Raw genomic sequence first — 288,358 nt, forward strand, 5'->3', positions numbered from 1 at the left:
TGGAAAAGAATCTTGGTGCTGGACCAAGATCTAAGTTCTAGAGAGGAGGCTTGTCATTGCCATCTCTAGACTTGTGAAGAGGAGGGGAGGGGGAGGGCTAAGTCACTTACCCAAATGAGGCTGGAGTGAGGTTGAAGAAGAACACTAGGTGAATGGAAGAATGTATGTGGTAATTGTCCTGGGCCCTCAAGCCAGGATCCCAATGCAGCTCTAATCCCAAGAGGGGAGAGCAAAGCAGATGGGAGAATGTGCTGGAGTCACTGGCTTCAATGAAAGAAAAGTGGCGCAGGACTAATCACACACACCCTGAGGTAAGAAGTGGGTTTATTGTCAGGAGCCTGACAAGGCTGCTCTGCAAAAAGAGAGGGACAGCAGCAGCAAGGAGGGAGAGCAGGGATTGTGATTGGACCAGAATATGGAGGGGATTTTTGAGATGGATGTGAATGGGCTTGTGGCGTGAAGTAATAGAAGGACTTGAAACATCCCATACAGTAGGGTCCACCTCAGAAGGGAGTAATGGGAAGGCACTGGTAGTTAAAATAGGGGATGGTCCTAAGGTAAGGGTGAGGACCAGGGGAGCGGCAGGCAAGACTGGATGGAAGCATATATGAGGAGAAAAGGAAACTGTAGCCCCCAACTTTGTAAGGATGTCCTTTCCCATAAGGGGAACAGGGCACTATGGAATGACCAAAAAGTAGTGGGTAAAAATTAGAGAGCCAAAAGCGCAAACAAGGCTAGGTGTCTGTAAGGGTTGGTAGTAGGCCCCCAGAACTCCTTGAGGACTGAATATGTAGCCCTGGTGTCTAGAAAGGAGACAGGTCTACCTGAAATATGCCGAGTTACCCTGGGTTCCCGTGGAAAGAAGGTAGTGGTCAGGTGATGGGAACCTGGGCTGCATCAGTCCTCTACAGCCAGTCCTAAGAGTTGGAAAGGGGGACCAGAAGGGCTGGATGGCTGGAGGCAATATGGGATCAGGGACAGTCAACAGTCCAGTGTCCCTCCTGATGGCATTTAGGACAAGGGCCGGGAGGCTTGAGAAGCTTGGGACATGACCCAATGACCCATCTGACTACATTTAAAACAGGGTTCGGGCAGTCCCAGTGGAACCAGGGACAGATGCTGAGTCCAACAGATGGCTTGAGTGAGCATTTGATATTTCTGCTCTGGGCCTTCTCGTCTCTTTATTATAAACCTTAAAGGCCACTCTCAGAACCTCAGCTTGGGGAGTTAGGGGCTCCCTTTTGAGGCACCTTAGTTTGGCCTTAATATTGGAGAAACTCTATGAGAAAAAGTAGGTCATTAGTAGTTGTCTCCCATATAGAGTCTCAGAGTCCAGATTAGTATATTGTAATAAAGCCTTGGTCAGGTGATCTAAAAATGATGAAGCGTTTTTGTTTTTATCTCGGATGACTTCCTGGGGCTTTTCATAGTTGATAGCCTTATGGGCTGCCTTTCTAAGTCCTGCCATGAGGCAAGTAATGAATTGGTTTCTACTAGTTACTCTTCTAGGTGAATTATAATCCCAGTTGGAGTTTTGATCAGGAACTGCTTCAGTGCCAATCGAATGGGCAGGGGAGGTCTGATGTACCTCATCAGCATAATTTCTAGCTTGCTCCCAAACTCTCCTGTGCTCCTTGTGCAGGAGGGTGTTATACAAGATCATATGGACATTGTGGAAAGTCAGATCATATGATTGAGTCAGATATTGAAACTCTTTGACATATGTGGTAGGGCTTGAAGTATAAAACCCAAGCTGCTTTTCTATCTGTGAAAGATCTGAAAAAGAGAAAAGTCACATGAACCCAGATTACACCATTTACCCTAGCCATCTCACTTAGAGGATACAGACATGCAGGTTGGGCAGCGGCAGCCCGTGAGTGTGTGGCAGGAGGAGAGAAGGGTGGAGGGGCCGAGGGGACAGTTGCTGTGGTGGCTTCAACAGAAAGAGAATTGTGGCATGGCGGGAGCTCATCTGCTGGGTTGAAGGAGGAGGAGTCCTGGGTAGTATTTTCTGACCCTTTGGAAGCAGGTGTAGGGGAGATGAGAGCTAAGAGGACTTGTGCAGTAGAGCAAGAGTTGCAGAGAGAGGGCTGAAAACGTAGAGAGAAGAAAGCCTGAACATATGATATCTCTTTCCATTTTCCTGAGTGCTCACAATAGTTGAAAAGATCCCTGATAATATTGGGATCTAGAGTGCCGTTAAGTGGCCATTTAGAGTCCAAAGGATATTGAGGCCAGATCTGATTGCACAAATGGATAAGTTTTGGGGGTTTAGGTCCTGGGTAAGAGAGACTCTAGGTTAGCCAGGAGGCAGCCTAGAGGACTATGGGAGGGAATGGATAAGGAGCCACCTATGATGAGATTTAGGAGGTGAGTTTAGAGGTGGGGCATCCCCTAGTCTCTAGAATTACCCAGTTGAGAGGATGGTTACATTCAGGGGGTCATCACCACCACTTCGTAAGCGTAGGGGGGTAGGGCCCTTAGAGGCACTTAGGCATCCAGATGGGACTATATAGGGGTAGAAGCCATAGAGATTAACCCAAGGCCGAGAGGTAGTCTCACCAGGAACAACTCCCAATCACCCTCGGTGGTTTTTCTCAAAATCCAGGACCCCCCCCCCCCGAAAAAAAATCACTTAAAGATTTGGTTGGCAGTAGAGATCAGCTGTAGCTGTGAAAGCTATGGCTGGGGGTGCTCTTGACCACACAGTAACCCTGGGAGTGCAGGACAATCAACAGTCACTTCCTGGGACCCATAGGTCTTTTAGGTTGACTGGAGACAGGGGTCTTACCTGAAATGTCTGGTGGTAGGTGAAGAGAGGGAGTTTGGCAGAATGGAGGCCTGGTCCCACAATGGATTTTGATTGTGGCCCAAGGATGCTCAGTGACCCTCGAAGAGGGGAGCAGGCATACCGGGGAACCCAAATCTGGGTTTCAGCGCCAATGAAAGGAAAGTGAGGAACAGAGAGATGGGTGAGTGAGAAATGAAAGATCCAGACCAGGCAGAAATACACACAATAAAAAGGCCATCTCTCCATAGATGGAGAGAGGCAAAACAGGCTTGGGGTTTGGAACTTTTATGGGGTAGGCTCAGGGATTAGAGCTGGGCAAGTCCTAATATGGTAGGTTAATGGTGGGGTTGGTATGAGGGAGTGGTGAGCCTTTCTCAGAAATGCCCTTGGGCAGGAAAGCAAAATTTTTCTTAAAATGGTGGCCATCATTTAAGATGGCCATCCAGATGCTAAGCAAGGACCTTACACTTAGTTTGGTAAATTTATTTATTTATTTATTTTATATCTTTATTTTGTTTCTATGTGGTGCTGAGAATCGAACCCAGTGCCTCATTCATGCTAAGTGAGCATGCTACCACTTGAGCCACATCCCCAGCCCCAGTAAATTTATTTTTATTTTTAAAGGAACCTCTATACTCTTTTCCATAGCTACTGTACCATTTTACATTCCCATCAACAGTGCACAAAGATTTCAAAATTTCCATATCCTTTCCATCTTTGTTTTGTTAAAATTTCTGTTCTCTTTTTTTAATAAATGTTTCAATTGTAGGTGGACACAATACCTTTATTTTTTGTTGTTGTTTTTATGTGATGTTGAGGATGGATCTCAGTGCCTCACACATGCTAGACAAGCACTCTACCACTGAGCTACAACGCCAGCCCATTACTTTGTTTTTTTAAAATAGCATTTTATTTTATTATTGAGACAGGGTCTTGCTAAGTGGTTGAGACTGGCCTTAAGTTTACAATCCTCCTGCCTTAGCCTCCTCAGTTGCTGGGATTACAGGCACGTGTGACACTATGCCTGGTTTGTTTTTCTGATAGTAACTACCTTAAAAAGTGAGATGGTATCTCAGGATTTTTATTTTATTTTTTTTAAAGAGAGAGTGAGAGAGGGAGAGAGAGAGAATTTTTTTAATATTTATTTTTTAGTTCTCCGCGGACACAACATCTTTGTTTGTAATGTGGTGCTGAGGATTGAACCCGGGCCGCACGCATGCCAGGCAAGCGCGCTGCCGCTTGAGCCACATCCCCAGCCCCCAGGATTTTGATTTGTTTTGTTTTTATGGTGCTGGGGGTTGAACCCAGGGCCTTATGCATGCAAGGCAAGCACTCTACCAAATTAGCTATATCCCAGCCCTTAGGGTTTTGATTTGTATTTCCCTTATGGTTAGTGATGGGCACTCATTTATTTATCGCCCCCCCCCCCCGCCTTTTTTTTTTTTTTTTTGGTACTAGTGATTGAGCTCAGATGTACTTAACCACTGAGCTACACCCCCAGCCCTTTTTATTTATTTTATGTAATTTAAATATTTATTTTGGTACTGAGGGGTGCTACCACTAAAATACATCCTCAGCCCTTTTTATTTTGAGACAGGGTCTCACTAAGTTGCTGAGGGCCTTGCTAAATTGTTGAACTTTGCCTTGAACTTTTGAGATACTCCTATTTCAGCCTTCCATGTTGCTGGGCTTACAGGGGTGTGTCATGGCGCCGACCCCAGTCCTTCCTTTTTTTTTTTTTTTAAATTTTGAGACAGGGTCTCGCTAAGTTGCTGAGCCTCAAACTTGCTGTCCTCCTGCTTCAGTCTCCTGAAACACTGGGTTTATAAGCATGCGCCACCATACCAGGCTAGCCTTTCTATTTTTTGTGTGTGGGGAGGTTACTGAGAATCAAACCCAGAAGTGCTTTACCATTGAGCTAAATCCCTAGTCCTTTTTAATTTTGAGGCAAGTTCTTGCTAAATTGCTGAGGCTGGCCTTGAATTTGTGACCCTCCTGCCTCAGCCTACCTAGTCACCGGGATGACAGCAGTGTGCCATTATACCTTTTGTATTCTTTTTTGGGGTACTGGGGATTGAACTCAGGGGCCCTCCACCACTGAGCCACATCCCAAACCCTATTTTGTATTTTGTCAGAGACAGGGTCTCACTGAGTTGCTTAGTGCCTTGCTAAATTGCTGAGGCTGGCTTTGAACTCTGGATCCTCCTTCCTCTGCCTCCCAAGCCACTGGGATTAGAGATGTGCACCACTGCACCTGGCCTGGCATTCATATTTTTAATTCTCTAATTATATGCAGGAATATTTGAGAACATTGACTTTAAGGGATGTACAAACACGAAATTCTGAAGAGTAATCTGAAGGCCATATTTTTGGCTGGGGATACTGGGGATTGAGCCCAGAAGTGCTTTACCACTAAGCCACATCCCCAGCCCTTTTAATTTTTTTTTTTTTAAATTTTGAGACAGGGTCTCACTAAATTGCTTAGGACCTTGCTAAATTGCTGCTGCTGGTCTTGGAAATTCTACCTCAGCCTCTGGAGTCCCTGGGATTACAGGAACCTGCCTCCACGCCCTATTGTTCTTGACTCTTTCAGAAATGCCTGGCTCTCTAGGGAAATGTCCCTCTCTTTTTTTTTGTAGTACTGGGGATAAAACCCAGGAGTGCTCCACCACTGAGCTACAACTTCAGTCCCTTTTAATTTATTTGAGACAGGGTCAAATTGTTGAGGCTAGTCTTGAACTTGTGATTTTCCTACTTCAGCCTCCAGAGTCCCTGGGATCACAGGCCTGTGCCACTTTGCACAGTGATGGTATCCCCAGCCATTTTTTTTTAATGTGCTGGGGAGAAAACCTCATGCACTCTACCACTGAGTGACATATTCAACCATTTTTGTTTTTTTATTTTGACACAGGATCTCCCTAAAATTGCCCAGGATGACCTCAAATTTGAGATCCTCCCTCAGGTGTGGCGGAGCATGCCTGTAATTCCAGTAGATTGGGAGGCTGAGGCTGGAGGATCATGAGTTCAAAGCTAGCCTCAGCAATTTAGGAAGACTGTTTCAAAATAAAAAAGGGCTGGAGATGTTGCTTAGTGGTAACATCTTAGTGGAAGCATCCCAGGGTTCAATCTATGGTACCAAAAAAACCCAAATTGAGATCCTCCTGTCTCAGCCTCCAGAGTTTCTGGGAGGAATTACAGGCTTCTGTTGCCACACCCAGCTTGCATCTTACATTATGACTCTTCTTCAGGCAATCTAGATGTCAGGAAGCAATCAAAGTGGACTAAGGTTTTCAAACTTCCAGGGAATAATCTGCACTTGAAGTGAAATGCAAACTATAGGGAATTTATAGCAAAATAGGAAACCTTTAGTCATTTCCTTTAAATAACCCTTAGTAAGATTCTTTTTCTAAAGCAAGTTTTCTTCAGCAGTGAAAATAAAGGGACTGGGCCGGAGCAGTAGCTCAGTGGCAGAGCACTTGCTTTGCGTGTGGGAGGCACTGGGTTCAATCCTTAGCACCACATAAAAATGAAACAAAATATTCTGTCCATCTAACTAAAACAAATGAAAACTGGGCAAAACCCATTTAAACCAAGACCTAATATTAAATATATTGATTCTAAGTGTATTCTTTTCTTTTTTTTTTTTGATACTGAGGATTGAACCCAGGGGTGCTCAACTACTGAGCCACATTCCCAGCCCTTTTTTATATTTTATTTAGAGACAGGGTCTCACTGAGTTGCTAAGTGTGTCATTAAATTGCTGAGGCTGGCTTTGAACTCGCAATCCTCCTGCCTCAGCCTCTGGAGCCGGTGGGATTAAAGCATGTGCTGGGATTAAAGCATGTGTCACAGCGCCTGGCCAAAGTGTATTCTTAAAAGAAAATTTCAATGCATATTTTTAACTGATTTGTAGTTATAATGATCTCCATTAGCATTTCACAGCTTTTTCAGAAATCTCACTACAGAGCATCCTATATTCCAACTGATTTAATTCAACACCAAATTGGGTATCACATTGTATCTTTCAAATTTAAACACATTTTTAAATAGTTTACAAAATAGAACAATAGAGCAGGAAAGTACACAGAAATGATTTATTCCAACACATTTCTTAGGATAAAGAAATACATCCAGAGAAGTTCAAGTGACTTGCCTATGGTCATAGAACTAGACAGAGATAGAACAAAGACTAAAAGTCAGATCTGTTTATTTCTTTTGGTGTTTCTACTCCACATTTACAAATATATTCTTGTCCAGTCTCATATAACTTGATAATCTGCAAGGGAAACACTTTCAAATCTATTTTTTTGCTATCAAAAGAGAATTATCTAGTCAAGGAGTGGTGTTCATGGACAGGGACAAAAAGTAAATCATGTATTGAAAACAACCATTTGTCTACTCATCTTAGATGTTTTATTAATCTAATGGGTCACATTATAAAGGCCCATGTATGCATTCCTAGAATGTATCTCAGTTGAGAAATATTTAAGGAAATTGTGCTATCAAATGCACTATCACTAAGGAGAATAAAATTTTAAGTTAATTGTAATTTCAAAATGGAATATTCTAATTTTACAATTATTCTTTAGAGTTTTAGTTTATTTGGGGACAGATGATTGAACCCTAGGACATTCTACCATTGAACTATATTCCCAGTCCTGTTTTATCTTTTTGAGACAGGGTCTCATTAAATTGCTGAGGCTGGCCTCCAACTTGCAATCTTCTTGCCTCAGCCCCAGGGTCAGTTTGTGCCACCATGACTGGCTTCCTTTAGTGTTTAAATTGATCCCTCTTTAGCCAGTAATCAAAAACTCAAAATTTAGATTGTAAGAGTTTATTGATATGGTAAAAAAGTAAACAGCCAGACATTTGGTTACTTTTGCCACTATAATGTGTCATTTTAATTTTTTTATGAGTAAAGTAACAGAATTTATCTTTGAAACACACAGAATGGAGCTCCTACAAGGGAGGGGTCCCAAGAGGGTTGCCCATGTGTCATTTTAATACTATCTTTAAAATGAATAACAAATTATATTTAAACCATTACTAGAAAAATTAAGAGTCTACTTAAGGCACTTCAGATGAAAGCTAATTTCAAAATTTCCACAAAAGGAACACTACTTTAAGTGTAGCAAATCTGCTTTCCACATTTTTTAGACAGAATGCTTTCTCCTTAGAGGAGAATGTGCTCTTAAAGGGAGACAAAAGAAATACAAAAAACTGTCATTATTTCAATGACCATGGCAAATTATCTGGAGCAATACAGATTATATGGCAGTAGTATTCCCCTGGTCAATCTGAAAATTAGGGCAACTTCATACAAGTCTCATAAGAATCACAGCATAAATTTATTTGGCCTGAGACAAGTACAAGAATAGCAGATAAGGAATCCAGAACCACCAATTTACAGGGGAGTAATTAACTAAAAAGTGGTTCCATTAAAGAGTATGATGGGGGGGAACATCAGTATCCTCCCGCACCCATCAAATCTACTAACAAAATAAAAACAAAAACTCACACAAAACCTTTCTTCAGAGGCAATTATAGCCATCTCCTTTCATAAGACTCTAAGTCTTTGTGTGTGTGGCGAGAGGTGGGTGGGGGTAACAGGGATTGAACCCAGGGGTGCTTTACCACTGAGCTACATCCGCAGCCCCCCCCTTTTTTTTTGAGATAGGGTCTCACTAGGTTGTCCAGGCTAGCTTCAAACTTGCAAACATCCTGTATCAGCTTCTCCAGATGCTGAGACTAGAGGCATGAGTCACTGTGCTCAGCCTGTTATATAAGACTTTTAGACCATGTTAGAGAGTAAATAGCAGGAGGCAACCACTCTATCTTCTTCTTCTTCTTCTTTTTTTTTAAATTAGGGATTGAACTCAGGGGCACTCAACCACCAAGCCACATCCCCAACCCTATTTTGTATTTTATTTAGAGACAGGGTCTCACTGAGTTGCTTAGCGCCTCAATATTGCTGAGGCTGGCTTTGAACTTGGCAATACTCCTGTCTCAGCCTCCTGAGCTGCTGGGATTACAGGCGTGTGCCACCGTTCCTGGCTCACAGTATCTTCTTAATGTAATACTGCCACGATTTCGTTAAAATTACAATTCTCAAACTTTCATAATAGTGGCATTTTAGGTTATTCTTCATAAGTATGGGGAGTTATAGTTAGATATATAATGATAGTTACAAAAACATAACTTACAGAAATTTGGTTAGCACATATGATTATTTCTACTGTAGAAAAAAAAAAGACAAAATTCAAACAAAACCCTTCAAACTAGGAAGCTGTACTCTGTTGTTGTTGTTTTACATTTCTTTTGAGATGGGGACTCACTATCTTGTCCAGGCTGACCTTGAATGTTTGGACTCAAATAATCTTCCCACCTCAGCCTCAGACTGGGACAGGCACATGCTACCATGCTAGCTTTGTTTGTTTACTTAAAGGAGAAGAATAAAGGCTAAAATAATAACAAAAACAGAACAGCTCTCACAAAACAATTTCTACATACAGGCAATAATTCAATATTTCATAATTTTCTTTTCCCATTCTAAGGGAGCCCTTTCTCTAAATACAACTGAGCCTATTTTTCTATTAGGTAAAAATGAAAAAAATGGACAATTTCTAACCTACAAAAACATTTTAGACCATGTTATAAATTACACAGATTTTTATCACTAAACTATATTGTTATTAGAGATGGACCAGCTTACATAAAACTAAGGAGATAAAATGAATCTTAAATCCTTCCAAATACAAGGTAGTCAACACCATACTCATATAGAAATCACAATCCTGTATTTAGAGATACTTTTTAATGTCTACAGCTGTCAAGAAGCATAGATAGCATTGTATTTCAGTAGGAAAGATGCAAGGAAGACTGGTCTTTCTAAAAGCTAGACCTGTATGCTGAAGAATCGTGTTGCATTTTCACTACACCATGTAGCACATATAATTTCTTTTATATATATACACATTTTTTTTCAGTTGTCAATGGACCTTCATTTTATTTACTTATATGCAGTGCTGAGAATTGAACCCAGTGCCTCACACATGCCAGGTAAGCACTCTACCACTGACCCACCATCCCAGCCCCATACACACGATTTCTTGACCCAGAAATAAGTGTTTGTAAAATATACACATCCATGCAAATATGGAAAAGCTAAGAATGGCTTCCTGATGCAGATTATCTTTAACAGGCCTCTGTGGGAATACCTGGTCCCAACTTTCATTCCCCATCTTTGAATAAGAGAATATAAAACCAGATGACCAAAAGTAACCAAAAGCAACTAAAGTAGTTTTGAGCTTTCTTCTAATTAAATGAAGTAGTAGTTTTAAAATTTTATAATGTAATTAATTCTACAAAATTAAAAATTCCACAAAATTCACTTGGAAGAAAAGGTTAAGAGGAGAATAATTTCCAAATACTTCATGATTTTGACAAGAAATTGATTGTTAAGGCACTACACATCTTCTTTGGTTAAATGATTAACTATTTAAATCACTTGAAAACAAGAGGTAATACAGAATACACAAGTTGCATTCTTCTTTTCAAACACACACACATTTCTTATTTTTCAATTTCCATTACTGCAGTGTTTACATATCTCTGGAATCCTTCTCAACTCATCAGAAAGCTGAAACAAAAACATATACCACTCCATTAGTCTCTGAAAGAAAAAAAAAACTTTACTTCTAACAAATATACAATATGTTGATTTTAGCAGATCAAAGAACATTTTGGGAATTGTATCTGAGTACCAATTACAAAAAGTGAGAAAAAATGAGAGATCAGGTAGTCTTATGACAAAAGAAAATAGACATAACCTCAACTTCTTCTATTCAGAAGATCCTCAAAAGAAACAATAATTAATAGTTGAAGTAACCCCAGTAATCAAATACTTGCCAATTGTTAGAAGTCTCAGCAAAATCACCCTTGCATCTGAATTAGTTTTCTCCAAAGGAGAAGTCATTTAAACACACACACACACACACACACACACACACACGAATAAGCATAAATTTAGAAGATTATAAGAATTGAGGTTTTAGGAGTTTTCTGGTTTAAAAATTAAATAAGTTCACAAAAAAGCTGTGCACAAAGGTACATGCCTGTAAATTCAGTTACTTGGAAGGTTGACGCAGGAGACTGCAAGTTTGGGGCCAACCTGAGCAAATCAGTGAGACATCGTCTCAAAATGAAAAAGAAAAAAATAAAGAGCTGAAGATATAGCTCAGTGGTAGAGAACCCCTGGGCTCAATCCCCAGTAGTGTAAAAGAAAAAAAAAATCGCACAAAAAAGAAAAATACAAGATTAATTGATATTGTACAATGATCAAAAGCTAATAATGCTACAATATAAGTCAACTAGGATTTTTTCAAAATTAGGTTTAAAATTTGGAGTTTAAAAAAACAAATATATATGAAGAGTAGATGGCGGTATAGCTCAGTCCATAGAGCGCTTGCCTAGCATGTATGAAGCTATGATTTGATCCCCAACACCACCGCAGCCCACACAGAGGAGCAAATTTGCATCTCGAAGGATGAATTTATATACTTTTAGTGTTCATAATCTTTCATAAAATAGATATTAGATTTTAAGAAATATAAATTACATTAACTGACACTCTGATTATAAAAATAACTCACAGCATGCCCCATTATGTAGGTAATATTTCTCTTGCCTATTAATGTAGTAAAATCAAGAACATGCAACCAGAACAATTTTCTCCCTGAGTCTTAGGGATCTCTAGCAACATCTCAAACTGATTAGGACTTTTTTTTAATTTTTATAGAGAAAGTGTCTTGCTATGTTGCCCAGGTTGGCCCCAAATTCTGGGGCTCAAGTGATTATCCTGCCTTAACCCCCAAAGTAGCTTGGTCTACAGGCTTGAGCAACTGGGTCCAGCTTGAACAGACCTTCCTAAACACTCTTATACTCTCAACAAACAAACTTCTTTTTTTTTTTTTTTTTTGGCACCAGGGATTAAACTCAGGGGCAATTGACCACTGAGCCACATCCCCAGCCCCATTTTGTATATTTAGAGACGGGGTCTCACTGAGCTGCTTAGTACCTCGAATTTGCTGAGGTTGGCTTTGAACTCATGATCCTCCTGCCTCAGCTTCCCAAGCCACTGGGATTACAGGTGTGTGCCACCACACCTGGCTCAACAGACTAGCTTCTAATCAATAACCATTTGAATTAGCCTTGAAAAGAAGTGAGGAGCAGTTTTTAAAATCATTAAAAGAATTTCTTTCTGAAAAAGAAACAAAACAAACACAATATGCAGACAAAGAACTATATAAATACATATTGTCTAAAAGGTTTAATTATTTCATGTTATATAGATTTTTTTAGATTAAATTAGATGATGTCAGAGTAATCTTAAAAAGTGTTCCTGAAAAATCACATACTGCTGGGCGCGGTGGCACAGCCTGTAATCCTGCAGCTGGGGAGGCTGAGACAGGAGGATTTCAAGTACAAAGCCAGGTTCAGCAACTGTGAGGCACTAAGCAACTCAGTGAAACCCTGTCTCTAAATAAAACACAAAATAGGTCTAAGGATGTGGCTCAGTGATCCAGTGCCCCTGAGGTACAAAAAACAAAACAAAAACAAAAAACAAAAACAAAACCACATACTAATATTGTCCATTATACCATAATTATTTAAAATTAACTTTTTTGGTAGTTGTAGATGGACAGAATGCCTTTATTTTATTTGTTTATTTTTATGTGTCTCACACATGATAGGCAAGTGCTCTACCACTGAGCTACAGCTCCAGCCCTTAAAATTAACCTTTATATGAACATATCTAAATTAGAACTATCTTTCCTTTAGAAGCCATGTATTTTCAACACCCACACATGGGCGGGCGTGCGTGCGTGCGTGCGCGCGCACACACACACACACACAAATAAAATAAAGCAACATCAACTCTAGTTATTGTTAAATATAGGTAATTACTATGTAAATCCAGATAAGAATCATACCTGTATGGATATCCATGATATTTAGATCTGAAAATAGACAACATCCAACTGAAGAATAACACAACAAGTCCAATACCAGCCATACACATTACTACAAAAAAATAAGAGTAAAATGGTCAGGATAAACATCATAAATAACCAGGTCATAAATCTTAGCCACACTTCCAAAGTAAAATGGGCTATAATTTACTAAGAACTTTCTAAGTTTTCATGCCCATTTTTTTGTATTGGGGACTGGTCCCAGGGCACTCTACCACTGAACTACATCCCCAGACATTTTAGTTTTTTTTTTTTTTTTTAACAGGGTATTGCCAGGATTGTGAGGCTGGCCTGGAATGTGTAATCCTTCTGCCTTAGCCTCTCAAGTAGCTTGGACTACAGGCATGCACCACCATGCCTGGTGACAATTAACTTTTAAAATTTTCTTTAGGGGCTGGGGATATGGCTCAAGCAGTAACGCGCTCGCCTGGCGTGCGTGCGGCCTGGGTTCGATCCTTAGCACCACATACAAACAAAGATGTTGTGTCTGCCGAAAACTAAAAAATAAATATTAAAAAAAAATTCAAAAAAAAATTTCTTTAGCTTTTTTTTTTTTTTTTTTGGTACTGGGGAGTGAACTCAGGGGCACTCAATCACTGAGCCACATCCCCAGCCCTATTTTGTAATTTCTTTAGAGACAGGGTCTCACTGAATTGCTCAGTGCCTCGCCATTGCTGAGGCTGGCTTTGAACTCCTGATCCTCCTGCCTCAGCCTCCTGAGTCACTGGTATTACAGACAATTAACTTTTTAATCATAAAAGAAAACTGCTGGGCTGGGCAAGTGGCTCATTTGAAGAATGCTTGCCTAGCATGCATGAGAACCTGGGTTCAATCACTGGTACTACAAAAAAAAAGATGTATATGTGTATTTCATTATAAATTACACTGTTAGCAACTTTCTGCAAGAAATGACCATGTGTGAATATTCGAATGCATAAAAAGTCCACACAAACCAGCCAGGTATAGTGGTACACACATATAATCCCAGTGACTTGGGAGGCTGACAAGTGGCAAAGGACAAAAAGATAATTTACAAAAGGGAAAACACAAATGAATAAATATTTAAGAAAATATTCAACTTCATAATAATCTAAGTACAAAACAACATTTCCTCCTTATCTGATTAGCAAGTGTGTGTATATATGTGTGTGTATTTTAATGAGATAAACTAATGCTGATAAGATTGCAGTGAAACTTTATTTACTTTGGTACTGGGAATACAGGTGTGCACCACCATGCCTGGCCCCTGCCGTGAAATATTCTTAAATGCCATTAGTAAGAATGTAAATTATTACTCCAGTATGGTGGCTCTTGTGCTTGTAATCCCAGTGACTCAGGAGGCTGAGGCAGGAGGATCGCAAATTCAAAGTCAGCCTCAGCAACTTGGCTAGGCCCAAAGCAATTTTGTGAGACCTTGCTTGAAATAAAAATTCAAAAGTTCTGGGGGAGCTGGGGTTGTGGCTCAAATGGTAGAGTGCTTGCCCAGCACATGTGAGGCACTGGGTTTGATCCTAAGCACCACATAAAAATAAAATAAAGATACTGTATCCACCTAAAACTAAAAAATAAATATAGAAAAGTTCTGGGGATATGGCTCAGTAGTTAAGTACCTCTGAGTTCAACTCCTGGTACCAAAATAAATAAATAGTATGAAATGAAGATTAAACATGTACCATGATCATTACTTTTATTACAATAAAAGAAAAAAAATCTTAAACATTTCATAAAATCAGAATAGTTAGGTTATAATATAGAGTACAAATTGAAGATAATTTATAGGAAAATATTTATTAATGGTTTAATTCCAGTTTAAAAAGTATTGTGTCCAACTATAGTTAAATATTTTTTAAAAAGTGGGTACAAGATTCAAAATTTAACACATAGTCATTGTCAGTCATAGTTGAGCTTTTCTTTTTTAAATTTTGTTTTTGGTACTGGGGATTAAACCCAAGGGTGCTTTACCACTGAGCTGCATTCCCAGTCCTAAATTGCTGAGCCTGGATTTGAACTTGTGATTATGGGTATGTGCCACCATGCCCTGCACTTAAGTTTATTTTTAAGTTTAATGCTTGCCCAATAAATATTTGAACAGATATTCTTTTTTTTTTTTTAGTACCAGGGATTAATTCAAGGGCACTTAACCACTGAGCCACATCCCCAGCCCTCTTTTGTATTTAATTTAGAGACAGGGTGTCACTGAGTTGCTTAGTGCCTTTGCTAAATTGCAGAGGCTGGTTTTGAACTTGAGATCCTCCTGCCTCAGTCTCACAAGTGGCTGGGATTATAGGTGTGTGCCATTGCACCTGGCCAGATACTCTTTTAATTAAACAAGATGATTCAAAAGTTCATATGGAAAAAGAAATAAGCAAGAATATTCAGGACAAAGCAAAGAGGAGGTTAGTTGATCCAGATCATTCTATATGTCACAGTACCTACTTTTCCATGCTACAACTTTCAGAGAATTATTTGTAAAAAAGTAAGCTTTTACCTCATTTTTTTTTTTTTTTGAGGGGGGTACCAGGGATTGAACTCAGTGGCGCCACATCCCCAGCCCTATTTTGTATTTTATTTAGAGACAGAGTCTCACTGAGTTGCTTAGTGCCTTGCTTTTGCTGAGGCTGGCTTTGAACTCGTGATCCTCCTGTCTCAGCCTCTGGAACTGTTGGAATTATAAGCATGCGCCACCGTGCCCAGCATAATTTGTTTGTAATTTATGTTCCTTCCACATTGAGATAAAACAATCAGATCTAACCAGATAAAATATTAATAGCAATGAATTTTAAATAGTATAGTGAAATTCTAAAACAAAATTATCTATTACCAAGGTGTTTTATTGGGAACTGGGGCCCTTGATGCCACATAGCTCAATCTGGTCCATATTTTTTTTCAAATTTTGCATGTAAAACATATAACTTGGGGGCTGGAGATGTAGCTCTGTGGTATAGCACCTGCCCAGCATGTGTGAGTTCTATCATAGCATAGTCTATGTATATTACACACACACACACACAGAGTTTTAAAAATAGTTTTATAAGTCAAAGGAAATATATTACAATATTAGTATAAGGTTTTTTTTAGTGGTGAATAATGGGTAAAATTTCCCCAGGTGTTTCATAATGTTTTTTCCACATAGACTTTACTGAGCATACGTTATTTTTATAACAGTAAAGGACTAAGGGGACAAGTGATTAATTGATACTTCTTTTTTGTATTAAATGCAGAAGTGTTACATTGTGACATATGATGACTTACTCTTTCGCTTTCCAATATCCATGTCAGAGGTAGCAGCTTCACATAAAAGCACCATCCCTAAAGTAACCCCACCATCTTAAAAAAAACTGTTAAAGGAAAAATTCATAGGTACAAAGAAATACCACGTTACTATTCTAAGTTTCTCATGAAGAAAATAAAAATAAACAAATATAAAAGCTTCAACTCTTAATTATAATCAAATAAGTAAATTTGTGTACAGTGTGACACACAAAATGAAAATATAATACAAAATTAAAATTGGAAGATTAATACATTTGTGGAAAAGAAAATTGATATTTTAAAACAAACATCCTGTCTACAACATATGAAATATGAGTTTTTCTGAAATTATACTTTGAAATAATGTGCCTGGACATTCGGCTATTGCCCCAAATCCATATACATTTTTTTGGTAGTAGGAATTGAACCCAGGTGTGCTTTGTCACTGAGCTTCATCCACAGCCCTTGCATGCACCACTGTACTTGGTATCCATATACATTTTAAAATACTAGTCATTTTCAATATTTACACCTCCCAAAAAAGAACAAATGTGAAATATGCACAATTCAGAGAGAATACTAACACATTTTTATTTAGAAAATAATTTCTCCTAAATTTCAACAATTAACTTTTAAAGTACAAATTATTACTAAGATACCCAATTTAGTCCTAATAAAAAATGAAAATCCCACATGTGACATGACCTTATTTTTATTCAGCTTAATAATAGAAGCAACATAAATATAAAATGGAACCACCCTTGCAATAGGTAACACATTCCATGACTATTTTTTAAAATATTTTTTAGTTGTCAATGGACCTTTGTTTTATTTATTTGTATGTGGTGCTGAGAATTGAGCCCAGTACCTCATGCATGCTAGGCAAGTGTGCTACCACTGAGCCACCACTCCAGCCCACATCCCATGACTAGTAGAAAAGAGAAATTCACCTTGTGGTTTAATGAATATCAATAGCAGTAAAGAAAATCCCCAAATTAATTATGCATACACTCATGCACATTGCATGCTACTGCATGTGAGTATAATTAAGCTGAAAGGAAAAAAAATAAATGTTCAGATGAGGCTTTGAATTTATAATTGGCTCTATAATCTGATTATTCATCTCTTCATTACCATCTTGCACTCTCTCTTCAACAGCCTCAATAGTCTCTTGCTAGGGAATAATGCCTATTCGTCATGTTTTAGTTGCTCAGCCAAGTGTCTTCTCCAGCATTTTATTTTTTCTTACTGAGGTTCTTTATATGCAGGTTGAAACAATGACTGATTATCTCTATAGGCTTTAGTTACCAGGCACTCTCTGATTAATGGCTAAGACTTTTGGTTTTGGAAACTTGGAAGTGTTTGTCTTTGTATCCTAGCCTGATTTTTTTTTTTTTTTTCAGTACTGGGGATTGAACCCAGTCAGGGTCTTGCTCATTCTAGGCAAGTGCTTTACCACTGAGCATCCCTAGCCCAAATATATGCTGTTGCTGTGAATCAGCTTTTCATTTTTGGTGTGTACTCCCGAAGTCTGTGTGTGCTATTCTCAGCAGTAAAGAGTTGTTATGCACGTCCATATTCACTGTTTAGTTTCATTTATTTATTCTTTTTTAACATTTATTTTTTAGTTATAGGTGGACACAATATCTTTATTTTATTTTTTATTTGGTGCTGAGAATCAAACCCAGTGCCTTACGCATGGTAGGCGAATGCTCTACCTCTGAGCCACAACCCCAGCCCCATCATAATATTTATTCTTTCAATTTTTACTAACACTGCCTACTATATGGCAGGCATTATTAATTGCTATCATTACAAAGTTGAACAAAATGTAGACCCTCACATCTGTTTTTAGATGTCAGAAAGTGAATATTAGTGTGGATTCAAAAAATAAAAAGTCTGCTCTGCCATTCAAGAGGATAGAAGAACCCACACGTAAAGCAGCTGCAAAGTTCACGGGGAATATTTCTCCCTCGGATGTGGTGCAGTTGAAAACTGTCAAAACTGTCAAAATACCCCAGTCTTTGATTAACCACTGCTTTCTTACTAGAGAATACTGTTCTGTAAAATCATAAACTGTTTGAAGCTGGGGTTGTGGCTCAGTGTTAGAGCGCTCGCTTAGCATGCACGAAGCACTGGGTTCGATCCTCAGCACCACATAAATGTAAAATAAAGATATTGTGTCCACCTAAAACTAAAAAAAAAATATTAAAAAAAGGATAAACTGTTTGAAATTATATAAGTATGAAACATTCCATACTTGCTGGAGGACCTGATTCACTCAAGTTTACAAGCACAATTTCTAAGTAGCCACAATTTAGAAACAGAGGTATAGAGCTTCAAACAAGATTTTTTTTTTTTTTTTTGGTGGTAGTGCAGACTGAACTCAGGGCTTCATGCATGCTAGCCAATTACTCTACCATTGAGCTTCATCCCCAGCCCCAAACAAGCAGTTAAGATGAAAACCACACATTTATCTTAATTTTGCAGTTTCCTGGGAAACAGAACCATGGGCCTACTTAAAAGTTCAGAAGTGATATTGATCCCTTTATTCTCAAGCTTGTTGTCCCTGCCTTTTTTTTTTTTTTTTTTTTTTTTGGTACCAGGGATTGCACTCAGGGGCACTTGACCAACTGAGCCACATTCCCAGCCCCATTTTGTATTTTATTTAGAGATAGGGTCTCGCTGAGTTGCTTAGCACCTCACTTTTTGCTGAAGCTGGCTTTGAACTCATGATTCTCCTGTTTCAGCCTCCTGAGCTGCTGGGATTACAGGTGTGAGACACCATGCCCGGATTTTTCCCTTTTTTTATTTGAGTGCTAGGGATTGAACTCAAGGTCTTGTTCATGCTAGGCAAGTGCTCTACCACTGAGTTACATTCTCCAGCCCCTTATTTTGATTTTAGCCTAACAAAACAATGCTTCATTTAAATTTCACATAAATCCTTCCCTTCTTTCAAATCCGTATAACTCTTTGGTAAGAAGACATCTTTTGCTTCCTCGGCTCTGCAGTCTTCCTTGTTATTAATAAGCCAATAAATCTGGCTTTACCAGACAAGAGATTTGTCACAGGTGGGCTTTAGCTAACTGGGATAATTAAGATGGATGACACAAATAATATGGTTTCCAAAGGATATTATGACCTGCATTAGGAAAGCAGCCCCAAACAAAGAGAAAACTAGATTATGAGAAAATAGGCAAATCATAATACAACAACAAAGACTTATTGTAAAAAGGATACTGAACAGAAGAACGATGTGTGTTTCAGCTACAAACTGGGCTTGGCTGCTTCCATGAATGTAATTCTGGTTCAAGGAGAAAAAATGGAATCTTTAAATATACATTAAATTCTAGCATCCTAACCTTAAATGGGCTATTTAAAATCCTATGAAATTATTAATTTCACTTGATGTATATAATATATTTCGAGTCTATGACATTCATCAGTAAATAAATGATTTCTATAAAAGCCATTCTGTATTATTATCTATTTTTACATGTACCCATGGTATTGAGGATCAAACTTGATTTTCAGACAGGGTCTCACTAAGTTGTGGAGGCTGGCCTTGAACTTTTGATATTTTTGCCTCACCCTCCTAAATTGCTAGGATTACAAATGTGTGCCATGATCCCTGGCCTATTTGCCTTTTGATTGTACATGTGTTTGCAATAAAAAAATACATGAAAAAACTAGTATTCAAGTGTTCATAATGTAGACTTCATAAAGACATGTACCATGCTATTCTTGGTTATCAATATATCTGATATTTCTGAGCATATTGATTACAAACAGTAGATGCTCAAGTGCTTGATTAATTATTCTATTTAGCTTAAGACTTGATTTTCATTAGTAGACAACTTAGTCAAAAGGGCTCACCAGGTAGGATATGGAACTTCCCACTTTTAAGAGCATTGCATCATCTTATCAGTGACTGAAGCTTGTTAATCCAGAGAGATTGAAAAGTAAAGAAATCTGAGACTTCCCTTACCACATGTCCTGTGTGTGGATTCTTATGAGCATATGGTGGTCCTCTAATATGGTTCCACATTTGACCAGATGTCATAGCAAGCACAAAACACTAGGAGACAACAACAACAACAACAACAACAAAAAACAATGAAATATTCATGGTCAAGGGGGTCCCACCTTGATTAGACTACTAGGTATAATAAAAAGTACATCTGTTCAAATAATACATGAAATAATTTTCAGATAAATAAAGGTTCATCAATGTCTAAAAAATTGTTTTTAAAAGTTATAACCAAGCTGACAAATTTCAAAATTGAATATTGAAAAGACTTTTTAGAAGAATATTTTTAAAAGAGCTGCAAATTTTCAGAGATGACATTCTCATGTTTAGGTTGAATAAAAAGCAGATACATTCCACTCTTTGAAGGTAGGGCCATCCTAATGAGATAATGGAGGAAATACTCTGATCATAAGGCAGAAAATAAAAATATATAAAATCATTTCCCTCAGGTAAGAAGTAAATGAAATGCTTCTTATATAAATGAATGCTAACCTAAAAATACATCACTAGGAGTTTTATCAAAATTATTTTTTCTTCTAAAATTCACTCACCAAAGCTGCAAAAGCCCATCCAGTTTTATTAAAGAGAAATTCCATATTGCTTCTTCGAAGATACACAAGTCCACCAATAACAGCCAAGAGCAATCCCAACATAAGGGGACCAGCATAATTTGGGGGTCTAATTACTCTAATCTAATGGAAAGGAGATAAAAACATTTTAAAGTATAAAATTTATTTACTAATTAAATAATAATGAAAAGAAAGTTAATGTAGTTATTTTCAGAAAAATATATTTTTCCTTTATCCCAATCAAAACAGTCTATACAGTATCTTAAAATGGGATGGAAGAAGTATAGTATTTTGTTTAGTCACAATATAACATCTAATTAAGAAGGATCAGACAAGTTCTGCTAGATAGCTCATAGACTTATGAAGCCCAAGAGAGTGGTTTCTATGTTGAATTCAATAGGGTAACAGAGCATGTTCTGTAATTTCAGGATGATTCTGTTAAATGCTACTCATGAAAGAAATCCCACACCACTTCAGTAATATGCAAACAAGACCAATTACAGCCCCCCAGTAATAATAAAAGGGGACAATGGCAAAGTAACTGTCTTTTTTATTGGTTCTTTTTAGTTATACACGACAGTAGAATCCATTTTGATATAATTATATAAGCATGGAATATATTATATTCTAATAAGGGCCCCATTCTTGTGGATAGCACAATGGTAAGATTCACTGTGGTGGGCAAAGTAACTGTCTCCAAGTTAGGGAAACTTACATTGACATCAGTTCTGTCTGCAATCCACCGGGCAATCTGTTCAGCCGAAAAGCCCCTCACCTGTAACTCATATGTATCACCCCGTTTGGGTTTCCCTTTTGCAGGAAAGTTGATGAAAGTTGGAGCTGAATTCATGTTTAGCTGAATAAAGAGTAGTTCATGGAAATATTAGTTACCAAACAAATAATCTTAATAGAACTAATGTTTAAAAAAATAGGTATTTTAGGTTTAGACAGGTTAAGTGATTTAACTAAGGAAAAGGGTAGATGAGGATTCAAACACAGGCTGTGTGTGACCTTAACTATTATACTTTATTAATAAAATTTGAACTTCTAGTTAAAAAATGTACATTTTACTCCATTACATTGGGAAACTTCAAATACAGAGATATTTTAATCTGTTCAGAGAGAATATGCAAAAATACATTCATGACCACTGAAATGGTCATATGTAGCTGAAGAAAGCTCCAAATAAAATACTTTCTCAATTTGAAGAAAATGAGATCAGGATAATGCTCAAAAATTGTAGTGAAACCAATACAAAATGGTAGCCATATGCTGAAATAGTCAATTCTAAGGAAGTTTCATAAATGTTTCCTGATGAGCATCACATTTCACTACTCTCATCACAAGACCATATGCTTGAAAAGACAACACTGGAATTTCTAAGGGAAAAAAGAAACAACCCATTATATCTTTCCTAACTTGATCACTATACTTGTGGGAAAGAGAAAGTCTGACTAAGCCCTGGGGACATATCCTGACTAACAGATGCAAGCCTTCAGATCCCCTCAATGGAGACTAATCCTAAAATAGAGACTGTTGTAAAAAACAATGATAGCTGGTCATGTTGGCACATGCTAATAATCCCAGTGACTCACAAGGTTGAGACAGGAGGATCACAAATTTGAGCCCAGCCTGGGCAATTTAGTAAGAACTTATTCAAAATAAAGAACAAAAATGACAAGAAAAAAATGGCAAGGAGTGGGCTGGGGATATAGCTCAGTTGGTAGAGTGCTTGCCTCACATGTACAAGGCCCTGGGTTCAACCCCCAGCACCACCAAAAAAAAAAAAAAAAGGCAAGGAGTGTAGCTCAGTGGCAAAGTGCCCCTGGGTGGTTCAATCCCCAGTACCACACACACAAGAAAACCCCCACAATTATAGCTTTTAAATATCAGTCAATAAGATAATAAAACTCATTTGCTTTGGCTCTGTACTAACCCTTTACGTAATAACCCTCCCTCAATGGTTTTCTTTTTTGGTACCTGGGATTGAACCTAAGGGTGGTTAACCACTGAGCCACATCCCCAACCCTTTTCATTTTTTTATTTCAAGACAGGGTCTCACTGAGTTGCTTAGTGCCTCACTGAGTTGCTGAGGATGGCTCTGAACTTGTGATACTCCTGCCTCAGCCTCCTGAACTGCTGAGAATACATGCTTGCACCACCATGCCCCACTTCTTTTTTTTTTTTGCAATACTGGGGAGAAAACCCAGGGACTCCCATATGCTAGGCAATTCTTTTGTTGTTGTTTGGTACTGGAGATTGAACCCAGGGGCTCTCTAACACTGAGTGGTATTGCCAGCCCCTTTTATTTCTTATTTTGAAACACTCTTGAGGCTGGCCTCAAACTTCTGATCCTCCTGCATCAGCCTCCTGAGTCACTGGTTTTACAGACATGCACTAGCATGCCTGGCCCCTTCTTGGTTTTTGAAAATTTTAATATGAGGCAGGACTTTGGTAAATTGACCAAGATGGTCTTAAACGTGCAATCCTCTTGCCTCAGTCTCCTGAGCAGCTGGGATAACATATGGGCACCACCACACTAGATTATAACAATAACCTTTTAAAATATTTTTTGTAGCTGTACACAATAACTTTTATTTATTTTTATATGGTGCTGAGGATCAAACCCAGGACCTTGCACATGCGAGGCGAGCGCTCTACTGCTGAGCCATAACCCCAGCCCCAACAATAACCTTTTAACCGTACATTTCTAGGTTTTCCCCATAAGGCAAGAGGGTATACTGACTAGTGGATATGATTGTTTTGGTCTCTTTGACTGCATAATATGGTGAATTAATAGATTAGCCCTTTTGTTTCCAATGTCCATGTATTTTTATGATGTGGCAAAGTGCACAATATCTCCAGAAGTAGATGAGATCTGGCAACACTGGTAAAATTAAATTTTTGTGCCTGAAAAGCTAAGTATCAGATCTTGCAAAGTGTTCACTCTAACAAATACTGTCCAAATTTTTTTTTTTAAAGAGAGTGAGAGAAGGAGAGAGAGAGAATTTTTAGTATTTTATTTTTTATTTATCGGCGGACACAACATCTTTTTTTGTATGTGGTGCTGAGGATCGAACCCGGGCCGCACGCATGCCAGGCGAGCACGCTACCGCTTGAGCCACATCCCCGCCAATACTGTCCAAATTTTAAGCCAAACTCTTCAACTCTTTGTTTACTTAGACCACCTTTCGAGTTTTGAAAATGTGTGTATAAAAAGCTAAATAATTCCACAAATGTATATGCTACCATTCTTAAACCTCTAAAATGGGGGGCTGGGGTTGTGGCTCAGTGGTAGAGTGCTCGCCTAGCATGCACAAGGCACTGGGTTTGATCCTCAGCACCACATATGTAAAATAAAGATATTGTGTCCACCTAAAACTTAAGATGCTAGGCGCCATGGAATACGCCTATAATCCCAGGAACTCAGGAGGATGAGGCAGGAGAATACCAAGTTTGATGCCAGCCTCAAACTTAGTGAGGCCCTCAGTAACTTAGTAAGACCCTGTCTCAAAATAAAAAATAAAAGGGGCTGGGGGTTGGGGATGTAGCTCAGTGGTAAAGCACCCCTGGGCTAAATTCTTAGTAAATACAAAAAAAAAAAAAACTATTCAAGGTAGAAGAAATTTGGTTTTGTATTTTTACAAATCATTAACAGAAGCTATGTGTCTCTTAGGGGGCTAGGGATATAGCTCAGTTAATAGTGCTTGCCTCACATGCACGAGGTCCTGGATTCAATCCCCAGCACCACAAAAAAAAAGAAGTTATGTATATCTTGTTAAAATAGTTAAAAATTTTAATTTCTAAAACAATCCCATCTTGAACAGTAGAGAATAAGAAAATTATTTCTTTCTCTCATTCTATTTCCTTCCTTCCTCCCTCCCTCCCTTCCTTTTCTCTGTGCTGGGGGATTGAACCCAGTGCTTTGTATTAATTAAGTATGAGCATGTGTTCTATAGCTAAAGTATAAGTCCAGCCCTGAGAAGGTAATTTGTTCCTTTTTTTTTTTACTGGGGATTTAACCCAGGGGCAACTTACCACTGAGCTACATTCCCAGCCCTTTATAAAAAATTAAAAAAAAATTTTTCTTGTCGTTGTAGATGGACATAATACCCTTACTTTATTTATTTATTTAAAAATTTTTTTTAGTTGTTTATAGATCTTTTTTATTTATATGTGGTGTTAAGAATCGAACCCAGTGCCTCACACATGCCAGGCAAGTGAGCTACTGCTGAGCCATAGCCCCAGCCCCTGTTTATTTATTTTTATGTGGTGCTGAGGATCGAACCTAGTGCCTCCCACATGCAAGGCAAGTACTCTACCACTGAGCTATAACTCCAGCTCCCTCTTTTTAAAAAAGTTTTGAGACAGGGTCTCACTAAGTTGCTTAGGGCCTCACTAAATTGCTGAGGCTGGACTTGAACTTGCAATCCTCCAGCCTCAGACTCCAAAGTCTCTGGGATTACAGACATGAACCACCATGCCCAGCCATAGAAGGCAATTTCTTAAACTCTAGAAATTGTTTCCTTTGGTCTAACAAAACCTAAACATACTAACCTTTTATAAATATGCTGATTTTGATTTATGGAGATGGCTGTTTGAGAATATAATATAAATTGCACAATATTTTATTATAAAATAGGCACATTAAGCCATTTTTTTTCAACATTTATATGTGCTTAGCAGTAATAGGTACTAGATTTCTTTCTTTCTTTCTGTGGTACAGAAGATTGAAACCAGGGGTGTTTAACTACTGAGCCACATTTCCAGCCCTTTTTGTAAATATTTCTTTTTAGTTATAGATGGACACAGTACCTTTATTTATTATTTATTTTTATGTAGTGCTGAGGATCAAACCCAGTACCTCACATGTGCTAGGCAAGTGCTCTTATAACCCTAAGCCCTCAGCCCTTTTTTATATTTTATTTAGAGACAGGATCTCACTGAGTTGCTTAGGACCTCACAAAGTTCCTGAGACTGGCCTTGAACTCATGATCCTCCTGCCTCAGCCTCCTGAGCCACAGGGATTAAAGGTGTGAGCCACTGTGTCTGGCTAGGTACTGGATATTGATTGCCATTAAGTAAGTTACTGTATTCTGAAAAAGACTGTCAAAACAAATATAGTTCTATTTCTATAAGTTAACGTATGTAAGTGTATAACAGAAATAAAAGTAGTGTGAAAATACAAAAGAAGGTGACTCACTTTTCATCTGGAGGATTTGAAAAGGTCTAAAGGAAATATCTGAAATCAAGCTTAAAATGTAAGGAGAATTTTGAGAGAGGAAAGGGCAAAGGAAAGAAAGGATATCTCATATTGTTAGAAACTAACAATCAACGGTGCTGATATAAGATAGTGTGTGAGTTGGATGTGGTGGCGCACATCTGTAATCCCAGCAGCTTAGGAGGCTGAGGCAGGAGGATCCTGAGTTCAAAACCAGCCTCAGCAAATGCTGAAGCACTAAGCAACTCAGTGAGACCCTGTTTCTAAATAAAATACGAAATAGGGCTGGGGATGTGGCTCAGTAGTTGAGTATCCTTGAGTTCAATCCCCAGGACTCATCCCTCAAGAAAAACAGTGTGTTATACAATGATTATGCCTCATGATTTAGTGAGGCCCTAAGCAAGACCTAGCAAGACCCTGTCTCAAAATAAAAAATTTTAAAAAAAGGTAGGGGATGTGGCTCAGTGGTTGAGCATCCCTGGGTTCATTCCCTGGTATAAAATAAAATGAAGGAAAAGAAAGAAAGATAAGGAATTCTGACCTTTGTCTATACATCTTTTCTTGTGCTGGGAACTGAGCCCAGGGCATTACACATGCAAAGCACCACACTCAGGGTGTATAGCTCAGTAGTTGAACACTTGCCTACCACAAATGAGGCGTGAGGAACCCAATCCTAAGTTGTATTCCCTACAAAACTCAGAAAAAATTAAATTACATGGAATCTAGCCAAAATGCTTCATTAAGTAAATAATTTGGGAAATTCTATGTATTAGAGCCCCTTGTTGGAAAGGAAAATATAACACATATAGCATGTTAAAGTCTCAGAATTTCTGTGTTGGTAGACAATTATCCATGAGTTTCCTCCAGTTTTTGCATATTTTTTTGGGCAAAGTCATTGATTGCCTTTTTGTTCTGGACAATCTTTTCAAGGACATTTGCATAACCTTGGAAGAGAGAGATGGAGCCCCCCTTCGAAGCAAAGGGTAGGTATGTTTAATATCCTTAGAAACATTTGGGTTCCCAGGGATTGGTGGGCCTCTTCCATAATGCATCTCATCGGCCCTCTCTGCATATGCCATGTGGGAACCTGTACAATAAATGTGCTGATTTTCTGAATACTTGCTGTTGTTATGAGTATTAAAGTCCTTTATCTCTGACCCAGGAGTATTATATCTTTTGCCAGCATCCATGAAACTGTGGCAGGTTAACTTGTTAGCTTGAAAGTAGGGTAAAACCTCAGACCCCTCACAGTTCTTGAATCCTGAAGTAAAAAAAAAATAGTTTAATGTTTAAACTTGTGTTTTCTAAATTTAAAGATTTCCCTAAGAATTCTATTAATACCTTGTAGAAAAGATTCCAGTATTTTCTAGCAGGAAATATAGAGAGAGTGCTTCATGGAAGGTTAAGAGGACTGGTTAAAAGGCAACTGCAGGGCTGGGGTTGTGGCTCAGGCCCTGGGTTAGATCCTCAGCACCACATAAAAATAAATAAATAAAATAAAATAAAGGTATTGTGTCCAACTACAACTAAAATATAAATATTTTTTTAAAAAGGCAACTTGGGCTGGGGTTGTGGCTCAGAGGTAGAGTGCTTGCCTAGCATGTGTGAGGCACTGGGTTCGATCCTTAGCACCACATAAAAAAAAAAAAAAAGTAAAATAAAGGTGTCCACCTACAACTAAAAAATAAATGTTCAAAAAAAAAAAAAAGGCAACTGCATTAGCTGGGTACAATGGTGCATGCCTGTAATCCCAGCTGCTTGGGAGGATAAGGCGGGAGGATCACAAGTTCAAAGCCAGCCTCAGCAATTTAGCAAGGCCCTAGGCAATTTAATAAGAACCTGTCTCAAACAAAACAAAACAAAAAAACTGGGGATGTGGCTCAGTGGTTAACTGCCTCTGGGTTCAATTCCTGGTACCAACCCCACCCCAAAACAAAAAAGCAACTGCATTAATTCAAACAAGAGATGATGAGGGCATTGGAATATAAAGGGGTGATATCTATGACAGATGCTGTACAAGAAAATGAAGAAGACAAAAGTGTTTCTAATGATGTGGAACACAGGGAGACTGGAGTTAGGTAGAAGTGGGAGAGATGGGAATTTAATTTGGTACAAAATGAAGTTTTGGATTCAGCAGACATTCATGTGAAGATGTATATAGCAAGGAGTTACATGCAGATTTTTAAAAATTCAATTATACTGAGTAGAACATGTTCAACTATGAGTTAGACAAACTTATAAAACAAAGACAAAATTGAATCTATGTCCCTGAGTGTTTATACGTAAAAGGAAAGAACTAATAGAGGCTGAAGTTGAGGATACAGATGTGAAACCTCATGACTGTCCCTGAGTGTTTATATATAAAAGGAAAGAATATAGAGGCTGAAGTTGAGGATACAGATGTGAAACCTCATGACTGCAAAGCAGAAGGGTATGGTATCCAGTCCACAGGAAAAAGGTTCATCTTTGAATAACAGGAAGGATCTTTTCCACTAACACAAGAGGCAAGAGGATAAAGGCAGGTTGAACTAAGGACTTCAGTAGTATATAATGGTGACATAATGGTAGCATTCATGTTTTCATTTAAAAATTACTTTATAAATTATTCACTTGAAATGGTTAAAAATTTTTTAAATGTATAAGTTAAATATATGTATATTACTTGATTACTACCCAATTTCTACATTCTAACAGATTAGCACTAATTATTACCTTTTATGCTTAGCTCAAGTTTAGCTTTTAGTTCACCAACTATTCTAAATCTTAACCTAAGAGCAGTCCTATTTAAGTTCTTATAGTCAAGTGATAATGCATTCTACTTTTTTCATATTTTAATTATTCCTATAAGAGAATAAAGATCTTACCATCTGAAATACATCAGAGCCTTCATCAAAATCCACCATGGCAAAAAATATTCTGTTGGTAAATGCACTGGAATATCGCCAAGAGTTTGCTAGGATCTGGAATTCTTCATCAGCTTGCCTGGATGCAATCAGATTTGTGAAGACAACATTTAAAACAATTTCCAAAATCAATCTAGTTCATCAGCAGTAAAAAAGCACAGTTCAATTAAGCATTTTTTCTCTTTTTTTCAACTAAGCATTTTTTCAATGGGAGAAATATTAAAAATCATTGACTTACATCAGGCTCTGCTGACAAAGTTAGGATAAACCTTGTTTGGCCTAAGAGAAGCCTTATCCCAAGTGTTGGAGATTTCCCAGAAATGAGTAATTACCACACTACATTTCATACTTTGAACCTGTTTTTTATTCTAATGCTCTTTCAGTAATCACTGGAAAAATCTAGGTATTTGTCTCTACACCAATTTTGAGATGGGGTCTTGCTATATTGTCCATCCCAGCCTCAAACTCCTGGGCTCCAGCTATCCTCCTGCCTCAGTATCCCCAGTGTTGGGATTTCAGGCTTATACTGCTATACCCAGTTTCTATACTTTTCTGTTGGTAGTGCTGGGGATCCAACCCAGTGCCCAAGTGCTCAATCACCAAGCTACATCCCCAGCCCTATCAATAATTTTTAATACCCTAAGTTATTTCTAAGAATTCAAAGATAAGGTAAAAGTATTTTCCCCAGAGAATGAGGAAATACAGTACTAATCCACTTAAAAAATATAAAGATGCTACTTGATAAAAAATACAATCAGATGAATTATTAGGACGAAAGATAAGCCTACAGAATTAAGATTAATTAAAACCTTAAGTCATCTTTGACTTTTCCCGTATCTCCCATACACTTTCAGTTTGTAAGATCTGTCAATTATTTATTTGTGATTAACTTTCCTATTTGTTTCTTTTAGTGCTGGTGAACCCAGGGCCTTGTGCTTGCTAACCACAAATTCTACCGCTGAATTACAAACATCCCCAGCTACTCGTGTTTATTGCTATCATCTAGGGTCAGAACCTTAATATCTAATAGGATATTAAAATACTAACTCTACTTTCTCTTGCTGTAATCATTCTTACACTGTAATATACAGTGTTCTTCTTAAATTACTAATATCCTGAAACTCTTCCTCTTCTCAGAAACCATTATTACTGCTATATTACCTTTCAAATAGTCTCCAAGCTCTTTCTATTTAAGGTTATCACCTAACTCTGAATAGTGCATCTAGCTTTTATTTGGTCATATTACTAACCAATATCAAACAGGATTCCTTGATTCCAGCACCTATCTCTGTATTCGTGAGCACATCAGTGCTTCCAACCATAATATCCTGCCTCTATCTAAATCTGATCTGTTTCTATAATCCTAGAACAAGTCCTATGTCCTCCATTACAACAATCCTAACCTAACCACTCCTGTTATGTGTGTTTCCTGAAATTTTATAGTATTCATGATACATAAGGTTCACCTTGCTAGGTGTGGTGGTGCATGCCTGTAATCCCAGCTACTTGGGAAGCTGAGGCAGGAGTATTATTGCAAGTTTGAGGCTAATCTGGGCAATTTATTGAGACCCTGTCTCAAAAATATAAAAAGGGCTGGAAATATAGCTCAGTGGTAGAACATCCCTGAATTCAATTTCCAGTACTTGAAGAAAGCAAAAATGTTCTTCTGGTACTTAATCATAGATTGTCTTTTAATGCCAGCTAAATTTTCATGTGTGTATCTCAATTCCCTAACCCAATGATAACAGTAAGAAGTCTTTCCTGACAGCATAAAAACTACAGTATTATTCATATTGCAGTTGCTTAATTTTTTTTTTGGACCAGGGATTGAACTGAGGAGCATGCAATCATTGAGCCACATCCCCACTCTATTTTGTATTTTATTTAGAGACAGGGTCTCACTGGGTTGCTTAGGGCCTTGTCATTGCTGAGGCTGGCTGTGAACTCATGATCCTCCTGCCTCAGCCTCCCGAGTTGCTGGGATTACAGGTTTGCCACTGCACGCGGCCTTAATTTTTATTTGTTGAATGAGTTTAAGAAATTGTGAGTTAATTTTATTAATTAAGTAATTTCCAGGGGTTGAACCCAGGGGCACTTTACCACTGAGCTATATCCCTAGTTCTTTTTATTTTTTTTGAGACAGGGTCTTGCTAATTTACTAAGAGTCTCGCTAAGTTGCTAAGGGTAGCCTCAAATTTGCGATCTCCCTGCATCATCCTCCTTAGTGGCTGGAATTATAAGCGTATACCACTGCATCTGGCAAATATGAGTTAATTTTAAATTTGATCTTATAGAAAGATACCAGTAAAACAGTGGTTAGTAAGGATTCCATTAATTTGCATTTAATATGGAATGATGAAAGAGTTTGTATTTATACTCTGATATTTTTGTATACTCCTGATTGCTACTAAGTAAACTGAATTAGAAGTATTTCTTTTTTTAAAATATTTTTTTAGTTGTAGTTGGACACAATACCTTTATTTTATTTATTTTTATGTGGTGCTGAGGATCGAACCCAGTGCCTCGCATGTGCTAGGCAAGTGCTCTACTGCTGAGCCACAACCCCAGTCTCCCTATTTCTTTTCTTTTTAATATTTTTGATGTTGATGAACCTTTACTTGATTCATTTATTTGTACGCAGTGCTGAGAATCAAACCTAGTGCTCCACACATGCTAGGCAAGTGCTCAATTAGCTTAATTAGCCCAATTAGAAGTATTTCTAAAGTTTATTCAGAGTTAATACCTACTCCTTTTTCCTTCTTCTATTTACTTTTAATTTATATCCAGCATTCATCCCCCAAAATAAGCACTATGGAGCCAAATACCTTGAATAGCCCCTATCTCCAGTGAGAAAATGCTTTCAGTTAGCCAGGTATACAGGCTGCCAGTACTTGGAAAGACTTCAAGTTTTTACTGAACTAGTTTTACATAGAAGAGCTTTGCCATTTTATTTAAAGTAAATTCCCAGGTTAGATATACTGATCTAAAAATATGAGTAGGGCTGGGGATGCGGCTCAAGCGGTAGCGCGCTCTCCTGGCATCCGTGAGGCCCGGGTTGGATCCTCAGCATCACATACAAACAAAGATGTTGTGTCCACCGAAAACTAAAAAATAAATATTAAAAAAATTCTCTCTCTCTCTCTCTAAAAAAAAATTAAAAATAATAAAATAAAAATATGAGTACACACTGGGTGACATATGCCTATAGTCCCAGTTACTCAAGAAGCTGATTGAGCCCAGGAGTTCAAGGACAGCCTGGGCATCACAGTCCCTTAAAATAATGAGAAAATATGCCAGGTGCAGTGGCACACCTGTAATCCCAGCAGCAGTGGAGGCTGAGGCAGGAGGATTGCCAGTTCAAAGCCAGCTTCAGCAAAAGAAAGGCACTAAGCAACTCAGTGAGACCCTGTCTCTAAATAAAGTACAAAATAGGGCTGGAGATGTGGCTCAGTGGTTGAGTGCCCCTGAGTTCAATCCCAAGAGAGAGAAAATATGCATCTATATGTAAAAAAGACACTAAAAAATTAAAAGCTAATTTATTTTACAGTATCTATCATTTTTAATTGTCAATGGTGTTTTTTTAAGAGACTAGCAATCTTTTATCCCTAAGATCATTCATAAACAGTACAATAAAATCAGTAAACCATTATTTGATAAAAATTTAAGTGAGATTAGTTTCCATCACCAAGGTTGATAATCACCACAAAATAGCAGAGAACAAAGAAACATCCCTAAATCATATATCTTTGGCTTTTAAAATTATTTTAATTGGGTTGGGGTTGTAGCTCAGTGGTAGAGCACTTGTATAGCACATGTGAGGCACTGGGTTTGATCCTCAGCACCACATAATAAATAAATAAATAAATAAATAAAATTAAGTTATAAAAAATTATTTTAATTGACAAAAAATAACTACATATTTATGTATAGTGTGACATTTTGATATACATATACATTGTGAAATTATTAAATCAAGCTAATGCATCACCTCACCTTCTTATTCTTTTGTAATGAGAACAATTAAAATATATGTTTAGTAATTTCAAAATATACAATGCATTATTATTAATTGTGGTCACCATGCTATAACTATAAATCACTAAAACTAATTTGTCCTATCTAAATGAAACTAAAGATCCTTTGATCAACATCTCCCCCTTCCCCATCTCACCTGCATTCCTTTGATAACCATCACTCTAGTTTTGCTTCTCTAAGGTGGACTGCTTTTTTTTTTTGGGGGGGGGGTAGCAGAAATTGAACCCAGGTAGTGCTTTTTTTAATTTTCAAGACAGGGTTTCAGCCTCACTGAGTTGCTGATGTTGGCCTCAAATTTGCAATCCTCCTGCCTCAGCCTCCTGAATCACTGGGACATGCACTACTACACCCAGCTGTTAGACTTTTTAGGCTCTACATGTGAGACCACAGAAATCTTTGTTTCATAAAAAGTCCCCCATTTATTCATATTCCAAATTGGTATGAAGCTATCATTATTGCAATAATAAATATCTCAAATTCGGGGTAGACCACTTAAAATTTGGGGTGCTAGTGTCTTCCAAAAATGGAAGAATATTTGCTTTACCTACTTTTGGGGATTATTATACTAAAACAAGAGTATGAAGTTAAAAGTATATATAAATAATAAAATACTACATTGATGCTACTGGCACATAGTAATACATATGATGGCTACAACACTTTATTCTTACTCCCCCACCAATACATACAACCAAAAATTGATACAAAAGAGCAGTAGTATTATATGTTACTACAGATATCCTAATAAGGCATGTTGTTTATACTAATTTGGTTCTTCTGGGATTGAGAAATGGTTAAAATCTTATGATTTATTTAGTTTAATGTATAGTTGAAAGTTCATACTTGCAAACGACACACTGTCTATGAAGTTGGAGAGCAGTGAACATGACAATAACGGAGTAATTTCTTGGTGGGGCTTTAACAAGGCGACGGAACTTGTCTCCATTCATTCTTATTACAGGTCTTTTATTGGTCCACTCCATCAGCTGACTAACCTTTTCAGATAACACCATCTAAAAAAAAAGTGAGCATACTGTTAATATTCTCAACTTAGCATTTAAAGTTCGAAATGGTGGCACATGCCTGAAGTCTCAGCTATTTAGGAGACTGAAATGAGAGGGTCAATTGAGCACAGGAGTTTGAGACCAGCCTGAGCAACACAATGAGTCCCCATCTCAAAACAAAACAAAACAAAAAGTTACTTTAGCTAGGCAACTTATTTAAAACCAAGACTATCTATCAAGCAGAAGTACACAGAAAATGTGAGAGAACTAAAAACAAAATTGGGTAGTTGAGTCTAACGATAATTATTTTAAAATTTAGAATTTCATAAGACTTAATCAGATATTATAATTTTAATGAGTTACTTATTACTTACCAACAAGAGAAATACTACAAAACCATAAAGCCTTTCATTTGCCAAAGATTGCAAAGAATGTTGAATTAAACTAACTGGCAAATTTCATATAAAATTTTATTTATTTTGGAAAAAACTACGAAGAATACAAACTTGAAAATGAAGAATAAAGTGAGAGGAATTATTCTACATAATTTATTTTTACTATAAAGCTACAATAATGAAGACAATATGGCACTGTTGAAGGTATAAACACAAAGGTTAATAAAACAGAATAAAGAACCCCAGAAGTCTGGTGTGGTGGCTCATGCCTGTAATCCCAGGAACTTGGGAATCTGAGGTAGGAGGATCCTGTTTGAGGCTAGCCACCAGCTGGGGCAACCTGTCTCAAAATAAAATAATAAAGGTTAGGGACTTAGCTCAGCAGCAGATCATTTGCATAGCATGAACAAGGCCCCAATGTTTGATCCCCAGCCCTGCAAAACAAACAAATAAACAATAAAAACAAAAACAAAACCCAGAAATGACCTACACAAATACACCCAACTGATTTCTGATTTGTACAGAGGTGCAAAAGCAACTTAGTATAAGAAGATCCTGTACAATAAGTCATGCAGGAGCAAATGAAAATCCATAGACAAAGATATGAAATTCTAATGAATATAAAATCACATATGCCTTGTATAAAACCTAAAATGGATAATATACTTAATTTTATATAAGGTATATATGAAGACATACTTAAATGTTGTATGGACAACATACTTAAGTGTAAATTTTAAAACAAGACCACCTACAGAGCAGGAGAAAATATTTTCAGAACATATCTGACAAAGGATTAGTAGCTAGAATATGTGTTTGTGTATTTTTTAAAATAATACTGGGGATTGAACTTGGGACTTGGGCATTCTACCACTGAGCGACATTCCCAGTCCTTTTTATTTTGAAACAGGTTCTAAGTTACCAAGGCTTGTCTTGAACTAGCAATGCTGCCTTAAATCTTGAGTCACTGGAATTACAGGTGTGTGATGCAGCTCCTGGCTATATTTTAAAAAACCTATAAAACTCAACAGTAGCCAGGTATGGTAGCACGTGCCTATAATCCCAGCTACTCAGGAGGCTGAGGAAGGAGGATTCCCAATTCAAGGTCAGCTTCAGCAACTTAGTGAGACCCTGCCTCAAAATGAAATTAAAGGGCTGGGGATGTAGCCCAGCATGTCTTGGTTCAATACCCAGGGTGCAAAAACAAAAAGAAAACCCCCCAAAACTCAAACATAAAAAACGAATAATTCAATTAGAAAATGGGCAAAATACATAAGGTATTTAATTGAGGAGGAACTACAGATGGCAAATAAACATGTGAAAAGATACACAATGAGAGGCCTTGGTTTCAAAATCTAACACTGGGGAAAAAAATAACAGTTCAACATCATCAGCATTACATAAATGCAAATTAAGAACTTAAAGAGACACCACTATATAAATGTTACTAAATAATATATAATGACAAATACCAAACACTGGAGAAACTGAATCTCATACATTGCTGGTGGGGAATGTACTATGGTACAGCCACTCTGCAAAACAATTTGGCTGTTTCTTAAAAAAAAAAAAAAAAAAAAAATCAAGCAACTAAAGATACTCTTCCCATACAAACCTAGCAATTGCATTCCTGGGAAACTGATCCCAGAGAAATGAAAATTTATGCCTACACACAAATGGAGCTACATTTTGTTTCTTCCTTTTTAATAGTCAGTCATCATGAGGCAGTGGAAAAGTGGCACATTTAGACAAGGGAAATTTCAGTTCGAGATTAAACACCAACATATTTATTTATCCTTTTTTTCATCTCCACTCTTGATGTTCAAGAATATAGAAGCCAGGTGCATGTCTGTAATCCCAGCAACTCCAGAGGCTGAGGCAGGAGAATTTCAAGTTCAAGGCCAGTCTCGGCAACCTAGCAAGACTGTCTCAAAAATAAAAAAGGAAAAGGGCAGTTAATGTAACTCAGTGGTAAAGTGCCCCTAGGGTTCAATCTCCACTACCAAAAAAAAAAAAAAAAAAGGTAAGGAAAGGATAACAAAGGATGGAAGGCAAGAATATTGAATCTCAAATGTAGATTAATGCTAAGTTATGATTTTGCTCTTCTTTACAGGGGAATGTCTATAAAGGTCTGGGAAATCACGGAGTGGCTTGTCATTCAAAGCATTTGACCAGTTACATTTTCCGTTATCTAAGTCTACTGCTTTACATTGTAAGATACTTTGACATCTGATTCCTTCTTCTAGTCTCCTAGCTATTAGACAATAGAAACACACAGTATCTTACCACATAGCCATCATTAAGTTAAATATGTACTGAATTTCTATTTAATGGAACACAGCTGGGAATGGACTTACTTGCATACGTTAACATAAAAGGAAGAAAAATGATTGTACATATAAATACCTACATGGATCAGAAGGTTTTTTTTTTTTAGGAAGAGAGTGGTAAAATAGATTCTCATAATAACATGATTTGCCTTTAAAGCATGTCTGAATCCAACTAATTCTGAAACTAATTTTATTTCCTTAGTACAACTCTATGAATGATGTGAAAAACTGCATAAAATTAGTTTTAGCCAGGTGTGGTGGTGTACATCTATAGACCCAGATACTAAGGAGGGTAGGGTGGGAGGAACACTTGAGCACAGGAGTTCAAGACCAGCCTGGGCAATACAGTGAGACCCCCATCTCAAAAAACAAACAAATAATTTTGAAGCATATACAAAATAATTTCTAGTAAAAGTCACAAAATCAATATTCCACATATGGAAAACCAAATAGACTATAAACTTATAGAGACATATAGATTCTAAACCCAAAGATAAAAATAGATATACACTGGAAAGACTGGTACAACAAATAATTAAAACTTGTGGAACAATGAAACAAGTAGCTGGTAAAGGCTATGGGAAAGAGTAAACCAGGAGGTAGAGAGGCTAAGGGGAACAAGTGGTGATCAAGATAACTTCAAGAATCTGCTAGTTCTTCCCAGCTCAGACAGTATAGTTAACATTTTAAAATATGCATTCTATATTTTAAAGCCATCATTATTTTTGCTGTATTTTCAAATTAAATTTGACAGTTGCTAGAAAATTCAAACAATTTGGCTATTTTACTCACTGAAATGAGAGATCCTATTTGGGCCTATTTGAGAAAAAAAATGTGTAAAGCTTTAACAAGTATTTTCTACAGATTTGTATATTCTATCTATATATAACCACACAAATATATGATCATACTAATAAAACAAATGTGCTTTGAATAAGTTATAAATACATACAGTTTTCTTTCCTTTCCTTTCTTTCTTCTTCTTCTTTTTGGTTCCAGGTATTGAACCAGAGGCACTTAACCACTGAGCCACATTCCCAGACCTTTTTATATTTAGGATTACAGGTATGTGCTACTGCACTATGTAGAGTTTTCATACACAAAAATTCTTAAGACTTTTTTTTTAATCCAGGAAAATATAAAAATCTATAGTATTCCTCATCTTATGTATTAATAAAGTAGAAAGATAATATTTCTGGCTATTCAATTCCCAAATGACTTATCAAGTAGAAGATTTGATAATTAATTCAAACGAATTACATATTCTTTCGAAAGTTGATAAAGAGGGATAATCTTCAAAAGGCTGCTTACAGCAGTGACCACTAGGTAAATTTTTGAAAACCAACTGAAAGCAGATCACAACAAAGGACTAATTTTCAACTTTTACAATAAAAATTACATGAACAGGGCTGGGGATGTGGCTCAAGCAGTAACGTGCTCGCCTGGCATACGCGGGGCACTGGGTTCGATTCTTAGCACCACATACAAATAAAATAAAGATGTTGTGTCCACCAAAAACTAAAAAATAAATATTAAAAAAAATTCTCTCTCTCTTCTTTCTCTCTCTTAAAAAATTACATGAACAAAATCTAGAACATGGTAATTATAAGAGCTGATGTGGTGGCACATAAGTTTATAATCCAAGCTACTTGGGAGGCTGAGACAGGACAGTTGCTTGAGTTTAGGAGCTTGAGGCCAACCTTGACAAACATAGCAGGAACCTCTCAAAAAAGAAAAGTTGTGGGCTGCAGCTGTGGCTCAGTGGTAGCGCACTTGCCTGGCATGTGTGAGGCCCTGAGTTCAATTCTCAGCACCACATATAAATAAATAAAATAAAGGTCCATCAACAAAAAAAAAAAAAAGAAAGAAAAGTTGTATTTCTTTTCTTTCTTTCTTTTTTTTTTTTTTTTTGTACCAGGGATTGGACTCAGGGGCACCTAACCACTGAGCAGCCACATCCCCAGCCCTATTTTGTATTTTATTTAGAGACAAGGTCTCATTGAGCTGCTTAGGCCTTCACAGTGGCTGAGGCTGGCTTTGAACTCAAGATACTCCTGCCTCAGCCTCCTGAACTGCTGGGATTACAGGTGTGCACCAACATGCCTAGTGAAAAGTTGTATTTCTTATTCACAAAAATCTAATTTTTTTCTTGAAGTACTCTGGAATGAACCCAGGGACACTTTACCACTGAGCTACATCCCCAGTCCTTTCTATTTTTGAGATTTGGTCTTGCTAAGTTGCTGAGGGTCTTGTTAAATTGCTGAGGCTAGCTTGGACCTTGTGATCCACCTGCATCAGCCTCCTAAGTCACTGGAGTTACAGAAGTGTGTCACCAGGTCAGGCTTACTCCAAAGTTTTAAATTTGCCAGGTGTGGTGATGTATGCCTGTAATCTCAGCGACTCAGCAAGCTGAGGCAGAAGGATTGCAAATTCGAGCCCAGTCTCAGCAATTTAGACAGTCTCCAAACAAAAAGTACAAAAAGCTGGGGATATATTTAAGTGGCAGAGCTTTCCTGGGTCCCTCAATTAATAGATACATATACAAATAAACAAAATAAATATACAAGGGCCAGAGATGTAGCTCAGTGTTTGCCAAGCATGTGAAGGTTATTAATTCAATCCTCCTCACCACAAAAAATAGAGTAAAGGAATATATTATCATTTAAAGCTAAAACTGATTGTCATTCACATTCCTTTTGAATTTCAGAAGTAATAAAGCTAAGCACTGGGCTGGAGATATAGCTTAGTTGGTAGAGTGCTTGCCTCATATGCATAAGGCCCACAGAAAAAAATAAATAAAAATAAAGCTAAGCACCACCAACCTGAATTGTTCTAAAATGTACCTCCCTTCCCTCCAAAACTTCTTTGATTGTATCTTTATTCTAAGGTTTATGCACAAAAATTCATATTTTTAGCTTCCTTAATCATCTACCAGTCTTCACATGTTAGAAAATAATATTCCTGGCTAAACAATATATTTCCAACTCCATCCTTAAATTAAGGGTGAGACAGAACAGATCTAGAAACATAATTGGCAGATAATTACTGAAGGAGACAGTGAGCAAAGAGAGCATTTTTAATCTTTAGATGCCATCTGTTCCATTCTCAGTTCACCTACTTCTCAGATTCAGCTAAAATATATCACTGTCTCCTTTCCTAGATTTTTTCCTAGAGGGTGTCTCAACTTGTTTGTTTTGTAACTGCTATGGAGTCTAGTTCTCTATAATAATATATCTTCTAAAGACTGCAGGGTTTTGCACCTGTGATACTTTCATGTGTCAATTAAAGCAACTGCTGGAGAATGTAGTTTTTCTAATGACAGCCTATCTTCTTAAAAGATGAAGGTGATTTTATTTTCTGTATACTCCTCCTAAAAATATCACAAAAGAGCAATTGAAAAATATTTAACTGCTGGGTGTGGCAGTACATGCCTGTAATCCCAGGTGACTTGGGAGGCTGAGGCAGGATGATTGCAAGTTTCAGGCCTGCCTCAGCAATTTAGTGAGGCTATAAGCAACATAATGAGACCTTGTCACATAATAAAAAATAAACCAAAGGGCTGGGGCTGTGACTCAGTGGTAAAGTGAACACCCTGGGGTTTAATCCCCAGTATCAAAAAAAAAAAAAAAAAAAAGAAAAAGAAAAAAGAAAAAACGTTTTACTACCTAGAGGAACATGATCTTATTTTCTAATATTCATCCAATCTCTCTTATATGCTAGGAACTGCATCAGAGGCTTTATGAACTGAGCACATCTCATTTAATTTTCACAACAGCTAAAGAAATAGGCACTTTCCCATTCTACTGATGAAAAAAATGAGACTCAATAACTTGCTCAAGCCAGGCACGGTGGTGCAGGCCTGTAATCCCAGTGGCCTGGAAGTCTGAGGCAGGTGGATCACCAGTTCAAAGCCAGCCTTACCCATGGCGAAGCGCTTAGCAACTCAGTGAGACCCTGTCTCTAAATAAATTACAAAATAGGGCTGGGGATGTGGCTCAGTGATCCAGTGCCCCTGAGTTCAATCCTTGGTACCAGAAAAACAAACCAAAAAAAAAAAAAAACTTGCTAAAGATCACTAGGGTTGGATTAAAGTACACTTGCTAAAATTTTACATAATTTTTAAAAAACTGAGAAGGGGGGACACTGCAATCTTAGCATTATTATGACCATTTTTATTATGCTTTGTGCATTCACCCTTTTCTGTGTTTCACATTACTTCATTATTATTATAGGTTCACAAAAGTAGGTAAAGAAATATGAACAATTTTATCAAATACCATGCTTTGCTAGGAACAGTGGTACATGCCTGTAATCTCAGTGGCTCAAGAGGCTGAGGGAGGAGGATCGCTATTTCACAAACAGCCTCAGCAACTTAGAGTGACCCTGTCTCTAAAGAAAATATAAAAAGGGCTGGGGATGTGGCTCTGTGATTAAGTGCCTCAGGGTTCAATCCTCAGTACCAAAAACAAAACATGCTTTTTCATTTGTATCATGCTGCCTCCCTAAGACAACACCAGATTTGAGGACAAACAACTTTCCTTCTACCACTAGGGAAAATAACTCAAAATAAAAATAAAACCAGTTATTGAAAAAGAAAACTTTTATGGCTTAAGAGAGCACAGAGCATTAAAATGCTTTGGAGGCAAAACAAGGACGGAATCCTAATTTAACTTCTGATGGTTGTGCTTCTTCCAGCAAACCCCTAATCTTTCTTGCTTAGTTTAAGTTTCAAAAGAGGATAATATTTTGCAGTACTAATGTGAAGATTATAGAAAATGCATGTAAACCATGGTGCCTATCATGCATATCAAATAAAGAAGTCCATGTTCCAGGGAGAACACTGTTAAAAGTATAATGAGTTACATATGGTAGCATTCCCTTTAATAGATAAGCATGAGGTACCTGAGTGAATTTTTTTCTGTTACTGGGGATTGAACTCAGATATACTTTTTATTTTTTGTTTTGAGGTAGGGTCTAAGTTACCCAGACTGTCTTCAAAATTGCAATCCTCCCGCGTCAGCCTCCTAACTAGGTGGGACAGGCATGTGCAACCAAGCCAAGCAAGATGCTCACTGTTTAGCTTTATAATGTTTTGAACAACCAATAAAAAAAAATTAAAAAAAAAAAAAGTTTGAACTTAGAAAACTGAGACAATGGGAACATTTGCTTCCAGACTGAGAGATTACAAATCACATTAAGAATTCAGTTCATAGTGGGAAAGGGAGCGGAACATGGGAGGAATAGACGAACTGTAGATAGGGCCAAGGGGTTGGAGGGGAAAGGAAGGGGCATGGGGTTATAAATGATGGTGGAATGTGATGGACATTGTTATCCAAAATACAGGTATAAAGACACGAATTGTTGTGAATATACTTTGTATACAAACAGAGATATGAAAAATTGTGCTCTATATGTGTAATAAGAATTGTAATGCATTCTGCTGTCATATATTAAAAAAAAAGAATTCAGTAAAATAAAAAAAAAAAACATTGACAACATGATATGCTGAATTCATGTCAATTAACTTGATGGGAACCAAGAAAAGTATGGCTGAGGAAGAATGTATTTAAGCTAAGCCTTGAAGAGTACAAACCCTCAAGTAAATGGTAGGGGTAAGGTAGGAGACTCCAGCAGAAGACCTGCACATGCAAGGCAGGTAATTCAGTAGGACTAGTCCAGGAAGAAGCAGACCAGAAACAGGCTATAAAGGTCTTTTTAATATCTGCAAAATAGGTTAATGGTTTTCACATTTTTCATCTTACCACCTCTGGCAGCACTGTAAAGAATGGGTTAGAGAGTGGGCAACCAGTTAAGCAGTTACTGCAATATATTTGCAAGAGCACTAAGAGTCTGAATAGTTGGCATAAAGGGAAGGAAGTCAGAATCTGATTCATTTTCTAAAAAAATTATATTGAGGGCTGGGTTTGTGGCTCAGTGATAGAGCACTCGCCTAGCATGTGCAAGGCCCTGGGTTTGATCAACAGCATCACATAAAAATAAATAAATAAATAAAATAAAGGTATTGTGTCCAACTATAAATAAAAAATAAACATCTTAAAAAATTACACTAAGATAAAATTCACATAACATAAAATTCACATTAAAAGCTGGGTGTGGTGGCGCATACCTGTAATCCCAGCAGTTAAGGAAGCTGAGGCAGGAGGATCACCGATCAAAGCTAGCCTCAGCAAAAAATAAGGTGCTAAGCAACTCAGTGAGTCTCTGTCTCTAATAAAATACAAAATAGGGCTGGGGATGTGACTCAATGGTCGAGTGCCCAAGTTCTATCCCTGGTACCCCTCCCCCAAATAAATAAATCACATTAACTATTTAAAAATTTTAAAACTCAATGTTGCTTCCTTTTTAATAATAATTTATTTCCTGCTGGACACTTCTGCTTCTAGTTCAGTGAGACAGTAAATGAATAAACATAATTTCACTGGTAGAAATCCCCACCTTGGGGCTGGAGATGTTGCTCAATTGTAGAGCATTTGCCCAACATGCACTAAGGCCCTGGGTTCAACCCCAGTACTACCAAACAAACAAAGAAAAAAACCCTTCACCTATTTATTTAAAGTGAGTAAAATGGGTGCTGTGGCACATGCCTGTAATCCCAGCAACTTTGGAGGTTGAAGCAGCAGGATATCAGGTTCAAAGAAAGCCTTAGCAACTTAGTGAGGTGCTAAGCATCTTAACAAGACTCTGTCTCTAAATAAAATTTAAAAAATGGGTTGGAGGAGCTGAGATTGTGGCTCAGTGGCAGAGCACTTGCCTCACACATGTGAGGCACTGGGTTGAATACTCAGCACCACATAAAAATGAATAAACAAAATAAAGATATTGTGTCCATGTATAACTAAAAAATATTTTTAAAAATGGGTTGGGGGTGCTGGGGTTGTGGCTCAGCAGTAGAGTGCTTGCCTAGCACGTGTGAGGTGCTGGGTTCGATCCTCAGCACCACATAAAAATAAATAAAAATATGGGCTGGGGTTGTTGCTCAGTGGTAGAGCACTCGCCTAGCATGTGCAGGGCCCTTGGTTCGATCCTCAGCACCACATAAAAATAAATAAATAAAATAAAGGTATTGTGTCCAACTACAACTAAAAAAATATTATAAAAATATATGCTAGGGATGTGGCTTAGTGGTTAAGTGTTCCTGGGTTCAATCCCCAGTAACAACAACAACAAAAAAATAAGAGGCCATTGCAGAAATTTAGACAATTCCAGTATATAAGGTAAATACTGAAATATTTCCCTCATCAACACTAGCAACTGCCCAGAGTTAGGAATGATTGAGTACCATTACAGAGGTCATTCTTACATAGGCATATATACATACTTACATATATTAAAAAAATAAAACAAGGATTCTAGCATATAATATTATGAACTGCTCTCCATCTTGTTTTCCACATAAGAATGGCTAAGAAGCACATCAGTTGGGTGTGGTGACACACACCTGTAAGCCCAGTGACTCGGGAGGATGAGGCAGGAAGATTATAAGTACCAGGGCAGCCTCAGAAAATTAGCCAGCGAGGCCCTTAGCAATTTAGTGAGACCTTGTTTCAAAGTAAAAAATTGCCAGGCACCAGTGGCACACACCTGTAATCCCTGAGGCTTGTGAGTCTGAAGGAGGAGGACCGAGAGTTCCAAGCCAGCCTAGCAATTTAGCCAAACCCTAAGAAACTTAGCCACACTGTGTCTCAAAATAAAACATAAAAAGGGCTGGGGAGGGGCTGAGGTTGTAGCTCAGTGGTAGAGCGCTTGCCTAGCATGTGTGAGGTACTGGGTTCAATCCCAGCACCACATATAAATAAATAAAACAAAGGTACTGTGTCCATCTACATGTAAGAAAAAAAAAATAATATATATATATATATATATATATATGGCTGGGGATGTGTTGCTCAGTGGTTAATCACCCCTGTGTTCGATCTCTGATATGTGTGTGTGTGTGTGTGTGTATGTATATATATATATATATATATATATATATATACACACATACACACACACACACACACACATACACACACGGCTCTACATCACAAATATTTCAAAACATAATGTTAAAATTCATATGTTGCTATTTTTCAATTGTGAGTAAAGTTCTGTATCTTCTCCACTTCCTAAAGCTTTTAAATTCCACAAAGAGGGGTCTTAATTCTGTTCATTTACATATACCACGTGCTTAGAACAGTGCATACATAGTATGCTTATTATTTTTTGCATGACTGAGTATTTGGATAGTGTAATAAACCGAGCCTAATTTCACTCTGGCTAATTTTCACATTCCTGAAATGAAAATGACACAAAAGAATTGTTATACATGTACAAGGGAATTACATTTAGGCTGGCACCCATCTGTAATTCCAGAGACTCGGTAGGCAGAAGTAGGAGGATCACAAGTTTGACGCCATCCTCAGCAACTTAGCGAAACCATGTCTCAAAAGGGTTGGGAATGTAGCTCAGTGGTTAAGCACCTCTGGGTTCAAACCCCGGTACCAAAAAAAAAAAAAAAAAAAGGAAGTTACATTTGCCTACAACGGAAAGACTTATATTCTACCCTCTGGTTCTAAAATCGAACTCCCTAACCCCAACACTCGATAGGGCCCAAACTCAAAAGAAGTGTCTAAAGTTGTAGTTATATACATACATAGGCATAGAGAAGCCAGGTTGTCACCTACTGCATCCCACTGTTAGATTAAACCCCCAGAAAACAAAGCGTTACAGTTTCTGAAAACCGCGGAATTGAAGACACTAAAAGGCACAGAAACTGGCGGGGAAAGAGGGACAGGAAGGAGTGAACAGATCCTTTTATGCCCTACACATTTTTTTTGGGGGGGGGGACCCGATTGCTGGAAGCCGCGTTCTCACCTCCTTCTTTCTTTGAGCAGAGGCCGCGGGAACCTTGTAAATGAGCAGCAGCGCCACAACCACGGTCACAGAGACACACCAAAACCATCTACAGGCTGCCATGTTCGCTTGTCTCCCCACTGTAAGCGAAACTTTCCTCTGGCAGGATCTGAGGGTGGGGCGTGAGAAAAGGCAAGCCGTCCCCTTGCCTTTCCTCATTGGTTTAGCTCAGCCCTGCGGGGCGACCCCTCACATTACGTCACAGTGGGCAGCTGCTAGACGCCCGCTAAAAAACAGTTCGCTTCTAATTGGTCCTCGTTAGCCAATAGAAAAAGGCTCATCTGGAAGCTTTTCATTGGTCGGCTAAAAATGATGGCCTGCCCTTTCATTATGCATGAAGGTGTCGCACTTCCCAGCGCCTAAAGCCTGAAGCACGCTGCACGCTTGCGCAGTTGGGAATCATTGCAGATGAAGAGTCTAAAATGGCATGAAGCAGCTAAACGGATTCTTTATTCTGAAAACTTATTTAGAAGTCCTCGAAATTCACTTCTTTCGTTTAATATTCTAGAAGAACGGGACATGTGAATAATAGGCACTTAGTCCCTTATCCTCCAAATTACTTTAAAGTGAAGAAAATAAGTAAAAGTAGGAAAGCAAAAACAGTAGAGCTGAGTTTTTTTTTTTTTAACTAAAGTAAATGTAAATAGGAGTTTCTTTAACCCAGCAGACGTGACGCGTTGTCGTCCTGGAGCGTTTTCTGCGTGGCAGTGTACGCACGGTTCAGGAGGATTCTAGATTTTCCCTCCTTGAGCTCAGTGCCCAAACTGGCCGCCTCCACACTCAAAACAGGTTTCATAGGTTCGGAGGTGTTTCTGTTTGGGTGGTGGGTAGGTAAAATGCCCAACTCTAAAAATTTTAAAGAAGGGAAGGGATCCTTATTTTAATGTTAAGGTGGTATTCTCAGTCCCAAACCCAGACTGATGTGTGAGGTTTCAGACATAAGGCACACGTCCTTTCTCCTCGCTGCCGCATTTGCTTTACTTCCTTGGTACCTAAGAATTTAAGACTCAAGGGCAGAAAGCAAACGATAGATTATTGAACAATCATGCCCTAGGTTTTATTCCCAATCTTCAAGGTACTGTGTTTAAATTCCCAGTTTAGCTCTGAATTCCCAGAAGCTCTCAACACTCCTAGGGCTAAGAGCTGCTGCCATTGCGACCCTGCTAGGTGTTTCTTCACCATCCCTTGGGATGATAATTCCTCTCGTCCACTGCTGGGTCACGGCGCTCCCCGCCCCGCTCCTCAGTGTCTCACTCTGACATTTACCAAACGTCTGAGCTCCCTCAGGGACTACAAAATTAATTTCAGCAGTTTTGCTGTGAACCAAACAAAAACACAAAGACAAGCCACCCTGTGGTCCAGACTGTAAAATGCGACCCAGAGCATGTTGGCAAGATTGCAGAAGGACCTTCCTCTCTGGGCATGATGTGCGGGTGGATACTGCACCTGGTCCTCTTTCTCTGCTGGGTCATAGGGACCACAGTAATGGTCAGAGGGTGGGAAGGGTCAGGACGTCGAATTGCTGGGTTGTATGACACAAGGAGGGGAATGACGATCTTCAAGTCCAGTCTTCCTCTGTTCTACAAAGTAGAGTGGTGATTTGTGTGCAAAGATTGAAATTTTAAAATGTTAAAAAATTACTAAAATTCAATATTGTTATTAATTTTAATTGAAAAAAAGTTTGAATACCTTTGTGTCCCAGAAACTGCCAGGAACAGTGAAAAAGAATATTAAAAAATTATTTTTTAGGGGCTGGGGTTGTGGCTCAGAGGTAGACCACTGACCTAGCATGCGTGAGGCACTGGGTTCGATCCTCAGCACCACATAAAAATAAAATATATTGTGCACACCTATAACTAAAAAATAAATATTTAAAAATTGTTAAAATTATTTTTAAAAGTTTTTGTGTATTCATTGCTTTTTTTTTCTAGTTGAACTCCTTGATTTACTACTTAAAACAATAACATGGACTTAATAGACAGCAAATGCCTTATTTTTTATTTATTATTTTGTTTGGGAGATGGATGTGAATGTGTTTGCAGATAAACCCTTTCTATTTTTTTTCCTTTGGCCTAAACGCGACAGAAATTTATTTCTTATTCAGCCCCCAAAATACGTAGCTTTCTTCAAAGAGGTTCATGATAAACATTTAAAGAAATGGAAACACTAATCACCCTGATTTGATCCTTACACATTGTATATGTGAATCAAGTTATCACACTGTTTCTCATAAATATGTCAATTTTTAAAATTAAAGAATATTAGAAAAAAAGAAGTTATTCAAATACCTAGGGTCCTGCTGTCTTTTGAAAATTTTGTTCTTTTTAGTTATACATGACAGAAGATTATATTTTGATATATCATACATACATGGAGTATAACTTCCCACTCTGTGGTTGTACATGATGTGGAGTTATACTGGTTGTATATTCATTCATGAACATAGGAAAACTATGTCTGATTCATTCTATTGTCTTTCCCATTCCCATCACCCCTCCTTTCCTCCTATTCCCCTCTGTTCAATCAGGTGAACCTACACACACACACACACACACACACACACACACACTATTGTGAGTCACCATCCACATATCAGACAGAAAGAACATTTGGCCTTTGGTTTGGGGGATTGGTTTATTTCACTTAGCATGATATTCTCCAGTTCTATCCATTTTCCAGCAAATTCCATAATTTCATTCTTCCGTATGGCTGAGTAATATTTCATTGTTTATATGTATCACAATCCTTTTCTTCTTTTTAAATCTTTTGTGGTTATAAATTTCATTAAACAAAGCGGTAACACGCTCGCCTGGCATGCGCGGGGCGCTGGGTTTGATCCTCAGAACCACATAAAATAAAATAAAGATGTTGTGTCCACCAAAAACTGAAAAATAAATATAAAAAAAATAACAGAAATCCTGGGGTTGGAGTTGTGGCGCAGTGGTAGAGCACTTGCCTAGCATGTATGGGGTGCTGGGTTCAATCCTCAGCACCACATAAAAATAAAATGAAGGTATTGTGTGCAACTACAACTAAAACAAAATACTAAAAAAAATTAAAATAATGAAAATCCTACACTACTGAAGAATTTTCCATTTATTTGGTGCAGTTCTGCTTTATTACATTGGTTTGTAAAACTAGGATGATTTCACTAGAGAAGGAAAAACAGTAGCAAAATAATATCAATGTCATTCAGGTTTTTTTTTTCTTTTTGGGGTGTTGGGGATCAAAACTAGGGCGTGTCCAGGCGTGGTGGTGCATGCCTGTAATCCCAGGAGCTGGGGAGGCTGAGTCAGGAGGATTGCGAGTTCAAAGCCAGTCTCAGCAAAAGTGAGGTGCTAAGCAAGTCAGTGAGACCCTGTCTCTAAATAAAAACACAAAACAGGGCTGAGGATGTGGCTCAGTGGTTGTGTGACCCTGAGTTCAATCCCCAGTACCAAAAAAAGAAAAGAAAAAAAAGAAAGAAATAAAAAGAAAAAGAAAGAAAAGAGTAAAATAAAAAAATCAAAATCAGGGCCTGCCTTGTGTGTGCTAAATATATGCTCAGCTATTCAGCTACACCTCCAGTCATGTAAATTTAAAAAATAAAAATTATGGACTGGGGAATAGCTCAGAGATAAAGTAAGTACTTAGCATGTGCAAGTCCAGGGGACCAATTCTCAGTGCTAAAATATAAAATAATAATGAAGAGTAAATTTTTAAAGTTTTAAAGGGTATCCATCTATCATATTGACAATATCCAAAAGTTTGACAATGTGTGCTGTCAGCAAAGCATGGGGATGTGGAAAACATAAACCCTATACATTGCTGGTGGGAATGTAAAGTGGTGCAACATCTATGGAGTATTATTTGACAATGTTGAACAAAACTGCATATGAATTTAACTTTTGATCCAGCAATCCCACTTCTTGGAATCTAGCCTTATTCATTTCAGCATTATTCATAATGGAGATATTCTTTTTTTTTTTAAAGAGGAGAGGGGGGGAGAGAGAGGGGGGATTTTTTTTAATATTTATTTTTCAGTTCTCAGCAGACACAACATCTTTGTTTGTATGTGGTTCTGAGGATCGAACCCGGGCCGCTCGCATGCCAGGCAAGCGCGCTACTGCTTGAGCCACATCCCCAGCCCCTGGGGATATTCTTTTTCAAATATTTATTTACTTATTTTTATGTGGTGCTGAGGATCGAACCCAGTGCCTCACATGTGAGAGGGAGGTGCTCTGTCACTGAGCTCAGTTCTTGAAATATTCTTGAAACAACCTAAATATTCAAACAGTTGGTACAGATTGAATGTACTATAACACATATACACCACAGAGTATTTTACATCTATAAAAAAGGAATAAGTAAGACCCATATAAATTCATAATGGATTTTATGCTTTATTTTTTGTACAAAAAAGGGCGAAAACAAAATACATGTGTATTTGCTCATTTTTGCAAAAGGAAACATAGGAACTAATGAAATTAGTTAATTGCAGGAGATGGAGGAAGTGGAGTGGAACAGTTGGAAAGGGAATGCATTTCTTTAAGTACACCAGTTTGTACAGTTTGACTTTTGAAATAATGTTAATGTTTTAAATTTACAAAACATAGCTTGGTATGGTGGTACATACCTGTAATCCCAGCAGTTTAGGCTGAGGTAGTAGGATCACAAGTTCCAGGACTGTCTCATCAATTTAGGGAGACCATCTAAAAATAAAAAAAAAAAATAAAACTATTTGGAGATGTATCTCAGTAGTAAAGCACCCCTGGGTTCAATTCCCATTACCTCAAAAATAGACAAATAAACAATCCAAATGTAAAATCAGGTTAGTTGTACAAGATGAAAAAAATCCTGTAGATAGATGGGATGATTGTTGAACAACAATAAGAATGTACCTAATGTCATTTAACTGTACACTGAAGGTAAATTTTATGTTATATATATATATATATATATATATATATATATATATATATATATATTTAACCAAAAATTTAAAAAATGGAAAATTAAATTTAAAAATCAGGGCTGGGCCAGGTGCAGTGACACACACCTTAATCCTGGTGAGTCAGGAGGCTGAGACAGAGGGATTCCAAATTCAGTGCCAGCCTCAGCAACTTGGTGAGGCCCTGTGCAATTTAGTGATAACCTGCCTCAAAATAAAAAAAAAGTGAAAAGGACTGAGGATGTTACTCAGTGGTAAAGCACCCCTGGGTTAAACCCCCAGGACAAAAAACAAGGCATTGCCCCCTTCCTAACATTTTATTATGAAAATATCCAAACATGCATAAAAATTGAAAGAATTGCACTGTGAACACTGGCCAATATTCTAAATCAACAGCTTACAAAATTTGTTTTACCAAATATTTATCCATACAGTACACAAATGCTTTCATTTTGTTTGATACTGGGGCTAAAATCCAAGGCCTCACATATGCTAAGCATATGCTCTTCCACTGATCTATACTGCCACCACCAAGAATGTGTTTTTTTTTTTTTTTTGCAACTTTTCTGTATATTTGGAGTTATTTCAAAATTAAAATTTAATCAGTTAATATGTAGAATTGTGAGAACCAAAGTGAAAGAAAGCAAGCAAACAAGCTAGTCTTTATTTTTGTACTGGGGTTTAACGCAAGGGTGCTTTACCACTGCTGAACTATCTCCGCATCCACCTTCCTTTTTAACTTTTCATTTTTTTTTTCATGCTGGGGATTGAACCCAGGGCTTTGTGCATGCAAGGTAAACACTCTGAGCTATATCCCCAGCCATCCCCCCCTTTTAAAAAATCTAATTTTTAAGATATGGTTTTACTAAGTTACTTAGGGCTTCGTTAAATTACTGAGGTTGTATTTGAACGTGATCTTCCTGCCTCCGCCTCCCAAGCAGGTGGGATTACAGGCGTGCACCCCTTCCCCGCACAAGTTAGCTTTGGAGGAAAAGAAAGAGGAACAAAGTCGTGTGGAGCGAGATACCAAACCCAAGCTTCTGGAATATTAATACCGTCTTGAAGCTGGTGCCTTAGGTGACTCAGCTTAAAATCTGTGCCTAGGCTTTCCATTATAGAGTTCTAAATCTAGCTTCAAGATGTTCTCTCATTTTTTTAAGTTAAATATCATCATGTGTCACTTATAAAGCTTCGCACTACATTTCCCAAAAGGCTTTTATCTTTCCTCGCGGTAATAAGGATTACAATTTCTATAGGTCCTTACAAATCTCGCGAGACTTTACCAAATCTCATTAAGGATTCCTTCCCAAAGCCATTTTGTTTTTCAGGGCTCTCTGCAAGGGTACCTGGATCGAATTTACATCAAAGCAGCAGCTGCAGTTGCGGTAGATCCCTCTGCACTTCCACCATGTTTCCTTTGGCCAAAAATGCTCTGAGTCGTCTCCAAGGTGAGCAAAATCGTGAGCAAGCCATTTACAACAGCCTTATATCCGTGTGTCCTCGTGGTCTTTTCGTTTTTCTTGCTCCAACATCCTGGCCCTCTAATTCTACATGCTGTCTCTTACTTCGTCCAAAGTCATTGGGGAGATATCCGTAGCATTGGCTTTATCGTCCGGTGTTTTTGTTTCATTTCCTGGCTCTGTCTCTGCTATTGGAGTCATATCCTCGTTTTTATCATTTTTAGCCTTGTAACCTATCTACTCTTTGATTATCTCTCGCTTTTAAAGTGATGTCCTACATTTTAGCTTTGGATCCACATTTATTTCTAACCACACATAGAAGAACCTTCTCTCCCGTCCCTACAGCTTTAACTGTAGGAAACTGTAAACCCATCTCTTCACCTGTTTTCATGGCCGGGAGACTACCTAAATGGTAGCCTTGTAGACTTAAAAAGTTACTTGCGGGTTGTTAACTGAATATTAGTTGCCGTGAGAGCAATCGTCGTTATCTTTTTATCTAGAAGTTAGGCAAATACAGGGAAATCTGAGATCAGCATCATGAACTGAGAATGCACTAGATTGGAGAGAAAAAATTTATTTCCATATTTGATTTGCACTGAAGGTGACCTTGAGTAATGTGAGTGAAGGTGACCTTATACAATCATCATTTACTAATGTAGCCATACTAATTTTAACTTTACATTAGGAGCATTACTTGACTGTGTTCTAAACACTCAAGCAGTTTTTAAAATAAATGAAAAAATAGTAGCCCTACTAGGTTTCATATGCCAAAAGCCGTATTCATTATTTCTTTAACTTGGGGTAAATTATTTAATCTCTGAACCTGTTTTCTGCTTTATAAAAGATTAGTAGATAAAACTTGCCTCATAGGATTGTTGACGATTATACGAAATTACCAATGTATGTTAACTAAATCATATATTTTTTTAAAGAGAGAGAGAGAAAGAAATTTTTTAGTGTTTATTTTTTAGTTTTCATCGGACACAACATCTTTCTTTGTATGTTGTTCTGAGGATGGAACCCGGGCTGCACGCATGCCAGGCGAGCGCGCTACCGCTTGAGCCACATCCCCAGCCCCTAAATCATATTTTGTCGCAGAGGACAGGTCTAAAGAAATCCACTTGGGTAATCTGTTTAAGTCAGAATTTTTGGTAATCATAATTTCTTTGCCCTTTAAGCAAGTGGGGAAATCTTGTACCTTAGGAATGCTTTTCTGTTTCTTTCAGTGTAGAATTCACACACGCATTTTTTTTTAACTGTTCTGGAATAGAATACATTGTGAAATGTTTGTAAATTTGCACATCCTGGATGTGAGTTCTTAAAGATGAAAATGAAAGCTAAGGTAGTTAGAAGAACAAAAAAATAAAGGTTAGATGACTATCATGAAATAACCTGTTGTACCACATAGAAACCACTATATTCTTAAATGTTAGTGAATGTGAAATGTTGCTATTTCTTTAGTATGCAGCATACTTTTTGCGCGCACATATCTTGATGTGTGTATATATACATATACATATACACATTTTGAGGCTTTTTAAAACAATAAGGACTTGCTACTTAACTTGGAGAGGAAGGAAAAAAAAAACTTCCAGAATCTCTTGTTTCTTTCCCAAGTTGTCCTTCTCAGTTCCTCCAGGGACAGTTTGAAAGGTTGTTGTACCCTTTCTACAAGAATATAGTAAAAGCTAAGTTTTAATTTTATCATTCTGCTTAAAAATCTTTACTATCTTCCCCAGCCTAGGAAAAAAATGCACCTTGTCCTTCAACTAAATGTAATTGATTTTCCAGTACAAAGAGCTTTTCTGTCTCTGCCTCTTTCCCACATTAACCACCAAAACCTATCTGCCATTCAAAGTGCTTAGCTAATTCTACTTATATTGTAGTGATCTGTGTCTTCATGTGTAGTATCCTTTTTCAGACTGAAAGTTATCTGGTGACAGATATCTGTTTCTTTCATATTTTTATATATTCTATTACAGTGTGGTGCCCTATTCATTAATAATTTGTTGAGGTGGGGGGGTACTGGAGATTGAACCCAGGTGTACTTTAACACCAAGCTACATCTCCAAACCTTTATTTTTTTTTTTATTTTGAAGTTGATGATGCTGGCCTTGAACTTGTGATCCTTCTGTCTTAGCCTCCCCAGTTGCTGAGATTACAGGAGTGTACCACCGTGCCTTACTGAATATTAATATCTTAAATATCCAGATTACTTTAGTTTTGGAGGGTTTTATTGTTGTAATAATTTAAGGTCACTAACATTTAGTGTGCTATAAATTTCATTTTGAGTTTTTTTGCCCTTGTATGTTTTAAGTTTGTTGAGTGTTGTTAACTTGAGTGAAAATTAAAGTTATACATATTCAAATTAATGAGTAGAAGCCAAGTTCCATCCACTTAGTGATGTTATTAGCATCACTTTTTTTTTAAAGAGAGAATTTTAAAAAAAATATTTATTTTTCAGTTTTCGGTGGAAACAACATCTTTATTTTTTATTTTTTATGTGATACTGAGAATCAAACCCAGCGCCCCGCACATGCCAAATGAGCGCGTTAGCGCTTGAGCCACATCCCCAGCCCTATTGGCATCACTTGTTACTTGCTTTTGCCCCCACGTTTTATTATGAATAGTTTCAAACAGAAAAGATTTGGAAGAATTACATGATGAACATCCACATACTTACCATGTAGAGTCTGTGATTGTTATATTGCTGTATTTGTTTATTCACATATCTGTCCATTTGTCAATTGATCTTATTTTTGATGCATTTCACAGTATACTACTGTGTTTTTAGCTGCAATGTGTTTTTAACATTTTATTGAACTGTGTTATACTATAATTTCCTTGACTTTTTAATTGGCAGTATCAGTTACGTGTTATCTTTCCCTGATAATTGATAGATATACTTATGTAATTTTTTTTTTTTTCTTTCCTGTAAGTTCGAAGCATTCAGCAAACAATGGCAAGGCAGAGTCACCAGAAACGTGTACCTGATTTCCATGACAAATATGGTAATGCCATATTAGCTAGTGGAGCCATTTTCTGTATTTCTGTATGGACATATGTAAGTATTGTTGATTGATATTTTTTTTTTGTGGTTCTGGGGATTGAACACAGGGCCTACCCATGATAGGCAAGCACTTTTCACCGAGCTGTACCCCCAGTTCCAATAATTTTGTTAGATATTTCTTATTCTCATTTGCTCCATGTATTAAAAAATGTTTTAACAAAGTACTACACATATGTAGTTAGGAGGGGCTGGGGATTTGGCTCACTTTGTAGAGTGCTTGCCTTGCATGCACAAGGCCCTGGGTTTGATCCCCAGCACCAAAAAAAAAAAAAAAAAAAAAAAACCACCCCCAAACAAACAAACATATCTAGTTAGGAGGGACTTCAAAGATTATCTGATCTACCCAGTACAAGTATTTCCTCCTTAATATTCAGCATTCACCTATCTTCTGTTCTTAATATTTCCAGTCACAAATTGCTTATTAGATCACAGAGCGGTTTTTTGCAAATTGTGCATCTGTAAAAAGGATCTTATCATTGTGTTAAAATGTTTCCTGCATATCTGTCGTTCATTTGCAATATAGAAATTTTGATCTATCATGTTTCCATATGAGAGACATTAAATATTAGAAAATTGATATCATGAGCTGGAGGTATAGTTCAGTGGTAGAGCACTTGCCTGGCATGTACAAGGCCATAGATTCAATCTCTAGCACAAGAGAAAAAAAAAAAAGAAGAAGATGAGGAAAAGAAAATTTCTATCATGTCTCCTTAATCTTCTCTTTTAAGATTAGACATCTTTAGTTCTGTTGGTCATTTTTCTTGGGCTGGGAATCAAACCCAGGGCCTCTTGCATGCTAGGCAGGCACTCTACCACTATTTAATTGGTTGGGAAGAACTACTTCTCTAGTTCCCCTCATCCATCTATCTATCTATCTATCTATCTATCTATCTATCTATCTATCTATTTTTGATTTTGAGACTGTGCCTTGCTAAATTGCTGGGGCTGGCCATGAACTTGCCATCCTCCTGTCATGGCCTCCGGAGTTGCTGAAAAATAGTCATGTGCTACCATGCCTGACCTGTGGATCATTTTTTTGTTCTATAGTTTCCAGGATTTTCACTAACTTAGGCCACCCCCTAGATAAAACTTAAGTGATCGGATTTCCTTCTAAAATTTTAGAATTTTCTGTAACAATTTTAGAATTTGAGTACAATATTCTTGACAGATAAGATGTAAAGTAACTTTCCATATTTTATATATATTGTTTATAGCTTACTTTTTTTTTTTTTGTACTGAGGATTGAAACCAGGGGCACTTAACCATTGAGCCACATCCCCAGACCTTTTTTTGTATTTTATTTAGAGACAGAATCTTGCTGAGTTGCTTAGGGCCTCACCAAATTGCCGGGCTGGCCTTGACCTCAAGATCCTCTTGCCTCAGCCTCTTAAGCTGCTGGGATTACAGGTGTGCAATACAGCACCTGGCTACAGCTTACAGTTAACAATCTATTTACCAGTCACTATTAATTGATAAAGTAGGAGTCCTGAAATTTTAAATAAATATGTAAGTAGGGTTTAAAAGAAATCAGCTGTTGCCTTGATAAACAAAAGAAGCTGTATTTAGACTTCTTTCTAGTTTTGATTTTTCTGAAATCAGACATAATGTTTGTTTTTTGATTGTTTTTGGTGCTGAGAATTGAATCCGGGATTTGTGCATGCTAAGCACATGCTCTACCACTGATATCTACCCCCAACCCTGAAATAAGATAAAGTATTAAAATCAATGTATACTCAATTATGGTAAACAAATATTTAACAAATGTGTGATTAGAGGAGATTTTGGAAGTTAAATACATCTTTTTTTAAAGTTATACACGGGCACAATGTCTTTATTTTTTATGTGGTGCTGAGAATCGAACCCAGCTCCTCACACGTGTGAGGCCTGCTCTTTACCACAGAGCTACAGCCCCAGCCCGGAATTTAAATATTAGTTATTGATGCACCTTTTATTTGTTTACATGTGGTGTTGATAATCGAACCCAGTTCCTCATACATGGGAGGCAAACGCTCTACCACTGGGCCATAACCCCAGCTAAATACTTCTTAATTACAAAGTGTCTTTGGCAGTTATTTATCAGTTGTGGTTGAGGGAAGCAATATTTTGAGGAGGTACTATGGCACCATGAAGTGTAAATTTAAATTAAGTAAAATTTGAAAATTTGTTTCCTTACTCATACTAGCCATATTTCAAGGCTTAGTAGCCATCTTTGGCTAGTGACTACAATACTGGGTAGTACAGATATAGAACATTTCCTTCATCTTTAGAAGTTCTAATGAACAGCACTGCTCTGGAGAATTAGGACAACAATTAGGTTTGACCTACATGAGGGCACTATATCCCAGGTGAGTTTCTGTATATATTTATAACCTTTAGAGTAAAATATCTTTATCACTTCCAAGATGTAGGCTCCAAGAGAACATGGATTTGGGTTTAAACATGTATAACTGACAGTATTTTAATTCTTACAGACAGCAACACAAATTGGAATAGAATGGAACCTGTCCCCTGTTGGCAGAGTCACCCCAAAGGAGTGGAGAAATCAGTAATCATGCCAGCTGATGTAATACTGAATTTCAAAACCAACTCAAAATTGATGCCAAGTAAAAGCACTGTGTACCTACTAAATATGGCATTTATTGAAGAAATAAAGTATGCTTGAAACAATCATTGTAGATTTTCTTTCCTTTGTAAATGAACTAAGCTGTTCACTTTTCATTTATTTACCCTTTGTGTTCATATTAAAGTCAAAATACTATAACACTTTTTAAAATAACTTCTATGAAGTAGTATGAAAGGGAAATTTAGTTATCTGGAAGTCAACTTTATAATAAACTAGAATTATAGTTAACGAATAACCAATAGCAGAGCTATTTAGATCATCTTTGAGCCAAGTTTGGCCCATGTATTGATTATGTCTACTGCTTTTTAGCTTTCATGTTTATATTTTGATTCAGCATTATTAACTCCTTTTCACTCTTGTTTAGTGAATTTAGGATGTCATCACAGCCAAGGAATAATGGTCCCATAAAATGAACTACTAGGTTGTGTCAAGCATAGCTAGTTATTTGGCTTCTCTGGAATATTCACCTTAATTAGAGGTTTTGAATTTTAGCATATTAGGGATATTTATAATATTATTAAACAAAGGATCTGTCAAATATAGTCTATTTTTAGTTATATAGCTGTAGATATAATTATATTAGAATTATCTAAGTTCAAAGTGATATTTGTTTTTTGTTTATCTTTCTTACATGACAATAGTGGAATGCATTACAATCATAATTATCTATTCACAAAAACATTTTTTGTAACTATATAAGATATGTTCACTTCAAATTATTTTTTTGCATTACAATTTTTTAAAGATAGAATTTTTTAATTATTTTACAGTTTTCTGTGGACACAACATCTTTATTTTTTTATTTTTATGTGGTGCTGAGGATGAACCCAGTGCCCCACTCATGCCAGGCAAGCGCGTTACCGCTTGAGCCACATCCCCAGCCCAGCATTACAATTCTTAATACACCTTTATACCACAGTTTATCATATCTGATTGAATATAAGGTGTGTTGACACCAAATTCACATCTTCATAGATGTGTTTTATATAACGATGAGGGACTCCTTCCACCATCCATGCTATTCCCCTTCTCCCTTTCAAAGTGATATTTGATATCAGTGAGTGACCTCTTGGTTTTCTTTTTTTTTTTTTAAAAGAGAGAGTGAGAGAGGAGAGAGAGAGAGAATTTTAATATTTATTTTTTAGTTATCGGCGGATACAACATCTTTGTTTTGTATGTGGTGCTGAGGATCGAACCCGGGCCGCACACGCATGCCAGGCGAGCGAGCTACCACTTGAGCCACATCCCCAGCCCAACCTCTTGGTTTTCTATAATGGCAGTGTTATAACATTTCAACTTGTGGATTGTCCTGAGTTTAATATGTGACATTGGCCTTGATGTGTAAAATGTTAGGTGAAGAAAAAAAAAAAAGGTGAAGAAATTTACTCATATTTCTTTACTTCCTTGGCTAAGAGCTATAGTCTTCTGTGTTTTTTAAATAGTACTCTAGTAAGCAGAAAATGGAATTTTAATCAAGTAATCTATATTAGGTAAATGTAAACATTTCTTTTTTTGTTGGTACTGGGGATTGAACCTAGGGGTGCTTTGATACTGAGTTCCATTTCCAGTCCTTATTTTTTTTGATACAGTGTCTTGCTAAGTTGCTAAGGCTGTCCTTGAACTTGTACTCCTCTTGCCTCAGTCTCCTGAGTTACATTTACCACCATGCCTTCTAAATGTAAAGATTTCTAAAATCTGCTTACCTGATCTATTAAAGTTGTATGTCGTCTTTAGCAGTCTCCAAGTTTACCTGATGTAGATAATGATTTATACTTAATCAAACATTTGAAAATATTTTACTTATGTGGAACACAAGAAGTATCCTTTCATGGCAGTATGTCCTAGCATCTCAAAAAATGCACCAAAGTCAGTGATTACATGCTTTTATATTACTATTTTGCAGAACTGGGGATTGAATTTAGGGATACTCTACAGCTGAGCTACATCCCCAGGCCTCCCCCAACCTTTTAAAATATTTTTTAGTCGTCAATGGATATTTATTTATATGCAGTTCTGAGGATGGAACCCAGGGCCTCACACATGCCAGGCCACTGCTCTACCACTGAACCACAACCCCAGCCCTTTTTATATTTTATTTTATTTGAGACAAGGTCTTGCTAAGTTCTTGAGGATGGCTTCAAACTTGAGATCCTCTTGCCCCAGCTTCCTGAGTAGCAGGCATTACTGTACGTGTGTGTGTGTGTGTGTGTGTATGTGTATATACTTTTTGTGTTAGTGGAGATTGAACCCAGTGGTATACCACTGAGCTACATTCCCAGCCATTTTTAATTTTATTTTTGAAATGTTTTTGCTAAATTGCTGATGCTGGCCTTGAGCTTGTGATCCTTCTGCCTCAGTCTTCCTGGTAACTGGGATTACAGATGTGCACCACTGTACACAGAAGAAGGGGTCTGTTTGCCCTAAAGCCATCCCATTTTAGGGGAAGACAGGTAACAGGGATTGAATTTAGGGCTGTGCTACATACCCAACTTTTATTTTGAGACAGGGTCTTGCTAAGTTGCTGAGGGTGGCCTCAAACTTGCAATCCTGCCTCAAGTCACTAAGATCACAGACATGCACGCCACCGCCCCCCCCCACCCCCCGCGTACTGTGCCCATCTTTATTGATAAAATTTGAACATGTTATGAAATCTTCTCTGTAGAAATGTTCCATAATAGGACTGACACTTTCAAATGCATACAAATCTGAGTTATGATTAAACAAAATGTCTTGTGGAAGTCTAAACCTTCTATTAGCTTCTATGTCTTCTCATTTAAGAGTTATCACTCATTTCTAATGACTGGAGGTAATTAATGATCAGTATGATTTGTATCGCTTCTGTAAGGTAAGTAGTTGTCAGTGTCTCTGTTTGCTAGCAAAAGTATGTTTATTTGTGTGATGAGACCTGGTGGTGGTAGTCAGCATCTATGAACAAGCTGTGTGTGTGTGTGTGTGTGTGTGTGTGTTGTGTTGTGCTGGGCATTGAAACTCAGGACCTCACATTCCAGAAAGGCACTCTACACCCTTAGCCCTGAACAGGATTCTAAAACTATTTTTTAGCTGGGGATATAGCTCAGTGGTAGAGCACTTGCCTAGCATGTGTGAGGCCCTGCGTTTGATCCCTAGAACTGCAAAGCGAACTTGTAGTTAATCTTGTTCTAATGGGTAATTCTAAGACTAACTTGACCACTGCTAGTAAGGAAACATTAGAGTAAATAAATTTTTGTCCTATCATAATAGTCTGACCTCGCAGCTTTCTTAGTGCACTCAGCCAAAAAAAAGTTCTGTCTTTTCATACAAATGCACTGTTTATCCCATAACATTACTTTCAGAGTTTTAATGCCTAGAGTTGAAAGGTTATCAAATTAGTCTTCCTATCTTCAATTATTTAATATGTCTAAAAATTTGGATAAAGGACTCACATTGAAAGCATTGCCAATTCATTAAACATTTTATTGGAAAGACAAGCATTTTAAAATTGAGATGGGGCTGGGGATGTGGCTCAAGTGGTAGCGTGCTTGCCTGGCATGCCAGGTTCGATCCTCAGCACCACATACAAACAAAGATATTGTGTCCGCCGAAAACTAAAAAAAAAAATAAATAAATATTAAAAAATTCTCTCTCTCTCTAAAAAAATAAATAAATAAATAAAATTGAGGTGAATGTTGTCAATCCAATTTCTTGGATTTGTTTTGTTTGTATTTTTTTTTCTTTGTTTTGTTTGTATTATTGGGGGTTGAATCCAGGGCTGCTTTATCACTGAGTAACATCCCCAGCCCTTTTTGAGACAGGATCTTGCTATATTGCTGAGCCTGGCCTGGAACTTGTAATCATCCTGCCTCCCCATCCTGGGATTATATGTTTGTGCCACTGCACCCAGCATAAATCTCATTCTTAATTTTTACTCCAATACAATTATTTTGCATGTATACTCTAGTACTTTTAATTTTGTTCAATTTATCTAGAATGAGAGATACTGTGGTAGTTGTAGAGGCCCAGATGTTTTTACCTTGGTGATTATTCACTTTATTGGAGAAATTAATACTACCTTGTAAGCATTTTGGGGAACTTGCTATGTATTCAATTCCCAGCAAACCAGAAGACTTACTGAAAGGCATATTCCTCTATTTGAAAGCTCATTCAATATAGTAATTATGAATATGTTAGTATGTTTGTGCACTGATAAGAAGGATTAGGGATGACACATTTAAAGGTAGAAGGTATTTTAGAGTGAGGGAAAGGCTGAGTGAAGTGTGGTTGAGAGAGGATTTTTTTATGGTACTGGGGATTGAACCCACGGCCTCAAGCATGCTAAGTAGGTTCTCTACCACTGAGCCACACCCCCAGCCCTCATCTAGGATCATGCAGCACAGAGTGATAAACTTCAATATTTATATAGATTACAGAGACATTGGATCTGATATTCTGCTTCTAATATAGCTATATTCCTGGCTTTTGCCTTTCAGTGAATTTCAATGAATTTAATATCATAGCTAAAAATCAAGTTGTTAATATTTGGCAACCCACTTAAAAGGTATCTTAATTGTTGTGATATTTTTATGTGATGCTGGGAGTGGAACCCAGGGCCTTGTACATGCTAGGCAAACAACCACTGAGCCACACTCCTAGCCTTCTCATATGATGTAATTTTTAAGATTTTAAATTATGGGGCTGGGGATGTGGCTCAAGCGGTAAGGTGCTCGCCTGGCATGCGTGCGGCCCGGGTTTGATCCTCAGCACCATATACAAACAAAGATGTTGTGTCCACCGAAAACAGAAAAATAAATATTAAAAAATTCTCAAAAAAAGATTTTAAATTATGTGCTGAATTTTTATCAATAAATCTGCACACATTTATTGACATATTTATTGACAACTATAACTTAATACCTGGGAAGATATGGAGTCCTGAGGCAAAGTTTTTATTTATGTGGATAGGTGTAGGGGGAAGAGAATAATTTTGAAATAATTAAATGTAGGCAAAAAATTTAGATCTGTGGATAACTTTAAATAGTTCCTATCAAGGGTTAACAGGAATTTGACAACTGGTAGTATGGAAATTATTTTATTTAACATTTAAATAATATTAACTAATATGCTTAGTTTGTGCCATACACTTTTCTTTTTACATATATTTACAAATATTATTTACTTGAATATTTTTACAAATATTTGCACTTTGTGTACTATTTTGAATTCTGCAGCATTATTAGACTTTTTAATTTTCTGTGGGAACTGTGTTTAAATGGTTCCAATTGAATTACAAATAATCATGTGATTAGTTTCCCCTTAATCTTATGACAGCTATTTCATGAGAGGAATTAGGAAAAAGCTACATCTTGTTTGGAAATAAGTGAAATGGAGACTCTTCCTCTTTTACTGTCCATAATATTAAAAAAATCTTAGAATTTTGGTGCTTTTTAAAATGTCAAATTGGAACCTAAGAACAATATATATTTTTCTCAGAAACTTTCTATACCGTTTATTTTGTTTTTAGATTTTATATAGCTCATTTCCATACAAACTTGCAATGATAGATGCTCTAATATTTTTTTTGCATCCCTGGAATCCTCCAGGAGTTTAAAATGTTGGTTCAATGAACAAATACATGAGGAAATGGTTCAGAGCTTGGAATGGCCATATGTAAGTTACTGTGACATCCTAACACAAAAATTATGAATGTATAAATGGTTGAGGACAAGATTATGGTTCTGGTGTTAACGTCTGCAGTTAGGTTACACAGTAAAAGAAGTTAACAAACTGACAGATCCATGGTAATTTCATGCTGGGCATGAACTACGTAAAAAATGATTTACAAGCATTTCTTTATGGTATATGATGTTTGGAAACAACAAATGACCAAGATATTGTTTTGGTAGATGGTAGATTTCATTTCTCTCTCTCTCTCTCTTCTTTTTCTTTCTTTCTTCTTTTTTTTTTTTTGGCTTAGTTTGATTTGGGGGCTCGGGCGCTGGGGGAAAGAGAACTCTGCAGCGCTGAAACCAAGCCTGGCTTGAGGCTGCGTGTCAGCCTGGGGGCAGCAGGGGGCGGGAGAAGCTTGACTCTAGGCCCCGCGCTCCCTTTCACGTGACGCGTCGCTTTCATTCCCGTGTGGGCCCTGCTTCCGGCCGGGGCATCACCCGGAAGTGGGGGTAATCGAGAGAGGGAGGGGTAAGGACTGCCGGCCGCGGCGGCAGGGGTGGAAAAAGAAGCAGAGGGAGGAGTTGCTGCTGCCACCACAGCCTCCGCCACAGCCGCCGCGGCTACTGTGACTTGCCGGAGCGTGTGAGCGTGGAGGTTGCTTGCGTGGATTTATCGCTGCCTCTGTCCGAGTAGCTCTGGAGGTTTATCCACAGGACAGAAAACAAAACAAAACAAAACCAAAAAAACAGGTAAGTCCTACATCGGCTTCCCGTCATCCCCTTCTACTGGAGGGGGTGTTCTGTGCTGTCAGTCTGTACCACCCAGCGTGGTGAGAAGGTCGTGTTAATCGGGGCAATCTCCAAACTCTCTTACCTTCACAATTCAGATATTTACCACACTTACGTTTTACTTCCCCAAACGGGATAGAGGAGGGATTACATCCTAACCCGTGTCACTTTCTTATACCGTCCAGGGGAAGAGTCTCTTGATCATGCATGGCCTATGTTAATTAATTGAGTGCAGGAGAAGGTCTGTGTGCGGTGTTGGAATTGACATCTCTGTATACTTTGGAAACTAAGGTATTAAGATCACCATTACTGATGAAGTAATTTAAAAATAAATAAGTATTTGGATGCCTATCTTGCTCTGGAAGGGAGCATAAGCTGAATTAAGAGAGCCCTCTTGTTTCCACTACATTTTCTTCATTGTGCCCCTTTTCTAGTAAAGTTACTCTGCATCCTTGCTGTGGCACCTCTATCTCTGTCTCTCTCTAATGTTAGGTATCGAATTCAGGGCTGTGCACAGCGTGTTATTTTTAACACTTTTAGTTTGTAGACGCTGAGGTTATCTTAAGTACTGACAACACTCCTAACGTTTTACAAGGCAATATTTTTCCATAATCTAAACTTTTAATCATAGCCTTTTCATCTCTAGCAATACTGCTTTGTTTTGAAACAATGTGTGCAGAACATTGAATTAAGTGATATTGAGGTGTGGGAGGTGGGGGGTTGCATAAGACTAAGACTTCTTGCCTTCAAAAGAGTCTGCAATCAAGTCAGTCGGCTTCAGCTATGAAGACATTGGGTTCTAGAAGTTCCACTAATTAAATTACTAGGTTTTAAAAATCTCATCCTTTTTTCCCCCTCAGTTCTTGTTTTTTCAATGGATATTTATTTATTTATATGCAGTGCTGAGAATCAAACCTTGTGCTTCACACATGCTAGGCAAGATCTTTACCACTGAGCTATGACACCAGTCCCAAATCTCATCCTTTTTAAAGGTTATTTTGAACTAAAATTTTAGTATTTTTTAAAATTTCAAACTTTTTTGTTTACAGTAATGACATGAAGGTTTTTTAAAAACAGTCTCACAATGTAGTAGGAAAGATAGATACATGATCACTAAGCACAGTAACATTACATATTTGAAACAGGATGTGTTTATGAGAGAGCAGGGAATGGAACATTTGAACTTGGCATTGAATATTGGATAGGATTTAGCTTTGCAGGAATGGAAGGAGGGCAGGACAGTCCAGGTAGAAGAAATTATCTGAGTAATGCTTCGGGGGCTGGAAAGATGAAGGACATTCTATCACTCACTGTCTGTCAGTGTCTCTATTTCTTTATCATGGTACTGGGGACGGATCTCCAGGGTCAGCCTATAACCCCAGCTGCTGGGGAGGCTGAAGCAGGAGGATCACTTGAGCCCAGCTGTTCAAGGAAAACCTGAACAACATAGAGATACCCTGTCTCAGGGAAGAGACTTGCTATCCTTTTATTCTTTGGGATGTGCTGAATCTCACACAATCCACAATTTTTTAAAATTCTGATTGAGTTTTTGCCTTAAGTTTAACTTTATATCATTTTTAAAAATTGCTGGGAATGAATAATGTGTGTGTGTGTTGCTGGGGATCAAACCCAGGACCTCACACATGGCCAGTGTGTGCATGTGTGTGTGTGTGGGGGGGAGGGTGCTGGTGATCAAACCCAAGGCCTTACACTTGCCAGGCAAGTGCTCTGTCACTGAGCTATATCCTCAACCAATGAATACAATGAATACCATTTTTAAAACCAAAAGATGTTCTGTTTTTTTCTTAAGGAAGTCTTTGCTTTTCCTTTTCTCTTTCAAAGTGACTTCTCTCTTAGTCTTCTTAACCTGATAGTAACTATACTTTTCCAATCACAGTTGAGATCTTGATTTGTGGCCTCTAAGTAGGGTTAAATATTAATCCTTCCAAGTGATAGGTTAATATCTCTATTCTTTAATATAGAGGGTTATTTTTCTTGAAACCAAGCATGCAGAAACAGTAAAATTTATTGAGAGAGAGAAATAGAGAGAGGAGGAGGAGGAGGAGGAGGAGGAGGAGGAGGAAGAAAAAAAGAGGAGGCAGCAAAAATAACCCCTGCTGCTGGGAGTGCTGGTACACACCTGTAATCCTGGATACTCAATATTCTGAGGCAGGAGAGTGGCAAGTTCAAGACCAGCCTCAGCAACTTAGTGAGACCCCGTCTCAAAAAAAAAAAAAAAAGGTGAGGGGCTGGGGTTGTGGCTCAGCAATAGAGCACTTGCCTAGCACATGTGAGGCACTGGATTCAATCCTCAGCACCACATAAAAATAAATAAATAATATAGAGTTATCATGTTCATGTATAACTAAAAAATATTTTAAAAAGCTAACTGCAGTTTTTTTAATATTTATTTTTTAGGTGTAGTTAGACACAATGCCTTTATTTTATTTATTTTTATGTGGTGCTGACAATCGAACCCAGGGTCTCACATGTGCTAGGTGAGCATTCTACAGCTGAACCACAGCCCCAGCCAACTAACTGCAGTTGTTTTTTTTAAAAAAGAACTGAGGATATAGCTAAGTGGTAAAGAATCCTGGGTTCAATACCCAGTATATATATATATATATATATATATATATATATATATATATATACCTCCCCAGCTAACATACTGCAACCTTTACTTCTGTGAGAGCTCTAAAGGCAATACCTTTCTTTCTTCCTTCCTTCCTTCCTTCCTTCCTTCCTTCCTTCCTTCCTTCCTTCCTTCCTTTCTTTTTGGTACAGGGGTTGAACCCAGGGCCATATTACCACTGAGCTATATCCCTAGCCCTTTTTATTTATTTATTTTTATTTTGAATCAGGGTCTCACTAAGTTGCCCAGGATGGCCTCCAACTTGCAATCCTCCTGCCTTAGCATGCTGAGTTGCTGGGATTACAAATGTGTACCACTACACCTGGCTCAATACATCCCTTTTTTTCTATATTCCCTGTTAAACTGCCTTAATCTATACACTGCATTTATTTATTCATTTATTGAGGTATCAGAGATTGAACTGAAGGGTGCTTAGCCACTGAGCCATATCTCCAGCCTGTTTTTATATTGCATTTTGAGACAAGGTCTCACTGAGTTGCTTAGGGCCTCACTAAATTGCTGAGGCTGGTCTTGAACTTGTAATCCTTCTGCCTCAGCTTCCCAAGTTGTTGGGATTAGAGATGTGTACCACTGCACTCAGCTTTATACACTGTATTTAAAAGTGCTTGTCAAACTTTATTAATTGAGACTTGACATTCCAATGAGTGAAAATAATCTTCATTTGCTAGTTTGGAAAGAAACTTGTGAGGAAACATTTGAGTTTATAGTCACTGGCAAAGATGAGAATAACATATATGAGAATAACTACTTGTTTTTATTAAAAGGCAGACCACATTTTACAACATCTATGTTTAAACAGTAGTATTTTGTAGAACATACATCAGAATTGGTGGGGGTAGATAGTTGATCAGCAGTGGTCAGTCCAGATATAACCAATATCCCTGTGATTATATTTTTCACTTCTAAGTCTCAGTGTTCAGGTTAATTGAATGTTATATAACTTGCTTACTTAACTTGATGAGATAGTATGGCAGGAAAACTATCAACATTTCTTTATAACATGTTTCTTTAAAGTGAAAAGGCATCTGGGTGCTGCTAGTGTTGCCTGTAATCCCAGCAATTTGGGATTACAGGCTGAGGCAGAAGGATTGCAAGTTCAAGGGCAGCCTCAGCAGTTTAGTGAGGCTCTAAGCAACTCAGTGAGATTCTGTCTCAAAATAAAACAAATAGAAAGGACTGGGGATGTGGCTTAGTGGTAAAGCATCTCTGGGTTCAATTCCCAGACCACAAAAAAAGTGAAAGGGCATAATATTTCTGGTTTCTAAATATATGTTCCTAGGTTGTCCAGCATAGTTAGCAAATTAAAATTCTTTTCTAATTTTGTGTGCTCAGGTTTATGGGATATAAATATAATATCAGCAGTCACAAACCCTTCTTTCTTTAATGGGAATGAGGAAAAAATCCTAATTTTGAGCGAGTTATGTGCGTTTTGTACTATATTTTTTGTCTACATTTAGAATTGTATAGCTATGTCTTGAGGATTTTTATATTGGTGTTAGGGATTGAACCCAGGGGTGTTTTACCACTGCATCACATCTCCAGCCCTTTTTAATGTTTTAAAATATTTTTTAGTTGTAGTTGGACACAATACCTTTATTTTATTTATTTATTTTTATATGGTGCTGAGGATTGAACCCAGGGCCTCACACATGCTAGCTGAGCACTCTACCACTGAGCCACAACTCCAGTCCCCTTTTTAATTTTTTTATTTTGAGACAGAGTGTCACTATGTTGCTGAGGTCCTCACTAAGTTGCTGAGGCTGGCCTTAAACTTGCAATCCTCCTTCCTCAGCCTCCTGAGTCACTGGGATTACAGGCATCCATCTCTGTGGCTGGCTGCTCTTGAGGATTTGAAAAAAAAGTTGTTTTTGCTTATTTTTATCATAAGTCTCTAGAAGTTTGCTTTTTTCAGACCTGTAATCAAAAGTGCATTTTAATGTTATGCTGATTGAAATAAATGTTTTTTTTTCACATGTAAGTTATGTTGGTTTTTTTAATATTTTTTTTTTTTTAGGTATAGATGGACACAACACAATGCCTTTATTTTTATGTGGTGCTGAAGATCGAACCTGGGTCCCGCCCGTGCTAGGCGAGCGCTCTACCACTGAGCCACAATCCCAGCGCCTAGTTATGTTGTTTTAACCTGGCCATTGACATTGTTTCATTTGTTCATTAAAAAGTAATGTATTTTTGTATAGCATGGTGGCATATGCTTGTAAGCCCAGCTACTTGGTAGGCTGATGCAGGAGGATTGCAAATTTAAAGCCAGCCTGGGCAACTTAGTGAGACTCTTTCTCAGAATTAAAAATTAAGGGCTGGTGATGGAGCTCAGCATGCAAGGCCCTGGGTTCAATCTCCAGTACCAGAAAAAACAAAACTAAAGAAAGAGTTCCACGTGTAATTTTATCTGTTGTGGTAAGAATAAAGGAAAGTATCTTTTTTTTGAGAGCAAAGTAACAAGATTTATTAGAGTAATAGAAAGAAGCAGAACTTCCAAGGAGGGAGGGGTCCCAAAAGAGGGATATTCTAACTTTTTTGATGATGATAAAATTATTTGTGCTAAGAATTATTCTTTTTACAATGCTGTTGACCAAAGCCAGGTCATTATCACACATGCTAGGCAAGCATTCTACCATGGAGGAGCTACAAGTCTAATAGAATTATTTTCTTAATAAATAATAAATTAATTACTGCATTAATTATTGTTAATGCAATATTAAACCAATAATACCAAGAATATGGCATTAGTTGTTAATAAATATATTGATTGTATTTTTACCACTAATTTTTTTAAAGTAGTGGGGATTGAACCTGGGGGCATTTTACTACAGAACTACAGCCCTGATCCTTTTGTGTGTGTGTGTGTGTGTGTGTGTGTGTGTATGAGAAAGAGAGAGAGAGAGAGAGAGAGAGAGAGAGAGAGAGAGAGACAGAGACAGGGTCTTGCTAAATTGCTGAGGCTGGCCTCCAATTTGGAATCCTCCTGTCATAGCTTCCTGAGTTGCTGGGATTACAGGTTTGTGCAACTGTGCCTGGCTGATTGTATTATGGAAAAATCATATTGCCATTATTTGCATATAGTGAGTTTCATATTGACCAATAAATTTCTTCTTCTCTTTTACTGTTAGTTCCAAATAGTAATTGTTAGTTCATATTTATAGTTCTACTATCTTGACACTAATTTCTAATTACAGTTATAAGTGCATTTTTGTATATTAGCCATCAAATTGGTGTCCTATCTTCAAATATTATCCATCTAAATCACACCTGTTTCTAGCTGTGTGATAATATTAATTGGGTCATAAAAAACCTTTGTAATGTTCAGATACTTTTAAAGACTTAAATTCATTGAATGATGGTGAGTAAAAAATTTATTTGGTACAGTTTGTTTTTTAACTTTGAGTGCCAGGTATGTGATGAAATAGTTTGTCCATTGTGTTTATTTCAAAAATATCCCACAAATTTCTGTTTCTTAACATTTTAGGGCAAGTGGTAAGTCATAGGATCTTCGTTCTTATACTATTTTTTTTTTTTTTGGTGGCATTGGAGATTGAACCCAGAGGCTTGTGAAATCTAGGCAAGCACTCTACTGAATACATTCCCATTCCTTTTTATTTTAAACTTCTTTTTTCTGGTACCAGTGGTTGAACTCAGGGGCACTCAGCCACTGAGCCACATCCCCAGCCCTATTTTGTATTTTATTTAGAGATAGGGCTTCACTAAGTTCTGGGCCTTGCTAAGTTGCTGAGGCTGGCTTTGAACTTGTGATCCTCCTGACTCAGCTTCCTGAGATGCTGGGATTGTAGATGTAAGGCACTGTACCTGGCATAGTTTTATTTATTTGTTTTTAATTTATTCATTTTAATTAGGCATATATGATAGCAGAATGCATTTGTTTCATTGTACACAATTGCAGTACAAGTTTACATTTCTCTGGTTGTACATGATATAGCATCACACCATATGTGCAATCATACATGTACCTAGGGTAATTATGTCCATCTCATTCCACCATATTTCCTGCCCCTGTGCACCCTCCAGTTTTATTTTTAACTAAGTGTATTATTTAAAGATTTGCTGAAGATGGGTACACTGGCATGTGCCTGTATTCCTCGTGACTCAGGAGGCTTCAGGAGAATGGCAAGTTCAGGGCAGCCTCAGCAACTTAGCCAGACCCTCTCTGAAAATAAAAAATAAAAATTACTGGGGATGTAGCTCAGTGGTAAAGAACCCCTAGGTTTAATCACCAGTATCCCTCTACCAAAAAAAGTGTTGGAGCCTCTGGTACCAAACTGCCTGATTTGGAATCCTAGCTGTTCTCCTTACAACTTGTATGACGTTATGAAGACTTTTCCCCTCCTTTCCTTCCTTTTCTTTCCTTCCTATCTGTCCCCCTCCTTCCCTCTCAAGGTAAGGCAGGTTCTCTTACCGGCTATATCCCAAACCCTCCTTTAATTTTGTAAAATGGAAGCAATAACAATACCTACCTCCTGAGATTTTCAATGAGCTGATACATGTCAAGCTATAAGAAGAGTGCCTGGCAGGTAGTAAAAATACAATAAAGTTAGTTTGTAATATTATTTTTAAATATTTATGATAAAAGTAATTTTAACAACATATATAATAAAATTGTAAATTATAGTTCTGCTATACTATAAATTTACTAGACTATTGGAGCAATATACTAATCAATATCTACAAGCAATATTTAATTTCCAAATTACACCACAGAAAGTGGAAAACTCATATTGGGAGGGCTCAGTATCCTACAATACACTTACAGAATGTTAACATGGCATCTCAAAACTCATGACATTTAGCATATCATGTCACTATGATGTAGTCATTCTACTTCCCCACCAAGAAAACTCATAATAATCTGCTTATGTAATTATTAGCAAGCCAGAAACTCTGAGCCATTGAGATTTTCCAGATTATTTCCCAAAATGTCAGCAAAGGAAAAGGCTTTATACATGTCTATTTTACTCTACCAAATGTCTACCTTCTCTCTCTTTTTTTTTAATATTTATTTTTTAGTTTTCAGCGGACACAACATCTTTGTTTATATGTGGTGCTGAGGATCGAACCCGGGCTGCACACATGCCAGGCGAGTGTGCTACCACTTGAGCCACATCCCCAGCCCATGTCTACCTTCTCACATGGATGTTTTTGGTACCAGGGATTGAACCTAGAGGTATTTAACCACAGAGGCACATTCCCAATTCCTGATATATATATATATATATACACACACACGCACACACACACACACACACACATATATACATACACACATATATATGTTTTTTGAGACAGGGTCTTGCTAAGTTGCCTAAGGACCTTGCTAAGTTGCTGAGGCTGGATTTGAAGTTGGGATCCTCCTGCCTCAGCCTCCTGAGTCACTGGGATTACAGGCGTGCAGCATTGCACCTGGCTATAAATGGAATTTTTATGAAGCACATCAGCACTCTAATTATTGTTTATTGTATGCTTATGTATCCAGTGTTTACTTAGACCCTGTCAGATATGCAGAGAAACATAAGGCATATTCTCCAGTATGTAGCCAGGGAAAGAAATCTAATATCAAACAATTAGAGAGAAATTGGCTACTTAAACCATGATGCTGATTCTAGGGTATTTGGAATTCACAAATAAATTTAACATGTTCTGTCAGTGGGGAGGTGTGACTTTGGTTCATTTACTTACTCAATAATGATTCATTAAGTAGTTACCATGTTCACCGGGGATATGATAGTAAACACAGTGAATGCTTTCCTGCTTTTGTGGATATTATAGACTAGTTAGGTTTTAGGATTTAATTATGTATAAGAGAGCATTCTAGATGAGGGGACCAGTCTAAACAAAGTCTTGGAAAGAAAGGGTAAAGCTGGAGGTGATTGTGCATGCCTGTAATCCCGGTGGCTTGGCGGGGCTAAGGCAGGATTGCAAGTTTGAGGCCAGCCTCAGCAATTTGGCAAGGCTCTAAGCAGCTTAGTGAGACCCCGTCACAAAATTAAAAAAAATAATAATAATAAATAAAGGACTGAGGATGTGGCTCAGTGGTTAAGGACCATTAGGTTCAATTCCTGGTACCCACCCACCCCCCACAAAAAAAGTAAAGGAAAGAAAGTGTAAGAGCATATACTGTATGGCAATCAGTGAAGGGGCTTGCCTGGTTGCCTGATTGTAGTACAAATTTTATGTTGGGGAGGGGTATTGAAGATGATAGATGTGGATCATCTTTTGAATGCTTTGAAGAACTGTCTGTGGTGAAGTCCTTTGGCTATACTGTTTTGGAGAGGGTTAGGAGCATGGGCTTTGGAGTGACAGGTTTGGTTTCCATATCATCTCCATTTTAATTTGTTTCCTGTTTTTACAATTTCATAGTAAGTTTCCTCAGCGAATAGCTCTATAGGCAGTAAAATGATATTTATGCCAAGTGGCTGTGGTCAGTAAGCCTCAGATCACCAAGTGACACTACAGAGGTTAAGGAATGCCAGTGAACAGTATAAGAAGAGGTCAGGAAAAGCAGACAGAGATTAGGCAGGGTAAGAAAGAAACACTTTCTGTGATGCTTGGTATGGTGTCATCAGAAATATCTTCAGGCAAAACAGTTGTCTAGCCTTTCCTTCTTTTTTTATTTTTACTGCCTTTTTTATTGGTGCATTTTAGTTGCACATATTGTTGGGATTTGTTGTTACACATTTGTACAAAATATAATAATATAATTTGGCCAGTATCACTCTCCAGTACTTCCCCCTTCTCTCCCCACCTCTCACTCTTTGGTACCTTTCCTCTAGTGATATTCCTTTGATTTTCATATGATCCACCTCCATCTTTCTTTTCCTTTTTCCTCTCTAGCTTTGTCATATAGAGAAAACTTGTGTCCCTTGACCTTCTGAGGTTGACTTATTTGGCTTAATACTAGTTCCATCCATTTACATGCAGATGACATAATGTCATTCTTCTTTATGGCTGAATATAACCCTATTATGCATATATACCACATTTTCTTTATTCATTCATCTTTTTTGATGGGGGGAGTTCTGGGGATTGAATTCAGGGGCACACAGAGCCACATCCCCAGCCCTATTTTGTATTTTATTTAGAGATAGTGTCTCACTAAGTTGCTTAGGGCCTTAGAACTTCTAGTAGTTGTTTTTTATTGTTTTGTGGTGCTGGAGATGGAGCCCAGGGTCTTACACATGCTAGGAAAGTGCTCTTTCACTGAGCTATATCCCCTAGCCCTCCCTTCAGTGGTGGTTTTAGGTTATATTCTACGTTTGAAGCATCTGGTTACTTTTAGATTATCTTCTATAATTGAAACATCTGACCGGACCAGTTGTTCACAGTTTTGTGTTGCACCTAAACACAGCTCGGTCACAAGCTTATCAATATTATCTGTAACCTCTATTAGTATTCTCTTAACTTGGTCTTAAGGTGTGAGTGGATTGCCAAATGAATTCCTGTTATGACCTACATTTTCTCTCGTTACCTTTGGACTTAATATGAGTATAATCATATTGGAAGAAGGTTTGACAGTACTATCCTGGTACTTATTAGAAATATTTTTCCCACTAAACAGAGATGATCACACAAGACCACCTTTGTCTCCTCCCAATCTTTAGTTATGATGATCTCTCTCTTTTTATAAGCAGGAGATTCTTTTTTATTTTATGCTTTGCTGGAAATTGAACTCCCAGCCTCCTGCACACTAGGCAAGTGCTCTTCAACTGAGCTACACCCCTAGCTTGGGAAGAACGTCTTTTAACTTTACAGTCTTAAGATCAGGACAGATACTGACAATGTAGTCCCTGAGAAATAATTTCTGACTGTGTTCTCCCCTCACACTGAGAATATCAGCAGGAACATGGGGCAGAAAGGGGATGTAGCAGAAAGGAGAAAACATTTTTTGGGAGCCAGTTGAGTGCTCCAGGATGTGAAGTTTCTTGATTTACCAGTAGATCCTGATCTGCAAGTCAAAGACACCTTACTTTATATTATCTAGGGCTGTTGTGTTGCACAAATCCAGGGGACACCAGTCATAGTCTATAAAAATTATGACATGGAGTTGTGAAATATGGCAGCCCTGAAACCTACCCAAACCACTTGTATTTCTACCCTATTTTCTCCCTTCAGTCAAAAACTAAGTAGCAATATGTTTGTAGGTGGACAAAATACCTTTATTTTATTTTTATGTGGTGCTGAGGATCGAACCCAGTGTCTTATACGTTGAGCGCTCTACCACTGAGCCCCAGCTCCAGCCCTTAAGCTCTCCTTTCATCCAACAGATAAAGCTTAGATATTTGAGTATTTCAAAGAGTTGTGTCAATTTCCTTACTCCATTTAAGTGTATACTTGCCAGTAGAATGACAATACTTGCCTTGTCTAACTCACAGGTTGTTGTGAAATTTTGTTGGGGAGTGAAATAATGTATGTGAAAGCACTTTATGAAATAATGTATGTAAAAGTGCTTTGTATATCAGAGTGCTATTCAAACGTGAGACCAGGCTCTTTTTTGGATGAGTTATGTTGTAGTGGAAAGTACTGAATGTCAGTCCATGTTCTGGTGTTTCACTTCCAATTTTGCTATTAATAAACCATGACCTAGGACAAGTTACTTTGTTATTTTTGGACTTTTGTTTCCTTATCTATAATAGAAAACTGATAATGCCATTCCTGTCTATCTGGAAACTGAAGTTTTTTTTTTTCCTCACCCCACCACATTCAGTCAATCACCCAGTCTGTTGTCTATTAATATTTCCCAGATTTGCTTTCTCCTCTTTTTTTTTTTTACTTTTCTCTTTTTTGGTACTGGAGATTGAACCCAAGGGCTCTTTTACACCGAGCTCCATCCCTGGCCCTTTTTATTTTTTTTTTAATTTTAAGACAGGTTCTTGCTAAGTTGCTGAGGCTGGCCTCAAACTTGCCATCCTTCTGCCTTGGCCTCCTGATTTGCTGGGATTATAGGTGTGCATCACCTGGCCTGGCTTGTTTCTTCCTCCCTATTAATTAAGTCCCTGATCTTTTTTTTTTTCTGGTCATTAGCCTTTTTAAAAATTGTGGTTATATATGTGTGCATTTGTGTGTGTGTATGCACATATATACAAACATACTCATATATACATATATATGTAATATAAAGTTTGCCATCTTAATTGTGTGTGTGTGTGTGTGTGTGTGTGTGTGTGTTTGTTTGTGTATGTTTTTTGGTACCAAGGATTTAACACAGTGGTACTTAACCACTGGGACACATCACAGCCTTCTTTTTATTTTTATTATTTTTTTTTGAGACAGGGTCTTGCTAAGTTGCTTAGGGGCTTGATAAGTTGCCCAGGCTGCTCTTGAACTTGTGCTCTTCCTGCCTCAGCCTCCTGAGTTGTTGGAATTACAGTCATGTGCCACCACAGCTCACCCATTTTAACCATTTTAAGTGACAGTTTTGCAGTGCTGCTGTATTTACAATGTTGTACAAATAGCAGTGCTATCCATTTCCATAACTTTTTTGTTGTTCTGAACTAAAAGTCAGTATCCATCAAACAATAAATTTTCATTTTCTCTTTCCCCACTCCTTGGTTACTTCTACTTTCTATCTCTATGAATCTACCTGTTCTAAGCTTTTTGTATGTGGTGGAGGGAGGGTGCTGGGGATTGAACCCAGGGTCTTACACATGCTAGGTAACACTCTTCCACTGAGCTACATTTCCAGCCATTTTTATTTTATTTTATTTTTAAATTTTTAGGGGTACTGGGGATTGAACTCAGGGACACTCAACCACCCCAGACCTTTTTTGTATTTTATTTAGAGATAGGGTCTCACTGAGTTGCTTAGAGCCTCACTGTTGCTGAGGCTGGCTTTGAACTCGTGATTCTCCTATCTCAGCCTCCCAAGCTGCTGGGATTACAGGTGTGTGCTATGGGGCCTAGCCATTTTTATCTTTTATTTTAATACAGTGTCTCACTGAGTTCTGATCTTGAACTTGTGCTCTTCCTGCCTCTCTTGCCTCAACCTCCCGAGCAGCTGGGATTATAGGTGTGCATTACCATACCTGACTATTCTAGGCCTTTTTATTGATATGTAATAAGTGCACATGTTTATGAGGTAGGCACTATTTGTAAATACTGTTTACAATATTTACCTTTTTGTATCTGGTTTATTTTGTTTAACTTAATGTCTTAACTTTCATCCACATGTCAGTATGTGTTTGAGTTTCATTCCTTTTTATGACTGAATATTCCATTGTCAGGCCTTTTACTGACTCCTGACTTGTACCTTTCAAATTTATCCTTCATGATCTGACTTTACTTACCTTTCCAACCTCTTTTCCCACTCATACCATATGCTCTGGCCATATCAGCCATATCATCAAGTGTGCCACAATGTTTGACAACTTTGTAACTTTGTTCATAGCCCTTTTGTTTGGAATTTCTTTTCATTTGCTCGTACATTGTTAAGAGATAAGATATCTCTATGTTGCCCAGGATGGCTCTGAGCTCCTGGGTTCAAGCAATCCTCCTTCATCCACCCTAGTAGCTAGGATTAAAAGTATATACAACCTGCTCAATCTTTAAAACTCACATCACCTAACAATAATTGATTGACTTAATTATGGTACATTTATATAATGGGCTTGTAGCCATCCTTTTAAAATTAAGGCATGTAGGGCTGGAGGCAAAGCTCAATGATAGAGCATTTGTCTAGCATGTGCAAGGCCCTCCATTCGAAGAATTTGGGTTATGGAGATGTAGCTCAGTTGATAGAGTCCTTGTCTAGCATGTGTAGGGCTCTGGCTGGGTTCAGTCACCAGAAACAGAAAGACAACAACAACAACAAAAACCCCCCACAGATCTGGATCAGCCTGACAGGATTCAAATTTCAGTTTTGTCACTTTTTAGCTGTGTGTCATTGGGAAAGATTTTACCCTCTCTGTCTCTCAAAGTTATCATCTATAAAATGGGGATAATAATAGGACTTCTCTGATCAAGTTGTTATGAAGATTCAATTAGGTAAAAGTATTAACTATTGTTATATATTAAAAGTCACTGTGTGTGAAGCCCAGGGTTCAATCCCAAGGACCAAAATAGATCAAATAATATTTACTGACAGAAAAATGGTCACTTTATAGCATTGAATGAAAAGAAACATAAAACAGAGTAGTGTTCATATTATTAAAAACGTGTTTAAATACATGTAAAAGTATAATAGCCTCCTAACTTTGTCTCACAACCACATATAAATAAACAAAGAAACAAAATAAAGGTCCATTGGCAACTAAAAAATATTTTAAAAAGAAGTGCTTTGTAATTTATTTCAAAGATCTGATAGAATATACAAAGCCAAAATTTGGAATTTAGTTGTAGCTTAACTCCCTACAGTTTTTCAGAATTAAAAAGGTGAATCTTGGAGTACAGTTCAGTGATAGAACATGTGCTTAGAATGTGTGGGACTCTGAGTTCAATGCCCAGCATACAGACAAAAACAGTGCATCGCTCTTAAAGTCAACTAATTAAAGGTAGGCATCTACTTTATGAATATTGCATGTCTAAAATGGGAGAGAGATCTCTTGTAGGTAAAGTGCATCAACCAGAACTACCTTTCTAAAGATTTCAACCATTATAGTCTTAGTTTGCTACATTAAAAACCAAAACCAAAACCAAAACAAAACTTTCCATTTTTTCAATCCTGGAGATCGAACCCAGGTCTTCTCACATCTAGACAGATAAGTGCTCTAACCACTGAGGTACATTTCTAGCCCTGAATTTACACTTTAAATTCCAAAAAATAGGATTTATTATTATTATTTGTTTTTGGTACTTGGGATTCAACCCTGGGCCACTTAACCACTGAGCTGCATCCCCAGCCCTTTTTATTTTTTATTTCAAGACAGGGTCTTGCTAAATTGATTAAGGCTTAGTGAAATCACTGAGGCTGGCCTTGAACTTGGGATCCTCCTGCTTCAGCCTCCCTAGTCAGTGGGATTATGGGTGCATACTACTGTCCTTGGAAATAGAAAATATTATTTAAATTTTTTTTAGTTGTTGATGGACCTTTATTTTATTCATTTATTCATATGCAGTGCTGAGAATTGAACCCAGTGCCTCACACATGTGAGGCAAGTGCTCTACCATTGAGCTATAATCCAAGCTCCATAAATATTTTTTGATTACTGTTTGTCTTTGTTTCTGTTCAACAAATATGTATTTGAGTCATCACACACTTTGTTTTATTTCCAGAAATACTTTGGATTTGAGAAGGCTATATTTGGGCTTTGTCTTATTTATTAACAAATCACTTTAAATTTGCCAATTGAAAACTCCTTAGAGTTTTCAAGTTGAAATGACATAGGCCTTCTCTGAATTCATTTATATTCATCTGTATAAAAATAACCTGACTAAACATTTGTCCTTGACAATTTTGAATTGTTATTTCCTTCCTTTAAAACTCCTTTCCTGGGCTGGGGATGTGGCTCAAGCGGTATCGCGCGCATGCTCTCTCTCTCTCTCTCTCTCTCTCTCTCTCTCTCTCTCTCTCTCTCTCTCCATCTCTCACTCTTTTTTTTTTAAAGAGAGAGTGATAGAGGGAGAGAGAGAGAGAGTTTTTTAAATATTTATTTTCTTTAGTTTTCGGCGGACACAACATCTTTGTTTGTATGTGGTGCTGAGGATCAAACCCGGGCCGCACGAGCCACATCCCCAGCCCTCTCACTCTCTCTTTAAAAAAAAAAAACAAAAACAAAAACAAAAACAAAACTCCTTTCCTGAAAACTGATCTACACAATTCCAGTACATTCTTGTCTAACTTGACAGTAATTTAACTTTGAATGGGAGAGAAGGAGAGAATGTTACCTTTATTAGCCAAAGTCTATGAAAAGTACAATAAAGGAATTGAAGGGTTGTGTGTGGCTGGGAATATAAATCTGGACTTTATAAAGTGTTTGTTTTTTTGTGGTGAAAATTGTTCTTTGGTATAAAAAAAGAAGATTTATGGGGCTGGGGTTGTGGCTTAGTGGTAGAGCGCTTACCTTACATGTGCAGGGCCCTGGGTTCGATCCTCGGCACCACATAAAAATAAATAAATAAAATAAAGTTAAGAAAATATTTATTAAAAAAGAAGATTTATGAAAAATAAGAATGTTATAAAAAAGTCAAAGTATTCTGAAAAATAGATGTGTACTAAATTATTTTGTAATTGTGCTATGTAAACATTTCAGCTATAAAAATTATGACAAAATAGTGTTTCTTTTTTCTCAGTGGTGTTGAAGATCCAATCGAGGGCCCCATGCATGCCAGGCAAGTGCTCTAACACTGAGCTACAGGTCCAGTCCCCCAAATGGTTTGTCTGCCGAAGGATTGAACCCAGGTATGCTCTACCACTGAGCTACATCCCCAGCTCTTCCTTTTTTAGTTGTTTTATTTTATTTATTTTTAATATATATTTTTAGTTGTTGATGGACTTTTATTCATTTATTGAGAATTGAACTCAGTGCCTCACATGTGAGACAAGTGCTTTACCACTGAGCCACAACCCTAGCTTCCCTATTTGTTTTATTTTGAGACAGGGTCTTGCTAAGGTTGTAGAGACTAGCCTCCAACTTATGATCCTCCTATCTCAGCCTCCCTAGTCACTAGGATTACAGGCATGTGCCACCATGCCTGGCACAGATGGTTTTTCTACCAATATGTTAACTGCTTTTTTTTTTAATACTAGTAAGATTGATTTTATCCGTACAGGAAGGATACCCTTGCATAGTTAGCAAGATGACTGAGTATTATGATTTCTGCCAACATGAGTCAAGTACTGGTATATATGGGATTTGTGGTATAAATCTATATGGTACTTTTTTGGTTTGGCTGATTAAATAGTACTAATGAAGCCAGGATTGTAGACCTCATCGCTGTAGGAGTGACTTGTCCTTTGCAGTCATTAGCTATACCTCTAAGCCTGCAACCATAGTTTTCTTTTTGTTTTTTAAAAATTTTTTATTCTAATTTGTTATATATGATGGCAGAATGCATTACAATTCATATTACACATATAGAGCACAATTTTTCATTATCTCGTTGTATACAAACTATATTCACACTCTTTTAAAAAATTTTTTGGTTCTTTTTGGTTATATATGACAGCAGAATCCATTTTGATATAATTATACAAGCATTGAATATATCTTATTCTAGTTAGGATCCTACTCTTTTTAATTTTTTTAAATATTTATTTTTTAGTTGTACTTGGACACAATACCTTTATTTTATTTATTTATTTTTATGTGGTGCTGAGGATCAAACCCAGGGCCTTATACATGGTAGGCAAGTGCTCTACCGCTGAGCCACAACCCCAGCCTCTAGGATCCCATTCTGTGGATGTTCATGTTGGTGGAATTTACTATGATGTTTTCATATATGTACATAGGGAAATTATGTCAGATTCATTCCACTATCTTTCCTTTTCCTATTACCCCTCCCTTCCCTCCATTCCCATGGTCCAATCTATTGAACTTCTATTTTTCTCCTCATCCCCCTTATTGTGGATTAGTTTCCACATATCAGAGAAAACATTCAACCTTTTGCTTTTTGGGACTGGATTATTTCACTTAGTGTGATAGTTTCCAGATCCATCCATTTGCTGGCAAATGTCATAAAGTCACTCATTATGACTGAGTAATACTCCATTGTGTATATATACCATATTTTATTTATGTACTCATCTGTTGATGAATACATAAATAAATAAATACATAAATAAATAAATACATAAATAAAACCAGGTTGGTTTTATAGTTTAGCTATCGTGGATTGAACTATTATAAATGTTGATGTACAAGTAACAATAACCATTGGTGAGGATGTGGGGAATAAGTTACACTCATACATTGCTGGTGGGACTAAAAATTGGTGCAGCCACTCTGGAAAGCAGTATAGAAATTCATCAGAAAATCATAATTTTCTGAATGCAATGTGTTGATTAAGAGGAGGGCTAGCACAGAGTAAAAATAGCTCAGCAAAAACTGCCCTCAGTATCATGTCCTTGTCCTCTTTTTAAAAGATTTTTAGTTGTAGATGGACATAATATCTTTATTCATTTATTTTTATGTGGTGCTGAGGATCTAACCCAGTACCTCACACTTGCAAGGCAAGTGCTCTGTCACTGAGCTACAGCCTCAGCACATGCCCTTGTCCTCTTGATAGGAGGGTTTTTAATATCTAGGCTTTCAAGCACACATACACAGTTTAATTCTATTACTTATCAATGGAGATTATACTTAGAAATACTTGTTGCCTGCTCATAATGTCTGTGTAGTTTCAATTCTAGGTCCCTTTTTGCCTTCATGTCTTCTTGTTCTGGAACTTTGTGGTCTCAGGGAACTTAGAGAAAAGCTTGGCTCATTGTTCTCATTTGCAGAAAGCAATAATACTTTTTCTTCATTGCCATAAAACAATCTCAACAGTTGTCTCTAGAGTGACAATTCTGCAATTTTGGAACTGAAACAAAACAACTCTTTTGGATTTATTAGGCTCTTCTATATTGACTAGAAACGTTTAAGGTGATACTCTGGGAATCCCATGAAATTGAGCCTCCAGCATGTTTATATAAATCTTTAGTACCTTTTATTGAGTAGCACTAAGAAATGAGGCATTTTGTACAAGTGATTTTTTTCCAAAAAACTAAAATATATAAACTTTAAATTTTAACATTCATAGATCTTGAAGGGGATCTGATGCAGGAGTCCTCCAAAAGTATCCTTGAAATGCATTTACTTTTTCCAAAATAAAAATACTTTTTATTTCTGACTAGAACATTGATAAATTCCTAGTGTAAAAACAAAATCCAGACAGTATATAAATATCTCTCCTTTCTAGGATCTATATGTTTCTTTACAGCATTTGTTACAACTTGACCTTATATATTTCCTTTTCTTCCTTCCTTCCTTTCTTTTCTTTCTTTTTATATGTGTCTTGCTGTGTTGCCTAGGGAAGCCTTGAATTTGTAATCCTTCTGCCTCAGCCTCCCAATAACTGGGATTACAGCCATGTGCCACTGCACCCCACTGTAGGTTTCTTTGCTTATTGTCCGTCTCCCATTCTAAGAATGTAGGCTCCATGGAAGCAGAGACTGTGTCTATCTTCTTCACTGCTGTATCATTAACACCTAGAATGGTACCTTAAACATAGAAAGACGTCAATAAATATTTACTTGCTAAATGAATAAAAAAAGTAAAAACCACCCTCTCTGCTGCCATCTGGGGTTAGCCACTGTTAAAATTCTGGTATAAATTGTAAAAGTATTTTTCTCACATAATATATTCTCATGTGTACATAAATGTATTAGAATTTTTTTTCTGCGGTACTAGGGATTTAACTCAGGGCCTCACATATACTAGACAAGCCATTTACCTCTGAGCTATATCCCCAGCTTGTCATGTATGTAAATATACGGAATATTTTTTAAGATCCTTTTTAGTTGTTTATAGACTTTTATTTATTTCTATATGTGGTGCTGAGAATCGAACCCAGTGCCTCACACATGCTAGATAAGTGCTCTACCACTGAGCCACAACCTCAGCCCTAGAATATTTTTATAAAAATAGGACTGCAGTACATTTTCTTTGTAGCCTGCCCATCCTGCTCTCCTCCTCTCCCCCGCGGCCCTCTCTCCCTCTCTCTTTACCTAACTCATCACAGATATCATCTGGTGTCATTAAGTGTACAACTGTGTATTTTTAATAAAGACTGTACAATTTATTTTTTATGTTTTTTTTAAAGAGAGGAGAGAGAGAGAGTTTTTAATATTTATTTTTCAGTTTTCGGTGAACACAACATCTTTATTTTATTTATATGTGGTGCTGAGGATCGAACCCAGCACCCCACGCATGCCAGGCAAGCGCGTTACTGCTTGAGCCACATCCCCAGCCCCAAGACTGGACAATTTAGATTACTAATTTTATGTCAGTATTTAGTTTAGTTCCAGGTTTTCAATAATATGGACAACATTGTGATAAGCATCCTTAATCACACATCTCAGTATTATTGCAATTTTCCCCTCCTTTTATATATTCTTAGACATGGAAATTTTTGGATACATAGTGTGTGTGTGTGTGTGTAATTTTTAGTTATGCATGAGAGTAGAAAATATTTTGGCAGATTATACATACATAAAATATAACTTATTCTATTAGGTTCCCACTTTTGTAGTCATACATAATATGAAGTTACTCTGGTCATGTATACAAATACAAGGCTATGGAAGTTATGACCAATTAATGCTACTTTCCTTCCTATTCCCCTCCCCTCTTCCCTCCTTCTGTTACCCACTGTTCAGTCCAATCTATTTCTATTATTCCCCTCCCCAACTTCCCCTGTTTGTGGTTAGCATCCACAAATCAGAGAGAACATTCAGCCTTTAGTTCTTTGAGATTGGCTTATTTCACTTAGTATGATATTCTTCAGTTCTATCCATTTACCAGCAAATGCCATAATTTCATTCTCCTTTATGGCTGAGTAATATTCCATTGTATATATAAGTGTGTGTGTGTGTGTGTGTGTGTGTATTTGATACTGAGAATTGAAACCAGGGGTGGTTAACCACTGAACAACATCACCAGCCCTTTTTTATACTTTATTTAGTGACAGGGTCTCGCTGAGTTGCTAAGTGCCTCTCTAAGTTGCTGAGGCTGATGATCCTTATCCTTCTGCCTCAGCCTCTGGAGCTGCTGGGATTACAGGTGTGGCCACCGTGCCCAGCAGTATGTATATTTTAAGGATATAGTAAGCAGCTTTCCATTACTGTGGTGAAATACTTGAAACGGTCAACTTGTAAGATGAAAGGATAGTTTGGCTCACAGTTTTGGAGATTTTGTTTGTTTGGTACTGGGGATTGGACCCAAGGACTCTTTACCACTGAGCTACATCCCAGCCCTTTTTATTTTTTTGGCATTGGGAATTGAAATCAGGGGCACTTGGCCACTGAGCCACATCCCCAGTCCTATTTTGTATTTTATTTAGAGACAGGGTCTCATCGAGTTGCTTAGGGCCTTGCTAAGTTGCTGAGGCTGGCTTTGAACTTGTGATCTTCCTGCCTCGGCCTCCTAAGTCACTGGGATTACAGGTGAGTGCCATAGCACACAGATCCAATCCTTTAAAAATAAGTTTCTTAATTTTTTTTAAGTTGTGGAAGTTTTAGTCCATTACTAAAATTGATTATTCTATAACTTATTCTATTATAAAATTAATTGACCCCCATTGCTTTGGGCCTATATTTGACAGAGGACATGATGATGGTGGGGCAGGTAGCAACGGAAGCCTGTTCACTTCACTTCTGGGTGTGAAAAAGAGGCAGGGTCAGGGCCCCGCTGTTGTCTTCTAGGGCCCACACCAAATGACTTAAGACCTCCTGCTGGTACCACAGATAGAACCAAGGGGTGCTTAACCACTGAGCAATATCTTCAGCCCCTTTTTATTTTTTATTTTGAGACAACGTCTAATTAGGTTGCTTAGGGCCTCACTAAGTTGCTTAGGCTGGCTCTGAACTTGTGATCCTCCTGCCTCATCTTCCCAAGTCACTGGGATTACAGGTGTGTGCCACCACACCCAGCCTGGGCCCTATTTCTTACAGTTTTCACTACCTTCTAGTAGTGCCAAACTGAGGATTAAGCCTTTTAACACATGAGTCTGGGGAAGGGGGCATTTCATCCAAACCATAGCAAAGGGTTTTGATGAATTTGGCCAAATTGTCTTTTGGAAACCTTGTAGTTTTTAGTTTATATTGCCATCAACAGTGTATCAGAGTTCATTCACCCAAAACTATTTTGATATTAATCACTTGTATAAAAGACTTTTAAAATATAGTATTGTTTTTAGTGCTTTAATGCGTTTCTAAGCAGAATCCCAATGGCTGATTTAATTATGACCCTTATATATGAAAGACCTCACATGTATTTACCTTATTGCTACATGTCTTTTGAGTTTAGAGTATACTTATCTCTACCATTGCCTCCATTGGGCAGAGAAGTTTTATCTTTAGCTGGAAATGTCAGCAGGAGATATACGTTTCTTTGCATCTTAGTTTCCTAATTAGAATGTTTATGTATATTCCTATAACAAACATTGTTAGGGTATAATTCATATTTTTTGCAGTAGTGAATATTGAATCCAGGGCCTCATATGTGTTAGGTTAGTGCTCTATCGCTGAACTACATTCCTAGTCCTTTTCAGTTTTATTTGGGATAGGTCTTATTAAATTACTCATGCTGGAGCATGCTACAGGGACACTGCTACATCAATGTTCATAGCAGCATAATTCACAATAGCAAGACTGTGGAACCAACCTAGATGCCCTTCAATAGATGAATGGATAAAAAAAATGTGGCATTTATACACAATGGAGTATTACTCTGCATTAAAAAATGACAAAATCATAGAATTTACAGGGAAATGGATGGCATTAGAGCAGATTATGCTAAGTGAAGCTAGCCAATCCCTAAAAAACAAATGCCAAATGTCTTCTTTGATATAAGGAGAGTAACTAAGAACAGAGTAGGGTCGAAGAGCATGAGAAGAAGATTAACATTAAACAGGGATGAGAGGTGGGAGGGAAAGGGAGAGAGAAGGGAAATTGCATGGAAATGGAAGGAGACCCTCAGAGTTATACAAAAGTACATACAAGAGGAAGTGAGGGGAAAGGGAAAAATAATACAAGGGGGACAAATGAATGTCAGTAGAGGGGGCAGAGAGAGAAGAGGGGAGGTGAGGGGAGGGGAGGGGGGATAGTAGAGGATAGGAAAGGCAGCAGAACACAACAGACACTAGTATGGCAATATGTAAATCAATGGATGTGTAACTGATGTGATTCTGCAATCTGTATATGGGGTAAAAATGGGAGTTCATAACCCACTTGAATCAAAGTGTGAAATACGATATATCAAGAACTATGTAATGTTTTGAACAGCCAACAATAAAAAATTAAAAAATAAATTACTCATGCTGGCCTTAAACTTGTGATCCTCCTGCCTCAGGCTCTCAGGTAGCTGAGATCATAGGCGTGTACCTCCATGCCCATTATTAGAGTACTATTAATATGTAGAACAGCTGCATTATTGTCTAAATAAACTTATGAAGACTGATCTGTTAGCCTAGCCATCATACATAACATTCTTTCTATAATAAAGTATAGCCAGACGTGATGGCGCATACCTGTAATCCCAGCAGCTTGGGAGGCCGAAGCAGGAGGATTGTGTGTTCAAAGCCAGACTCACAACTTAGGAAGACCCTAAGCAATTTAGCAAGACCTGTCTTTAAATAAAATATGAAAAGTAGGCTGGGGATATAGCTCAGTTGGTAGAGTGCTTGCCCCACATGCACAAAGCCCTGGCAACAACAACAACAACAAAAAGTGCTGGAGATGTGGTTTGGTGGTTAAGCTCCCTTGGATTCCATCCATAGTACCAAAAATAATAAATTTTAAAAAGAAAGAAAGTATAGTTTATCATCAAAATTAATTGAGAAAAAACTGTTCAAGGAACCCATTTTAAAATTGAAGATATTCATTCAATAAATATGTATTGAGGACTTATCATGTGTTATGGTTTGGATCCTTTTTTTATAAGGATAAAATTTATTTATTTATTTTTATGTGGTGCTGAGGATCGAACCCAGGACCTTGCATGTGCTAGGTGAGGGCTCTACCGCTAAGCCACAAACCCAGCCCTGATTTGGATTTAAATGTCCCTGCTGATTGTGGTGGTTCACACCTGTAATCTCAGCAGCTGGGGTGGCTGAGGCAGGAGAACTGTGAGTTCAGATCCAGCCTCAGCAATTTAGCAAGATCCAATTTAGCAAGGTCCTAAGAAACTTAGAGAGAACCTATCTCTAAAAAAAAAAAATATGGTAAAAAAGGGCTGGGGATGCGGTTCAGTGGTGAAGTACCCCTGGGTTCCATCCCTGGTACAAAAAACAAACAAACAAAAAGTCCTCCAAAGATCATATGTTGAAGGCTTGGTTTTTAGCTGATGGTGCTATTGAGAGGTAGTAAAATCTTTAGTAGGTGGGGCCTAATTGGAGGAAGTACGTCATTGGGGTCATACTTTGAAGGGTATATTGGGATCCTGGCCCATTTCTCTCTTTGTTTCCCAGCTGCCATAAGGGGAGCAGCCTCCTCCACTACATATTCCCTACCCTGATGCTGCCTGGCCACAGGCCCAAAGGTGACTGGGCCAAGTAACCTTGGACTGAAACCTCTGAATCTGTGAGCTCACAATAAACTTTTCTTCCGTATAGGTTACTAATCTCAGGTATATTGTTACAATGATGGAAAGCTGACAAACACAATGTGTGTGCAGAGAGATGTGCTAGTGATGCAGTATATTTTTTTCGATAATGAAGGGTCAAGATACCCCTAACCTTTACATATTATTTTTGGTCAGGGCAGGACAACCGGTTGCATTTGTAACCCAGGGAGGAAATATTTCTGGAATGTGTTTCTTTATGCTAGGCAAAGAACTGGGGGATTCTATAGAACTTGAGGGGGCAGGATTGAATGACTAGCTGCCCAGAAGTGGTAGAGGATATAAATGTAGAAAATGGTAAGGAAGTGGGAGAGTTGAAAAGTATATGTTTGTTTTAGATTAAGGGGAAAAGAGGATATTGTTTGTCTTCTCAGGATGAGTGAGAATGAATGTGTCTGTCACTACAGTGCCATGTATTGATGTATTAATCTTTGCCTATATCTGTACAAAGCTGACCTTTGAGTGTTCTCTCTATGCTTGAGAACAGTACCATAATGCTGCTGCTATATATCCAGATAATCTCTTGAACCTACCCCCTTCCTAATTCCAGCTCTACCCTCCCCCCTTCCTAATTCCAGGGGAGCTGATCACTACTTGAGTTAAGCATGTCATCTTTTGCCTGAACTGTTCTTTCCAGACAACATCAAAAGTAGGGGAAAGAGCATACCTTTTGGAGTCTCATAGATCTATGTTAAGAGTCAGATTTTACCATTCATTAAATTCTTGACATTAGGCAAAGGAGCCCTCATTACTTCTCTGAACTTGAATTTCAGCTTTTCTAAAAAGGACAGTTTCATGTGATTATTACAATTAAAGTTTTTTTTTTTTTTGAGACAGGGTCTCACAAGATTACCCAGGCTGACCTTGAACTTGTGATCCTCCTGCCTCAGCTTCCACAGTAACTGGGATTATAGGTATGCATCACCATGCCTAGCCAGCATTAAAATGTTTTAAAATGCCTGGTATATGATAGGAACTAAGTATGTCTTAATTCCTTTAATTCTCCTTCCCTTCACCCATATTTTCACTCATAGCCACAGTCATTTTCTGTTTTATTTTTATTGTGGTTCTGAAGATTGAACTCATGGCTTCACCCATCCTAAGCAGAGGCTCTACCATTGAGCTATACCTCCAGCCCTTATCTTCTATTTTTAAAATCTGCGTTTGAAAAAGTAACATTTTTTCTGGTACTAAAGATTTAACCTAAGGGTACTCTATCACTGAGCTATACTCCAATTTAATTTTAATTTTTATTTATTTATTTTAGGTAGATTAGAACATGTCAAATGTATTTATTTACTTCGATATTATAGGTGAAGTTCATGAAATGCTTTGATGAAAGTCACTGAAATCACAAAAATGTCACAAATAACTTTCAGAGTCTGAGAGAACAGCTCACCAACATGTAATATGTCAAAACTATGAGAAATACAACAATCTGGTGTAAGGAAATGCCTGATAATTCTGATAACAGCACAATTATGATACATTGTCAGTTTAATAGACTTCACTATTGCCATGGTCACTAAATTATTCAAATTTAATATATTTCTACACACAGTATTTATTTTTATTTTGAGACAGGGTCTTGCTAAGTTGCATTGCTGAGACTGGCCTCTACCTTGCAATCCTCCTATCTCAGCCTCCCAAGTCACTGGGATTACAGGTGTGCACTACTACCTCTGGCTAAAAAGAAATCTATAAAAGTAGCATATGGGGTTAAACATGGCCACTTGACCACAAATGTTTAACTCTTGTCCTCCTCAAAACTACTGTTATGACAGTAAAGAAGGTTTATTGCTGTTTTGAGATTGCATCTTGCTGTGTTGCCCAGGCTGGCCTTGAACTCCTTGGCTCAAGTGATTCACCCACCACTGCCTCCCAAGTAGCTGGGACTACACACAGGTGCATGCCACCATGAGTGACAGGAATGAAACTATCTTTTTTTTTTTTTTTTTCTAGATGTCTCTTCTTTTTTTTAAATTTTTATTTATTTTTTAGTTTTCGGCGGACACAACATCTTTGTTAGTATGTGGTGCTGAGGATCGAACCCGGGCCGCACGCATGCCAGGCGAGCACGCTACTGCTTGAGCCACATCCCCAACCCGAAACTATCTTTCTTTTCTTTTTTTTTTTTTTTTTTTTTAAATATTTATTTATTTATTTTTAGTTTTTGGCAGGCACAACATCTTTGTTTATATGTGGTGCTGAGGATCGAACCCGGGCCGCACGCATGCCAGGCGAGCGCGCTACCGCTTGAGCCACATCCCCAGCCCTATCTTTCTTTTCTTTTCCTTTTTCTTCCCTTCTTTTCCCTTCTCTTTCTTTCTTTTTCTTTTCTTTTCTTTCTTTCCTGGGGCTTGAACCCAGAGGCACTCTTAACACTGAGTTGTATTTTTTTATTGTTTATTTTGAGACAGAGGCTTGCTAAGATGCTGAGCTGGCCTCAAACTTGTGATCTGCCTGCCTCAGCCTCCAGAGTGGCCGAAATAATAGGTATATGTCAAGATATCCAGTCCAGGTAGTGAAACTCAATTTATTTGGTACTGGGGATTGAATCTAGGGTGCTACACCACAAAGCTAGACTCTTAGCCCTTTTGAAATATTTTTTTTTGTTTTGTTTTGAGATGGGGTCTTGATAAGTTGCTGAGGGTCTCAATAAGTTGCTGAGACTGGCTTGAATTTGTGATCTTCCTATTTTAGTGCCACCATGACTGAAACTTTAGAAGGCTTAATCCTAGCCTGGTGTGATTACAAATGGCTCACATTTGTAATCCCAGCTACTCCTAGGGCTGAAGCAGGAGAGTTGCAAGCTGGAGGCCAGCCTGGGTAATTTAGCAAGACCCTATCTCAAAAAGGATGGTGGGTACTGGGTTTTGAGATCAATGCTAGAATGCTTATCTAAGCACGCTCAAGGCTCTGGTTTTTATCTCCTGTAACTGCCCCCCCCCCACATGCATGTAGACTTAAACTTGCAAGGACAAAGAGAGAACAAGAGAGGAACATCAGATTAGGAATATTTTTTTAATATTTATTTTTTAGTTATAGTTTTATTTAATTAATTAATTTATTTATTTTTAAGTAGTGCTGAGGATCGAACCTAGGGCCTCTCACATGCTAGGTGAGTGCTCTACTGCTGAGCTACAACCCCAGCCCCAGATTAGGAATAATTTTAACACATTACTGGAAGCTGGTAAGAGGGGGAAGCTTTCTGCAGAGGGAGATATCAATAAGTACTGAGTTCTTTAATATCACATCACCCAGGAGAGGCTTGGCACTTGAAGCTAAATGGTTCTTCCTGAAAGGCAAAGAGGAGACCAAAGACTGAAAATAAGGGAAAGGTTTTAAAAACTGAACAAAGGACTTGGACTGCTTAGGTCTCTTCCCATTCCTGCTGTACATCCCCTATCTTGCCCTCCAAGGAAAGAGACCAGAAGTAGTCCCTGGACTAAGTGAATCTGAAAGGCAGGGGGCAAAGTGCAGGGCACTGAAGCAGGGAGATTCAGTGGGAGTTGCATACTGAATAGACAGCCTCTTCCTCTCACCTTGCTCCCAAATATATCAGCAAATATAACTTAGTCCTCAGGTAGGAGGTTAGAGAATATTTCTTTTGAAAACTGAATGATCCCAGAGAAAATAATTCCCCAGAGTAGACATGACAGGGTTCCACAAGAAAAAAGATAGCTAGCTGCCATTTATTCTACTGAAATACATAGTAGTTAAAAGCATGGGTTCTAGAAATAAACATTTTTTTCCCTACACTGGAATTGAACCTGGGGCCTTGCATGGCTTCTTGGGTTTGAGTTTAAACTTAGCAACTTAAAACTATTTGTGCCTCTGTGTTCCCATTTGTTGAGAGGGGGATATTTGTATTGCTTAGCTCAAAGTTGTTGTGAGGGTTAAATCAGTTAGTACCTACAAAGCACTGTTGATAGTAGAAAAGAGATTACCTAGGGATTTTCCTAGCTGCCAAAGGAATTTAGATCATTCCCCAATGGTGACCAGTAACACTTTCCACTTAGGGTGGTAGATTGAATGTGAACTGAGACTTTGATCCCACTGAAAGCACCTTTTCCCAGTCTTTTTCCCAACTCCATCTTTTAAGAACTTTGCTGAACTTTAAGACTGACTGGAACATTACGATCTTACTATTCATTTATCTAATAAATGTTTATTAAGTGCCAGTTTAATCTGCAGGAATGACAGCAGTGAACCAGCTCAATAATAAAAACTAACATTTATTGAGTTTTTTACTAAACACTTGGTTCTTTTCTGAGTACTTTATTTTTTTTCTTTTCTTTTTTTTAAAAGAGAGAGTGAGAGAAGAGAGGGAGAGAGAGAGAGAGGGAGAGAGAATTTTAATATTTATTTATTTATTTTAGTTTTCGGCGGACACAACATCTTGTTTGTATGTGGTGCTGATGATCGAACCCGGGCCGCACGCATGCCAGGCGAGCGTGCTACCGCTTGAGCCACATCCCCAGCCCCCTGAGTACTTTACATATATTGTTTAATTCTCAAAACAACCCTCTGAAACAGATGAAGTTATTATCCCTATTTTACAGATAAGGAAAGTGAGACATAGAGGTTAGGTGAATTTTCCAGTCACACAGCTAATAAACATCAGATAAGAATCAAACCCAGGCTGTCTGACCCCCACCCAGTATTGGCGATGGAACCCAGGGGTACTGTACCACTGAGTTACATTCCCAGTTCTTTTTATTTTGAGAAAGGGCCTTGCTAAGTTGTTGAGGCTGGCCTTGAATTTGTGATCCTCCTGCTTCAGCCTCCAGAGTTGCTGGGATTACAGGAGTGTGTCACTGCACCCAGCTCAGTCTGGCTTCTGAGTCTGTGTTTTTAACCATTATGCTTTTCTACTTTCATGGAGTTTATGTTGTGGAAAGGGGAGACTGACATTAACTAAGCAAAGGAAATAGATATCAAGTAGTGATGGGTGTTGTGATGAAATATAACACAAAATGTTTTAGATGGACATGATGGTGCACACCTCTAATCCCAGCTACTTCAGAAGTTGGGTCAGGAGGATTAAAAGTTCAAGGCCAGTTTGGACAACTAACAAGACCCTGTCTCAGAATAAACTAAAAAGGTCTGAGGGTATAGCTCAGTGGTAGCATGATTGCCTAGTATGCACAAGGCCTGGTTCAATCACTAGTACCAAAAAGGAAAAAAAAAAAAAAAGAGATTGTGATAGGGGGACTGGCAGAAGATAGCTTTAGGTAGGTTGTCCATATTTATGAACATCAAGTGGGATATTTTTAAAGAATTATCATAAAAGAATTGCTTGGTTTTTTTTAATATTTGTTTTTTAGTTGTAGTTGGACACAATACTTTTATTTATTCATTTATTTATTTATTTTTATGTGTTACTGAGGATCAAACCCAGGGCCTCGCATGTGCTAAGTGGCTATCACTGAGCCACAACCCCATCCTGAATTGCTTGTTTTTGCAGACTTGCAAAATATCCTTTCCATGATTTGACTCTTTTTTTCCCCTGCTCAATGCTTTATTCATTCAGATCACTCAATACAATTTCACTCTACAGGTTCTTAATCAAGTAAACGACAACCCTTAATGCTGGGCACTGCAGTCATGATTTGACTCTTAATGCTACCAACACATTGTAATATTTCTAATAAAAAACAGAAAACAGTTCTTATGCATTGATAGTTGACTGTGTTTGAGGAAACTATACTAAGCAATTTGCATAGACTATTTCACTTATAGCAATGCTATACCTATTCTTATTTTTTAGCCAGGGAAAGTTAAAACTTAAAGAGACCAAGTGGCAAAGCCAGGATTGGAACCAATATAGCCTGTTCCAGAGTTCTATCCAAGGGGGAGAAAGAATATGTTAGATAGGTTAGTAGAAATTTTCACATCACCTCTTTTATTTATTTCATTAAATACTTAACCCTTTTGTAGATTAAAGTGGTTTGTTTAAGGGAACTCTTGGTAGCATTTAAAGTGTAATTCAATGGGCTAGGGGTATGGCTCAGTGGCATTGTGCTTGCCTAGCATATGTATATACAGGGCCTTGAGTTTTGATCCCCAACACTTTAAAAAAAGGAAAGTTCGGGCTCCACTCGTCTCACCAGCTGGTGAAGTTTGAGGTTTTAGTCTCAGGGCTACAGTTTTTTTTTCCTCCCAAGCAACAGTGGGAGCAACTTTTTTGAGGGTTTGCTCACCTCCCAATGGACCCATTGCAAAAATTTAACCCAACCTCGACCCAGGAGTCTTTTCTGATGTCTGAAAATGAAGAAAATTCAGTGGACTCTCATCCAGTCAGTTCAGAAATGCTAGTAAAGAAACTTCATGACTTGACTCTGAATCCTTGTGCTAAATGCCCATTCTCTCTGCCAGAAGGTCCACCCCAACCACTGGACAGGAGTGAGAGGGTCTTACGGGAGGTCAGAAAGGGCTTTCCCAACAGGCAGCGAGGAGTCCGGACATTGTTATCTGCACGGAAAGACCGCGTGGAAAGATGGAGATATCTCCTAAGTCTTCACAAACAAGAAAGAGACAACAATCTTAAGGAAGTTCAGAGTGAATCATGAAGTGTACCATTCAAATGTACCTGCAGTTTTTGCGTATATCATGGATGGGATCCTTCTGAGAATGCTAGAATAGGGTATGGTTAGGACACAGAGTCAATATAGGCGTAAATTGTACTTGTTCTCCATGATGGTAATTTTAGGCACACTTTTCTATGCTTAGACTGCATACCAATGATTTTGAATAGCTTATGTATGAGTTCTGCGATGTCTTTATTCTTTTGCATCCTTTTTTTTTTTTTTTTTTTTTGGTGTTAGGGATCCCTTCATGCCTTAATGCCAGTAATTTATAAGGAATCTGAGCAGTTAAAATGTGCATAAATGATTTCAATATACTTTAGTTTTTCTTTTCTGTTTGACTCAAAGAAGTACCAATAGGTCTCAAGTCTTCCCGGAGATTTTAAAAGCCTGAAATCTGAAATAAAACTCAGGAACTGGAAGAGATGTAAAGAGAATATTGGATAGTTTGATTAGAGTGTAATAATTAGAGTAGATAATTAGATTTTCTGGTTTTCAAAAATTTGAGTTGCAATAAAAAGAAATTTTGATGTGCTGTTTTAATTTTCAGTAGCAAATAAATGTGTATATAGAGGAAAAAAAAAGGAAAGTTCAATTAAAGAAACCAAATAGGACTTTGTTAACCATTATGTCATATAGACAGTCATCTAAATGTGTTATTCAGTTTAAAAATGGGGACTCATATATGTGTGTGGTGTATATATACTTACATATTTAACTTCTCATTTCACTGAAATTTGATGAATATACCAGATAAAACTTACTACTGCTTGAACTTTCAGTAGACAATTTATATAAGTTAATGATAAATTTTCTGAGTGTAATACTTACACTCCTTGGACTGTTAATAGGAAAAGATGTATCTTATAGTCTGGGTAGCTCAGGATGGGAGGTAATTGCTTTCCTTTTATAAGTATCCTAAAAATTTAAATGATATAGAGAACAAAATTTTCACATAAATTTTTAAGAAGACTCAGTTTTAGTACCTTTATTTTCCTTAAAAATTTAAATTGCCTTATAAACATTAGGTGTCATATGATCCTTATAAAACAGCCTGCTAGAACTAGGCATGTCCCAGGATTCTTACAGAACTGGATTAACCAACCTGGTATTTGAACTTCTTTGAGGAATATATGTGGATTGTGAGTTTTTATGAGTTGGACACCACATGAGTTATTACCGTCTTAATTTATTTTATTAAACCTGAATACTAACGATGTAGGGGTTCCTTTGTGGATTTTCCAACTAGATCTGAATCAGTTTTTTATCCAAGGGGGAGAAAGAATATGTTAGATAGGTTAGTAGAAATTTTCACATCACCTCTTTTATTTATTTCATTAAGTAATGTACGTTTATTGGAGAAAACAAAATACAGCAAAATATTATAATAGTGCTACTAATATCAATATAACTATTTAGTCTTCCAAACTCTCCTATGCAAATATACATATGCATGTAAGATTATGTGGTGGCACATGCCTGAGGCAGAAGAATTGCAAGTTTAAGGCCAGCCTGTGCAGCTTAGCATGACCTTGTCTCAAAATAGAAAGGGCTGGGGGTGTAGCTTGAGGGTGGGACATTTGCCTAGCATGCATGAAGCTCTGAGTTAAATCCCCGGTACTGCAAAAAAAAAATAATAATAAAAAGAAGACTCATTATTTAATATAATTATTGATAGTCTTTGTATGTCAGGAAATTTAAATTTATTTATTCATATTTTTATTGGTGTATTATAGTGGTACATAATGGTGGAATTTGTTGTTAGATATTTGTATATGCACATATGGCCAATATTATTCCCTAATATTTCCTCTTTCCCTCCCTCCTTCCCTCCCTCTGATTCTTTTTCTCTACTGATCTCCGCCCCCCCCCCGCCCCGCCTTTTTTTGTGGTGCTGGGGATTCAACCCAGGGCCTTGTGCATGCAAGGCAAGCACTCTACCAACTATATCCCCAGCCCTCTCTTTGTTTTTCATGAGATCATCTACCATCTTTCTTCTCCTTTTTCCCCTTTGGCTTCCACATATGAGAGCAAACATATGACCCTTGGCTTTCTGAGTTTGGCTTATTTCACTTAACATACTCAGGTTCCAACCATTTTCCTGTAAATGACATAATTTCCATTCTTCTTTATAGTTGAATTAAAACTCCTTGTGTATATATTCATTTTCTTTATCCATCTATTGACAGATTAGGCTGTTTCCATAGTGTGGCTGTTATGTTTTTTAGTTGTCAATGGATGTTTATTTTATTTATTTATATGTGGTGCTGAGAATCAAACCCAGTGCCTTACATATGCCAGGCAAATGCTCTACCATGGAGCCACTACTCCAGCAGCCCAACTTTAGATTTTTAGGGTAAATACTGAGGAGTGGTGTAGCTAGGTCATAGTATGATCCCATTCCCACTCTTTTGAAGAACACTCATATTGATTTCCATAGTGAATGTACTAATTTACAGTTTACCAAAATTGTTAAAGTGTTCCTTTTTATCTACATCCTCTCCAGCATTTGTTATTTTTTGTGTTCTTTTTTTTATACTGAGGATTGAACCCAGAGATGTTTTACCTGTGAGCCATATCCTCAGCCCTTTGTATTTTTATTTTTCTGAGATAAGGTATCATTAAGTTGCTTAGGTCCTCCATAAGTTGGCCACGAACTGGTGATTCTCCTGCCTCAGCCTCCAAAATTACTGGGATCACAGTTGTGTTTGTATTCTTTTTTAAAAAAAAATATTTTTAGTTGTAGATGGACACAATACATTTATTTATTTATTTATCTATCCACCTACCTACCTACCTTTCTATTTATTTATTTATGTGGTACTCAGGATTGAACCCAGGACCTTATACATGCGAGGCAAGTGCTGTACCACTGAGCTACAACTCCAGTCCCATGTATTTGTATTCTTTTGTTTATTAATTTTTTTCAGTTGTAGTTGGACACAATACCTTTATTTTATTTATTTATTTTTATGTGGTGCTGACAATCGAACCCAGCACCTTGTATGTGCTAGGCGAGCTCTCTACCGTTGAGCCACAATGCCAGCCCAGTGTTTGAATTCTTTTTTTTTTCATTATTTAGAGAATACTTAGTTTCTGTAATCAAACCCACGTAGATAAGACCTTACATATTCAATACAGTGTTACCCCTGTACAAATGGAAAAAAAAATTAAGTTTAACGTTTCTAGACCAATATGGCTGTTAATTTCTGTACAATGCCAACTCAACACGGTAAACTGGGATACTTTTTCCAAAGTTGACAGCACAGCTAAAGTTTCCAAAAATTCAAATTATCTATATGTGTGTGTGTATTTATGTATATATTTATATAAAAAGACCAATAATAGTAGTATGTTCTGCATCAGCAGCAGCAACAGCGTTTCCAGGTTCTTCAGTCATCTCAACAGAATCATAGACACAACCAGCACACTCCATTTAAAAAAGGGGAGAGTGTTTGTATTCTTGATGCTTGTTATTCTAGCTGGAGTGAGATGAAATCTCAGTGTAGTTTTGATTTGTATTTCCCTTATTGCTAACAATGTTGAACTTTTTTTCCATATATTTGTTGGTCATTTATGTATATGTTTTTCTTTTGAGAAATGTCTATTTAGTTCATTTGCCCATTTATTAATTGGGTGTTTTTTTTTTGGTATTAAGTTTTTTGAGTCCTTTAAATATTTTGGATATTAATCCTCTGTCACAAGAGTTGCTAGCAAAGATTTTCTCTTATTCTGTAGGTTCTCTTTTCATATTCTTAATTGTTTCCTTTGCCGTGCAGAAACTTTTAAATTTGATGTCACCAATTTATTAGTTCTTGCCATTATTTCCTGAACTTTAAGGATTCTATTGAGAAAGTCCTTGCCTGCGCCTCTATGTTGGAGTGTTGACCGTACATTTTCTACTAGAAGTTGCATAGTTTCTAGTCTAATTACAAGGTCTTTGATCTATTTTGAGTTGATTTTTTTTATGCAGGGTGAGGGATAAAGATCTAGTCTCATTCTTCTATGTATGGATAACTAGTTTTCCCAGCAACATTTGTTAAAAGGCTGTCTTTTTTCCAATGTGTTTTTGGGACCTTTGTCAAGGATCAGATGTCTGTAGATGCGTAGGTTTGTCTGTCTTCTGTTCTGTGCCAGTGATCTATGTGTCTGTTTTTATGCCAGTATCATGCAGTTTTTGTTACTATAATTCTGTAATATAATTTCAAGTCAGATATGATGTCTCCATCTTTGCTTTTTTGGCTTAAATTTTTTTTTGACTATTCTGGGGCTTTTATCTTTCATATGAATTTTTAGACTGCTGTTTTCTAGTTCTGTGAAGAATGTCATTGGTATTTTGATGATCCTTGGTTAGATTTATTTCTAAATATTTTTAAGGATATTATGAATGGGATTATATTAGGTACAAGTGGTGAGAGTGGACATCATTGTCTTGTTCTAAATTTTAAAGAAAATGCTTTCAGTTTTTCCCCATTCAGTATGATGTTGGCTTTGGGTTTTCATAAACCATTCATTTTTATGATGTCAAAGTAGGTTCCTTCTATCCCTAGTTTCTTCAGTGTTTTTATCATGAATGAGTACTGAATTTTGTCGAAAGCTTCTCTGCATCTATCAAGATGTCTAAGTGATCTTTGTCCTTAATTCTATTTATGTGATGAAATACATTTATTGATTTGCATGTTTAACCATTCTTGCACCCCTGCAATGAAATCAACTTGGTTGTGGTGTACAATCTTCTTAATATGTTGTTGAATGTGATTTGCTAATACTTTATTAAGGATTTTTGTATCTAAATTTATCAGCGCTATTGATCTGTAGTTTTCTTCATGTGTCCTTATCTGGTTTTGGAATGAGTGTGATACTGTCTTCTTTTAATGAATTTGGAGGTGTTCCATCCCTTTCTATTTCATGGAATAATTTGAGAAGCATTCACATCATTTCTTCTTAAAAAGTCTTAAAGAAAGAAAAAGTGATTTTTTGGGGGGGCGGGTACTGAGGATTGAATGAACCCAGGGGCAGTCAACCACTGAGCCACATCCCTAGCACTATTTTGTATTTTATATAGAGACAGGGTTTCACTGAGTTGCTTAGTGCCTCACCATTGCTGAGGATGGCTTTGAACTCTCCATTCTCCTGCCTCAGCCTCCCAAGCCACTGGGATTACAGGCGTGTGCCACTGCGCCCAGCTACTTTTATAAGCTGTTACTAAGAGTATTAATTGATACATTTCTGGAGGGCAATTGGGCACTGTTTATCCAAGTTTAGGGAGTAGCCTGGGGCAGTGGCCCACACCTGTAATCCTAGCAACTCTGGAGGCTGAGGCAGGAGGATCTCAAGTTCAAAGCCAGCCTCAGAAGATTAGTGAGGCACTTAGCAACTCAGCGAGACCCTGTCTCTAAATAAAATATAAAAAAGGACTGGGGATGTGGCGCAGTGGTTAAGCACCCCTGGGTTTGATCCCTGGTACCAAAAAAAAAAAAAAAAAAGTTTAGGTTGTACATTCCATGCCCTTTGATCTAACAATCCCACTTCTAGGAATTTTATGTAAAATATTCATGGAAGCGGTATTTCCAATAGCACAAAACTGAAATCGACTACTCATGAGGCTGAGTTAGGAGGATCACAAGTTCAAGGCCAACCTCAACAATTTAGCAAGACTCTCTCCCAAAATAAAAATAAATAAATAAAAATAGTTGGGGGCATAGCTCAGTGGCTAAGTGCCCCTGAGTACAATCCTCAGTAGAAACCAAATTAATGCAACCTAACTATTAATCCAAAAGGAACTAATGAAATAACATATGGCATGTCCACACAATGGAGAATATCATAATAATTTTATAAAATGGTAGCTCTATATCTTCTCTTGGAATAGATGTTTTGTTTTACAATGCTGGGCATTGAACCCAGGACCTCAGGCATACTAGGCAAATGCGCTAGCACTGAGCTACATTCCCAGCATAGTTTTGTTTTGTTTGGTGGAAGTTTATGTCTTGATACATGATGTATAAGATATGCTAAAAATACATAGAGCAAAATTTTACATGTAATATGGTTCCATCTGTGGAGTATCACAAGTTTGAGGCCAGCCTCAGCAATTTAGCAAGGCCCTAAGCAACTTAGTGAGACCCTGTCTTAAAAAATAAAATGGGTTGTAGCTCAGTGGTAAAGCACCTCTAAGTTCATTCCCCATCATCCTCCCCCAAATGCACTGGAAATAATGAAGTTTTCATTTGTATCTCGTGTGTGTGTGTGTGTGTGTGTGTATGGTGCATGGTATTGAACCCAGGGGTACTCTACAATTGAGCTAAACACCCAGCTTTTTTCTTATTTTGAAATGGGGTCTTACTAAGTTGCTGAGGCTGGCCTCAAAGTTTTGATTCTCCTGCCATAGCATCCTGAGTCGCTGGGATTACAGATGGGACCATCACACCCAACTCATTTGTATCTTTAGAATATAATTTAGAAATGAATTTGTTTCACTTTTTTTCCAGTCACCTTAAAAGCTTTGTTAACTGGCTCTGCGAAATGATGTTACATGCTATATAGTCTAAGTATAAAGTATCTTTGTATTGAATACTTTAAAGGTTATAAGAATTTATGAATAAAATCACTGTATTTCTTTGCTTAAGAATTAAGGATAGGGGCTAGGGATGTGGCTCAAGTGGTAGCGCGCTCGCCTGGCATGCGTGCGGCCCGGGTTCGATCCTCAGCACCACATACAAACAAAGATGTTGTGTCCGCCGAAAAATAAATAAATAAATATTTAAAAAAAAAAAAAAGAATTAAGGATATTGTAGGAACAAAATTTGTTTTCTGGAACTGAGGTTGTAGTTCAGTGGTAGAGTGCTTGCATAGCACATGTGAGGCACTGGGTTCGATCCTCAGCACCACATAAAAATAAATAAATAAAAGTACTGTGTCCATCTACAACTAAAAAAAAAAATTAAAAATTGTTTTCTGGAAACAATGTCATGCCATAGGACTCAGAAGGAAATGACAGAGTGTACGGATCCAGTTATTTTAGTCTTCTTAGTAGAAAAAATGGTCATAAAGGTGATCTGTTTTATCATTTTTAGGCAGGTTGGAATAATCATAATATCTTACTTATCAAGGCAGTATGACCTCTGAAGTTATTTTGCCCAAGAAAGATTTATTCATATTTTTGTTGTTGCTGAATTTGAGTAAAAAAAAAATATTCTCTTATCTCCAGCATATTCTAATGTCAGAATCTTCATTTAACATATAAACCTCAGTAATTACTCATATGCAGGGTTTTAATATAATTTATCTATGTCTTATTCCTACTTTGATAGATTTTATATATTACTAGTTTTAGAGAAGACAACTCAGTTTGGTTATGGAAATATTATAAATTCTTTTGTCTCAAATTCATCCCCAAAATCAGATTAGGATGTGTGTGTGTGTGTGTGTGTGTGTGTGTTTTATCATTCTGAAGATCCTCAACCAGAAAGTTTGAGAACTGGTTTGTTCCTTTTTCTCTGAGATTATTATTTCTAAATCACAGTTGGATTTTCTTAGTTTTCTTTTAAAACTCAGTATAGGTAAGATTTGTTGTTGCTGCTGCTTATTTAAAATTCTCCTGTAATTGAACAAATTTATTTCTCAGTTTTTCCTTCTTCTCTTACAAATTTAAAATGAAATTAGAAACTTACAAATTTAAAGATTAAACAATGACATTTTGTTCATTATTTTAGTGCTGGGTAAAATAATGGTACATTTCTGGTACATTCTCTATTGGTCCTCTCTTATTCTTCTTTTTCTTTACTTCCGTTATTTTCTACAATATCCTCTTTCTTTGTCACTTTTAAACTTTGCTCTTTCCTGGTTCCTGTTTTTTTTTTTTTTTTTTTTTAAATCAGGAACTGTATGTGACCTGTTTACTCTTTCTTGTATTTGGAAAAAAATCTATTGGCAAATGTCTAAAAAAAAAATGCATCCAATTCAAGAAAAGAAAATGGCCAATTTTACCTTTTACTTTATAATTTTTTTCTGAATACTAAAGTAAGACATGCTTACTTTAATGGAACTGTAGCAATAGAGAAGTATATAAAGTAAAAAGAGAAAGTCACTTGTCAGAAGGTAATCACTGTTAATAGTTTTATTCTAGACTCTTTTCTGTTTACACATGTGCTTTCATGTCATGAACAGATTTAGCTCGTTGTCCTTAGCAGCTGTGTAGTATTCTATAGTATGAATGCATCACAATTTATTTCCTTTTTGATAAATATTTAGAGCATCTGCAAGTTTTATCTATTTTAAATATGTATTCACTTATAGACTTATATACATCTATGTAAGTATTTTTTTTTCAGTGATGAGGATTGAACCCAGGAGCATTCTACTACTGAGCTCTACCCACAGCCTTATTTATTTTTTATTTTGAGATAGAGTCATGCTAAGTTGCCAAGGCTAGCCTTGTACTTGTGATCCTCTTGCCTCAGCCTCTTTAGTAACTGGGATTATGGGTGTGTACTGCCACACCCAGCTGATAAATGTTTTTCTATACCTTTGACCATATTAATATAGCTAGACACATCAACCTTTCACATTTTTGCCAACATGATAAGCAAAAAACATGATGTCCTTATTTAGTTTGTATTTTTTTTTATCTCCCTCATTTGTATTTTTAACTGATTTAGTTGAGCATCTTTTCATTTAGGAACTAAATTATGTCAAAAAATGTTTGTAAATTACTGTGTATACTATAAGGTTAAGGCAAGAAAAAATGTACTCATTAGAGCAAGCGTGTAATCATTTATTCCTCTTTTCTTGCATATTCTTGGAATAAACAAACAATGTACAAATTGAAAATATTTTCAGGTTCATTTTCAGTATGTTGAGATGATGGGCCAAGTGGCTATTTCCTAGTATGATCTCTCACTTGTTTTCTAGCTGAACAGGCTTCACCCCAACTTTGCCATTGAGAATGATTTAGCTTTTTGGACAATTATGTCATTCCTGAAAGTAGGCTGTTTTGTTTTTCACTTTATAAGTCTTTTATAACCTGTATTTTAGATAACTGTTTTAGCTCACTTCTATTTAGCATGAATTTGCCATGACAGCTCTTAATTTTGTGTTTATAGGCCATAGTCCCTGTAGGCAAATGTACTAAATTGACCAGAATTACACAATAAAATCACAGAGCTAAATAGTAGCAGAAACGTAATTTGTCAAATTTATCTCAGTAGGTTAACACTGAAATGATAAGTTGTAAGTTACTAGGATGTTATCCTCAATGAAAACTCCAAAAACTGAGCAGATTTTTCTTCCCTTCAGTGGTTTCAGTGCCATACTGCCTTTAAATGAGGGATTTTATTTGGTGACTTACTAATATGTTGAGTTTATATTTTTATATTTATAAGGCTGCAAATTTTACTTTTTTTAAAGTACAAATATAGATTTAATTCTGACTTACTGTCTATCAAAAGGTGTGACTTACGTTGACAGGTATAGTAAAATAGTTATAGTCATTTAGCCTCAAGATATGTAATGGTTAGTTGCAACTCCTGCATTCATTTTATATGTACATTTAAAAAACATTTTTCCATTAGAGTTTTGCATTTCAGGACTGGGGAGGTAACTCAGTGATAAAAGAGTGTTTGTCTGCCATGCACAATCCTGGGTTTAATGGCCAGTGCTGAAAAAAAAAGTATGGGCAGAAAAAGATTGTCAACTTCATTAATAATATAAAAAGCACATGAAGAATTAGATGTTTTTTATTAATCATACTGTTAAAGATTAAAACGTGGGCTAGGGATGTGGCTTAGTCATAGAGTGCAGGCCTAGCATGCACAAGGCCTATGTTCAATCCCACATACTGAAAAAAGAAAAAGAGAGAGAGAGAGAGATATTAAAAAGAATACTTGATACTTGAATATATAAGTGTCTGTTTCATTCCTTGCTTCAATTCTCTTCTTATTATTTTTTGCTTTCAATTCTTTTAGGTATAGTTAGAAGTAGACCAACTGGGTAATACTGTGATTCTGTTTAACATTACCACTAACAGGGCACAAGGATTCCAATCTCTCCGCATACTTGTCAACAAGTATGTTGGTTTATTTTATTGGTTTATTTTTTAATTAATTATAGTCATCCTCATAGGTATGAAGTGATATCTCCTTGGTGTTTTATTGGAGGAGTACTGGGATTGAACTCAGGGGGACTCAACCACTGATCCATAACCCCAGCCTTTTTTTTTTTGTATTTTATTTAGAAACAGGGTTTCACTGAGTTACTTAACACCTCACTGTTGCTGAGGCTGGCTTTGAACTCTTGATCCTCCTGCCTCAGCCTCCCAGGCCACTGGGATTACAGGTGTACACAATTGTGCCTGGCTGTCCTTGGTTTTGATTTTCATTTCCTAATGACTGGTAATCTAGCAACTCTTATAGGTACTTGATAGCTTTTTGTGTATCTTCTTTGGGGAAATACCTACATAAGAATTGGGTTGTATTTTGTTGGGTTGTTTACATATTTCTTTTTTTGCTGGGGCTCAAAGCCAGAGGCACTTTACCACTGAACTGCTTTCCCAGTCCTTTTTTCTTTCTTTTGAGGCAGCATCTCCTTATGTCACTGAGGGTCTTGCTAAGTTGCTGAGGCTGGCTTTGAACTTGAGATCCTCCTGCCTCAGCTTCTGACGTCATGGATGACAGGAGCACACCATCATGCCTGGTTTACATAAGCTTGATATTACTTCATTATCAGATAAATGCTTTGCTAATATTTTCTCCCATTCTGTGGGTTCTCTTCACTCTTTTATGAGTGTCTTTTTTTTTTTTTTTGGAGGTGCTGGGGATTAAACCCAGGAACTGCCATATACTAGGCAAGCATTCTACCACTGAGCTAAGTCCCCAGCCTTTTTTTTTTTTTTTTTTGAGAGAGAGAGAGAGAGAGAGAGAGAGAGAGAGAGAGAGAGAATTTTTTAATATTTATTTTTTAGTTATTGGCAGACACAACATCTTTGTTTGTATGTGGTGCTGAGGATCGAACCTGGGCCACACGCATGCCAGTCGAGCGCGCTACCACTTGAGCCACATCCCCAGCCCCTCCCCAGCCCTTTTTAAAATTTTATTTTGAGACACAGTCTCACTTAGTTGCCCTCAAACTGTGATCCTCCTGCCTCAGAAGCATGGAATAGCTGGGATCACAGGTGTGTGCCATCACACCTGGCTCTTGATAATGTCCTGGGATGCTCAAAATTTTTAATTTTGATATAGTATAGTTCACATATTTTTTCTCTTGTTACATATGCTTTCTTTTCTTTTTAAGAGATAAGTATTTTAACTGACATTTAGTTGTACATATTTATGGGATACACAGTGATAATTTGATACATGTATATAATATATACTGATCAAATCAGGGTAATATTGGCATTTCTCTGTCCTTAAACATTTATCATTTCTTTGTTAGGAACCTTGAAATTCTTCCCTTGTAGTTTCATAAAAATTATAATAGGTTGTTTTTAACTATAGCTACCCTCCTGTGCTATAGAACATTATAATTTATCTCTCTTATCTAACTGTATCTTTGTATCAGTTATTCAATCATCCTGTATTCCCTTTTCTACCTGTCCTTCCTATCCTTTGGTAATCACTGTTTACTCTCTTCTACTTTGAGATCAACTTCTTTAGCTTCCATGTGCGAGAGAGAACATATGGCATTTTGTCTTTCTGTTTGTGGTTTATGTAATTTAACATAATCTCCAGTTTCATACATATTGCCACAGATGTCAGGGTCTCATTCTTTTTTATGACTGAATAATATTCCATTGCATATTTATACCATATTTTCTTTAACCATTTGTCTATTGATGGACATCTTGATTGATTCCATATCTTGGCTGTTGTACCTAGAACTGCAGTTAATGCAGGAGTGTAGGTATCTTTTTCATGAGCTAATTTCATTTTCTTTGGATATATACCCAGTGGATCTTATGGTAGTTCTATTTTTAGGCATCTCCATACTGCTTTTTTTGGGGGGGAGGAGGTTGATATTTTTCCCATTTTTTTTTTTTTTGTACCAAGGATTGAACCCAGGGGTGCTTAACCACTGAGCCATATTCCCAGCACTTTTTATTTTTAATTTTGAGACAGGGTCTTGCTAAGTTGCTTAGAGCCTCACTAAATTGGTGAGGCTGTCTTTGAACTTGGGACCTTCTGCTTTAGTCTCCTATGTTGCTGGGATTACAGGTGTGCGCTACCATGCCCATCCCCACATTTTTTGACTGGTACATTATAGTTGTACATAATGATGGGATATGTTGTTACATACTCATACATGCACACAATGCAACAATATAATTTGGCCAGTATTACTCCTCAGCCCTTCCTCTGTCCCTCTGCACCTCCCAGCCCTCTCCATGCTGTTTCCCTTAAAGACTACTAATTTACATTCCTACCAGCAGTGTATGAATTCCCTTTTCTTCCAATGCTAGCTTATATTTAAATTTTTTTCCTGTTTTGTAATAATCATTCTGTTTGGGATAAGATGCTATCTTATTGTAGTTTTGATGTATTTCCCTGTTGGCTAGTGATGTTTAGCATTTTTTTTCATATAATTGTTGGCCACTTGTATATCTTCTTTTGAGGAATGTCTATTTGGATCATTTGTCATTTGTGTGTGTGTGTGTGTGGGGGGGGTATTGGGGGTTGAACCCAGGGCCTTGTGCATGCAAGAAAAGCACTCTACCAACTGAGCTATATCCCCAGCCCTCATTTGTTAATTTTTAATTGTTTTTTTTGTTGTTGTTGAATTTTTGAGTTCCTAATATAGTCTGGATATTAACTCCTTGTCAGATGAATAGTTTTTATATATTATCTTCTGTAACATAGGTTGCTTCTTCACTCTGTTGATTGTTTTCCTTTGTTGTGCAGAAACTTCTTAGTTTGATATAATCTCATTTGTCTATGTTTTCTTATGCTCTTGGAGTCTTATCCAAAAAATCATTGGCACCGGGCACGATGGCTCTCGCCTATAATCCCAGTGGCTTGGGAGGCTGAGTCAGGAGGATTGTGAGTTCAAAGCCAGCCTCAGCAAAAGTGGGGCTCTAAGCAACTCAGTGAGATCCTGTCTCTAAATAAAATACAAAATAGAACTGGGGATGTGACTCAGTGGTCAAGTGCCCCGAGTTCAATCCCTGGTACCAAAATAAAAACAAAAAACAACAATAACAACAGCAACAACAAAAAAACATTGCCTATACTAATGTCTTGAAGTGTTTCCCTAGTGTTTTCTTCTAATAGTTTCATATCTTAGGTTTAGGTCTTTGATCCATTTTGAATTGATTTTTGCAACTCGTTTCATTCTTCTTCACATAGGCATCCAGTTTTTCCCAACACTGTTTATGGAATAAGCTGTCTTTCCTCAGTGTTTTTGGTGCCTTTGTTGAGATTCGATGGAATTTATTTCCAGGATCTCTATTTGTTCAGTAGTCTATGTGTTGGTTTTTATTCCAGTAACATGCTATTGTGGTTATTATAGCCCTATTTTATATCTTACGATTGGGGTTGGTGATGTTTCTTTTTGATTAAGATTGCTTTGACTAAAGAATATTGTTTTAAAATGTATAACTAGCAAACTCTTACACAGCTAAGACAGGATGAAGAAGGAAATTGATTAGTCCACAAGAAGGCCAAATAGGAGGGGAAAAGTATCAAAGAAAACTTGGAATAAACAGAAAACAGATAGGAAAATGATAGATATATAAATCCAGTTATATCAGTAGTTTCATTAAATGTAAATGGAGCACATACTACAGTTTAGAACAGAACTGTAAGAAAGGTTATTTATTTTGTGGCCCTAAGGATTGAACCTAGTGCTTTACATATGCTAAACACTTACTGTACTACACTCCCCAGCCTCACACCAAAGTTGTAAAGAAATACTAAACAACTCTGTGCTATTCAAAAGAGACACATTTTCAATATAAAGGTTAAAGGTAGGAGGATCAAAAATATATTATGGAAATAATGACTACGTTTTGGAAATATCCAAAATATTTGTGCTCCATTTGTGTACAATGTGTCAAAATGCATTCTACTGTAATGTATAACTAATTAAAACAAATTTAAAAAAGGTAACTAGTATGGCTGTACGATTATCAAGGTAGTCTTTTAATCAAAAAGTATTACTAGAGAGAAGGAGAACTCTTCACAATGAAAGGTTAATTCAATAGATAACAACAACAACAACAAAAAAATGTTCCTAAATGTCTGTGAACCTAATAGCATAGGCTTAAACTATGTGAAACAAAAATGGGCAGAATTGAAAGAGGGAATAGGTCCACATTAATTGGTGGAGATTTTAGTATCATTCTTCCTATAATGGACAGGACAATCTTTCTATAAGGAAACTGAATGCCCTGGCTTTCCTCATGAATTCTTCCATTTACTGAAGAAACAGAAACAATCTAGGGCAAACTTTTCTAGAAACCTGAAAAATAATGAATGCTTCTTTTTTTTTATGAAGTCAGTGTCATGTTAGTACCAAAATTTTGCAAGAAAAATCCATTTCAGTATATAATAATGGTAACATAAGTTCAGTGTCCATATGGGGAAAAAATGAACTTTTACTACTATCTCATACTACACACAGAAAGCATTTCCAGAGGATCATAGACTTAAACCATAAAAGGTAAAATAATAATAATTCTAGAATGGCACTATTCAACAGAATAATGTGAGCCATATATGCAATTTAAAATTTTCTAATAGCCACAATAAAAAGTAAGAAGAAATGTGAAATTAATTTTAATAATGTATTTTATGTAACCCAATATAGAGATGTTATAATTCAATATCTAGTCAATATAAAATTATTATTTTTAAAACATTTTTTAGTTGTAGTTGGACACAATACCTTTATTTTATTTATTTTTATGTGGTGCTGAGGATTGAACCCAGCACCTTGAGCGGTTGGCGAGTGCTCTACCACTGAGTTACAACCCCATCCTCTCAATATAAGATTATTAACAAAATACTTTACATCCTTTTTTCTTCTCTCTTTGAAATCTACTATGTTTGATACCTAAACCAGACAAAGACACTTCAAAGAAAGAAAACTACAGACCAATATCTCTAATGAACCTAGATGCAAAAATCCTCAATAAAATTCTGGCGAATCGGATACAAAAACATATCAAAAAAATTGTACACCATGATCAAGTAGGATTCATCCCTGGGATGCAAGGCTGGTTCAATATACGGAAATCAATAAATGTTATTCACCACATCAATAGACTTAAAAATAAGAACCATATGATCATCTCGATAGATGCGGAAAAAGCATTCGACAAAGTACAGCATCCCTTTATGTTCAAAACTCTAGAAAAACTAGGGATAACAGGAACATACCTCAATATTGTAAAAGCAATCTATGCTAAGCCTCAGGCTAGCATCATTCTGAATGGAGAAAAACTGAAGGCATTCCCTCTAAAATCTGGAACAAGACAGGGATGCCCTCTCTCTCCACTTCTGTTCAACATAGTTCTCGAAACACTGGCCAGAGCAATTAGACGAAAGAAATTAAAGGCATAAAAATAGGAAAAGAAGAACTTAAATTATCACTATTTGCAGATGATATGATTCTATACCTAGCAGACCCAAAAGGGTCTTCAAAGAAACTATTAGAGCTAATAAATGAATTCAGCAAAGTGGCAGGATATAAAATCAACACGCATAAATCAAAGGCATTCCTGTATATCAGCGACAAATCCTCTGAAATGGAAATGAGGACAACCACTCCATTCACAATATCTTCAAAAAAAATAAAATACTTGGGAATCAACCTAACAAAAGAGGTGAAAGACTTATACAATGAAAACTACAGAACCCTAAAGAGAGAAATAGAAGAAGATCTTAGAAGATGGAAAAATATACCCTGTTCATGGATAGGCAGAACTAACATCATCAAAATGGCGATATTACCAAAAGTTCTCTATAGGTTTAATGCAATGCCAATCAAAATCCCAACGGCATTTCTTGTAGAAATAGAGAAAGCAATCATGAAATTCATATGGAAAAATAAACGACCCAGAATAGCAAAAACAATGCTAAGCAGGAAGTGTGAATCAGGCGGTATAGCGATACCAGACTTCAAACTATACTACAGAGCAATAGTAACAAAAACAGCATGGTACTGGTACCAAAACAGGCGGGTGGACCAATGGTACAGAATAGAGGACACAGAAACCAATCCACAAAACTACAACTATCTTATATTTGATAAAGGGGCTAAAAGCATGCAATGGAGGAAGGATAGCATCTTCAACAAATGGTGCTGGGAAAACTGGAAATCCATATGCAACAAAATGAAACTGAATCCCTTTCTCTCGCCATGCACAAAAGTTAATTCAAAATGGATCAAGGAGCTTGATATCAAATCAGAGACACGCCGTCTGATAGAAGAAAAAGTTGGCTACGATCTACATTCGGTGGGGTCGGGCTCCAAATTCCTCAATAGGACACCCATAGCACAAAAGTTAATAACTAGAATCAACAAATGGGACTTACTCAAACTAAAAAGTTTTTTCTCAGCAAAAGAAACAATAAGAGAGGTAAATAGGGAGCCTACACCCTGGGAACAAATCTTTACTCCTCACACTTCAGATAGAGCCCTAATATCCAGAGTATACAAAGAACTCAAAAAATTAGACAATAAGAGAACAAACAACCCAATCAACAAATGGGCCAAGGACCTGAACAGACACTTCTCAGAGGAGGACATACAGTCAATCAACAAGTACATGAAAAAATGCTCAACATCTCTAGCTGTCAGAGAAATGCAAATCAAAACCACCCTAAGATACCATCTCACTCCAGTAAGATTGGCAGCCATTAGGAAGTCAAACAACAACAAGTGCTGGCGAGGATGTGGGGAAAAGGGTACACTTGTACATTGCTGGTGGGACTGTAGATTGGTGCAGCCAATTTGGAAAGCAGTATGGAGATTTCTTGGAAAGCTGGGAATGGAGCCACCATTTGACCCAGCTATTCCCCTTCTTGGTCTATTCCCTAAAGACCTAAAAAGAGCATGCTACAGGGACACTGCTACATCGATGTTCATAGCAGCACAGTTCACAATAGCAAGACTGTGGAACCAACCTAGATGCCCTTCAATAGACGAATGGATAAAAAAAATGTGGCATTTATACACAATGGAGTATTACTCTGCATTAAAAAATGACAAAATCATAGAATTTACAGGGAAATGGATGGCATTAGAGCAGATTATGCTAAGTGAAGCTAGCCAATCCCTAAAAAACAAATGCCAAATGTCTTCTTTGATATAAGGAGAGTAACTAAGAACAGAGTAGGGATGAAGTGCAGGAGAAGAAGATTAACATTTAACAGGGATGAGAGGTGGGAGGGAAAGGGAGAGAGAAGGGAAATTGCATGGTAATGGAAGGAGACCCTCAGGGTTATACAGTGGAGGAGGTAGAGAGAGAGAGGAGGGGAGGGGAGGGGAGAGGTGGGGAGGGGGGAGGGTGGAAAAAAAAAAGAAATCTACTATGTTTCTCACTTCCAGCACATCTCATTTTGAACAAGGCACATTGAATGCTCAGTACCAACACATGGTTAGTGTCTACTGTATTGGACCATATGGAGATAGAGCATTTCCATCTCAGTTTTCTTGCTGCACCTTTGGTTTTTTTTTCTGATTGTTTCCTCATATTCTAACTTTATCCTTTATTTCTTTTCATTTCCTGTGAATTAGAAATTAGTTCTAAAGGTTTAATTAGATTCAGTTTAAATTTTTTGGTGCAAAAACTTCATAGGTGGTACATAGGTGGTACATAATTCCTAGTTGTCTCACAAATGGTGATACTAATATTGATCAGTGAGTTAAGATGGACTTCGCTCCCTTGAGTTTCCATCTTGTTGTCAATGGAAAATTAAATAGTACCTAGCAAATATATCAGATGTTAATGGTTTCTCACCATTTCTAGTCTTCAGACAAAAAATAAATTATTTTCTTCTTTTCAGTTTTCTCATCTCATAGGAGAATTCAGAGGTTGCCTTATTCATCCATTTAATTGACCATCCACCCAACAGAAAAATATTAATTGAACATCTGCTTTGGGTGTTTCTCTCCCTTTCCACCTTCCCTTCTCCCTGTCTTTCCAACCTGATTTACTCCCCTAGTTAAGACTTGGAAGGTTTAGAGTAGATGACTTTCATCTCAGTGAGTAGGTAAAAAGTAGAGGTACATATCTGTGCTGCAGCCTTTCTGGTTCTCTGGCACCAGTTGGGGTTCCTTATTGAGAAGCCAAACTGATTATTTTGGGGTCTGTTTTTGACCAAGTATATGTTGTTTTGGGCTCATGACATTAATTTCTGCATTTTACCAGTTATAGTAATAGTATGTATTGTATATTTATAAGTAACATCTAGCAATAACTAGCACTAGGTGCCGTTTTTATATATTTACTTAGTTAATAATGGGCATAGGATCCTACTTAAGTTTTCCTTTAATTTCATTGGTCTGAAATATATTATCAATTATTTCATTCTTGTGTGGGGAGCATTTATTAAAAATGCTTGAGTGGGTTGAGGGCAAATATTCAGATAAGTAACTATTAGAGTTCAATTCCACTTGTATTATCTTTTAAAAGACCGAAAAACTAGTTGTTCAGGATGATAGAACAATATGTTCATAGATTCTAGATATTGCTCCCATTATCATAACTACTCAGTTTACTTTGCTGTGGTACTTGTGACTAGTATTACTTTATTATTACTTGGCTATGAAATTATAGTACTAAAGCACAATATTGTATTTACCCCTTTAGTATATTCTTATTACTTTTAGGAGAAAATTAGAGAAATATGTTTAAATGTGAGTGCTAGGTTTTTGAAGAACTAGTATACAGGAAATTCACACCATTTCATTTTTTATATCCACTCTAAAAAATAAGCACTCAATGAGTCTAGAACACTCTGTAATGACCAGCTATATCTTCTTATCCTGATCTCTTTGAACTCATTCCAAATTATTGTGCTAACCCTTCATAAGCTTGTCTAAGTTAATCATTCATAAACTAATCATTTGTAAAATAGAATTCAAAATAATATTTCATTTAAAATATATATATATTATACAGGAAAATACTTTATAGCCTAAAAATTATAATACAGTATAACATGACATTGATTTGTGTTTTGTTGTTGCATGAGCAGTAGGTTTTTTAATGACATGTAAATTATACACTAAATATAAAATTTTGATTTCAAAGTAAACTATTACCCTTATTTAAAATATATATACTAGTTTTTGTTAGAAAATCAAAATATGGGAAAGTGCAAGAAAAAATTTAAGAATATTAATATCAATAATAATATTTCAATAATCAATAAAATGAAATAATAAGGGAATAACTGATAATGAAAGGTTGTATCTTTATGCTTATTTTATATTTTAGTTTTGATTTTCCAATTCTTCATTGAAATTTCTAAGATATAGAAAAAAGGATGTTACCACTTCACACCCATTAGGATGACTGCTATTAAATAAACAGAAAATATCAAGAGTTGGCGAAGATATAGAGAAACTGGAACCCTTGTGCATTGCTGGTGAAATGTCCAGTCCTGGTGGAAAATAGTACGGTGGTTCCTAAAAAAATTAAACATAGAATTACTACACAATCCAACAATTCTACTTCTGGGTATATACCCCAGAGAATTTAAAGCAGGCACTTGAACAGGTATTTGTACCCCACATTGTTCACTGCAGTATTATTCACAGTAGCCCAAAGGTGAAAGTAGCCCAAATGTCCATCAACAGATAAATGGATAAAAAAATTTTGGTCTATATATGCAATAGAACATTATTCAGCCTTAAAAAGGAATGGAATTCATGCTGGGGTGTGGCTCAGTAGTAGAGTGCTTGCCTAGCCAGTGTGAGGCATTGGGTTTGATCCTCAGCACCACATAGAAGTAAATAAATAAAATCAAGGTATTGTGTCCATCTACAACTAAAAATATTTTTTTAAGAAAAGGAATGGAGGGGCTGGGGTTGTGGTTTAGCAATAGAGTGCTTGCCTAGCATGTGTGAAGCCCTGGGTTCAATCTTCAGCACCACATAAAAATAAATAAATAAAATAAAGGTATTGTGTCCAACTACAACTAAAAAAATAAATATTTAAAAAAAGGAATGGAATCCTGACACATTACCACATGGACAAACCTTCAAGACCTTAAGTGAAAGAAGCAGCCACAAAAGGACAGATATCATAGGATTCTACTTAATATATAATACCTACAGTAGTTAAAATTGTAGAGATATAAAGTAGAATAGTGTGGTTTACCAGGGTCTAGAGGGAGGAGGAATGGGGATTTACTGTTGTTGTTTTTTTGTTTTCTGTTTTTTTTTGTGCCAGGGATTGAACCCAGTGGTGCTTACCCTAGGTAAACTGAGCCACATTCCCAGCCCTTTTTTAATTTTTGTTTTGAGACAGGATCTCACCAAGTTGCTTAGGGGTTTTTTTTTTTTCAATATTTTTAGTTGTAGTTGGACACAATATCTTTATTTATTTTAATGTGGTGCTGAGGATCAAACCCAGTGCCTCACACATGTGAGGCAGGCACTCTGCCACTGAGCTACAGCCCCAGCCCAAGGGTCTTGCTAAATAACTGAGGCTGGCCTTGAACTTGCAATCCTCCTGCCTTAGCCTCCTGAGTCTCTGTGATTATTGTGGTAAGCCACCCACACCTGGCTACAGAGTAACCTTTATTATTATTATTATTATTAATTAATTTATTTTTCAGTGCTGGGGATTGAACCATGGGCCTAATGCATGCTAGGTAAGCACGCTACCATTGAGCCACATATCCAGCCCTGACTTATTGTTTAATGGGTAAAGAGTTTTAGTTTGGGATGATGAAAAGTTTTGGAGATGGATAGTGCTGATCATTGCACAACAGTGTGAACCTACTTAATGCCGCTGAATTGTATACTTAAAAGGCTTAAAATGAACCAGAAATGGTGGCGCGCATCTGTAATTCCAGCTACTGTGGATGCTGAGGCAGGAAAATCTCAAATTTGAGGGCAGTTTGAGCAATTTAGTAAGATCTTGTCTCAAAATAAAATTTTAAAAAAAAGGGAGTTGGGGGTGTTACATGCTGGTAGAGCACTTACTTAGCATTTGCAAAGCCATTGGTTCAATCCTTAGTACTTCAAGCGGGGGGGCTTTAAAATGGTAAATTTTACATTATCTGTGTTTTATCACAGATAAAATATCCCTCCATATTTTATATTTTTATACTTAAAGTATTTTATATTTTTTAAAAATATTTTTTTAGTTTTGCATGGACACAATATCTTTATTTTGTTTATTTATTTTTATGTGGTGCTAAGGATCGAACCCAGAGTCTCACACATTTGAGTCGAGTGCTCTACCACTGAGCCACAACACCAGCCCTTTTATCACTATTTTTAAAAGTTAAAGAAAGAGTCTGCCTTTCTCAGTAAATTTGTTTCAAAAACGAATATCATATAAAACCATGTGTGAGGAAAATCACTTCTGATTTCTACTGACTTTTATGTATGGTAATAACTTAAAATAGTAGCATAATATATTGGATATATCCATTTATAGTAGACAGTTTCAGTTCATGGTTTTATAGGACAAACATGGGAAATTCAATGGTGTGAAGAACAAAATTGAAGTCAAATATTCCTTCTCCTTTTTTCTTTGATATAGTTCAAAACCTTCCCCTACAGAAGATGGAAACATGGTAAAAGCTCTCTTACCCATTCAGTGGTCAGTTAAAGAAAAAAAAAACATAAAAATTATGAATATATAGCCTAGTCATTTTTAAAAAATCTAAAACATGTTCCTTCATTCTCCAATATTTATATGTAGGGCCAAGGCCATTTCTTTTCATGTGGGTCCTTTAGAATTACTCCGTTTTTTTCTTGTATAAACCATACCCATATTGTTTCAGTCCATATTTTTAGTTTTTGGTTTCCTTTTATTTAAAACAGAGATTTTTTAAATGAGTATCCCCAGTCCCTCTTGGCAGTACTTGGGATTGAACCCTGGGACACATTTCCACAAAGTTACATCCCCAGTACTTTTTATATTTTGTTCTGAAACAGAGTTTGCTAAGTTGCCCAGGCTAACCTTGAACTTGTGATTCTCTTGTGTCGGCCTTCTGAGTAGCTGGGATCACAGGGATGCCTCCACTCTGTCCATTCTAGTGTCTTTAAAGTTGCTTCATGTACAGCTATTTTAGCAGTAATTTTACTACTATTTACCTTTATCAGCCATTTCTAAAGTGTTCACTTTTATTTTCATAGAAAGAGTAGCTCTCTTTTATGTTCTTTTTTTAAAGATTTTTTTTATTTTTTTTTTTTAGAGAGAGAGAGAGAGAGAGAGAGAGAGAGAGAGAGAGAGAGAGAGAGAATTTTTAAATATTTATTTTTCAGTTCTCGGCGGACACAACATCTTTGTTTGTATGTGGTGCTGAGGATCGAACCCAGACCGCACGCATGCCAGGCGAGCATGCTACCGCTTGAGCCACATCCCCAGCCCTCTTTTATGTTCTTATTTAATCAGATTTTATAATATTTAATTAGGTTGCATTATTATGAGAAGTTCAGTGGGCACAAATAGCTTGGGGGCAAACACAATGGAATCTCAGTATGCCAATAATTCTACTAGTGGTAATAAGAGCATGCATTTAAGTATCAGCCACAAGTAGCAAGCATGCTGTGGGAATCTGAATATTTTAGTGATAAAGAGGAGACTATCAGTTAACCCACTTCAGGTTGTTTAAGATAAATATTTGCAGCATAAAATTTGCTTTTTTTCTTACTTATTATATCCTGAACATTTTTCCTGTCTAAAAATGGAGATATACGTCATTGTTTTTAATGGCCACATGGTAATTATTTTACATGTATTAGGTTGGGTTCTTGCTTGCAAACAACATAAAGCAGCTCTGACTCACCTAACCATAAAAGGAATTTATTTGTAGGCTATTAGATTGTTTATAGAGTCAATAGGAAGAATGGTCAGCCAGGCTTGGAAAATGGGTAGGAATCCATTGAAGCTAAATTGGACCAAAGTTATACCCTAGGAACAGTTTAGTAAGGACTTGTTCACTGATATTAGCTTTCTTAGGACTTTGGCTATTGCTGCTGCTGGCATTGTATGCCTGCTGCTGCCTGTGCCATGAATTCTTTTGTTGTTTTTTCTTTTGTGGAACTGGAGATCAAACCAAGTGCTTTGCCACTGAGCTACATCCTAGTCATGAATTCTTATGATATGTCCCTGTGTATTTGGGTCACTTCCTTAGGGTTCAAAATCTTAGGCAGAAGCATCAGATGATTCTAGTATATCATCCCCTAAAGTAAAAGGAGTGCAGTAAGACACCATGTTCCTGAATGCCCCCTTTTTGTTCCCCCAAACTTCTCCAAGTTAAGGGAACAATGAGAACATGTCTGGGCTGGAAAGACATGATACATATTATCTTAAAAGACAATGGCTTTCTCTTAGGCACACTGAGAACTATAGGGCATGTTAATGTTACATTTAGAAAGCTGCTTTCTTGCATGTACACCAGGGCAGTGCTCCTTGGGATGCTGGCCAAACAGAGTTAGTATGCTAATGCTGATGATGTCACAGCTTCTGTAGCCTAACATATAAAACCCCTCTTTGGGGAGAGGAGCAGAACTGAGGGCACTGTGGAAAGGATATGCATCACTTATCTATCCAGCTGCCACAGGACAAAACACTGTGAGGGAGAGAAGGCAATGCTTGACAAAGCATTGTGATGGACAGAGGTGCTATCTATCAGCCTGTCGCCACTGAACTCTTCTTGGAGCAGTCACTGATCTCTTGTAAGCTTTCCCCAATAAACTGCATATCTCCCATGCTATCTCTGGGCACTTTCTTTGGCCTGTCTGCAACATATTCCACTGCCCTGGCACAACTGGGCTATGGGTGAGACAATTGGCAAGTCAGGCAGGTGGCCAAAGAAACCCCCATGAGCAGATTGACTGTGGCAGTTAGAAGGGGAAATATGTTGGGGCGACTCCCAGGAGGAACTTCTACCTCTGTGTAGGGAGGGGTGGCAGATATTATGCCTGAGGGCTACCATGTATGTATGGTGATGCCCCCAAGACATTCTAAGGATTGGGGGAAATGTTTCTCATGGGCAAGCACTAGGGTCTATAGAAAAAGAAAGAGCTATATATGATTGCAGCAGCTGTGGGGTGGCCCCTTCTCCTGGCATTGTACATAGTAAGGGAGGCAGAGTAAGCAGTTGCAGGAGGAGTTAAACCTGGAGCACAAGCACATATAACTCAAGCAGGGACTTCTGAGAAGTTACTTGCTTGTCTGAAGAGTGCTGATAAAAATTTGGAAACTCTAGCCTGCTGCATTGCTAAACTAAAAGGTAAATGTTTACCATAAACTAGAGTAAGGAATGTGGTTATTTAAAAGGACTGGGACCAGCATAAATGGGACCCCTGTAAATCTAACACCTCAGAAGAGGAGGATGAGGGCTGGGTGATCTGTTTGAGGTGCTAGTGCTGGGGCCAGACCAGTCATAACTCAAAAGGTGAAGACGGATCAGCCACAGCCAGTGGGAGTAGGTATTGAGGATCTGCCTCCTCTCACCAGCACATGTGTATCTTCACAAAAGATTATAGTGCTGCTAAATTGGTAAGACTGAGGAATGAGTTTAGACAGATAGAAAAAAAAAATGTATCAGGATGGATGCTGCAGCTTTGGGTTCCTGGTGCTAAAGGCATATTCCTATCAGGAAGTAAGATGCATAAAATTACCTGAGTCACCACACACTGCTGCAAAATTTATATTCAGCAGTTAATGAGAGCCATGCCATCTCTTTATTGTCCTGGTTTATAGCTGCCTATAAAAATGTTTGGCTTAATATGGGGGGTGTTCCTGTGGCACCTCTAAGATGGCAATCCATGAAAGATCTTCAAGACCTCTTAAGGGTTAGGGATGATGCAGGTTGTTTATGTAGCAAACTACACTGGTCCTGATAACAAAACATTCACAGCAACAATGAAGGACCATTCTCGAAATGGCTTTGAGGCAATATTATAAGGCTCTGGTATCAATCCTTAGCCCTGTTTTGGGCCTTCTTGTTTCTCAGGAAGCATAGGCTGTAGCTGATACTTGGGAAACTAAAAAGATTAGAAAGCAAGGGATGTGGAGTATGGATCAAAAGGTGGAAGGAAGAGAGGACAAAGGAAACACAAGGGGCCAATAAAAAAAGCCAGAAGCAATGTGCTTTCTTCTGGAAAGGACAACAATGGACTTTTCATTGTTTTTCCCCAAGGGTATTTACACAGCCCAACCATATGTCATGGGATGGTGGACAAAACCTGATACAGAATTGATGTTTACTTATATTGATGATGTGATGTTAATTTCTGAGTCTTTTTCCCACCTAGAGGAGGCAGTTCAAACAGTGTTGGCACATCTCCAATAGAGAGGATGGGCAGTCAACTCCTCCAAATTGCAAGAACATGGGCTGCCTGCCAAGTACTTGGGGGTTATCTGGTTAGGCACTGCTGTTTTCCCTACTCCCAAAAGGTCACAGAACTTTTGGGAGTGTTGAAATGTAGGCATCCCCTCATTCTGTAAATATCACAAATGTTAAATCCATTGTATGATTTAATAAAAAGAAAGGCCAAATGTGACTTGGAACTGGAACACCTCAAGGCCTTTTTTCAAGCAAAAATTATTTTAGAGTGATTATAAGACTTGAACATTTTAGTCCAAAAAAAGAGCCCCATAAATTGGATGTTTTTAGCTGCCCTGATGGGTTTGAGTGTTTCCTGTGGCAGCAGAAGTACAATAAATGAATTTTCCCTTAGGATTTTGGTCACAGACATGAAAGGATACAAAAAGTGAAAAGCCATTTAAAAACAACTGCCATGTGACTGTGTGTTATATGGCAGCACAGTCATGCTTCTTGGTCATGCATTCAAAAAGCAGACAACCTAAGTGAAGTTAGGTGGTTGGAAGATGTTCCAGCTAAAATGTGTGGTTGTTTGGCTATATAAAAAGACAATTCTGGGCTGCGGTTGTGGCTCAGTGGTGGAGTGTTTGCCTAGTATGTGTGAGGCACTGGGTTCGATCATCAGCACCATATAAAAATAAATAAATAAAGTAAAGGTATTGTGTCCAACTATATCTAAAAAAATTTGAAAAAAAAGGACAGTCCTGCTGGGTGCAGTAGCACACGTGGCTTGGGAAGCTGAGGCAGGAGGATTAGGATCGTAAGTTCAAAGCCAGCCTCAGCAACAGCAGGGCACTAAGCAACTCAGTGAGACTCTGTAGCTAAATAAAATACAAAATAGGGCTGGGGATGTGGCTCAGTGGTCGAGTGCCCCAGAATTGAATCCCTGGTGCCCCACCCTCCACCCCCCAAAAAAGTAGTCCACAAGAGAAAGTCTCTCTGGCCCACAACGAAGAAGTGGAGAGCTCCCACCAAGATACTCAGACATTGTATGTGTATGTTATTTTCTCTACTTGCTCCATGAAGCAGCCATGGCCAGTGCTTCATGTAATGGGATGGATAACTTGAGAAAAGGGAGCCTGTACAACAGTGGCAGGTTGACTTCATCAAACCCTTTCCCTTATCAGAAGGTTACAAGTTTGCCCAATCATGTGCACACAAGTACATTGGACTGCTATAGGTACATGCTTGCAGAAGGCTGAAGGGTAACCATACATGGACTTCAGTTGCCTGGCACCATGTGTGGCTCCCCTGCAGACATAGTAAAAAAGGAACACACCTAACGGCCACAGGGTGCAAAAATGGGCTAAAAATTTGTACATACATTGACATTTCCACTTGCCTTACAATCCAGCTGCAGCAGGGTTACACAAATAAATGTCCCACCTAAACAACAACCAAACATGGAGGTTGGATCCTTGGCAGTGTAGACCAAATGATTATGGATGGCCATCAGGACCTTCAATAATCATGACTAAAATACATGCCCCAACACCTGCCTGATGTTGACAAAAAACCCCGACATTATTTAGATTCAAATGATGATGCTTAAAAAGCACATCTTCACTTCATAAATGGAAACACAGGGATAATTTGCTGTTGCTGCTGCCACAGGACCTGCCACAGGGGATCCATATAGTCTATTGGGTATGGGAATAGCAAATGGTTTTCGATGATGTGGGTTCCTAGGCTCATGGGCAAAAAGACTAAAATAGGACATACATATTAAAAAAAGATTATTAACCCAAGGTTTTTAATCTTTAAGAAAAAAGCATGTCATTTCATTATGATCTGCAAGAACTCTACTGTTGTTACACTTTTCTTTGTCAAAACCTCAGGTACCATTGGGATATAAATTATGGTGTTATAAACCTGAGGATGGGATACTACAGTATTATTCTCATTTTGGGATGATCAGGTTACTTATGTATTGTTAAATAATAGAGATTGGCCTATATTAATACCTGTTACATTTCATCCTTAGAGCTAATCTTTTTACAAAATGGACAAATACCATTATAGAGGTATAAAATAAAATAAAATAAATTACAGCATATACAGTGAACTTCCTCTATCATTCTCCACTGTTCTCCTGGAGCAACTACAGCTAGCCACCTTAGTATAATGAAAGCAAATGTTAAACTGGAGCAAAACTCATAGCTCATAGACAATTGCTCTATGGACTTAAATATAAGTGTATTTGCTTTTAAGGATACCAAGTATTGTGTCTCACATTTGGTGTGAAAGCAATTGACTATGGCTAAGCCTTTGTTAAGGTATATTGTGTTTGATGGCTTGGGGTCGCTCACTGCAATATAGGTAAACCTAAAAAGTTCCCCTTTGTATAAAAAACAAAGGTAGGAACACCTCCCAACCCTCTGTAAGTATAGTTTGGACCCCTGGCAATCAGTGTAATTTAACCACTGTGTGACTGCTTAAAATGACAAAGTCAAACAACATATATAACAATATATCCCTCCCCTTGGAGGCAGTTATAGACATGTGGCACCTTTAGGTGGCTCTACCTTCCTCATAATTGGATTTGCTAATATACTTGAAAATGATTTTATATACCAGATGACATACTTCCCACTTTGTCTACAATCCCTACTAATTGGGACCTTACAAAAGATGGCATAGAGTGACCCATGCTGCCAGGTGGCTTGACACACTTGCTATACTTCTTCCTGAAACAACAAAGTTGACATTGAGTGGCAAGGTAAGATTTTAACTAAGCACACTGCTGCTGCTTTAAATAATATTCATAGAGCCAGAACTTAATTTAAAAAAACTACTCAAATGTAAATGGTAGTACTTCAGAGCAAAATGGTGCTAGATATGCTAACTATAGTACAGGGAGGTACCTATGCCCTTATTAAAGCAAATGTTGTGTATGTATCCCTGATGATCATCTTAATGTGTTTTTGGCTTACTTAAGTTGCAAAACCATATTATAACTATAGGTCAACTTTATATCAAGCCTCTTTCTACTTGATTACAATCTCTTTATGATATCTGGTGATATGTTGTATTATCTACTTGCTCTAATAGCAAGGTTTATTATATTCTTTTCAAAAAATTTATTTATTTATTCTAATGTATTATACATGACAACAGAATGCATTTTGATCCAGAGTATACAGATGGAGCACAATTTTTCATATCTCTGGTTGTACACAAAGTAGAGTCACACCATTCGTGTCTTCATACATGTACCTAGGGTAATAATGTCCATCTCATTCCACCATCTTTCCTACCCTAGTGCCCCCTCCCTTTCCCTCCCTCCCCTTTACCCTATCCAAAGTTCCTCCATTCCTCCCATGCCCTCACCTCCCATTATGGGTCAGCATCCACTTACCAGAGAAAACATTCAACCTTTGGTTTTTGGGGATTGGCTTACTTCAGTTAGCATGATATTCTCCAGCTCCATCCATTTACCTACATATGCCATGATTTTATTATCTTTTAATACTGAGTAACAATCCATTGTGGCAAGGTTTAATATATTCTGCTGCTCTTTGTATTGCTGTTGTGGACAGTGTGAAAGATGGACACAATAAGGTTGTGAGGATATCTAGACACATGGGGATGCAGTATATTATCCTTAAAGTAAAAGGGGATAGCAAGATATCATGTCCCTAAATACCCGCTTTCTGTTCCCATAAACCTCATCAAGTTAAGGGGGTAGTAAGAGCAAGTCTGGGCTGAAAAGTCCAGACACAAATAAATTTTTTTTTATGGTGCTGGGAATTGAACCCAGGGCCTTGTGCATGCAAGACAAACACTCTACCAACTGAGCTATATCCCCAGCCCCAGAAACAAATAATCTTAAAAGCCAACAGCTTTCTCTTTTTCGCACTAAAAACTATAAAAAGTTAGTGTTATGTGTCAAAAGCTACTTTCTTACATGTACACCAGAACAGTTGCTCCTTGTGATCCAAGCAAACTAAACAAGCTAATGCTGATGGTGTCATTGCGTCTATAGCCTAACTTGAAAACCCCTCTCCAAGTGAGGACAGATGTGGAACTGAGGGCACTGTGAAAAAGATTCATGTTACTTGTCCAGCCAGCTGTCATTGGACAAAACACATTACCTCCTTGCCCTGGCATCAAGTCTAGAAATCACTTAACAACATTGTAGTTTCAAGGGTATGGGGAAGAGAAATATCTCCTCTCTTCTTTCCTTTCAGTACAACACATATGCTTTGGCTTCAGTAATGGGAACCAGAATCCTACTGCCCATTTCCAAGATTCTCAAAGGGGTACATTTCCTTAAATGTGTTTGGATGTTGTCTAGCCAAAAATATGACAATTATCTATTATAGTGTAGGTGGCACTAGAGATTATTTAACTAATTATTGAAAATTTAGGTTGTTTCTGATTTTGCTTTGTTTTAAGCCCCATAGTAATTGTCACATTTTACAAGCCTAGTAGGGGGAAAATAATGTATCTTAGTTAATTTACATTTTAAAAATTATTTTTATGTGTTTATTGACATTTGGATCTTATTTTGTCAATTTTCTGATATGTACATATATGCATATACACACATATATATTTATTTTACTTAAGATATAATTTATATACATACCATAAAATTCATCTTTTTAAAGAATCAAATTGGCTAGGTGCAGTGGCACACATCTGTAATCCCAGTGGCTCGGGAGGCTGAGGCAGAAGGATTGTGCAGTCAAAGCCAGCCTCAGCAATTTAGTGAGGCCCTAAGCAAATTAGCGAGGACCCTGTCACTAAATAAAATATAAAAAGGGCTGGGGGTGTGGCTCAGAGGTTAAGCACCTCTGAGTTCAATTCCTGGGTACCAAAAAGTTTAAAAAAAAAAAAAGAATTAAATTCATCAAATTTTGATATATTCACAGGCTTGTGTAATCATTACCATAATCTCATTCCAACATATTTTCCTTAATCCAGAAAAAAACCCATGCATGTATTTTTTTAATATTTAGTTTTTACTTATAGGTGGACTCAATGTCTTTATTTTACTTTCTGTGGTGCTAAGGATTGAACCCAGTGCCCCACACATGCTAGGCAAGCACTCTACCTCTGAGCCACAACCCCAGCCCTGCATGTATATTTTTGAAGTGTGTTTACATGGTAGTTTTTTCTATGAAAAATTTAAATTTCACGTAATTAAATTTTAAGATCTTTTATGATTTCTAGTTTGTTTATGCTTAGGAAGGCCTTCCGACACTGTTTGGTTAATAAGTATTCACTTTTATATCTTTGTAGTGTATTCTATCTTATTTTTTTTTAAGTTTTGGGCATTAACTCAGTTGAAATTTTAGATCCTGATGTCACCTCAAATGATTAACATATTATCCCAGTACCATTTACTGATTTCCCAAATATATTTGAAATTTTGTCCTTGTTATATACTAAATTCTTACATATACACATATGCCTGTTTTTAGAACTTCCTGTTCTATTGTAAGAATATTTCTGTCTATTCTGACATCAGTACAAGACTTTTTTTTTTTAAGTAGACTACTTTTTGATGGTTCTGGAGATCAAACCCAGAGCCTCTCACATGCTAGGCAAATGCTTTAACATTGAGTTACAGCCTAGACTTAATTTTAGAAGAATTTTAAGTTCACAACAAAATTAACCAGAAGGTACAGAAATTTCCCATAGTCTCTCTTCCCCACACATGTTAGTATACTTTATATTAGGGTCCACTTTTGATTTTATGCATTCTATGGGTTTGGGCAAGTTTATAACAATATGTATACATCATTGCAGTATGTACAGAGTAGTTTTATTGCCCCACGTATCTTCTGTGCTCTGCCTATTCTTCCTCTCCTCCAATCTCAGACAACCATTCATCTTTTTACTGTTCTACATAGTTTTGTCGTTTTCAGAATATCATAGAGATGAAATTATACAGTATGTAGCCTTTGTAGGTTGGCTTCTTTCACTTAGTAATTGTGGGAGGCCAACCTTATGGGTGACTGAGTTACACTCCCCAGCTGGGTGCTGAGGCGCTCAGTCACAGAAATGGGTGTGTCTTGCTACAGCCCTATGGGTGAAGCTATGCTCACCTGTTCCTTTGTAATATAACCCCTTGCCCTGTTTAGGATAGAATCTTCCATGGAAGTGCCTTGTGTGTGTCCCCTCCTCTTACTGTGCCCTTGGGTGTGGCCTACCCAGGTGTCAGTCAACCTGCTGACAGTGGACATCATGAAGATAGACTCAGCCCCCTGAAACCTGACCCCTTGCCTCATTTGAATAGCTTCTCCTCAATAAAAGGGGTCAGCGCGTGCTCTCACTCTCTCTCTTTCTGTGGACCCTTAAGGTCAGAGGAGCCGTCACAGCAACCCCAAAGAAAAAGGTATTTGTTTCTCTTGTGTGGTTATTTCTTGCAGCCCAGTTAGCCCAGTTTAACTAGAGTGACCCCTGAGCCTTTTAGTCGTGAGAACAGAAACCCGGCAAGTAATTGCATTTCCGATGTTTTTTTCTTTTTTTTCCCTTGGTACTAAATTCAAGGACACTTTATCACTAAATCCTTGCCTTATTTATTTATTGAGATAGGGTCTCACTAAATTCCCAAGGCCTCAAATTTGAGATCCTCCTGCCTCAGCCTCCCAAATGGCTGTTATTACAGGTATGCACCATCATTCCTTGCTTCATTTACATTTATTTCATGTCTGTTCATGGTTTGATAGCCCATTCATTTTAGTGCTGAATAATATTCTGCTGTCTGGCTGTACCATAGTTTATCAGTTCACCTACTGAAGGGCATCTTGATTATTTCTAGTTTTTAGCAATTGGAAATACAACTGCTGTAAACATCTGTATGCTGGTTTTGGTGTGGACATAAGTTTTCAACTCCACTGGGTAAATACCATAAGATTGCTGGATTGTATATTAAGAGTATGTTTAGTTTTATAAGAAACTACCCAGCTGTCTTCCACAGTGGCTGTACCATTTTGCATTCCCAGCAGCAACAAATGAGTTCTGTTGCTCCATGTCCTCTCCAGTATTTGATGTTGTCATTCCTCTGAATTTGTTCCATTCTAATAGGTGTGATGGTATCTCATTCTTGTTTTAATTTGCATTTCCTATGATTTGGGGCATCTTTTCATATGCCAATTTACCATCCAAGTATTTTGTTCATTGAGGTGTCTGGTAAGGTCATTGGTCCATTTATGAATCAAGTTGTTTGTTTTCTAAGTATAAAACTTTTTTTTTTTTGGTACCAGGCATTGAACCCAGGGGCACTTAACTACTGAGCCACATCCCCAGTCCTTTTTTTTTTTTTAATTTTGAGACAGGGTCTCACAAAGTTGCTTAGGGCCTTGTTAAGTTGCTGAGGCTGGCTTTGAACTCATGACCTTGCCTCAGCCTCCTGAGCTGCTGGGATTACAGGCATGTGCCACTGCACCTGGCAGTACAAGACTTTTTTAAAAAAATATTTTCAGTTGTAAATGGACATAATACCTTTATTTTATTTATTTATTTTTATGTGGTGCTGAGGCTCAAGCCCAGTGCCTCACATGTACTAGGTAAGTGCTCCATCACTGAGCCACTGGGTTGTACCCCAGTCTCTATAAGACTTTTTAATAATTAAAACTTTTAAAAAATATTTTTTAGTTGTAGTTGACACAATACCTTTTATTTTATTTATTTATATGTGGTGCTGAGGATCAAACCTAGCCCTCTACCACTGAGCCACAACCCCAGTCCCAATAATTAAAACTTTTAAAGACATTTTAATGTTGAGTAATTAGCATCATTATTATTGTAGTGATGGCTTTTATAAATCAATGAAATATATGAAATGTTTGGTCAAAGTTGTCATTTCCAGCCTAGTTCTTAACCAGTTATAGAAAATATAAAACAATTAAAGCAAGTTTTATTTTTCAGCTTACTCTATGTAAATGTTTAAATATTTATGGTTGTTTTTGGTTTTCATTGATATTTAATGCTTTTGCATCAGTGGTTTTGGTTACTCTTTTGTCTTTGAACTAAATTATAGATGGATTTTTCCTTATAAAGAAAGTTATAGTTGGGACTGGTGATATTGCTCAGTGGTGGATCATTTGCCTAGTGTGCCTGAGGCCCTGGGCTTCATCCCCAGCACCACAAATGTATCAAATTCACCAAGTTTTGATATATTCACAAGCTTGTGTAATCATGTCTATGATCTAATTCCAACACATTTCCTTATTCCAGAAAACAAAAAGGGCTGGGTGTGTACCTCAATTGTAAAACACTTGGCAAGCATACATGAGGTCTTGGGTTCAATCCCCAGTGTAACAGAGGTGGCCGGGAGGAAGTAAGTTACCAAAACTGAAATAATTCAGTGAGACTGATGATAAATCAAACACATAAAACATTCCAAGTCACCCACTTATATTTATACCAGGGCTATAAAAACATGCCTGCTTTGTTTAATAGATGGATTATTTCCATCAATGCAAGAAACACAGAACTAGTTGCCTTAATGGTATCTACATAATAATTTCAAATCTATTTAAGTTTTCCTACCCATTTGCTTTTATCTAAAATCACTACCACCTCTAAAATTAAAACAAATAGGAAAGCATTAGCTTCTATATATTTTTTTGTATAATATACCCTTAAAAAACATGAGTAAGCTTTTAAAACGAAATTAATCCTACTACTTAATCTGTTTTCAAAACACTGTCTACTTTCTTTCATTAGACAATTGTTATTAAATAAATAACTAAGATTCCACATGAAACAGCTGGAGCAGGCAGGTGTATGTTTTAAAACATAATTGTTCTTTTCATTGGGCCATTCCTAAAAGATTAGGAGTCAATAACAAGACATAGTAATAAGGTCAAAAAGAACAGGAACATTAAAATTTTAAAAGGCAATGGGCTTCATCAGCCACTTCTGTGACTCCTAGGCTAGTCAACAGCATTTCTACAAAAAAATTGTGCTATGGTAATACAGATACTTCAGATTCCTATAGCATTGCATAGTTGACAAAATTTTCATATACATTAATCTTACAACAATCCTGCTATGTATGGTGACTTCCTTTTAAAATAAGGGAAGTGAAAGCTCAGACATGCCCATGCTCATGCAGCCAATTCAAGCATGAGTACAGAGCTAACACTAGCCTCAAAAGGATTAACTTAAAGGGAAATGTTTGCAAAAGCCACAAAGTAAAACCAGGCAAAAGTGGGAGTAATGTGGAGAGACTGCTTGAAAAATATTGATACCTTATGAAGAACACAGATAGGAACAGTTCTCCCAGAAAGTAAGAAATATTCCTTAAGTATCTTTGTACCTTTCCATGAGTGCCTGAGCAGTTACTGCCATGTCAATAATAGACCACGGGTGGGGGGCATGTTTTTGATGTGCATAAAGTTTTTTCTTGCTTCAGACAAGGTAGCTATCATTATCTCAGGAAGGTAGAGGTAAATAGGATTTAACTATTTGACATTATAAATAAGTCAGCTGCTTTTCAACCATGTTACGGGTTACATATAGACTTTGTACAGTAGTCTTAGATTCTGAGAAGATAGTTTGGTGCTTGGAATGCTTTTTTTCCTCATCAAAACAACCGCCCAATTCAAATTTGTTAGATACAGTCTTCAGGTAAAGCAAGGGCTGCCTATAATGCTGCAGTTAGTGCTCCCAAGTTGCCGGGTTGTTTACAAGCATGCACCACTGCACCCAGATGGTGACTTTTCTCTTAATTCCTGCATATTCTGTATTTTTCTTCTTTATTTCCACTTAGAATGACTTATTTTTCTCTTTTAAAAGATTAGTTTAAGGGCTGGGGTTGTGGCTCAGTGGTAGAGCGCTTGCCTAGCATGCACAAGGCACTGGGTTCAATCCTCAGCACCACATAAATGTAAAATAAAGACATTGTGTCCACCTAAAACTAAAAAAAAAAATAAATATTAAAAAAATTAGTTTAATGAAAAATTTAGAACTATAAAAACATAGGGAGTCCTATAACATATCCATGTGTCCACCATCCAAAGTTAAACACTAGTGTAGTTCAATTTTCCTTTTGTGCTCCTCAATAGTTGTATTCTCTTCTCCCTCTCCCAGCTCCTGAATTTGGAATTTATTATTCCTATTAACATTTTTATATTTTCACTAATGCTACTACATATGTGTGCATACAAAAATCAACATAAGGCATTTTTAATGTTTTTCAACTTCTGAAACTTCTTTTCCTCAACTATGTTTGTGGGATTTATCCTTGTTGCTACTCGTGCCTCTTGTTCAGGGTGGGTTTCTCAGTCTTAATGCTATTGACATTTGGGAGTCAGATAGTTCTTTGTTGTGTGGTGCTATCTGGTCCATCTTAGGATTTTTAGCAATGTCCTTGCCATCTACCCACTAAATGTCAGTAGTACACCGTTTTTCATGTTTCCTTAAGCACATACGTGAGATTGTTTTGGGTAAAATGTCAAGTTCTATAGTCATTTCTTCACCGTCACCAGATATTTCCAGTTTCTATAACTGTACTCATTCACACTAATAATAAGAATGATCTGGCCATCGAACTTAATGTTTTTATCTAGCTGATGGGGGTAAGTGATATTTATTTGTGATTTTCATTTTTATTTCCTTGATTATCACAAGGACCCAGAATTATTCAGATAAAATTGTATCCACAAAAGAATTAAATTTTATTGTGTTGTAAATCATTAAGAATCCAGAATCCTTCCCCAAATTGTGAGGACTAATTATTTTAGGGGAATTTAAAAATGATGTTTATGCTGGTGTGATCAGCTTTAAGAAATGATTTTGAGCAGTTAGACTGTTTGCGCCATGTTTTATACTCAACTTCTACAGTTTGTTTCCAAACCAGAGATAATGATTTAGTCATAATATTGTTCTTCCTCCTAGAGATGGTATTAATGATGGTGATTACCATCTGTGTTTAGGGATTGGCTAAAAATACTTTAATAACTGGAAGTTATTTCCCTCAGTGATGTTGGATGCTCTTCTTCTCAGAGTCACTCATTACTAATAGTTATATATCAAATTTCTCTCTTTGATATTGTGATTTCCCCAAAGCCTGCATTTTTCCATACCATATGACATTGTTTATGTTCTTTTCTCTGCTTTCTGAGTCATTTTACTTTTAGTCATTTTGCGGTGTGTGGGGGGGTTATAGTAAATGTTTCTGGTTTTGTACCTATCTTAAGATATTTGAAATATAAAAAGAGGGACATATTACAAAATCAATTAGAAGTGTATATACACATAACAGAATAGTAAGATAGAATTCATCTGAGGTTTTGTGTGTAAGGTCTAATTTAAATAGTTAAAAAAACAACTCAGGTAAATTATGGAAGCAAAAGGAAATATATATGTATTATAGTTAATAAATTGGCATGCTTAAATTAGGATGTAGTGGGAAAAATGACTGTGTCAATGTGACTTTCGTTTTGTGTTCAGGTATTCTATCTGCCCCAATATACCCAGTTACTTTAAAAGTGCCTTTCTGCTTAACTAGTCTCTCACAGTTTCTCAGTAAACCTAAAGATAATCCTGTAATGTGGTATGGATCATACTTCATAATAAAACTTTGCCGTTAGCCCTCCATATATTAGTGTTCATGTCCATAGATTTAACCAACAGTGGATCAAAAACGTAGTTAGGTCAATTGATGGTTGTATTTATACTAAACATGTATAACCTTTTATTTTCTTGTCAGTATAACAACTATTTATACAACATTTACTTTATATTAGGCATTATGAATAATCTAGAGACGATTTAAAGTATATGGGACATGTACACAGATTAAAGCAAATACTATGTCATTTTATATAAGGGACTTGAAAATCCATGGATTTCAGTATTTGTGGGGTGTCCTGGAACCAATTCTCCACAATACTCAGCCACAACTGTATTTCAGTCTGTGTGTGTGTGTGTGTGTGTGTGTGTGTGTGTGGTATTGTTGATTGAACCTGGTGGTACTTGAAGACTGAGCTACATCCTCTGCCCTTTTGATTTTTTATTTAGAGACAATGTATCACTAAGTTGCTAAGGGCCTCACTATATTGCTGAGGGTGGTTTTGAACGCGTGGTCCTCCTGCCTCAGCCTCCCAAGTTGCTGGGATTACAGGTGTGTGCCTCCATGCCCAGATATATTTCAGTTTTCCATTTCTACCTAAAAAGGCAAACTAGCCTTGATCTACAGAATGTACTATATTCCGAAAGTTTGATATCAGTTCCGTTGTTTGAACTTGATATTTTCCCATAAAACCATGTTTCTTGATCAACCCTCGTAAACCTTATTTGATTTATAAAATATTGGAGCATTTTGAGTAGTCTGTCTTGTAGGCAAGCAGCAGCCATGTGCTGCAAAATAAAAGTGTCTCGTTTCTAAAAGGCAAAGGACCTGCCCTGGGTAGAATTTTGATAATATCTGTTTTTTAAATTTTCTATTTCACTTTTCATATTCCTTTACTGTTTCCTAGAGACATTTCCACATTTGTATTGGGTCCCAAACCTTGGACTGTCCACTGGGGTTAGTCCTATTCTCTTTGTCCCAAGTATCTTTTGCTCACAATTACTACTTTTCTGCTTTATCTAGACTTTTGTTCTTTTGTAGTAACTGACCTTATCTTAATCATCAGGACATGTAATTCCCATGGGCAATCACCTGTCAAAGAAGAGTTTGTTCTGTTACACAGTAGGGTAATTATAGTTAATGTAGACTTCAGAAAGGCAAGAAGGAGTGTGTGTGTGTGTGTGTGTGTGTGTGTGTGTGTGGGGTGTTACTAGGGGTTGTACCCATTGTTTCCAGGTTGCTCTATCACTGAGTTACATTCTGAGGTCTTTTTATTTTTTATTTATTTATTTTTTTAATTTTTGAGACAGGGTCTTGCTTAATTGCTGAGGCTGGCCTTGAACTTGTGATCCTTTGGCCTTGGCCCCTAAATTGCTAGGAATATAGTCATGTGCCACCACACCCAACAAGAAGAAAGGATTTTGAATATTCTTAACCACCAAAAGATGTTGAACATTTGAGGAGATAGCTGGTCTACTCTATTTTGAACATTATACAGCATATGCATTGTTTGTATATAGTCTGGTACCACATAAATATGTATAATTATTTTGTGTCAGTTAAAAAAATAAATATTTAAAAAGAAGATATGATGTCTGTCAAAACAACTGACCAGGATTCTTAAGTCACTTTGTAGAGGGAAAAGAGATATGAAGGGGGCTTTCCTAGGTTAAATGAAGCAAGAAAAGACATAACATCCTGATTTGGGAAAAATAAAAGCTACAAAGACTGCTCTTGGGTCATTTAGAGAATGAATATTATGTAAAGTGCAATTGTTAATTTCTTACCTGTGATAATTATTGTGATTACATAGTAATCCTTATTCTTTGGAAATGCATAGTGAAGTATGTTGGTTTCTAAAACTTACATTGAAGTAATTTAGAAAGAATAGAACAAATATAGCAGAATCTTAACAACTGTTAAGTTAATGAAAAGATATGTAGAAGTACATTATACCCTTTTCGGGGTGGGGGGTGCTGGGGATTGAACTCAGGGGCATTGGACCACTGAGCCACATCCCCAGCCCTATTTTGTATTTTATTTAGAGACAGGGTCTCTCTAAGCTGCTAAGTGGCTTGCTAAGTTGCCAAGACTGGCTTTGAACTCTCGATCCTCCTGCTTCATCCTTCCAAGCTGCTGGGATTACAAGAGTGTGCCACTGTGCCCAGCTCATTATACTATTTAAATTTGTAAGTACTGCTGAAGTTTTTTGTTTTAATTCAGAAAAACAAGAAGATACCAATTAACAAATAATCTTTAAATCATGAAATTTTGTGCAATAGAAAATTAAGGCAGTGTAGAGAAAAATTTTTGAACTAAAACAGTTAGTTCTAGTTTCCTTAAACTGATTCCATTTTACTATTTTTCCCCTTATTCCTCTTAAGATTCAGTCACATTCCTATAATCACATGCCCAGAGGTTTGGGAGGCTGAGGCAAGAAGATTACAATTTTTTTTTTGCAGCCATTAAGTATGTATTATACACATAAACAATGTAGTTCAACTTTTGATTCTTCAATATTGGTTTGGAGACAGATATTAAGTATATAAATAGACATCAGTTTAGTAAGATGCTGTGTAGTACAGAACTGTTACCAGTTACTGAATATAATTAACATTCTGAAATATATTTTTGGAACAAGGAAAACCACAAGCTGCACCTAGACTTGACTTCATCTATTTTTCATATCTTTATGGTTTTTTAAAAATTTTTTTTTATTTTTAATTTTTTATTGTGGGTTGTTCAAAACATTACAAATTTCTTGACATATCATAATCCACACTTTGATTCAAGTGGGTTATGAACTCCCACCTTCACCCCATACACAGATTGCAGAATCACATCAGTTACACATCCATTGATTTACATATTGCCATACTAGTGTCTGTTGTGCTCCGCTGCCTTTCCCATCCTCCACCCTCCCCTCTCCCCTCCTCTCTCTCTACCCCCTCCACTGTATAACCCTGAGGGTCTCCTTCCATTACCATGCAATTTCCCTTCACTCTCCCTTTCCCTCCCACCTCTCATCCCTGTTAAATGTTAATCTTCTTCTCCTGCTCTTCGTCCCTACTCTGATCTTAGTTACTCTCCTTATATCAAAGAAGACATTTGGCATTTGTTTTTTAGGGATTGGCTAGCTTCACTTAGCATAATCTGCTCTAATGCCATCCATTTCCCTGTAAATTCTATGATTTTGTCATTTTTTAATGCAGAGTAATACTCCATTGTGTATAAATGCCACATTTTTTTTATCCATTCATCTATTGAAGGGCATCTAGTTTGGTTCCACAGTCTTGCTATTGTGAACTGTGCTGCTATGAACATCGATGTAGCAGTGTCCCTGTAGCATGCTCTTTTTAGGTCTTTAGGGAATAGACCGAGAAGGGGAATAGCTGGGTCAAATGGTGGCTCCATTCCCAGCTTTCCAAGAAATCTCCATACTGCTTTCCAAATTGGCTGCACCAATCTGCAGTCCCACCAGCAATGTACAAGTGTACCCTTTTCCCCGCATCCTCGCCAGCACTTGTTGTTGTTTGACTTCCTAATGGCTGCCAATCTTACTGGAGTGAGATGGTATCTTAGGGTGGTTTTGATTTGCATTTCTCTGACAGCTAGAGATGTTGAGCATTTTTTCATGTACTTGTTGATTGACTGTATGTCCTCCTCTGAGAAGTGTCTGTTCAGGTCCTTGGCCCATTTGTTGATTGGGTTGTTTGTTCTCTTATTGTCTAATTTTTTGAGTTCTTTGTATACTCTGGATATTAGGGCTCTATCTGAAGTGTGAGGAGTAAAGATTTGTTCCCAGGGTGTAGGCTCCCTATTTACCTCTCTTATTGTTTCTTTTGCTGAGAAAAAACTTTTTAGTTTGAGTAAGTCCCATTTGTTGATTCTAGTTATTAACTTTTGTGCTATGGGTGTCCTATTGAGGAATTTGGAGCCCGACCCCACCGACTGTAGATCGTAGCCAACTTTTTCTTCTATCAGACGGCGTGTCTCTGATTTGATATCAAGCTCCTTGATCCATTTTGATTATCCTCACTTATTTTTTTTTAATTTTTTATTGTTGGCTGTTCAAAACATTACATAGTTCTTGATATATCATATTTCACAATTTGATTCAAGTGGGTTATGAGCTCCCTTTTTTACCCCATATACAGATTGCAGAATCACATCAGTTACACATCCATTGATTTACATATTGCCATACTAGTGTCTGTTGTATTCTGCTGCCTTTCCTATCCTCTACTATCCCCCCTCCCCTCCCCTCCCCTCCCCTCCCCTCCCCTCTTCTCTCTCTGCTCCCTCTACTGACATTCGCTTGTCCCCCTTATATTATTTTTCCCCTTCCCCTCACTTCCTCTTGTATGTACTTTTGCATAACTCTTAGGGTCTCCTTCCATTTCCATGCATTTTCCCTTCTCTCTCCCTTTCCCTCCCACCTCTCATCCCTGTTTAATGTTAATCTTCTTCTCATGCTCTTCGACCCTACTCTGTTCTTAGTTACTCTCCTTATATCAAAGAAGACATTTGGCATTTGTTTTTTAGGGATTAGCTAGCTTCACTTAGCATAATCTGCTCTAATGCCATCCATTTCCCTGTAAATTCTATGATTTTGTCATTTTTTAATGCAGAGTAATACTCCATTGTGTATAAATGCCACATTTTTTTAATCCATTCATCCATTGAAGGGCATCTAGGTTGGTTCCACAGTCTAGCTATTGTGAATTGTGCTGCTATGAACATCGATTTAGCAGTGTCCCTGTAGCATGCTCTTTTTAGGTCTTTAGGGAATAGACCGAGAAGGGGAATAGCTGGATCAAATGGTGGCTCCATTCCCAGCTTTCCAAGGAATCTCCATACTGCTTTCCAAATTGGCTGCACCAATTTGCAGTCCCACCAGCAATGTACAAGTGTACCCTTTTCCCCACATCCTCGCCAGCACTTGTTGTTGTTTGTCTTCATAATGGCTGCCAATCTAACTGGAGTGAGATGGTATCTTAGGGTGGTTTTGATTTGCATTTCTCTGACAGCTAGAGATGGTGAGCATTTTTTCATGTACTTGTTGATTGATTGTATGTCCTCCTCTGAGAAGTGTTTGTTCAGGTCCTTGGCCCATTTGTTGATTGGGTTGTTTGTTCTCTTATTGTCTAATTTTTTGAGTTCTTTGTATACTCTGGATATTAGGGCTCTATCTGAAGTGTGAGGAGTAAAGATTTGTTCCCAGGATGTAGGCTCTCTATTTACCTCTCTTATTGTATCTTTTGCTGAGAAAAAACTTTTTAGTTTGAGTAAGTCCCATTTGTTGATTCTAGTTATTAACTTTTGTGCTATGGGTGTCCTATTGAGGAATTTGGAGCCCGACCCCACAGTATGTAGATCGTAGCCAACTTTTTCTTCTATCAGACGGCGTGTCTCTGATTTGATATCAAGCTCCTTGATCCATTTTGAATTAACTTTTGTGCATGGCGAGAGAAAGGGATTCAGTTTCATTTTGTTGCATATGGATTTCCAGTTTTCCCAGCACCATTTGTTGAAGATGCTATCCTTCCTCCATTGCATGCTTTTAGCCCCTTTATCAAATATAAGGTAGTTGTAGTTTTGTGGATTGGTTTCTGTGTCCTCTATTCTGTACCATTGGTCCACCCGCCTGTTTTGGTACCAGTACCATGCTGTTTTTGTTACTATTGCTCTGTAGTATAGTTTGAAGTCTGGTATCGCTATACCGCCTGATTCACACTTCCTGCTTAGCATTGTTTTTGCTATTCTGGGTCTTTTATTTTTCCATATGAATTTCATGATTGCTTTCTCTATTTCTACAAGAAATGCCGTTGGGATTTTGATTGGCATTGCATTAAACCTATAGAGAACTTTTGGTAATATCGCCATTTTGATGATGTTAGTTCTGCCTATCCATGAACAGGGTATATTTTTCCATCTTCTAAGATCTTCTTCTATTTCTCTCTTTAGGGTTCTGTAGTTTTCATTGTATAAGTCTTTCACCTCTTTTGTTAGGTTGATTCCCAAGTATTTTATTTTTTTTGAAGATATTGTGAATGGAGTGGTTGTCCTCATTTCCATTTCAGAGGATTTGTCGCTGATATACAGGAATGCCTTTGATTTATGCGTGTTGATTTTATATCCTGCCACTTTGCTGAATTCATTTATTAGCTCTAATAGTTTCTTTGTAGACCCTTTTGGGTCTGCTAGGTATAGAATCATGTCATCTGCAAATAGTGATAATTTAAGTTCTTCTTTTCCTATTTTTATGCCTTTAATTTCTTTCGTCTGTCTAATTGCTCTGGCCAGTGTTTCGAGAACTATGTTGAACAGAAGTGGAGAGAGAGGGCATCCCTGTCTTGTTCCAGATTTTAGAGGGAATGCCTTCAGTTTTTCTCCATTCAGAATGATGCTAGCCTGAGGCTTAGCATAGATTGCTTTTACAATATTGAGGTATGTTCCTGTTATCCCTAGTTTTTCTAGAGTTTTGAACATAAAGGGATGCTGTACTTTGTCGAATGCTTTTTCCGCATCTATCGAGATGATCATATGGTTCTTATTTTTAAGTCTATTGATGTGGTGAATAACATTTATTGATTTCCGTATATTGAACCAGCCTTGCATCCCAGGGATGAATCCTACTTGATCATGGTGTACAATTTTTTTGATATGTTTTTGTATCCGATTCGCCAGAATTTTATTGAGGATTTTTGCATCTAGGTTCATTAGAGATATTGGTCTGTAGTTTTCTTTCTTTGAAGTGTCTTTGTCTGGTTTAGGTATCAGGGTGATGTTGGCCTCGTAGAATGAATTTGGAAGTTCTCCCTCTTTTTCTATTTCCTGAAGTAGCTTGAAAAGTATTGGTATTAGTTCTTCTTTAAAGGTTTTGTAAAATTCTGCTGTATACCCATCCGGTCCTGGGCTTTTCTTAGTTGGTAGTCTTTTGATGGTTTCTTCTATTTCCTCAATTGATATTGGTCTGTTTAGGTTTTCTATATCCTCCTGACTCAATCTGGGCAGATCATATGACTTAAGAAATTTATCTATGCCTTCACTATCTTCTAATTTATTGGAGTATAAGGATTCAAAATAGTTTTTGATTATCTTCTGTATTTCTGAAGTGTCTCTTGTGATATTGCCTTTTTCATCCCGTATGCTAGTAATTTGAGTTCTCTCTCTTCTTCTCTTCGCTAGCATCGCTAAGGGTCTGTCGATTTTGTTTATTTTTTCAAAGAACCAACTTTTAGTTTTATCAATTTTTTCAATTGTTTCTTTTGTTTCGATTTCATTAATTTCAGCTCTGATTTTAATTATTTCTTGCCTTCTACTTCTTTTGCTGTTGTTTTGCTCTTCTTTTTCTAGGATTTTGAGATGAAGTATGAGATCATTTATTTGTTGGTTTTTTCTTTTTTTAAGGAATGAACTCCAAGCAATGAATTTTCCTCTTAGAACTGCTTTCATTGTGTCCCATAGATTCCGATATGTTGTGTCTGTGTTTTCATTTATCTCTAAGAATTTTTTAATTTCCTCCTTGATGTCTTCTATAACCCATTGATCATTCAGTAACCTATTGTTCATTCTCCAAGTGATGTATGCTTTTTCCTTCCTTCTTTTATCGTTGATTTTCAGTTTCATTCCATTATGATCAGATAAGATGCATGGTATTATCTCTACTCCTTTATATTGTCTAAGAGTTGCCCTGTGACATAATATATGATCTATTTTTGAGAAGGATCCATGTGCTGCTGAGAAAAAAGTGTAACTGCTTGATGTTGAGTGGTATACTCTATATATGTCAATTAGGTCTAGGTTATTAATAGTGTTATTGAGTTCTATAGTTTCCTTATTCAACTTTTGTTTGGAAGATCTGTCCATTGGTGAGAGAGGTGTGTTGAAGTCTCCCATGATTATGGTATGGTGGTCTATTAGACTCTTGAACTTGAGAAGAGTTTGTTTGACGAACATAGCTGCACCATTGTTTGGGGCATAAATATTTATGATTGTTATGTCTTGTTGGTGTATGGTTCCCTTAAGCAGTATGTAGTGTCCCTCTTTATCCCTTTTGATTAACTTTGGCTTGAAATCTATTTTATTTGATATGAGTATGGACACTCCTGCTTGTTTCCGAAGTCCATATGAGTGATATGGTTTTTCCCAACCTTTCACCTTCAGCCTATGTATGTCTTTTCCTATCAAATGCGTCTCCTGTAGGCAGCATATTGTTGGGTCTTGTTTTGTGATCCATTCTACTAGCCTGTGTCTCTTAATTGGTGAGTTTAAGCCATTAACATTTAGGGTTATTATTGAGATATGGGTTGTTCTTCCAGCCATATTTGTTTATTTCTGTTACTAAACATGGTTTGTTTTCCTCTTTGATTATTTTCCCCCCCTTTACTGTCCTACCTCCCACTGTTGGTTTTCATTGTTATTTTCTATTTCCTCTTCCTGGAATGCTTTGGCGAGGATGTTTTGAAGAGATGGTTTTCTAGCTGCGAATTCTTTAAACTTTTGTTTATCGTGGAAGGTTTTAATTTCATCTTCCATCCTGAAGCTTAATTTCGCTGGATACACAATTCTTTGTTGGAACCCATTTTCTTTCAGTGTTTGAAATATGTTATTCCAGGATCTTCTAGCTTTCAGAGTCTGTGTTGAAAGATCAGCTGTTATCCTGATTGGCTTACCCCTAAATGTAATCTGCTTCCTTTCTCTTGTAGCTTTTAAAATTCTCTCCTTATTCTGTATGTTGGGCATCTTCATTATAATGTGTCTAGGTGTGGATCTCTTATGATTTTGCACATTCGGCGTCCTGTAGGCTTCTAGGATTTGGGATTCTGTCTCATTCTTCAAGTCTGGGAAGTTTTCTCGTATTATTTCATTGAATAGACTGCTCATTCCTTTGGTTTGGAGCTCTGTACCTTCCTGTATCCCAATGACTCTTAAGTTTGGTCTCTTAATGTTATCCCATATTTCTTGGATGTTCTGCTCATGGTTTGTTAACAGTCTTGCTGAGCTGTCTATGTTCTTTTCCAGTTGAAATACTTTGTCTTCATTGTCTGATGTTCTATCTTCTAAGTGTTCTACTCTGCTGGTAGTATTCTCCATTGAGTTTTTAAGTTGGTTTATTGCTTCCTGCATTTCTAGGATTTCTGTTTGTTTGTTTTTTATAACCTGTATCTCCCTGTATAGTTGATCCTTTGCTTCCTGGATTTGTTTGCGTAATTCATTGTGGAAGTGATCTTTCATTGTCTGATTTTGCTGTTTAATGTCTTCCTTGATACTCCAGATCATCTGAAGCATGTATATCCTGAATTCTTTATCTGACATTCCATCTGCTGCAGCTGTTACCTCTTCTAAAGTTGCGTTGACCTGCATTGCTTGTGGTCCTTTCTTTCCTTGTCTTTTCATAATGCTTGCATATCTTTCCTGCAGGCACGGGCGGCGGCTCTGCTCTCTCCTTATTCCAATTGGGGTGTCATGGCTACCACGCCGGCAGGTCACTGGGCCTGTTCTGGGCGCTGGCGGCGGCTCTGTTCTGCCCCTACTCCAGTTGGGGTGACGAGTGTACCACGCCGGCAAGCTACCGGGCCTGATCCGCCTGTCAGTTGCAGGTTTTCCTACCCTGCAGGCGCGGGCGGCGGCTCTACTCTGCCCCTACTCCAAATGGGGTTACGTGTCTGTCGTACCGGCAGGCCACTGGGCCTGTCCCGCTGGTCGGTTGCAGATCTGCCCACCTTTCGGGCACGGGTGGCGTCTCTGCTCTGCCCCTACTCCAATTGGGGTGTCGTGACTACCCCGCCTGCAGGACGCTGGGCCTGTTCCTAGCACGGGCGGCGACCCTGCTCTGCCCCTACTCCAATTAGGGTGGTGTGTGTACCACGCCGGCAGGCTCCTGGGCCTGATCCGCCGGTCTGTTGCAGGTCTGCCTACCTTGGAGGCGCGGGCGGCGGATCTGCCCTGCCCCTCCTACCACGCCTGCGGACCCCTGGGCCTGATCTGCAGGTTGGTCACAGGTCTGCTCACCCTGCGGGCAGGGGTGGTGGTTCCGCTCCGCCCCCCACTCCAATTGGGGTCACGTGGCCACCACACCGGCAGGGCCTGATCCGGGCGTGGGAGAAGGATCTGCTCTGCCCCTACTCCAGTTGGGGTGACGTGTGTACCACACTGGCAGGCCACTGGGCCTGACCCGCCAGGCTGTCACAGGTCTGTTTACCTTGCAAGCGCGAACGGCGGCTCTGCCCTGCCCCTCCTACCATGCCCATGTACCACTGGGTCGCGGGTCTGCCCACCTTGCGGGTGCGGGTGGCGGCTCCGCTCCGCCCCCTCTCCAATTGGGGTCACGCGGTCACCACGCTGGTGACCCGCTGGGCCTGCTCCGGGCGCTGGCGGCGGCCCGGCTCCTCCCCTCTGGCTCGACGACAAATTGAGGAGACTCGGGTGTCTGTGCCTCACCCCCCCTACCAGGAGACCAACTGTTTATGTCGCCGCTGGTATTGATGAAGTTCTCTCCTCCGCCGCTTTCTGATGACATCAGATCTCTGCCATGTTGGTATCCTATGCGAATGGCAGCATTTCTTTCCCCTTGCCGGGCAACCAAAGCAACGGGTGAGTCCTGACCGGCCCTCAGCAGGACCTGGACCGAGACGCAGTTTCCGCGGGCTCCTAGCCCCGGGCCAGGGAAGTTCCGGGAGCCGGAACTCGGCCGCTCCGTGCTCGGTGTAAGCTCCTATAAGAGTAGGCTCCAAGAAGCAGTCCCCGCGGGCTCAGTTCCGGGAGCCGGAATTCGGCCGCTTAGTGCTTGGTGTATGCTCTGATAGGAGCAGGGTCCAAGAAGCAGCCTCCGCAGGCTCCGCAGCCCTGGGCCAGGGCGGTTCCGGGAGCCGGAACTCGGCCGCCCCGCGCTCGGTGTTCGCTCTGATAAGATCAGGTTCTAAGAAGCACCCAGGCACTGAACCCTAGCAATCTGTCTGCAAGCTGCAGGCGAATGGCAGCCTGAAATTACCTGTTCTATGGCTGAATGAGCTGCGGTCAGTTGAAAACAGGGATGGTGACGTCAGATTTCCAACATGGTGGCTGCTGGCCTCCTCTGTGGTCTGACCGGTGTGGAGAACCGAGATGGACCGCTTCCTTCCCCCGTCTCGAACCCAGAATTCAGCCCTGAGTACGGTGCTTGCATGGCTGGCAGAAACTGCAGCGCTGTATCCCTGCGTCGCTATCTCCTCGTTTCCCAGCGCGCGCTGCAGACTCTAGCCGCGGGGCGATTTGCTGAATAAGCAGTGTTACCCTCCGTGCGACAAACCTCTCACATTTGAGTCCCCGTAGCCGATCCTCGTGGGATGGAAATCCTTCCTCCAGGTTCCGGAGCACCCCACTATTGCTGGAAATTCCTAACAAGATAGCCTTTAGCCGTCCTGACTTGTCATACTCCCACACAGTGAAGCAGCACACGGGGGCAATGCACTCCCCTCGCCGCCATCTTCCTAAGAGAAGATTACAATTTAAAGTCCGGCTTCAGCAATATAGCAAGACCCTAGGCAACTTAGTGAGAACCTGTCTCTAAATAAAATATAAAAAGGACTGGGATGTGGCTCAGTGCTTAAGTGCCCCTGGGTTCTAACCCTGGTACCAAAAAATTAAAAAGTAAAGATTCAGATTTGTTCTAGAGAACAATAGTAATAGCAGCTGTTCTGGCTAGAGGAAGGAAGATGGAGTTTCTCAGAGTGATGATAGCTTATTTTTATATATAGATTATTTGCAAGTCATAGATTACTAAAAGGTAAAAATCTTTGTCAGTGTGACTCATTAAAGGTTATGACTTTTTTCCATGAGAAAAACACTAGAACCAAAAAGTAGACAAAATATATTTATATTGAATAAATAATGTAAATCTTTGTGTAAAAACAGGTAACACTTTAACACTAGTTTCTTAAGAAGAATTAGTGAACATACCTGAATTGGTAAGTATTTGGAATAGCTATAGCCATAACTATAAAAGCAAATAATATAAATAGACTAATAACTGAAAGCAAAAATGACCAAAACAGGAAACAGACCTCAATGAATCAGCATGATTTTTTTTTTTTATTAAGCAGCAGATTGGCACATTTTCAGGAGAGAAAATGCCAACTGATCACAGGAGGGGTCTGATTTTTTTGTTATATGGTTTGAGTGAGATTTGATTAATAAGTTTGAGTGAGTTTTGATTCATAATAAATGAGATTTGATTCATAACAAGATTTGAATGATTTGTAAAATGCATCAGATGGGCAGTCACAAGGAATAGTTATGCAACTTCAAGGCACAAATCAGGAAACAGTTGCAAAAATTCAAAACCCATTGTTGCTGGGAAAGGGAGAATGAATGTCCAGAGCCCAGTGCTGTCCCCATTACCCCAGGTCACACTGTCCTCCTTTCTCCCTGGGGATTGTTATTCCCCTTTTTAACTTGGGGGTTATTTTTCATATCCTTCAATAACTATGATACTATTTTAGATCAGGTAATATTATAAATAATAATTGTTCTAGAAGTAGTGCTGGTTGAAATTTCAGACCAATAGTGGTGGGTCTAGGGATGAATTTTTCTTCTAACTTTTGTAAGATATTTGTGTTTCAGAAATGAATGGAGGGCTGGAGATATAGCTCAGTGGTGGAACACTTGCCTAGCATGCACAAAGGTCCTTGGTTTAATCCCCAGTGCTGTCAAAAGAAAAAAAAAAGAATGTAGACAGCAAAAGAAAAAGTGGATAAATTCTTCAGACTTGAAAAGTTTTGTGCTTAACAGAACACTATCAAGAGAATAGAAAACCAACTTTCAGAATAGGAGAAAATATTTCAAAGTCATATATCTGATAAGGGTTAACATAGAATATATAAAGAACTTTTGTAGCTCTGCGGTAGAGTGCTTGACTAGACAGTATGAAGCCCTGGATTTGATCCCCCATACTGCAAAACAAACAATCAAAAACCATTTTGTTGGGTGAGGTGGTACATGCCTGTAATCCCAATTACTATGGAGACTGAGGCAGGAGGATTTTAATTTAATGAGACCTTGTCTTGATATAAAAAATAAGAAATTCTGGCAATGAAGCTCAGTGGTAGAGTGCCATTGGTTTCAATCTGCAGTACCTCAAAAACAAATAAACAAAAAAAGAACTCTTGCAACTCAACACGAAATAATGAGCAGTACTATTAAAATATAGGTAAAGGACTTGAATAAACATTTTTCAGGGAGCTGTGGATGTAACTTAGTGGCAAAGAATGTGTTTAGCATGTGTGAGACCCTGAATTCAAGCCCTAGCACCCCAAAAACCCAAGAAATATTTCTTCAGTGATATATAGATACTCAATAAGATTATGAAAAATGCTTGACGTCACTGGTGACTAGGAAATATGAATGCACAATACAACGAGATTCCGCTTCATACCCACTAGGATGTTTAGAATAAAAAAGTCAAATAATAAAGAGTGTTGGTGAGGAGGTAGAGAAATAGGAATCCTCATACACTGCTGGTTAGAATATGAAATGATTCAGCTGCTTTGGAAAGCACTCTTGCCTTTCCTTAGTTACACAGAGTTATTATAAGACATAGCAAGTCTACTCCTAGGTATTTCTTGAGGGAAATGAAAATACAAAAATTTGTACAAGAATGTTTATGGCATAATTATTCATAATAGACCAAAATAGAAACAACCCAAATGTTCAGCAGCTGAAAAGTGGATGAACAAAATATAGTATATACAAACAATGGAATATTATTCAACCATAAAAAGGAATAATGTATTGATACATGCTACAACATAGATGAACGTTGAAAAAATGCTAAAGAAGCCAGTCACATAAGACCACGTTTTATATTATCCCATTCATATGAAATAGCCAAGAAGAGGAATCTATGTTGACAGAAGGTAGTGGTTGCCTAGGACTGAGGGTAGTGGGTTTAGGACACAGAAAGTGATAGTAAAGGGTATAGAGTTTTTTTTGAAGTGATGAAAATGTTCTGAAATTGACTGTGGTGATGGTTGCGCATATCTACACATATACTAACAACTATTGAATTCTAAACTTGAAATATATGAATTATATATGAACTATTTCTTAGTAAAGCCATTTTAAAATGGTGCTGGAAGAATTGGACATCCATATATAAAAGAATGTAAGTTGGGGTTTGGGGATGTAGCTCAGTGATAGAACACTTGCTTAGCATGCTACGAGGCCCTGGGTTTGTCCCCCAGTGACTCCACCATATACACAAATAAATCAGACTTTAGGAAAACTAAAATCTTTCATGCTTCAATGAACAGTATCAGGACTCTGAAAAGAATCAAGTACTGGTACTTTCAACTTTTCAATGAACTTTGAAAACATGTTAAGTGAATGAATCTAGACATAAAAGAACACATATTGAATGAATTTATTTAAATGGAATGACCAGTATGGGCAAAACCTTAGAGGTAGAAAGTAAATTAGCATTTACCAGCAGCTGAGAGAAGAGGGGAATAGGAAGCAACTGCTGATGGGCGTGGGGTTTCTTTTGGGGGTAAAATAATGTTCTGCAATTACATAGTCATTATAGTTGCACATTCTTGTGAATATACAAAAACTACTGAAGTGTAATACCTAAAAGGATAGATTTTTTTAGCTTGTAAATTACATCTCAAATTTTAAAGAGAATGTATACACATATGTATAAAATGTATACACATTTATATAAAATTTCAGGCTGCTGTAACAAAATACACTGGACTCGATTGTTGTGTTGTTCAGAGCTCCACAAAAGTAAGTTGGACAAGAATCCATTAATCATCTTGCTTTTTAAATAGCAGAAAACATGGTTCAAAAGTAGTTTCTGTTAAAGCCTTCTCTGACCTTAGCAAAACTGAAGCCATTGTTTTACCATTTGGAATGAAAGGTACAAAAGGTTATATATTGAAAATTCTTTTTTCTCAACCTTATCCCCTAACAATTTAATGCCTCTCACCAGAGAAAATCACTGTTTCCATGGGATATATCAGGTTGATTTATATGAAATTGCCAATATTTGAGTATTTTTGACATGCAGCCATGATAAGTTAATGTGGTTCAACCTAATATCAGTGAAAAACTGAATCCTAACTTCATGGAGTTTTCATTCTATTGGGAAGTGTATTTGATAATTTTTGCCATGTAATACATTACTCCTAATTTTACTGATTTAACATCAGAGACATTTATTATCTTATAGTTTCTATGGGCCAGGAATTTGGGAGCAGCTTAGCTGAATGGTTCTGTTTCAAGGTCTTTCATGAAATTGTAGTCAATATATTGATTGGGGCTATAGTCATCTAAAGGCTTAATTTAGGTCTGAAGGAGCAGGAGGTTTTTTTGTGTCGTTATTGTTGTTCTTTGTTTGTTTGGAGATTGGACCCAGGGTACTTTACAATTAAGCTACGTCCCTAGAACTTTTTACTATTTTAAAATTTTGAGACAGGGTCTCACTAAGTTGCCCAGGCTGTCCTAAACTTGTGATCCTCCTGCCTCAGCCTCTTTTCATACCTGAAATTACAGGTGTGTGCCATCTTGCCTGGCTGAAGGAGCAGTTTCTAAGACCATTCTCTCTTGTCTGGAGTTCTCAGGTTTTTCCCGGTCATTGAAATAAGGCCTCAGTTCCTTACCATATGAACTTCCCAATAAAAAGCTGCTTGCATGTCCTCATACATGCAAATGGCTTTCCCTGAATTGGGTGATTCAAGAGAGAAGGCCAGGAGGAATCCTCCTCAATGCATTTTATGACCTAATCTTGTAAATCACACATTGGCACTTTTATCATAGTCTGTTCACTAGAAGCAGGTTGCTAAGTTCAGGGCACACAAAGTGTGCATGCAAAGTCGTGGAGGAAGGAGTGACAAAGAATTTATTAGTTTTTTTTCTTGGTACAGGGGATTTAACCTAGGGGTGCTTTACCACTGCCCCAGCCCTTTTTATTTTCTATTTTGAGGCAGGGTCTCACTAAGTTGTTGAAGGCCTCCCCAAATTGCTGAGGTTGGCCTCAAACTTGCTGAGTTGCTGGATTATAGGCATGTGCCACTGCACCTGGCTTACTAACATTTTTTCAAACTACCACAGGAAGACAGACAATAAACAGAGTAAATAAGCAAATTATGGAATATATTAGAAGGTGGTAAGTTCTATGAGAAAAATAAAAAATAAAGCAGAGGTAAGGAGAATCAAGTTATGTATGTGTGGAAAGAATGTAGGTTGCAATTTTAATAAAGTGGTCAACATAGGGTTCAATAAGAAGGTTAGATTAGCTAGGTGGGATTCTTCATGACTCAGAAGGCTGTAGCAGGAAGATAGTAAGTTCAAGGCCAGCTTCAGCAATTTAGGGAGGCCCTAGCAGTTTAGGAAGACTCTGTCTCAAACTTAAAAAAAAAAGGGGCTGGGGATGTGGCTCAGTGGTAAAGTATCCCTGAGTTCAATCCCCAGTTCCAAAAAAAAAAAAAAGGGGGGGAAAGAAAGAAGTTTAGGTTAGATTAGATCAAAGACACTTGAAGGAGATAAGGAAGTTAGCTAAGCAGATATCTAAGAGAAAATCTGAAACTAAGGGAATAAGGTGGTAGTCATCCAGGTATGACAACAACTATGACTGACACAAGAGAAAGGTTTGGCAAGTGGTAGGAGAAGAGGTCAGAGAGGTTAATTTGAGGTTGCCAAGAATTGGAACTCATGTAGGAACTTATTTGCCATTTTAAGGACTTCTGACATTTTTTGATTAGCTTTTCATTCTGTCCACTTCCAATATTAAATGAGATTGTGTGTGGAAAAATGTTTAGAAATCAGGAAAGCAATCTATAAAGGCTAGTTACTTTTATTTGAATATCGTGCATTTTTGTTTTTAGTTAACTTGGCCATAGAAATAGTATTCCATTGTCTTATTGGAGGCAACGAAAATATTTACCTAAGAAAGTAGAAAAGAATGTTGACTATGTTTTATTACTGACAGATTTTCAATTGGGGACATGGGAGAAAAATTGAGCAAAGATTATTTCCATAATTGAAATTATGAGTTTCTTATTTTCAACAGGAATGTAAAGAAGAAATCAAAAATGGATCCAAGTATGGGTGTGAATTCTGTTACCATCTCTATTGAAGGAATGACATGCAATTCCTGTGTTTGGACCATTGAACAGCAGATTGGAAAAGTGAATGGTGTACATCACATTAAAGTAAGTTACTCTTGCTGGGTGTGGTGGCGTACATATGCCTGTAATCCCAGAAACTCCAGAGGCTGAGGTAGGAGGATTACAAGTTCAAGGCCAGCCTCAGCAATTTGGCAAGACCTTGTCTCAAAATTAAAAATAAAAAGGGCTGGGGGTATTGCTCAGTGGTAAAGTACTCCTGGGTTTAATCCCCAGTGCCAAAATAATAATATTATTATTATTAAAAAGTAAGTTACTCTTGCTGGGTGTGATGGCACATACCTGTAATCCCAGAAACTAAGGAGGCTAAGGAAGGAGAATCAAATTTTTTAAAATATATATTTTTAGTTGTAGTTGGACACAATATCTTTATTTATTTTTATGTGGTGCTGAGAATTGAACCCAGTGCCCCATACGTGCGAGGCGGGCACTCTACCAATGAGCTACAGCACCAGCCCAGAGAATCAAATTTTTTAAAAAGGCAGGGAATATAGCTCAGTGGTAGAACATTCCTGGATTCAATCCCCAGTACTGCAAATGAAAAAAAAAATTACTGTTTAAAATGAATGAAGTAAAATAAATGCAATTGACTATAATCGTGTTAGGAAATTACTTCTAACACTGGGATAGAAGCAGACACACACACTGACATTTGGCAATAAAGACTACTACACTTCTAACACCGAAGCCAAATAAGTATTGTTAATTCCATTAATTCCTCATTAAAAAGAAAAAGGAGAAGCTAAGTGTGGTGGCAAGAGCTCCTTGGGAGGCTGAGGACATCAGAGGCTGAGGCAGGAGAATTGCTTGAGTCCAGGAGTTCCAGACCATCCTGTGCAACATAGAGAGAGCCCATTTCAAAGTAAAAACAAACCAAAAATGAAGGAAGAAAAAGAAAAATTTTAAAAACGTTGGAACATGGAATCTTAGCATTACTGTGGTTATATATTTATAGATTTATATTTTATAAGTATATAAATATTTACATACTTATACTTTTTATTACTCTTAATGTCATACTGAACTAAAATATATGTTTTCATAGTATGGCTTAGGGGGTTTTCTTTCTCTCTTTATTCTTCTTTTTGGTGCTGAGGATTAAGCCTAGGGTCTTGTACATGCTAGGCAAGCAGCACTCTGTCACCGAGCTATCTTCAGCTCCTTTTTTCTTTTAATCTTTTATATGGTGACAGTGATTTTTTTGCAATTAAAATCGATAGGAAAATGTCTAGAAAATGACTGGTATACCTTATATGGTGTGCCCAAGGAAGAATACATTGCTATTTTACATTTTGAGCATCAAGAACATTCTAAGTGTACTATGGTTTGAAGACACAGTTTAGGTTATAAAAGAACTTTCTGAAGACTGCATGAGTTGCCTGTGATTATCTTTTTAAAAAATATTTATTTATTTTTAGTTGTAGTTGGATGCAATGCCTTTATTTATTTATTTTTTTATGTGGTGCTGAGTATTGAACCCAGGGCCTCACACATGCTAGGCGAGTGCTCTACCACTGAGCCACAAACCCAGCCTGCCTGTGATTGATTATCTTGAGTATCTTCTTTTGAGCTGGGAGTGGTGGCTCACTCCTGTAATCCCAGTGACTCTGGAGGCTGAGGTACTTCAAGGCCAGTTTTAGCAATTTATCAAGGCCCTAAGCAACTTAGAGAGACCCTGTCTCAAAATTAAAAATAGAAAGGGCTGGGGATGTGGCTCAATGGTTAAGCAGTCCTGGGTTCAATCCCCAGTACAAAAACAAACAAACAAACATCTTTTTAATTTTTTATGTACATGAAAATTATATAAAATTCAACTTTGTCAGTAAGTAAAGTTTTATTAGAATGTAACTATACTCATTTGTCTGTGTATGTGTTGTTTATGGCTGCTTTGTCACTACAGCAACAGTTGAATATTTGTGAATAAGATTCTATGTGATACTTTCATTGCTTTATACTGCTGCTTGCCACACTATAAAGCAAAGAGATCTTTGCTATAGCATTTATTTTTATTACAAGTGTATATCATGTTAAAAAAGAAATTAAAAGAGAAATATAGACTTTTATTTTATTCATTTTTTTGGTGTATATTAGTTATTGAAGGACAAAATATTTTATTTATTTATCTTTATGTGGTGCTGAGGATCGAACCCAGTACCTCACATGTGTGAGACAAGCACTCTACCCCTGAGCCATAACCTCAGCCCCACTAGCCCCTTTATATATTTTATTTAGAGACAAAGTCTCACTGAGTTGCTTAGGGCCTTGCCAAGTTGCTGAGGCTGGCTTTGAACTCGAGATCCTCCTGCCTTAGCCTCCCAAGCCACTGGGATTACTGGTGTGTGCCATTGCGCCCAGCTGGTAATACCATTTTAACACATTTCTTGCTATAATTTATTTTAGAATCTTACTTAATAATAATAATACAAGCATCTTTATATGGATATTCTAATTTTATACAACTTACATGAAATATTAATATAAATCTTATAAAGAAATAAGAGCCCAGTGTGGTGGTGCATGCCTGTAATTCCAGTGACTTGGGAGGCTGAGGCAAGAGAATCAGAAGTTTGAGGCCAATTTGGGCAACTTAGCAAGACCTGTCTCAAAAAATACAAAGGACTGAAGATGTAGTTCAGTGGGAGATTGTCATTGGGTTCAATCCCCAGTACCACATACATACAAGCAGCAAAATGGTTTGGTGGCATCTCCTAAACAGAAGAACCCAAAGTGCTAGCAACAATCATCAAAACTGTGTGATACTGGCCAAGGGACAGATACATAAATTAATGGAACTGAATAGGGTGTGCAGAAATAAGATGATTATTTCTTGAGGCAGGTTCTCATTCTGTTGGCCAGAGTAGCCTTGAACTCATGGCTTTTCTGCCTCAGTCTCCCAGCCACTGCTGAGATTACAGGCTTACACCACCATGCCCAGCTGAATGTACAGAAGTAAACCAATAAACATGGTCAATTGATATTCAACAGAATTACAAAGGCGATTCAGTGAAGGAAGAATAAACTTTTTAAGAAATAGTGCTGGAAAAACTGAACATCTATATTCATAAACAAAATTAACCACTTATGCCCAACCATATGTACAAGTTAATTCGATTAGGAAAAAGTTTTTTTCACCTTTGATGAGGTAAAGAAAAGTTGTTTCTATGGCTGAGCTAACTAAATACAAAAATCTGCTTTATAATAAGTGTTAAAGTCACTTATGTTATGATTCCTTAACTTTTTCTTTTATTTTTTTTCCAAAATTGTCTTGGCTATTTTAGTTTCTTTTCCTTTCCATATAAATTTTAGAATCAGTTTATAAGTTTCTACACAAATGTCTGCTGGAATTTTTATTGGGATTTTGTTCATCCTATAGTTTCATTTGGATAGAGTTAACATCTTAACAATATGGAATTTTCCAGTCTATGCATATGGTTTAATTTCCATTTATTTAGATATTCTTTGATTTCTTTTATCAGGGATCTGTAGTTTTCTATGTAATTCATGTACTTATTTTGTTAGATTTATATTTAAGTATTGTATGTTTTTGAATGCTATTGTAAATGGTATTGTTTCTTAAATTTCAATTTCAAATTGAGTTGTTCATGATGAGCTTATAGAAGAAGTTCAATAATTTTTGTATGTTGAGTTTGTATCTTGCAACCTTGCTAAACTGACTTGTTAAATCTATTAGTCTTTTTGTAGATTCATTGGAATTTTCTACATAGGCAATTGTATCATGGATTTTGAATTTTGTCAAGTGCTTTTTCTGAATTTAGATAGGATCATGTATTTTTTTAGTTGTTAATATGACACATTACATTCATTTTTAAATGTTGAAACAGTCATGCTTTTCTAGGATAAGCCTCATTTGATTAAAGAATACATACTTTTTTTGGAGGGGGGAGGTACCAGGGATTGAACTCAAGGGCACTCGACCACTGAGCCACATCCCTAGCCCTATTTTGTATTTTATATAGTGACAGGGTCTCACTGAGTTGCTTAGCTCCTTGCCTTTGCTGAGGCTGGCTTTGAACTTGTGATCCTCCTGCCTCAGCCTCCCAAGCCGCAGGGATTACAGGGGTGTACACAGCTGTGCCTGGCTTGGAATAATACTTACTTTTTGTTTAATATCTTTATATTTATTTATTTATTTCTCTTTTTTTATAATTTTAATATTTATTTTTTAGTATTTGGCGGACACAACATCTTTGTTTGTATGTGGTGCTGAGGATCGAACCCGGGCCGCACGCATGCCAGGCGAGCGCGCTACCGCTTGAGCCACATCCCCAGCCCCCGTATTTATTTATTTCTATGTGTTGCTGAGGATCGAACCCAGGGCTTCACGTGTGCAAGGCAAGCATTCTACCACTAAGCCACAACCCCAGCCCATAATACTTACTTTTAATGAAACATTTCAAACATACACCAAAGTGGAGAGGCTAGTACAAGAAACCTCCCTATACCCATCACCTAGGAGAATACTTGCTATTCATTTGCATGAGAATCTCAGCAGCTGAATTTGTTAAGGTGTTTTTCTGATGCTTCTAAGAGTTTGTTGTTAAGAGGTAGAGATCCCTGGCTAGTGGTTTGGAATTACCTAGTGTATCTCCACACTAGTTACTTGCCATTCCAAGGATTTTTGCTGCCCTCCCCCTTTCCCTTATCACTCTTTGAGATTCTCAGTATTGATAGTAGTATAGTTAGCTTAAGCACTCTTTCTCATACTTCATGAAGTTTGATTTGCACCCATTCTCCCCCATTTCTCTCTAACTTGCATCTAAGGGCCCAAAGAAGTTAACAATATCTCTTTCTTGCTAAAATTTTGAGGATTGTTACTATAATAACAATAATGGATAGAAAGTTTTTTCTTAAATATTAGGCTACAAATTGCTTAGTATTGAACATGTTTATTTTCTTTTTTTTTTTTTAAAGATATATATATATTTTAGAGAGAGAATTTTTAATATTTATTTTTTAGTTTTTGGCGGACACAACATCTTTGTACGTGGTGCTGAGGATTGAACCCAGGCCGCACGCATGCCAGGCGAGCGCGCTACTGCTTGAGCCACATCCTCAGCCCCGAACATGTTTATTTTCACTGCCAGGGCTTAATGAGTCAATCCCCAGATGTGCCGTTTTAGTGTTCATTTGTACTTATCATTTTAATATTTGGGTTTTTATCATCTTTAAGTCATCTTTATATTGATGGTGGATCTGTTTGCTGGAATTTCCTATAATTTTGTATAATGATGGTGAAAGTAAATACCATTTTGGAATTTGATCAGATTGCTTCAGAGAATGGTTTTCCTGTGACAAGTTGAGATCCTCATGCAAAGATATATTTTTTGCCATGGTACCCAGAGCAGATGTTAATATTCTAAAGGGAGCTTTCTTTCAATGAACATCAGATTTAGTGCAAGATTTAAAATTAGGAATCCAATGGATTCTTTCTAATTATTAGAAGCTCATTGTATTTTTTTTAAGAGAGAGAGAGAGAGAATTTTTTAAAATTTATTTTTTAGTTTTTGGTGGACACAACGTCTTTATTTTTATGTGGTGCTGAGGATTGAACCCAGTGCCCTGCACATGCCAGGTGAACACCCACTTGAGCCACATCCCCAGCCCGCTCATTGTATTTTTAAGTGTATGCATCATACTGTGACTAGAACATTTTGTGTATATCCAAATCAGGTATTTATGGGAGCTCTGATTTTATAATTATCATTAATCTAAACATTAATTTTTACCTATTCAATTTCAAAGTGGTTGTGGCTTCTCAATGAAATACAGGATTCATACTTTCTTGTCTCTATAATATTCTTGTCTAACTTCTCATAAGTTCTTGAGTAGATTGACTTCAGTTTGCCTTGTTTTCATTACAAAAAATCAACTAATTGGCACATCATGATTCTTTATGAAGATTGATACATTTGCTTAGTTTGAGAGTTATGTAAAATGTGATACTAACTAATATATGGGCAGCTATTTGGGGGAAAAGCAGTATTTCTTACTTGTTGACTATATACTCTGATTAGTTAACACTGTATTGATGTTTGTGGTTAGAAAAGCTTTATTTAGAGGAGTGGGAGGGAAAAGGAGGGGGCAGGGGATTAGCAAGGATGGTGGAATGTGATGGACATCATTATCCAAAGTACATGTATAAAGACTTGAACTGGGTGTCAACATACTTTATATATAAACAGATATGAAAAATTGTGGTATATATGTGTAATAAGAATTGTAATGCATTCCACTGTCATGTATTAAAAAAATAAAATCAATAAAACTTTAAAAAGTCTAAAAACTTTGAAAAACTAAAAAACAAAAAAAAAGAAGAAAAGCTTTATTTACATAGTATAATATGCCTTCTCCTAAGTTTTCTGTCTCTGAGGCATCCATGTGAATACTTGAATATGAATTTTCCATTTTCACATGCTCCAAAAGTAGATTTTAATTTGTATTCACTCTCTACCTTGGCATAACTCCAATGTTAGAGGCTCCTGCATTACTTTTGTTCCTCTACAGTCCAAACGAGGCTACAGTTGCCTTTAATTTTCTTTGGAGAGAGAGCCAAGTTGGAAAAGATGGGAGGTTACAGGTACTTATTTATTTTTTTTACTGTTCTGCAGTTTTCTCAAATGAGTTTATAATATTCAAATTTATAAAAACATTTGTAACATTTTTCACTAATCATAACTGTGCAAAAATTAGTTAAATATCTTACAGTTTGTTGATTAGGAAAGAGGATAACAAAAGGAGCTCTGCAAACTTCAGTCTTAAGACTTTAAAAATGAGTTGTTTAATTTCAGTGAGTAATGTATATGACATATGTATTTGATTTATCCTCAAATGAAACCAATTAAACCTCCTCCACTTGATTTAAGGTGGGGCTGGTACTGGAGGCCGGAAGAGAGGCTGAAGCTTACTAATTATATAGTAGTGTTTGTGCTAATTGTAGTAAAACTATTTTAACCATCTGGAAGCTAGTTCACATAATTGTTCTTCAAGTGATTTGGTACTTACTCTCCACAGACAAATAATGTATTTTCTGAAATCCCCAACTCCATGACTGGCAAACTATTTGGGGTGATTATTTGTTTGTGCTGACATGTTCATATATAACTATAAGGCTAGATTCCATTTTGATATTTGCAAGTACATTGTTATTTCCCAAAACAGCCTACTTGCACCCCACTCATATCTAAGAATACTATTGCCACTGCATCTTCCCAGAATTCACCACTGCCTAAAAAGATCTGTTTAAGGTCAGACAAATGCAATTGAATTTTGATTCAATTGTAAAGGAAGAATAGCAGTGAGGTAATGTGAAAGCAGTCTGTGTTACCAGTAATGATTTACACAAATCCCAGTGACAGATACTCAAGCCTATACTTTCCAGGGCACATTCACAATTTGATTGCTAAACATACGAAGAAAGATACTTCTGTTTTTTTCAGCTCTTCCTGCCCTCCATCTGTCAAAAACCCTTTTAAAATAGGATATATTTTTGACTGTTCTTTTTTTCTTCCTTTAGAAAATATTTTACTAAGTGTTAAGTCTTCTAAGCCCAGGGACAGATTTATTGTGAAGTTAGTGAAGCTTATGTTTCAGAGCCTCTCCTTTGCATTGACCTCCTTCTACAACCCTGGAAGGAGTTTTAGCAATGTGTTCATATGGTCACATGTTTTTGTACTATTTATAAAAGTAAAATATTTTAACCACAGTCTTTAAAAAACCCTGTTCATTTCCACTTTAATCCCTCTTAGAGCTTCCCCTTTGTGTTGGAGTGGCCATGAGTATTTTGGGGATCTCAGAGGAGGTTAAGTTGGAGATATTTTTAGTTTGGGGTTAGTGAACTCTTTAGCTAGGTGTGAGTCTTGGTTACTTCTGTATATGGTGAAGATTTTTGCTAGGAATTCTGGTATAGGAATGACTTCCAAAACCCCCATCATCGGAGGCACCAACAGAGTTGTGACATGAAGGTATAGGGCTCAGTGTAAAACTGGTAAATTAATGCTATCAACGGAAAGACTACATAAGATTAGAAACTGCATTAGTAAGCTTGAAATGCCCTGAAATCTTATAGTTATATAGGAAAGAAACTCAGTAGTTATCCCAAATTTGAGAATAGCTCTAAAAACTTAACAGTTTTTGTGAATAGTGATGAATTTTAATGTTGAAAGGAAATTTTCTAAACTATTGCTAATCAAAAACATTTTAGAGATGGGGATGTAGTTCTTGGGTAAAGTTTCCCATCCCCAGTGCTGCAGAGCAAACAAAAACAACATTCTATTTAGAGGAAAGACCGAATTATCTGTCTTCTCTGTACAGAAAATGTTTTTATCAAGTCATTGTCAAAGGAAGCATGAAACAATGTACAGCCAGATGTGTAGGAAAAAAAGAGGTGTATCAGACATTATTAATAAAAATGTTTTTTTATGGATGTTTATGATATTATGATTTAACAAATTTGTAGTGTGATTTTTATTATATATTCAGTATACTTACTTTTATATAGAATATTATTTATAATCCTATATGGTTATTTTATTTGGATATAAAATAAATATTTTATAAAGTTATTTATTGTTATTTGAGTTTTAGAGGCCATAAAATGTGGATTTGCCTCTTTCTAGGCACCATAGAGCAAATTGTCCTTGTCCAAATATAATTTATATTCAGAAAGTAGGTCAGCAGGGGCTGGGGATGTGGCTCAAGTGGTAGCGCGCTCGCCTGGCATGCGTGCGGCCCGGGTTCGATCCTCAGCACCACATACAAACAAAGATGTTGTGTCCACCGAAAACTAAAAATAAATATTAAGATTCTCTCTCTCTTAAAAAAAAAAAAAGAAAGTAGGTCAACATGATGATACATAAACATTACCCACTTTTTAAAGAATATTAAGGTTTAAAATTTCTGTCATAATTTTCAAAGTTACAATTAAAATTATGTGCAGTCAATTTAGAAACCAGATTTCAGGATAGCAGTGTTTTAACTAAATCGGAGCTCTTGGTAAGCTGGGCACAGTGGCGCATGCCTGTAATAAAGCACTCTAGGTTCAATTTCTAGTATCCCAAGCCCCCCAAAAGGAGCTCTTGGGGGCTGGGGTTGTGGCTCAGTGGTGGAGCACTTGCCTAGCATGTGTGAGGTCCTGGGTTCCATCCTCAGCACTGCATATAAATACATAAAATAAAGGTCCATCTACAACTAAAAAAAATATTTAAAAACAAAGTTCATGGTAGTGTTTGGATTGAAGTAATACAATTGTGATTATTCAATCAAGTATGATTGTTTTATTGAAAAATGCAACAGTGGAAAAGATTAAAGTTTTAACAATTCAAGGAGCATGAATAGTCAAGAAGTCTCTTTTTTTTTCCCTTTAAAAATGTGTTCTGTTTAGTTATACATGACAGCAAAGTATATTTTGACATATTTATACAAACATGGAGTATATCATTCTAATTAGGATCCCAGTCTTGTGATTGTACAGGATGTGGAGATTCACTGTGGTATATTCATATATGTACTTAGGAAAGTTATGTCAGATTCTTTCCACTGTCTTTCTTATTCCTGTCCCTCCTCCCTTCCCTTTATTCCTTTGTGTCTAGTCCACTGAATTAGACGTCTCTAATTTTTGAATGAACAGAAAGAATATGATTAATTTCTCTTTGCAGGTTTATCATGTGAATACACTTTGGGAATTGTATCTTAAATTATACATTAAATGAATATAATAGTCTTGTTTTTCCTGCCAATGTTAAGAGTAGACTTTAAAGGGATTAAACTGAAGTTTAATTTAATCACCCCAGCAGTCTGTTCAAAGGAAAAATAAAATGGGCAGATAATGTGAAGTTCTTTCTCTGGGATCGTTTGGCCTTTGTGAAGTAAAAATGTAAAAACAAATTTAATTAGATATAAGTACTGAATGATTCCAAAGGTTAATGTCTTATTAACAAATTACTTTGTCCCTGAAACTTATAACGCTAACTTTTTGAGTGCTTTTAACATTTACTCCGATAAACACTGGTACCTGTTCTCTTTATATAGACTATCTTTTATAAAAATGACCACCTAGACAGGCTCAGTGGTGCATGCTTATAATCACAGTGACTCAGGAGGCTGAGGCAGGAGGATCACAAGGTCAAGGCAAGCTTCAGAAAATTAGTGAGACCCTGTCTCAAAACAAAAATTTTAAAAAGGCTGGGGGTGTAGCTCAGTGGTAGAGTGTCCCTGGGTTCAATACTTAGGACTACAGAAAAAAATGACTATCTAAGGGAAAAGAATGGCTTTGACCAAATTATATTGTTGTATTGTGGACATAAAATGAATCCCACTTTATGTATAATTATCATGCACCAATAAAATATGGAAAAATGACTACCTAGATGCTGTCAGTACTAAATTTATTCTATGAATCAATAAATACATTCCTAGCTCCCCTTAAAATTAACTAATTTTTTATTATTGTAAAAGTAACACATGCATAGATTAAAATCCTACTCCCATAGGAAACAAGTTATCCTATATATGTGTGTATTCTTCCAGAAAGACAATAAATATAAAATTATGTATATATGTATATCTACCAAATATATGTGTGTGTGTGTGTGTATATATATATATATATATATATATATATATATATATATATACTTTATAAAAATTGAAGCATACTGTACATATCATTCTGCACCTTGCTTTTTTCACTTAGTAAATACATTTTAGATATTGTTCCATATCAATATATAAAGAACCCATCTGATATTTTTATTTGTTTGAGATTTTTAAAATTTTCTATAGCAAATGATAGTGTATTCAACATTTTGTTCTTCAGATTAATGTTCTTTTACTTACTCTATATTAGGGTAATATAGGCATTTTGATTATTATAAAGTAGCAGATAATAATCACACATCCATTAAAATGTAGAATCAGCTTTTCACAAAGGCTTAGGCTTCTGCACTCTATTCCAAATATCAAAGAAATGTCAAATAAATCCAAGATAAAACCTAGCAGTGGAGAAATGGTGTGAAGGGGACTTTCACTATTTCCTTTTTATACTGTTGTATTTAATTTTTTATAATGAATAATCATATATTGTATAATTTCTGAAGCAAATGAAAATGTATTAAAAGTGAAAATTGAAAAGCACTCAATTTACAGGAAGCCTAGTTTATGAAAAACAATGTTACAACTTAAAAACTAAAATGTATACATCTCTCATCTTCAAACATTCGATTTTCTTGAAATTTTAGATCAATGTTGAACTATTGTCTTAGTTTCTAACAATTGTCTTTTGCCAATTCATAAAATGATTTCATAATTTTAAGGCTAACCTTTACTTATATTGGTCAAAAGGATAATTTTATCTTTTGGTGCTGAGGCTTGAACCCATGGCCTCACATATGCTAAGCATGAACTCTTTATCAATGAACTGCAGCTCTGGTACCCCCCCAAAATGTTAATAGAGCTGAATGGCATCCTCTTATGATATTTTAATTTTAGTATACTATATTGAAGCACCAAAGCAGAGTGTTACTCTATTAATGTACATGTATTCTTTTTCAATAAACAATAATGTAATTTGTATTGTAACCATATATATATATATATATATATATATATATATATATATATATATATATATATATATATATATATATATAATAGGACTCTTATTTATTGTAATTAGTTTTTACTTGATTCAAAAATACATGAGTGATATAAACATATTAGAAATTCAGGATAATGGTTGAATCACTTCACTTTTCTGACTTCAATTTCTGTATGTGTAAAATGGCAGAATCTTTCCAACCATAAAAAACTTTGATCACCTCTGTGTTGAATCATTAGATGAACATGAAAGAAAGTGGGCTTCAAATCTTCTGAGATTCCTACACTGAGTAGCTTGTTAACCTGATATATAAATTGGTTCCTAGAAGATAAAAAGAAATTTTACTGTGCTAAAACATTAGCCAAGAACCTTTCCCAAAATGACTTAAAAATGGGGAAATATTAAAATGTCCTGATTTTCAATTTTGCTAAAAACCCAAATTAATTTGTTCTCTAAGTAATTTTTAATTTACATTAGCATGGGAGAAGCAAAGAAATATAGAGGGGAATAATAAACTGAAGTAAAATTTGGTTCAAACGCTAGAAATATTTAATGCTATTCAGGTTTATTTTTTATTTGTAAAACATACATTGTTCAAATCACAGGCACATGATTTTAGTTTTTCAAGAAATTGGACATCATTGTGATTTACCAGCCTATATTCTCAGAAATTTTTACCTTTAGGTCTAAGATCTATTTTGTTTTGGATAGTTTGTTTTCTTGCTTTTTCATATTGTTTGTATGTCTACTCATCTATTTTGAATAAAATTTTAAATGTATTAAAAAAGAAGAAATTGGCCATCATCTAACCTAATCATTTATAGATTGAAAGAGCATGGATTTTGGAGTTACTTATGTTTGCATTTGAATCCTAGCTGTTTCATTTTCTTGCTGGGTTTTCTGGGCAGTTTCTTCAGTTTCCTAGCTTTTTATACATACAGAATTGGATTGCCATTGTCTTAGTCTCTTTACTTGCTATAACAAAATAGAATAAACTGGGTGGCTTATAAACAATAAAAATTTATTTCTTATAATTCTAAAATCCATGCAACAGCAAATTCACTATCTGGCAAGGGCTGACTTCTGGTCCTTAAAGGTGTCTTCTTCCTGTATCTTCATATGGTAGAACCATCTATGTGAGCTCTCTGGTACCTCTTTGATAATTCATCCTAATTATGAGGGCTCTGCTTCATGACCTCCTCACCTCCCAAAACCCCTCCTGGGGGGTTAGGGTTTCAACATGAATTTTGTGGGACACATTCAGACTGGCACCTTTCATTATCAAATGAGGAAGAATGCAAAAGAGAATAATGTACTAATGACAAAACCCAAGAAGAGATATTAACAACAGTTTTTAGCTTTTATAGAATGTTAGAGCTTAAAAGGAATATTGGCCAGTCTGTCAGGAAGTAGAAGCCCTCAGAAGTAGGGTTGATTTGTCCAAGCTTTTAGCTTTCATATTGCCTAAGAATATAAGATGCAGCCTTTATGTATTATGCAAATTATGCAGAAATTGTATTCAAAAAGTATACTGTGCCTGAATTTCACCTTTGACATTTCAGGAGACACAGAACACCACAAACATTAAAATAATGGATCCTTTACAACTTCTGTCAGCACCCTCTCTACTGTTATAAAGCTATAAATGCTACAGATTATACAGAATTTGGTTTATTTTCTTTTTCCCTCTCCCACTACTGTCTTTACCCAAATACTGAAAAGTCCTTCATCTTAAGTACCTCCTAAGTTCATAGTTGTATGCTGTTGTTTACTTTCCAGAGGAACTAATAGGAACTAATGGGAAATAGTTTCTCTGAAAATAAAAATAATAGTATTGGTTTCTAATGAAGGATTCTGAGAAAAAGAAACTTTTGAAACTCTGAAACAATGTGAGGACTTGGAGGAGGCTAGCACAGGGCCAGGCACTATAATAGGCATTCAAATATTTGTTGACAAGATAAATGCCATTTAGCTTCCTGCTCAAGGATTTGGCACCCCAAACTGTATTGTAAAATTATCAGCTACTATGAAAATTTCTTCTTAAAACGAAATAAGATTCACTTTACTTTGAAAACTTAAGTTTGAAAAGTTTTTTTGATATTAATATTCAGAGGGAAAGTTAAGTGCTATTACCCTAAAGGGGAACATTGAGTATAGATGGCCAGCTGAAAGAAGTAGGAAGTTAATAACTAAGGAAGTGTGTTCCCCTTCTGCAGCATAAATAGCACAGGGTAATATAACCTTTTGGTATAGTATATTATACATAGTCTCATTATATCTTTTATGAATAAAATATGGGCTAAGGCAATACAAAGTATAGCAAATCATCCAGTGGTGAAATTATTTTTGCTCTTAAAATCAGACAAATTTCTCATTGTGTATGTTAGTAAAATGACATTGTTAAGGGGAGAATTTAGCTCAAAACCAGTCTTGATACCAGACATAATATATTCAAACCTAAAGGGAAAATAATTCTTTACATTGTCACTTTATCAGAAAAAATGTAGTAGTACCTAAAATAGTGCTGTCCAAGAATGTTCCATACTGATGGTAATGTTCTTCATATGCTCTATCAAATATGGCAGCCACTAGCTACATTGAGTCATGTTGACCATTGAACACTTAGGATGTGGCTGGTGCAGCTGAGGAACTGAATTTTTCATTTTTTTGTTTTGTTTTCAAAAATTATCATCCAATAGTATTAACTTTTTTGGTATAGAGTTCTTTGAATTTTTTTAGTTTTGTGAATGTAATACATGTATAGATTCATACCACCAGGATAGCACAGTCTCATCACCCCTAAAAACTCTGTTGTGATACTTGGCCCCCACCCTTAGCCCCTGAAAACCACTGATCCAACTTCCCCTTTAGTTATCATGTCTACATTATTGAATGTCACTTTCTTCTTTTTTTTCCATGTTGCAGGGATGGAACCCAAGGCCTTGCATTTGCTAGGTAAACATTCTACCACTGAGCTATACCCCCAGTCATAAAGTCTTTTTTTTTTCTTTTGCATGGATGAGATGGAACCAAGGGTCTCACATGCCACATCCCCAGCACCCCTAGTCATTTTTTTAAAATAAGAAAATCATTGATCTCAGAGGAGTGAGATTAAAGTTTAAAAGAGGATCTCTTTGAAAACACAGAGACACAGAAGCTTCCATGTGATAGTGATTGTCATAATATTGCACATAATATTGTATCTTTTTCAAATCTGTGTCTCAACTATATGTGGTTTACTGTTCTGAATTTTCTCATGGAAAATTACATAATGTAATCCAAATCCAATATAAATTATTTTCCCAGTTCTGTTTTGGATCATTTGTGATAGTGATCTCTTCTATAACAAGAACAAGCTAACCAACTAGAATTATCTGAGTGATAGAAACTTTCCATGCCATAAGCAATTTCAATTTTCATCAAATACATAGTCATTGGTTATCAAGCTAAAGGAAGAAATAAAGAATGAAGTCCATGAAAATAAGTGAAAATTTTAATTATATAATTATTGTAGAGAGTTTAATATGATATTTCCCACTCTGAATTATATTTAGCTTTATTTTGAGTTGTTTTTGTTGTGTGAAACAAAGCTTTCACTCTAAATTAATAAAAATAATAATACCTATATTTTAGATACTTTTTGAACATGAATATTGTACTGCTATCTCAAAATCGATAGGTCTAGAACTATATTCATTACCTCTCCTTTTTCTCTACTTTTACCTCTTTACTTCTTCTTTTTTTCTTCCTCTCTTTCTAATATTATTTAATGGCATTACCATCTATCCACTGGCCCAAGCCAGGAATTTATGAATCATCCTAGTCATTCCTTACCCTCTACATCTGATTAGTTAGGCCCTGCTGTACTAAATGTATCTTGGAACTGCCTCTGTTCTCTTTACTCCAGTGTGCATGTTGTAATTCAGAATCTATTGCACCACTGTTGTAATTGTAGTAGCCTCCTCTTTGATCTTCCTTCCTCCTTTATTACTCCACCCCACCTTGTCATATTCCATACAGCCTCTGAAATGACTCTTCTCTGTAGTGCAAATCTAATCATGTCATTTTCCTGCTTAACTTATCCATGCCTCCCCACTTACTAAAAGATAAATTACAAAACAATATTGTTATGTGAGACCCCATAATGGAGCAGTTGTCTATTTCCCCAGCTTCTCATCTCTCACTACTCTTGTGCTTCCAGTTGTCTACATTTCCTTGCCTCATACATCCTTGCTGATTCCTGTTTGTCCTTTAATGCTCAGATATTATCTTCCCTCACCTCTGTTCCTAGGGATGAATGAGTGTCCATTTTTTCTAGAGTCTCTATGCCAGTATTGCTCCTTATGATTATGCCATGTTCACTTTGTATCCTGAGAATCCCATTTCCAGGCACCTACAATAAGTTCTTGATAATAATTAGTGGCTTACTTTTATATAACTTGTTGCTGCTACAAAGAATTTTCCTATCTATTTACTTATATGATCACTATAAAAAAAAACCCTATAAGAACACAGGGCATATTTTCTCATTTTTTAGATGGTGGAACTAATAGAGGGTGGTTGGCTAATAAGTAGTAGAGAATTATAGTTGGAATTAAAATATTCTCTTAACCCAGTATTTGTGAATGTGTGTGTTCATCATAAATCTTTGTAATATGTTAGCCAAAGAGATGCAGTCATGACAGTAGTTAAATTATATGCTGTAACTGAGCTTTAAGAATACAACCATTGGGGGATGGGGTTGTAGCTCAGTGGTAGAGCGCTTGCCTAGCATGTGTGAGGCACTGGATTTGATCCTCAGCACTATATAAAAAACAAATAAAGGAATTATGTCCATCTACAACTAAAAATATTTTAACTAATACAACCATTGTTTTATAATCTAATCAGGCAAAACACCAAAAGTTCCTTTTTCTGTCAGAAAATGTGCTAGTGTCATAACAAGGATTGAGTGAGGCATATCTTACACTTAAATGTGAAAACCCAATCATCATGTTTATGAACCATAAAAGAATCAATAAAAGTGTTCTGGTTTTGAACAAAATTAATACTATGCTGTAGTGACTTAAGAGTAATAGGAGTATATGCTACAAAAACCTATAAATATTACCTTCACTCATAAACTGGCAGGTTAGTGTCTTTTCTTGCCAACAGTTATCTTAATTGAACATTTTATATGAGCAAAATTCATGTTATCTTTTTATTTTCTATAGCTAATCCTGCTTCCCATATAACCTTTTGAATTAGTAGACTGTGAAGTATTGGAATAGTCATGAAAGGAGATGGTAGGAAAGAGTAGTTTGTGCTGTGTTGTGAAATTCTAGGGTGTATTTGTCCATGTACATATTTCAGATAGTTGACTGGTACCATAGTCACGTAGGCTTTACCTTTCTTTTAAATAGACAAGACATTTTGTGTTCCTTTCCAATGAGAATAGTATAATGAAAAATAATAAATTATTTATTATTATTTACTCCAATTAGATTGAGTTATTTTATTCTTCTTGAATGTGATAATAATTATTGACATTTTTAAGATCCTCTGTCATGTGAGCCAGACACTGGGGCACATGCTTATAGTCCCAGCAACTTGGGAGGCTAAGGCAGAAGGATCACAAGTTCAAGGTCAGCCTCAGCAACTTAGCAAACCCCTGTCTCAAAACAAAAAATAAAATAAATAAGTAAAAAGGGCTGGGGATGTGAATCTATGGTTGAGTGCCCCTGGGTTCAATCTCTAGAACCAAATAAATAAATAAAACCCAATGTCCTATCACTTAATTAAACTGACTTCTGAAATTTCCTTCCAAAAGGTTTCACTGGAAGAGAAAAATGCGACGATTATTTATGACCCTAAACTGCAGACTCCAAAGACCCTACAGGAAGCTATCGATGACATGGGCTTTGATGCTATTCTCCATAATCCTAACCCTCTTCCAGTTTTAACCGATACTGTGTTTTTGACTGTTACTGCTTCACTGGCTCCACCATGGGACCATATCCAAAGCACATTGCTCAAGACCAAGGGTGTGACAGACATTAAAATTTCCCCTCAGCAAAGAACTGCAGTAGTGACAATCATTCCTTCTATAGTGAATGCCAATCAGATAATAGAGCTGGTTCCAGACCTCAGTTTAGATATTGGAACTGTAGAGAAAAAAACAGGAACTTATGAAGACCACAGTATGGCTCCAGCAGGGGAAGTCATGTTGAAGATGAAAGTGGAAGGAATGACCTGCCATTCATGCACTAGCACTATTGAAGGAAAAATTGGGAAACTGCAAGGTATTCAGCGAATTAAAGGTAATAGTACCAATATGATTTTGCTTGTTTTATAAAGCTTAGTTTTCGGGTTTGATCTTTTAACTTTTTGCTTTCTTCCCAAGCATGGGTTTTGAATCCATGGGACTAGAATGCTTACCACTTCGTTGAAGTTTGAGGCATAGCATATTCCCAGCATTAATGTCAGTAAAGTTAATAATTATAATTAAAGGTTATGAGAGTTTTGAACTTTAGTTTGGCAGAAAGGGCAGCGGGGGTAGCGATTCCTGGAGTTCAGGGTTCTTACCACAACATGCCTGGGGGACTCTTTAATATATTTCTATGCAGGTTTATAGAAACGTAGAGACCATAGCAACAGTGATGATATCTTTTATTTCTTTCCACTTCATGTCAATCACATTTTATGAAAAGAACAAAGTTATTTTAAGAACAGATGTTGAGAAGAATGGGAGAGGAATAATTATTGATTCTGAAGGGGTGCAGGAATAACTGACTTAAATAATATTCATGTTTCTTTTTATTAACTAGTTTCCCTAGACAACCAAGAAGCCACTGTTGTTTACCAACCTCATCTTATCACAGTAGAGGAAATAAAGAAGCAGATCGAAGCTGCAGGCTTTCCAGCATACATCAAAAAACAGCCCAAGTACCTTAAATTGGGAGCTATTGATGTAGAACGTCTAAAGAACACACCAGTGAAATCTCCAGAAGGATCACAGCAAAGAAGTCCATCATCATCATATACCAATGATACAACAGCCACTTTCATCATAGATGGCATGCATTGTAAATCATGTGTGTCAAATATTGAAAGTGCTTTATCTACACTCCAATATGTAAACAGCATAGTAGTTTCTTTAGAGAATAGGTCTGCTGTTGTAAAGTACAATGTAAGCTCAGTCACTCCAGAAATGCTGAGAAAAGCAATAGAAGCTGTTTCACCAGGGCAATATAGAGTTAGGATTGCAAGTGAAGTTGAGAGTACCTCCACCTCTCCCTCAAGCTCATCTCTTCAAAAGATGCCTTTGAACATAGTTAGCCAGCCTCTGACTCAAGAAACTGTGATACACATTGATGGTATGACTTGTAATTCTTGTGTACAGTCTATTGAAGGTGTAATATCAAAAAAGGCAGGTGTAAAATCCATACGAGTCTCCCTTGCAAATAGCAATGGAACTGTTGAGTATGACCCTCTACTAACCTCTCCAGAAACCTTGAGAGAAGCAATAGAAGACATGGGATTTGATGCCGCCCTATCAGGTAACTATCACTTTTTCTTTGACTTCCCTAATGTTCTTTTATTTTTATTTTGCCACTTCATTTGGCTTTGAGCAATGAGAAATGATTTATAGGCACTGAAATTCCACTTTTTACTAACAAGTCCTAGGGAGGTAGCCAGCAGCACATACAAAGATGCCTAAGGATGTTTGAATAATTATTTATAGTATTTGAAAAACTATAAACAATAAGTAAATCATGGTATAACCATGTGATGAAATGCTGTGAAGCCATAAAAAATGATGGTATTAAAGATAAGTAATACTATAGGAAAATGTCTGAGCTATTTTGCTAAATGAAAAAAAAAGCTAAAATTCCACATGTGTACTGCAATCAAAATTATAAATAAATGTATATGAATTCATTTCTGTAATGAATAAAAATGAATAAAATTCCGCAGGACATGGACCAAAATTTTAATAGTGGTTATCTTTTATTTATTTATTTAACGAGCATCATACATAGTAGCTGGGTTCATCCCAATAAAATCATACATGCATGGAATCTGACCTGCTATATTTCAGTCCCTGTTCCCACCAAATTGTGGTTTTCTTTGATTGGTAGGATAAGAATGACTTTTTTTTGTTGTTGTTTTCATTGTGCTTTCCTGTGTATTATACATTTTTTTACATCAATGATGTATGTATGTATTTATATAATGGGGGAGCCAAATGTTATTTTAAAAAGAAATGGTAGAAATAAATAATAAGATTTAAACTGTGACTTTAAATTTAGACATCCAAATTAAACTGATTCCAGACCTGTTTCAAATTTTTCATATTTCCTGATAGCTCTTACTTTTTAACTGGAAACAAAAACGTATATCCAGTGGAATTTGCCTATGTGAACTTGTTGTTTTGAACCAGAATTGAACCTGGCCTTGAATTAAACTAAAGAATTGACTTAATGAAATTTCTTGCCTTAATGACTAAAACAAATACAAATGTTTTCCAGACAATGTCATTAACCTTTGCTATTCTGATTAGAATGAAAGATATCAAATAGTAATAATCCCTTTTTATGCTCACTCAGACTGAAGCAAAGCTTTTAGTAAACACATGCCTAGATTATTATGGTACATAAGTGTCAGTGGGAGAGGACCCTGAGGAATAAAAAGCATTCTTAATTTTCATATTGATGACAAATGGTAGAAATTATATAATTCTCACATTTAGAAGTTGACATGTACATAGTGAATATCCCTAATCTGAAAATCCAGAATTCAAAATGCTCCAGAAAATCAAAATGCTGCAAAATTCATAACTTTTAAAAAAATTAATAGTTGTAAATGGACAGCATGCCTTTATTTGTTTAGTTTTTTTATGTAGTGCTAAGGATCGAACCCCATGCCTCACAAATGCTAGGCAAGTGCTTTGCCACTGAGCTATAGCCCCAGCCCCCAAATTCAAAACTTTTTGAGTGCCAACATGATGCCATTAAGTGGAAAATTCCACACTTCACCACATGTGATGGGTTGCTGTCTAAACATAGGCAGACCAAAAATATTTTTTAAAATTATTTTCAAGATTTGCAGATAAGATGTATACAAAACACAAATGAATTTCATGTTTTGATTTGGGTCCCATCCCCTATATATTTCATTGCATTTAAGCAAATGTTCAAGAATCCAAAACACTTCTGACCTCAAGCATTTATTTTTGTTGTTGTTTTTTTTTTAGTTGTAAATGACAGTAGAATGTATTTTGATATAATGTACATATATGGAGTATAATGTATCCTAATTAGGATCTCATTCTTGTGGTTAAACATGATGTGCAGTTACACTGGTCATGTGTCCATATATTGAGCATAGGAAAGTTATGTCTGATTTATTCTACTGTCTTTCTTATTCCCATCCTCCCTTCCGTTCATTCCCCTTTGTCTAATCCAATGAACCTCTGTTCTTCCCTCTCCCCTTATTGTGTATTAGCATCTACATATCAGAGAGAACATTGGCTTTTGGTTTTTGGAGATTGGCTTATTTCAATTAGTATGATATCCTCCAATTCTGTCCATTTACCAGCAAATGCCATAATTTCATTCTTCTTTATGGCTGAGTAATATTCCATTGTGTATATATACCACATTTTCTTTATCCATTCATCTGTTGAATGACCCTAAGCATTTCTGACAAGGGCTACTCAACCTGTAGTTCATATAATACCATAAAATTCACCCTTTGAAAGTACAAACTTAATTTGCTGTTAGTATATGCACAGTTTTGCAGGTATCACCATTATATAATTTAGTACATTTTTGTCATCCCCCAAAGAAATCCTATACCCATTAGCACTCCCCATTTTTCCTTCCCCCCAGCCCTTAGTGACCACTGTTCTTTGGGATCACTATTATATTAACATATTAATAACACATATTAATTATTCAGATTTGTGAGATTCACTGATGTTTTTATACATGCATATGTCATACACTGATCACGTCCATCTACCCTTCTTCTGCCCTCTCTCCCACTTCCCCCATCTCATATAAATGGGATCATATAATAGTTGTCCTTTTGTGTGTCTGGAATGTTTTACTTTGCATAATGTTTTCAAGGTGCATCCATATTGTAGGATATATCAGAACTTCATAATATTCCACTGTATGGATATATACCACATTTATTTCTTCATTCATCAGTTAATAGAAATTTGAGTTGTTTCTACTGTTAGCTATTATGAATAATGTAACTGTGCTCTAAAAATGTGACACATAATTCCTTATTAGAAAAAGTTAAAGAGCCTTCAGTACCAAAAGACTGAAAAACATTTAGGGAATCTATAATTGCAAAAGGGAATAATTATGAAACTGGAAAGAAAATTTAAATTGGATAGAAATATTGGAAGTGAGACTATATCAGGTAGCCATAAAAATGACTAAAATTAGTTTTAGCAAAATTTAATTTTATCTGTTACCATTTACAGTGTTTTTATTTTTACTACTTACGGTTTTGAAAAACTTTCAAAATGACAGAATTTGCAATTATGTTGATTTGCATTTCAGTAATTCATAATGTTGGATTTTTTTCAGAGTTTCTATAAAATCAAAATACTTTGGCATATATTTGGTATTATTTTGTTGATGATGAATACCACCTAAATAAGTTTCGTTTATATCAGTATCATTAAAACAAGTTGCTTATATTATAATATTCATTTGTGTCTTACACATAGGAACCCAAATATAATTAATTTATATCACATATGATATAAAACTGAAGTATTTTTCACATTCAGATCTGGTATTTGTCATTACATTAAGCAAGGGCCCCATAAACTTTCAGACTAGCCCCAAAAAGGAAATTTTTCCTATTTACTTGAGTCTAAATTTTTGCAACTTGAAGTGTGGTTCACAGATTAGCAACATCAGCATCACTTGGCAGGGTGTTAGAAATACAGACTTTCTAGCCCACTGCTGACTTATTGAACCCAACTCTACATTTTAATGAGCTCTCCAGGTAATTCTTATGTACATTAAGGTTTGAGAACACTGGTCTAAATAATGTGCTCTGTTGACCTCTATGAATAAAATGAATTGAATTTATATTAGCCTTATTTACACAAAGTCCAGAATCTTCATTTAATCCAATAAAAATATATTAGCCAGGCACGGTGGCGCACACCTATAATCCAGCAGCTCGGGCGGCTAAGGCAGGAGGATCATGAGTTCAAAGCCAGCCTCAGCAAAAAGCAAGGTGCTAAGCAACTCAGTGAGACCCTGTCTTTGAATAAAATACAAAAAAGGGCTGGGGATGTGGCTCAGTGGTCTAGTGCCCCTGAGTTCAACCCCTGGTACCCAAAATAATAATATTAAATAATATAATTTAAATAGCCACCATTTTATGATATCTTGTATAACAAATGAGAGCAGAGCTGCAACTTCCCAGTTTCCTTAGGTGTTTTCAAAGATGGACTTGAGCAACAGAATTTCTTTTTTTTCTTTCTTTTTTTGGTGATGCTTTTCCTCAAACCTGGGGTCTGACACATGCTAATAAGCAAGTGCTCTATTACTGAGCTAGACCCCTAGCCCAATAGGAGAAATTTTGATCAGACTAGTAATTGGAATTCAAGAGTACTTGTTCAGTCCCTGATACCATATAGAGATCCAGCTAGTCCAGCTAGTTACAAGCTCAGTAACTTTTAACATTTTTTAAAATTTCAACCTATTACTGTCAAGGGCCCTATGAATTAATTATTCAAAAAATAATTATCAGAAACTGGTTATATGGCCCGCATCTGTTAGGGCTCATAAAAATACGTTAATGGATATGATAGGTTAAAATGAAACAAAACCCTGGCACAATGAATGTTACTCTAAAACAATTAGAGCTGCAACAACAGTGACCCATGTTATTTGGATTAAAGGTTGATATCAAATGACTTTAACCTGTGGTTCTGCTAGACATCAATCAGAGTTCAAGATTCTGCCAGAATTGTGGCTAACCATTTTAATTTTCTGAGTATCAGTGTCAGAGCTAATCCTCTACTCAGAGTCTGCCCCTGTGACTTGTACTCTGATGAAGGGATCAACGCCTTTTGCTTCTGTGTCCTGCATGGGTCATAAATGTTAAAGGAGGTTGTGAGAAAAATGGGAGACACCTTTTATCACAATCATCAATATTGTCATTCTAGTAAAGTAAAAAGACATGCAATATGTGAAGTCTTCATTAACCAATTAAAGAACACAGAATACTCTTAAGTTTCTTCCTTTTATAACTTTTATGTTTTCAGTACTGAGGATTGAACTCAGGGGTGCTTTACCACTAAGCTACATCCTTAGCCCCTTTTTATTTGGAGACAGGTTCTTGCTGTGTTGCCGAAGCTGGCCTTGAATTTGTGATCCTCCCACGTCAGCCTTTTGAATCACTGGGATTACAGTCATGTGCCACTGCACCAGGCTGTAATTTTTTTTGAATAATTTCAAACTTACAAGAAAATTGTAAGAACAGTACAAAGAAATCCTGTTTATCAATTTCATATATATCCCCAGTTGTTCATATTTCATTACCTATGTTTTCTCATTCTCTGATATACATTTATGTATATACACACATACATATGTGAATATTATTTTGTGTGTGAACTATTTGAGAGTAAATTGCAAACATGATGTTTATCATTGTTTTCAGCCATTTTTAGATTATGTATTTGTTACATTACACGGAGCCCCTTCCACTTTTGAGTATTGGATTGTAAATCCTTCAGATTTTTTTAATCATTTCTAATTATTGCCTCAAGTATAGGAAAAACAACTTTCCTTTTAATTTATTTAAGCATAAGAAGTGTTGTAGAAAAGCTAATTGCAAGCCAGCCAGGGGCTGGGGATATAGCTCAGTTGGGAGAGTGATTCGCTAGTATGCACAAAAGCCCTGGGTTCAATCTCCACCACCACCCAAAAAAGACAGACATACATCAACCATTTGTTAATTGTGACCTTTTAGTACTTCACTGTCTTTGTGAAAGGTAGAAGCTTTTGTTATTTGATTGCCACACTCACAGGGCTAAAGGTCACAATTTTATGACTCTTTATTTAGAAGTCATGCCTCAGTAACTGAAGGGTCCACTTCTGTGACTTTAATACTGTACTTCCAGAGTGTGAAAATTGCAGATGGTATTCAAGGTTACCTCTGGTACCAAAAATAGCTAAATGGCTCTGAAACAAGACTTACAGTGATGGGCACGACAAACCGTTTTTTCTCATTGTCTAAGTTCATGATTAAGATTCAGTAGTAATTATGAGAGAATGAAGGAAGTTTCTGGCTATATTAGAATAATGGATTTATTAAAAGCCCAAGTTATTACTTTTTGCTGAAGGAGCCTACTTTTTGAGTCCTTTAAGATAACAGTGAAGCTGGGTGAAGTTGCTCATGTCTATAGTCCTAGCTACACTGGAGGCTGACACAGAAAGATGGCAAGTTGGAGGCCAGCCTGTTTCAATTTTTTTTAAAGGGCTGGGGATCTGTCTCAGTTGTACTTTCTTAGCATGGATAAGGCCCTGGTTTCAATCCTGAGTAGTGTAAACAAACAAAACAAAACAAAAAGGGTGGTACTATTTGGTAAATTTTCTCCTTCAGTATTCTAAATAACATTGTTATAATATGAATGAATAGTTTTCCAAAGTGATTCACTTAAGATTAGATATTGGGGCTGGGGTCGTGGCTCAGTGGTAGAGCACTCGCCTAGCATGTTGGAGGCGCTAGGTTCGATCCTCAGCACCACATTAAAAAAATAAAATAAAGGTATTGTATCCAATTATAACTAAAGTGTGTGTGTGTGTGTGTGTAAAAAGATCAGATATTGACAAATTTAGGAATGGGGAGAATATGGTCCTTTACTATTGAAACTGTCTTTTGCTGTACCCATATTGGGCCGCATGGCCATCAGCTGGGAGATTGGTGGAAATGCAGAATCCCAGGTCCCAACTACAGTGTACAAAACCAGAATCTGCATTTTTTATTTGATGTTTTTAGATATTTGTGACAATAGAGTGTATTTTGACATATTATACATACATGGATTATACCCCGTAACTTTATTTATTTATTTTTATGTGGTGCTGAGTATTGAACCCAGGGCCTTGCACATGCTGGGCGAGCGCTCTACTGCTAGCCACTACCCCAGCCCCTTATATGAGAAATCTGCATCTTTATTCTTTAGGGAAATGATCAGGTTTTTGTTAAAGTTTCTTCCAAAGATGCTCTTCTTCAACATCCTGGAAACTGTGCAAGCAAGGGTTCTTTTGTGCACTAGCCCAAATAGAATTGCATCGGTTTTTTTGGTCCAAGTGGGAGAAAGAACAAGTTAGATAGGTCAGTAGAAATTTCCATATCACCTCTTCATGAACAGGAGAGGAAAAATTTTGGCATTTTTATAGGTGCAGAAATGTATTAGAATGATCTTTCCCTTTTTGGGAAGCGATTAATACCTCAATGGCTAAACTAGGACATATTTTCTGAGACTATAGGGGAGCTTCTGGGATGACAATTGTTCCATGGTTTATAAATATTCTATATAGAGATTCTCTGAATATTCCTTTATGCAAAATAAAGACTACTTCTTATTCCTTGCCTCTTATACTGTCCACAAAGACATTTTAAATGTGTGCTAAAAATTCAAACTATAAGTAGCATCAGTAGAGGGAATTTGTTCTTCTCTCATTCTATCCCTGCCTTAACCCCACTCCAGAAGTAGTCACTGTTAAATTTGTTATATAGCTTTCCATGCTTTCTTATGCATATGCTCGCAACATTTTAGATGAAATCGTATTGCAATGCTGTTTTATAAACTGCTTTTTGTTCCACTTAATAGTCTTCCCTTATCCAGGGTTTCACTTTTCATGTTTTCACTTACCTGGATTCAGTCACAGTCTGAAAATACTGTTTTGTTGTTGTCGTTTTGTGATAGGGATTAAACCCAGGGGCACTCTACCACTGAGTTACATTTCCCAGCCCTTTATATTTTTTGAAACAGGATTTTGCTAAGGTGCCCATTCCTGCCTCAAATTTACAATCTCCTGCCTCAGTTTCTCAAATTGCTGGAATTACAGGAATGTGCCACCATACCTGGCTGAAAGACAGACTGTATTTGCATAGCTTTCAGTACAGTATATTGGGCACTGTCGAAACTGGAAGTTAATGGTGGGAAAGTGTAAAGACTACATATTTGCTGAGGACTTGTAGGACCTTTTTGGTTTTAAATAAATGGATTGGCAGTGCTTGGGGATGTGGATTGTAATATGTGACAAGGTGGCAGTTGGAGAATAATCAATATCACAAATTAAAAGAATCTTTCCCTTTCTTCTAGATACAAATGAACCATTAGTAGTGATAGCTCAGCCCTCATCAGAAATTCCACCTTTGTCATCAACTATTGAATTAAATAAGACAATGACACTAGTTCATAATAAGGAGGAGGCGAAGACTTCATCTAAGTGTTACATACAGGTTACTGGCATGACTTGTGCTTCTTGTGTAGCAAACATTGAAAGGAATTTAAGGCGTGAAGAAGGTAAGGCACTTAAAGCTTGATATTTTGTATACTAATTTTAGAATTCTTTTCCTTTTGTTCTCTTATGTGTTTTGTAACCACATTTATGATTCTTCATAAAGACTGTCAGTGATATGCTGAACCACCCTGATGTCCTAATAGCCAGTTTTTGTTAGTGTTATCTTGTTTACCTCATGGTTACATTTTAATGTCATTGACAATTACAGAAAAAATAGCAGAAGGAAATGTACAGGATTACTCTTCTTTATGAATCATGGCTACAATGGATTTTAAGAAACAAATTTTCTGTTAAAGCTATGGTTAAAACTGAAAATTAGAATCCATCAGGGTTTCAGTGTTACCATACATGGATCAAGGAGTCGATCAAAAACAATATATTTTTTAATTATATTTGTTCTCTTCTAACAGTTTGATATCTGATCTTTGCTTATGGTAAAACTGTCCAAAAATTGCTTAATATTGTATCCAGATTTTAAGTTATAAATTTTAGAACATCTATACCACAATTTTTTTATTCAATCATGCTCAGATGTTTTAGCTTATTATATACATTCATACTTATAGACTTTCAGGATAACAGTATTCTTCTTAACCATTCAGATGTTACAGTTATTATATATTGATTATGTATTATGTTTAATGAGATCTGTCTTAGTTTTGGTACTTAGGTTGTCCTAACCTACTAAATATCTCAGTCATACATTCACAAGGGTTGGATAAGGAAATAAGGATGAGTGTAAACTTACCCTCATCATTGGGTAAATAACTCCAAGTGTATGTAATAATCACAACATCTATGTATTAAGGTGAAAACATTATTTCAACAAAATATATGATATACAGAGCCATCTTCAGTTTAATACTGTTTTATCTGCATTCTGTTATGTCTGCATCCTTCATTACAGCCCCCCCCCATGATTTTAAACTGGAATGTGGTAAACGCTTAAGTTATTTTGATTATTTAAAAAAAGAGGGAGGTTGCCAAGCAAATGAACAAAAAGAAGCTAGCAAGGTTCCTGTTTAGTTAGAGAACTGAATATTTTGGGGCAATTCAGAAATTGGCTTTTTATGAAACAAGCAATACCTGTACCAGTTACAAAACTTTTTAAATTCATTCAGTACTTTCTTCTATTTACTATATACTGTACCCTTTATCACCTCTTAGCCCAATTAGGTATATTGCTAACCTTGCTTGGGTCACTATATTCACTTTTCTTGAACTAAGTAGCATTAGCATTTACTCAATTAAGTGTGCATTATATTTCTAAAAATGAATAGAGTCAGTGAAAATAAAATTCAGTTGTAGAGCAGGTGCTTTTTTAAAAAAAATTCATTCTGAGTTTAATTCCCACTACTAAAAAGAAGAAAAAAAAAGAATCGAAAGAGTTCCAATTATAGTTAGAGGAATTTTTAAAAATTAATTTATATAAGTGATTGAGTTTTTATATTTTTTAATTTATATTTTTAAATTTTTTTGTAGTTGTAGATGGACAGAATGTCTTTATTTTGTCTATTTTTATGTGGTTCTGAGGCTCAAACCCAGTGCCTCACACATGCTAGATGAACGCTCTGCCATTGAGCTACAACTCCAGCCCCTGAACATAAGTTTCAACATTTTTGAAATCTGAAAAATCGTATTTCCTTTCTGTTTCTGCTTAGCTATAGATTACAATCAACTGAAGCAAAAAGATTTTTTCCCTCTTTCTGTATACCCTTCTCTTCCTATTGATACTCTTCTTGTAAACTGATCATCTCAATTATTTGGTACCCATAAAGCCCAAAATGCATAGAGTTTGTATATTAGGTACTTTTAAACTTGAAACTATTATTAAATTAATATTCAGAATTTTTTTTCCTTCCTGTCAAACTGCAGAGCTAACCTATGGACTATTAGCTCTATTTCCTGTCAGATAGCCACCAAGTACCACAGATTCCTAGAAAGGGCTGCTATTCTGCTGTGTGGAGTTAATTATCTTCTTGCAGTGACAGCAGTAGCTAGCCTACATAAGTGAAATGGATTTTAACAAAAGTTTGTACCAACAAACAGCAATCATGTTGTTTGCTTTGTTAGCAAGTTGTATGACACTTTTTTTCCCAAGGAATAAGAGCCTTTTAGCTTAGTGTGTGCTAGACAATGAAACTGAAGAATTTTAAGAAATGATTATTATTTAATAATATTACAATATGTACATTGGTATATTCTTGGATTCTTTGCTACAATTGTGATGATTGTCTAAGTTCCTTTCTCCAGAACTCTATCTTATTAGCTTCTAAAAATGCTTATGTTTACAAGTATAGTCAATTTACCGATTACAATCCATAGGGCTTACTTGGATCCCAATTCAAGCAAAAAACTGTTAAACTAATGAACAGTTATAATACAATTTGTAGAAATGTGAATACTTCCTGAGTATTTGATGATAATGAAGAATTATTTTAGGTGCAAAATGGTATTATGGTTATTCATTTATATTTTGCGTTGCTGGGGCTCTGTGCAAGATAAGCAAGCATTCTACAACTGAGATACACCCCAACCCTATTTTGATTATCTTTGGGGTCTTTGAGAAATACATATTTAAATATTTACACATGAAATGATATAACATCTGGGATTTTCTTCAACATAATCCAGGTAGAGGGCGAGGAATACCATGAGTAGTAATATAGATAAATAAAAGCTGGGTGTGGTGGCACATACCTGTAGTCCTAGCTACTTCCCAAGGATCACTTGTGCCCAAGCGTTAGAGGCTAGTCTGGGCAACATAGTGAGATCCTGTCTCTTAAAAGAAAAAGAAAATTGGCCAAGTAGTATTGATAATTGTAGAATCTGGGTGATGTTTGCATTAAGTTATTTATGTTTTTCCTCTCTTACGTGTATATAACTGAAACTTTCCATAAAAGGTTTATGAAGGACAAAGAGTTTTATTTGGTTTGGGTTCAAGACTTGTATAAAGTTAAGTAATTAATTTTACTTTGATCCTTTACAGTTAAATGAAAAAATACAAAAATATAATTATAACATTACTCCTTTTTTAGAAGGACTATTATTTCTATTGTTTTATTATCTCTATGAATGTTCCTAGGAATATATTCTGTACTTGTTGCCCTGATGGCTGGCAAGGCAGAAGTAAGATATAATCCTACTGTTATACAACCACCATTGATAGCAGAATTTATCCGAGACCTTGGATTTGGTGCCACTTTGATAGAAAATGCTGATGAAGGGGATGGTGTTTTGGAACTTGTTGTAAGTAAGACTTTTTGTATGGTTAATAAAATTTCCAGGGAAACTTGGTGAGGGTTCATAGAAGAGTTCTGAAGATAAAGGCTGGGAAAATAAGATATATAATGAAATAAAGGAAGGATAAAATATGAGTTTGTGGTGCTCTTCAAGCATAGAATATAATTGTATGTTCATTAAGAATTAGGTTTGAATGAGTAAATGAAAATCAACTTTTTAATGTAGCATGATTTCTATCTAGTAAAGAATGAATTCCAGATACACTAAAGATTTAAATTTTATAAATGAATTTATAGAACAGATGTAGGGCATACTGGTTTCAAATGATCATTTTCCAAAAAAGATCATTTTCTCCAACCTGGAAAATCAGCTGCTAGGGTTCTTTCCTATAGAAATATGAGCATATATAAGGTTATATTTGTTATAAAACTTTAAGAACAAAAATTTAGATCCAACCTAAATGTCTTTTAATAAGAAATGGCTATATAAATTAAATGTAGACATGTTATGGAACAAAATACAAAATATTTAAATATTAAAAAACAAAATATTTAAAAGAATAACAATACAGCAAGGCACAGTGGCACATGCCTGTAATCCCTCTAAGTTGCTCAGGCTGGCCTCAAACTTGCTATCTTCCTACCTTAGCCTTCCAGGTTGCCAGTGTTAAAGGTGTGCACCTGTGATAGGCCTGGCCTATTGTTTTTCTTTGAGGAAAAGATTTGCTGAGGTCCTCACATAGTCATTCTGAAAATCCTGCCCATTCAATTTAAATTTTAATACACAACTAAACAATAACCCCACTTAAGATGTAGAGAAAACCATATCTTTATAGACACAAAGTTGAAACTTTTCAGTCACCTATTAACTTTCACTGAAAGTAATATTAAAGGCTATATACTTTAGCAGGATGCAAAAAAATCTAGAGAGAAGCAAGGCATTTAGATATGAGAAACAATGAGAGATACCAAATCCTCTATTACTTTAGTAGTAGGGACAGGAAGAGATAGATTTTTAATGAAATGCTCTTCTATCTAACCTATAGTAGTTAGGACTATATATCTTTGTTTCATGTAATATAAAAATGATATTCTAATGATAATATCTGAAGCATACTAATAGGACAGATGAGATTTTTCATAAGAGTCCTTTTAGTTAAAAGTACTAACTCATATTTAATGGAAGAAAAAGAATATTTCTGAATAACAAAGGCTTTTTCTTCAACAGGTAAGAGGAATGACATGTGCCTCTTGTGTACATAAAATAGAGTCTACTCTCACAAAACACAGAGGGGTCTTCTACTGCTCTGTGGCCCTGGCAACAAACAAAGCACATATTAAATATGATCCAGAAATTATTGGTCCCAGAGATATTATCCATACAATTGAAGTAAGTACCAAGGCTTTGCACTTCTGTATTCTTACCTACTTAACCAACACCTCAGTATATCACATCTGTTTGCTTCAGATAGAGACATTGAAAAAAAATCTGACCCCTTTGAATATTCCAGATAAGATCTATCTCAAAATCTAATGCAAATGTTTCTGATTTTTTTCCCTTGGTCTTTGTTAGGAAAATTTAAGCAAAGGTACATTTAAATCACTATTAATTACAAACAGACTTAAGTTAGAACTACAACTCACTTAAAATATTTAGAAAATGGAAGTGAAGACTTTTTATGTGTGTGCTGCTGGGGATCAAACTTAGGGCTTCACACATGTTAGGCATAAGCTATACCATAAGCTATACTCTAAGTATACCATAAGCTATAGAAAATGGAAATAAATCAGATTTGTTATGAGTAAGATTTTTGTTAATCACTAAGCAGATGAAGCATCACGTTAGATACATTGTTAGGTCAAAGCAAAAACTCTGTTTTTAAGTTAAAGTAAAAGAATTAAAAAGACAAGCCCTTTTCTTTGCACCATATTTATCCTGTGTTCTTTAGCAAATTTTAAGCAATAATACATGGAAAGTCCTTTAAAAATTTCAATGTGCTGTAAAATTGATCTTCCAATAATCTAAAGTATATTAATAATTCAGAGAAGATCCAATTAGTAAAGGTAACAATACCATTAACATCTTAGTGAAGCTAGAATTATTGAGTACCTATGACACAAAGGTATCATATTGACATGAAGGTACTCAATAATGCAAGATTGCAAAGCTTCAATTCCTAATTCCCACAGCAGCATAGCCATCTTAATTTTGGAGGTGAGGATACTCAGGTTATGAGAAGTTACTTGTCCATAACTGGTAAGTATAACTGGGATTTGAACCTAATCACTCTGACTCTCTTCTCTGTACTACACTACCAAGATGTAAGATGGCAACAGTTTTCCTAGCAGTTAAAAATATAGTGTATGTTAGTATCTAAACTCATGTGAGTCTCACTTAGGTGTAATTTCCTTTTTATACTTTGTTTTATTGGGGAAAATGATTTTCATTTAAGTTCTATTTCTGATGGAATCAGAATCAAGACTAGCATACATGAGGTCTTGAATAATGTATTTAGTATGGTGCTAGCTTTTGTGAACTATTTTTTTTAAAATTTTTTTGTTAGTTGTAATTGGACACAATACCTTAATTTTATTTATTTATTTTTATGTGGTGCTGAGGATTGAACCCAGCGACTCCCACGTGCGAGAGGAGCACGCTATTGCCAAGCCACAACCCCAGCCCTTTTGTGAACTATTAATGAGAACCTCTACTGAGGACAACTGCAGTTGAGTTAAATTGTTAGTTTGAGAGCAGAAAGATAGACATTAACTAAAATTAAGGAAATATTAACTTATTTGATGAAATATTAGAAACAAAGGTAATCAACATCAGGAAGCACATAATCTACATATTTCACAGAGGGACTTACACTCAGTAATTGAACTGAATTGCTCTAAATGACAATATCATGGCTTAGAATTTCTCTATATAATATTTATATGTTGAGTGAAATAATTGTTTTCTCATGAATTTCCTTAGAGCTTAGGTTTTGAAGCTTCTTTGGTCAAGAAGGATCGGTCAGCAAGTCACCTAGACCATAAACGAGAAATAAGACAGTAAGTACTTTTTTGGGATGTCAGTAAAAAAACCAGATTTTGACTCCTTATTGCAAATTTAACTTCCTGATAGCATATGAGTTTTTATATCATCCTTATACTGGGTAGAAAGGTTACAATCTGAATTTCTTTATAGTACACAGCATCTTTAACCATTAGCTACTTAATAAATTATGTTTCTTTTCTTACTTTTTTCCATGTAAGATGGAGACGGTCCTTCCTTGTGAGCCTATTTTTCTGTATTCCTGTAATGGGGCTGATGATATATATGATGGTTATAGACCACCACCTTACAACTCTTCACCATAATCAGAACATTAGTAATGAGGAAATGATCAACATTCATTCTTCTATGTTCCTGGAGCGCCAGATCCTGCCAGGATTGTCCATTATGAATTTGCTGTCCTTTTTATTATGTGTACCTGTACAGGCAAGTGAAATGTAGCATGCATATTTGGTAGTAATGAAAAAATATCCAAAATGTGGCCAGGGAAGTTATTTCTGATTGCAAAACAGGTATTAGTGAGAAATCTGATTATTTTATGTTGGATGTTTTACAAAACTAATATTAAACTGAATAGTTAGTTGAAGTACATAAAAGATGTCATTTTATTCCTAAGAATGTTGTTAATGACAAAGCAGAGAACAAGAATTCAAATTTTTGGATTTGATATTCATATCTATTTCTGAATATAGCTTTATATTTATTATTTTTCCCTGGCACTTCGGTTTCTTACTTTCTATATGTTTTTAACCCTTGTTTTGAGATAAAATTTTTATATATATATTTATTTTTTAGTTGGACACAATACCTTTATTTTATTTATTTATTTTTACGTGGTGCTGAGGATCAAACCCAGGGCCTTGCACGTGCTAGGCAATCACTTTACCACTGAGCCACAACCCCAGCCCTTGAGATGAACTTTGTGGAATAGAACACTTCCATTTAATAAATTTCTTCCTTTATTTGATCCTTATAAAAGGTAATAATGATTTTAAAAACATCTTAGTATGTTTCTCATACTAATGAAAATGAGCTTTCCAGTTATGTTTACCAACAAATGCAGCCAATAGATCCAATAGCTTGTAAAATACCACTTAGGATGACTAATGGTGCTAGGTGAAGGGGTTGAGTTTTATGAATCTGATATAACTTTACTGTGTACATATATAAATACACCACAGTGAATCTCAACATACATAAGACTGGGATCCTAATTAGAATAAGATATAGTCCGTGCTCATATAAATGTATCAAATAGATTCTACTGTTATTATAACTTTTAACATGTATAACAAAAACATTTTTAAATCCTGACCAAAATGTAAATTTTTGTCCTTGTTGTTGTGTTTTGTTAATATCAAAAAGAAAAATCCAAGAACTAGCTATCTTTCCTTATAATGTGAAATATCCATTGGATCACAAAAGACAGCCCTCAAGGACTGGTACAGCAATTTGAATCTCTCCTTCTACATCCACATCTGCTAAAATATAAACTTACCTCAGCTTAAAATCTCCCCTTATATTTGTGTATCAGTTAAAATCCAGAGGAATTGTAGATATTGATACTTTAAGTTGTTGAAGTGTACATGTGGATTTTGGCATTTTTAAATACTGAATGATTATCATTTCTATATTACAGTTTTTTGGAGGCTGGTACTTCTACATTCAAGCTTACAAAGCATTGAAGCATAAGACAGCAAATATGGATGTACTGATTGTGCTGGCAACCACCATTGCATTTGCCTACTCTTTGGTTATTCTTCTGGTTGCAATGTATGAGAGAGCCAAAGTGAACCCTATTACTTTCTTTGACACACCTCCCATGTTGTTTGTGTTTATTGCACTAGGCCGATGGCTGGAACATATAGCAAAGGTAAAGTAAGAAAGGTTGATGGTTATTAAAATCCTGGGTATCAGATAAATGACCACAATATTTTCTACATTGATTTATATAGTAAACCATTTACTGCAATAAGTAGGTTTTGGGAAAAATTGGTTTTTAAAATTTACTTTTATTGGTGCATTGTAATTATACATAATAATGGGATTTGTTGTTACATATTCATATATGCATATAATGTAATTTGGTCAGTTCCATTCCCCAGTACCTCCCCTTTGAACATTTTTTATTAGTGCATTTGAATGATTTCATTGTGACATATAAGTACATGCCAATAACATACTCTGATTTATCTACTTCCCCATTACCTTCCTTTAGCTTTCCCTCCCCTTCCCTGATTCCCTTTCATGAAAGAAGTATTTTTGTTTTGGTAATATTTAAGTTGAATAGTACTTTAATAGATTTAACAAATTTATAGAATAAAGTATGTACATGGTTATTTTAAGAGGGAGACATTTGAAAAACACTTATTTATATCACATTACTAATTAAAAGACTGATGTAACCACATGGTTTAAAATAATGATGGAAAAATTTCATCCATGGTCCATTTCTAATTCCTTTCTATTTAAGATTTGCAAACATAATGTATATTTAGCACTTTGTATCCTTAACACTATAAAGTTTTTTCCCAGTTTTTGCAGTCTAGAGAATTATTTCATATTTCTTTCTTTTTTTTAATGGGGCATACCAGGGGTTGAACTCGGGCACTCAACCACTGAGCCACATCCCCAGCCCTATTTTCTATTTCATTTAGAGACAGAGTCTCACTGAGTTGCTCAGCACCTCCCTTTTGCTGAGCTAGCTTTGAACTTGTGATCCTCCTGCCTCAGCCTACCAACTGCTGAGATTACAGGTGTGCATCATCGCACCTGGCAATTATTAATGTTTCTGAATAATAGCATATTAAGTCAGCATTCTTTAGTTTACTCTTCTGCTTTTGTTCACAATTAGGTTGTTTCCACCATTTTAAAAAAATTTTAGATAATTCTGCATTGAACATATTCATGTCTAATAGTTATTTCCTTTGAACTAGTATCTTTATTGAAATTATAAAGAATGTGATTACCAGGTTAAAGGGCATAAAACTTTTTCTCTGTTTCTTGCTATAAGTTGTAGCCAGAAGTGTTTTGCCATCAAGGGTATGTCAGTGAACTAGTGTACTACAACCTAATCAGCATTGCATTTTATCTAAATCTGTGCAAAGTTATTAGGCATTAAATGATATTAATGGGTTGCTTTAGCTTGTATTTTTTCCATTAGTAATAAACACTATTCCATGCAGTGGATATTTATATTTCTTTTTAAATGATTTGCCTATTATGTCCTTTTCCAATGTATTTATTGAATTCCTAATATTTTCTTTTTAATGTATACTTTTCATAAAATATATTTAATACTTTCAATATTTTGTATGCTTCATTTCTAAATATTTTTATTGTAGTTACAGATGGACAGAATGCCTTTATTTTATTTATTTATTTTTATGTGGTGCTGAGGATCAAACCCATTTTGCATGCTAGGCAAGTGCTCTGCCACTGAGCTACAGCCCCAGCCCTGCTTCATATTTTTGATATGAACTTTTATCTCGTTTGAACAAATTAATATTTCCAAAGCTGACTTTTTGGTAAATGTTAAAGTTATATCTTAATTTTAATTAAGATCTGAACATTCTATTTCTTAGCATTGCTAATGTATTTGTTTTAATTTATAGGGTAAAACATCAGAGGCTCTTGCAAAGCTGATTTCACTACAAGCTACAGAAGCAACTATTGTAACTCTTAACTCTGAAAATATCCTCCTGAGGTATTTATCTTCATTCTTTTCCTTTCTCTTTTTTTTAACTTCTTACAGAAATTTTCAAATATACCCGGCAGTAGAGAGAAAAGTTTCATAAGACCACATAATTCATCTCCCAGACTTAACAGTTTTCCATATTTTGCCACACTTTACTTCATCTAGTCATTTTATCTTTCTTTTTGTTGTTGTAGTAGAAGTTTAGGCCAGTCTGGGCAACCTAGTGAGACCGTCTCAAAAACAAACAAAAAAGACTGGAGATGTAACTCAGTGGTGGATTACCCCTGGGTTCAATCACCAGTACTTCCCAAAAAAAGCATATCCAAACCATATTGTTTTATTGCTAAAATTCTGTATAAATACTTCTAAAAAGGGGGACATATTCCATTTTACATCTATCAAAGTAAACAATGATTCCTTAATGTCTTCTTTTTTTGAACCCAGGGGTGCTTTACCACTGAGCCATATCCCCAATGCTTTTTATTTGTTTTTATTTTGAGATAGAGTCTCATTAAATTGCTGAGACTGGCCTTGAATTTGCAATTCTCCTCCTGCCTCAGCCTCTTAAGTCACTGGGATTGCAGGTGTGCACCATCATGCCCAGCTACTTAATGTCTTCTAATAATCAATCTGTATTCACATTTCTCCTTTTGTCTCCAAAATGTCTTATGTATCTTTGTTTGAAATAGAATTCAAATAATATCACTGTATCATTTGCAGTTTTTAAAAATTAGTTGAGTTTTGCCAGGTGTGGTGGCATGTGCCTGTAATCCCAGTGGCTCAAAGCCAGTCTCAGCAACTTATTGAGGCCCCACACAACTCAGTGAGACCCTTCTCTAAATAGCTGGGGATGTGTCTCAGTGGTTAAGCCCCCACTGGGTTCAATCCCTGATACCAAAAAACATTATTTGAGTTTTTATTGACACACAATATTTGTAAATATTTGAGATGCAGTGTGATGTTTTGATTCATGTATACATTCCTATCATGTGTCTTATGATAATCTAGAATATCTTTTAATCTAGAATATCTCCTTCCTCTCTTTCTCCCCACCCCCAATATAATTGACTTGTTGAAGAAGCATCTATCAGTTGTTCTATATAATATTCCACTATCTAAATTTGTCTCTTAGCTTCCTTGTGATATCATTTAACTTGTTTATTTTTATTGTTTTGGTACTGGAGATTGAACCCAGGGGTGATTTACCACTGAGCTACATCTCTCACCTTTTTTATTTTGTGACAGGGTCTTACTGAGTTGCTTAGGGCTTTGCTAAGTTGCTGAGGCTAGCCTCAAATTTGTAATCCTCTTGCCTCAGAGTCCTGAGTCACTAGGATTACAGGTGTGTGCCTCCACACTTGGTTCATTTAACTTATTCTGTAACTCCTATGTTACTTATAAATTGGAAATTAGCTAAAGGCTTGATTAGATTCCATTACTTTGTATTTGTCAGTTTTATACTCGTAAAATTATTAGACAAATTTACACAATAAATTTTTCAGTTAAATAGAACCCATCACATTATTTTTAAATCTTTCACTTATTCATTAAATGACTATTCAACAAATATTTAGTAAATATTCATTAAATGACTATTCAACAAATATTTTGTGCTCACTAACAGTGAGCAAGACCAATGTGGTAGTTCCTGACTTAAATGTTGATCTTAGCTTCCGTTGGTAGTAATTATGGAGCCTGAAGCTTGACATGAGCTACAAAGCTTACATGGGTAGGTCAGGGTAAAAACTACATTGTTATGATACTTTTTATGTTAACTTACATTCAGTGAAGAACAAGTGGATGTGGAACTTGTACAACGTGGAGATATCATTAAAGTTGTTCCAGGAGGCAAATTTCCGGTGGATGGTCGAGTTATTGAAGGACATTCTATGGTAGATGAATCCCTCATCACAGGTAATGTGTTTTTTTAGAGGCTTGTGATATGAAAGTGAACTGAATCCAAAGTGTTAATGAATATAGGCACTAAAGATGAAGCACTTTTTGTAGAAACTGTACATGAGTGAATTATGAGCAAAGAGAATATGAATTACTTTTAAGATTGTGTTAAATGAGTTTCTTCAGATTTGCTTTGTGGTTTTAGTTATGCTATTGGAGACTCTTCATTGAAGATTATTAATTACCCGAATTCCTAACCAAAGGAAGTTGTCTTAGTCTCCTTTAGAGCCAGATAGGCTTTGGCAAATTTTTTTTCTGGGCAATTATCTGTTCTCGCCCAAAAGACTGGTCAAGTCTGATCTGGGTTAAAAATACAAGGTTTTTGTATCAGGGTCTGCTCTAAAAGAGTAGGCCTAGAGTATTTTTAGAGGTCTTAGATCATTAAGGCCAATTAGGGGCAGAATTAAAATAACTTCTTTCCTCCTCAACTCTCCAGATAGTCCCAGAAGGGGCTCAGTTTATGGACCATGGAGAAATAATTTAATGCTCTGTAGGGGTGCCATTTCCAATCTGGATGGGAAAAGTCTTAGTTCAGGAGGACTGTCTTATTCACTGTAGTACAAATTAGTGTCCCTGACCTTGGTCCATTTTCCCATGCCCTTTCATTCCAGTCATTTTTATTACAAAGAATAACTCCTGCCTACATTTCTAAGTGCTCCTTGAGAACAAGTTGAGAACCAGTGATCTAGGACTAGGGTGAAGCTCCAAAAGTATCTCTTAGCAAGAGCTAACATATTAGGGTTTTCAGTTTGAAGTATGTATCCCTGGGTTTGTCCTAGAACTGACATGAGGAAAAGGGGAGGGAAACTTTCACCTAGGCATTTGTCCAGTATATATTTCATAAAGGGAGAATCTTCTCTAGTTTCTTTTTAAAAAATTTGTTCTTTTTAGTTATACATGCCAGTAGTTTCCTTGTTTTTTGACAGTCAACAAATGGTGGTACGTTTGAAAGTGGTGATCATCTATGCTGCCTGAATCTGTCTTTACTATTCCTACAGGGGAGGCAATGCCTGTGGCTAAAAAACCTGGCAGCACAGTGATTGCTGGTTCCATTAACCAGAATGGGTCCATACTTATCCGAGCAACCCACGTTGGAGCAGACACAACCCTTTCTCAAATTGTCAAACTTGTGGAGGAGGCACAAACATCAAAGGTAGCTTAACCCCCCCAGTAGAAAAAGAAAAGTATTTTCCTTAAAGCCTTCTCCAAGTAAATCTTGTTCAAGATTTTATATTTTCTTTAATTATTTTTGTTGAATGGTTATGGAGTTTATTAAGATATTTCTATCTGTGCTAACTACTGAAAAAATTTTCTGTATTCAGTATCAGGAAAGGAGACTTTGAGATAAAATAATAATTATTATTGTTATGATTTTTAATTCTAGGCTCCTATCCAGCAGTTTGCAGACAAACTCAGTGGCTATTTTGTTCCTTTTATCGTATTTGTTTCCATTGCTACCCTCTTGGTATGGATTATAATTGGATTTCTGAATTTTGAAATTGTGGAAACCTACTTTCCTGTAAGTGACTTGGAACAACTCATTATGCAAAACCATTTGTGAGTCTTTTGCAGAAGTAATTATGTGGACATAACTTATAAAATTACCAGTATGGGCTGGGAGTATAGATCAGTGGTAGAATGCTTGCTTACCTGGCATGCATAAGGCCTGGCTCCAAAAAGAAAAAAAAATGGGTAAAGGGTATTGGCTGGGTATGGTGGCACATGCCTATAATCTCAGCAGCTTGGGAGGCTGAGGCAGGAGGATCATGAGTTCAAAGCTAGCCTTAGCAACAGTGAGGCACTAAGCAACTCAGTGAGACCCTTTTTCTAAATAAAATACAAAATAGGGCTGGGGATGTGGGTTGAATCTTGAATCCCGAGTTCCAAAAAAAAAAAAAAAATTACCACTACTATAGTATCTACTTCTCTCCAGGGAACATGTTTTAAGACCCTACTCAGTAGATGCCTGAAAGAGCACAGATAGTACCAAACACTATATATATAATTTTCATTCATATATATATATACACACACACACACACATATATATATGAATGAAAAAAAATATATATATGAATGAAAATTATATATATGTGTGTGTGAATATATATAATATACACACACAAATTTAATGCCTTTTTTATATTAACTAAGTACTTATCGTGTACTGTGACTATAACTTTGCAGTTTGATATGCAACTAATTTAGCCTGTATTATTTTTCTTCCTTCACAGTTTCACTAGTAGATGATTCATTTTTATAGTAGATCTTAGCAACCTGAGCATAATTTTTTTCTTTCCTTATTGTCAAGAACTTTCACCTTTTCACCTAAAGGAAGCACTTATGACATCTCTTTGTCATATTCAAATTGTCAACATCATATTGTTGAACTTTGGGGACATTATTAAATAAAAGAAGGACTACTTAGTCTGGGGTTGTGGCTCAAAGGTAGAGCACTCACCTAGCATGCATGAGATACTGGGTTTGATCCTCGGCACCACATAAATGTAAAATAAAGATATTGTGTCCACCTAAATCTAAAAAATAAATATTAAAAGAAGAAGGACTACTTGAACACAAATACTGCAATACCTCAACAGTTGTTCAGATAACTGAGAGAAAGCTATTAAGTGACTAATGGGTGAGTAGTATTTAGCATTGATATGCTGAGCAAAGGGATAATTCATATCCCAGTGGGACAGAATGAAATTTCATCAGGCTACTCAGAATGGCATGCAATTTAAAACTTACAAATTATTTATTCTATAATTTTCATATATATAATCTTTTTTTTCTTGTACTGGGGATGGGACCCAGGGGTTCTTAATTTGCTGAGGCTGGCTTTGAACTCGTAATCCTCCTGCCTCAGCCTCCCGAGCTTCTGGGATTATAGGCATGTGCCATCATGCCTGGTTCCACCTAATATTTTTGGATCACAGTTTTCTCAAACTGCTAATAACTCAAACCACAGATAAGTGGAAACTACTGTATCTTTAAGGGGATGGAGTGGGAGACTCATGAGAATAAACTTGCTTTTATGTAAACATAAAAGATTTCCTTTTGGAAAAAAATTTTCATTATGCTTTGTGATTTTTCCAAAAGGAAGTATTGAACTTTTGCATTTTATACTTAGTCTTGTTTCTGGCGTGATTTTGTTTTCACAAAAGACTATATAGATACATTAGAAAAACTTCAGATGATCTCTAAAGTTTGTTGTTGTAAAGTGATAAAGTAGACTTGCTCTGTGCCTCAAATTAGGTATATAAATTTAAATCACTTCTGTAATCTTCCATTTTCTTAGCTATACAATAGAGATAATAATACCTACATTGTAGAATTATAATTAGTATTAGTTAAAACATAACATGTGAAAACATACATATATGATATACATGAAAGCGTAACACTAGATATCTTTGAAAATCTTTTCCAATTTCATTTCTATATAGATCTATTGTTGGATGAATATTTAAGAACTTAGTTAAAAACCCTAACACTTTAAGAAAGATTTACTTTGTTTTATTTTCTTAAATGCCATGCTGTACACTGTTTTATACTTTTTGTCCCTTCAGTTAAAGAAAAAGTAGAAAGTAGGTGTGGGGGCACACACCTGAAATCCCAAGTAACTCAGGGGGCTGAGGCAGGAGGTTTATGAACTCAAGGCTAGCCTTAGCAACTTAGTGAGGCCCTGAGCAACTCAGATCCTGTCTCAAAATAAAAAAGGGCTAGGGCTCAGTGGTTAAGTGTCCCTGGTATAAAAAAAATAGCTGGACATGGTGGCACATGGCTGTAATCCCAGCAGCTTGGGAGGCTGAGGCAGGAGGATTGAGAATTCAAAGCCAGCCTCAGGAAAAGCAAGGCACTAAGCAACTCAGCGAGACCCTGTCTCTAAATAAAATCTAAAAAAGGGTTGGGGATGTGGCTCAGTGGCTGAGTGCCCCTGAGTTCATTCCCTGGTACCAAAACCAACCCAAAACAAAACAAAAAATAGAATTATAACAACTGTGTATCTATTTTATGTTTCAGTCATTAGTACATCATATGGGTACATCATTTATTGGTATAACATATGTGTACATAATATGAAAATATTTGTTTAAGCTATCCATCTTGGTTAAGTGCACAATTAACAGTAAGATTATTGGAAGGGGGCTAGGGTTGTGGCTCAGTGGTAGAGTGCTCACCTAGCACATGCAAGGCAATGGGTTCCATCCTCAGTACCACATAAAAATAAATAAATAAAATAAAGGTATTGTGTCCAACTACAACTAAAAAAATTTAAAAAAAGATTGTTGGAAAATATTTTAGAATGTGTGTTCTTCAGGAATTTTTCTCATGAATTCCGTGGGTCCTCAGAGATTTTGCCTAAAACTGCTAATCATATTTCCCCACATGAGCACTCGGTGTTACTAGGAGCTCAACTAGGGCATAAGCTCAGTTCACATTGTTACATCTGAAAGAATTTTGTTGAAATATGATTTAAATACCTTGACATGCCAGGTGAGTTTTTTTCATTGTCTTTAAAGAATAGTGTAAAAGGCAGATTTATGATCTTTTTTTGGTGTCTGTGTGGGTGTGTGGTGCTGGGAATTGAACCCAGGGCCTTGTGCATGTAAGGCAATCACTCTATCAGCTGAACTATATCCCCAGCCCCAGATTTATGATCTTAGCATGCAGAGGACTAGAATTCTATTTGTTCAGAATCACATTTATTGAGAATCATGCCCCATGTTTATAGCTATTCCTGAAAGTTCATAATATGAACACTCAGTCTTCATATGGGGAAGAAAAAAGAAAGAAGAAGAAGAAAAAAAAAGAAAAAAAAGTGGAGTTTTGTCTTCCTTTTATATTCACTCCATAGTTTGTAATGCTGGAGTAATAAAAAATGAAATCTTGAGTTTAGTACTTATTTATCAGTTATGTCACTATTATATTCATGAAAGAAAAAATTTCTTACTAGTAACCAAAACATATATGTTGGTATCTAGGTAGGATATGTAACTTTAACATTGTTGTCTTATTTAAACGGGCTAAGCTTTGTTTCTTTTCTTTTGAACAGCTTTAAATCAATTAACCAAAATTTATACCTTTCTTCTAAAGGGCTACAATAGAAGTATCTCCCGAACAGAAACGATAATACGCTTTGCTTTCCAAGCCTCTATCACAGTTTTGTGTATTGCATGTCCCTGTTCACTGGGACTGGCCACTCCAACTGCTGTGATGGTGGGTACAGGAGTAGGTGCTCAAAATGGTATACTTATCAAAGGTGGAGAGCCATTGGAGATGGCTCATAAGGTAAGGCAGTTCCCAGAACTACAAATTGCCCATCCAAACTTGAGAAGAGAGTCCTAAATTATTTCCACGTAGTTCATAAGCTGAGTTTTTTCTTGGACTGTTCTGATGATTGAGGTAGAAAAGTGTTTTGGTTCTGCTTCAGATTGGCTTTAGTTATCGAAGATCTCTAAAAATACTTCAGATTTATTTTCTTAGAGCAGACTGATGTGGGAAACCTGTAGCCTTATACCAGCTCAGTCTAGACAAGTCTTTAGGGCAGGAAGATGGAATAAGTATTTACTTGGGAAAATTTGCCAAAGATTAGCAGGCTTCTAATGCATTTGTGTGTGACCCCCTGTTTATGTTCTTCAGTATTAACTTGCATTTACAAGTTACATTAATCTGCCTTTACAAGTTACATTAATCTGCCTTTATAATGCACTTTCTTTGCCTTTGCTGCCACCAGCTGGCAGTTCTAAGGCATGACTTCAGAAATATAATTGTGTCCCTGATCTGTCTCATATTAGGATTTCATAATCTCAATTAAGGCTATTTGACTTCAATTAAAACCACATTTCATAAATAAATAAATAAATAAATAAACAAACACACACATTTCTACTAATATGAGGATATAAAGTATATACAGATGCATGCAATAAATATAGAAGAAATCTGGAACTGTATCTAGCCAGTGAATACAGGCCATTTTCACAGAAATGTTTTTATTTTGGTATAATTCCAAATTTAAAGTTGCAGGACTAGGATAGAGAACCATACAACCTTTGCTGCAGGTGATGGGCACCTTTCTGAGGAACAAAGACACTCCTTTATGTAACCACAGTACAATTATCAAAATCAAGAAATTAATATTGATATAATACTATTATCTACACCCATGTTCCAGTTTCCTCAATTGTCTCAATAATGCCCTTTATAGCTATATTTTCTCTTGTCCAGAATCATGCTTTGTATTTAATATTCATTTCTCTTTAATCTTTGTTCCTTGAGCTATTGTTTTTCAAGGTTCTTATCTTGCGTTTACAGTGAGGTGCGTGTGTTCTGGAATTCCAGATTCTTCCCTTTTCCATTGTGGGCTGAGTTTCCCACTTTGGTTCCCTGAGCTTTCTCTTCTCAGCCCAAGTCTCAAATCAAGCCAAAGCAACACAGCTAGTCTTTACTGGCACTCATCGCAGCGTAATTACTTAACTATTTTCTTATAATCATCTGTATATTGCCCAGATTTCCCCAACGGATCTATAATTCATTAGTATTGAAAGCCTTTGTGTTTTCCCTGGAGGCGCCAGAGGCCTCTTAATTACCTATTAACAGTCAACCCTTAACAATTAGCTCTGATTGTTTAATCATGTATTCTCAGACATTTAGCAGTATTAAACAGTTTTTCCTTTTCTTTCCTTTTTGTTTTCCCAAAGACCATGAAGTCAAATTAAGTCAAAAGTCAGTCTATACAAAACAAAATAGTAATCTGTTTGTCAAAGTAAGTATTTTCTCATTTCTGGAAAGGTGATGTTAAGGATTATCAAGTCATAGATGCATTGTATTTTTAATTTTCTTACAGGTAAAGGTAGTGGTATTCGATAAGACTGGAACCATTACCCATGGAACCCCAGTAGTGAACCAAGTAAAGGTTCTAGTGGAAAGTAATAGGATATCACGTAATAAGATCCTAGCCATTGTGGGGACTGCTGAAAGTAACAGTGAACACCCTATAGGAGCAGCTGTAACCAAATACTGCAAGCAGGTATGATTTTTTTCTCTTTTACAGTCACTCCTGCAGAAACTACACAAGCCAAATCTAGACTGGTGTTTGGCTATAGTTTAGCTATATAGTTGATAAGAGGCTAAAAGACTTGTATTTTTTTCATTTAACCATACATGTCTTATTTTCTTCACACAGGCACATATAAAGAAGAAAACAAAACTCAACTATAATCCTACCACATAGATAACCCCTGTTTACACTTAAAAATTAAAGTAGAAGAAATATATATTTATGATAGGAAAATTCAAATAGTTCAGTGAATTACATAATAAAAAGCGAAAACCCCATTTCCTTCCCCCTTCCATAATTTTTCTCTCCAAAATTTAACAGCTGTTAATCTCCTCCAGTCGTTTTTAATGACAACTTTATTAAGAGATAAATCATATAGTATAAAATTCATCTTTTTAAAGTACATGGTTAATAATTTTGGGTTTATTTACAAAGGTGTGCACCTGTTAACCATTTTTTTTTTTAAAAGAGATAGAGTCTCCCTGTGATTCCCAGACTGGTTCCTAATTCTTGGGCTCAAGTGCTCCTCCTGTCTCAGGCCCCTGAGTAGCTGAGTATATACATAGAGACCATTGCATTGGGCTCATTAACCATTTTTAGTGCATAAACAAACCTATTTATATTTATCATTTTTCAAAACTTTACATACAAAGGCCATACAATGACCAGTCTTTGATACCTTGCTTTTTATTTGGTTACATGAATTTTCTGTATCATATTGTTTTTAATGACTATTCTGTTGTATGATTGATTTTTTTGGCTCTTATAATGTACACTGTACATCTTCATGAGCTTTTGTAAGTCCATCTCTGTTAAATGCCTCTCAGTGCAATTGCTAGATCAAAGGATGCTTGCAATTAAATTTTGATGAATATTAGAAACACCTATATGATGAATATTACCAATGCCCATATAAGAGTTTCTACCAGATTATACCAGCACCCAAAGTTATGGCTGCTCATTTCCCTACATTCTTAACGATATTTTTGTTCCAATTTAACATGAAAAACATTTACTTGTTGATGCTTTGCTTTGCATTCTTTAATTATGAGTAAGGTTGAACATTTTTTGTGTTTATTGGCCATTTGAATTTGTTTTTCTCTAACCTGTCTGTATCTTTTGCCTGTTTCCCCATAGGTCTGTCTTTTTCTCATTGATTTGCATAAATTCTTTATTAATTATCTCTCATTCACTTTACACTTAAAAAGTGACAATTTTATCACTGGTGTTGCCATTTCTTCATTTGTTCTTTCCTCTTACTAACTGGCTTCTTTACACTCAAATCAAACAACAGACAGGATGAAGATATAAAGAGCCAGGAAACAATGGTGGCCCCCAGAATTCTTTGGGCTTACTAAGGACACAGAATGAGATGATAGTGTACTCTGGTAATTAAAGGCCCTGTTCTTTATTACCCTTTGCCCTGCACTGAATAGAAAACCTGACTTGATTGCGAATTAAAAATTTAACTTGTGATTCTCTATTGGAAATGGCAGAGAATAGCAGGGCTTCCATATTTTCTACAAATTTGAGACAGTAAAATTAAAACAAAGGATTTTGAGACTCTCCTGTAACTTTGTATGTTATACTCAATGCTCTGTTTCTTTATTCTTATCAAAATCCACTATCAAGTAGGCAATGATACATGACAGTTTTATTCAAAATACTTAGAATTCACCAGGAGTATTCTTGGATCTTGCTAATGGATGACCTTGGATTATCAGATCAACAGAGGAAATTCTTCTGTTTCTATTTGTTAGGAGCTGGATACTGAAACCTTGGGTACCTGCATAGATTTCCAGGTCGTACCAGGCTGTGGTATTAGCTGTAAAGTCACCAATATTGAAGGCTTGTTACATAAGAATAACTGGAAGTTAGAGGAAAATAACATTAAAAATGCATCCCTGGTTCAAATTGATGCAAGAAATGAACAGTCATCAACTTCGTCTTCCATGATTATTGATGCTCAGCTCTCAAGTAAGCTAATTTTTCTTTGTAGTATAAATAATGGTGCAGTTATGAACAAATGGCTAATTTTATAACCCTGAACTGTTATATAAGAAACAAAATTTGGCATCATGATTTCATTCTCTCTTTACTATGGGTCATATGATATCTTCACTCAGTTTACTTAAGAACACTTCCTAACTGTTTTCATTGACACCACTATAGGGTGGTCAGGTCTAGTTTTAGTTGCTCTTCTGTGATCCTTCTTTTATTTCTCACTATGACTATTCCCCACTGCAAATTATTGTATTTATCAAATAGAAAATTATGGTTCTCGGGCATGCATTCTTTCTATTTTTGCCCAAATTATTCCTTTTTCATAGGAAGAGATGTCCCTTGTCTTGCCTAGCAAATTCCTTCATCTTTGCTCTAGATTCTATGCTCTCTTAATTCCTTAGGGACTTACCTTTCTCTGTCATATTCCATTGCTTCTCCATTTTCCAACTCTTTTTCTGTAGTAGCTTCTTGTCTATAGGCTTCCATTACCACTCCAAAATCTGTATTTTTGAATATTCCTCCCATCAAAATCACTATATTCCCATCTAGACTCTTTCCTTTCCTTTGTATCTAAGCTTTGAGAATGAGTAGGCTCATTCATTGAATTCACTTATTCGATTCAGAATCATGCCTTAGTTCATTGTAATCTGGCTTCCATTCCATCCATACTACTGAAACTATATTTTCTAGGTCACTCAGAGCCCTCTTCAGTGGTCACTTTTCATCTTCATCCCATGTGACTTCACTAAGACATTTGATGATGTTTATTCCTCTCTAACACTCTTTCCTCCCTTTATTCCATGACCCTGCTTTCTCTAGATTCTCTCTCATATCCTTGGCTGTACCTTGTAATCCTCCTTTAATTCATCTTTTCTTCTGCTTTCAAATATTGAATATCCTCAGGAATGTATTTGTTTTTATTTTTTTCATTTTTAATACTTTCTCTGTACAGTCTCATTCGTGCCTATTATTTATTCCTCTACTTACAGGCCTTCACTACTGTAAAACCTGTATCTCTGGCCAAGGCCTATTTCCTGAGCTTCCCACTGATCTTTTTTCTGCCTCTAAAACATGATCTATCCACCTAAGTGTGCCATTACTTCTCCACCCATTTATTCCTGAGCGATTTTGCTAACATGCAGATATGATCATATAATTTTCTGTCCTATGACTCTTTTATAGTGGTTTATGACCTATTTTGTGAATCATGAATCTTTTGGAGGAATGTAATGAAAGCTATGGATCTATCCTTTACAATATGTTCGTTATAAGAGGTTCATGTGTATCCTTGAAGCCCATCCATAGATCTTGGTTAAGGATCCCAGAATTTGTGTGTGTGTGTGTGTGTGTGGTGCTGGGGATTGAACCCCCGGGCCTTGTACATGCAAGGCAAGCACTCCACTCTACCAACTGAGCTATATACCCAGCCCAGGATCCCAGATTCAATGGTTCTTTCTCTCCTTAGCTCAGAGTCTCTGGACTTTGTTCAAGATCTATTCCCTGTGCTATGTCTCCTGCCTCCCTATATCACTCATTTTGTCTTTTCCATTGTTCCACATGTACTCTATGTTCCATCCATACCTAACTACTTAGTTTCCTCCTTACAGTGTGTCATTTCATGATTATTAGATAATTTCACTTACTATTTCCTCTATGTAATATTCTTACACACAAATAGCATTTACCTGGTGAAATTACGATTACCTTTCAAGACCAAGCTCACTTCTTTCTTCACTGACTGACATATATTGACAGAGACAATTGCTCTTCTTAAATAATAATTGTACTTAATCTCCATTTTTGCACTATATAGACTACACAATAATTATTTATACACCAGCCATCTATACTAGTCTGTGACTTTTTATTATTTGTCTGTGGACTTCTGAAATCAAGAACACGGATACATAGAAAACCATTCAACAGTTTTTGTTGAGCAGATTGTTCAAGGCACTAAAGAATCAGCAGAGAGGGCTGGGGGTGTAGCTCAGTGGTAGAACTTGTGCTTAACATGTGGAAGGCCCTGGGTTAAATTTAATTCTAATTCAATCTATTTCTCTCTCTCTCTCTCTCTCTCTCTCACACACACACACACACACACACACACACACACACACTCGCACTCACACGAGAACAGAAAACATAGTATGATGGAGATAGCGTGCCATGGAAGGAAATGAGCAGGGAAAAGGGTATGGAGAATGCTGGGATTAGTGGGTACCATTTTTTTTTTTTTGTGTGTGTGTGGTGCTGGAGATTGAACCTAGGGCCTTGTGCATATGAGGCAAGCACTCTACCGAGTGAACTATATCCCCAGCCCATGGGTACCATTTTTATATAGGCTGATCAGGGTAGGCCTCACTGAGAAGATGGTGTTTGAGCAGATACCTGAAAGGGTTGAGGCATAAAGCTATATGAATATCCATGACATAAGCATTCAAGGGAGGAGGAATGGCAAGTATGAAAGCCTTAAGTCAGGAGTGTACTTGATTTGTTTGAGTAGTGGCAAGAACAGTATGGCAAGAGCAGAATAAATGAATTGGAAAGGGGTAGGAGACAAGATCAGAGAGGTAGTATGGGACTAGATCATGTAAGGACATTGAAAAGACTGTTTGGGGGCCTGGGGAATATAGCTCAGGTGGTAGAGTGCTGGCCTCACATGCACAAGGCCCTAGGTTCAATCCCCAGCACCACAAAAAATAAATAAAAATAAGGAGTTTGGTTTTTACTCTTAGGAAGCTATTTAAGGGTTTTGAGTAGAGGAAGAGACAGAATCTGACCTGATGTTTTCACATTGTCCCTCTGGATGCTCTGGTAAAAATACACTATGGAGATAAGAGTTGGGGGCAAGGGCAGAAGCTGTAAAATGAGTTGCTGGGCTGTTACCATCATCTAGATTCTGATTCTAAATGTGTCGTGAAGGAAGAATTGAAAGATTTTTTTCACAGGTTGCATATCTGGGGTAGGAGAGAAACCAGAGTCAAAATTTGTGTTGTGGTTTGTGGCCTAAGCAGTTGGAAGAATGGAGTTACCCTTTAAATAAGATGAGCAAGACCACAAGAGAGGTAGTATTGGAGAAATGATCAGAAGTTAGTTTTATACATGTATTTGAGTACCTATTAAATGTTCAAGTGGAGATGTCGTATAAATGAAAATTTCTGGCTACAGGAGTCAGAAATAGGCTGAGTCATACATATAAATTTAGGAGTCATTTGCTTATAGATCTGTGATGTCCAGTACAGTATCCACTAGTTATATGATACTATTTAAATTAAGATTTAATTTAAAATTTAGCTCTTCAATCTTAGTAGCCCCAATTCAGAGCTCAATAGTCAGATGTGTGTGTTAGTGGCTACTATATTAAACAGAGCAGATACACAACATTTCCATAATTATAGAAAGTTCTTTGGACAATGTTGATATGAGTAGTATTTAAAGACACGAAACTGGATAAGATCACAAAAGAGGTGCTAAAGTCTGAACCCCAATGCACAACAAATTAAGAGGTCAGGGAGATGAGGAGGGATTAGCCAAGACTGAAAAGTGCTGAACAAGGAGTTATTCCCAAGAATGTGGTATTCTAGAAGCCAAGCAAATAAAGCATTTCCAAAAGGAGGGAGTAAACAACTGTGTTAAATGCTACTAATAGGACAAGTAGGATGATAGTTGAGAATTAACCAGTAGGTTTATTAGAGTAAAGGTCACTGGTGTAGGGTGTAAATGATTCATTGGAATAGGAGAGGCAAAAACTTTATTGGAGGGGCTGGGGGTGTCGCTTAGTGGTGGAGCACTTGCCTAGCCCATGTGAGGCACTGGGTTTAATCCTCAGCACTGCATAAAATAAAGGTATTGTGTCCATCTAGAACTAAAAAAAATCTAAAAAACTTTATTGAAGTGGGTTCATGTAAGAATGGGAGATATGAATTGAAGACAGTCAATAAAGAACACTTGAGAAATTTTGCTGTGTACACAGGCAGAGAAATATGGTTGCTAAAGCAGTAGGTGATATTGAGAGGGGTTTTTAAAGTTAGGACAATGTGCAGTAGAGATAGAAAAGGAGAGGGGAGAATTGTTGGAGAGATGTTCTGAAATAAGCAAAAGAGGGGGATCTAATGCACAAATGGAGAGGTTGGTCTTAAAATTTGGAACAAAGTCAGTTTATAAGAATTGAAGGGATGGCAACTTATATGGACACAGGAGGTGCAGATCACTAGGCTAGATAATGAGAGCTTGTGGAAGTTGTCTTTTAATTGCTTCTATTTTCTTTCTGAAGTAGGAGCCAGAGTTTTCATCTAGTATGAGAATGGGGGAGGAGAAGCTGGAGATTGGAAAAGAGAGGATAAGGTGTAAAATAGTCACCTAGAAGAAATGGAAAATGAATGACCTAAGGAAATATAGATGAACTTCAAGACAGCACTAAGGGCTCACTTAAAGTTAGTGGTTACAAGTTTAAAATGAATCATTAACATGGTGGCATATTTATGTCCAACATTCAGCTACTGATGCACAATAAATATTTTGAACTTAATTGAATTGCTATGGAAGGTCAAACAGAAAGCTTCACCAAGAAAGTGACATTTGAATTGGCTCTTGAAGAATACAATGAAGTTTACTATTTGGAGCAGAGAGGTAAAAATATTCAGGTTAAGGTAGCAAAATATACAAAGGCCCAGAGACATGGAAGAGCAGAACATATTCCCAGAAAATTTGAAAATTGCTATTCCAGGTTGTATTCTACCAAAAATATGCTGTACTTACTACAAGATTAGACAGGAAGAACTGGCTTCATAGAGTTTCTATAAAGATTACATGAGCTCACCAAATGTTATTTCTGTACTTACTTTCAGATACTTTTAATACTCAGCAGTATAAAGTCCTCATTGGTAACCGTGAGTGGATGATTAGAAATGGTCTCATCATTAATAATGATGTAGATGATTCCATGACTGAACATGAAAGAAAAGGTCGGACTGCTGTATTGGTGGCAGTTGACGGTAAGGTTTTCCATGAGTATGTTGTGATTCACTGTTGTAATCTCAGTTGTTTCATGCGTGTTTTGGGTATTTTGGGGTCTTTTTGTTTGTTTTTGTTACTGGTGATTCAACTCAGGGGTGCTTACTACTGAGCTACATCTGTAGCCCTCATTTTTATTTTGAGACCAGATCTTGATAAGTTGCTGAGAATCCTGCTAAATTGCTGAGGCTGGCCTCAGACTTGTGGTACTCCTGCCTCAGCATCCCAAGTCTCTGGGATTACAAGTGTGAGCCACCATACCCAGTGCTTTCTTGCGTATTTTTGAGAGACTTCTGAACTATGTGGGTTATTCACCAGCCCCCTGGATACAAAGTGAAAACATTAAATAACGTATGATTTTTACTGAGTAATTAAAATTTCCTGGGCTAGGGCCCAGTACTATAAAAAAGAAGGGAAAAACTCTTTAAAAATCCTCTTCATTTGTCTACTTTTATTATTTTATTTCTTAGCCTGTTTTAAATAAATAAAAGCCAATCATGGATTTGTTTAAAAAAACCCAAAATAGTTGGGGATGTAAGTCAGTGGAGGTAAAAAATATAGAACAGCCTCACTGTTGCTGAGGCTGGCTTTGAACTCATAATCATGACTCAGCCTCCTGAGCCACTGGGATTACAGGCATGCACCACAATGCCTGGCTTACTTTTGTCTTTTAAATAGAATAAAATAAGTATTTTGCAGTAATTTTTTTACCTATGTTAAAATGCCAGTTTTAGCTCCATTCACACACCCCTTTTGCTCTAAAAAGAAAAAAAAAAGTATTAGTTGTCAGTTTCATTTGCTTTTAAATTAGCTAAGAAGTGTTTATAGCTATTGGCAAATAACTATTTAAGGAAAGGAAAAGATTATTTTAATATCCAGTAAGGTCTCTCTTTTGTTTTCCTATTACTACCTTTGTTAGTTACCACTACTTTACTCTGTGAAGTTTTCATAACCAGATATGAAAGTTGATTATAGGGTTAGTGGTATAAAGTCTGTATGAGTTCAGAGACGTCTTGAGTTAAGTCAAGCCCTGAACAACTTTACAAAATTTATTTCTTTCTGAAATGTTACATTAAAATATTATTCTACTTTTCACCGTATTCCAAACTGTCTTCTGCTGCTTCTGTTATTAGATGAGCTGTGTGGCTTGATAGCCATTGCTGATACTGTGAAGCCTGAAGCGGAATTGGCTGTTCATATCCTGAAATCTATGGGCTTAGAAGTAGTTCTGATGACTGGAGACAACAGTAAAACAGCTAGATCTATTGCTTCTCAGGTAATTGGTTTATTTAGTTGTTGGGGTGTGGGCATGTAGTAACTTCTAATTATTCATATATATTTTATTTCCTGCATTCAGATACAAAAAATTCATATGACCTGTTATTTTCATTATTACCAAATAGATTTAGTTGGTTCCTTAAGGAAGGATTAGCATGCTATACTAGAAGGATTTTGAGCTTTGTGTGTTCCTAGTATAAGTAAAAGGGTATTTGCTTAGCTCATTGGATGCTTGAGTGACCCTATACACCAGTTTCTGTTGATGCTTCCTTTGAAATGTTGCTCGTATTCTTCATAGTGCTGTCAGCTTAAGCCAGGTTCTCATCATCTCTTGCCTGAAATATGGCAATAACACCAGACAGGTTCCTTTCTGTTCAGTCCCAAACACCACTAATGGAACCATTTCCTAATGCACCACTTTGACATACCACTTTTCTGCTGACCCCTGCATTTGCCTTACCTCCAACATTTTTCAATCTTTTCTACTTGGGAATGCCTTCTCTCCTTTTCTAATAAATAATACAAGGAATATATGAATACATTCTATATAAAATATAGAAGGATGTAAAGAGTTTGTCACCCTTTTCCCATTCTTTGAAATGTTGCTCGTATGTCTAGTTCTACCCCTTCTGCTTACAAATGCATATATATGTTCATATACAAATGTATAATTCTGGTATTTTGAACATCAAGTGGGATCATTTTATAAGGATTATTCACTAGTTTGTTTTTTTAATATAACTATTCCTTAGAACTTTGTTCATGTCTGAACATATAAAGTTATTTCATTCTTTCTATATTGTTTCATGGAATTCCATGGTATGGATTTATCAAAATTTATTTAACCATTCCCCCAATGATGGACAATAAGGTGAATTTGAAAGGTTTTTTTTTGGTTTTAAACAGGCATTAATAAACATCTTTGTATATGTACATGTCTGTCCAAAATACATCTAGATGTAGAATTGCTGTACCAAATGATGTGTACACTTAGATAAATGTTGCCAAATGCACCCCCCCCCAAAAGACAGTGCCAGTTACACACTCAACAACAGTATATAAGAATGCTCACTTCCCATATTATCACTGGATATTATCAGTCATTTAAAATGTAGACATCTGGTGTGTAAAAAAAGAGGACTCATTATTACCCAGTTATTCTTCTGGTACTCAGTATTATTTCTTGAAATGAATTGAGTTTATTTTCCTCCTGTAGGTTGGCATTACTAAGGTGTTTGCTGAAGTTCTACCTTCCCACAAAGTTGCTAAAGTGAAGCAACTTCAAGAGGAGGGGAAACGTGTAGCAATGGTAGGAGATGGAATCAATGACTCCCCAGCTCTAGCAATGGCAAATGTTGGAATTGCCATTGGCACAGGCACAGATGTAGCCATTGAAGCAGCTGATGTGGTTTTGATAAGGGTAAGTCCAATGGCCTGACCTCTGAGGAACATGAAACTACCCTACATGGTCAGTGATAATGTCATAAAATATATTGAACACACTATTTCTGCCTTAATTCCCATGTTCTTAGTTATTAAGACTATGAGTATTTGAGGTGGGAGTATGGGAAATCTTACCAATTACCTATTGACTTTCTCAATGCAGCAATGTGAGTGAGAATTCTAAGCTTCCAATGTGAAGAATAAGATTTAGGAATATATTTATAATACAGTTATCTTCAGTAAATATTTGTTGAGGTTATTTTAATTATATTTAATTCTTATACCAGCACACAACCCTAAAAGTGTTTTCAGAACCTGGGAAAATTTTCTGTAAAACATCTTCCAAGTCTGATTCAAGTTTTAGCAGTGTCTGAGATTTGTGGTTAATACACCTATTACTGTAATGTATACATAGTTGTCAGTATACACAGTGTCAAATATAAAAGTTACTAGTAAAGTTAGTCTCTCACTAACATCATAAATATTTCTGTTCTTAGAATGATCTTTTGGATGTAGTGGCAAGTATTGACTTATCAAGAAAGACAGTCAAGAGGATTCGGATAAATTTTGTCTTTGCTCTAATTTATAATCTGGTTGGAATTCCCATAGCTGCTGGTATGTGACTCTTAACTATTATTGCTTTTTACTAAAGTCATTAGAAACCTATTATATTGGATGATTTAGTATTATTAGTTTTTAGCTTAGTTTTTGTATATAACTTGCTGCCATAGTGAGAAGTAATGTTAAAGCCAATATTTTTTTTTCATTTTTCAGTGGTGTTCTTTATAGTGTAAGAATGTATGAGCATTCTGACAGGTTTCTTTTCCCCTCAACTTTACATTCTGAAAATTGTCAAATCTGCATTAACATCAAAAAATGATACAATGAAAATCTGTGTACCTTTTACCTAAGCTTAAAAATTGATATTTTGCTGCATAGTGTCATCTCTTTTTCCATATATCCACATACACAGTTATTTATTCATTCATTTATTTTTCTGCCAAAGAGAACAGATTTACTTTTTTTGTAAAGCTTTTTAAAATTTTTTTAGTTATACATGGACACAATATCGTTATTTTGTTTATTTATCTTTATGTGGTGCTAAGAATCGAACCCAGTGCCTCACATGTGTGAGGCAAGCACTCTGCCACTGAGCCACAACCCCAGCCCAAGAACAGATTTGCTTTTTATTTTTAACAGTGCTGGGAATTGAACTCCAGGGCCTCGAGTATGCTTAGTAGTGCTCTACTGCTGAGCTACACATCCTCAGCCCCTTTTGTTCTTTATTTTGAGACATGGTCTCACTAAATTGCTGAGGCTGGCCATGAACTTGTGATCCTCTTTCCTCAGCCTACTAAGTAGCTGGGAATTATAGGTGTGTATCCCCATACCTGGCCACAAATATACTTTAATTTCATTACCCAAACATAGCCATTGTTTGCATTTTATATTTCCTTCCAGTCTTTTTTACTCTGTGTCAGTTTTGGTCTAGTAGTATAGTTGTGATTTGTAGCATACACAGAATTTTCAGTTCTTAATACTCTGTTATAGTCAATAGGTGTTATTTTAGGTTTAGAGACCAAATGAGATGGATTAAAGGTAAATGGCCAAGAAATAATAATTTAGGATCATTTAATAAGCATCTGAGAATCTCCTAAATTTAGAGGCCTGATAGGAGTTGGTAATGACAGGAGAAATAGCTATCCATTTCTACTTATTCTCTCTGGTTTTGAGAGACAAAGACATAAAATGACATGAAAACAATTACAAAGCTGTTTATCAACAAGGACATAACAAATGCTAAAGGGTCAAAGAGCAAAAGAACAATCTCAGCCCAGTAAGATTAATTCATGGAGTAAGTGATTTTTAAAAAAACTATACAAGTAATATATGATCACTGTAGAACCAGCAGAAAAATTCAGATAAGCACATAAAAATTTAAAGTATAGTAAGTCTATATTTATCTCCATTATATGAGCAAATATTAAAATGTCTGTCAAACCAAGTGTGGATGAGTTTATAGAACATGAACTCCCATACACTGTTGGAATTGTGAATTGGTCCAGCTCCTTTGGAGAACCAAGGAATATCCACCTAAAGCTGGATCATGTTATCATGACCCAGCAATTTTACCCCTAGGATGTACCATAGAGAAAGTCTCAAACATGGATACAAGGAGACATACAGGAATGTTCACAGCAATTTTAATGAAAAATTGGAAAACAAAGAAAAAAAAGAAAAATTGACAACGTAAATCCTTACCACAAAGAAGATAAAATGCTGAAGAAATATCAAAGAAATCATTTGTGTGTGTGTGTGTGTGTGTGTGTGTGTGTGTGTGAAAAACGCATTGATGGGGCTGGGGTTGTGGCTCAGTGGTAGAGCAATTGCCTAGCATGGGTGAGGCACCACATTAAACAAATAAATAAATAAACAAACAAAATTGTATTGTGTCCATCTCAACTAAAAATAAATAAATAAATAAATAGATGAATAGATAAATAAATAAATAAAATGTTAAAAAAAAGCACATTGATGATCTGTTTAGTACTGCCTACTGTAATCCAAACTCATTTTCTAGGGGTTTTTATGCCTGTTGGTTTGGTTTTGCAACCCTGGATGGGATCTGCAGCAATGGCTGCTTCATCTGTTTCTGTGGTACTTTCTTCTCTCTTTCTTAAACTGTAAGTATAATGGTTTGCTCATTCTGTTTTTTTTTACAAACCTTTTATCATTCATGGTCAGTCTTGACCATGGATCAATAATAAACTCAAGCCATTCTTAATAATAATTATTAAGCAATAATAATTAATAATAATTAGCTATGTAATTGTCACTTCATGTAGTTTATGCATAGTAACCAGTAGCACCGAGATAAAATCTAGTCCGGCTAAAATCTGGTTCTGAGAATAGAATTTCTGATCATTTCAAGCTACCTTCCTAGCAGTGATAACCTTTGTACATTTCATACCAGTTACATCTTCTTTCATTTGTTGATGTAACAAGCACCTTATTCATCACTTGGTTATTTTAAACTTGTATCCTTTTCCATGTGTCCAGTTATAGGAAACCAACTTATGAGAACTATGAACTGCGTTCTCGGAGCCAGATAGGACAGAAGAGTTCTTCAGAAATCAGCATTCATGTTGGAATAGATGACACTTCAAGAAATTCTCCTAAACTGGGTTTGCTGGACCGGATTGTTAATTACAGCAGAGCCTCCATAAACTCACTATTGTCTGATAGACGTTCCCTAAACAGTGTTGTTACTAGTGAACCTGACAAGCACTCACTCCTGGTGGCAGACTTCAGGGAAGATGAAGATACCACATTGTAAAGGCAATAGAGAGCACTGCTATTTGAAATTGTTATGCACTGATACAGCGTTCATGCTATTACTTTAGCTTTTCAAAATATTGTGGAAAGATTTTATGTTGGTCTCATGCTCTTCTTACATGAGGGATTCAATTTGAGTTGCATGTTTCAGGGCATGGGCTCTGAACCTAGCTTTATTTCAAATTAATTTGCAGCATTTTTTGCTTTCTCTAGTGATAGATATGGAAGAGCAGTGAGGTTTACGACAAACCCTACAAGTACAGGTTGCTGAATTGCTGCTAAAATGATAGAATATTTTTATTTGACCAAAATAGAGGCGGGGTGGGCAAGAAAAGGATAATTAAAAATTTGAAGATTTGAGAGCATGATTTTAAGGATATTTTTGAGTCTGTAATGCTGCCCCACTGGGGACCAATGACTCTCAAAGCACTAATTTTAGAAGGGAAACAGTTGAAACTGTTTAAAAATAGATGTGCCTTATTTATTGTAGTTTTCTTTCCCCTTATCTCCCTGCATCCTTGTCTTTGCAGTTGCTTTCTTGGATTCTCCAAGATGTCTTCTTTCATTATCTTCCTTTAAGTTAGCCAAATTTCGGTGGTTGTTTCATTGATAAAAATAACTGACAATTTTTCCAATACCTTGTTCCTTTTTAAAAGTTTTTGTAGCTAAAAAGACCTTAAGGGTCTGTAGGGATCCCTGCCTCCCATCTTTCCATTGTTGTAAGAAATATGTTACCTTCTCCCTTCAATCTCCCTAGCTTTGTGCTAGCTTTCAATTCACTCCTGCTGAGCTTAGCTCCAAGTTGTTCATTTCAGAAAATTAACATTTTGAGCCTCTTTCATTCAAAAGATTTTCAAAGATTAACACTACTATATTTAATATATACAATTTCTTGGCTGATATATATAATTTAATAGATTTTAATTATCTTTTATTGTTTCATACAGGCTGTCAAGATGACTTTAAAGTAATGCTATTACAAAAAGCTGATTGTACCAAAAACTACAGTAAATTTGTAATATAGAAATTAGAATTTTCCTAGGCTGTAATATCTTTTAGCCAAATATATACTTTTCTCTTGTTTAAAACATTTGCACTTACTATGTGTGGTGGCACACGCCTGTAATCCCAGTGACTGGGGAGGCTGAGACAGGAAGATTGCAAGTCTGAGGCCAGCCTGAGCAACTTAATGAGAACCTGTCTCAAAATAAAAAATAAAAATAAAAAGGGCTGGAGTTGTAGCTCAATAATAAAGCACCCTGGGTTTAATCTCTGGTGCCATAAAAACAAACAACAGCAAAACATTTGCACTTATATAGTTAGTGTTCTTGGTAAATTTAGGAAATTGTTCCTATCGTCACATGGAAATTCCAGAGTGACCACCCAGGAGCTAATATACTAGTCAGAGATATGGTACTTACGTGACCATTTAAATTTCCTTGTTAATTGCAAGGTGGATTTCAGATGCAGAATATGTAAATGAAGGTTATTCATAGTAAATTCTCAACATTTTGTTCCCTTTGCCAGAATAATACCCAACACATAGGATTTGTGCTCAGTAAATGTTAGGTTTTTTTTTTCTTCCCTTGAGGTCAGTACTAAATATGAAAAATCATTTTTATACATGAGAGTCTAAAATCAGGTAGGAGACAAGGTTCTTCCTCTTCTACCCCTTTTCTCTTTTATCCTCTCTCTCTCTCTCTCTCTCTCATACACACACACACACACACAGTTTACAACATTATTTCATGCTGTCTTTTCACATTTGGAAAATATGTAATTTCTATACCCATCTTAAAGATAGAACAGAAACTTTTGATTAAGGTGCTATTAATCTAGAAAGGCAACCCATTTTAATAAAGTATGAATCAGTTTGTATGTTTAGGCTCTTTTTTTAGACCAATTTATGCCATCTTCCATGTTTACAGTTTGAGTTTGAATATTCATTTCTATAATTCCAGTGGAACATCATAACATGACTCATTTCTTCTATAAGAAACAGTTGGTATGACAGATGTATAATAGATTTTTCTTACTCTGGAGCCAAATTGAAAAAAGAAGCCCTCCCCCACACACAGTTGAACATAGGCAGTTAGTACTTTCACTGTGTGTATGTGTCAATCTCTTGGCCCTATATGCAGGTCATAGGATGTGAAAGGCAATAGCTTATGGTCTGGAAGTAATCAGGATGTAATTTCAATTCTTACTACAAGAACAGAAAACATGCTGTTTAGGAAGAGTCCTGTTTTAGATATCTGTAGCCACACTTGAATTCTCTGCCACAAGTCTCCTAAAATCTTAAACTATTAGCTACAGAAGGATGCTGTATTCACAGGTGAGAGAAGCAATTTATGGAGGGGATCAAAATCATTGCTTTCAGTTAGTAACTAAGTAACTAGTTACTAGTGAGAAATTTTATAAGTGTGTGTATCTACGTATTTATTCACATACATATGCAAATTTATATGTATGTGCACATATACATCCATCTATATTATCATCCAGAAGAAAAATGGATTTATATTTGAATTCGACATTTGAATATTTTGAAGTTCTTTATTTGTATTTTCTTTATCACTCTTCTGTATTCACTCAGCAACCATGCCCTCAGTCTGAAGATAACAAGAACACTTTGATATCTAGTGCTGGTGCAGACTCAGCTATGGGGCACCTTAACTTAAATATCCAAAGATGCCTTTTGAATTTCAAAGATTAAAACCCAACTAGAGTATTTAGTGTTGGAGTTTTAAAAAGTATGGTTGTCAGTTGTGAAAATAGAAATGTTATTTTTTCCTAGTTTAGTATCAACATTTTAGAATGTTAAATCTGATGCTTTGTGAACAAATGATTTTATATTGTGCTTTAATTTTTTAAAAATTATACTTTATTCAGATATACAGAATGCTTAAAATAGTACTGTAGACAAGATGTTTCCAAAAATTTAAGCGTGAATATATTTTCTGTACACAGCTTCAAATCAAAATGTGTGTAAGATGATTTTCTTTCCATGATTGTGGATCCTGCTTTAAAATGATTTTTCTGGATATTTATTTTACTTTATTTTGTTATTTTCTTTGGGTGAGGCATCTGGTTACTGGTTATTTTTAAAAGAATAAAAACATTCCTGTTATCACTCCATTTGGGGCATTTTTTTGTTTGTTTTCTTTCCTATATTTTTTAAAAATTATTATTTTACCAAATATTTTTAAAAAATATGCTGGGTGCAGTGATACATGCCTGTAATCCCAGTGGCTAGGGAGGCTGAGACAGGACGATTGCAAGTTCAAAGCCAGCCTCAGCAACAGCAAGGCACTAAGCAACTCAGTGAGATCCTGTTTCTAAATAAAATGCAAAATAGGGCTGGGGATGTGGCTCAGTGGTTGAGTGCCCCTGAGTTCAAATCCCAGTACCCTCACCCCCCAAAATATGGATTCATGCCTATTTTACACTGTCTTAAGTCCCTCAGTCTGGTATGAGCAATTAGATAAAGCACAAAGCATGAATTCTTGTTCTTCAGTCAAAAGAGCTTCTTTAGTGACATTGATCATAAATTCCTTTTGTAGCCAAAACCAGGCGTCTCAACCTTATGTTTTTAGTTAAAGAAAAGTTTTGCTAAATATTGTTAAACATTGTTTGATACCCAAAACAGCAGTGGACGATGTTGTGCAATATTCATCTACTGTAGTCAAGATAGTATTTTGTTTTTCCATAAGCATGTAGTTGATCATGTTTCTGCCGAGGATGTGCCTTCAACTTTATAATTATAGTGTTGTAAAAATGTATTTTTGTCAGTCTCTCTTTTGTTAAATCATCCAACTCTCTCTACCAGCAGTTCCAAATTACTCTTGTGTTTTTGTGTTTGTTTGTCTGCCCCCCCCCCCCAACTGTTAATCTACAATGTGGCAGGATTGGAGACAGCACTACACATTTGGTAAGAGTGGGAGAGAGGAAATCTATTTTCTTTCAGATTCCACTCAACCTGCCATATCATTTAGTGAGGATGAGAAACCAAAGAATCAAATCATTGTTCTCCTGGTTTTAGTAGTCTCTAATACAGTCTCTATAATAGAGTAGCTACCCCAAATGAGCTAAACAGACAAAAGAGCTTTTCTTGCTTTTGGGGCACCTTATACAGTGTGTTTGAAGATCCTACCCAAGATACAGTCCCATACCAAACACTCCTTTGAGTTAAGGGTTTCAAACTTACCTGAGAAATTAATTTCCATTTCTCACCAAATCTGTGGGATTATTCAAGGTGATGAGATAGGACAAAAGTCTCCTTTTTTGTTGGTTTCCTGAACTAATCTTAGAGAAGGATGTATAGTGATTGCAGTATCAGAGCTGGTAAGGTTTCAAAATTCTTTCCAGATCCACAAAACCTTCCTATTGAGGAATGCTTGCTAGGTGAAGGCATCGAAGACCCTGCTAGAATTCAAATAGAGATGAAAGAAATGGAGCTGTCTCTTTCACAAATTTGCCAGGGCCTAACAGCCCTACTTGCTAAATGGCTCTATCTTCACAGGTGTGTCCAACTATTCGTGGGAATAAATTGCAATCGAGATATGAAAGCCTATTTATTTATTTAGTACTGGAGATTGAATCCAGAGCTGCTCTACCACTGAGCTATATCCACAAATTCTTTTAAAATTTCTTATTTAGACACAGGGTCTTTCTAAGTTGCTGAGGCTGACCTTGAACTTTTCATTCTTCTGCCTCAGCCTCCTGAGAGTCTGGGATTACAGGCATGCTCCACTGCATACAACTCAAAGGCAAAGCTCTTTAAGACAAGGTTTGAATAAACTTGCTTGTATATAATGCCACACAGTTTAAGAAATCTGAAAACTATCCCAGCAACTTGGGAGGCTGAGGCAGGATGATCCCAATTTCAAGGCCAGCCTCAGCAATTTAGGGACACCCTGTATCAAATTTTTTTAAAAAAATAAAATGAGCTGGGGGTGAAGTCTCAGTGGTAGAGCACTGGTTTCAATTCCCAGTACTTGCCCCCAATCCTGAAAACCTGGAAAAGTTTGAATTATGCTGAGTAGTCTTTGGCATAGTGTACCTATTGCCCTCAAGTGACCCTAAGCTTTTCACAGTCAGCACCCTGTCTGCCCCGCAAGATGTCTGTAAACTGGAATGCTACTGAGATTTCAGAATTCCTTGCTTCTCCTCACCTAGTCAAAATTCCATTTCTTTATTGCAGTTATTATCACCAAGTATAGAAAAACAGATTAATGCAATCCACCCTAAGGTGCCAAAGACCTTTAGTGCTTGCCAGAGTTATTTTCAATAATCTGAAAAGAGTGATTTTCAATCCAAATGACTATAACTACTAAAATGAAAAATATCAGGCCATGTAAAAGAGGTCATTTTGGGGTAAGTAGACCTAGGATCAGCTCTCCTAGGCTGTTCTTGGTTTTGGTAGCTTTTAACTTTACACTCTTTCGTCTAAGATTTCTTTTAAACTCCTACATCCCCATAATGATGGAAAGATCACTGATTTTGGAGACTGTTAGACCTAGTTGCAAAATAAAAATTCTGCTACTTACCAACTGGGTGGGTGACTATTTTTGCATGTAAAGTGAAAACAAACCTAGGTTATTAAAACAAAGTTATCTTACAATTTGGAAGTCAGAATCTGTGATGGATCACAGGGCAAAAATCAAGATGTCACCAGGGCTGCATTCCTTTGAGAGGCTGTAGGGGAGATTTTAGTCCTTGTCTTTCTCTACTTCCAAAGGCTGTCTGCATTCTTTGACTCTTGGCCCCTTCATCATGTTACTCTAGCCTCTCATTTCCATTGTCACACTCTCTTACCTTTGGCTGCCTGCCTCCTTCTTATAATGATTGATTATATCAGGTCTGTTAAGATAATCCAGGGTAATTTCCCCATGTTCATACTCAATCATAGTTGCAAAGTCTTTTTTGCATGAAAGGTAACATAGTCACAGCTTCTAGGGATTAAGTCATGGGCATTATTCTGCCTACAGTAGTGAACATGGACAAGTTAACTTGACCTGACTGAAATTCAATTTCTTCAAGGGCAAAATGAAGACAATAATACCTACCTTACTGAATTGTGAGGCTTAACAATAATGAGGGAGATGTTCCCAAAATACCAAAGACACAGTGGTAAATGGTTGTTGTTTTTTTGGCCTGGGCATAGGGAAAGACAAACTATCCATGGTCACTTGGTTGTGTTATTAGTCTGCAGCTGCCTTAATTGCCAATTTCATATGTTGAAGAGAGCTGTTTTTGCCTTTATGAGGTCCCCAAGTGGCATGATTTGAGGAGCACCAAAACAGCAGCCTACTGGTCTCAAATGCTCCCAACATTAAGAATATCTCTTTGGGTCCTTAAATTTGGCACTGATAGCCTTTCCTTTTCCTCTGTAATTGTTGCTGTTCATGTTTGCACCAGTTCAACTAATATACTCCTGTTTTGAGGCATAGCCAAGAACAAGTCAAGCCAAGAGTCTGTTCTTATATTTAAGATCTTAGGGCAAAGGGCTTGCTTTAAATAGTCACAATGAACCTTCTCCTTCTACTCAAATTATTATTATTATTATTATTATTTTATTATTATTTAATGATACCAGTGATTGAACCCACAGGCACTCTACCGTTATGCAACATCCCCAGCAGCTTTCTGTTTTTGTTTTGGTTTGTTTAGGTTTCTCTTTTTTTTGAGACAGGGTCTCACTAAGTTGCCCAGGCTGGCCTTGAACTTGTTATCCTTCTGTCTTATCCTCTGGAATGAGATTATAGGTATGCACCACTGTACCAAGCAAAATAAATTATTCTTTTCTTTATTAAGTGGAACCACTGGCAGTAACTATTTTCCCAGCAGATCACATTTTGGTTTTATTGTATGAGATCCTGCTGGGTAATGCCTTGGCATGTTTGCTACTCCCAGGGTGGTCTCCAGGCCACCAAGCATTGGTATCACCTGGGAGCTTATGAGAAGTGTAAATTCTCAGGCTATACCCCAGACCAAATAAACAATCAAGACTTTAACACATGAACCTCTGAGGAACATTTCAGATGCTAACTATAGCAACTAATGGCGGGGGTGGGGGATGAGCAGAGAGAAGAATGTAGGGAATACTGGGGAGGAGGCTGCAGTTTAAAATAAAGGGCTCAGAGAAAGTTTTACTTTAAAGCAGACATTTCAGAGTATACTTGAAGGAACTGGGAGAGCTTGCCATAGAGAAGCATGAGAGAAGAGCAATATAGGCAGAGTATACAGTATGAAACATACTTACACTAACAAATTATCTCTTGTTTCTCAGAAATTCAAATTTAACTGGGTTCCCTGTATTTTATCTGGCAGCTCTAGTTAGAATGCTACAGCAGTAATCCAGGTGAGTGCCCCAAATTAGGATGGTAGCAGTGGGGGTGGTTATATTTTGAATGTAGAGGCAACGGGTCTTTGATGGTTTGATTATAAGGTAAGACAGAAAGAGAGGAGTCAAGAATAAGACCAAATTTTTTGGTAGAACATTGAGAAAACTAGGACTTGCTGTCCCAGCTACTCGGGAGGCCCAAGCAAGAGGATCACAAGTTCCAGGCCAATTTAGTGAGACTCTGTCAAAAATAAAAAGGGCTTGGGATGTAGCTCAGTGGTATGGTATCCCTGGACTCAATCCCCAGTACTGCCCCCACCCCAAATAATAAGTCTGGGGTTGCCATTTACTAAAATGGAGAAAACTATAGGAATGCTTTGGTTTGGAGGCAGAAAAGGGAGAAAGGTCAAATGTTCACTCTCAGACACAATTCTGATATATCTATTAAGTATCCTAGAGGAGATACCAAATTGGCAGATGGATATATGAAATTCAAATTCATGGAAAATAGGCTGAAATTATAAATTTAGTGTTTCAAAAATGCATTTTTTCAGTTTAAATGGGCAAGGTTTTATTTCCCATATCTGCAACACTTTCTGACATCTCTTGTTCTCACAACAATGCATGTAATCTGCAGTTTATAGCTAAAGGAAACCAAATTTCCTGGTTCATAAAGGACCCAATGGCTTGATATTGTGCCAACTTTGGTAAACTGAAACAATAGTTCACAGAATTTGCTTCCCTGTATGGGTTGCTTTATTATTAGCTAAAAATTCATTTCTCATGAAATTTGGAAAGCATAAGTGAAGTACCAGTCACATTTGATTTAACTCTTGAATAGCCAGTGCAGCGCTCTGGGCACTGTGGTGGCTTGTTCATATTGTTGTTGATCTCCTGGCTCACTTTGTGGGTGTGGAACAACACCTACACCTGCAACTCCCTAGCTACCACTGCACCTCTGCTTTCAGCTTCTCTAAGGCCAGGACAAGGAACAAGTGCAATTTTCCCAGTGGTCATACACAGCATTGAGGCTGGAGATGTGAGAGACAAGAGTTCTGTTTTTTCTCCTGTGTTCTAGTTGTCCTCATAGATTTCAATTCATCCTCATAGATTCGAGCTTGTCCTTGCTCTCATTAACAACCAGCTTTTCTCCTTGACTGCCATTCTGGCCAACTTACAGCCACTGCAGATTGAACACTAGATTCAGAGATGACAACCTGTACCACGTGCCTCACCAACTTCCACAGTTGGGTAATGTCTGACCCCTATAATGAGTCCCTTATATCCTTTATTCCTTATTGCTCAAAGCAGTTTTGATTCTCTGATTGAACTTTAATGGACATAGATGGAGAAATCAAGGTAGTAGGAAGACAAGTGATGTAACGTGACTCATTGAGTAAAACCCATAACAGGTTGGCCCTGTCCAGAGTGTTTCTACTGGACTAGGTAAAATATTGCGATCTGGTGACTAGAAATAACAATAATGGGCTGGGCATGGTGGCACATGCCTGTAATTCCAGTGGCTAGGGAAGCTGAAACAGGAGGATCATGAGTCCAAAGCCAGCCTCAGCAATTTAGTGAGGCCCTGAGCAACTTAATGAGATCTTTTCTCAAAAAATAAAAAGGGATAGAGATAGAGATGTGGTTCAGTGCTTAAGTGCCACTGAGTTCAATCCCCAGTACAAAAAATAACAAAAGAAATAACAATAAATGCTAGAGGAGGCCGCTGGTCACCCTGATTACAAACGGCCAAAGGCCCATTGCATTCTCAAGCAGCTCTAGAGACCCTGTGAGTAGTCATATCTCTCTTTAACACCCTGGGCTTGAGGACTGTAGTTTTTTGGCTGTCGTCAAAGTTTGTGAAAGATAGTATGGGAGAAGAAGGTAATTTCTGGGAAAGACAGAATCCAGGGGTCATTCTATTTAAGCTGCTGTTGGAAGAATTTCATATTTGGATATGACATTTAAATAAGTGTTCAATGATTTTTAAAAAGTTTTTTGGTTGTAGATGGTCCTTTATTTTTTATTTATTCATTTATATGTGGTGCTGAGAATCTAACCCAGAGCCTTACATATGCTAGGCAAGTGCTCTACCATTGAGCTACAACCCCAGCCCAATTTTTATTGTTTTTCTTTTTTCAAAATTAAGCCACCTGTGTAATTCCCCACTTACTGGGTAACATTGTGGCATGTTTCCTTTCAGTTTTTTTCCTTTGCATATATTTATTTGTGCTCAACAGAAGAGGTTTTTAATCTGTGACTGATTAGGAACATGAAAATGAGCAGTGACTAATTTTTAACTCTGAAAACAGTAACCTACGAAGAGAACTTTACCCTCTGAAATTCATTGGCTTAGCTGTAGCTCTTTATATGAAAAAATAATTCTCGGGGCTGGGAGTGTAGCTCAGAGGTAGAGCAGGCACTTAGCATGGTAAGGCCTTGGATTCCATCCTCAACATTGCAAAACCAAACCTCTGGGCACAAAATCATTTTAAAAGGAATTCAACTTTTAGAGACAAAGCCAAAGAACTCCTGTAAGGAAACAAATTGGCTAGCATCCAACAAGCTATGTAGAAGCAGATTAAAATTCAGTGTTCTTCTTCTGTGCCTAGTGGTTGAGATGAGTGTTGAGACATCATAGAACCTTCCATTGACCTCTTTTTGGAAAGAAAGGGATCTTTGCTCCATTCATAGGCTTGTACCTTTCATCTGCACAATATTTGGTTAATAACTGTAATGAGGGGGCTGGGGATGTGGCTCAAGCGGTAGCGCGCTCGCCTGGCATGTGTGCGGCCCGGATTCGATCCTCAGCACCACATACAAACAAAGATTTTGTGTCCGCCAAAAACTAAAAAAATAAATAAATATTAAAAAATTCTCTCTCTCTCTTTAAAAAAACTAAATGTAATGAGTAGATGGTTTCCTCCCTCCCTTCTTCCTGCCTTTCTTTCTTTCTTTCTTTCTTGTATTGGGAATTTAACCCAGAGGTGCTTTACCACTGGCCTATGTTCCCAGCTCTTTTTATTTTGAGACGGTGTCACTAAATTGCTGAAGGTGGCCTCAAACTTGCAATCCTCCTACTTCAGCTTCCTGGTTCACTGGGATTACAATTGTGCATCATTATACCTGGCTCTTTTGTGAGTCTTGACTTTGTTAAGTAGAATTTGATCTCTTAACCAAGAGAGTAATTTCTCCAAGAATATTTGAAAACTGCTTTTTCTGTGTATGTTACTGGGGATTGAACCCAGGAATGTTCTACTACTGAGTTACATTTCCAGCCCTTTTTGATTTTTTTTAAAATTAGAGACAAAGTCTCAATTGCTTAGGGCCTCACTACATTGCTGAAGCTGGTCTTGAACTTGCAATCTTCCTGCCTCAGCCTCCCAAGTCACTGGGATTATAGTTGTGCACTACTATATCTAGCTGAAAACTGTTTTTTTTTTAAATTCTCCCCACATGCCAGGTCTTTTTTTTTTAACTTTCATTATTTTTTTTATTCTTTTTATTTTTGCATCCTCAATGGTAGCAGAGACCCTGTTGTTTAACAAACATTTGTTCAGATCAAATAAGTGGAAGAAATAGTCATTTGCTCATCTGAGTCATACTTCCCTGTGACAAGTCTTTTCCTGGTTCAACATATGGATCTAAATAAAATCTTGCTTAAGGGGAGGGAGGAGGAGAAGGAAAGAAGGTTCTGAGAAGGAGATTGAGCAACTAATGTTGCATGCATGGACGATCAGAACGTTAAAAATCCCATTTTGTACAATTATAATGCACTAATAATTTTTTAAAAAAAATTTTGCCTAGATTCTGACAAGATCAGGTACAATATGATTTCATATAAATTTGGCTAAAATGGGCCTCAGGGAGAGAAAATTCCACTTCAGTGAAGAGAAAGAATCCACCAGGTGTCTCATCAGGAGATTCAGCTTCAGTAATCGGCATTGTAGGAGTATTCCGGCAAATGAGCCTGGTCGGCCAGGACACAGATCCTCCAGTTGCTGTTGAAGCTGAGTAAGGTCGCCATCTCCTCATTACTCAATTTGAAGTCAAATCTGAAAGTTCTCGACAATATGTTCTCGTGTCACAGACTTGGGGATCACCACCGCATTCCTCTGGATATGGAACTGAATCAGAACCTGGGCCGGGGATTTTTTGTGCCTTGCAGCAATCTCCTTGATCTTAGGGTCCTCCAGTAGTGAAGGGTCTTCTGGTTTGGTCCAAGGTCTATCTGGAGAACCTAGGGGGCTGTAAGCTGTGACAGTGATGCCCTTAGAGTGACAGTATTGGATCAGTTTCTCTTGGTTGAGGTATGGGTGACACTCAACCTGATTAGTCACTGGTTTATATTTGAGTCCAGGCTTATTCAAGAGCTTTTCAATTTGGAAGTGGTTGAAGTTGAGGATGCCAAGAGCTTTCACCAACCCCTCATCCACCAGCTCCTCCATGACCTCCCAGGCATCCAAGAATGTTACTTTACTGATGAGGTTGTTGCCTTTATCATCTTTGGGGAATAAGTCCTTCCCAGCCTGAAATTCCTGGGGCCAATGAATAAGACAGACATCCAGATAGTCCAGTTTCAGATCCTTGAGGGTCTTCCAACAGGCTTCCTTCACAAGCTTTCTCTCAAAGGAGGTGTACCACAACTTGCTCACAATAAAGAAGTCCTCCCGCTTTACCACCTTCTCTTGGATCTTCTCTTGGATGGCTTCTCCCACCTCATTCTCATTCAGATAGACGTAGGCACAGTCTATGTGGCGCTATCCTGCATCAATGGCCACCTTCACAGCTTCTTTGACTTTGTTTGGGGGAGACTTCCAGGTGCCCAGACCCAACATGGGCATTTTGGCTTTGGTGCCGAGCTCCACAAAGGTGGCCACGGTTGGTGCAGAAATGGCTTTGAGAGAGCAAATAGATGTCTGGTGTGATGCCAGGTCATTTTTATGCAGAACTTGTCCTATTCTCCCAAGTGTTTATCATGTGATATGACTGCCGTACTCTTTAACATCTTGCCTGATTTCCTGAAAAGCCCATGTTGATAAAGTCTGTCTTAAAATGTGGCCCTCAAAATTATTGAGGTAGGATAAGGATTGATATAAAGGAGGCAGGGAAGGAAAAAGGGACTGTAACTTTAAATCTAAAAATCCCATGAATTCACTTTCAACCTCCAGGCCTGTTTTCCTCCAGGCCTGAATCCACTGAAGATCTAATAAATCTGAAGAGTAGTGTAAATCCTCCCAGCAACTTGAGAGTCTGAGGCAGGAGAACTGCAAGTTCAAGGCCGCCCTGGGCAACTTAGTGAGAACTTGTCTCAAATAGAATGAAACTGGTTGGGGTTATAGTTCACTGGTAGAGTGCCCCCAGATTCAATCACAGTACTGGGGGCACAAAAAAGTACTGTAAGTCCAGATAACTAGTGCCTTTATACCTTGTGAGTTTACAAAATGTTTTTTTTTTAGATTGATTAAACAAAACCTAGAGAGAGAAGTAATGTTAAAAACTTATAATATGGGCACAGTTTAAACACTATTAACTAGATAACATCAACTTGAAGATTCTAGGAACCAGAACACTGTGACCTGCTATGTGCTTCGTGATCAAAAGTATTAAGCTCATTAGACTGACACCACCTCACATACATCTCATGCTTGCCATTTACAAAATTTACTTTAAAAGAAGAAGCCTTTGGGTTGGGGATGTGGCTCCAGCAGTAGCACACTCGCCTGGCATGTGTGGGGTGCTGGGTTTGATCCTCAGCACCACATAAAAATAAAATAAAGATGTTGTGTCCACCAAAAACTGAAAAATAAATATTAAAAAAATTCTCTCTCTCTAAAAAAAAAAAAGAAGCCTGAGACCCTAAAAATGCATCTCATTTTCCAGTGCCCATGCTCCCTCTCCCTTTGAGTATATATTCTATTGCTTTTCTGATTAAATTTTTGCTTGTGCCTTTTTTAACACATTCTGAAATTACTTTCTGCAGGATACATCAAAACCCTGCCAGTACAGAGTTGAGATCCCCTTTTCCCTTCCAAGAACATCTTTGTATTCATGTGGTGACATTATGACATGCTTATCAACATCAAACAAAGTGAACCTATTTGCAGTGGCAAGATTGTGGAATGACAAGCATTATCTAATGTGTGACCACTATAGTGACCCAATGTGGCAGTTTCTTACAACATCTGGCTCAGAACCATTCGTGCAAGTCTCAAAAGAGTGAAGCATTCATCCATTAGCTCCTGTTTCCCTTCATGGACATGTATCAGGGTCAGGTGGACTTCTGTGGGTTAGTCAGAAAGGCTTCAGGGCAAAGCAAGAGATACTCAGCACACACTTGGGATGAGGAGCTCTGAACAAGGCAGTCAAAACCTTTGTTGAACTGTGTATTAGGGTGGGACTGGATCAGAGAATGGCACAAGTTAGACACAACTTACTTCCTTCACCACCAATTTAATGTACTCACTTAACCAAACAGTAAATTTCCATATATATACTAAGTCTCTTTCCAAAGCCTTTATTATGTTCCACTGATTGATTTTTTTTTATTTCCATGCCAATAAATCCAGTTTGTATTACAGTAGTTTTGAAGTATAAGTTGATATTTGGTAGCAGAACATCCCTCATAATTATATTCTTTCAAAGATGTTATTGCTATTTTTCATAGTTTACATTTCCACTGAACTTCAGAATCACTTTGTTATAAAAAAATTGTTAGGAGATGAAATTGAATGTTTTTTTTTTTGAATGAATAAATGAATTTAAGGGAATTTGAGAACTTTATATCACTATGCTTTCCTGTCCAAGAATATAGTATTTTGACCCACTTATTTTAACTTTCTTTAATTTTCTTCAGTTAAGGTTTGGATATCTTTTTGCATAGGTACTGCATATTTCTTGTTGGATTTATATCTATGTATTTAATAATTATTAGTTATTTTACATTGTATTTTCCAATCATTTCATGTAAAAGATGTAGAGTTTTGTATGGTGATTTTATCTGTGACTACATTATTAACAAGAACAAGAGATTATCTGTTTTCATCATTTCCCATTTTGTTAATTTACTCAGAGATTCTGATATCCAACTGTTAAGTCCACAACTTATTTACACTTAAACCCATTTTAACTTCTAATATTCCAAAGAAATCATTTAAAAGCAAGATTAGTCGCACTGGATTTCACATTTTCACTAATATATTGTTATTAGAGTTACTTTAGATTAGGTCGAGGGGAATGAAGGAAGTGGAGGAGATATGGGGATAAGAAGGATTGTAGAATGAAACATTATTACTCTATGTACATATATGACCACATGACCAATGTGATTCTACAACATGTTCAATCAGAAAAATGAGAAATTATACCTCATTTGTGTATGATATGTCAAAGCACATAAATGCATTCTACTGTCATGTATAACTAATTAGAACAATTTAAAAAAAATTAAACAAAATTGTGGAATAACAAAATTCAGACTTTTAAATTTATCTAAATTAAATTGCATAATATATTTGCCATGTTTTTCAGCTTCGTGTCAGTAAATTTGATAAATAAGCTTTTAGAATCTTCCAATTCACTGATAAAAATGTTGATTTAGGCTGGACATGGTGGCACATGCTTGTAACCCCAGCAACTCAGGAGGCTGAAGCAGGAGGATTGCAAGTTTGAGAGCAGCCTCAGCAACTTAGGTCCTAAGCAACTTAGCAAGACCCTTTGTCAAAAATAAATAAATAAATAAATAAATAAAAAGGGTTGAAAGTGTATTCAGTGGTAGAGCATGCCTGGGTTGAAGTCCCAGTACCAAAAAAAAGCTTATTTGGGGAAAAACTTTCCCAGACTAAAATCACTACATTGACAGCTTAACAAGCTGTTCATGAGCTTAACTTCATTATAAGCCATCTTTTTTGGGGGTGGAATAGACACAATACCTACCTTTTATTTATTTATTTTTATATGGTACTGAGGATCAAACCCAGTGTTTCACATATCCCAGGCAAGTGCTCTTCCACTGAGCCACAACCCCAGCCCCTCAATTTTACCCACTTTCTACACTTCAGTTGCCAAATTAGCCACTTAACACATTTAAGTATTAGGACATCTCCTGTCTTTGATCAACTGTTTCTTCTCCCCGAAATTATTGCATTTCCATTTCCTTATTTCTAAGAAAACTATATTCCTTTTGGTAGAACAAGTAGAGGGCTGTGGCTTGGTAAAGCACTTGCCTAGCCTCTGTGAGGCCCTGGGTTCAATCCCAGCACTGAAAAGAAAATAACAATGTAGAAACAGAATAGAAATTGAGCAAGTCTTCTCTTTGCTGTCATTAGTAATATTACACTGTCTGTACCCTCTCTTTCTCTGGTAGCTCAGATTGTAGAGTAAAATGGCTTTTATTTTCTTTTGTTTCCTTTAACTAATTTTTATAAGTCTCAACAAAGCTTCAGTTTTTCTGATGAATTTTCTGTCTTTGAGCCATTCTTTTCTATTCATCACTGGTTTCTTGATTTTCTTTTCTCAGTTTTTCCCATGTTGAGTTCAGAGAGTTATCTGTGCAAACATATTAATATTAATAAACAATATTATTTTTTTCTCTTCCTCCTCTTCCTTATCTCCCCCTCTCCTCCCTTTCCCCTTTCTTCTTTTTTTTATTTGGTACTGGAGATTGAACCCAGGAGCACTTTACAACTGAGCTACATCCCCAGTCCTTTCTACTTTTTATTTGGAGACAGGGTCTTGCTAAATTGCTCAGGACCTTGCTAAGTTGCTGAAGCTGGCTTTAAACTTGTTATCCTCCTGCCTTAGTCTCCTGAGCCACTGGAATTACAGGTCTCTGCAATTTAGGAAGGCCCTAAACAACTTAGCAAGATCCAGTCTCAAAACAAAAATAAGGCTGGGGATATAGCTCAGTTGGTAGAGTGCTTGCCTCACATGCACAAGGCCCTTGGTTCAATCCCCAGTACCACACACACACCAAAAAAAAAAAAAAAAAAGAAAGAAAGAGAAAGAAAGAAAGAAAAGAAAATGGGTTGGGGACATGGCTCATTGGTTAAGTGCCCACCCTCCTTGCCTTGACCCTGTTGTTGAAAGACCAGGCAATGATCCCTTTACTCTCTATAGATTCTTTAGGAGAGAAATGAAGAAGAGGCCACCTCCCATACTCATTTCTATTCTCCGGAGGAGTTACCACAGTACCAAAAGCAAAATAATCTTAAATCTGTCATTTCCCCTTCTCCTTTTCTCCTTCCCTCCAGGTACCCTCTAGATATTTCTCCATTGGACAGACTGAAAAATTGGATGGCTTCTTGTCATACCCAGGAGAAGTGCAAGGGGGTTGTGCATTGATTTAAGAAATGCATCTGGAGAGAGAGAGAGAGAGAGAGAGAGAGAGAGAGAGAGAGAAGAGCTGGCAGTGCCTTGTGCAAGAGTCAGGATCCCAAGGAGAGGATACTTGCCCAGCGCACCAGCAGAAAATACATTGGATCAAGAGAAGCCATGTGGGATCCTGGCTAAACAGAGCATACCATGGCAGTTCTGCTTCTTACTGGCTCAGTGACCTTGGGCTACTTAATCATTCTCTGTCTCAGTTTTCTCATCTAAAAACTGGATCAATACTAATATTTATCACACAGAGTTTTTTGTTATCTGAATAGATACATATAAAGTATTTATTACAATGCCTGACACATGATAAATGTATATAATCCTTGTCATTAGTTATTATTACTGGAAAATAAGAGAGTGTGCATAGTATGGGAGTATTGAAAAAGCTAAAAGAGAGTCCTCCCATCAAGAAGGCATAGAAACAAACTTCAGGAATCCTAGTAGGGAATGTTTCCAGATCCACAAACAAAAGATCTTCTTAAGAGATAGTCCAACTTCACACCTTTATGAAGTTATTGCAGAATATATTATTCTGCTTCCATCTCTTTTTCTGAACTATGCCTTTACTTGTAGTCCAGGGCTTAACAGTGAGGTGTACTAAGTTATCATAGGAAGGTGTATCCTCAAGTTTCTAGAGCATGACATACCTGGCAGAAGATAATTTGGGCCCCCAAAAACTTTCAGAGATATGTGAAGATTAGATGGGACTTACTCAAACTAAAAAGTTTTTTTTCAGCAAAAGAAACAATAAGAGAGGTAAATAGGGAGCCTACATTCTGGGAACAAATTTTTACTCCTCACACTTCAGATAGAGCCCTAATATCCAGAGTATACAAAGAACTCAAAAAATTAAACAATAAGATAACAAATAACCCAATCAACAAATGGGCCAAGGACCTGAACAGACACTTCTCAGAGGAGGACATACAATCAATCAACAAGTACATGAAAAAATGCTCACCATCCCTAGCAGTCAGAGAAATGCAAATCAAAACCACCCTAAGATACCATCTCACTCCAGTAAGATTGGCAGCCATTATGAAGTCAAACAACAACAAGTGCTGGCGAGGATGTGGGGAAAAGTGTACACTTGTACATTGCTGGTGGGACTGTAAATTGGTGCGGCCAATTTGGAAAGCAGTATGGAGATTCCTGGGAAAGCTGGGAATAGAACCACCATTTGACCCAGCTATTCCCCTTCTCGGTCTATTCCCCAAAGACCTTAAAAGAGTGTACTATAGGGATACTGCTACATCAATGTTCATAGCAGCACAATTCACAGTAGCTAGACTGTGGAACCAACCTAGATGCCCTTCAATAGATTAATGGATAAAAAAAAATGTGGCATTTATACACAATGGAGTATTACTCTGCACTAAAAAATGACAAAATCATGGAATTTACAGGGAAATGGATTGCATTAGAGCAGATTATGCTAAGTGAAGCTAGCCAATCCCTAAAAAACAAATGCCAAATGTCTTCTTTGATATAAGGAGGGCAACTAAGAACAGAGCAGGGAGGAAGAGCATGAGAAGAAGATCACCATTAAATAGGGATGAGAGGGGGGAGGGAAAGGGAGAGAGAAGGGAAATTGCATGGAAATGGAAGGAGACACTCATTGTTATACAAAATTACATATAAGAGGAGGTGAGGGGAAAGGGAAAAAAATGAGAGAGAGAGAAATGAATTACAGTAGATGGGGTAGAAAGAGAAGACGGGAGGGGAGGGGGATAGTAGAGGATATGAAAGGCAACAGAATACAACAGACACTAGTATGGCAATATGTAAAACAGTGGATGTGGAACCGATGTGATTCTGCAATCTGTATACGGGGTAAAAATGGGAGTTCATAATCCACTTGAATCAAATGTATGAAATATGATATGTCAAGAGATTTGTAATGTTTTGAACAACTAATAATAATAATAATAAAAGATTAGAATACTAAGGTTTAATCATCAGGACCTGCCTAGGAATTTCTCAGTTCTGCCAAAGGCTGGTCATGTAAGTCAACTTTCATGGTGTTTCTTCTTCCCACCTTCTAGTTATTGCTTCAAATCAGTTCTTGATAGTGTGGTGACTTCAGGATTCAGTCTCTTTGTAAGCTTCTCTTGGCCACAATTTTAGGAGTAAAAAATCTATTCTATACCCCATACCAAAGTAATTGCAGGACAATATGGGAAATCCCTTCAATCAGGAAGCCAAGTTTGTGGTAGAATAAAGAAGTCAAAAGGGAAGGAAGCAGAGTCATGCCATCTGGTCAGAAGGTTTCACCACATTTGGGGCTGTTACTGGAAGAGTCCAGAGAAGTTATTGAAGATGAGGGAACTTGACTCAGGGCAAGTGGGGTCCTTGGCATATATGATGGAAAAGAATTTCATCCCATGCCAGTCAGAGACACAGAGAGTTGTTTTTTGCTGTTGTTTTGTTTTAAGAAAGTAGACACATATTCAAGGGAGAATGAGGCCTATCTCAAGGAGAGACACCTTTTAGAGTAAAAAAAAAAAAAAAAAAGGGAGTACACACTGAAGAGAGAATGAGGCCATCTCAAGAGTGAGAGGCACTTTGGGGATTCTCAAGTTCTTCTTTTACAGGAACTTGGTGAGGTGTAGGCATGAGAAAGTATGTGGGAATGACATCAGTCTGGTGATCACAAGATGATTCTTCGGCTGATGTGGTCTTCATTATTTGATCAGTAGATAATGTTGGAAAATCCCCTAAATTATGGCTTCTTAAGATATTTTTTGCTCAATTATTTATCGCTTAAGCTAATGAACAGTGTACAAGGTAATTTTCATAAGTGGGAGAAATTATGGTAACTTTAAGATTTACAGATTTCCCAGAAATTTGAGAGTAACAAGGACTGGAAAATCATGTGGAACTTTAAATTAAAATCACATTTCCTTGTCCTTCCTTTATGTCTCCTTTTTGTTGTTGTTGTTCTTTCTTTTATTTCTTCTATCTTTTTTTTAAAGAGAGAGAGAGAAGAGAGAGAGAGAATTTTTTAATATTTATTTTTAAGTTTTCGGTGGACACAACATCTTTATTTTATTTTTACGTGGTGCTGAGAATCGAACCCAGCACCCCGCGCATGCCAGGCGAGCGCGTTACTGCTTCAGCCACATCTCTAGCCTTATTTCTTCTATCTTGATGAAAGAAAGCACACAAGTTCCAAGAAAGAAAGAGGAGAAATACTTCTCTCTACCAATCCACATATGCAATTCCAGGTCTTCTGGGTGGAATTGTTCCAGACACAAGGCTTGAGCCAACGAAGCAAACTCAAGAGCTCCTGGAGGAATTTGTGATAAGCAGAAATTCCGGTTTGCTTTTGAAACCAATGCTAAGAAAGATTTTGGCATTTCTGAGCAACTTCCCCCAGTGCCTGTGAAAAACCCATGGGGTCTGAAGAGGAAGGAAATGCCTTTGGATTTTGGTCACATGTCCAAAGAGCTTAGAGCAATCATCTTGAGGTCTTGAAGATTCCCAAGAGAGTAAGCATTTATTTTAGAGACAATCTGACTACAGGATGACGAACAACGGGGATATGTACAAAGAGCTTCTCACAGGTATGTGGTTTTCCTTGACTTTTGATTGCATGCCAGCAACATAAGGGGGATTGGGAAGACATCCTTGTTTTTCCAGAAAAGTATCAAGAGGTAGATAGCATTGCTAAAAACTGAGGGATTATGAAAAAAACTTATTTCCTCAAAGTAACTCATTTTAGAACTTCAACCATAGACAGTGGCCTTACATGGTGGTGAACTAGCATTTGTTTTTATATTACCCAACAAGCTCCTGCCCCCTGTTGCTTTTATCTTTTCACCTAAACCTAATAGCTTAAGCAGCACTTAAGAATTTGGAATCCCCACATGTATCCTCAGATAGGTGCTTCAGTAACTACTGAGCAGAATTTGCTATGCAAATTATTATAGTGCTTAAAATGCACCTCCACAGTCAGGCATGGTGGTACATGACAGTAATCCCAACAACTTGGAGGGCCTAGGCAGGAGGTTTGTAAATCTGAGGCTGGCCTCAGCAACTTAATGAGGCCCTAAACAACTTAGCAAGACCCTGTCTCAAAATAAAAACTAAAACTAAACTGTGAAAAACCCATAGGGTCTGAAGAGGAAGGAAATGCCTTTAGATTTTTGTCACTACGTGACTGCATGACCAATGTAATTCTGCAACCTGTACACGCAGAAAAATTAGAAATTATATCCCATCTGATTCAAATGTATGATATGTCAAGATCATTGTATTGTCATGTGTAACTAATTAAAAAAATGGCCTGGGATGTGGCTCAGTGGTTAAGTGACCCTGAGTTTAATGCCTGGTACTAAAAACAAAAAAAAATGTACCTCTATGTTCAGTCTAATAAAGTCTCTAAAATAGTATATCCAAGTTTAGAGTTAATTTTCATGTTGACCACTGCAGTGGTTCTTGATAGGATTTCACCACGTCTCTGATGTTCTGGGAACAAGCAGTTAGAAAGAAGGGGTAGAATTCCAGACAGAACTCTGGACTACATTACAGGGTCCATGGGGTGCCTTTGGGGTGCAGGCATCTACAACTGTGTTTGCACCAGCTCTGCTGAGGTGCTTAGAGCACTAGATTTGAGATCATACTGTCATACTGCCTGGATTTTTATTTTTTTATTTTTTATTTTTTGGTACCAGGGTGCTTTACCACTGAGCCATATCCGCAGCCCTTTTTAATTTTTTTTTTTATTTTGAGACAGGATCTTGCTAAATTGCTGAGGTTGGCCTCAAATTTGCAATCCTCCTGCCTCAGCCTTCCAAGTTTCTGGGATTATAGGCATGCACCACCATGGCTGGCATAAGGCCTGAATTTAAATCTCAATCATACATACCAATTACTAGCTGAGCGCAAAGTCATGATAATTCTCTGGTCTCCTGTTCTCTTATGTAAATCTCTGTGGAGAGTTATGTGGCAGGACTATAAGTTGTGAAGTTCTAAGCAATTCTGAAGCACTTTTCTGGGCAGCAAGTCCTGTAGGCCCCTTAGATTAACTAGAGCACAGACTCTGGCTTATTTCCTTTTCTCATCTTCCCCATCCCCACCCTAATATTCATATGATAGCACTGTCATGAAACTTCCAGTTGAGTGCTATGGCACTTCCTGATCTCCCAGCTACTTGGAAGGCTGAAGCAGGAGGATCATCTGAGTCCAGGAGTTCTGACCCTATCCTGGACAATACAGTGAGACTTTCTCTCAAAGCAGAACAAAATAAAAAGAAACTTCCAAGGGTAGAAATGGAAGCATCCAGTCCTATCAGTTCCACAGACAAAGCCTAGAATAATTTATAAAAAAATAAGCTATTCATGGTTGAAGTCCTAGCGAGCTTCCAACTGAGACAGAGTACTTTTTCACAGATGGTGAGGGGATCATTATTTGAAAGGGTATTATACTCCTTGGAAGTGTGAGTCAGAAGTTTGGTAAGAATTACAAGCTTTGTTTTTAAAAACCCTCCCCAGGATTTCTTCCCACATTTTAGGCTTCCCATAGTTCCTTAGTCCCTGCCCTTTTCAGGAATGCCTTTGAAGGATGCTGGTAAAGCCCCAGGGATCATAGAACTTGGAGAAGAAATTCAGGAGTTCCCCTCAGGTATGATACCCCTTGTAAAAGTGACCAGAGTAGACTTCTGTTCTCAGAGTTAAGCTTACCACCTGTGGGGAAACTTATTTTGATTTGGCTGCTGCACTCTGTATTAGGCCCTAGTGAAACCCTGAGGTCAAACATTGCTGTTCACTGCTGGTCCAATCCTGCCCCTCAGAGAACAGGGGCAAAGGGTATGTCTGTGGGGGGAGTGTCTGCTTAGCTGTGGTGACCTTGACAGGTTTGTGAGCTCATTGTTTTCTGTATTGACACAAGAGTAGAGATTGATTTGATAACTGAGGGTTGGGGCTAATTCCAATTTCCTCAGTAGTGCTTTGGTGCAAAGACAAAGAGGAGGAGGTGACCAAATCATTAGAAATTAAGGCTGAACTCAGATAGGTCATGCTAACTCTTCAGAGTATGGTCCTTGGGACCAGTAGCATCAACATCACCTTGGAACTTGATGAATTCTTGGGCCCCTCTCCAGACCAAGTGAATCTAAAACTCTCGTGGTGGAACCCAGCAATTCATGGTGTAACCAGCCTTCCAGGTGATCTTGAGTCATGCTAATATTTGAGAACTTTTAGGTAGCTGGTCTGCCATGAGCAAGTAGATGGGAGAAGGAAAATGAAGGTTGGTGACTTAGAGAGAGGACCTCACAATATAGGGGACCACAGAGAACCTTATCAAAACAGACAAAAATCTGGAAAGTGGTAACTGGTATGCCAAATCTTCCCCACCCACAGTTAATTAAAACTCCTTATTTCAAAATCATGACACACCCACACCTTGTTGACCATGTCATCAAGACCCTCCCCTTGTGACTAGGTCATCACTGACTCTCACACAAGAAATTTGCTGAGGGTTATATAAAGGTTAAAACAAACAAACAAACAAACAAAAAAACCAAATGAAAAAAACACTTAAGGAGGGAATGTGAAACTTAAGCAAGAACAAAGGAAACTCAAACCCTTAAAAACCCCAGACTCTGGTGGGCACTTTGAAAGGCACCTGTAATCCCAGCAACTTGGGAGGCCGAGGCAGAAGATTACAAGTTTGAGGCCAGCCTCAGCAACGTAGTGAGACCAGGTGTCAAAATAAAAAATATAAAAAGGGGCTGGGATGCAGGTCAGTGATAGAATGCCCCTGGGATCAACCCCCCAGAACTGCAAAACAAACAAACAAACAAACAAAAAGTAGACTCTGTGAGAACCTCCATTCCCTCTGGAGGTAGTCCATGCAGTGCCTATACTGTATGTCCCCCTCATTTCTCACTTTGCTAATAAGCTCTTGTTACACTCAGTGCAACTCCTTTGCAATATTTCCTGCAGGATCGCAAGAACTGGTGCCTATGGACCCCCTCTGCCACTTTGGCTCCATAGATGTATCTCCTCTGCAACAAGAACTACTGGGTTAGAGCCATACTTTACTATCCTATTTGTACACTCAGATATTTATTTAAAATGCAGATTCTGGGGTGGACACAGGATTCCTTGGGGCTGGGGCTGGGGTGGAGCTTAGTGGTAGAATCCTTGCCTAGCTTGAGCAAGGCTCTGAGTTCCATTCCCAGTGCTGATAATAATAATAATAATAATAATAATAATACACAAAAAGAAAATTGTAAAAGTGAAATAAGTAAATGTTTTAAAAACTTTAGTTCTTTATAATTTCTTCAAGGTTAAGAAAGTTTTTTCAAAATTATATCTAAGAAGCCTTTTTTTTTACTATCTTATTGATTTGGACTTGCAGACTTCAACTCCTACAGCATTTTGTTTAGTTATATATTTGATATTTATTTCTATGTAACATACACTCACCTATGGATATAAATCTGTCTCTCTGCAAATTATTGATCAAGGGCAAGGACTATCCTTATACAACTTGTTGATGTGAACATCACTTAGAACAAAAGCTGAAACAAAGTAGGTACTCAACAAATTTGTATGGAATTAATTAACAAATTAATGCATGGATTTCAAACAGCTATATATTCACTTACTAATACCTCAACTATCTTGGCATTTAGTTCCTTCTTCCCCATTGTTCTATCCTCTTAAATTTAAAAACATTGTTCTTGTTGTTTTAATTCAGAAGCTATATTTAGCCTTATTGCCAGGTTGTCCAAGATTTTGCAGCCTGGTACAGCTCTGTTAGTGCTTGTTATTTTGGTGCCCCTTTCACTCTCAAAAGTGTCCTGATTTGGTTGATAAATTATGTATGGTTATCCTTCTTATGTCACCTTCCTTCTTTTTTTCTTATCTTTCATACAGTCTTTATTAATAATTTATTAACAAAATAATCTATATTTGATTTTGAATTAATCTATTATAAGCTTACAAACTTTGTATTTTTTAAAATAATTTCTGACAGTGTATTTCTACCTTCCTTCTTTTTGTTCAGAACAAACCTAAGATGTTCTTCCTGTTGTTACCAGTATGTTTTATGAACCTCAGTTGCATCAATGGCACTATTTTTATAGGCACGTGTCCTTTTAATGTTTATCCTAGATAATGTGTGCTACAGTTTCTCTCTACATCTAGAAAAGCCAAATAAAAGGTGGTATGTTCAAATGATTTACTAAAGGCAGGAAGATCAGAATCAGGTGGCACTACCAAAACATTACTTCTATAAACTACCAGGAGTGTCCTAAACTCTCCTTCCCTGGAGATCTTGAGACATAGGCTTAGAAATCCTCTGCCTTGTATTAGACATAGGCCTACTTCAAGATCCTGATGGCCTTTGGAAGTTGCTCCCTGGTCTGAGATTCTTGAAAAAAAATTTTTGGTATTAGGGATTGACCCAATGGTTATTTTACCACTGAACTACATCCCCAGCCCCTTAAAGCCTTGCTAAATTGCCAAGCTGTCCTTGAACATGTTATCCTACTGCCCTATCCTCCTCCTGAGTTTCTGGGATGACAGGCATGTGCCACTGTACTTGGCTCTCTAACTAATTTTAAGTTTAACTAGTAGTAAAGGCCTGTGGGGTGATACTGAGGGCAAGGATCAATGAATGATCCCAGAATGGATTAATCTGCAGGTCCAGAAATCTTGGTATCAATTAGGAAAGGAGCAAATGGGTAGCAATCAATCTAGGCACTCTTAGTGAAATTGCAGGGTCCATTTTTCTCAAGCTGCCTTTTCTAACCTCATTTGCAAAAGTTAAGGATAGTAGCAGTCTATGCCATGTTCTGCCTGAGTTCTACTTTCACTCTTCACTCTTCTACTTATAAAACAGCTAATGTAGCTTCTAGGATTCGAAACACCAGGATGATAAAAGCCCCATCTACTCTGAACTAAGTAAACCACTGTGTTGCGTGGCCATTTATTGAAAGTCAAGCCTTTCTGGTTTTGATGACTTGAACTTCTGCTCCCCAACCCTTACCACACCCTATCTCTTCCAATTTCCGTCAGTATCAGATCCTATTGCACAAGTAAAACTCTGCTTCAGTGAACTACAATATCTTTCAGCTCGCCTCTTGGTTTTGCTGAAAAAGACCTAGGAATTTGGATATGTCTCTAGCCTACCAATATAGTCAAGAGGATCTCTTCAGCTCTCTCAGCAACACAGAATAGCTCTTCCTCTGCCATACTTCACTTGGCTCCATGTTCCCTCAGTTCAGTTTTCCAGGAGTCCAGGGAAGTCCTGTTGTGGGTAACATACCCAGAGGCTGGTGGTTCAATGGTCAGTAACAAGGTTTTGACCTGAGTAACTCTGTTGACAATTGGGCCATTAATTGAATTCCAGGTTTCAGATGAGGAAAATTGACCTTATCTGGCAAATGGCAGAACTGAAATTTGAAGCCGGGTTTTGCTGACAACAAAGATGAGCCTACTGGACTGGGATTGTAGCTCAGGGGTAGAGCGCTTGCCTAACACATTTGAGGGACTGGGTTTGATCCTCAGCACCACATAAAAAATAAATAAAATAAAGGTGTGGTGTCCATCTACAACTAAAAACATTTAAAAATAAGATGAGCCTACTTCAGGTTAGATCTGCCCAAGAATTTCCCATCCTTTTTTTCTTACTCCAGGAAAGGGGTGGTTTGAAAAGATCAGGTACTCCCCTGAGATTTTTTAGATGGGTTTAGAGAATGCATAGGCTCTAAGTTTCTTAGATTCCAGGAAATGAGCAAATACCATCTGCTGAGAGTTGCAGTGGGAAACAACTTGTATTAGGCTATGTAGAATGTTGTTGGGGAGAGACTCAGACCCAAGAAACAAACTCAGGATCCTGGCAGGTGGAAGAAGATGTGAGATGCAGTTGAGATAGTAGATATGCTTTATTCAGAGGCAGCAATTGCCCTTAGCTAGCCCCCAGCTCCGGCTTCAGCCCCTAGCCAGTTTCATTTCACTCCTCTGAGTCTTTTCCCTGAACCTTTTTTATATCCAGGCCACACAAAGAAGGTCCACTGCCAACAGGTTGCATCAGTGGAGCCACTCTCACAAGCAAATGTTTATAACCTTGAGTTCATACACTGAATCAGAGTGTTTATGAGCTTGACTACACAATGAAAACAGTCCTCTGGAAACCTCAGCAAGGGAGTCTTAACTATAGTCATTTTGGACCTGCCCTATCACTGTTAAAAGTTAGGTCCACTTGTGGGCTATGTTGGCAGAGTCAAAGAACAAATTCCACATTGACAGCCTTTCATAAAAGAGATCATTTTTTCTGTAGATTTCTTTCCCCTTCTTTCTTTCTTTCTTGCTTGCTTGCTTTGTGTGATGCAGAGCCTTGTGCACGCTAGGCATGTGCTCTCCCACTGAATTACATTCCCCACCTGTAGATTTTCCTAAAGGTGCAGTACAGGCATCTACACAGCATGTCAAATAGTAAAATTGGGCTGAGAATGTAGCTTAGCGGTTGAGTGCCTGTCTAGCTTATGTGAAGTCCTGGGTTTGTTTCTCAGCACTGCAACTAAACAAAAGAACAAATAAAATAACACCCCCCCTCCAAAAATACAGTAAAGCTTGATAAAATCCCTCTTCTCTTATTCATCTCCTTAAAGTCTCCACAACCAGATTCCAATCTTGTTTCTTCCTATCCCATTCTTGCACGCTTTACTCCTCAATCCAGGCTGTTATCTCTGCTTCTTTCTCGGCAAACCTAAAAACCTTTGTCCTTTGCCTTCAGGTTTTGGGGATACATGTAACCCCTCCTGAATCTGATCTCTCATTCTGGCTATATTTCTCCTGTAGGGAGAACACTCTCCCTGAACTCTGATAAATAATATTCTTCTTGTTACATTTATGTGGCTTAGAAATTATCATTAGGTTACACAGATCATGAAAAACTGACAATATTGTCAATGAACACAATGTTTTGTCATTTCAAAGCAAACTTAAAACTTAGCCTTGTCTTCTATGGTCTTCTTGTATATGGGAAATTATAAAAGCCTTGATTTCTGTTTAACAATAATTGACATTTATTGAGAACCTACTATATGCCAAGTGCTGTTCTAGACAATTTCAGCAATGTTATCCCATTTAATACTTTAAATAATCTTGTAAAGTGTGGATTATTAACTCTCATAAACAAAATTGTAAATTTTCCAAAAGCAAGGTTGTGAAGGGTTAAGTGACTCATGCAAATTACAAAGAGCAAGGGTTCAAATCTGATTCAAAAGCCCATATATTTTTTTCCCACTCAGTCAATTACTTGAAAGGGTGGAAAGGTATAATTATTAATAATAATACATTACTTTCTGTATAAAACTATCTGAGGCTCCTTCCTAATTCTTTTTGTAATTATTAAACATTACTTTTGCAACTTGTCTGCCTCCATTTTTTGTTGCTACAACAAAATATTTGAGGCTGGGTAAGAGACAAAAAAAGAGGTTTATTTGGCTTTTATAATTCTGGTGGTTACAATGGGGACCAAGCTCTTAGCACATGAACCTCTTGTGTACAAACCATATCCAAAACATAGAAGCACTGAATTAAAAACACAATTTAATGGTAGCTAAGTTTTGTTATTTGTATCAGTAATAGAGTAAAAAACTAGCAATATTTTTTAAAAAAATATTTTTAGTTGTAGATGGACACAATGCCTTTATTTTGTTTATTTATTTATATGTGGTGCTGAGGAATGAACCCAGTGCCTCACATGTTGCAAAGCAAGTGTTCTACCACTAAGCCACAACCCCAGCCCCAGCAATAGGTTTTATTATAAATGTTTGTGAACTATAATGAACTATAATTTTTTGGCAGTACTGAGGATTAAATCTAGGACTTTGTGCATGTTAGGTAAGTGCACTATTGCTGAGTTATAACCCCAGTGCTAAATGGGAGTTCATAATCTGCTTGAATCAAATGTATGAAATATGATATGTCAAGAGCTTTGTAATGTTTTGAACAACTAATAAAAAAGAATAGAATTATTCCTTCATTTTCTTTATTTTATTTTATTGATTTTTAAAAATAAATGACAGCAGAATGCATTACAATTCCTATTACACATATAAATCACAATTTTTCATATCTCTGGTTGTATATAAAGTATGTTGACACCCAATTCAAGTCTTCATACGTGTACTTTGGATAATGATGTCCATCACATTCCACTGCCCTTGATAATCCTTTGCCCCCTCCCTTTTCCTCCCACCCCTCTTCCCTATCTAGAATGCATCTAATCCTCCCATGTTCCCCCTCCATACCCCACTTTGAATCAGCCTCCTTATGTCAGAGAAAACATTCAGCATTTGTTTTTTGGGGTTTGGCTAAGTTCACTTAGCATTATCTTCTCCAACGCCATCCATTTACCTGCAAATGCCATGATTTTATTCTCTTTTATTGCTGAGTAATATTCCATGTGTATATATGCCACATTTTTTATCCACTCATCTACTGAAGGGCATCTAGGTTGGTTCCACAGTTTAGCTATTGTGAATTGTGCTGCTATAAACATTGGTGTAGCTGTGTCCCTGTAGTATGCTGTTTTTAAGTCTTTTGGGTATAGATGGAGGAGAGGAATAGCTGGGTCAAATAGTGGATCCATTCCCAGTTTTCCAAGAAATGTCCATACTGCTTTCCATATTGGCTGCACCGACTTGCAGTCCCACCAGCAGTGTATGAGCGTGCCTTTACCCCCACATTCTCGCCAACACTTATTGTTGTTTGTCTTCATAATAGCTGCCATTCTGACAGGAGTGAGATGAAATCTTAGAGTAGTTTTGATTTGCATTTCTCTAATTGCTAGAGATGATTAACATTTTTTTTCATGTATTTGTTGACTGATTGTATATCATCCTCTGAGAAGTGTCTGTTCAGGTCCTTGGCCCATTTATTGAGTTTTTTTTTTTTTTTTTGGTGTTTAGCTTTTTGAGTTCTTTATATACACTAGAGATTAGTGCTCTATCTGATGTGTGAGGGGTAAAGATTTTCTCTCCTTCTGTAGGCGCTCTATTCACCTCACAGATTGTTTCTTTTGCTGAGAAGAAACTTTTTAGTTTGAAGCCATCCCATTTATTGATTCTTGATTTTAATTCTTGCACTACAGGAGTCTTATTAAGGAATTTGGGGCCAAATTTGATATGATGAAGATTAGGGCCTACTTTTTCTTCTATTAGATATGGGGTCTCTGGTTTAATTCCTAGGTCCTTGATCCACTTTGGGTTGAGTTTTGTGCTTGATGAGAGATAGGGGTTTAATTTCATTTTGTTGCATATGGATTTCCAGTTTTCCCAGCACCATTTGTTAAAGAGGCTATCTTTTCTCCAATGTATGTTCTTGGTACCTTTGTCTAATATAAGATAATTGTAATTTTTAATATAAGATAATTGTAATTTTGTGAGTTAGTGTCTGTGTCTTCTATTCTGTACCATTGGTGTACCAGTCTGTTTTGGTGCCAATACCATGCTGTTTTTGTTACTATTGCTCTGCAGTATAGTTTAAGGTCTGGTATAGTGATGCCACCTGCTTCACTCTTCCTGCTAAGGATTGCGTTAACTATTCTTGGTCTGTTATTTTTCCAAATGAATTTCATGATTACTTTTTCTATTTCTATGAGGAATGTCACTGGGGTTTTGATCAGATTTGCATTAAATCTGTATAGTGCTTTTGGTAGTATGGTCATTTTGATAATATTAATTCTGCCTATCCAAGAGCAAAGTAGATCTTTCCATCTTCTAAGGTCTTCTTTGATTTCTTTCTTTAGGGTTCTGTAGTTTTCATTGTAGAGGTCTTTCACCTCTTTTGTTGATTCCCCAATTTTTTTTGAGGCTATTGTAAATGGGGTAGTTTTCCTCATTTCTCTTTCAGAGGATTTGCCACTGATATACATAAATGCCTTGAGTTATGGGTGTTGATTTTATATTCTGCTACTTTGTTGAATTCATTTACTAGTTCTAGAAGTTTTCTGGTGGAGTTTTTTGGGTCTTCTAGGTATAGAATCATATCATCAGCAAATAGTGCTAATTTGAGTTCTTCTTTTCTTATGTGTATCCCTTTAATTTCTTTTATCTGTCCAATTTCTCTGGCCAGTGTTTCAAGAACTATGTTAAATAGAAGTGGGGAAAGAGGGCATCCCTGTCTTTTTCCAGTTCTTAGAGGGAATGCCTTCAATTTTTCTCTATTTAGAATGATATTGGCCTGTGGCTTAGCATAGATAGCCTTTATGTTGTTGAGATATGTTCCTGTTATCACTAATTTTTCTAAGGACTGGTGGATTGTATCAGTACAAATTTTCTGCTTGTGATATTATATTACAGTTTTGTAACATGTCACCATTGAGGGAAAACAGGCAAGGCATCAAGGCATCTGTGTAAGTCAGCAGTCCATTACTGTAACAAATACCTGAGATAATCAACTTATAAAGAGGAAAGGTTTATTTTGGCTCACAGTATTGGAGCTTTCAGTCCATGGTCAGTTGGTCCCATTGCTTTTGTGCTGTGGTAGGCAGCATATCATGGCACAGAAAGTATCATGGAACAAAGCTGCTCACCACATGTCTAGGAGCAAAAATATAGAGGAAGGAGGTGGGTTCCCATTATTTCCTTCAGGGGCACATCCCCAGTGGCTCAAAGACTTCAAACTAGGCTCCATCTCTTAAAGTTTGTACTGCCTCCCAGTAGCTCCAAGCTGGGAACAAAGCCTTTTTTTTTTTAAATTGGGGATTGTATCCAGGTGCACTTCACCAGTAAGCGACATCCCCAGTCCTTTTTATTTTTTATTTTGAGATAAAATCTTGCTAAGTTACCAAAGCTGGCCTCAAACTTGTGATCTTCCTTTTTTAACCTCTCAAGTTACTGGTGTGTGCTACCATGGCCTATGAGAGTAAGCCTTTAACACATGAGCCTTTGAGGGACATTTAAGATGCAAAATGTTTTTGAAAATCCTTTTTTTCCCAGTAAAGAATCTGCTATTCAGGCCATTCATGGTATATAATGCAGGGGAGAGTGTTAGAGATTGAAGCAATATAGACTGAATTTTCTTTTCTTTTTCTTTGTGGGGGTTGTACAAGGGATTGAACTCAGGAGAACTCAGCCACTGAGCCACATCCCCAGCCCTATTTTGTATTTGATTTAGAGACAGGGTCTCACTGAGTTGCTTAGTGCCTTGCTGTTGCTGAGGCTAGTTTTGAACTCGTGATCCTCCTGCCTCAGCCTCCCTAGCTGCTGGGATTATAGGCATGCACCACTGCATTCAGCCTGAATCTTATTATAAAAAGTTTTAAAAATTTAAGGATTACATTTTAAACTGAAAGTCTGATGCCAGCATTTTAATTAAAATATCCACAAATATCATATTTAATCACATGTTAAATGCCATGCTTTTAGACTAAATTTTATACATACTGTAAAAAGTACATTCTAAATATTTAAAGTTAGTTCCATTTAAAAATATTTTAACCCTATGTAAGACAAATATGTACTAAGGTGTCTTGATTTTTCCCTCAGAAAATACGGTCACTGTAAGTAAAATTTCTCTGAAAGGTATATAAATTAAGTAGGTAGACCAAAACAGTTAACAGTATAAAAATGTATCCAGAAGAATACAGGCTCCAATTCTGCTTTAGAAAGTTCTTATTTCTTCACTGCCAGGGTCCTGCCCTAGCGGTGTCCAGGGAGTCCTGAAGGATGAGTGGCGTCGGCGAAAAGATGAGACAGGAGTCGTTCCGTTCGAGCAATCTCCAGAGAGAGAGAGCTAATGCAGCTTTCTCTGGGTCATCTTTTATTACAATTTTTCTCATCATTATAGATTCAGAATACGTCATTGATTATATAATTTAAAACTTTGCCAAGACATGACATTTCCTTAACCATGATTGGGGGTACAAAAAATGTAACATTAATTTACATTTTTCCAGGATATGACCTTCAGTTATGTAATTATTAAAAGTACAGAATCATTAATAAAATACGTCACTAATTTACATTTTTCAGATTTTCCCAAGATTTACTATTTTTCCCAAGATATGTTATTTTCTTATTAACTAATGCCAAACTACGTAACCAGACTCTAAGTCTCCTAACCAATCATTAACCTAAAGTACACTTGTACTTTATTTCTAATCTAAAATTCCCATCTAAAAAAGTCCCTTTAAATCTTATATTTAAAATATCCTAAAGTTTATGAATCATTCTTAAAACATATCAGAAACCTATACAACTAAAAACTTAAGAATTTCTAAACTTAAGAATCTAAATAAAATAATATTTCTAACATTATTCTAAAACTGTGTCTTATAAAGCTGTTTTAATTAATTCCTAAATTTATTCTCATAAAACTGGTTGAGCTACTTTCTCAAAGAGTTTCTTTGTTTCTCAGTCAAGGTGCACTAGTTCTCATATCTTTATAATCTTTCTCAATAGAAAGTAAGTTCTAAAAATCAATCCACTTTCCACCAATATTAACTATGCTCATCATATATCCCTATGTAAAGTAAGAAAGGGTTTATAAAAAGAGAAAAATATATCTTTATATGTTTTAACTTTCCTAAGTGTATAATATAACTTTCCTTAATCAAAAATGAAACTGCATGTGGTGAACTTTGTGAAATAAGCATACTGATTAGGTTTTCTAAGAGGCCGGAAATATGGGCTTGGGTTCTAGTTGATATAATCAATGTGGTGCCTAAAATTCTCATGACCTTTCAAAGGATGATTGTTGTCCATTATCAGGTTTATCCACAATGTACTGAGATAGAAGAACAGCCTTCTACTTTGTCCTTGATATGCTGAGGGGTAGTAGAACAGCCTCCAAGGCATGAACTACCTGTTATGTTCTAGCCATCTGAAATTTAATTTGTTTGGCATTTAACATACTCATGCCTCCTGTCAGAAACATAAGCATGAAAATGAAAAGTCCCAATTACATAAAAAAGGGTCTCATGGTTTCGGTTTCTCACGAACCAGTGGCTTTGCCAGCATTCATCCTCACTGTGACCCTGTCAAGACAGTGGGAGAGCGGCTTTGCCAACACTTTTTCTCACTGTGACCCTGTCAAGACAGTGAGTGGGAGATCGCCTTCACCACTTCACAATCCTTGCTTTATTTTTAACACCATAACAGGAAGGAGTTGGCTTTCTGCCCTGTCCTGGTCCTTTCAAAGATTCCTTGCATCAAGCAACTGTGACGGGTCTTTAAAATTAAGCTGCAAAAACCACAGATTGCTCCATGTTTACTCTTGACTGTTCTCTTATCTCATCCCCTTAGCATGTTGAAGCCAGTTTGACATCTGATTTTAGAAGCCCTTCATTTTGGCTACCTTTAAGAACTCTCCTTCTCTGGCTTGCAGATTTCAGCTTCCTGCTCCAATGTTGGCTCTGATGTTGCTCCTTTGACTACAGTATCACCAGCAGCTTCAGGTAAAAGAAACCTCCTCCACCAGCCCTGCCACTGTGGAAACATTACTAACAAGTCTTGCCCCTTTCTGGCCCTTGTTGGGGTAGGACATTTGGATGTATAGATGACTTTGGATGTACACACTTAGGACAACTAGATGATTATTGTTTTATTTGAAATTTCCCATTGGAAACAGGCATATATTTTAGGGCTCATATTCTTTGTCTTCTTCCATCTTTGACAACAGAGAATACACTAATTTGGCTATGTCATCTTGTTCCACCCTGTTTTCTCCAGCCACCCCACACTTATGGAGACATATTTATTTCTACTACTACCTATTTCTCTCCTCCTCCTCTCCTTTTTCCTTTTTTTTCTCTCTCTCTTTTTGGTATTCACTTGTGTAATAGCTCTCTTCTCCTTTTTTCCACTTACTTCTCCTTGCCTTTTTGACCTCATAGGTCAAAATGCCTTAAAGCATTGCATACCTAGCACTGAATCAATGTATTCATCTCAGTCATATTACCAGTGGGCTGCCTTGAAATTGAAATTGAAACTATCATCAGATCATTGCTTTTTCATTTAATGTGTTATAGACATGAGTATAAAGTGTGGCTATAACCTTAAGACACCACATTTTCTGAAATACTCAAGAATTTATAAAATGAAATGAACATTATTCAGAGCAGTAATTGAGATAGAGTACATAATACTACACTTATTTTGGTGTCTCCTCAAAGAGCATGTGATTCTCAAATGATGTAAACCTTTCCTTGGGTCACTTATCTGCCACATATTAGCATTGCAAGCCCTGTCCTCGGAGTTTCTAGTTCTTCATATGTAAAGTGGGGTTAGGTCTATTTCCCTCGAAGAGTTTTGCAATGAATTAATAAATTAATTTTCATGAATGTGCATATTATTTTTTAATTGATTTTATTTTTAAATACACAACAGTGGGATGCATTACAATTCTTATTACACATATAGAGCACAATTTTTCATATCTTTGTATATAAAGTATGTTCACACCAATTCATGTCTTTATACATGAACTTTTTTTTGCATTACAATTCTTATTACACATATATACCACAATTTTTCATATTGGTTGACACCCAATTCATGTCTTTGAATGTGCATATTAAGTGCTTGATATTGTTATTGTTCTTTCCATACTTATAGCCAGTCTATCATTTGTGCAAAATTTAATCTCTGAAGTTTATTGCCTCCATACACACTCTCTTGGTTGATGGCTGTATTTCCATGCCTTTATTTTTGTTCTAGCAAAAGTCAACTACATTCTTCCCTTAAACATTAGGAGTAGGGTCAGGTGTGGTGGTGCATGCTTATAATCCCATTGTTTTGGGTGGCTGAGGCAGCAGGATCTCAAGTTCAAGTCCAGCCTCAGCAATTTGTCAAGATCCTATCTATCTCAAAATAAAAATAAAAAGGATTGGGGATGCAACTCCATGGTAAAATCCCTGGGTTCAACACCCAGAACCACCTCCCCCTAAAAAAGTAAGAGTGGGAAGTAATTTTCCTAACTTGACATATATCAAAATCTATAGCCAACAACAACTAATGTAAAACCTATAGATGACATCTCATTAACAGAAAGATATCCTCTATCACCACCATGATTTAAGATAGTGTTTTAGTCAACTTTTTTGCTGCTGTGATGAAAAGGATCTCATGAGCACAATTATACAGGAGGAAAAGTTTATTTGAGGGCTCATGGTTTCAGAGGTCTCAATCCACAGACAGCAGTCTCCATTCCTTGAGCTCAAAGTAAGGCAGAACATCACGGTGGAGGAAAGCAGCTCATGTCATGATCACAAAGCAAAAAGAGAGTTTCTACTTTCATGACACAAATTATATACTCTGAAGCTATGTCCTCAAGTCCCACCTCTTCCAGCCAACACCCTACCACTTCAATTACCACTCAATTAATCTCTATCAGGGGATTAATTTATTGATTGGGTTAAGACTCTTATAACCCAATCATTTCTTCTGTGGAGCTTTCAGGGGACACCTCGCATCCAAATCATAACTGATAGCATTAGAGGTTGTAGACAGTATTGTAAGACTATATATTTATATTATATTGTAATATAAAAGAAAATATAAGAATTTGAAAAAATAACCACATATTTACAGATAATATAATTATTTTATCAGATAAAACCTAACAGAAAAGGCTGGGGTTGTGGCTCAGTTGTAGAGTGCTTGCCTAGCATGCACAAGGCCCTGGGTTCAATCCTCAGCACCACATAAAAATAAATAAATTAAATAAAGGTTAAAAAAAAAACTAACAGAAAGAATAGCCCTATTTTGAAAACTAATAAGACTGTAGAAATCTTGCTACACTTACCATCACCAAAAATTCTAGTATCCTTACTATACCAAATTAGAAAATAGGATAGGGAATAAGATAACCTTCAAAATAACAAGATTAAATTTTGTTTGCAGGAAAGAACCTAAAGCACAAAATTTTACAGAGTTTATTTTAACTTTCTTTAAAAGCTTAAAGGGGATTTTGACTAAGTGGAAATATACTGTGTCCATGTTTGGGGTGATTTGCCAATACACCCCACATTGATTTGCAAATTCAGGACAATCTCAAACCAAATTCCAGCAGGACTTTGGAGAAGGGTTGATAGACTAACATTTATAACTGGATTTTTTTCGTGAATAAGTAATCATTTTGAAAATTAACTTGAGAAATCAAGCAGACTCCCTATGATATTGGAGGCCCTCTGCAATTGAGAGCAGCTTCCTCATGCTGCGTGGAGACAGAAGGACTGACCTTCCCCTGACCTGACAGCAAAGAAACAGAGTGGAGATTGGTCCCTGCCCAGGCCTGTCCAGCCCAGGCTTGACCAAATCTACACAGGACTTTTGTTTCTATGAATTGTAACTGCTTCTGTGGGACCAGCGGGAGATGCAATCCAGCTGCTTCTCTCTGATTTGATCAACCTGCAACATATTCCTTCTTCCATTTTTTGCCTATTTCTTATGCAGGTGAGCAGCTGAATCCAGCAAGTGAAGATCCAGGCATGGTGGCTGGGCTAGGCCAAAGGTAACAGAAAGAAGAGCAAAGGGAATAATTTACCCTATTAGATATTAAGGCATACTTTAAAACCACAGTAATAAAATGGCCTGGTACTCTTGTAGGAAATGATTAGCAAACAAAGGAACTAAAAACAAAGCTCGGAAATACATTCTAGCTTATGGTAATTGGATACATACTAAAGATGTCCTCAAAGCTTTGGAAAGGCATCACATTGTTTTTCTAGTTTGTAATGAGCTAGTTCACCAACTGGAAAATATAGCTGTATTATATTATAATAATTCTAAAACACAGCTGGATTATAATAATTATGTTATTACATAATATAATAAATGAAATTTAGACAGTTTAGACATGAGGAGGCAAAGCTAAATGTACTGTCTCTAATGTACTCTTAACAGGCTTAACACCCCTCCCCCCGGTTTTTTTTTCTTTTGGTGGTACTAGGGATTGAATCCAGGGGCACTATATCACTGAACTACATCTCCTGTGGAGCTTTCAGGGGACACCTCGCATCCAAATCATAACTGATAGCATTAGAGGTTGTGGACAGTATTGTAAGACTATATATTTATATTATATTATATTATAATATAAAAGAAACAAAAAGAAAATATAAGAATTTGAAAAATAACCACATATTTACAGATAATATAATTATTTTATCAGATAAAACCTAACAGGATTTTGTTATTTTGAGACAGGATCTCTAACTTGCTGAGGCTGGCCTTGAACTCACAGTTCTCCTGCTTTAGCCTCTTGAGTAGCTGGGATTACAAAAGTAATTACACCTGGTCAGCAAAATGTTTTAAATAGGAATTGAAAAGCTGAATAATCAAGACCAAAAAGACATGGCTTTGCCATATTATAATTAAAATGTTGTGGTTAATGAAGGGGTTGATAAACAATTTTAAGTGATAGGAGACAGAAGATATTTAAATCAGTAAAACCAATAAAGGATTAATATCTAGAATATACAAGAATGCCCACAAGTCATCAGGAAAAGAAACTCAATAGAAAAATTGAGAATGGATATATGTAAGCAGGTTACTGAAAGAAAAATCCAAAAGGCCATCAAATAAATGGAAAGATTCTGAAAATCACAAATATTCAGATATCATATCACAGAACCTTACTGGGTAGACTGTCTTATCTCTAATTATATTATCTCCCTGTTTCCCCCTTTCCCTCTGCTCCCAATATTTCTTATATTTTCTCCTTTCTCTTCCTGTTTCCCCATTCCTTCGTTGGTTCAGCATAGGTAAACTTGTCTTCATGGATCACCAGATCACAATCATGTTTCCTTCTCCTTTCTTTTTGTATTGTTATTTTATCCCCTTCCCCATTTTTTGAAATAAACATAGTCCATTTATTTATTTACTTTAATGTATTTTTCTAGTTGTAGATGGACACAATACCTTTATTGTTTATTTATTTACATGTAGTGCTGAGGATGGAAACCAGTGCCTCACATGTGCTAGAGAAGCGCTCTACCACTGAGCCACAGTCCCAGTCCCCCTTCCCCATTTTATTTTCTCTCAAAGTTCAAAATAGTGCTTAGTTCTTCAAGGAAAGAAAATGGAAAGGAAAGGAGGGGAAGGAAAGGCAGAAGAAAAACATCTGGAAAAAAGTTTGATAGGCCAAATTTTGGAAAACTCATGTTTTCCAGTTACATTGTAGAAGAGGGAGGGAGAACTGAAAAGAAAAGGGAGAAGAAGAAGGGGGAAATGATATATTTAAGTAATATCAATAAAAGACAATGTTCGAGGGGCTGGAATTGTGGCTCAGCGGTAGAGCGCTCGCCTAGCATGGGCGGGATCTGGGTTCAATTCTCGGCACCACATAAAAATAAAGGCATTGTGTTGTGTCCATCTACAAAAAAAGATTCATTCTCTCTCTCTCTCTCTCTCTCTCTCTCTCTCTCTCTAAAAAAGACAATGTTCAATTCATTCTACTATCATTCTTATCCCCATACCCCTTTTCTCCCTTTACTCCCCTCTGCCTAGTCCAAAATATCTCTATTCTTCCCTAGCCCCTCCTTCTTATTGGGAATTAGCATCCACACATCAGAGAAAACATTTGGCCTTTGGTTTTGGGGGATTGGCTTATTTCACTTAGCATGATATTCTCTAGCTCCATCCATTTACTGGCAAAAGGCATAATTTCATTCTTCTTTAAGGCCGAGTAATATTCCATTGTGTATATATACCACATTTTCTTTATCTGTTCATCTGTGGAAGGGTATCTAGGTTGGTTCCATAGTTTGGCTATTGTGAATTGAGCTGCTATAAACATTGATGTGGCTGAGTCACTGTAGTATGCTGATTTTAAGTCCTTTGAGTATTAACCGAGGAGTGGGATAGCTGGGTCAAATTGAGATTCCGTTTTAAGTTTTCTGAGGAATCTCCATACTGCCTTCCATAGTGGTTGCACCAATTTGCAGTCCCACCATCAATGTATTAGTGTACCTTTTTCCCAACATCCTTGTCAACATTTATTGTTACTACTATTTCCATTCTAACTAGAGTGAGATGAAATCAGAGTAGTTTGGCTACTATCAAAAGGGCTAATGTAATAAGCACTGACAAAGATGCAGCTATTCTGGAAAACAATATGGAAGTTCCTAAAAATAAAAATTAAAAATTGAGGGCTGGGATTGTGGTTCAGCAGTAGACCGCTTGTCTAGAATGTGCAAGGCCCTGGGTTCGATCTCAGCACCATATAAATTAATAAATTAATAAATGAAGGTACTGTGCCCAACCACAACTTACAATATAAAATATTAAAAAAAATGAACTACCACTGTTCTGGATCCAGCATTTCCACTACTGTGAATATGTCCAAAGGAAAGGAAACCAGTATGTCAATAAAATCTCTGTAGCCCTATGCTCACTGCAATATTATTCACAATGCCAAGAAAAGGAGACCGGCTAACTGTTCATCAGCCATCAAATGGATAAAAAATATGTGGTGCATATATACAATGGAATAATATTTAATCATAAAAAAGAATGAAATCCTGTTATTAGCAGCAACATGGATAGAAACAGTTATCATTGTTAAGTGAAATAAGTCAAGCACAGGTATATACTACATGATCTCACTCACATGAGGAATGGAAAAAAATTGATCTCATAGAAGTTGAAAGTAGAACGGTGGTTACTGGAAGCTGAGGAAAGCAGGAGAGGGGAGGGATGGGGAAGGTTCATTAATGGGTACTTAGTTACAGTCAGGAGTAAGGTGTTGAGGTGTGCCATTGCATACTAGGAAACCATAGATAATAATAATGTACCATACATTTTAAAAGGCTAGAAAAAAAGGAGCTTGAAAGCTTTTACCATAGGAACTGATAAAAATGTGAGGGGAGGGCTGTGGTTGTGGCTCAGCAGTAGAGCGCTCGCCTAGCAGGTGCGAGGCCCTGAGTTCGATCCTGAGCACCACATAAAAATACATAAATAAACATATTGTATCCAACTACAACTAAATATTACACAATATTCATATGTCAAATCCTCATGGCACTGTAATGTTTATTTGCAGGAATCTGAGTGCCTATAACATGATACTATAATGTTTGATATATGTATACATGGATGTGTATACTTTTATGTTTTATGTGTTGGCTAAAAAATGAATTAAAAAAAGACAAAAAAGACAATTTTATCATTTTAATACTATTAGAATTGCCAATATTATAAAAGTGTATAATACCAAGTTGTTGATGTTGCTTCTCTCGTGGACTACTCTTGTGAGTTTTAATATTACAGACTTCAGGAAGTAGTTTACTTTTAAAAACTTTTAAAAGTCACTTTTTGTCATTCCATTCAAAGAAACACTGCTGTGATCATAAATGAACTAATCCAAGAAATTCCCATTTTTTTGTGGGGAAACCAGATTACAACTCTCTCTTTCTAACTCTATTATACACAAAGTTGTCTGTCTCTCTATTAGACTCTCTCTCTCTCTCTCTCTATATATATATATATATATATATATATGTGTGTGTGTGTGTGTGTGTGTGTATATATGTGTGTGTGTGTGTAAATGTATATATATATATATATATATATATATATATATATATACACACACACATATGTATATACTGTTCTATATATGGTCAACAAAGGGGTTCATAAATGATTTCATATATATATATAATATGATATTTTTTGTGATTCCTAGAATTACAATCAATGTTAGAAAATATATTACATATTTTTGTGTGCATATAAAATTACATGTGAATGGAAAACAATTCCTCTCCTTTTTCTGGAGTTGCTGGTGCTCTTGAGGCAAGGGCTAGAATCCACAAAAGATGGTGTGCTGGTGTCTGTCTTGAGTTAATGAGAAAAGAATACCTTTTTTTGTGGGACTAAGGATTAAACCCAGAGGAGCTCTATCTTTGAGCTACATTCCCAGCCCTGTTTTTGTTTTATTTTGAGACAGGGCTTTGCTGAGTTGCTGAGGTTGGCTTTGAACTCGGAATCCTCCTGCCTCAGCCTCCTGAGTTGCTGGGATTAAGGTGTGAGCCATCATGACCAGCAAGAATAACCTTTTAGTGAGCTTTGGAGTGTACTAGACACAAACTACATATTTTGACTTGTTAAATCATCACAACATTATGAGGGAGTAGGTGTTATCATCTCATTGTATGGATAAGGAAACATGGGTGGAGAGGTTCAATAATTTGTGAAAGGACATAGGATTGGAGCCTAGGTCTGTATGAGCGATGCTATTTTCACTACATCACAAGTGACTGGGAACAGGTTGAAATTGGAGGCAAGGCTGGAGAAACCTTGGGCAGCACACATCAGAATGTAGAGTGACCAAACTAAGTATTGTAACATTTTTTTGTTTACTATCAATGTCACATACTGTACCAATAGCAGGTATAATTGCCTGAGAACTGTAAATGCAAATTGTAATAAATCAGTCCTTTAAATCAAGGACTCCTATATTTGTTCATGTTAAGGTAAGAAGTGACCTATACATCATTTTTTTGTCCCTATCATGGATGTTTATTTTCTAACTTGACTGAGATCCACAGACCCTACTCCATCTCCAATACATCTCCAGTGGTACAATTTCAGGTATCAACCCAAACAGCAATAGAAATATTTTATTGTGCAGGGATGCAAGGAGGGTTCAGGAAATTCTTTTTTAAAAAAAATTTTTTTAGTTATAGATGGATACAATACCTTTATTTTATTTATTTTTATTTTTATGCAGTGCTGGGGATCGAACCCAGTGCCTCGCAAATGCTAGGCAAGCATTCTACCACTGAGCCACAACCCAGGCCCCATGGAAATTCTTTAATTGCCTAAATTAAATTAAATATGCAATTGCTTCTTTGCCTCCACGTGCTGACAATTTTGACTGTAGGAGAACAGTAGTCTTTACTGATACACAAAGAATGCTTGGGAAATGATTTTTGAAGTTCATTTTGGGACAGAGCTTTTTAGATTCCTTGAAGCAACTATGAAATATTTATTAGGAGATAGAAATTTAAACTAAAATATCTCTCTCTCCCTTTTTTTTTTTTGTAGTAAAGTCAAAATGGAAAGACCATTCCTTCAAAAACCAGCAGCACAAATGTAAAGGGATTATTTTTTCCTATATGTAACTCTGAGGCCTGGGGCCAACAGAATGAGCTCAGAGAGCCTCCTCCCTTCTCAACAGCTTAGGCTCATTTTCATTGGACTTTGTCTACTGTCTTTGGTAGAGACATATGGGTTCCGCAAATGCACACAGTATGAATTAAACATTCGCCACGTGTTCTGCATTCGGAAGGAGATCACCAACTTGACAGATGCCATTGGTGACATCCCTAGATACACTACTCACCTCAATCTGACACAAAACCAAATTCAGGTCCTTCCTCCCCATAGCTTTGCTAATTTGTCTGCCCTGGTGGACTTGCGCCTGGAATGGAATTTAATTTGGAAGATTGATAAGGGTGCCTTTAAGGAACTTGGAAACCTGACCTTTCTGAATTTAGTAGAAAATAAGATTGAAAGTGTGAACAACTCCTTTGAGGGCCTGTCCAACTTGGAGACTTTGCTCCTGAGCCATAATTTTATTACTTATATTCACAAAACTGCCTTTGTACCTCTTGTCAAATTGAAACATTTAAGCCTGTCTCGAAACCGTATCACCAATTTTTCCAATGTTCTTGAAGCAGTCCAGCATCTTCCATGCCTGGAATACCTTGACCTTACTAATAACAGTATCATATCCTTGGACCATAACCCAAGGTCATTGGTCTCCCTGACCCATCTCAGCCTTCAGGGAAACAAACTAAAGGAATTAAATTTCTCTGCTTTGTCACTGCCTAATCTGACCACTCTGGATGTCTCTCAGAATAGACACCAAGTCATCCAGAATGTGGATCTGGAAACTCTACCCCAACTGAGGAGCTTGAATCTGAGTGGAACACTGGTGAAACTGGAGATGCTTCTAGCCAAGTACCTGAAGAATCTAAGAGAAATGGACATCACTAAGCTGGACCTTAGAGGTGGTCACTTAAACTTGAATACAGTATGTTGCCTCCTGAAAAACTTACCCACACTAGAAGCATTAGTTTTTCAGAAAAATGCCATGGATGCAGGGGACATAAAGCATCTTGCCAATTGCACCAGGCTTTTGTCCCTTGACCTGAGCCAAAACAGTGATCTGGTTCATCTCAATGACAATGAATTTGTTGCTATGCCCAGCCTCCAAAGTCTGCATCTTAACAAGTGCCAGCTTTCCTTCGTCAGCAACAAGACTTGGAGTTCCCTCCAGAATTTGACAGCCCTATATCTGAGCCATAACAAGTTTAAAAGCTTTCCGGATTTTGCATTTTCACCCCTGAAAGGCCTACAATCTCTGTTTCTCTCTAAAAACCCCATCACAGAACTCAATCATATGGCCTTCCATGGGCTAGATTTGTTGAAGGAGCTCAACTTAGCTGAGTGCTGGATAGTAATGATTGACAGTTCATCCTTTGTTCACTTTACAAATTTAGAGAGCTTAGATCTTAGACTTAACAATATTCATACTCTGAAGCAGAGAACCTTTCAATTTATGAAAAAGCTCAAAGTTCTGATTCTTTCCAGGAACCGCCTAGAAGTTATAGAGGAGAATGCATTTTTTGGTCTCACTCACCTATATTATCTTGATCTGGCATACAATAGCTTGTCAGGTTTTCATTTAAAACTTTTCTTGGGCCTTGAAAATTTAGAAGTGTTGAATCTCAGTTATAATAGGATTACATATGAAACCACTAGGACCTTGCAATTTCCTCCATTCAAGAACCTCAAGTCTTTGAAACAACTCAGCCTTGAAGGACAAAATCATGGGATTCAGGTTGTTCCAACCAACTTCTTCCAAGGGCTGAATTGCTTGCAGGAACTATTCCTAGGAAAAAATTCCATGATATTCCTGGATCACCTCCAATTTGACCCCCTGGTTAATCTCACAAAATTGGATATCTCCGGAACAAAAGCTGGGGACCGAAGTCTCTATTTAAATACTTCCTTATTCCAAAAACTCAAAAGACTAAAGATGTTGCGCCTTGAAAACAACAACATGGAGTCACTGACTCCTGGCATGTTCTCTGGCTTAGAAAGCCTTCAGGTCTTCTCTTTAAGATTCAACAATCTGAAAGTCATTAATCAAAGTCATTTGGAGAATCTGAAGTCTTTGATGTACTTTGATCTCTATGGGAACAAACTTCAGTGCAACTGTGACAATATGTGGTTCAAAAACTGGTCAATAAACACAGCAGTTGTCCATATCCCCTATCTCTGGAGCTACCCCTGTCATCAGCCAGATACCCAGAGTTTGTTGATAGATTTTGATGATGCCATGTGTAATTTTGACCTTGGAAAGATCTACTTCTTCTCTTCCTTCAGCCTGGTCCTCACAACCATGGTCTTCTCTTGGTTCAGTGCCAAGATTATTTCATCTCTATGGTATGGGCTCTACATATTTCGAGCCTGGTACCTAGCTAAATGGCACAGGACAGAGAAGGAATTCATCTATGATGCCTTTGTCTCTTTCACTGCCACTGATGAGCAGTGGGTATATGAAGAGCTTGTTCCAGCCCTAGAAGATGGTGGCCAGCCCAAATTTAAGCTCTGTCTTCACCACCGGGACTTTGAACCAGGTATGGACATCTTTGAAAACATCCAGAATGCCATTGATACCAGCCGGAAGACTTTGTGTGTGGTCAGTAACCACTACCTCCACAGTGAATGGTGTCGGCTTGAAGTACAACTGGCCAGTATCAAGATGTTCTATGAGCATGAGGATGTTATTATCTTGATCTTCTTGGAAGAGATCCCAAACTATAAGTTATCCAGCTACCACCGACTCAGGAAACTTGTGAACAGGCAGACGTTTATTACTTGGCCAGACAATGTTCATGAGAGGCCACTCTTCTGGGCTCGTATTAGAAATGCCTTGGGCAACAGAACTGTGGAGAAAGACAATGCACAGCTAATAGTGGCTGAGTGACTGAAAGTCTTATAACTTCAAATCCAACTGTATAATGTTGCCCAAGATATGTGTAGGGTAAGAGTCTGACTATTCTCCAGGCATAAGGACATGCATGGATTGGTCATGACCATAAGACCAGGACCATTTGAATAATGTTCTTCAGGCAACTGGAAGAGTGAAGGGGACTGCCTGAAGAAGCTTCAGGAACCAGGTCCCACCATTAGGGGATTAGATATCTGGAAGGAACACCTCTATTATCAAGGGGAAGGCTTGAAACACCAGTCACCTGAAATTCTGGGAACCAGGAAGGCTCTGATATATGCTTGATCGTTGCTCAGTTAGTTTCTCCAAACCAGTTTCTGTTTAGATTGAATGGTACTCCTTTTAAGAACCTCTAACAACAGAAACACCATCAACAGGGTTTAGTAAAAGAAAAAAAAAACTAATAAAACAAAAAGCAAAACATTAAAAACAACAAAAATGTAAAAACAACAACAGCAGGAAAGTCAAGTTTGTGTCATATTCCCCTTTAGGGCGTAAGACTCCAGATGCCAGCTTTTCCTCTAAGTCAGATTGTAAGAGCTAGGAGAATCCCAGTTTGGATCTGTGTATTTACTTAGTGAAAAGGAGGCTTGATGAGGTAGCAGAGCAATGATGCTTGTGGAAATTATTCCCCAGGTGGAGCAAAGCGGCTTCATAGAGCAGCTTTTGTCAGCTATCTTAAGACAGGTGTGTAGATTCCAATGGCTGTGTGTTTCAGGCAATGTCTATTGAAAACAACACTCAGCATAGGATGTCTCTGGAATTAGATAGTCTTGTAGACACAAAATTTTTAACAGAAAAATGCTCCAAACTCCTACAACAAGAGAGACCATAGAAGAACAGTTTATAATTTACAAATTATAGTTAATAATCACATGCCCTTGAGGTTGCCTTTTTTCTGATTTTTTTTTTCTCCAGGAAGGCTTTGTCTTCCTTCTCAAGTTTTCTCCTTATCCTTAAATTCCTGGGGCAGTGAGGGGGGTTGCTGAGGAAAAGGTCCTGAAGGGCAGAATTTTTATTGACTGGGATAGCCAGATGTCTACCTCAATGGGTCCTCACCTGCCCTCTCAGTAACATAAATGACTCTTCTGTATAAAGAGAGGTGGGCATGTTTTGGACAAAATCCAAAGGCATTTGTTTTTGAAATTGTGTGCCATTAGCTGGGGGCTTTTGGGTTAAATACTACATTGCAGCAGGAAAAAAAATTGCCATGGGACATGTAAGAACTATCCCATTTCTGAATTTTATTTAAATCCAATAGTCTGATTTTAAGTCCCTGTTTGGTTAGACTGGGGGAAATTTTTAATATCTATCATTATCAGTTTCTCTCCCCTTTCCTACTAGCCTCTAATATTCTTACATAAAGAAAAAATTTCTCCAATCTTTGTTCCAAATGATTGCCACTTGTGTGTCCAAACTGGATCCCTGACGTCTAAGGGCCTTCTTACTTCTGGGTAATGCTTGGCACTGAAATTGGGCACAATCTTTTTTTTTTTCCCTTAAGTCTGTCACGTTCCTGGGCACGGTGTGGGTCATGGGTGCCAACCACTAAAGGAAACTGCAGACTTCTATTTCTTTTCCTAGTCTTGGGTAATCTTCACTTCTCTGGTTGTTTCAGCCACCTCTCCACTTCCCTTTTAACCTCACAGTTGCCCTCTTCTCTCTCCACCCTGCACATCAGAGAGAAGAGAGGTTGTATTCAAATAATCTCAGCAGGCACAGGGACACATTCCCTTTGACTGGGTGGAAGTATAATTCACTTCCCATTATTACTGATTTTTCTATGGCAGGGAAAACAAAGCATAAACTAATATCTAACATAGCACAACACAACATATCTAATATAATTAGCATACAAAAACTAAGATCACTGAGCAGCATGCTGATTGATGGAAGTCTAGGATTCCTTGAAACTACAGAGTGTGACATGAGGGGCACAATGCCATGAAGAGGGTGTCAGTAAAGGTAAATAATTACTTGAACTGGTTTGTTTTTTGCAAGGATGAGCAATCATGCTGGAACAGAAACTAAATTTTATATGCATGTTTTAGGAAACTGGATGAACTGGATCTTCTGTGCATTCAGGATAGGCTGAATATAGATTGCAGGACCCAGTGTAAGATGTAAATATGGTGACACTTGTTTCAAAACCATTCAGATTTTCAAGATAGAGATGGAAGAGCATTTGACCAAGCACAGAGAACTTCTGAATCTGAGGCCCTGTGTGAGGACACTGGTTACTTGCCCATGAAGTTGCCCTTACTTGTGACTATAAGATGCAGGAATATCAGCTTTGCCTTTCATAACTTAAATCTGCAGATAGGGAACTAGTGGGGAATTCCAAAGGACATATCTATTAATATAGTAAAACTATGATTGCAGCCAGGTGTGGTGGTGCACACCTGTAATTCCAGAGACTTGGGAAGCCAAGGCAGGAGGATTGCAAGTTCAAGGGCAACATCAGTAACTTAGTGAGACCTTGTCTCACAATAAAAATAAAAAGGGTTGGGGATGTAGCTCAGTGGTAAAGTGCCCCTGACTTCCATCGCCAGTACAAAAAATAAAAATAAAACAGTTATGATTGCTTTCTTGAACAAAATGATGTCTCCAGCCTGAACTGATCTAAGAATTGGGATTGTGGTTGATATTAAAAACAAATACTGAGGGAGGAGAGAAGAAAGGGGGAAATATGGGGGAATGATATTGACTAAATTATATTGCTATATATATATGTACAAATGAATCCCACTATTATGTAATAGTGCATCAATAAAACTATGGAAAAAAATTAAAACTTAGGGGGAAAAACAATAATACCATTGCCATCAAGACAAAATGATGACATTGTCATTCTTGTTTTATTCATGGAAGGGATGGGGCTGAAATTCAAAGTATATAAATTATAGAAGGGTTTGAATTATGTCTATTATATGTATCAAATATTTAATGCTGGGTGCAGTGGCACATACCTGTAATCTCATTGACTGGGGAGGCTAAGACAGGAGAATCACAAGTTTGAGGCCAGGCTTAGCAATTTAACAAGGTGCTAAGCAACTTAGTGAGATCCTGTCTCAAAACAAAAAAATAAAAAGGCTGGGGATGTGGCTCAATGGTTAAGCGCCCCTGGGTTCAAACTCCAGTACCACAAAAATTTAAAAAAAAAAAAAACTACTTAGCCAGGATATAGGGAAATTCACTTTATAGATCAAATTACTAGAATTCTAAGAACTTTTTAGATGAAGTCACTGGGGCTCTAACAATATCTGGAAATTATTATATTGTTAATTGATCTATCAAACAACCTGAAATAACAAGAGGTTAATTATAACAGAAAAAGATTAGTAAAGGAAAATTTCCTGCTAGTAAATGTGGAAATATGTTACATCTAATTTTATTAAAAGGAACCAAAATTTTCTACCCTATGAATACTGCAAAAAAAGGAACTTCTTTGTTAGGAACCATTTATTTTGTTATTTATTTTTATGTGGTGCTGAGGATCAAACCCAGTGCCTTACAGGTATGAGGCAAGTGCTCTACCACTGAGCCAGAACCCCAGTCAGAGGAACCATTTATATGTGGCCCACCTAGATGATTTTCAAGCTCATCTTCCAAACCAGAATTTCACTGCCAGTTCTGTATTTGTGGAATTGGGGTAATGAATATACGTATTGAATAAGTTTCCTTGAAACCATGCATTTCCTCTTAATAATAGGATTAGTGATTGGGTTGAAAAGGCAGAGTCAAAATGACTTCTTCCACTTACAGTGTGATCCACACACCCACAGCATCAGTATTATCTGGGTGTTTGTCAGAAATGCAAAACCCTGGGCCTACCTCAGGCCTACTGAACCAGCCTGTTAACAAGTTGATAACAAGTACCCCAGGTGATTCCTATGCACATTAAAATTTGAGAAACACTGAGTTAAGCAATTACATACATCAAGGAAACTCTGGAAAGATTCTCCTATTCTCCAAATTCTACTCCTCTTATGTGACACAGTGATCAAAATGTAATCATTAACTGTCCTTTGGATTACTCTTACAATATCTCTTTAAAGAGTTATGAGGCTGTCTCTCCCTCTTGAGATTACCTCCATTCTCTCTTGAATACATATCTACATTCCTATATAAACTTCTGCCTATGCCTTTCAAAAACAACAAAAAGGAATAGCAGTAATGGATTGGGATGTGCCTCAGTGGTAAAGCAATTGCCTTGCATACACGAAACCCTGGGTTCTATCCCCAGTTCCAATAAAAAAGACAAAGTAACAACAAAGAATAACAGTAATTATAATATAATTTTAAGGATGTGTAGTCTTTTTTTGCTGTTTTCAAAGCATTTTTTAAAATCTTTATTTTGTTTATTCATTTTTATGTGGTGCTGAGGATCAAACCCAGTGCCTCACATGTGCTAGGCAAGCACTCTACCACTGAGCCACATCCTCAGCCCTCAAAGCATTTTTATACCTATGATCTCACTTGATTCCTTTATCATGGGTAACCCACTAATCCAATGTACTCTAATCATCCTACCAATAAGTATGAAGTTAGGTCAATAATGTATTGCTTTATCCCTAAATGTCATTTTAAAAGCCAAGAAATAGGTAGAAATCTGAATAAATTATGAATACAAAATAGACATAAGATGTAATAGTTACAATATAAAATATAGTGAGGATATATTTCTAAAACAATATACAATAGCCACAGAATCTCAGGAGGGGTATCCGGGCATGGTGGTGCGTGCTTGTAATCCCAGTGGCTTGGGAGGCTGAGGCAGGAGGACCATGAGTTCAAAGCCAGCCTCAGCAAAATCAAGGCACTAAGCAACTCAATGAGACCCTGTCTCTAAAAAATACAAAATGGGACTGGGGATGTGGCCAGTGAGGTCAAGTGCCCCGAGTGCAATCCCTGGTACCAAAAAACAAAACAAAACAAAACAACAACAACAAAAAAACATATATATATATATATATATATATATATATATATATATATATATATATATATATATATATATCCCAGAAGGGCTCTTTATCATTGGGTAGGCTTAATTATTATTCTAAAATCATAGGGCTGGGGATGTTGCCTAGCATGTTCAAGTCTCTGTTTGATCCCCAGCACTACAATAACTAAAGTTCATTCTGTTAAAGTAAAAACAGAGTAGAGCCTCTACAAGCTACATTTTGTGTTTATTTAAACTATAAGAAACTTAACTTGAGTGAGCTAGAATTAGCCCAAGAAAATGTGTCTTTAAACTCAGGAAATATAAAAACAATTTTGTAGATGTGTCTAGACATAGATTGCTCTGAAGATTTGTCTGTAAATCAAGAAGATGACATTGACCCAATAATGTCACTTAATGCAGTCATCTTTGTTTTTACTACATTGTGTTTCCAGGAGGAATTTAAGCCTGATATAGGTGGCCTATTGCATCCTGATGCATTTAGAATCTAGTCACAAATGTTAAGCTTTATGTAAGAAGTGAGCAGGAAATGTGATAAAGGTATTGTGAATTATGAAAGCTCTAGTCCTAACAATTTTGTAGTTTTCAAATACAGCTTGAGGAGAATCTTTCCAAATTGAAAAATCATTAAATACAATAACATAAATAGGGATTGGTTATGGTTTGGATGTAAAATGTTCCCTAAAGACCCATAGGCTAAAGGCTTTGTCACCAACTTATTGTGCTATTGGGAGTTGCTTAAACCTTTAGGAAGTAGAGCCTGGTAGAAGGAAGTTAGGTTATTGAGAGCATGCACTTGAAGAGGATATTGAGATCCTAACCCCTTTCCCTCTCTCTCTTTGCTTTTTGATCATCATGAGGTGAGAAGCTTTGATCCAGCATGTCTTCTCCTCCATAATGTTCTGCCCTGCCACAAGCCCAAAGCAATGGGGTGAAAGGACCATGCTCTAAAATCTTTGAAACTGCAAGGCACAATAAAATTTTCTTCCTTTATTTGTGTTACTGAGGATTGCACCCATGCCCTCACAAATGATAGACAAGCACTTCTACCACTGACATACATCCCCCGAACCCCTCTCCTTTCAAATTTTGAGATAGGATCTTGCTAAGTTGCCCATGCTGGCCTTGAACTTGTGATTTTCTTGCTTCAGCATTTCAAGTAGCTGGTATTACAGGCATGCATCACTGTGTCTGGCTTTCCACCTTATAAGTTGGTTATCTCAGGTATTTTTTTTTCAAGTAATGGAAAGCTGACTAACACAGGGTGTTCCCCAAAATGAGAGATGTTAAAAAGCCATTTAAGGAAAAGCTATAACTTGAAACTACCTGAAGATGCCCAAGGCCCAAGATTCTGGTTCAGTAAGCTGAAGGGATGAAAGGAACAAATCTGGAGAGAGAGAGAATATCAAGTAGGATAATGAGTTTCCTTGGTATCCCCTAAGCAGCACTGCCATCTGGTGGTGATTTAATAAATCACATTCTTCTTCCTCCCCGATCCTGTCCTAAGGTGTGGCCTAGCACTCCAGAATATACTGAGAAAGCCAGGTGAAACATTATTAGTTTTTTGTGGCTACCTTAACAAATTACTACAAACATGGAGACTTAAAGCAACAGAAATTTATTATCTTACAGTTCTAAAGACCAGAAGTACAAAATTAAGGTGTTGGCAGGTCTGTGTGGCCTTTGGAGGGTCCAAGGGAGGAACTGTGCCTTGCCTAATCCAGCTTTGGGTGGCTGCTGACATTTCTAAGCTTGTGGCCAGATGACTCCAATCTCTGCCACCATCTTCATATGGCCTTCTTATCTTCTGTGTGTCCAATATTCATCCTTCTCCTCCTTCTCTCTCTCTCTCTCTCTCTCTCTCTCTCTCTCTCTCGTACCAGGGATTGAACTCAAGAACACTTAACCACTGAACCACATTCCCAGACCTTTTTTTCATGCTTTATTTAGAGACAGGGTCTTGCTGAGTTGCTTAGGGCCTCACTAAGTTGCTGAGGCTGGCTTTGAATTTGTGATCCTCCTGCCTCAGCCTCCTGAGCTGCTGGATTTTCTCTTACAAGGACACTAGTTTTGGTGATAATGGAGATAAGAAGGAAAAGAAAAAAATGGGAGAAAGCACTCTCAAGTAAGACAGTGGGTCCTCTCAGAGAGGAGAGCAAAGACTCACTTATTCATGTCCCCATTTTTATTGGGTTAAGAGGGAGAGTGTTAGAAAGTCCTGCCCAAGTATCACCTCTTGGCTCTGATTTGACAGACTACATTAGCTAAAAACCTAAGGGCTACTCTTAGTTATCTTGGCCTTGCTGACAGGTCCCAGTTGGAACTGGTTTCACAGAATTTATGGTTCATGGGCTCCAGTCTTAATCATCTTGTTTACCTAGGTCTGAGAATCTCTTGTCTGTTGCTTGTATAGAGTCTTGCTTAAGATGTTTTAGCAATTAGGCCTTTTTTGAGCAAATGTATCTTTGCCCTTTGGTTCTTACCTTCTGAATTTATCTATCTTCCTTCTGTTGTAAGAGGAGTAGTTTATAGGGCTGAGATCAGGCAAGGGTGCCGCAGTCTGGCTGGGCATAATTCAGGAGGCACTTGTCAAAAGAAGCAAACTTTATTTTTAGAACACACACACCACACCACACAGCTCCTCAGGAAAAACCTTCAGAGCCCAACTGCCACCACCGGCTTCCCACAAGCCTCTCAACCTCCCCCACTCCTCCTGCTCTTGAGGCCGATTGGCTGGGTCGCGTGGGCGGAGCCAAAAAAGTCCCCCAATGAGCAGCTCTGTGGTCTGAAAGGGCAGGGAAACAGCCCAATGAGCATCACCGCAGAGGAGCCAATCAGTTGGCAGCTAGAAGTTTGCTGGGGCCGCTGTGAGCCAATCATCAGCTGGCAGCTGGAAGTTTGCTGGCAGCTGGAGGTTTGCTGGGGCCCCTTTTGGCTGTGGCTCTCAACATCAGGGTCCTGAAATAGCTATTTTATCAGACCTCATGGTGCCACTGAGGCAGGGCTGTTCTTTAACTGATTTGTTCTGTCTGTGCTAAGTGTTTTCTTAAACTCCTCTTTGCTACCTAACCATCTGTTATGGTTTGGATCTGGGATATCCTTCAAAGTTTCATGTATTCAGAGGTGGGGCATTTGGGAAGTGATTGGACGATGAAAGCTCTGACCTCATCAGTGTATTAATCCATGGATGGCTGAATGGACTAGTGGGAGGTCTGTAGACCACCACCCCTTCCTGGATGGCATTTGTGCCTGACTCACCTCAGGCCCAGAGTAATAGAATTGGCTGACCATGGACTGGGTCCTCCGAAAATGTGAGCACAAATAAACTTTTCTTCCTCCTTTATGTCAGGTTATTTTGTCAGGTATTTTGGTCACAGTGACACAAACCTGACTAATATAGTCTATTCAGAAAATTCAGATTTTTGACTGTGATAAGATACTTAATCAACATTTGCAAAGATCCTTTTTCCAAAGAGGGTGATATTCATTAGTACCAGAAATTTGATGTAGATATCTTCTGGGACCTATTATTCTCTCTGTTCTTTATTATCCTTTAATTGTTGGTCATTAGCATTTGATTGGATTGCCAACCAGTGTAGACTGAATGGATAGGATACAGGATGTTGAGTTTTGAAACTGGGTGTGAGAGTGTGATAGGGAAGGAAAGTCTACAGAGTATCAACTTTTTTTAGGGATGGCTGGTTAGGGTGGGGTAGTACAGTAGGAGACCCTGGGAAGTCATGAGGCAACACAGAGGACCCTGGGGACATGGAGGGGAGGAGAGGAAAGGGCAAGAAAGAGGTGGGAAGCCAAGATAAACTTTTGCCTATTTAAAAAACTAAATGTGAATGCTCTTCAACCTCAAAACCCTTTATGAAAATAAGAAAATAAGGAAATGTGCACTCTCAAACATTCCTAGCAAGACTGGGAGTTGAGAGTGCACAATTATATATGAAGAACAATTCTTCATATATATCATACACTTGTATTCAGTAATTCTACCTCTGGAAATCTATTTTTAAGGAATAATTCAAATACAGAAAGTTTCATTCACATAGAAGTTCCTCACAGACTTTTTAAATAGTGCTATAGTTTGTTGAAAACAAGTCAAATGTCTATTTAGTATTTGTTGAGTGAATTATGGTTCATCTATATGATAGAATATTTTTTAATATTTATTTTTCGGTTTTAGGTGGACACAATATCCCCATTTTACATTTATGTGGTGCTGAGGATTGAACCCAATGCCTTGTGCATGCTAGGCAAGCGCTCTACCACTGAGCCACAACCCCAGCCCTGATAGAATATTTTATAGTCATGAAAAAGTACATTTATGGTGAGTGTACAATAAAATGAAAAATGCTTTTATGTGAGATGTTAAGTGAAAAATGGGAATTAGAAATAAAAATATATAGACCTTCACAAATATTTATTCTAAGTTAATTTAAGATTTAAAATATATGCTGGGCATAGTGGCACATAGTGGCACATGTCTATAATCATAGTGACTCAGGAGGCTGGACTTTGAAACTTAGTGAAATCCTGCCTCAAAATAAAAAGGGCTGGGGATGCAGCTCAGTGGTAAAGTGCCCCTAGCTTCAATCCACAGTACTAAAAAAAGAAAAAAAGAAAAAAAGAAAGAAACACTAACACACATGAATGAATGAATTAACTAATGAAAATAAAAATGTATATGTATGACTTCTTTATATCCATAAATGTAAAATGAGCTCTTACTATTTGTGCATATGTGTTTCTAGCATAAAACTTCTTGCAGAGCATAAATACCTTCGTATTTCTTTATCTTTGATTTCACCTAGCTCTGTAAAATCTTGTCTCCTAAAGGGGAATATTGTTTCCATCTTTCTTTTTTTGGGGGTACTGGGGATTGAATTCAGGGGCACTCAACCACTGAGCCACATCCCCAGCCCTATTTTGTATTTTATTTAGAGACAGGGTCTCACTGAGTTTCTTAGTGTCCCACCTTTGCTGAGCCTGGCTTTGAACTCATGATCCTCCTGCCTCAGCCTCCCAAGCCACTGGGATTATAGGCATGTGCCACCGCACTATTTTTTCCATCTTAATTCATCTTTTGCTCCCAAGTAGTTATGCTTAAAGACTGGTAGATATTCAATGAATCTGTGATACACACTGGATTACTATAGGACTTGTAGCTGTGACTTGAGCAAATGTTTTAATGGCATTGGGCTTAGAGGCTATGAAAGGATTTGGAGAGAATTTGATAGAGTAGCAGCTCTGTAATTGATCCTGGAGCTTTTTTAGTTCAGAAAGATGAGCCTTCCCAATGAAACATTTTGTTTATTACTCTGAAGGGCTTAAAATGAATTAACAGTGGAAACCTCATAAAAAGTTCAACATAGATGTTTGATATGATATGAATATGTCTCCCCAAAGTTCATATTGTAGGTGGGGCTATAGGGAAGTAATTAGCATTAGGTGAAGTCATGAGGGTGGGGTCCACTGTGATGGCATTGGTAGCTTTATCAGAGGAGCTTTATCAGAAGAAGAGAGACCTGAGTTAGCAGGCTTGTTCTGTCTGGCTTTGCGATTCCCTCTGCCATGTTATGATGGCAAGAAGACCCTCTCCAGATGCTGAGTACATGCTGATGCGTTGATCTTGGACTTCCCACCCTTCAGAACTGTGAGCCAAATAAGCTTCTATTCTTTATAAATTATCCATTATCAGGTGTTCTGTTATAGCAACAGAAAATAGACTAAGACAATATTCTTGTATATTTTTCCCTTTGCAATTGCAGGATATTTGTTTCAGGACCTAACAGATACAAAAGCCTGTGGAGATGCTGAAGTTTCTTATATAAAATTGTGTGGACTGGGGATATAGCTCAGTGGTAGAGAATTTGCCTAAAAAGGCAAGGCTCTGGGTCACTGGAATTATAACCATGTGCCACTATACCCAACTTCTCATAGACTTTTACCTGATTAAGTCAGGTCAACCCAATATAATCATCCCTTTGATTAACTCCAAATGATTAACTTGAGACCTTAATTACATCTTCAAAATCCCTTTACCTTTACCATATACCTAACTTAATCATGGGTATTACATCCTATCACCTATGCCATATTCTAAGATCTAGAAGCAAGGTACAGGTCCGATCCACACACATGGTCATAAATATCAGGGGTGGGGGAGTGGTGGGTCATTAGGTTTGTCCTCCATATTACCTATAGTAGTACATTTTTTTCTTTTAAAAAATGGATTTTTTTCTCACATCTTCATACATGTATTTTGTATAACAATGAGGGTCTCCTTCCACCATCCATGCAATTCTCTTTCTCCCTCCCTTTCCCTTCCACCCCTCTTCCCTATGTAGAGGTAATCTTCTTCCCATGCTCTTCCTCTCTTCCCCATTGAAGTAGAGAGAAGTGGTGGGAGGGGAGGGAAGGGGTTGGGGAGATTGGAAGGATAGTAGAATGAAACAGACATTATTATTACTGTGTGTATATATGTGACTGCATGACCAATGTGATTCTGCAACCTGTATACTCAGAAAAATGAGAAATTATATCCCATCTGATTTAAATGTATGATATGTCAAGGTCATTGTACTGTCATGTTAACTAAGTAAAACAACAAAAAAAGGTATTGTGTCCAACTACAACTAAAAAATAAATATTTTTTAAAAAAATCCATAAAAATCACTTAACAAAGGGTTTGGAGAGCATGCAATTATCCATGTGTTAGGAATGTCAGGAATGTAGTGTGTCCTAAACCATGGTGTCAAAAGCTCTTGTGTTTAGGACTCTTCCATAATTTATCCTATGTACCTCATCTGGCTGCTTATTAGAAAGTAACCTTTAAAATAAACTAGTGATAGCAAGTAAAAAAAATGGAATTTTAAGTCAGGTGTGGTGGCACATGGAATAATTGGGGATGTGGCTCATCAGTAAAGCACCCCTGGGTTCAATCCCTAGTACCACAAAACAAACAAACAAACAAACAAACAAACAAAAGTCTATGAGAAGACTGAAGTGAAGAGACTCTGTTAATTTCTTCCTCTGAAGAAGTGAGTTGCCCTGTCGTGAGAGTGCCACATGGCAGGGAACTGCAAGGGGCCTCTGGTAACTGAGTGACTTCCCAGCCCATGGCCAGAAATAAACAGGGGCCTCAGTTTTATAAATAAAATAAGATGAGGTCTAGGAAGATGGCGGCGAGGGGAGTGCATTGCCCCCGTGTGTCGCGTCACTGTGTGGGAGAATGACGAGTCAGGACTGCTAAAGGCTATCTTGTTAGGAATTTCCAGCAATAGTGGGGTGCTCCGGAACCTGGAGGAAGGATTTCCATCGCAAGAGGATCGGCTGCGGGGACTCAAACACGAGAGATTTGTCGCACGGAGGGTAACACTGCTTATTCAGCAAATCGCCCTGCGGCTAGAGTCTGCAGCGTGTGCTGGGAAACAAGGAGATAGCGACGCAGGGATACAGCACTGCAGTTTCTGCCAGCCATGCAAGCACCGTACTCAGTGCTGAATTCTGGGTTCAAGACGGGGGAAGGAAGCGGTCCAATTCGGTTCTCCACACCGGTCAGATCACAGAGGAGGCCAGGGCTACCATCTTGGAGAGCTGACGTCACCATCCCTGTTTTCGACTGACTGCAGCTCATTCAGCCATAGAACAGGTAATTTCAGGCTGCCATTCGCCTGCGGCTTGCAGACAGATTACTCAGGCTCAGTGCTAGATGACCCGCGGAGACTGCTTCTTGGAGCCTGCTCTTATCGGAGCATACACTGAGCACGGAGCGGCTGAGTTCCGGCTCCCGGAACTGCTCTGGCCCAGGGCTAAGGAGCCCGCGGAAACTGCTTCTCGGTCCGGGTCCTGCTGAGTACTGTGGAGGTAAATTCCAACCGAGCCTTCGTGGGCAGTGGCAACAGGACTGAGATGGGGCCTGTGAGGGCTGGTCAGGACTCACACGTTGCTTTGGTCACCCGGCAAAGGGAACGAAGTGCTGCCATTCGCATAGGATACCAACATGGCAGAGATCTGATGTCATCAGAAAGCGGCGGATGAGAGAACTTCATCAATACCAGCGGCGAAAGAAACAGTTGGTCTCCTGGTAGGGAGGGTGAGTCACAGACACCCGAATCTCTCTTGCTTTGTCTTCGAGCCAGAGGGGAGGAGCCGGGCCGCCGCCCGCGCCCGGAGCAGGCCCAGCGGCTCGCCGGCGTGGTGGTCGCGTGACCCCAATTGGAGAGGGGGCGGAGTGGAGCCGCCACCCGCGCCTGCAAGGTGGGCAGACCTGTGACCCAGTGGTACGCGGGCGTGGTAGGAGGGGCAGGGCAGAGCCGCCGCCCACGCCTGCAAGGTAAGCAGACCTGCGACAGACTGGCGGGTCAGGCCCAGCGGCCTGCCAGCGTGGTACACACGTCACCCCAACTGGAGTAGGGGCAGAGCAGAGCCTTCGCCTGCGCCTGGATCAGGCCCCGCCGGTGTGGTGGTCACGTGACCCCAATTGGAGTGGGGGCGGAGTGGAACTGCCACCCGTGCCCGCAGGGTGGGCAGACCTGCGACCAACCTGCAGATCAGGCCCAGCGGTCTGCGGGCGTGGTAGGAGGGGCAGGGAAGAGCCGCCGCCTGCGCCTGCAAGGTAGGCAGACCTGCGACAGACCAGCGGATCAGGCCCAGTGGCCTGCCGGCGTGGTACACACGTCACCCCAATTGGAGTAGGGGCAGAGCAGAGCCGCCACCCGTGCCCGAAAGGTGGGCAGACCTGCGACCGACCAGCGGGACAGGTCCAGTGGCCTGCCGGTGCGACAGACACGTCACCCCATTTGGAGTAGGGGCAGAGCAGAGCCGCCGCCCGTGCCTGCAAGGTAGGCAGACCTGCGACCGACCGGTGGAACAGGCCCAGCGGCCGGCCGGGGTGGTAGGCACGTCACCCCAATTGGAGTAGGAGCAGAGAAGAGCCTTCGCCGGCACCCGGAACAGGCCCACCGGTCCGCGGGTGTGTTAGACAAGTCACACCAATTGGAGGGGGGGCAGAGCAGAGCCGCCGCCTGTGCCTGCAGGGTAGGCAGACCTGCAACCGACCGGCGGATCAGGCCCGGTGGCCTGCCGGCGTGGTACACTCGTCACCCCAATTGGAGTAGGGGCAGAGCAGAGCCGCTGCCCGCGCCCAGAACAGGCCCAGTGACCTGCCAGCGTGGTAGTCACGACACCCCAATTGGAGTAAGGGCAGAGCAGAGCCGCCTCCTGCACCCGGAATAAGCCCAGCGACCCGCCGGCGTGGTAGACACGTCACCCCAATTGGAGTAAGGACAGAGCAGAGCCACCGCCCGCGCCTGCAAGGTAGGCAGACCTGTGACCGACCGGCAGGACAGGCCCAGGGGTCCGTGGGCGTGGTAGACACCTCACACCAATTGGAGGAGGGGCAGAGCAGAGCCGCCGCCCGCGCCTGCAAGGTAGGCAGACTGCCGCCCGACCCTGCAAGGGAGAATTTTCAACTATACAAGAGCAATATAAATATATAGGGGAAAAAAAACATTTCAAAAACACAACAGTTTCACCAAGCAGAAAGAAACGCAAGCAGTATGAAAAGACAAGGAAAGAAAGGACCACAAGTAATGCAGGTCAACTCAACTTTAGAAGAGGTAACAGCTGCAGCAGATGGAATGTCAGATAAAAAATTCAGGATATACATGCTTCAGATGATCTGGAGTATCAAGGAAGACATTAGACAGCAAAATCAGACAATGAAAGACCACTTCGACAATGAATTACACAAACAAATCCAGGAAGCAAAGGATCAACTATACAGGGAGATAGAGGTTATAAAAAACAAATAAACAGAAATCCTAGAAATGCAGGAAGCAATAAACCAACTTAAAAACTCAATTGAGAATACTACCAGCAGAGTAGAACACTTAGAAGATAGAACATCAGACAATGAAGACAAAGTATTTCAACTTGAAAAGAACATAGACAGCTCAGCAAGACTGTTAAGAAACCATGAGCAGAACATCCAAGAAATGTGGGATAACATTAAGAGACCAAACTTAAGAGTCATTGGGATACAGGAAGGTACAGAACTCCAAACCAAAGGAATGAGCAATCTATTCAATGAAATAATACGAGAAAACTTCCCAGACTTGAAGAATGAGACAGAATCCCAAATCCTAGAAGCCTACAGGACGCCGAATGTGCAAAATCATAAGAGATCCACACCTAGACACATTATAATGAAGATGCCCAACATACAGAATAAGGAGAGAATTTTAAAAGCTACAAGAGAAAGGAAGCAGATTACATTTAGGGGTAAGCCAATCAGGATAACAGCTGATCTTTCAACACAGACTCTGAAAGCTAGAAGATCCTGGAATAACATATTTCAAACACTGAAAGAAAATGGGTTCCAACCAAGAATTGTGTATCCAGCGAAATTAAGCTTCAGGATGGAAGATGAAATTAAAACCTTCCACGATAAACAAAAGTTAAAAGAATTTGCAGCTAGAAAACCATCTCTTCAAAACATCCTTGGCAAAACATTACAGGAAGAGGAAATGGAAAATAACAATGAAAACCAACAGTGGGAGGTAGGACAGTAAAGGGGGGAAAATAATCAAAGAGGAAAACAAACCATGTTTAGTAACAGAAATAAACAAATATGGCTGGAAGAACAACCCATATCTCAATAATAACTCTAAATGTTAATGGCTTAAACTCACCAATTAAGAGACACAGGCTAGTAGAATGGATCACAAAACAAGACCCAACAATATGCTGCCTACAGGAGACACATTTGATAGGAAAAGACATACATAGGCTGAAGGTGAAAGGTTGGGAAAAATCATATCACTCATATGGACTTCGGAAACAAGCAGGAGTGTCCATACTCATATCAAATAAAATAGATTTCAAGCCAAAGTTAATCAAAAGGGATAAAGAGGGACACTACGTACTGCTCAAGGGAACCATACACCAACAAGACATAACAATCATAAATATTTATGCCCCAAACAATGGTGCAGCTATGTTCATCAAACAAACTCTTCTCAAGTTCCAGAGTCTAATAGACTACCATAAAATAATCATGGGAGACTTCAACACACCTCTCTCACCACTGGACAGATCTTCCAAACAAAAGTTGAATAAGGAAACTATAGAACTCAATAACACAATTAATAACCTAGACTTAATTGACATATATAGAATATACTACCCAACATCAAGCAGTTACACTTTTTTTCTCAGCAGCACATGGATCCTTCTCAAAAATAGATCATATATTATGTCACAGGGCAACTCTTAGACAATATAAAGGAGTAGAGATAGTACCATGCATCTTATCTGATCATAATGGAATGAAACTGAAAATCAACGATAAAAGAAGGAAGGAAAAATCATGCATCACTTGGAGAATGAACAATAGGTTACTGAATGATCAATGGGTTATAGAAGACATCAATGAGGAAATTAAAAAATTCTTAGAGATAAATGAAAACACAGACACAACATATCAGAATCTATGGGACACATTGAAAGCAGTTCTAAGAGGAAAATTCATTGCTTGGAGTTCATTCCTTAAAAGAATAAAAAAAAACAACAAATAAATGATCTCATACTTCATCTCAAAATCCTAGAAAAAGAAGAGCAAAACAACAGCAAAAGAAGTAGAAGGCAAGAAATAATTAAAATCAGAGCTGAAATTAATGAAATCGAAACAAAAGAAACAATTGAAAAAATTGACAAAACTAAAAGTTGGTTCTTTGAAAAAATAAACAAAATCAACAGACCCTTAGCCATGCTAGCAAAGAGAAGAAGAGAGAGAACTCAAATTACTAGCATACGGGATGAAAAAGGCAATATCACAACAGACACTTCAGAAATACAGAAGATAATCAGAAATTATTTTGAATCCTTATACTCCAATAAATTAGAAGATAGTGAAGGCGTCGATAAATTTCTTAAGTCATATGATCTGCCCAGATTGAGTCAGGAGGATATAGACAACCTAAACAGACCAATATCAATTGAGGAAATAGAAGAAACCATCAAAAGACTACCAACTAAGAAAAGCCCAGGACCGGATGGGTATACAGCAGAATTTTACAAAACCTTTAAAGAAGAACTAATACCAATACTTTTCAAGCTACTTCAGGAAATAGAAAAAGAGGGAGAACTTCCAAATTCATTCTACGAGGCCAACATCACCCTGATACCTAAACCAGACAAAGACACTTCAAAGAAAGAAAACTACAGACCAATATCTCTAATGAACCTAGATGCAAAAATCCTCAATAAAATTCTGGCGAATCGGATACAAAAACAAATCAAAAAAATTGTGCACCGTGATCAAGTAGGATTCATCCCTGGGATGCAAGGCTGGTTCAATATACGGAAATCAATAAATGTTATTCACCACATCAATAGACTTAAAAATAAGAACCATATGATCATCTCGATAGATGCGGAAAAAGCATTCGACAAAGTACAGCATCCCTTTATGTTCAAAACTCTAGAAAAACTAGGGATAACAGGAACATACCTCAATATTGTAAAAGCAATCTATGCTAAGCCTCAGGCTAGCATCATTCTGAATGGAGAAAAACTGAAGGCATTCCCTCTAAAATCTGGAACAAGACAGGGATGCCCTCTCTCTCCACTTCTGTTCAACATAGTTCTCGAAACACTGGCCAGAGCAATTAGACAGACGAAAGAAATTAAAGGCATAAAAATAGGAAAAGAAGAACTTAAATTATCACTATTTGCAGATGACATGATTCTATACCTAGCAGACCCAAAAGGGTCTACAAAGAAACTATTAGAGCTAATAAATGAATTCAGCAAAGTGGCAGGATATAAAATCAACACGCATAAATCAAAGGCATTCCTGTATATCAGCGACAAATCCTCTGAAATGGAAATGAGGACAACCACTCCATTCACAATATCTTCAAAAAAAATAAAATACTTGGGAATCAACCTAACAAAAGAGGTGAAAGACTTATACAATGAAAACTACAGAACCCTAAAGAGAGAACTAGAAGAAGATCTTAGAAGATGGAAAAATATACCCTGTTCATGGATAGGCAGAACTAACATCATCAAAATGGTGATATTACCAAAAGTTCTCTATAGGTTTAATGCAATGCCAATCAAAATCCCAACGGCATTTCTTGTAGAAATAGAGAAAGCAATCATGAAATTCATATGGAAAAATAAAAGACCCAGAATAGCAAAAACAATGCTAAGCAGGAAGTGTGAATCAGGCGGTATAGCGATACCAGACTTCAAACTATACTACAGAGCAATAGTAACAAAAACAGCATGGTACTGGTACCAAAACAGGCGGGTGGACCAATGGTACAGAATAGTGGACACAGAAACCAATCCACAAAACTAGAACTATCTTATATTTGATAAAGGGGCTAAAAGCATGCAATGGAGGAAGGATAGCATCTTCAACAAATGGTGCTGGGAAAACTGGAAATCCATATGCAACAAAATGAAACTGAATCCCTTTCTCTCGCCATGCACAAAAGTTAATTCAAAATGGATCAAGGAGCTTGATATCAAATCAGAGACACGCCGTCTGATAGAAGAAAAAGTTGGCTACGATCTACATTCGGTGGGGTCGGGCTCCAAATTCCTCAATAGGACACCCATAGCACAAAAGTTAATAACTAGAATCAACAAATGGGACTTACTCAAACTAAAAAGTTTTTTCTCAGCAAAAGAAACAATAAGAGAGGTAAATAGGGAGCCTACATCCTGGGGACAAATCTTTACTCCTCACACTTCAGATAGAGCCCTAATATCCAGAGTATACAAAGAACTCAAAAAATTAGACAATAAGATAACAAATAACCCGATCAACAAATGGGCCAAGGACCTGAACAGACACTTCTCAGAGGAGGACATACAGTCAATCAACAAGTACAGGGAAAAATGCTCACCATCTCTAGCAGTCAGAGAAATGCAAATCAAAACCACCCTAAGATACCATCTCACTCCAGTAAGATTGGCAGCCATTATGAAGTCAAACAACAACAAGTGCTGGCGAGGATGTGGGGAAAAGGGTACACTTGTACATTGCTGGTGGGACTGCAAATTGGTGCAGCCAATTTGGAAAGCAGTATGGAGATTTCTTGGAAAGCTGTGAATGGAGCCACCATTCAACCCAGCTATTCCCCTTCTCGGTCTATTCCCTAAAGACCTAAAAAGAGCATGCTACAGGGACACTGCTACATCGATGTTCATAGCAGCTCAATTCACAATAGCAAGACTGTGGAACCAACCTAGATGCCCTTCAATAGACGAATGGATAAAAAAAATGTGGCATTTATACACAATGGAGTATTACTCTGCATTAAAAAATGACAAAATCATAGAATTTGCAGGGAAATGGATGGCATTAGAGCAGATTATGCTAAGTGAAGCTAGCCAATCCCTAAAAAACAAATGCCAAATGTCTTCTTTGATATAAGGAGAGTAACTAAGAACAGAGTATGGATGAAGAGCAGGAGAAGAAGATTAACATTAAACAGGGATGAGAGGTGGGAGGGAAAGGGAGAGAGAAGGGAAATTGCATGGAAATGGAAGGAGACCCTCAGGGTTATACAAAAGTACATACAAGAGGAAGTGAGGGGAAAGGGAAAAATAATACAAGGGGGACAAATGAATGACAGTAGAGGGGGTAGAGAGAGAAGAGGGGAGGGGAGGGGAGGGGGGATAGCAGAGGATAGGAAAGGCAGCAGAACACAACAGACACTAGTATGGCAATATGTAAATCAATGCATGTGTAACTGATGTGATTCTGCAATCTGTATATGGGGTAAAAATGGGAGTTCATAACCCACTTGAATCAAAGTGTGAAATATGATATGTCAAGAACTATGTAATGTTTTGAACAACCAACAATAAAAAATTAAAAAAAAAATATTTAGGTCTAGATTCATCTTAAGTGGAACTTCATATATGGTATAAGGAAAGATTTTAGTGTGTTTCTTTATTTCCCCCTGTATAAAATTTTCAGTTATTCTAGCACCATTTGATAAAACAAAACACTGTCTTTTCATTGTTTTATTGCCTTAGCAACCTAACAAAAATCAAGTAAAAATGTATTTCTTGGTTTATTTCTGTCTTCTCTTTCATCGATCTATATCTCTAAGTTGGAATCACATTGTCTATGTTATTACACCTTACAGTAATCATAAATTCAAGTAACATAATTCATTCATCTTCATTTTTCTTTTCTATAATTGTTTTAATTATTTTAATCATTTAAATTTTTATACAAATTTGAGTCAGCTTGTTAATTTCTATTAAAAACTTCAAAGTTTTTATTTTAATTGAACAGACTGTAGAGACTTATTTTGAGAGAATATTTTATTAGTATTGAATATTTTGATTCATCATCATTTATTTAGATCATCTTAAAGTTTTCTTATCGTGTTCTATAATTTTCGGTACAGGTCTTATAAAAACTTTGCTAATTTTTTAATAAATATTTATAACTTTGTATGTTATCATAAATGCTATTGTTTTAATTCTAATTTTATTTTTTTCCACAATATAGAAATATAAATATTTTTTTTTTGCTTAGTATTTTTAATTCTTAAACTGATCTTGTATTTTTGCAAAAAAATTGCTGGTTCAGTTTTACTAATTTTTTAAAACGACTTTTCACATCTATGTGCATGAGGATATTGTTAGCAGTTTTACTTCATTTAAGTTTTCAAAATTGTTGACATGTTTCTTTTATCATTCTTTTATTATACTTTTATTACCAGTGAGATCTATGATGTCTTATTTTTTTATTCCCAATACTGTTAATTTTATCTTTTGTCTTCTCTCTCTCTCTCTCTCTCTCTCTCTCTCTCTCTCTTAGCTGCTGGGGATTTAATCCCTCATGATGTTAAGTCAAGTGCTCTACCAATGAGCTCAGCTCCTCCTCTTTCTTATGCTAAATTTGTCAAGATATTTGTCAATTGCATGGCTTTTTTGCAAACTTCCATTGATTTTCTTCATTTTCCACTACCTTCTATTGTGTTTTGTATCACATCTTCAGTATTTTCTAACTTTTGTTCACTACAGATGTTTGATTTTCTCTTCAATATTTATTCATATAAAAATTTAGAACATTGACCTTAGACCCCCTCTTTTCAAGTTTAAGCATTTAAAATTAGAGTGAAAAAATTTCTGATACATTGCTTTAGCATCATTCCTCACATCATGCTGTCATTTTTCCTCAATACAAAATATTTTATATTTTTTTGCAATTTCTTCTTTAACCATAGATTTTTAAAATTGTGTTTTAAAATTTCCGAATACTTAGGGATATAAAAAATTGTTATTGACATCTGATTTAATTTCAATTTAGTCAGAAAACATGCTCATATAATTTCAGTCTTTGAAGTTTTATTCTGATTTGTTTTATGGTCTATCTTTAAGAAGGTCTCACATATTCATGACATAAATATATATTCTGAAGATGTGTGTGAGAGAGTTTTACGTCAATTAAATCAAGTTATTGGAAGTTCTATTCAGATCTTCTATATTATTTTTTATTTTCTCTCAAGAATGTTAATGTCTCCAACTACAACCTATATTTTTTAATTTGCCTTTCAGTTCTGGCATACTTTGCTTCAAGTTTTTTGATGATTCTGGATTGAGGGCTTATAAACCTATAGTCTTTAGACTTTTTAATAAGTTAACCTTACAATCATTATGCAAGAAATGGATTAAGTCCTTTCAATACTCCCCGATTTAAAGTCTACTCATTCTGATGTAACTCCTTTAAGTTTTATGATTAATGTTGTAAGACCTATCTTTTTCTGTATTTTACTTTTAAGCTATCCCATTCTTTTAAAATGAATTTCTAATAGAAAGTAAATTGATTTTATATTTTTTGTCCAATCTGTCAATGTCTTTCCTTTAATTGGAATGCTTATATCATTATATCATTTATATCCTGAACAATACTATACATAGAAGAACAGTTTTTCTTTTCTAACTTACTCAGGCAAGTTGACAATCATAGAAGAACTATTCAATGTAAATTGATATTTAAGTCATGTGTGACAGATCCAGATTATACCTGCTTTGAAATCCACATCTCAGCCAATAGGTGATGGCCTATTTCTCATTGGACATACATACGGTACTGGTATCCTAAAGGTATAAGACTTGCTGTCTTACTGGGATAAGACAGCAAAGATGTAATGACAGAGAGTTCTCATAGAATATAAAGTTTGAAGGCTGTGTCATTTGTATCCATGTATCCACGGAGAATAGCACAGGATCAAGTTGGGAGCATCTGGAGTTCTAAAAATATATTTGATTGAAAGATGAATAGATGGGCAAACAGCTTACAGCTCTACTGCACTGTGAAACTGTCTTGAGTGCCTTTGTGTTATTCATCTGTACAGGGACTTTGGACTTTCTATAATTCCATTTATATTATTTTGTAAATATGAAAAAAAAAAAGTTGGAAGGGAGGCTAAACTTGTTGAATAAAAGGTTTGAATATTTTTTTGTATATAAATAAATAAATAAATAAATAAATAAAATAAGATGAATTCTACCAACATCTCAGGAAAGCTTCCAAGTAGATATCTCCCCAGCTGAATGTCTGATGAGACTACAGTCCTGGCTGACATCTAGATTACAGTGTGTTAAGATTTTGAAGTAGACAATACAACTAAACTGCACCTGATCTTCTTACCTATAGAAACTATGAGTTAATCCACATGTGTTTGAGATAATGCATATTTTTTAAAATATTTTTTTTTCAATTTTAGATGGACACAATACCTTTATTTGATTTGCTGATTTTTATGTGGTGCCAGGGATTGAACCTAGAGCCTCACGTATGCTAGGCAAGCACTCTGCTACTGAGCTACAGCTCCAGCCCTAATAAGTGTTGTTTTAAACTGCTAAATTTGTGGTAACTTGTTAGGCAGCATAGAAAACTAATACAGACCTAATTACAAAAATGTGTGAGGATTTGTAATTTTTAATAGGAGTCATCTTGGGAGGTAAGAATTCAGGGTTCTACTTTTTTCAATCTACATTTCTGTTATTTAAAAAAAAAACATTTTAGTGGTAGAGTGCTTGCCTAATATGTATGAGGCCTGGGTTCAATATCCAGTACTATTAAAAAAAGGCTCCTAAAACACATCTATAAAGGGTTTGCTGTCCTTCCACAGAAGTAGAAGAGGAAAATAACCTTAGAATCCTTTAGCTGGCCTTAAAAAGTTGAAGAATAAACTAGTATCTTCACAGATTAACCTGTAGTGAATATTGCTTCTGTAATCAGTATATAAAATATACAAATAAATATACATACAAAAAAGAGAAGTAAGAGCTTGAATTCTGGACCATTATGCAGTGACCTGTTTCCTTTTGAAGGTCCATTATCACAGTAACTGCAACCTCACAGCCAAGTGCTGCTGGGAAAGTCTTTTCACAGGGCAACTTGGCACCAGTATAAATTCCTGGTCACCAACCTCAACTGGGTCTTAACTCTACTCAACAATCATAACTTCTTTCTTTGGTGAATTCATTCTTTAATATCTCACAAATTCTTTTCACTTTCCTCAAATATCCAATCCTGCCATTTTCCCCATTGCCACTCTCAGTAAATGACTTATTTTGCAGAGTAAATATCAATTGGGCATTATTTCAACTTTGTCCTACCATGCAATGTACAAATCTACACCCATCCTCACCTCCCTCCATCCTATTAAAATAGAGGTAGTTGCTCCTTCTTTGGCGAGCTTGTGTTATACTATTCAATAAATATCAATTAGGAAGCTTTGCTGAGCTGGGATTTCATAGTGGTTCTTCTGGGTTTTCATTCAATCTGTGTTTGTCTCAAGAAATGTCAGAGGAGGAAGAGGCAATACCAAACAGCCACTAGATTGTAAGTTATTTTTAAGGCAGGGACTGCTTTTAATTCATCTTGGTATCCTTCCCCAGCCCTGCACTATGTTTGGTAACTGTTCAAACAAGAAGGCATAAAACAGGCTGGGGTTGTGGCTCAGTGGTAGAGCACTCACCTCTCACATGTGAGACTCTGGATTCGATCCTCAGCACCACATAAAAATAAATAAACAAAATAAAAGTATTGTTCCCATGTATAACTAAAAAGAATATTTAAAAAGGCATAAAACAATGAAGTACTACCACATAACCTGTATTTTGCTGCTGCTGCTAAATCCATATGGCTTGAGAATCTTTGTTATGTCAAAAAGAAGTCTCACAAGGCAAATTCCTCATCTTTTCTCACTTTCACAAGGAGCACAAGACTGGTTCTGTTGCCACATGAATGATTAAAACCTGGAGGCCACCAGCTACAACAAGATCAGCTCTGTGCTTCTTTTGAGAGAGGAGAACACATGTGCCTGTACCCCCACCACACCCCCATTACCACCACCACCAACAACCCTACCTCACAATGCTAAGGAGGAAAATGGGATGTTGTGAAAATTTAATAGGGAAAGCAAACTGCCCTCCTATCTCTTCTGGAAAGATCAAGTTGTGGGCATTGAAAAAAGGACATGAGGGGGAAGGGCGAAAGATCATGTCTATTCCTCTGTTGTTAGGGAACCATTTACCAAATGTTCTCTATCGCTCCAACACAAGTCTTTCTTCTCCTTCTCCTTCTCCTTAGCACTGAGGATTGAACCCAGGAGCATTGTAACACTACATCCCCAGCCTATTTACGTTTTATTTCGAGACAGGGTCTCACTAAGTTGCTTAGGACCTTGCTAAGTTGCTGAGGCTGCCCTCAAACTTGCCATCCTCCTGCCTCAGCTTCCTAAGTCTCTGGGATTATAGGCATGTGCCACTGTGCCTGGTTCGACACAGGTATTTCCTAAAAGACATGGCTCTGCTGTCTCAAAAATGGAACAGAGTATAAATAAATATTTTTAGTTGGTAAGAAAAATACAACTAGTAAGAGCAGAAAAATTAGCAGAAGGTGTGAAAAGGCTGGTGACAAAACCACAAATACAAAGGCTCAATAATTGCACATGAAAAGATATTTTACTCAAATACTCTTGTAAATAAAAATAAAAATGAGATATAATTTTTTGGGTAGCAGAGATTGATCCCAAGGGTGCTTAACCACTGAGCCACACCTCCAGTACTTTGATTTTTTTTTTATTTTTTACTTTGAGACAGGGTCTCACTGAGTTGCTTAGGAGCTTGCTAAGTTGCTAAGGCTGGCTTTGAACTCATGATCCTCCTGCCTCAGCTTCACAAGCCACTGGGTTATAGGCATGCGCCACCTCACCCAACGAAATTTTTAAATTTTATTGTGGAAATATACATAATGCAAAATTTACTATTTTTAATCATTTATTTATTTTCTTTCTTTTTTTCTGTTTGTGAATGATTTGTTAGGGTCCAATTAGAAGGGTAACTGCTGAGGTTGAGGCAAAGAAATATTAGAGTCCTCTTTCTAAATGACTGCAGCAAATATGAGATTTATTACCTTCATCATATCTGTCATTTAATAGTTTAATGAAACCCAGGCAGTCCATTCAAACTAAGATGGACTGATTTGTTTACATTACTCACAGTCTACTCATTTTACCTGTCAATATTCCTGCATTAACAGGAGGTTTTGGGGAATGCCTCATATCCAAATCATAGCAAACACTATGAAAGTATAGGCTGGCTTTTATTATTGTTATTGTTTTCTGTAGCAGCATTCTAGGCTGAGCCCTCTGCAAAGTCTGAACTCAGCAAGTTTGTATTCAAGGACGTTTTTGATATTGGCCTTTTTTGTGAGCTCCAGTGGTCCTACAGGCAGCTTGGAGGGCCTTAGCTCCACTGTGTCATATCAACATCAGCATAATGAGATCAGGGTGGTGGCCACATTAAAACAGTACAAGAATTTTCCCTAGCTTCTTCCTATCTCCTTGTGCTCCTTCTACCACATTACCAGCCTCTTATAAAGTCTGGAGTCTCTAAAGCTGGCCTCCCAATGTCTGTACATTACTTGCATAAACAGGACCTCTCCTCATGAAAGCCCTGTGATTAACACTATCCCCAGAAAATGGAGGCCCAGAGAGTTAGAGATTTGCCCAAAGGCACATAACTAATAAAGAAGAACAGGGACTTGAACCCAGATATACAGGATTCTTAGCTCATATTCCATCCAGTATACAATGTGAACTCATCCTAAGGTGCTCATAGTTTCGAATGTTTTAACTTTTCTTTCATAAAGAATTTGCATTTCAAAAGGGGAATCATGTGGATGCAAAAAGCATGACTCTAAAGAAAGGAATTCCTTTTCCTTAAATGGTGACTTGACGAGGATATGGAAAGAAGCATGATGAAGATAGATTTAAGAAACTGAAAAAAAGGATGCCTTGAAGAATTTGACATTTGTCCTTGTCTTTATCATTAACAATTTTAGCATATGTTCTTGGGTAACATTATACAGAAATTGATTCATAAAGGTGGAATGTTTAGGCCATGTGGCAAGGCAGTGGAGAAGAGCTTTGGAAGCAGGAGGTCTCTCAGGACACCCTAGGAGGATACCATTGTATAAAGTCTAGGCCTTCAATTTAAGGTGGTCATCTTAATGACAAGCCAACTCGGATGGAAGCAGAACATGAGGGAAGTGGTAGCAAAGACTGCTGGAAAGCCTAGTGTCAAGTTTGGTTCTGTTATGTTCTCTTATCTTCAGGCGTGCCCTCTGCCAGCCTGCAAAGAACTTGAGAGCACTTGGATTACTTTGGGGCTTGTCATATCTCAGCTAAGCTGTCAATATGGAAAAACACAAATTGATTACAATTGCTTTCACTGTCCTTCTAAATTAGGCAATAAATAGGATGAACCACTGAATGAGACATCAGTCCTTTCCAAGCTGTGTAGCATGCTGAAAAAGGAAATTATTGAGTGAAAATCAAGAGCCACCCAAGCAGAGGTAGCCTCAAGGAATGTGTCCAAAAGGGGGGAGTTTTAGGATACATACTACTTTCAATTTGTGGTCATTTTACAGATCAAGAAAGGTTGCAATAAATTCTAATTTAATGACTGTAAATACAACTATTAAAAAGTGTCTCAAAACTACCCTTCATTGCCTTCCTCAAACACAGCTTCTTGGGGAGCCTTTGAAGATATTGAGGGTTCCACAAAGAACCTACCTACTTGTCTTAGTCACCTCTGACTGCCATAAAAAAATAACATAGACTAGAGGCTAACACATCAGACGTCCATTTTCTTACAGTTGTGGAAGCTGGAAATCTGAGAACAGAATTTCTAGATGGTTGAATTCTGGCTTGCAGGTGGCCTGTCTTCTGTGTTTTTTTTCTGTCTGTCTTTTTTTGTTCCTCTGTCCCCTCTTCTCATAAAATCACTAATCCCACCATGACTTCTCTACCCCCCATGACCTATTCTAACTTCTCAAAGGCCCCGTCTCCAAATACCATCAAATTGGGGTTTAGGTCTTCAACATATGAATTTGGGAACAACAAAATATTCACTTCATAACATTATTTTTCCCACTTATCAGAACAAAAGCACCACCCAAAATGACAGCATTGAACAGGTGGGTGTTTCCCTTTGCAGTGAAAAATATATGCGTGTGCAAACATCATTTTTTTATACTCTCTTCCTGCTCATAAACTTAAAATGGCTCCCTTTGCTGGCCTACTCAAATCTAAGTTCTACAATTCCTCAACTTTGGTAATGAGATGTTTCATGATCTTTTCCAGTCATGTTTCCTATCTGAAAAAAGTCTCTTTAGGGGATTCATTATCTTTCTATGGAGTTGAAACTTAACACTTTTGGATTCAACATTTGCAATTTTAACTGTATAAGTACAATGCCGATGTTCTACTTCAGGTGATATTTTGCAATTTTGCTCGAACACAGATTTGAATTAGCATCACTGTGGAAGCTGTTGTGCTGTCCCCAGATTCATAGCTAGTCAGATATCTCATTTGCCCTCTAGCATTCACACCATGATATATCTCTACTGCTCTCCCCCAAATGACATAAATATTGCCATCCCTGTGTTACTAATGAGGCAATTGAAGAAATTAAATGTGATGCATTCATTTAACAACCATTTACAGAGTCCCTGTCCTGGAAATTGAGGATATAGACAGGAATAAAACAGCAATTCTGGAGCTTGCATTCTCTAAGGGAAAGGATGACAATAATCAAGTAATCTAATAAGCAAGATGTTTGCAGTGAAGAAGTGCCTTATGAAGATAATATATAAAAATCTTAAAAGAAACAAAAGAATGAGAAAATGGCAAGGCAAATCAAGATAAAACTATAATTTCAGCACAAAGCAAATCAGACGCCAGAGGAACTACCAGAAGGGAGACCCCTCCAACCTGGGTGTCAGGGGAGGAGCTCCCCATACCACCACACCCAGGGTAGAGGGCACTCCCCCTTCTAGGGAGGAAACCCCTCCAACGTGGGTGTCAGGGGGGAAGATCCACATACCACCACACCTAGGTTCCAGGGGACTCCACCCTCCAGGGGGGAGGCCCCTCAAACCTGGGTGTTGGGGGGAGCTCCAGATACCACCGCTCCCAGGGCAGAGGGTACTCACCCCTCACAGGGGGCAGGCAACCCCTTGAACCTGGGTGTCAGGGGGAGCTCCAGATACCACCGCACCCAGGACAGAGGGGACTACAATCTACTTGGGGGGGGCGACCCCTCAAACATGAGTGTCTGGGAGCTCCCCATACCACCGCACCCAGGGCAGAGTGGACTCCCCCTTGGGGGGGGCGACGCCTGGAACCCGGGTGTCGGGGGAGCTCCACATAACACCGCACCCAGGGCAGAGGGAATTCCCCGCTCTGGGAGTGGGGGCAAGCCTCTAACCTGGGTTTCAAGGGGAGCTTTGTATACTACCGCACCCAGGGCAGATTGACTCCCCACTTGGGGGGGCGGGGGCGAGCCATGGAAACTCATGTCGGGGAAGCTCCCAATACCACAGCACCCAGGGCAGAATGGACTCTCCCCTGGGGGGTGGGGGGGCGGCGATGACTCTAACCCTCGAACCTGGGTGTCGGGAGAGCTTCTTATAGCACAGTACCCAGGGTAGAGGGGACTCCCCACTCTGGGGATGGGGGTGATGACTCTAACCTGGGTTTTGAAGGGAGCTCTGCATACCACTGCACCCAGGGCAGAGGGGACTCCCCCCTCCGGGGGGGCGACCCCTTGAACCTGGGTGACAGGGGGAGCTCCTCATACAACCATACCCAGGGTAGTGGGGACACCCCCTCCTGGGGGGGGGAACCCTCGAACCTGGGTGTCCAGGAGAGCTCCAGATACCACTGCACCCAGGGCAGAGAGGACTACCTCCTGGGGGGGGGGCGACCACTCGAACATGGGTGTTGGGGGGAGCTCAACATACCACCGCACCAAGGGCAGAGGGAACTCCTCTCTGAGAGGGGGCGAACCCACGAACCTGGATGTCAGGGGGAGCACCGCATAACACAGCAACCAGGGCAGAGGGAACTTCCCCCTACGGGGGAGGGGCGATCCCTAGAACCACACCCGGCATAGGAGGGACTTTCCCCTCCTGGGGGGAGTCCTCTCTAAACTGGGTGTCCAGGGGAGCCCCGTACACCACCGCACTCAGGGTAGAAGGGACTCCCTACTCCAGGGTGGAGACCCCTCTAACCTGGGTGCCCGGGGGGGGGGGGGAGCCCCATACATCACTGCACCCAGGGTAGAAGGGACTTGCCCCTCCAGGGTGGAGACCCATCTAACCTGGGTGCCGGAGAGAGCCCCGGTACTCGCCTCTCCAGGGCAGAGACGCCTCTGACCTGGGTACCAGGGGGAGCCCCGTACACCACTGCACCCAGGGTAGACGAGACTCCCTTCTCCATGGTGGAGACCCTCTGACCTGGGTCTCGGGAGGAGCCCAGTACTCCACCGAACTCAGGGTGGAGGGGACTCTCCCCTCCAGGGGCAAGACGCCTCGAGCCCGGGTGTCAGGAGAGAGGGAGCTCTGTACACTGTCACACCCACGGTAGAGGGGACTCCCCCACCCTGACACCCAGGGCGGATACCCCTCTAACCTGGGTGTCAGGGAGAGCTTTCCACCGCACCCAGGGAAGACGGGAAAGCCTCGAACCCTGGTGTTGGGGGGAGGTCTGTACACCATGGTACCCAGGGTAGAGGGGACTCCTCCTCCAGGCACAAGACGCCTCGAGCCCGAGGGGTCAGGGGGGAGCTTGTTCACCATTGCACCCAGGGCAGAGGGGACTCCCCCATCGGGGGGGGGGTGTGAGACACCTCGAGGCCAGGTGTCTGGGGAGCTCTGTACACCATCGCACTGAGGGCAGAGGGGACTCCCCCATTAAGGGGCGAGACACTTCAAGCCCGGGTGTGTGTGTATGGGAGCTCCGTACAGCATTGCACACAGGGTAGAGTGGACTCTCCCCTCTAGGGGCAAAACACCTCGAGACCGGGTGTTGTGGGGAAGCTCTGTACACCATCGCAGCCAGGGTAGAGGGGACTCCCCCCACCGGGGGGGGGGGAGACACATCGAGCCTGGGTGTCCAGCGGGGAGCTCTGTACACCACAGCACTGAGGGCAGACGGGACTCTCCCCTCCGTGAGCCAGACGCCTCCAGCTCGGGTGTGTGGCGGGAGCTCTGTACACAACCGCACCAGAGCAGAGGGGACCCCCCGCTCTGGGGGCGAGACGCCTTGAGCCCAGGTGTCAGGGGGGAGCTCTGTATACCACCGCACCCAGGGCAGAGGGAACTGCCCCCTCCAGGGGTGAGATGCCTCAAGCCCGGGGGGCAGGGGAGCTCTGTATACCACTGAACAAAGGGCAGAGGGGACTCCCCCCCCCTCTGGGGGCAAGACGCCTTGAGACCGGGTGTCTGGGGGGACCTCTGTACAGCACCTGACCAATGGCAGAGAAGACCCCACCTCAGGGGGGCGAGATGCCTGGATCCCGGGTGTCTGGGAGGAGCTCTGTACAAAACTGCACCGAGGGCAGAGGGTACTCTCCCCTCAGGGTGCGAGATGCCTGGAGCCCGGTTGTCCTGGGGAGCTCTGTACACCATGGCACCCAGAGTAGAGGGGACTCCCCCATTCAGGGAGGAGAAGTCTCAAGCTCAGGTGTCAGGGGGGAGCTCTGTACAACCTTGCATCCAGGGTAGAGAGGACTTTCTCCTCCAGGGCCAGATGCCTTGAGCACAGGTGTGGGTGGGAGTGCTCTGTACACCATGGCACCCAGGGTAGAGGGGACTCGCCCCTTCGGGGGCCAGACGCCTCGAGCCCGGGGGTCGGGGTGAGCTCTGTACACCATCGCACCATGGTAGAGGCGACTCCCCTCTCCGGGAGCAAGATGCCTCAAGCCCCGGTTTCAGGGGGGAACTCTGTACATCCTTGCACCAGGGTAGAGGGGACTTTCTCCTCCAGGGCCAGATGCCTGGAGCCCAGGTGTCAGTGGGGGCAGCTCTCTACACCATCGCATCCAAGGTAGAGGGTACTCCTCCGTCGAGGGGCGAGATGCCTGGAGCCTGGGTGTGGGGAGCTCTGTACAAAACTGCACCCAGGGCAGAGGGGACTCACCCCTCAGGGTGCAAGACGCCTCGAGCCCTGGTGTCAGGGGGAGCTCTGTACACCATGGCACCCAGGGTAGAGGGGCTGCCCCCTCAAGGCGCAAGATGCGGCAAGCCCGTGTGTGTGTGTGTGTGTGTGTAGCTCTGTATACCATCACACCCAGGATAGAGGGGACTTTCCCCCATCCAGGGGCGAGACACCTGGAGCCCTGGTGTGTGTGTGTGTGGGAGCTCTGTATACCATCGCACCCAGGGTAGAGGGGAGTCCTTCCTCCAGGGGCGAGACCCCTTGAGCCTAGGTGTGTGTGTGGGAGCTCTGTACACCATCGCACCCAGAGTGGAGGGGACTCCCATCTCAGAGGGGCTAGATGCCTGGAGCCTGAGTGTCGGGGGTGGGGAGCTCCGTACACCATCATACCCAGGGTAGAGGGGACTCCCCCCTCAAGGGGAAGGACGCCTTGAGCCCTAGTTTCTGGGGGAGCTCTGTAAACCATTGCACCCAGGGTAGAGGGGACTCTTCCCTCCAGGCACGAGATGCCTGGAGCCCAAATGTCGAGGGCGAGCTCTGTGCACCATCACACCCAGGGTAGATGGGACTCCCCCCTCCAGGGGGGAGACGCCTGGAGCCTGGATGTCGGTTGGGACCTCTGTACACCCTTGCACCCAGGGTGGAGGGGATTTTCTCCTCCAGGGCCAGATGCCAGGAGCTCCGGTGTCGGGGGGGGGGGGAGCTTTGTATACCATGGTACCCAGGGTAGAGGGGACTCTTTCTATCAGGGGCAAGACTCCTCAAGCCCTGGTGTTGGGGAGAGCTCGGTACACCATAGCACCCAGGGTAGAGGGGAATCCCCCCTCCATGGGCCAGATGCCTCCAGCACGGGTGTTGGGAGGGGGAGCTCTGTACACAATCACACCCAGGGTAGAGGGGACTCACCCCTCCTGGGGCAAGACGCCTGGAGCCCAGGTGTCTGGAGAAAGGTCTCTACACCAATGCACTCAGGATAGAGGGGACTCACCCCACCAGGGGGGGAGAAGCCTCGAGCCCCAGTGTGTGTATGGGGGGGGGACTCTGTACACCATCTCACCCAGGGTAGAGGGGATGACCCTATCCAGGGGAGAGACATCTGGAACCCTGGTGTCCAGGGGGGGCTCTGTATACCATTGCACCCCGGGTAGAGGGGACTCCCCCCTCCGGGGGCGAGACACCTCGAGCCGGGTGTGGGGGGGAGCACTGTACACCATTGCACTCAAGGTAGTGGGGACTCCCACCTCCAGGGGCTAGACGTCTGGAGCCCAGGTGTCAGTGGGGAGCTCTGTACACCATGGCACCCAGGGTAGAGGGGACTCCCCCAATGGGGGGGTGACGCCTCAAGCCCGGGTGTGTGTGGGGTGTCTCTGTACACCATAGCTCCCAAGGTAGAGTTTACTCCCACCTCCAGGGGCGAGATGCCTCGAGCCAGGGTGTGTGTGTGTGGGGTAGCTCTGTACACCATCGCACCCAGGGTAGAGGGGACTCCCCCCCTCCAGGAGCAGGACGCCTGGAGCCCAGATGTCTGGGTGGGGGAGCTCTGTACACCATCTCACCCAGGATACAGGGGACTACCCCTTACAGTGGGGAGATGTATGGAATTGGGTGTTGGGTGGGAGCTCTGTACACCAAGGTAGAGGGGACTCCCCACTGCACAGGCTAGAAGCCTAGAGGCCGGGTGTGTGTGTGTGGGAGCTCTGTACAGCATTGCACCCAGGGTATAGGGGACTCCCCCCTCCTGGGGCTAGACGCCTCAAGCTCGGATTTCGGGGGGGGGGGGGCTCTGTACACCATCCCACTCAGGGTAGAAGGGATTCCCCGCTCCAGGGGTGAGATGCCTCCAGCCCGGGGTGTGTGTGTGTGAGCTCTGTACACCATCGCACCCAAGGTAGAAGGGACTCCCACCTCCAGGGGCAAGATGCCTGGAGCCCTGATGTCGGGGAGGAGCTCTGTACACCATCGCACCCAGAGTAGAGAAGACTGCCCCCTCTAGGGGCAAGATGCCTCAAGCGTGTGTGTGTGTGTGTGTGTGTGTGTGTGTGTGTAGCTCTGTACACCATCTCACCCAGGGTAGTGGGGAATCTTCCCTCCGGGGGGCGAGAAGCCTCCAGCCTGGTTGTCGGGGGCGGGGGAGCTCTGTATACCATAGCACCTAGGGTAGAGGGGACTCCCCCTTCGAGGGGCAAGATGCCTCGAATCCCGGTGTCAGCGTGGGAGCTCTGTACACCATTTTACCCAAGGTAGATGGGACTCCCTTCTCTGGGGGCGAGACACCTAGAGCCCGGGTATTGGGGGGAGCTATGTACATCATGGCACTCAGGGTAGAGGGGACTTCCCCCTCCATGGGCGAGACACCTCTAGCCCTGGTGTTGGTTGAGAGCTCTGTACAACAACACACCCAGGGTAGAGGGGACTCCCCCCTCCAGGGGCGAGATGCGTTGAGCCTGGGTGTCGGGGTAGTGGTGGTGGTGGAGCTCTGTACATCATAGCACCCAAGGTAGAGGGGATCCCCCCTCTAGGGGTGAGACACCTGGAGCCTGGGTGTCGGTGGGGGGGAGCACTGTACACAATGCACCTAGGGTAGAGGTGACTACCTCCTCTTGGGGGAGACACTTCGATCTCGGGTGTGTGTGTGGGATCTCTGTACACCATTGCACCCAAGTAGAGGGGACTCCCACCTCCAGGGGCGAGAAGCCTGGAGCCCGGGGGTGTCTGGGTGGAGCTATTTACACCATCTCACCCAGGGTCGAGGGGACTCCCCCCTCCAGTGACTTGAAGCCTTAAGCCTGGGTGTCGGCGGGGGGGCGGGGTGTGGATCTCTGTACACCATCGCACCCAGGGTAGAGGGGACTCCCTCTACCAGAGGGTGGGCGACGCCTTGAACCTGGGTGTAGGGGGGAGCTACACATACCACTGCACCCAGGGCACAGGGGACTCCCCCCTTAGGGGTTAGACCCCTGGAACTTGGGTGTCAGGGGGTAGCTCTGCATACCATCGCACCCAGGACAGTGGGGCCTCCTCCACTGGGGGGGGGGGAACCCTGGAACCTAGGTGTTAAGGTAGGAGCTCTGCAGACCTGTGCACCCTATGGGGGGG

At 37.7% G+C, this 288,358-nt stretch overlaps 4 protein-coding genes, 1 non-coding gene and 1 pseudogene across 13 annotated transcripts; 3 read left to right on the forward strand and 3 right to left on the reverse strand.

Annotated features, from left to right (window-relative positions):
* Window positions 1-6,871: 6,871 nt before the first annotated feature.
* On the reverse strand, window positions 6,872-45,636 carry Magt1 (magnesium transporter 1). The gene is made up of 10 exons (XM_046462158.2): window positions 45,439-45,636; window positions 33,676-33,845; window positions 28,759-28,876; window positions 21,389-21,529; window positions 20,656-20,796; window positions 20,063-20,152; window positions 19,315-19,378; window positions 16,075-16,149; window positions 12,784-12,874; window positions 6,872-10,430 (listed from the first exon to the last, which is right to left on the reverse strand). The coding sequence occupies exons 1-10, from the start codon at window positions 45,634-45,636 to the stop codon at window positions 10,415-10,417; spliced, it is 1,104 nt and encodes a 367-aa protein (XP_046318114.1). The 3' UTR covers window positions 6,872-10,414.
* A 6,058-nt stretch (window positions 45,637-51,694) lies between these two features.
* On the forward strand, window positions 51,695-57,604 carry LOC124105087 (cytochrome c oxidase subunit 7B, mitochondrial). The gene is made up of 3 exons (XM_046462168.2): window positions 51,695-51,855; window positions 54,807-54,931; window positions 57,409-57,604. The coding sequence occupies exons 1-3, from the start codon at window positions 51,816-51,818 to the stop codon at window positions 57,484-57,486; spliced, it is 243 nt and encodes an 80-aa protein (XP_046318124.1). The 5' UTR covers window positions 51,695-51,815; the 3' UTR covers window positions 57,487-57,604.
* Window positions 57,605-63,716: 6,112 nt separating this feature from the next.
* Atp7a (ATPase copper transporting alpha) lies at window positions 63,717-211,786 on the forward strand. Of its 4 annotated transcripts, XM_058584912.1 has the most exons (25): window positions 63,717-63,952; window positions 79,899-80,007; window positions 88,763-88,839; window positions 148,622-148,763; window positions 166,160-166,649; window positions 167,157-167,888; window positions 175,709-175,912; window positions 178,996-179,159; window positions 180,381-180,542; window positions 182,133-182,209; window positions 182,414-182,639; window positions 183,853-184,086; window positions 185,828-185,919; window positions 187,697-187,824; window positions 188,865-189,019; window positions 189,251-189,385; window positions 192,967-193,161; window positions 194,720-194,902; window positions 196,693-196,909; window positions 201,784-201,930; window positions 203,083-203,225; window positions 204,444-204,647; window positions 205,168-205,285; window positions 207,252-207,354; window positions 207,731-211,786. In XM_058584912.1, the coding sequence occupies exons 4-25, from the start codon at window positions 148,644-148,646 to the stop codon at window positions 208,005-208,007; spliced, it is 4,506 nt and encodes a 1,501-aa protein (XP_058440895.1). In that variant the 5' UTR covers window positions 63,717-63,952; window positions 79,899-80,007; window positions 88,763-88,839; window positions 148,622-148,643; the 3' UTR covers window positions 208,008-211,786. The 4 variants fall into 4 exon arrangements, with proteins under 4 accessions (XP_058440895.1, XP_046318096.1, XP_058440894.1 ...); XM_046462140.2 differs by lacking the exon at window positions 88,763-88,839; XM_058584911.1 differs by lacking the exon at window positions 79,899-80,007.
* LOC124105095 (small nucleolar RNA U13) lies at window positions 165,262-165,365 on the reverse strand. Its single transcript, XR_006855628.1, has one exon. It is a non-coding gene; the product is annotated as a small nucleolar RNA U13 (small nucleolar RNA).
* Window positions 211,787-219,282: 7,496 nt separating the features above from the next.
* Window positions 219,283-220,359, reverse strand: LOC124105074 (aldo-keto reductase family 1 member B10-like; annotated as a pseudogene).
* Window positions 220,360-228,140: 7,781 nt separating this feature from the next.
* On the forward strand, window positions 228,141-256,565 carry LOC124105048 (toll-like receptor 13). Of its 6 annotated transcripts, XM_046462136.2 has the most exons (5): window positions 228,200-228,298; window positions 231,680-231,760; window positions 242,084-242,153; window positions 245,152-245,209; window positions 250,750-256,565. In XM_046462136.2, exon 5 carries the CDS (start codon window positions 250,850-250,852, stop codon window positions 253,700-253,702), a length of 2,853 nt encoding a protein of 950 aa, XP_046318092.1. In that variant the 5' UTR covers window positions 228,200-228,298; window positions 231,680-231,760; window positions 242,084-242,153; window positions 245,152-245,209; window positions 250,750-250,849; the 3' UTR covers window positions 253,703-256,565. The 6 variants fall into 6 exon arrangements, with proteins under 6 accessions (XP_046318087.1, XP_046318090.1, XP_046318088.1 ...); XM_046462131.2 differs by lacking the exon at window positions 231,680-231,760 and having other exon boundaries at window positions 228,141-228,298; XM_046462132.2 differs by lacking the exon at window positions 231,680-231,760 and having other exon boundaries at window positions 228,164-228,298; window positions 242,002-242,153.
* The last annotated feature ends 31,793 nt before the right edge of the window (window positions 256,566-288,358 follow it).

Source organism: Marmota monax, unplaced genomic scaffold (assembly GCF_021218885.2).
Source record: "Marmota monax isolate L192 unplaced genomic scaffold, Marmota_monax_Labrador192_F-V1.1 WCK01_AAM20220418_F8-fsc00192, whole genome shotgun sequence".
NCBI lineage: Eukaryota > Metazoa > Chordata > Mammalia > Rodentia > Sciuridae > Marmota > Marmota monax.

Excerpts from the sequence above, each read along its gene's own strand:
- Magt1 (XM_046462158.2), bottom strand. The coding sequence starts at position 45,636 with ATGAGGAAAGGCAAGGGGACGGCTTGCCTTTTCTCACGCCCCACCCTC. Across the intron at positions 33,846-45,438 it reads CTGCTCAAAGAAAGAAGGAG|ATGGTGTTATCTGAAAAGGT; the intron begins GTGAGAACGCGG and ends CTTTTTTTTTAG. Across the intron at positions 12,875-16,074 it reads GGATATTGGAAAGCGAAAGA|TAATGTGTATGGCTGGTATT; the intron begins GTAAGTCATCAT and ends ATTTTTTTGTAG.
- LOC124105087 (XM_046462168.2), top strand. The coding sequence starts at position 51,816 with ATGTTTCCTTTGGCCAAAAATGCTCTGAGTCGTCTCCAAG. Across the intron at positions 51,856-54,806 it reads TGCTCTGAGTCGTCTCCAAG|TTCGAAGCATTCAGCAAACA; the intron begins GTGAGCAAAATC and ends CTTTCCTGTAAG. Across the intron at positions 54,932-57,408 it reads GTATTTCTGTATGGACATAT|ACAGCAACACAAATTGGAAT; the intron begins GTAAGTATTGTT and ends TAATTCTTACAG.
- Atp7a (XM_046462140.2), top strand. The coding sequence starts at position 79,931 with ATGCCAGGCAAGTGCTCTAACACTGAGCTACAGGTCCAGTCCCCCAAA. Across the intron at positions 180,543-182,132 it reads ATATTATCCATACAATTGAA|AGCTTAGGTTTTGAAGCTTC; the intron begins GTAAGTACCAAG and ends GAATTTCCTTAG. Across the intron at positions 201,931-203,082 it reads TGTATTGGTGGCAGTTGACG|ATGAGCTGTGTGGCTTGATA; the intron begins GTAAGGTTTTCC and ends TTCTGTTATTAG.
- LOC124105048 (XM_046462131.2), top strand. The coding sequence starts at position 250,850 with ATGAGCTCAGAGAGCCTCCTCCCTTCTCAACAGCTTAGGCTCATTTTC.